We start from the raw sequence: 288,358 nt of genomic DNA on the forward strand, positions 1-288,358 counted from the left end.
CTTGTACTTATGTCGGCATTGTGCCTTTTGTATTTAATTCCGAGGCAATTTCTGTGTTTCATCGTCAATAAGAAGGTCAGAGGGATACAGTAAACCTCAAGTGAAGCATCGGAATCTATAACTAGTGTCACAGAAATGGTTCAAAACATAGTCAGTAAGAAGAGTCAGTCTTCTTGTACTTAAGTCGGCATTGTGCCTTTTGTATTTAATTCCGATGCAATTTCTGTGTTTCATCGTCAATAAGAAGGTCCAAGGGATACAGTAAACCTGAAGTGAAGCATCGGAATCTATAACTAGTGTCACAGGAATGGTTCAAAGCATAGACAGTGGGAAGAGTCAGTCTTCTTGTACTTAAGTTGGCATTGTGCCTTTTGTATTAATTCTTATGCAATTTCTGTGTTTCGTCGTCTATAAGAAGGTCAGAGGGATACAGTAAACCTGAAGTGAAGCATCGGAATTTATAACTAGTGTCACAGGAATGGTTCAAAACATAGACAGTTGGAGGAGTCAGTCTTCATGTAATTAAGTCGGCATTGTGCCTTTTGTGTTTAATTCCGATGCAATTTCCGTTTCTTCGTCAATAAGAAGGTCCAAGGGTCACAGTAAACCTGGAGTGAAGCATCGGAATCTATAACAAGGGTCACAGGTATGGTTCAAAACATAGACTGTAGGAAGAGTCAGTATTCTTGTACTTAAGTCGGCATTGATCCTTTTGTATTTAATTCCGATGCAATGTCTGTGTTTCATCTTCAATCAGAAGTTCCGAGGGATACAGTAAACCTGAAGTGAAGCATCAGAGTCTATAACTAGTGTCACAGGAATGGTTCAAAACATAGTCAGTAGGAAGAGTCAGTTTTTTTGTACTTAAGTCGGCATTGTGCCTTTTGTATTTAATTCCGATGCAATGTCTGTGTTTCATCTTCAATCAGATGTTCCGAGGGATACAGTAAACCTGTAGTGAAGAATCGGAATCTATAACTAGAGTCACAGGAATGGTTCAAACATAGACAGTAAGAAGAGTCAGACTTCTTGAACTTAAGTCGGCATTGTGCCTTTTTTATTTAGTTCCGATGCAATTTCTGTGTGTCATCGTTAATAAGAAGGTCAGAGGGATACAGTAAATCTGATGTGAAGCATCGGATTCTATAACTAGTGTCACATGAATGGTTCAAAACATAGTCAGTAAGAAGAGTCAGTCTTCTTGTACTATAGTCGGCATTGTGCCTTTTGTGTTTAATTCCGATGCAATTTCTGTGTTTCTTCGTCAATAAGAAGGTCCAAGGGATACAGTAGACCTGGAGTGAAGCATCGGAATCTATTACTACTGTCACAGGAATGGTTCAAAACATAGACAGTAGGATGAGTCCGTCTGCTTGTACTTAATTCGGCATTGTGCCTTTTGTATTTAATTCCGACGCAATTTCTGTGTTTCATCGTCAATAAGAACGTCAGAGGGATACAGTAAATCTGAAGTAAAGCATCGGATTCTATAACTAGTGTCACATGAATGGTTCAAAACATAGTCAGTAAGAAGAGTCAGTCTTCTTGTACTAAAGTCGGCATTGTGCCTTTTGTGTTTAATTCCGATGCAATTTCTGTGTTTCTTCGTCAATAAGAAGGTCCAAGGGATACAGTAGACCTGGAGTGAAGCATCGGAATCCATAACAAGTGTCACAGGATGGTTCAAAACATAGACTGTAGGAAGAGTCAGTATTCTTGTACTTAAGTCGGCATTGTGCCTTTTGTATTTAATTCCGATGCAATTTCTGTGTTTCATCTTCAATCAGAAGGTCCAAGGGATACAGTAATCCTGAAGTGAAGCATCAGAGTCTATAACTAGTGTCACAGGAATGGTTCAAAACATAGTCAGTAAGAAGAGTCAGTCTTCTTGTACTTAAGTCGGCATTGTGCCATTTGTATTTAATTCCGATGCATTTTCCGTCTTACATCGTCAATAAAAAGGTCCAAGGGATACAGTAAACCTGGAGTGAAGCATCGGAATCTATAACTAGTGTCACAGGAATGGTTCAAAACATAGTCAGTAAGAAGAGTCAGTCTTCTTGTACTTAAGTCGGTATTGTGCCATTTTTATTTAATTCCGATGCAATTTCTGTGTTTCATCGTCAATAAGAAGGTCCAAGGGATACTGTAAAACTGGAGTGAAGCATCGGAATCTATAACTAGTGTCGCAGGAATGAATCAAACATAGCCAGTTAGAAGAGTCAGTCTTCTTGTACTTAAGTCGGCATTGTGCCTTTTGTATTTAATTCCGATGCAATTTCAATGTTTCATTGTCAACAAGATGGTCCAAGGGATACAGTAAACCTGAAGTGAAGCATCGGAATCTATAACTAGTGTCACAAGAATGGTTCAAATCATATACAGTAGGAAAAGTCAGTCTTCTTGTACTTAAGTCGGCATTGTGCCTTTTGTATTTTATTCCGATACAATTTCTGTGTTTCATCGTCAATAAGAAGGTCCAAGGCACACAGTAAACCTGGAGTGAAGCATCGGAATCTATAACTAGTGTCACAGGAATGGTTCAAAGCAAAGACAGTAAGAAGAGTCAGTCATCTTGTACTTAAGTCGAAATTGAGCATTTTGTATTTAATTCCGATGCAATGTCTGTGTTTCATCGTCAATAAGAAGGTCAGAGGGATACAGTAAACTTGAAGTGAAGCATCGGAATCTATAACTAGTATCACAGGAATAGTTCTAAACATAGTCAGTAAGAAGAGTCAGTCTTCTTGTACTTAAGTCGGCATTGTGCCTTTTGTATTTAATTCCGATGCAATTTCTGTGTTTCATCGTCAATAAGAAGGTCCAAGGGATACAGTAAACCTGAAGTGAAGCATCGGAATCTATAACTAGTGTCACAGAAATGGTTCAAAGCATAGACAGTGGGAACAGTCAGTATTCTTGTACTTAAGTCGGCATTGTGCCTTTTGTATTTAATTCCGATGCAATTTCTGTGTTTCGTCGTCTATAAGAAGGTCAGAGCGATACAGTAAACCTGAAGTGACGCATCGGAATCTATAACTAGTGTCACAGGATTGGTTCAAAACATAGACAGTAAGAGGAGTCAGTCTTCTTGTACTTAAGTCGGCATTGAGCCTTTTTTATTTAATTCCGATGCAATTTCTGTGTTTCATCGTCAATAAGAAGGGCCAAGGGATACAGTAAACCTGGAGTCAAGCATCGCAATCTGTAACTAGTGTCATAGGAATGGTTCAAAACATCGACAGTAAGAATAGTCAGTCTTCTTGTACTTAATTCGGCTTTGTGCCTTTAGTATTTAATTCCAATGCAATTTCTGTGTTTCATCGTCAATAGGAAGGTCAGAGGGATACAGTAAATCTGAAGTGAAGCATCGGAATCTATAACTAGTGTCACAGGAATGGTTCAAAACATAGTCAGTAAGATGTGTCAGTCTTCTTGTACTTTAGTCGACATTGTCCCCTTTCTATTTAATTCCGATGTAATTTCTGTGTTTTATCGTCAATAAGAAGGTCCACGGAATACAGTAAACCTGTAGTGAAGCATCGGAATCTATAACTAGTGTCACAGGAATGGTTCAAAACATAGACAGTAAGAAGAGTCAGTCTTCTTTTACCTAAGCCGGCATTATGCCTTTTGTATTTAATTCCGATGCAATTTCTGTGTTTCATCGTCAATAAGGAGGTACAAGGGATGCAGTAAGCCCGGAGTGAAGCATCGGAATCTATAATTAGTGTCACAGGAATGGTTCAAAGAATAGTCAGTAAGAAGAGTCAGTCTTCTTGTATTTAAGTCGGCATTGTGTCTTTTGTATTTAATTCCGATGCAACCTCTGTGTTTCATCGTCAATAAGAAGGTCAAGGGATACTGTAAACCAGGAGTGAAGCATCGGAATCTATAGCTAGTGTCACAGGAATTGTTCAAAACATAGACAGTAAGAAGAGTCAGTATTCTTGTACTTAAGTCGGCATTGTGCCATTTGTATTTAATTCCGATGCAACCTCTGTGTTTCATCGTCAATAAGAAGGTCAAGGGATACTGTAAACCAGGAGTGAAGTATCGGAATCTATAACTAGTGTCACAGGAATGAATCAAAACATAGTCAAAAAGAAGGGTCAGTCTTCTTGTACTTAAGTCGGCATTGTGCATTTTGTATTTAATTCCGATGCAATTTCTGTGTTTGATCGTCAATACGAAGGTCAGAGTGATACAGTAAACCTGAAGTGAAGCATCGAAATCTATAACTACTGTCACAGGAGTGGTTCAAAAGATAGTCAGTAAGAAGAGTCAGTCTTCTTGCACTCAAGTCGGTATTGTGTCTTTTGTATTTAATTCCGATGCAATTTATGTCTTTCATCTTCAATAAGAAGGTCCAACGAATACAGTAAACCTGAAGTGAAGCATCGGAATCTATAACTAGTGTCACAGGAATGGTTCATAACATAGACAGTAGGGAGAGTCAGTCTTCTTGTACTTAAGTCGGCATTGTACTTTTTGTATTTAATTCCGATGCAATTCCTGTGTTTCATCGAAAACACGAAGGTAAGAGGGATACAGTAAACCTGAAGTGAAGCATCGGAATCTATAAATAGTGTCACAGGAATGGTTCAAATCATAGCCAGTAAGAAGAGTCAGTATTCTTGTACTTAAGTCGGCATTGTGCCTTTTGTATTTAATTCCGATGCAATTTCTGTGTTTCATCATCAATAAGAAGGTCAGAGGGATACAGTAAACCTGAAGTTAAGCATCGGAATCGATAACTAGTGTCACAGGAATGGTTCAAAACAAAGTCAGTAAGAAGAGTCAGTCTTCTTGTACTTAAGTCGGCATTGTGCCAGTTGTATTTAATTCCGATGCAATTTCTGTGTTTCATGTCAATAAGAATGTCCAAGGGATAAAGTACACCTGAAGTGAAGCATCGGAATCTATAACTAGTGTCACAGGAATGGTTCAAAACATAGACAGTAGGAAGAGTCAGTCTTCTTGTACTTAAGTCGGCATTGTGCTTTTTGTATTTAATTCCGATGCAATTTCTGTGTTTCATCGTCGATAAGAAGGTAAGAGGTATACAGTAAACCAGAAGTGAAGCATCGGAATCTATAACTAGTGTCACAGGAATGGTTCAAAACATAGACAGTAAGAAGAGTCAGTCTTCTTTTACCTAAGCCGGCATTATGACTTTTGTATTTAATTCCGATGCAATTTCTGTGTTTCATCGTCAATAAGGAGGTCCAAGGGATGCAGTAAACCCGGAGTGAAGCATAGGAATCTATAATTAGTGTCACAGGAATGGTTCAAAAAATAGTCAGTAAGAAGAGTCAGTCTTCTTGTACTTAAGTCGGCATTGTGTCTTTTGTATTTAATTCCGATGCGACCTCTGTGTTTCATCGTCAATAAGAAGGTCAAGGGATACAGTAAACCTGGAGTGAAGCATCGGAATCTATAGCTAGTGTCACAGGAATTGTTCAAAACATAGGCAGTAAGAAGAGTCAGTATTCTTGTACTTAAGTCGGCATTGTGCCTTTTGTATTTAATTCCGATGCAATTTCTGTGTTTCGTCGTCAATAAGAAGGTCCAAGGTATATAGTATAGCTGGAGTGAAGCATCGGAATCTATAACTAGTGTCACAGGAATGGTTCAAAACATAGACAGTAAGATGAGTCAGTCTTCTTGTACTTAAGTCGGCATTGTGCCTTTTGTATTTAATTCCGATGCAATTTCTGTGTTTGATCGTCAATACGAAGGTCAGAGGGATACAGCTAACCTGAAGTGAAGCATCGGAATCTATAACTACTGTCACAGGAGTGGTTCAAAAGATAGTCAGTAAGAAGAGTCAGTCTTCTTGCACTCAAGACGGTATTGTGTCTTTTGTATTTAATTCCGATGCAATTTATGTCTTTCATCTTCAATAAGAAGGTCCAACGAATACAGTAAACCTGAAGTGAAGCATCGGAATCTATAACTAGTGTCACAGGAATGGTTCATAACATAGACAGTAGGGCGAGTCAGTCTTCTTGTACTTAAGTCGGCATTGTGCCTTTTGTATTTAATTCCTATGCAATTTCTGCGTTTCATCATCAATAAGAAGGTCAGAGGGATACAGTAAACCTGAAGTTAAGCATCGTAATCTATAACTAGTGTCACAGGAATCGTTCAAAACAAAGTCAGTAAGAAGAGTTAGTCTTCTTGCACTTAAGTCGGCATTGTGCCATTTGTATTTAATTCCGATGCAATTTCTGTGTTTCATCATCAATAAGAATGTCCAACGGATACAGTACACCTGAAGTGAAGCATCCGAATCTATAACTAGTGTCACAGGAATGGTTAAAACATAGACAGTAGGAAGAGTCAGTGTTCTTGTACTTAAGTCGGCATTGTGCTTTTTGTATTTAATTCCGATGCAATTTCTGTGTTTCATCGTCGATAAGAAGGTAAGAGGTATACAGTAAACCAGAAGTGAAGCATCGGATTCTATAACTAGTGTCACAGGAATGGTTCAAATCATAGACAGTAGGAAGAGTTAGTCTTCTTGCACTTAAGTCGGCATTGTGCTTTTTGTATTTAATTCCGACGCAATTTCTGTGTTTCATCGTCAATAAGAAGGGAAGAGGGATACAGTAAACCTGAAGTGAAGCATCGGAATCTATAACCAGTGTCACAGGAATGGTTCAAATCATAGTCAGTAAGAAGAGTCAGTCTTCTTTTACTTAAGTCGGCATTGTGCCTTTTCTATTTAATTCCGATGCAATTTCTGTGTTTAATCGTCAATACGAAGGTCCAAGGGATACAGTAAACCTGGAGTGAAGCATCGGAATCTATAACTAGTGACACATGACTGGTTCAAAACATAGACAGTAAGAAGAGTCAGTCTTCTTGTACTTAAGTCGGCATTGTGCCTATTGCATTTAATTCCGATGCAATTTCTGTGTTTCATCGTCAACAAGAAGGTCCAAGGAATACAGTAAACCTGGAGTGAATCATCGGAATCCATAACTAGTGTCACACGAATGGTTCAAAACATAGACAGTAAGAAGAGTCAGTCTTCTTGTACTTAATTCGGCATTGTGCCTTTTGCATTTAATTCCGACGCAATTTTTGTGTTTCATCGTCAATAAGAACGTCAGAGGGATACTGCAAATCTGATGTGAAGCATCGGAATCAATAACTAGTGTCACATGAATGGTTCAACACATAGTCAGTAAGAAGAGTCAGTCTTCTTGTACTAAAGTCGGCATTGTGCCTTTAGTAATTAATTGCAATGCAATTTCTGTGTTTCATCGTCAATAGGATGGTCAGAGAGATACAGTAAATCTGAAGTCAAGCATCGGAATCTATAACTAGTGTCACATGAATGGTTCAAAACATAGACAGTAAGAAGAGTCAGTCTTCTTGTATTTAATTCGGCATTGTGCCGTTTGTATTTAATTCAGATCCAATTTCTGTGTTTCATCGTCAATAAGAAGGTCAGAGGGATACAGTGAACCTGAGGTTAAGCATCGGAATCTATAACCACCGCCACAGGAATGGTTCAGAACATAGTCAGTGGGAAGAGTCAGTCTTCTTGTACTCAAGTCGGCATTGTGCCTTTTGTATTTAATTCCGATGCAATTTATGTCGTTAATCGTCAATAAGAAGGTCCAAGGGATACAGTAAAACTGAAGTGAGGCATCGGAATCTATAACTAGTGTCACAGGAATGGTTCAAACATAGACAGTAGGAAGAATCAGTCTTCTTGTACTTAAGTCGGCATTGTGCTTTTTGTATTTAATTCCGATGCAATTTCTGTGTTTCATCGTCAATAAGAAGGTAAGAGGGATACAGTAAAGCTTAAATAAAGCATCGTAATCTATAACTAGTGTCACAGGAATGGTTCAAAACACTGACAGTAGAAAGAGTTAGTCTTCTTGTTCTTCAGCCGGCATTTAGCTTTTTGTATTTAATTCCAATGAAATTTTTGTGTTTCATCGTCAATAAGATGGTAAGAGGGATACAGTAAACCTGAAGTGAAGCATCGGAATCTACAACTAGTGTCACAGGATTGGTTCAAAACATAGACAGTAGGAAGAGTCAGTCTTCTTGTACTTATGTCGGGATTCTGCCTTTTCGATTTAATTCCAATGCAATTTCTGTGTTTCATCGTCAATAAGAAAGTCCAAGGGATACAGTAAACCTGAAGTGAAGCATCGGAATCTATAACTAGTCACAGTAATGGTTCAAAACATAGTCAGTAAGAAGAGTCAGTCTTCTTGTACTCAAGTCGGCATTGTGCCTTTTGTATTTAATTCCGGTGCAATTCATGTCTTTAATCGTCAATAAGAATGTCCAAAAGATACAGTAAACCTGAAGTGAAGCATCGGAATCTATAACTAGTGTCACAGGAATGGTTCAACACATAGACAGTAGGAAGCGTCAGTCTTCTTGTACTTAAGTCGCCATTGTACTTTTTGTATTTAATTCCGATGCAATTTCTGTGCTTCATCGACAATAAGAAGGTAAAAGGGATACAGTAAGCCTGAAGTGAAGCATCGGAATCTATAACTAGTGTCACAGGAATGGTTCAAAACATAGACATTAGGAAGAGTCAGTCCTCTTGTACTTATGTCGGGATTGTGCCTTTTCTATTTAATTCCAATGCCATTTCTTTGTTTCATCGTCAATAAGAAACTCCAAGGGATACAGTAAACCTGAAGTGAAGCATCGGAATCTATAACCAGTGTCACAGAAATGGTTCAAAACATAGTCAGTAAGAAGAGTCAGTCTTCTTGTACTCAAGTCGGCATTGTGCCTTTTGTATTTAATTCCGATGCAATTTATGTCTTCAATCGTAAATAAGAATGTCCAAGGGATACAGTAAACCTGAAGTGAAGCATCGGAATCTATAACTAGTGTCACAGGAATGGTTCAAAACATATACAGTAGGAAGAGTTAGTCTTCTTGTACATAAGTCGGCATTGTGCTTTTTGTATTTAATTCCGATACAATTTCTGTGTTTCATCGTCAATAAGAAGGTAAGAGGGATACAATAAACCTGAAGTGAAGCATCGGAATCTATAACTAGTGCCACAGGAATGGTCCAAAACATAGACATTAGGAAGAGTCAGTCTTCTTGTACTTATGTCGGGATTGTGCCTTTTCTAATTAATTCCAATGCCATTTCCTTGTTTCATCATCAATATAAAAGTCCAAGGGATACAGTAAACCTGAAGTGAAGCATCGGAATCTATAACTAGTGTCACAGGAATGGTTCAAACATAGACAGTAGGAAGAATCAGTCTTCTTGTACTTAAGTCGGCATTGTGCTTTTTGTACTTAATTCCGATGCATTTTCTGTGTTTCATCGTCAATAAGAAGTTAAGAGGGATACAGTAAAGCTTAAATAAAGCATCGGAATCTATAACTAGTGTCACAGGAATGGTTCAAAACATTGACAGTAGAAAGAGTTAGTCTTTTTGTTCTTCAGCAGGCATTTACCTTTTTGTATTTAATTCCAATGCAATTTCTGTGTTTCATCGTCAATAAGATGGTAAGAGGGATACAGTAAACCTGAAGTGAAGCATCGGAATCTACAACTAGTGTCACAGGATTGGTTCAAAACATAGACTGTAGGAAGAATCAGTCTTCTTGTACTTATGTCGGGATTCTGCCTTTTCGATTTAATTCCAATGCAATTTCTGTGTTTCATCGTCAATAAGAAAGTCCAAGGGATACAGTAAATTTGAAGTGAAGCATCGGAATCTATAACTAGTGTCACAGGAATGATTCAAAAAATAGTCAGTAAGAAGAGTCAGTCTTCTTGTACTTAATTCGGCATTGTGGCTTTTGTATTTAATTCCGATGCAATTTCTGTGTTTCATCGTCAATTCGAAGGTCCAAGGGATACAGTAAACCTGGAGTGAAGCATCGGAATCTATAACTAGTGTCACAGGAATGGTTCAAAACATAGTCAGTAAGAAGAGTCAGTCTTCTTGTACTCAAGTCAGCATTGTGCCTTTTGTATTTAATTCCGATGCAATTTATGTCTTTAATCGTCAATAAGAATGGCCAAAAGATACAGTAAACCTGAAGTGAAGCATCGGAATCTATAACTAGTGTCACAGGAATGGTTCAACACATAGACAGTAGGAAGAGTCAGTCTTCTTGTACTTAAGTCGCCATTGTACTTTTTGTATTTAATTCCGATGCAATTTCTGTGTTTCATCGACAATAAGAAGGTAAAAGGGATACAGTAAACCTGAAGTGAAGCATCGGAATCTATAACTAGTGTCACAGGAATGGTTCAAAACATAGACAATAGGAAGAGTTAGTCTCCTTGTCCTTAAGTCGGCATTGTGCCTTTTGTATTTAATTCCGATGCAATTTCTGTGTTTCGATTTCAATCAGAAGGTCCAAAGGATACACTAAACCTGAAGTGAAGCATTAGAGTCTATAACTAGTGTCACAGGAATGGTTCAAAACATAGTCAGTAAGAAGAGTCAGTCTTCTTGTACTTAGGTCGGCATTGTGCCTTTTGTATTTAATTCCGATGCAATTTCTGTGTTTCATCGTCAATAAGAAGGTTCAAGGGATACAGTAAACCTGGAGTGAAGCATCGGAATCTGCAACTAGTGTCACAGGAATTGTTCAAATATAGACAGTAAGAAGAGTCAGCCTTCTTGTACTTAAGTTGGCATTGTGCCTTTTGTATTTAATTCCGATGCAATTTCTGTGTTTCATCGTCAATAAGAAGGTCCAAGGGATACAGAAAACCTGAAGTGAATCATCGGAATCTATAACTAGTGTCACAGGAATTGTTCAAAATATTGTCAGTAAGACGAGTCAGTCTTCTTGTACTAAAGTCGGCATTGTACCTTTTGTATTTAATTCCGATGCAATGTCTGTGTTTCATCGTCAGTAAGAAGGTCCAAGGGTTACAGTAAACCTGGAGTGAAGCATCGGAATCTATAACTAGTGTCACAGGGATGGTTCAAATCTTAGACAGTAAGAAGAGTCAGTATTCTTGTACTTAAGTCGGCATTGTGCCTTTTGTATTTAATTCCGATGCAGTTTCTGTGTTTAATCGTCAATAAGAAAGTCCAAGGGATACAGTAATCCTGAAGTTAAGCATCGGAATCTATTTATACTGTCACAGGAGTGGTTCAAAACATAGTCAGTAAGAAGAGTCAGTCTTCTTGCACTCAAGTCGGCATTGTGCCTTTTGTATTTAATTCCGATGCAATTTATGTCTTCAATCGTAAATAAGAATGTCCAAGGGATACAGTAAACCTGAAGTGAAGCATCGGAATCTATAACTAGTGTCACAGGAATGGTTCAAACATAGACAGTGGGAAGAATCAGTCTTCTTGTACTTAAGTCGGCATTGTGCTTTTTGTATTTAATTCCGATGCAATTTCTGTGTTTCATCGTCAATAAGATGGTAAGAGGGATACAGTAAAGTTTAAATAAAGCATCGGAATCTATAACTAGTGTCACAGGAATGGATCAAAACATTGACAGTAGAAACAGTTAGTCTTTTTGTTCTTCAGACGGCATTGAGCTTTTTGTATTTAATTCCAATGCAATTTCTGTGTTTCATCGTCAATAAGATGGTAAGAGGGATACAGTAAACCTGAAGTGAAGCATCGGAATCTACAACTAGTGTCACAGGATTGGTTCAAAACATAGACAGTAGGAAGAGTCAGTCTTCTTGTACTTATGTCGGGATTCTGCCTTTTCGATTTAATTCCAATGCAATTTCTGTGTTTCATCGTCAATAAGAAAGTCCAAGGGATACAGTAAAGCTGAAGTGAAGCATCGGAATCTATAACTAGTGTCACAGGAATGATTCAAATCATAGTCAGTAAGAAGAGTCAGTCTTCTTGTACTTAATTCGGCATTGTGCCTTTTGTATTTCATTCCGATGCAATTTCTGTGTTTCATCGTCAATTCGAAGGTCCAAGGGATACAGTAAAGCTGGAGTGAGGCATCGGAATCTATAACTAGTGTCACAGGAATGGTTCAAAACATAGTCAGTAAGAAGAGTCAGTCTTCTTGTACTCAAGTCGGCATTGTGCCTTTTGTATTTAATTCCGATGCAATTTATGTCTTTAATTGTCTATAAGAATGTCCAAAAGATACAGTAAACCTGAAGTGATGCATCGGAATCTATAACTAGTGTCACAGGAACGGTTCAACACATAGACAGTAGGAAGAGTCAGTCTTCTTGTACTTGAGTCGCCATTGTACTTTTTGTATTTAATTCCGATGCAATTTCTGTGTTTCATCGACAATAAGAAGGTAAAAGGGATACAGTAAACCTGAAGTGAAGCATCGGAATCTATAACTAGTGTCACAGGAATGGTTCAAAACATAGACAGTAGGAAGAGTTAGTCTTCTTGTCCTTAAGTCGGCATTGTGCTTTTTGTATTTATTTCCGATGCAATTTCTGTGTTTCATCGTCAATAAGAAGGTAAGAGGGATACAGTAAACCTGAGGTGAAGCATCGGAATCAATAACTAGGGTCACAGGAATGGTTCAAAACTTAGACATTGGGAAGAGTCAGTTTTCTTGTACTTAAGTTGGCATTGTGCCTTTTGTATTTAATTCAGATGCAATTTCTGTGTTTCATCGTCAATAAGAAGGTCCAAGGGATACAGTAAACCTGGAGTGAAGCATCGGAATCTATAACCAGTGTCACAGAAATGGTTCAAATCATAGTCAGTAAGAAGAGTCAGTTTTCTTGTACTTAAGTCGGCCTTGTGCCTATTGTATTTAATTCCGATGCAATTTCTGTGTTTCATCGTCAATAAGAAGGTTCAAGGGATACAGTAAACCTGGAGTGAAGCATCGGAATCTGTAACTAGTGTCACAGGAATGGTTCAAATATAGACAGTAAGAAGAGTCAGCCTTCTTGTACTTAAGTTGGCATTGAGCCTTTTGTATTTAATTCCGATGCAATTTCTGTGTTTCATCGTCAATAAGAAGGTCCAAGGGATACAGAAAACCTGAAGTGAATCATCGGAATCTATAACTAGTGTCACAGGAATGGTTCAAAATATAGTCAGTAAGACGAGTCAGTCTTCTTGTACTTAAGTCGGCATTGTACCTTTTGTATTTAATTCCGATGCAATGTCTGTGTTTCATCGTCAGTAAGAAGGTCCAAGGGTCACAGTAAACCTGGAGTGAAGCATCGGAATCTATAACTAGTGTCACAGGGATGGTTCAAATCTTAGACAGTAAGAAGAGTCAGTATTCTTGTACTTAAGTCGGCATTGTGCCTTTTGTATTTAATTCCGATGCAATTTTTGTGTTTCATCGTCAATAAGAAGGTAAGAGGGATACAGTAAACCTGAAGGGAAGCATCGGAATCTATAACTAGTGTCACAGGAATGGTCCAAAACATAGACATTAGGAAGAGTCAGTCTTCTTGTTCTTATGTCGGGATTGTGCCTTTTCTAATTAATTCCAATGCCATTTCCTTGTTTCATCATCAATACAAAAGTCCAAGGGATACAGTAAACCTGAAGTGAAGCATCGGAATCTATAACCAGTGTCACTGAAATGGTTCAAAACATAGTCAGTAAGAAGAGGCAGTTTTCTTGTACTTAAGTTGGCATTGTGCCTTTTGTATTTAATTCAGATGCAATTTCTGTGTTTCATCGTCAATAAGAAGGTCCAAGGGATACAGTAAACCTGGAGTGAAGCATCGGAATCTATAACTAGTGTCACATGAATGGTTCAAAACATAGACAGTAAGAAGAGTCAGTCTTCTTCTATTTAATTCGGCATTGTGCCGTTTGTATTTAATTCAGATCCAATTTCTGTGTTTCATCGTCAATAAGAAGGTCAGAGGGATACAGTAAACCTGAGGTTAAGCATCGGAATCTATAACCACCGCCACAGGAATGGTTCAGAACATAGTCAGTGGGAAGAGTCAGTCTTCTTGTACTCAAGTCGGCATTGTGCCTTTTGTATTTAATTCCGATGCAATTTATGTCTTTAATCGTCAATAAGAAGGTCCAAGGGATACAGTAAACCTGAAGTGAAGCATCGGAATCTATAACTAGTGTCACAGGAATGGTTCAAACATAGACAGTAGGAAGAGTCAGTCTTCTTGTACTTATGTCGGGATTCTGCCTTTTCGATTTAATTCCAATGCAACTTCTGTGTTTCATCGTCAATAAGAAGGTCAGAGGGATACAGTAAAGCTTAAATAAAGCATCGGAATCTATAACTAGTGTCACAGGAATGGTTCAAAACATTGACAGTAGAAAGAGTTAGTCTTCTTGTTCTTCAGCCGGCATTGAGCTTTTTGTATTTAATTCGAATGCAATTTCTGTGTTTCATCGTCAATGAGATGGTAAGAGGGATACAGTAAACCTGAAGTGAAGCATCGGAATCTACAACTAGTGTCACAGGATTGGTTCAAAACATAGACAGTAGGAAGAGTCAGTCTTCTTGTACTTATGTCGGGATTCTGCCTTTTCGATTTAATTCCAATGCAATTTCTGTGTTTCATCGTCAATAAGAAGGTCAGAGGGATACAGTAATCCTGAAGTTAAGCATCGGAATCTATATATACTGTCACAGGAGTGGTTCAAAACATAGTCAGTAAGAAGAGTCAGTCTTCTTGTACTCATGTCGGCATTGTGCCTTTTGAATTTAATTCCGATGCAATTTATGTCTTTAATCGTCAATAAGAATGTCCAAAAGATACAGTAAACCTGAAGTGAAGCATCGGAATCTATAACTAGTGTCACAGGAATGGTTCAACACATAGACAGTAGGAAGAGTAAGTCTTCTTGTACTTAAGTCGCCATTGTACTTTTTGTATTTAATTCCGATGCAATTTCTGTGTTGCATCGACAATAAGAAGGTAAAAGGGATACAGTAAACCTGAAGTGAAGCATCGGAATCTATAACTAGTGTCACAGGAATGGTTCCAAACATAGACAGTAGGAAGAGTTAGTCTTCTTGTCCGTAAGTCGGCATTGTGCTTTTTGTATTTAATTCCGATGCAATTTCTGTGTTTCATCGTCAATAAGAAGGTAAGAGGGATACAGTAAACCTGAAGTGAAGCATCGGAATCTATAACTGGTGTCACAGGAATGGTTCAAAACATAGACATTAGGAAGAGTCAGTCTTCTTGTACTTATGTCGGGATTGTGCCTTTTCTATTTAATTCCAATGCCATTTCTTTGTTACATCGTCAATAAGAAACTCCAAGGGATACAGTAAACCTGAAGTGAAGCATCGGAATCTACAACCAGTGTCACAGAAATGGTTCAAAACATAGTCAGTAAGAAGAGTCAGTTTTGTTGTACTTAAGTCGGCCTTGTGCCTATTGTATTTAATTCCGATGCAATTTCTGTGTTTCATCATCAATAAGAAGGTTCAAGGGATACAGTAAACCTGGAGTGAAGCATCGGAATCTGTAACTAGTGTCACTGGAATGGTTCAAATATAGACAGTAAGAAGAGTCAGCCTTCTTGTACTTAAGTTGGCATTGTGCCTTTTGTATTTAATTCCGATGCAATTTCTGTGTTTCATCGTCAATAAGAAGGTCCAAGGGATACAGAAAACCTGAAGTGAATCATCGGAATCTATAACTAGTGTCACAGGAATTGTTCAAAATATAGTCAGTAAGACGAGTCAGTCTTCTTGTACTTAAGTCGGCATTGTACCTTTTGTATTTAATTCCGATGCAATGTCTGTGTTTCATCGTCAGTAAGAAGGTCCAAGGGTTACAGTAAACCTGGAGTGAAGCATCGGAATCTATAACTAGTGTCACAGGGATGGTTCAAATCTTAGACAGTAAGAAGAGTCAGTATTCTTGTACTTAAGTCGGCATTGTGCCTTTTGTATTTAATTCCGATGCAGTTTCTGTGTTTAATCGTCAATAAGAAAGTCCAAGGGATACAGTAATCCTGAAGTTAAGCATCGGAATCTATTTATACTGTCACAGGAGTGGTTCAAAACATAGTCAGTAAGAAGAGTCAGTCTTCTTGCACTCAAGTCGGCATTGTGCCTTTTGTATTTAATTCCGATGCAATTTATGTCTTCAATCGTAAATAAGAATGTCCAAGGGATACAGTAAACCTGAAGTGAAGCATCGGAATCTATAACTAGTGTCACAGGAATGGTTCAAACATAGACAGTAGGAAGAATCAGTCTTCTTGTACTTAAGTCGGCATTGTGCTTTTTGTATTTAATTCCGATGCAATTTCTGTGTTTCATCGTCAATAAGATGGTAAGAGGGATACAGTAAAGTTTAAATAAAGCATCGGAATCTATAACTAGTGTCACAGGAATGGTTCAAAACATTGACAGTAGAAACAGTTAGTCTTTTTGTTCTTCAGACGGCATTGAGCTTTTTGTATTTAATTCCAATGCTATTTCTGTGTTTCATCGTCATTAAGATGGTAAGAGGGATACAGTAAACCTGAAGTGAAGCATCGGAATCTACAACTAGTGTCACAGGATTGGTTCAAAACATAGACAGTAGGAAGAGTCAGTCTTCTTGTACTTATGTCGGGATTCTGCCTTTTCGATTTAATTCCAATGCAATTTCTGTGTTTCATCGTCAATAAGAAAGTCCAAGGGATACAGTAAAGCTGAAGTGAAGCATCGGAATCTATAACTAGTGTCACAGGAATGATTCAAATCATAGTCAGTAAGAAGAGTCAGTCTTCTTGTACTTAATTCGGCATCGTGCCTTTTGTATTTCATTCCGATGCAATTTCTGTGTTTCATCGTCAATTCGAAGGTCCAAGGGATACAGTAAAGCTGGAGTGAGGCATCGGAATCTTTAACTAGTGTCACAGGAATGGTTCAAAACATAGTCAGTAAGAAGAGTCAGTCTTCTTGTACTCAAGTCGGCATTGTGCCTTTTGTATTTAATTCCGATGCAATTTATGTCTTTAATTGTCAATAAGAATGTCCAAAAGATACAGTAAACCTGAAGTGATGCATCGGAATCTATAACTAGTGTCACAGGAATGGTTCAACACATAGACAGTAGGAAGAGTCAGTCTTCTTGTACTTCAGTCGCCATTGTACTTTTTGTATTTAATTCCGATGCAATTTCTGTGTTTCATCGACAATAAGAAGGTAAAAGGGATACAGTAAACCTGAAGTGAAGCATCGGAATCTATAACTAGTGTCACAGGAATGGTTCAAAACATAGACAGTAGGAAGAGTTAGTCTTCTTGTCCTTAAGTCGGCATTGTGCTTTTTGTATTTAATTCCGATGCAATTTCTGTGTTTCATCGTCAATAAGAAGGTAAGTGGGATACAGTAAACCTGAGGTGAAGCATCGGAATCAATAACTAGTGTCACAGGAATGGTTCAAAACATAGACATTGGGAAGAGTCAGTCTTCTTGTACTTATGTCGGGATTGTGCCTTTTCTATTTAATTCCAATGCCATTTCTTTGTTTCATCGTCAATAAGAAACGTCAAGGGATACAGTAAACCTGAAGTGAAGCATCGGAATCTATAACCAGTGTCACAGAAATGGTTCAAATCATAGTCAGTAAGAAGAGTCAGTTTTCTTGTACTTAAGTCTGCCTTGTGCCTATTGTATTTAATTCCGATGCAATTTCTGTGTTTCATCGTCAATAAGAGGGTTCAAGGGATACAGTAAACCTGGAGTCAAGCATCGGAATCTGTAACTAGTGTCACAGGAATGGTTCAAATATAGACAGTAAGAAGAGTCAGCCTTCTTGTACTTAAGTTGGCATTGAGCCTTTTGTATTTAATTCCGATGCAATTTCTGTGTTTCATCGTCAATAAGAAGGTCCAAGGGATACAGAAAACCTGAAGTGAATCATCGGAATCTATAACTAGTGTCACAGGAATGGTTCAAAATATAGTCAGTAAGACGAGTCAGTCTTCTTGTACTTAAGTCGGCATTGTACCTTTTGAATTTAATTCCGATGCAATGTCTGTGTTTCATCGTCAGTAAGAAGGTCCAAGGGTTACAGTAAACCTGGAGTGAAGCATCGGAATCTATAACTAGTGTCACAGGGATGGTTCAAATCTTAGACAGTAAGAAGAGTCAGTATTCTTGTACTTAAGTCGGCATTGTGCCTTTTGTATTTAATTCCGATGCAGTTTCTGTGTTTCATCGTCAATAAGAAGGTCAGAGGGATACAGTAATCCTGAAGTTAAGCATCGGAATCTATTTATACTGTCACAGGAGTGGTTCAAAACATAGTCAGTAAGAAGAGTTAGTCTTCTTGCACTCAAGTCGGCATTGTGCCTTTTGAATTTAATTCCGATGCAATTTATGTCTTCAATCGTAAATAAGAATGTCCAAGGGATACAGTAAACCTGAAGTGAAGCATCGGAATCTATAACTAGTGTCACAGGAATGGTTCAAACATAGACAGTAGTAAGAGTTAGTCTTCTTGTACATAAGTCGGCATTGTGCTTTTTGTATTTAATTCCGATGCAATTTTTGTGTTTCATCGTCAATAAGAAGGTAAGAGGGATACAGTAAACCTGAAGGGAAGCATCGGAATCTATAACTAGTGTCACAGGAATGGTCCAAAACATAGACATTAGGAAGAGTCAGTCTTCTTGTTCTTATGTGGGGATTGTGCCTTTTCTAATTAATTCCAATGCCATTTCCTTGTTTCATCATCAATACAAAAGTCCAAGGAGTACAGTAAACCTGAAGTGAAGCATCGGAATCTATAACCAGTGTCACTGAAATGGTTCAAAACATAGTCAGTAAGAAGAGTCAGTTTTCTTGTACTTAAGTTGGCATTGTGCCTTTTGTATTTAATTCAGATGCAATATCTGTGTTTCATCGTCAATAAGAAGGTCCAAGGGATACAGTAAACCTGGAGTGAAGCATCGGAATCTATAACTAGTGTCACATGAATGGTTCAAAACATAGACAGTAAGAAGAGTCAGTCTTCTTGTATTTAATTCGGCATTGTGCCGTTTGTATTTAATTCAGATCCAATTTCTGTGTTTCATCGTCAATAAGAAGGTCCAAGGGATACAGTAAACCTGAAGTGAAGCATCGGAATCTATAACTAGTGTCACAGGAATGGTTCAAACATAGACAGTAGGAAGAGTCAGTCTTCTTGTACTTATGTCGGGATTCTGCCTTATCGATTTAATTCCAATGCAACTTCTGTGTTTCATCGTCAATAAGAAGGTCAGAGGGATACAGTAAAGCTTAAATAAAGCATCGGAATCTATAACTAGTGTCACAGGAATGGTTCAAAACATTGACAGTAGAAAGAGTTAGTCTTCTTGTTCTTCAGCCGGCATTGAGCTTTTTGTATTTAATTCCAATGCAATTTCTGTGTTTCATCGTCAATGAGATGGTAAGAGGGATACAGTAAACCTGAAGTGAAGCATCGGAATCTACAACTAGTGTCACAGGATTGGTTCAAAACATAGACAGTAGGAAGAGTCAGTCTTCTTGTACTTATGTCGGGATTCTGCCTTTTCGATTTAATTCCAATGCAATTTCTGTGTTTCATCGTCAATAAGAAGGTCAGAGGGATACAGTAATCCTGAAGTTAAGCATCGGAATCTATATATACTGTCACAGGAGTGGTTCAAAACATAGTCAGTAAGAAGAGTCAGTCTTCTTGTACTCATGTCGGCATTGTGCCTTTTGAATTTAATTCCGATGCAATTTATGTCTTTAATCGTCAATAAGAATGTCCAAAAGATACAGTAAACCTGAAGTGAAGCATCGGAATCTATAACTAGTGTCACAGGAATGGTTCAACACATAGACAGTAGGAAGAGTAAGTCTTCTTGTACTTAAGTCGCCATTGTACTTTTTGTATTTAATTCCGATGCAATTTCTGTGTTTCATCGACAATAAGAAGGTAAAAGGGATACAGTAAACCTGAAGTGAAGCATCGGAATCAATAACTAGTGTCACAGGAATGGTTCCAAACATAGACAGTAGGAAGAATTAGTCTTCTTGTCCGTAAGTCGGCATTGTGCTTTTTGTATTTAATTCCGATGCAATTTCTGTGTTTCATCGTCAATAAGAAGGTAAGAGGGATACAGTAAACCTGAAGTGAAGCATCGGAATGTATAACTGGTGTCACAGGAATGGTTCAAAACATAGACATTAGGAAGAGTCAGTCTTCTTGTACTTATGTCGGGATTGTGCCTTTTCTATTTAATTCCAATGCCATTTCTTTGTTACATCGTCAATAAGAAACTCCAAGGGATACAGTAAACCTGAAGTGAAGCATCGGAATCTACAACCAGTGTCACAGAAATGGTTCAAAACATAGTCAGTAAGAAGAGTCAGTTTTGTTGTACTTAAGTCGGCCTTGTGCCTATTGTATTTAATTCCGATGCAATTTCTGTGTTTCATCATCAATAAGAAGGTTCAAGGGATACAGTAAACCTGGAGTGAAGCATCGGAATCTGTAACTAGTGTCACAGGAATGGTTCAAATATAGACAGTAAGAAGAGTCAGCCTTCTTGTACTTAAGTTGGCATTGTGCCTTTTGTATTTAATTCCGATGCATCTTCTGTGTTTCATCGTCAATAAGAAGGTCCAAGGGATACAGAAAACCTGAAGTGAATCATCGGAATCTATAACTAGTGTCACAGGAATTTTTCAAAATATAGTCAGTAAGACGAGTCAGTCTTCTTGTACTTAAGTCGGCATTGTACTTTTTGTATTTAATTCCGATGCAATGTCTGTGTTTCATCGTCAGTAAGAAGGTCCAAGGGTTACAGTAAACCTGGAGTGAAGCATCGGAATCTATAACTAGTGTCACAGGGATGGTTCAAATCTTAGACAGTAAGAAGAGTCAGTATTCTTGTACTTAAGTCGCCATTGTGCCTTTTGTATTTAATTCCGATGCAGTTTCTGTGTTTCATCGTCAATAAGAAGGTCAGAGGGATACAGTAATCCTGAAGTTAACCATCGGAATCTATATATATAGTCACAGGAGTGGTTCAAAGCATAGTCAGTAAGAAGAGTCAGTCTTCTTGTACTCAAGTCGGCATTGTGCCTTTTGTATTTAATTCCGATGCAATTTATGTCTTCAATCGTAAATAAGAATGTCCAAGGGATACAGTAAACCTGAAGTGAAGCATCGGAATCTATAACTAGTGTCACAGGAATGGTTCAAAACATAGACAGTAGGAAGAGTTAGTCTTCTTGTACATAAGTCGGCATTGTGTTTTTTGTATTTAATTCCGATGCAATGTCTGTGTTTCATCGTCAATAAGAAGGTAAGAGGGATACAGTAAACCTGAAGTGAAGCATCGGAATCAATAACTAGTGTCACAGGAATGGTCCAAAACATAGACATTAGGAAGAGTCAGTCTTCTTGTACTTATGTCGGGATTGTGCCTTTTCTCATTAATTCCAATGCCATCTCCTTGTTTCATCATCAAAATAAAAGTCCAAGGGATACAGTAAACCTGAAGTGAAGCATCGGAATCTATAACCAGTGTCACTGAAATGGTTCAAAACATAGTCAGTAAGAAGAGTCAGTTTTCTTGTACTTAAGTTGGCATTGTGCCTTTTGTATTTAATTCCGATGCAATTTCTGTGTTTCATCGTCAATAAGAAGGTCCAAGGGATACAGTAAACCTGGAGTGAAGCATCGGAATCTATAACTAGTGTCACATGAATGGTTCAAAACATAGACAGTAAGAAGAGTCAGTCTTCTAGTATTTAATTCGGCATTGTGCCGTTTGTATTTAATTCAGATCCAATTTCTGTGTTTCATCGTCAATAAGAAGGTCAGAGGGATACAGTAAACCTGAGGTTAAGCATCGGAATCTATAACCACCGCCACAGGAATGGTTCAGAACATAGTCAGTGGGATGAGTCAGTCTTCTTGTACTCAAGTCGGCATTGTGCCTTTTGTATTTAATTCCGATGCAATTTATGTCTTTAATGGTCAATAAGAAGGTCCAAGGGATACAGTAAACCTGAAGTGAAGCATCGGAATCTATAACTAGTGTCACAGGAATGGTTCAAACATAGACAGTGGGAAGAATCAGTCATCTTGTACTTAAGTCGGCATTGTGCTTTTTGTATTTAATTCCGATGCAATTTCTGTGTTTCATCGTCAATAAGAGGGTAAGAGGGATACAGTAATCCTGAAGTTAAGCATCGGAATCTATATATACTGTCACAGGAGTGGTTCAAAACATAGTCAGTAAGAAGAGTCAGTCTTCTTGTACTCAAGTCGGCATTGTGCCTTTTGTATTTAATTCCGATGCAATTTATGTCTTTAATCGTCAATAAGAATGTCCAAAAGATACAGTAAACCTGAAGTTAAGCATCGGAATCTATAACTAGTGTCACAGGAATGGTTCAACACATAGACAGTAGGAAGAGTAAGTCTTCTTGTACTTAAGTCGCCATTGTACTTTTTGTATTTAATTCCGATGCAATTTCTGTGTTTCATCGACAATAAGAAGGTAAAAGGGATACAGTAAACCTGAAGTGAAGCATCGGAATCTATAACTAGTGTCACAGGAATGGTTCAAAACATAGACAGTAGGAAGAGTTAGTCTTCTTGTCCTTAAGTCGGCATTGTGCTTTTTGTATTTAATTCCGATGCAATTTCTGTGTTTCATCGTCAATAAGAAGGTAAGAGGGATACAGTAAACCTGAAGTGAAGCATCGGAATCTATAACTAGTGTCACAGGAATGGTTCAAAACACAGACATTAGGAAGAGTCAGTCTTCTTGTACTTATGTCGGGATTGTGCCTTTTCTATTTAATTCCAATGCCATTTCTTTGTTTCATCGTCAATAAGCAACTCCAAGGGATACAGTAAACCTGAAGTGAAGCATCGGAATCTATAACCAGTGTCACAGAAATGGGTCAAAACATAGTCAGTAAGAAGAGTCAGTTTTCTTGTACTTAAGTCGGCCTTGTGCCTATTGTATTTAATTCCGATGCAATTTCTGTGTTTCATCGTCAATAAGAAGGTTCAAGGGATACAGTAAACCTGGAGTGAAGCATCGGAATCTGTAACTAGTGTCACAGGAATGGTTCAAATATAGACAGTAAGAAGAGTCAGCCTTCTTGTACTTAAGTTGGCATTATGCCTTTTGTATTTAATTCCGATGCAATTTCTGTGTTTCATCGTCAATAAGAAGGTCCAAGGGATACAGAAAACCTGAAGTGAATCATCGGAATCTGTAACTAGTGTCACAGGAATGGTTCAAATATAGACAGTAAGAAGAGTCAGCCTTCTTGTACTTAAGTTGGCATTATGCCTTTTGTATTTAATTCCGATGCAATTTCTGTGTTTCATCGTCAATAAGAAGGTCCAAGGGATACAGAAAACCTGGAGTGAAGCATCGGAATCTATAACTAGTGTCACAGGGATGGTTCAAATCTTAGACAGTAAGAAGAGTCAGTATTCTTGTACTTAAGTTGCCATTGTGCCTTTTGTATTTAATTCCGATGCAGTTTCTGTGTTTCATCGTCAATAAGAAGGTCAGAGGGATACAGTAATCCTGAAGTTAAGCCACGGAATCTATATATACTGTCACAGGAGTGGTTCAAAACATAGTCAGTAAGAAGAGTCAGTCCTCTTGTACTCAAGTCGGCATTGTGCCTTTTGTATTTAATTCCGATGCAATTTATGTCTTCAATCGTAAATAAGAATGTCCAAGGGATACAGTAAACCTGAAGTGAAGCATCGGAATCTATAACTAGTGTCACAGGAATGGTTCAAAACATAGACAGTAGGAAGAGTTAGTCTTCTTGTACATAAGTTGGCATTGTGCTTTTTGTATTTAATTCCGATGCAATTTCTGTGTTTCATTGTCAATAAGAAGGTAAGAGGGATACAGTAAACCTGAGGTTAAGCATCGGAATCTATAACCACCGCCACAGGAATGGTTCAGAACATAGTCAGTGGGAAGAGTCAGTCTTCTTGTACTCAAGTCGGCATTGTGCCTTTTGTATTTAATTCCGATGCAATTTATGTCTTTAATCGTCAATAAGAAGGTCCAAGGGATACAGTAAACCTGGAGTGAAGAATCGGAATCCATAACTAGTGTCACAGGAATGGTTCAAAACATAGACAGTAGGAAGAGTTAGTCTTCTTGTACTTAAGTCGGCATTGTACTTTTTGTATTTAATTTCGATGCAATTCCTGTGTTTCATCGAAAACACGAAGGTAAGAGGGATACAGTAAACCTGAAGTGAAGCATCGGAATCTATAAATAGTGTCACAGGAATGGTTCAAATCATAGACAGTAAGAAGAGTCAGTCTTCTTGTACTTAATTCGGCATTGTGCCGTTTGTATTTAATTCCGATGCAATTTTTGTGTTTCATCGTCAATAAGAATGTCAAAGGGATACAGTACCCCTGAAGTGAAGCATCGGAATCTATAACTAGTGTCACAGGAATGGTTCAAAACATAGACAGTAGGAAGAGTCAGTCTTCTTGGACTTAAGTCGGCATTGTGCTTTTTGTATTTAATTCCGATGCAATCTCTGTGTTTCATCGTCGATAAGATGGTAAGAGGGATACAGTAAACCTGAAGTGAAGCATCGGAATCTATAACCAGTGTCACAGGAATGGTTCAAATCATAGTCAGTAAGAAGAGTGAGTCTTCTTTTACTTAAGTCGGCATTGTGCCTTTTCTATTTAATTCCGAAGCAATTTCTGTGTTTAATCGTCAATACGAAGGTCCAAGGGAAACAGTAAACCTGGAGTGAAGCATCGGAATCTATAACTAGTGACACATGACTGGTTCAAAACATAGACTGTAAGAAGAGTCAGTCTTCTTGTATTTAAGTAGGCATTGTGCCTTTTGTATTTAATTCCGATGCAATTTCATTGTTTCATCATCAATAAGAAGGTCCAAGGGATACAGTAAACCTGAGGTGAAGCACCGGAATCTATAACTAGTGTCACATGAATGGTTCAAAGCATAGTCAGTAAGAAGAGTCAGTCTTCTTGTACTTAAGTCGGCATTGTGCGTTTTGTATTTAATTCCGATGCTATTTCTGTGTTTCACCGTCAATAAGATGGTCCAAGGGATACAGTAAACCTGGAGTGAAGCGTCGGAATCTATAACTAGTGTCACATGAATGGTTCTAAACATAGACAGTAAGAAGAGTCAGTCTTCTTGTATTTTTTTCGGCATTGTGCCGTTTGTATATAATTCAGATCCAATTTCTGTGTTTCATCGTCAATAAGAAGGTCAGAGGGATATAGTAAACCTGAGGTTAAGCATCGGAATCTATAACCACCGCCACAGGAATGGTTCAGAACATAGTCAGTGGGAAGAGTCAGTCTTCTTGTACTCAAGTCGGCATTGTGCCTTTTGTATTTAATTCCGATGCAATTTATGTCTTTAATCGTCAATAAGAAGGTCCAAGGGATACAGTAAACCTGAAGTGAAGCATCGGAATCTATAACTAGTGTCACAGGAACGATTCAAATCATAGTCAGTAAGAAGGGTCAGTCTTCTTGTACTTAAGTCGGCATTGTGCCTTCTGTATTTAATTCCGATGCAATTTCTGTGTTTCATCGTCAATTCGAAGGACCAAGGGATACAGTAAACCTGGAGTGAAGCATCGGAATCTATAACTAGTGTCACAGGAATGGTTCAAATCATAGTCAGTTAGAAGAGTCAGTCTTCTTGTACGCAAGTCGGCATTGTGCCTTTTGTATTTAATTCCGATGCAATTTATGTCTTTAATCGTCAATAAGGATGTCCAAAAGATACAGTAAACCTGAAGTGAAGCATCGGAATCTATAACTAGTGTGACACGAATTGTTCAACACATAGACAGTAGGAAGAGTCAGTCTTCTTGTACTTAAATCGGCATTGTACTTTTTGTATTTAATTCCGATGCAATTTCTGTGTTTCATCGTCAATAAGAACGTAAGAGGGATACAGTAAACCTGAAGTGAAGCATCGGAATCTATAACTAGTGCCACAGGAATGGTTCAAAACATAGACAGTAGGAAGAGTTAGTCTTCTTGTCCTTAAGTCGGCATTGTGCTTTTTGTATTTAATTCCGATGCAATTTCTGTGTTTCATCGTCAATAAGAACGTAAGAGGGATACAGTAAACCTGAAGTGAAGCATCGGAATCTATAACTAGTGCCACAGGAATGGTTCAAAACATAGACATTAGGAAGAGTCAGTCTTCTTGTACTTATGTCTGGATTGTGCCTTTTCTATTTAATTCCAATGCCATTTCTTTGTTTCATCGTCAATAAGAAATTCCAAGGGATACAGTAAACCTGAAGTGAAGCATCGGAATCTATAACCAGTGTCACAGAAATGGTTCAAAACATAGTCAGTAAGAAGAGTCAGTTTTCTTGTACTTAAGTCGGCCTTGTGCCTATTGTATTTAATTCCGATGCAATTTCTGCGTTTCATCGTCAATAAGAAGGTTCAAGGGATACAGTAAACCTGGAGTGAAGCATCGGAATCTGTATCTAGTGTCACAGGAATGGTTCAAATATAGACAGTAAGAAGAGTCAGCCTTCTTGTACTTAAGTTGGCATTGTGCATTTTGTATTTAATTCCGATGCAATTTCTGTGTTTCATCGTCAATAAGAAGGTCCAAGGGATACAGAAAACCTGAAGTGAATCATCGGAATCTATAACTAGTGTCACAGGAATGGTTCAAAATATAGTCAGTAACACGAGTCAGTCTTCTTGTACTTAAGTCGGCATTGTACCTTTTGTATTTAATTCCGATGCAATGTCTGTGTTTCATCGTCAGTAAGAAGGTCCAAGGGTTACAGTAAACCTGGAGTGAAGCATCGGAATCTATAACTAGTGTCACAGGGATGGTTCAAATCTTAGACAGTAAGAAGAGTCAGTATTCTTGTACTTAAGTCGGCATTGTGCCTTTTGTATTTAATTCCGATGCAGTTTCTGTGTTTCATCGTCAATAAGAAGGTCAGAGGGATACAGTAATCCTAAAGTTAAGCATCGGAATCTATATATACTGTCACAGGAGTGGTTCAAAAGATAGTCAGTAAGAAGAGTCAGTCTTCTTGTACTCAAGTCGGCATTGTGCCTTTTGTATTTAATTCCGATGCAAATTATGTCTTCAATCGTAAATAAGAATGTCCAAGGGGTACAGTAAACCTGAAGTGTAGCATCGGAATCTATAACTAGTGTCACAGGAATGGTTCACAACATAGACAGTAGGAAGAGTTAGTCTTCTTGTACATAAGTCGACATTGTGCTTTTAGTATTTAATTCCGATGCAATTTCTGTGTTTCATCGTCAATAAGAAGGTAAGATGGATACAGTAAACCTGAAGTGAAGCATCGGAAGCTATAACTAGTGTCACAGGAATGGTCCAAAACATAGACGTTAGGAAGAGTCAGTCTTCTTGTACTTATGTCGGGATTGTGCCTTTTTAATTAATTCCAATGCCATTTCCTTGTTTCATCATCAATATAAAACTCCAAGGGATACAGTAAACCTGAAGTGAAGCATCGGAATCTATAACCAGTGTTACTGAAATGGTTCAAAACATAGTCAGTAAGAAGAGTCAGTTGTCTTGTACTTAAGTTGGCATTGTGCCTTTTGTATTTAATTCCGATGCAATTTCTGTGTTTCATCGTCAATAAGAATGTCCAAGGGATACAGTAAACCTGAAGTGAAGCATCGGAATCTATAACTAGTGTCACAGGAATGGTTCAAAACATAGACAGTAGGAAGAGTTAGTCTTCTTGTACATAAGTCGGCATTGTGCTTTTTGTATTTAATTCCGATGCAATTTCTGTGTTTCATCGTCAATAAGAAGGTCCAAGGGATACAGTAAACCTGGAGTGAAGCATCGGAATCTTTGACTAGTGTCACAGGAATGGTTCAAAATATAGACAGTTAGAAGAGGCAGCCTTCTTGTACTTAAGTTGGCATTGTGCCTTTTCTATTTAATTCCGATGCAATTTCTGTGTTTCTTCGTCAATACGAAGGTCCAAGGGATACAGTAAACCTGGAGTGAAGCATCGGAATCCATATCTAGTGTCACAGGAAAGGTTCAAAACATAGTCAGTAAGAAGAGTCAGTCTTCTTTTACTCAAGTCGGCATTGTGCCTTTTGTATTTAATTCCAATGCAATTTATGTCTTTAATCGTCAATAAGAATGTACAAGGGATACAGTAAACCTGAAGTGAAGCATCGGAATCTATAACTAGTGTCACAGAAATGGTTCAAAACATAGACAGTAGGAAGAGTTAGTCTTCTTGTACATAAGTCGGCATTGTGCTTTTTGTATTTAATTCCGATGCAATTTCTGTGTTTCATCGTCAATGAGAAGGTAAGAGGGATACAGTAAACCTGAAGTGAAGGATCGGAATCTATAACTAGTGTCACAGGAATGGTTCAAAACATAGACTGTGGGAAGAGTTAGTCTTCTTGTACATAAGTCGGCATTTTGCTTTTTGTATTTAATTCCGATGCAATTTCTGTGTTTCATCGTCAATGAGAAGGTAAGAGGGATACAGTAAACCTGAAGTGAAGCATCGGAATCTATAACCAGTGTCACTGAAATGGTTCAAAACATAGTCAGTAAGAAGAGTCAGTTTTCTTGTACTTAAGTCGGCCTTGTGCCGTTTGTATTTAATTCCGATGCAATTTCTGTGTTTCATCGTCAATAAGAAGCTCCAAGGGATACAGTAAACCTGGTGTGAAGCATCGGAATCCGTAACTAGTGTCACAGGAATGGTTCAAAATATAGACAGTAAGAAGAGTCAGCCTTCTTGTACTTAAGTTGGCATTGTGCCTTTTGTATTTAATTCCCATGCAATTTCTGTGTTTCATCGTCAATAAGAAGGTCAAAGGGATACATTAAACCTGGAGTGAAGCATCGGAATCTATAACTAGTGTCACAGGAATGGTTCAAAACATAGTCAGTAAGAAGAGTCAGTCTTCTTGTACTCAAGTCGGCATTGTGCCTTTTGTATTTAATTCCGATGCAATTGATGTCTTTAATCGTCATTAAGAATGTCCAAGGGATACAGTAAACCTGATGTGGAGCATCGGAATCTATAACTAGTGTCACAGGGATGGTTCAAATCATAGACAGTAGGGAGAGTCAGTCTTCTTGTACTTAAGTCGGCATTGTGCTTTTTGTATTTAATTCCGATGCAATTCCTGTGTTTCATCGACAACACGAAGGTAAGAGGGATACAGTAAACCTGAAGTGAAGCATCGGAATCTATAAAAAGTGTCACAGGAATGGTTCAAAACAAAGACAGTAGGAAGAGTCAGTCTTCTAGTACTTATGTCGGGATTGTGCATTTCCTATTTAATTCCAATGCAATTTCTGTGTTTCATCGTCAATAAGAAAGTCCTAGGGATACAGTAAACCTGAAGTGAAGCATCGGAATCTATAACTACTGTCGCAGGAGTGGTTCAAAACATAGTCAGTAAGAAGAGTCAGTCTTCTTGCACTCGAGTCGGTATTGTGTCTTTTGTATTTAATTCCGATGCAATTTATGTCTTTCATCTTCAATAAGAAGGTCCAAGGAATACAGTAAACCTGAAATGAAGCTCGGGATCTATAACTAGTGTCACAGGAATGGTTCAAAACATAGACAGTAGGGAGAGTCAGTCTTCTTGTACTTAAGTCGGCATTGTGCCTATTGTATTTAATTCCGATGCAATTTCTGTGTTTCATCGTCAATAAGAACGTCAGAGGGATACAGTAACTCTGAAGTGAAGCATCGGAATCAATAACTAGTGTCTCATGAATGGTTCAACACATAGTCAGTAAGAAGAGTCAGTCTTCTTGTACTAAAGTCGGCATTGTGCCTTTAGTAATTAATTGCAATGCAATTTCTGTGTTTCATCGTCAATAGGAAGGTCAGAGGGATACTGTAAATCTGTAGTGAAGCATCGGAATCTATAACTAGTGTCACAGGAATGGTTCAAAACTTAGTCAATAAGATGAGTCAGTGTTCTTGTACTTAAGTCGGCATTGTGCCTTTTGTATTTAATTCCGATGCAATTTCTGTGTTTCATCGTCAATAAGAAGGTCCAAGGGGTACAGCAAACCTGAAGTGAAGCTTCAGAATCTATAACTAGTGGTACAGGAATGGTTCAAAACATAGTCAGTAAGAAGAGTCAGTATTCTTGTACTTAAGTCAGCATTGTGCCTTTAGTATTTAATTCCGAAGCAGTTTCTGTGTTTCATCGTCAATAAGAAGGTCAGAGGGATACAGTTATCCTGAAGTTAAGCATCGGAATCTATATCTACTGTCACAGGAGTGGTTAAAACATAGTCAGTAAGAAGAGTCTGTCTTCTTGTACTCACGTCGGCATTGTGCCTTTTGTATTTAATTCTGATGCAATTTATGTCTTTAATCGTCAATAAGAATGTCCAAGGGATTCAGTAAACCTGAAGTGAAGCATCGGAATCTATAACTAGTGTCACAGAAATGGTTCAAAACTTAGACAGTAGGAAGAGTTAGTCTTCTTGTACATAAGTCGGCATTGTGCTTCTTGTATTTAATTCCGATGCAATTTCTGTGTTTCATCGTCAATGAGAAGGTAAGAGGGATACAGTAAACCTGAAGTGAAGGATCGGAATCAATAACTAGTGTCACAGGAATTGTTCAAAACATAGACAGTGGGAAGAGTTAGTTTTCTTGTACATAAGTCGGCATTGTGCTTTTTGTATTTAATTCCGATGCAATTTCTGTGTTTCATCGTCAATGGGAAGGTAAGAGGGATACAGTAAACCTGAAGTGAAGCATCGGAATCTATAACCAGTGTCACTGAAATGGTTCAAAACATAGTCGGTAAGAAGAGTCAGTTTTCTTGTACTTAAGTCGGCCTTGTGCCGTTTGTATTTAATTCCGATGCAATTTCTGTGTTTCATCGTCAATAAGAAGGTCCAAGGGATACAGTAAACCTGGTGTGAAGCATCGGAATCCGTAACTAGTGTCACAGGAATGGTTCAAAATATAGACAGTAAGAAGAGTCAGCCTTCTTGTACTTAAGTTGGCATTGTGCCTTTTGTATTTAATTCCCATGCAATTTCTGTGTTTCATCGTCAATAAGAAGGTCCAAGGGATACATTAAACCTGGAGTGAAGCATCGGAATCTATAACTAGTGTCACAGGAATGGTTCAAAACATAGTCAGTAAGAAGAGTCAGTCTTCTTGTACTCAAGTCGGCATTGTGCCTTTTGTATTTAATTCCGATGCAATTGATGTCTTTAATCGTCAATAAGAATGTCCAAGGGATACAGTAAACCTGATGTGAAGCATCGGAATCTATAACTAGTGTCACAGGGATGGTTCAAAACATAGACAGTAGGAAGAGTTAGTCTTCTTCTACTTATGTCGGCATTGTGCTTTTGGAATTTAATTCCGAAGCTATTTCTGTGTTTCATCGTCAATAAGAAGGTAAGAGGGATACAGTAAACCTGAAGTGAAGCATCGGAATCTATAACTACTGTCGCAGGAGTGGTTCAAAACATAGTCAGTAAGAAGAGTCAGTCTTCTTGCACTCGAGTCGGTATTGTGTCTTTTGTATTTAATTCCGATGCAATTTATGTCTTTCATCTTCAATAAGAAGGTCCAAGGAATACAGTAAACCTGAAGTGAAGCATCGGAATCTATAACTAGTGTCACAGGAATGGTTCAAAACATAGACAGTAGGGAGAGTCAGTCTTCTTGTACTTAAGTCGGCATTGTGCCTATTGTATTTAATTCCGATGCAATTTCTGTGTTTCATCGTCAATAAGAACGTCAGAGGGATACAGTAACTCTGAAGTGAAGCATCGGAATCAATAACTAGTGTCTCATGAATGGTTCAACACATAGTCAGTAAGAAGAGTCAGTCTTCTTGTACTAAAGTCGGCATTGTGCCTTTAGTAATTAATTGCAATGCAATTACTGTGTTTCATCGTCAATAGGAAGGTCAGAGGGATACTGTAAATCTGTAGTGAAGCATCGGAAACTATAACTAGTGTCACAGGAATGGTTCAAAACTTAGTCAATAAGATGAGTCAGTGTTCTTGTACTTAAGTCGGCATTTTGCCTTTTGTATTTAATTCCGATGCAATTTCTGTGTTTCATCGTCAATAAGAAGGTCCAAGGGGTACAGCAAACCTGAAGTGAAGCATCAGAATCTATAACTAGTGGTACAGGAATGGTTCAAAACATAGTCAGTAAGAAGAGTCAGTCTTCTTGTACTTAAGTCGGTATTGTGCCTTTTGTATTTAATTCCGATGCTATTTCGGTGTTTCATCGTCAATAAGAAGGTCCAAGGGATACAGTAAACCTGAAGTGAAGCACCGGAATCTATAACTAGTGTCACATGAATGGTTCAAAACATAGTCAGTAAGAAGAGTCAGTCTTCTTGTATTTAATTCGGCATTGTGCCGTTTGTATTTAATTCAGATCCAATTTCTGTGTTTCATCGTCAATAAGAAGGTCAGAGGGATACAGTAAACCTGAGGTTAAGCATCGGAATCTATAACCACCGCCACAGGAATGGTTCAGAACATAGTCAGTGGGAAGAGTCAGTCTTCTTGTACTCAAGTCGGCATTGTGCCTTTTGTATTTAATTCCGATGCAATTTATGTCTTTAATCGTCAATAAGAAGGTCCAAGGGATACAGTAAACCTGATGTGACGGATTCTATAACTAGTGTCACAGGAATGGTTCAAACATAGACAGTAGGAAGAATCAGTCTTCTTGTACTTAAGTCGGCATTTTGCTTTTTGTATTTAATTCCGATGCAATTTCTGTGTTTCATCGTCAATAAGAAGGTAAGAGGGATACAGTAAAGCTTAAATAAAGCATCGGAATCTATAAGTAGTGTCACAGGAATGGTTCAAAACATTGACAGTAGAAAGAGTTAGTCTACTTGTTCTTCAGCCGGCATTGAGCTTTTTGTATTTAATTCCAATGCAATCTCTGTGTTTCATCGTCAATAAGATGGTAAGAGGGATACAGTAAACCTGAAGTTAAGCATCGGAATCTACAACTAGTGTCACAGGATTGGTTCAAAACATAGACAGTAGGAAGAGTCAGTCTTCTTGTACTTATTTCGGGATTCTGCCTTTTCTATTTAATTCCAATGCAATTTCTGTGTTTCCTCGTCAATAAGAAAGTCCAAGGGATACAGTAAACCTGAAGTCAAGCATCGGAATCTATAACTAGTGTCACAGGAATGATTCAAACCATAGTCAGTAAGAAGAGTCAGTCTTCTTGTACTTAAGTCGGCAATGTGCCTTTTGTATTTAATTCCGATGCAATTTCTGTGTTTCATCGTCAATTCGAAGGTCCAAGGGATACAGTAAACCTGGAGTGAAGCATCGGAATCTATAACTAGTGTCACAGGAATGGTTCAAAACATAGTCAGTAAGAAGAGTCAGTCTTCTTGTACTCAAGTCGGCATTGTGCATTTTGTATTTAATTCCGATGCAATTTATGTCTTTAATCATCAATAAGAATGTCCAAAAGATACAGTAAACCTGAAGTGAAGCATCGGAATCTATAACTAGTGTCACAGGAATGGTTCAACACATAGACAGTAGGAAGAGTCAGTCTTCTTGTACTTAAGTGGGCATTGTACTTTTTGTATTTAATTCCGATGCAATTTCTGTGTTTCATCGACAATAAGAACGTAAAAGGGATAGAGTAAACCTGAAGTGAAGCATCGGAATCTATAACTAGTGTCACAGGAATGGTTCAAAACAAAGACAGTAGGAAGAGTAAGTCTTCTTGTCCTTAAGTCGGCATTGTGTTTTTTGTATTTAATTCCGATGCAATTTCTGTGTTTCATCGTCAGTAAGAAGGTAAGAGGGATACAGTAAACCTGAAGCGAAGCATCGGAATCTATAACTAGTGTCACAGGAATGGTTCAAAACATAGACATTAGGAAGAGTCAGTCTTCTTGTACTTATGTCGGGTTTGTGCCTTTTCTATTTAATTCCAATGCCATTTCTTTGTTTCATCGTCAATAAGAAACTCCAAGGGATACAGTAAACCTGAAGTGAAGCATCGGAATCTATAACCAGTGTCACAGAAATGGTTCAAAACGTAGTCAGTAAGAAGAGTCATTTTCTTGTACTTAAGTCGGCCTTGTGCCTATTGTATTTAATTCCGATGCAATTTCTGTGTTTCATCGTAAATAAGAAGGTTCAAAGGATACATTAAACCTGGAGTGAAGCATCGGAATCTGTAACTAGTGTCTCAGGAGTGGTTCAAATATAGACAGTAAGAAGAGTAAGCCTTCTTGTACTTAAGTTGGCATTGTGCCTTTTGTATTTCATTCCGATGCAATTTCTGTGTTTCATCGTCAATAAGAAGGTCCAAGGGATACAGGAAACCTGAAGTGAAACATCGGAATCTATAACTAGTGTCACAGGAATGGTTCAAAATATAGTCAGTAAGAGGAGTCAGTCTTCTTGTACTTAAGTCGGCATTGTACCTTTTGTATTTAATTCCGATGCAATGTCTGTGTTTCATCGTCAGTAAGAAGGTCCAAAGGTTACAGTAAACCTGGAGTGAAGCATCGGAATCTATAACTAGTGTCACAGGGATTGTTCAAATCTTAGACAGTAAGAAGAGTCAGTATTCTTGTACCTAAGTCGGCATTGTGCCTTTTGTATTTAATTCCGATGCAGTTTCTGTGTTTCACCGTCAATAAGAAGGTCAGAGAGATACAGTAATCCTGAAGTTAAGCATCGGAATCTATATATACTGTCACAGGAGTGGTTCAAAACATAGTCAGTAAGAAGAGTCAGACTTCTTGTACTCAAGTCGGCATTGTGCCTTTTGTATTTAATTCCGATGCAATTTATGTCTTCAATCGTAAATAAAAATGTTCAAGGGATACAGTAAACCTGAAGTGAAGCATCGGAATCTATAACTAGTGTCACAGGAATGGTTCAAAACATAGACAGTAGGAAGAGTTAGTCTTCTTGTACATAAGTCGGCATTGTGCTATTTGTATTTAATTCCGATGCAATTTCTGTGTTTCATCGTCAATAAGAAGGTAAGAGGGATACAGTAAACCTGAAGTGAAGCATCGGAATCTATAACTAGTGTCACAGGAATGGTCCAAAACATAGACATTAGGAAGAGTCAGTCTTCTTGTACTTATGTCGGGATTGTGCCTTTTCTAATTAATTCCAATGCCATTTCCTTGTTTCATCGTCAATATAAAAGTCCAAGGGATTCAGTAAACCTGAAGTGAAGCATCGGAATCTATAACCAGTGTCACTGAAATGGTTCAAAACATAGTCAGTAAGAAGAGTCAGTTTTCTTGTACTTAAGTTGGCATTGTACCTTTTGTATTTAATTCCGATGCAATTTCTGTGTTTCATAGTCAATAAGAATGTCCAAGGGATACAGTAAACCTGAAGTGAAGCATCGGATTCTATAACTAGTGTCACAGGAATGGTTGAAAACATAGACAGTAGGAAGAGTTAGTCTTCTTGTACATATGTCGGCATTGTGCTTTTTGTATTTAATTCCGATGCAATTTCTGTGTTTCATCGTCAATAAGAAGGTCCAAGGGATGCAGTAAACCTGGAGTGAAGCATCGGAATCTGTAACTAGTGTCACAGGAATGGGTCAAAATATAGACAGTAAGAAGAGCCAGTCTTCTTTTACTTAAGTCGGCATTGTGCCTTTTCTATTTAATTCCGATGCAATTCCTGTGTTTCATCGACAACACGAAGGTAAGAGGGATACAGTAAACCTGAAGTGAAGCATCGGAATCTATAAAAAGTGTCACAGGAATGGTTCAAAACATAGACAGTAGGAAGAGTCAGTCTTCTTGTACTTATGTGTGGATTGTGCATTTCATATTTAATTCCAATGCAATTTCTGTGTATCATCGTCAATAAGAAAGTCCTAGGGATACAGTAAACCTGAAGTGAAGCATCGGAATGTATAACCAGTGTCACTGGAATGGTTCAAATCATAGTCAGTAAGAAGAGTCAGTCTTCTTTTACTTAAGTCGGCATTGTGCCTTTTCTATTTAATTCCGATGCAATTTCTGTGTTTCTTCGTCAATACGAAGGTCCAAGGGATACAGTAAACCGGGAGTGAAGCATCGGAATCTATAACTAGTGTCACAGGAATGGTTCAAAACATAGTCAGTAAGAAGAGTCAGTCTTCTTGTACTCAATTCGGCATTGTGCCTTTTGTATTTAATTCCGATGCAATTTATGTCTTTAATCGTCAATAAGAATGTCCAAGGGATACAGTAAACCTGAAGTGAAGCATCGGAATCTATAACTAGTGTCACAGGAATGGTTCAAAACATAGACAGTAGGAAGAGTCAGTCTTCTTGTACTAAAGTCGACATTGTACTTTCTGTATTTAATTCCGATGCAATTTCTGTGTTTCATCGACAATAAGAAGGAAAAATGGATACAGTAAACCTAAAGTAAAGCATCGGAATCTATAACTAGTGTCACAGGAATGGTTCAAAACATAGACAGTAGGAAGAGTTAGTCTTCTTGTACTTAAGTCGGCATTGTGCTTTTTGTATTTAATTCCGATGCAATTTCTGTGTTTCATCGTCAATAAGAAGGTAAGAGGGATACAGTAAACCTGAAGTGAATCATCGGAATCTATAACTAGTGTCACAGGAATGGTTCAAAATATAGTCAGTAAGAGGAGTTAGTCTTCTTGTACTTAAGTCGGCATCGTACCTTTTGTATTTAATTCCGATGCAATGTCTGTGTTTCATCGTCAGTAAGAAGGTCCAAGGGTTACAGTAAACCTGGAGTGAAGCATCGGAATCTATAACTAGTGTCACAGGGATGGTTCAAATCGTAGACAGTAAGAAGAGTCTGTCTTCTTGTACTCACGTCGGCATTGTGCCTTTTGTATTTAATTCCGATGCAATTTATGTCTTTAATCGTCAATTAGAATGTCCAAGGGATTCAGTAAACCTGAAGTGAAGCATCGGAATCTATAACTAGTGTCACAGGAATGGTTCAAAACATAGACAGTAGGAAGAGTCAGTCTTCTTGTACATAAGTCGGCATTGTGCTTTTTGTATTTAATTCCGATGCAATTTCTGTGTTTCATCGTCAATGAGAAGGTAAGAGGGATACATAAACCTGAAGTGAAGCATCGGAATCTATAACTAGTGTCACAGGAATGGTCCAAAACATAGACATTAGGAAGAGTCAGTCTTCTTGTACTTATGTCGGGATTGTGCCTTTTCTAATTAATTCCAATGCCATTTCCTTGTTTCATCGTCAATAAAAAAGTCCAAGGGATACAGTAAACCTGAAGTGAAGCATCGGAATCTATAACCAGTGTCACTGAAATGGTTCAAAACATAGTCAGTAAGAAGAGTCAGTTTTCTTGTACTTAAGTCGGCCTTGTGCCGTTTGTATTTAATTCCGATGCAATTTCTGTGTTTCATCGTCAATAAGAAGGTCCAAGGGATACAGTAAACCTGGAGTGAAGCATCGGAATCCGTAACTAGTGTCACAGGAATGGTCAAAATATAGACAGTAAGAAGAGTCAGCCTTGTTGTACTTAAGTTGGCATTGTGCCTTTTGTATTTAATTCCCATGCAATTTCTGTGTTTCATCGTCAATAAGAAGGTCCAAGGGATACATTAAACCTGGAGTGAAGCATCGGAATCTATAACTAGTGTCACAGGAATGGTTCAAAACATAGTGAGTAAGAAGAGTCAGTCTTCTTGTACTCAAGTCGGCATTGTGCCTTTTGTATTTAATTCCGATGCAATTTATGTCTTTAATCGTCAATAAGAATGTCCAAGGGATATAGTAAACCTGGAGTGAAGCATCGGAATCTATAACTAGTGTCACAGGAATGGTTCAAAACATAGACAGTAGGGAGAGTCAGTCTTCTTGTACTTAAGTCGGCATTGTGCCTATTGTATTTAATTCCGATGCACTTTCTGTGTATCATCGTCAATAAGAAGGTCCAAGGGATATAGTAAACCTGGAGTGAAGCATCGGAATCTATAACTAGTGTCACAGGAATGGGTCAAAACATAGACAGTAAGAAGAGTCAGTCTTCTTGTACTTAATTCGGCATTGTGCCTTTTGCATTTAATTCCGACGCAATTTTTGTGTTTCATCGTCAATAAGAACGTCAGATGGATACAGTAAATCTGAAGTGAAACATCGGAATCAATAACTAGTGTCACATGAATGGTTCAACACATAGTCAGTAAGAAGAGTCAGTCTTCTTGTACTAAAGTCGGCATTGTGCCTTTAGTAATTATTTGCAATGCAATTTCTGTGTTTCATGGTCAATAGGAAGGTCAGAGGGATACAGTAAATCTGAAGTGAAGCATCGGAATCTATAACTAGTGTCACAGGAATGGTTCAAAACTTTGTCAATAAGATGAGTCTGTGTTCTTGTACTTAAGTCGGCATTGTGCCTTTTGTATTTAATTCCGATGCAATTTCTGTGTTTCACCGTCAATAAGAAGGTCCAAGGGATACAGTAAACCTGTAGTGAAGCATCGGAATCTATAACTAGTGTCACATGAATGGTTCAAAACATTGACAGTAGGACGAGTTAGTCTTCTTGTACTTAAGCCGGCATTGTGCTTTTTGTATTTAATTCCGATGCAATATCTGTGTTTCATCGTCAATAAGAAGATAAGAGGGATACAGTAAAGCTGAAATAAAGCATCGGAATCTATAACTAGTGTCACAGGAATGGTTCAAATCATTGACAGTAGGAGGAGTTAGTGCTCTTGTACTTAAGCCGGCATTGTGTTTTTGTATTTAATTCCAATGCAGTTTCTGTGTTTCATCGTCAATAAGAAGGTAAGAGGGATACAGTAAACCTGAAGTGAAGCATCGGAATCTACAACTAGTGTCACAGGATTGGTTCAAAACATAGACAGTAGGAAGAGTCAGTCTTCTTGTACTTATGTCGGGATTCTGCATTTTCTATTTAATTCCAATGCAATTTCTGTGTTTCATCGTCAACAAGAAAGTCCAAGGGATACAGTAAACCTGAAGTGAAGCATCGGAATCTATAACTAGTGTCACAGGAATGATTCAAATCATAGTCAGTAAGAAGAGTCAGTCTTCTTGTACTTAAGTCGGCATTGTGCCTTTTGTATTTAATTCCGATGCAATTTCTGTGTTTCATCGTCAATTCGAAGGTCCAAGGGATACAGTAAACCTGGAGTGAAGCATCGGAATCGATAACTAGTGTCACAGGAATGGTTCATAACATAGTCAGTAAGAAGAGTCAGTCTTCTTGTACTCAAGTCTGCATTGTGCCTTTTGTATTTAATTACGATGCAATTTATGTCATTAATCGTCAATAAGAATGTCCAAGGCATACAGTAAACCTGATGTGAAGCATCGGAATCTATAACTAGTGTCACAGGGATGGTTCAAAACATAGACAGTAGGAAGAGTTAGTCTTCTTGTACTTATGTCGGCATTGTGCTTTTGGAATTTAATTCCGAAGCTATTTCTGTGTTTCATCGTCAATAAGAAGGTAAGAGGGATACAGTAAACCAGAAGTGAAGCATCGGAATCTATAACTACTGTCACAGGAGTGGTTCAAAACATAGTCAGTAAGAAGAGTCAGTCTTCTTGCACTCAAGTCGGTATTGTGTCTTTTGTATTTAATTCCGATGCCATTAATGTCTTTCATCTTCAATAAGAAGGTCCAAAGAATACAGTAAACCTGAAGTGAAGCATCGGAATCTATAACTAGTGTCACAGGAATGGTTCAAAACCTAGACAGTAGGGAGAGTCAGTCTTCTTGTACTTAAGTCGGCATTGTGCCTATTGTATTTAATTCCGATGCAATTTCTGTGTTTCATCGTCAATAAGAAGGTCCAAGGGATATAATAGACCTGGAGTGAAGCATCGGAATCTATAACTAGTGTCACAGGAATGGTTCAATACATAGACAGTAAGAAGAGTCAGTCTTCTTGTACCTAAGTCGGCATTGTACTTTTTGTATTTAATTCCGATGCAATTTCTGTGTTTCATCGACAATAAGAAGGTAAAAGGGATACATTAAACCTGAAGTGAAGCATCGGAATCTATAACTAGTGTCACAGGAATGGTTCAAAACATATACAGTAGGAAGAGTTAGTCTTCTTGTACTTAAGTCGGCATTGTGCTTTTTGAATTTAATTCCGATGCAATTTCTGTGTTTCATCGTCAATAAGAAGGTAAGAGGGATACAGTAAACCTGAAGTGAAGCATCGGAATCTATAACTAGTGTCACAGGAATGGTTCAAAACATAGACATTAGGAAGAGTCAGTCTTCTTGTACTTATGTCGGGATTGTGCCTTTTCTAATTAATTCCAATGCCATTTCCTTGTTTCATCGTCAATAAAAAAGTCCAAGGGATACAGTAAACCTGAAGTGAAGCATCGGAATCTATAACCAGTGTCACTGAAATGGTTCAAAACATAGTCAGTAAGAAGAGTCAGTCTTCTTGTACTTAAGTCGGCATTGTGCGTTTTGTATTTAATTCCGATGCAAATTCTGTGTTTCATCGTCAATTCGAAGTCCAAGGGATACAGTAAACCAGGAGTGAAGCATCGGAATCTATAACTAGTGTCACAGGAATGGTTCAAAACATAGTCAGTAAGAAGAGTCAGTCTTCTTGTACTCAAGTCTGCATTGTGCCTTTTGTATTTAATTACGATGCAATTTATGTCTTTAATCGTCAATAAGAATGTCCAAGGCATACAGTAAACCTGATGTGAAGTATCGGAATCTATAACTAGTGTCACAGGGATGGTTCAAAACATAGACAGTAGGAAGAGTTAGTCTTCTTGAACTTATGTCGGCATTGTGCTTTTGGAATTTAATTCCGAAACTATTTCTGTGTTTCATCGTCAATAAGAAGGTAAGAGGGATACAGTAAACCTGAAGTGAAGCATCGGAATCTATAACTACTGTCACAGGAGTGGTTCAAAACATAGTCAGTAAGAAGAGTCAGTCTTCTTGCACTCAAGTCGGTATTGTGTCTTTTGCATTTAATTCCGATGCAATTAATGTCTTTCATCTTCAATAACAAGGTCCAAGGAATACAGTAAACCTGAAGTGAAGCATCGGAATCTATAACTAGTGTCACAGGAATGGTTCAAAACCTAGACAGTAGGGAGAGTCAGTCTTCTTGTACTTAAGTCGGCATTGTGCCTATTGTATTTAATTCCGATGCAATTTCTGTGTTTCATCGTCAATAAGAAGGTCCAAGGGATATAATAAACCTGGAGTGAAGCATCGGAATCTATAACTAGTGTCACAGGAATGGTTCAAAACATAGACAGTAAGAAGAGTCAGTCTTCTTGTACCTAAGACGGCATTGTCCTTTTTGTATTTAATTCCGATGCAATTTCTGTGTTTCATCGACAATAAGAAGGTAAAAGGGATACAGTAAACCTGAAGTGAAGCATCGGAATCTATAACTAGTGTCACAGGAATGGTTCAAAACATAAACAGTAGGAAGAGTTAGTCTTCTTGTACTTAAGTCGGCATTGTGCTTTTTGAATTTAATTCCGATGCAATTTCTGTGTTTCATCGTCAATAAGAAGGTAAGAGGGATACAGTAAACCTGAAGTGAAGCATCGGAATCTATAACTAGTGTCACAGGAATGGTTCAAAACATAGACATTAGGAAGAGTCAGTCTTCTTGCACTTATGTCTGGATTGTGCCTTTTCTATTTAATTCCACTGCCATTTCTTTGTTTCATCGTCAATAAGAAAGTCCAAGGGATACAGTAAACCTGAAGTGAAGCATCGGAATCTATAACCAGTGTCACAGAAATGGTTCAAAACATAGTCAGTAAGAAGAGTCAGTTTTCTTGTTCTTAAGTCGGCCTTGTGCCTTTTGTATTTAATTCCGATGCAATTTCTGTGTTTCATCGTCAATAAGAAGGTCCAAGGGATACAGTAAACCTGGAGTGAAGCATCGGAATCTGTAACTAATGTCACAGGAATGGTTCAAATATAGACAGTAAAAAGAGTCAGCCTTCTTGTACTTAAGTCGGCATTGTGCTTTTTGTATTTAATTCCGATGCAATTTCTGTGTTTCATCGTCAATAAGAAGGTCCAAGGGATACAGAAAACCTGCAGTGAATCATCGGAATCTATAACTAGTGTCACAGGAATTGTTCAAAATATAGTCAGTAAGAGGAGTCAGTCTTCTTGTACTTAAGTCGGCATAGTACCTTTTGTATTTAATTCCGATGAAATGTCTGTGTTTCATCGTCAGTAAGAAGGTCCTAGGGTTACAGTAAACCCGGAGTGAAGCATCGGAATCTATAACTAGTGTCACAGGGATGGTTCAAATCGTAGACAGTAAGAAGAGTCAGTATTCTTGTACTTAAGTCGGCATTGTGCCAATTGTATTTAATTCCGATGCAGTTTCTGTGTTTCATCGTCAATAAGAAGGTCAGAGGGATACAGTAATCCTGAAGTTAAGCATCGGAATCTATAACTAGTGTCACAGGAATGGTTCAAAACATAGACAGAAGGAAGAGTTAGTCTTTTTGTACATAAGTCAGCATTGTGCTTTTTGTATTTAATTCCGATGCAATTTCTGTGTTTCATCGTCAATAAGAAGGTAAGAGGGATACAGTAAACCTGATGTGAAGCATCGGAATCTATAACTAGTGTCACAGGAATGGTCCAAAACATAGACATTAGGAAGAGTCAGTCTTCTTGTACTTATGTCGGGATTGTGCCTTTTCTAACTAATTCCAATACCATTTCCTTGTTTCTTCGTCAATAACAAAGTCCAAGGGATACAGTAAACCTGAAGTGAAGCATCGGAATCTATAACCAGTGTCACTGAAATGGTTCAAAACATAGTCAATAAGAAGAGTCAGTTTTCTTGTACTTAAGTCGGCCTTGTGCCGTTTGTATTTAATTCCGATGCAATTTCTGTGATTAATCGTCAATAAGAAGGTCCAAGGGATATAGTAAACCTGGAGTGAAGCATCGGAATCTGTAACTAGTGTCACAGGAATGGTTCAAAACATAGACAGTAAGAAGAGTCAGTCTTCTTGTACTTAATTCGGCATTGTGCCTTTTGCATTTAATTCCGACGCAATTTTTGTGTTTCATCGTCAATAACAACGTCAGAGGGATACAGTAAATCTGAAGTGAAGCATCGGAATCAATAACTACTGTCACATGAATGGTTCAACACATAGTCAGTAAGAAGAGTCAGTCTTCTTGTACTAAAGTCGGGATTGTGCCTTTAGTAATTAATTGCAATGCAATTTCTGTGTTTCATCGTCAATAGGAAGGTCAGAGGGATACAGTAAATCTGAAGTGAAGCATCGGAATCTATAACTAGTGTCACAGGAATGGTTCAAAACTTAGTCAATAAGATGAGTCAGTGTTCTTGTACTTAAGTCGGCATTGTGCCTTTTGTATTTAATTCCGATGCAATTTCTGTGTTTCATCGTCAATAAGAAGGTCCAAGGGGTACAGCAAACCTGAAGTGAAGCATCAGAATCTATAACTAGTGGTACAGGAATGGTTCAAAACATAGTCAGTAAGATGAGTCAGTCTTCTTGTACTTAAGTCGGTATTGTGCCTTTTGTATTTAATTCCGATGCAATTTCGGTGTTTCATCGTCAATAAGAAGGACCAAGGGATACAGTAAACCTGAAGTGAAGCACCGGAATCTATAACTAGTGTCACATGAATGGTTCAAATCATAGTCAGTAAGAAGAGTCAGTCTACTTGTACTTAAGTCGGCATTGTGCGTTTTGTATTTAATTCCGATGCAATTTCTGTGTTTCACCGTCAATAAGAAGGTCCAAGGGATACAGTAAACCTGGAGTGAAGCATCGGAATCTATAACTAGTGTCACATGAATGGTTCAAAACATTGACAGTAGGACGAGTTAGTCTTCTTGTACTTAAGCCAGCTTTGTGCTTTTTGTATCTAATTCCGATGCAATTTCTGTGTTTCATCGTCAATTCGAAGGTCCAAGGAATACAGTAAACCTGGAGTGAAGCATCGGAATCTATAACTAGTGTCACAGGAATGGTTCAAAACATAGACAGTAGTAAGAATCAGTCTTCTTGTACTTAAGTCGGCATTGTGCTTTTTTTATTTAATTCCGATGCAATTTCAGTGTTTCATTGTCAATTCGAAGGTCCAAGGGATACAGTAATCCTGGAGTGAAGCATCGAAATCTATAACTAGTGTCACATGAATGGTTCAAAACATTGACAGTAGGACGAGTTAGTCATCTTGTACTTAAGCCGGCATTGTGCTTTTTGTATTTAATTCCGATGCAATTTCTGTGTTTCATCGTCAATTCGAAGATCCAAGGGATACAGTAAACATGGAGTGAAGCATCGGAATCTATAACTAGTGTCACAGGGATGGTTCAAATCGTAGACAGTAAGAAGAGTCAGTATTCTTGTACTAAAGTCGGGATTGTGCCTTTAGTAATTAATTGCAATGCAATTTCTGTGTTTCATCGTCAATAAGAAGATACGAGGGATACAGTAAAGCTGAAATAAAGCATCGGAATCTATAACTAGTGTCACAGGAATGGTTCAAAACATTGACAGTAGCAAGAGTTAGTCTTCTTGTACTTAAGCCGGCATTGTGCTTTTTGTATTTAATTCCAATGCAATTTCTGTGTTTCATCGTCAATAAGAAGGTCCAAGGGATACAGTAAACCTGGAGTGAAGCATCGGAATCTGTAACTAATGTCACAGGAATGGTTCAAATATAGACAGTAAGAAGAGTCAGCCTTCTTGTACTTAAGTTGGCATTGTGCCTTTTCTATTTAATTCCGATGCAATTTCTGTGTTTCATCGTCAATAAGAAGGTCCAAGGGATACAGAAAACCTGCAGCGAATCATCGGAATCTATAAGTAGTGTCACAGGAATTGTTCAAAATATAGTCAGTAAGAGGAGTCAGTCTTCTTGTACTTAAGTCGGCATAGTACCTTTTGTATTTAATTCCGATGAAATGTCCTTGTTTCATCGTCAGTAAGAAGGTCCAAGGGTTACAGTAAACCTGGAGTGAAGCATCGGAATCTATAACTAGTGTCACAGGGATGGTTCAAATCGTAGACAGTAAGAAGAGTCAGTATTCTTGTACTTAAGTCGGCATTGTGCCTATTGTATTTAATTCCGATGCTGTTTCTGTGTTTCATCGTCAATAAGAAGGTCAGAGGGATACAGTAATCCTGAAGTTAAGCATCGGAATCTATAACTAGTGTCACAGGAATGGTTCAAAACATAGACAGAAAGAAGAGTTAGTCTTTTTGTACATAAGTCAGCATTGTGCTTTTTGTATTTAATTCCGATGCAATTTCTGTGTTTCATCGTCAATAAGAAGGTAAGAGGGATACAGTAAACCTGATGTGAAGCATCGGAATCTATAACTAGTGTCACAGGAATGGTCCAAAACATAGACATTAGGAATAGTCAGTCTTCTTGTACTTATGTCGGGATTGTGCCTTTTCTAATTAATTCCAATACCATTTCCTTGTTTCTTCGTCAATAACAAAGTCCAAGGGATACAGTAAACCTGAAGTGAAGCATCGGAATCTATAACCAGTGTCACTGAAATGGTTCAAAACATAGTCAGTAAGAAGAGTCAGTTTTCTTGTACTTAAGTCGGCCTTGTGCCGTTTGTATTTAATTCCGATGCAATTTCTGTGATTAATCGTCAATAAGAAGGTCCAAGGGATATAGTAAACCTGGAGTGAAGCATCGGAATCTGTAACTAGTGTCACAGGAATGGTTCAAAACATAGACAGTAAGAAGAGTCAGTCTTCTTGTACTTAATTCGGCATTGTGCCTTTTGCATTTAATTCCGACGCAATTTTTGTGTTTCATCGTCAATAAGAACGTCAGAGGGATACAGTAAATCTGAAGTGAAGCATCGGAATCAATAACTACTGTCACATGAATGGTTCAACACATAGTCAGTAAGAAGAGTCAGTCTTCTTGTACTAAAGTCGGGATTGTGCCTTTAGTAATTAATTGCAATGCAATTTCTGTGTTTCATCGTCAATAGGAAGGTCAGAGGGATACAGTAAATCTGAAGTGAAGCATCGGAATCTATAACTAGTGTCACAGGAATGGTTCAAAACTTAGTCAATAAGATGAGTCAGTGTTCTTGTACTTAAGTCGGCATTGTGCCTTTTGTATTTAATTCCGATGCAATTTCTGTGTTTCATCGTCAATAAGAAGGTCCAAGGGGTACAGCAAACCTGAAGTGAAGCATCAGAATCTATAACTAGTGGTACAGGAATGGTTAAACATAGTCAGTAAGAAGAGTCAGTCTTCTTGTACTTAAGTCGGCATTGTGCGTTTTGTATTTAATTCCGATGCAATTTCTGTGTTTCACCGTCAATAAGAAGGTCCAAGGGATACAGTAAACCTGGAGTGAAGCATCGGAATCTATAACTAGTGTCACATGAATGGTTCAAAACATTGACAGTAGGACGAGTTAGTCTTCTTGTACTTAAGCCGGCATTGTGCTTTTTGTATTTAATTCCGATGCAATTTCTGTGTTTCATCGTCAATTCGAAGGTCCAAGGGATACAGTAAACCTGGAGTGAAGCATCGGAATCTATAACTAGTGTAACAGGAATGGTTCAAAACATAGACAGTAGTAAGAATCAGTCTTCTTGTACTTAAGTCGGCATTGTGCTTTTTTTATTTAATTCCGATGCAATTTCAGTGTTTCATTGTCAATTCGAAGGTCCAAGGGATACAGTAAACCTGGAGTGAAGCATCGAAATCTATAACTAGTGTCACATGAATGGTTCAAAACATTGACAGTAGGACGAGTTAGTCTTCTTGTACTTAAGCCGGCATTGTGCTTTATGTATTTAATTCCGATACAATTTCTGTGTTTCATCGTCAATTCGAAGATCCAAGGGATACAGTAAACATGGAGTGAAGCATCGGAATCTATAACTAGTGTCACAGGAATGGTTCAAAACATAGACAGTAGGAAGAATCAGTCTTCATGTACTTAAGTCGGCATTGTGCTTTTTGTATTTAATTCCGATGCAATTTCTGTGTTTCATCGACAATAAGAAGATACGACGGATACAGTAAAGCTGAAATAAAGCATCGGAATCTATAACTAGTGCCACAGGAATGGTTCAAAACATTGACAGTAGCAAGAGTTAGTCTTCTTGTACTTAAGCCGGCATTGTGCTTTTTGCATTTAATTCCAATGCAATTTCTGTGTTTCATCGTCAATAAGAAGGTAAGAGGGATACAGTAAACCTGAAGTGAAGCATCGGAATCTACAACTAGTGTCACAGGATTGGTTCAAAACATAGACAGTAGGAAGAGTCAGTCTTCTTGTACTTATGTCGGGATTCTGCCTTTTCTATTTAATTCCAATGCAATTTCAGTGTTTCATCGTCAATAAGAAAGTCCAAGGGATACAGTAAACCAGAAGTGAAGCATCGGAACCTATAACTAGTGTCACAGGAATGGTTCAAAACATAGACATTAGGAAGAGTCAGTCTTCTTGCACTTATGTCGGGATTGTGCCTTTTCTATTAATTCCAATGCCATTTCTTTGTTTCATCGTCAATAAGAAAGTCCAAGGGATACAGTAAACCTGAAGTGAAGCATCGGAATCTATAACCAGTGTCACAGAAATGGTTCAAAACATAGTCAGTAAGAAGAGTCAGTTTTCTTGTACTTAAGTCGGCCTTGTGCCTTTTGTATTTAATTCCGATGCAATTTCTGTGTTTCATCGTCAATAAGAAGGTCCAAGGGATACAGTAAACCTGGAGTGAAGCATCGGAATCTGTAACTAATGTCACAGGAATGGTTCAAATATAGACAGTAAGAAGAGTCAGCCTTCTTGTACTTAAGTTGGCATTGTGCCTTTTGTATATAATTCCGATGCAATTTCTGTGTTTCAACGTCAATAAGAAGGTCCAAGGGATACAGAAAACCTGAAGTGAATCATCGGAATCTATAACTAGTGTCACAGGAATGGTTCAAAATATAGTCAGTACGAGGAGTCAGTCTTCTTGTACTTAAGTCGGCATTGTACCTTTTGTATTTAATTCCGATGCAATGTCTGTGTTTCATCGTCAGTAAGAAGGTCCAAGGGTTACAGTAAACCTGGAGTGACGCATCGGAATCTACAACTAGTGTCACAGGGATGGTTCAAATCGTAGACAGTAAGAAGAGTCAGTATACTTGTACTTAAGTCGGCATTGTGCCTTTTGAATTTAATTCCGATGCAGTTTCTGTGTTTCATCGTCAATAAGAAGGTCAGAGGGATACAGTATTCCGGAAGTTAAGCATCGGAATCTATAACTACTGTCACAGGAGTGGTTCAAAACATAGTCAGTAAGAAGAGTCAGTCTTCTTGTACTCAAGTCGGCATTGTGCCTTTTGTATTTAATTCCGATGCAATTTATTTCTTTAATCGTCAATAAGAATGTCCAAGGGATACAGTAAACCTGAAGTGAAGCATCGGAATCTATAACTAGTGTCACAGGAATGGTTCAAATCATAGACAGAAGGAAGAGTTAGTCTTTTTGTACATAAGTCAGCATTGTGCTTTTTGTATTTAATTCCGATGCAATTACTGTGTTTCATCGTCAATAAGAAGGTAAGAGGGATACAGTAAACCTGATGTGAAACATGGGAATCTATAACTAGTGTCACAGGAATGGTCCAAAACATAGACATTAGGAAGAGTCAGTCTTCTTGTACTTATGTCGGGATTGTGCCTTTTCTAATTAATTCCAATGCCATTTCCTTGTTTCTTCGTCAATAAAAAAGTCCAAGGGATACAGTAAACCTGAAGTGAAGCATCGGAATCTATAACCAGTGTCACTGAAATGGTTCAAAACATAGTCAGTAAGAAGAGTCAGTTTTCTTGTACTTAAGTCGGCCTTGTGCCGTTTGTATTTAATTCCGATGCAATTTCTGTGTTTCATCGTCAATACGAAGGTCCAAGGGATACAGTAAACCAGGAGTGAAGCATCGGAATCTGTAATTAGTGTCATAGGAATGGTTCAAAATATAGACAGTAAGAAGAGTCAGCCTTCTTGTACTTAAGTTGGCATTGTGCTTTTTGTATTTAATTCCCATGCAATTTCTGTGTTTCATCGTCAATATGAAGGTCCAAGGGATACATTAAACCTGGAGTGAAGCATCGGAATCTATAACTAGTGTCACAGGAATGGTTCCAAACATAGTCAGTAAGAAGAGTCAGTCTTCTTGCACTCAAGTCGGCATTGTGCCTTTTGTATTTAATTCCGATGCAATTTATGTCTTTAATCGTCAATAAGAATGTCCAAGGGATACAGTAAACCTGATGTGAAGCACCGGAATCTATAACTAGTGTCACAGGGATGGTTCAAAACATAGACAGTAGGAAGAGTTAGTCTTCTTGTACTTATGTCGGCATTGTGCTTTTGGAATTTAATTCCGAAGCTATTTCTGTGTTTCGTCGTCAATAAGAAGGTAAGAGGGATACAGTAAACCTGAAGTGAAGCATCGGAATCTATAACTACTGTGACAGGAGTGGTTCAAAACATAGTCAGTCAGAAGAGTCAGTCTTCTTGTACTAAAGTCGGCATTGTGCCTTTAGTAATTAATTGCAATGCAATTTCTGTGTTTCATCGTCAATAGGAAGGTCAGAGGGATACAGTAAATCTGAAGTGAAGCATCGGAATCTATAACTAGTGTCACAGGAATGGTTCAAAACTTAGTCAATAAGATGAGTCAGTGTTCTTGTACTTAAGTCGGCATTGTGCCTTTTGTATTTAATTCCGATGCAATTTCTGTGTTTCATCGTCAATAAGAAGGTCCAAGGGGTACAGCAAACCAGAAGTGAAGCATCAGAATCTGTAACTAGTGGTACAGGAATGGTTCAAAACATAGTCAGTAAGAAGAGTCAGTCTTCTTGTACTTAAGTCGGTATTGTGCTTTTTGTATTTAATTCCGATGCAATTTCGGTGTTTCATCGTCAATAAGAAGGACCACGGGATACAGTAAACCTGAAGTGAAGCACCGGAATCTATAACTAGTGTCACATGAATGGTTCAAATCATAGTCAGTAAGAAGAGTCCGTCTTCTTGTACTTAAGTCGGCATTGTGCGTTTTGTATTTAATTCCGATGCAATTTCTGTGTTTCACCGTCAATAAGAAGGTCCAAGGGATACAGTAATCCTGGAGTGAAGCATCGGAATCTATAACTAGTGTCACATGAATGGTTCAAAACATTGACAGTAGGACGAGTTAGTCTTCTTGTACTTAAGGCGTCATTGTGCTTCTTGTATTTAATTCCGATGCAATTTCTGTGTTTCATCGTCAATTCGAAGCTCCAAGGGATACAGTAAACCTGGAGTGAAGCATCGGAATCTATAATTAGTGTCAAAGGAACGGTTCAAAACATAGACAGTAGGAAGAATCAGTCTTCTTGTACTTAAGTCGGCATTGTGCTCTTTGTATTTAATTCCGATGCAATTTCTGTGTTTCATCGTCAATAAGAAGATAAGAGGGATACAGTAAAGCTGAAATAAAGCATCGGAATCTATAACTAGTGTCACAGGAATGGTTCAAAACATAGACAGTAGGAAGAGTTAGTCTTCTTGTACTTAAGTCGGCATTGTGCTTTTTGAATTTAATTCCGATGCAATTTCTGTGTTTCATCGTCAATAAGAAGGTAAGAGGGATACAGTAAATCTGAAGTGAAGCATCGGAATCTATAACTAGTCTCACAGGAATGGTTCAATACATAGACATTAGGAAGAGTCAGTCTTCTTGCACTTATGTCGGGATTGTGCCTTTTCTATTTAATTCCAATGCCATTTCTTTGTTTCATCATCAATAAGAAAGTCCAAGGGATACAGTAAACCTGAAGTGAAGCATCGGAATCTATAACCAGTGTCACAGAAATGGTTCAAAACATAGTCAGTAAGAAGAGTCAGTTTTCTTGTACTTAAGTCGGCCTTGTGCCTTTTGTATTTAATTCCGATGCATATTCTGTGTTTCATCGTCAATAAGAAGGTCCAAGGGATACAGTAAACCTGGAGTGAAGCATCGGAATCTGTAACTAATGTTGTGTCGGTAGCTGGGCCGACACCGTGAAGGTGAGATGGCTGAAAAGGCAAGCTAGACTAACGCAGACGGGCGTGAAGTACTGGAACACGATACGTAATTAATGTTAGGAAGAAAAGTACGGAGCAGGTCTAATACTTAACTTTACTCAATCATTGTGGTACATCGAACTTGACGATACACAGGAGACTTTAAGAACAATCACTGTATGGCTAATGGCGCCTTGCTAGTTCGTAGCCATTAACTTAGCTGATGGCTATTCTGTCTCTCGGCTAATGAGAGAGAAAGGCTTCGTACATCTGGTCGGTAGCTAGGTTATTGTACAACTGGGGCGAGTGCTCTCTCGTATCACGAGACCTGCCTTGGTGGTGGCGCTAGGTCTGCGATTACACAGTGGCGACACGCGGGTCCGACATGTACTAAATGGACCGCGGCCGATTTAAGCTACCACCTAGCAAGTGTGGTGTCTGGCGGTGACACCACAACTAATGTCACAGGAATGATTCAAATTTAGACAGTAAGAAGAGTCAGCCTTCTTATACTTAAGTTGGCATTGTGCCTTTTGTATTTAATTCCGATGCAATTTCTGCGTTTCATCGTCAATAAGAAGGTCCAAGGGATACAGAAAACCTGAAGTGAATCATCGGAATATATAACTAGTGTCACAGGAATGGTTCAAAATATAGTCAGTAAGAGGAGTCAGTCTTCTTGTACTTAAGTCGGCATTGTACCTTTTGTATTTAAATCCGATGCAATGTCTGTGTTTCATCGTCAGCAAGAAGGTCCAAGGGTTACAGTAAACCTGGAGTGAAGCATCGGAATCTATAACTAGTGTCACAGGGATGGTTCAAATCGTAGACAGTAAGATGAGTCAGTATTCTTGTACTTAAGTCGGCATTGTGCCTTTTGTATTTAATTCCGATGCAGTTTCTGTGTTTCATCGTCAATAAGAAGGTCAGAGGGATACAGTAATCCTGAAGTTAAGCATCGGAATCTATAACTACTGTCACAGGAGTGGTTCAAAACATAGTCAGTAAGAAGAGTCAGTCTTCTTGTACTCAAGTCGGCATTGTGCCTTTTGTATTTAATTCCGATGCAATTTATGTCTTTAATCGTCAATAAGAATGTCCAAGGGATACAGTAAACCTGAAGTGAAGCATCGGAGTCTATAACTAGTGTCACAGGAATGGTTCAAAACATAGACAGAAGGAAGTGTTAGTCTTTTTGTACATAAGTCAGCATTGTGCTTTTTGTATTTAATTCCGATGCCATTTCTGTGTCTCATCGTCAATAAGAAGGTCCAAGGGATACAGTAAACCTGGAGTGAAGCATCGGAATCTGTAATTAGTGTCATTGGAATGGTTCAAAATATAGACAGTAAGAAGAGTCAGCCTTCTTGTACTTAAGTTGGCATTGAGCTTTTTGTATTTAATTCCCATGCAATTTCTGTGTTTCATCGTCAATAAGAAGGTCCAAGGGATACATTAAACCTGGAGTGAAGCATCGGAATCTATAACTAGTGTCACAGGAATGGTTCAAAACATAGTCAGTAAGAAGAGTCAGTCTTCTTGCACTCAAGTCGGCATTGTGCCTTTTGTATTTAATTCCGATGCAATTTATGTCTTTAATCGTCAATAAGAATGTCCAAGGGATACAGTAAACCTGATGTGAAGCACCGGAATCTATAACTAGTGTCACAGGGATGGTACAAAACATAGACAGTAGGAAGAGTTAGTCTTCTTGTACTTATGTCGGCATTGTGCTTTTGGAATTTAATTCCGAAGCTATTTCTGTGTTTCATCGTCAATAAGAAGGTAAGAGGGATACAGTAAACCTGAAGTGAAGCATCGGAATCTATAACTACTGTCACAGGAGTGGTTCAAACATAGTCAGTAAGAAGAGTCAGTCTTCTTGTACTAAAGTCGGCATGTGCCTTTAGTAATTAATTGCAATGCAATTTCTGTGTTTCATCGTCAATAGGAAGGTCAGAGGGATACAGTAAATCTGAAGTGAAGCATCGGAATCCATAACTAGTGTCACAGGAATGGTTCAAAACTTAGTCAATAAGATGAGTCAGTGTTCTTGTACTTAAGTCGGCATTGTGCCTTTTGTATTTAATTCCGATGCAATTTCTGTGTTTCATCGTCAATAAGAAGGTCCAAAGGGTACAGCAAACCTGAAGTGAAGCATCAGAATCTATAACTAGTGGTACGGGAATGGTTCAAAACATAGTCAGTAAGAAGAGTCAGTCTTCTTGTACTTAAGTCGGTATTGTGCTTTTTGTATTTAATTCCGATGCAATTTCGGTGTTTCATCGTCAATAAGAAGCACCAAGGGATACAGTAAACCTGAAGTGAAGCACCGGAATCTATAACTAGTGTCACATGAATGGTTCACATCATAGTCAGTAAGAAGAGTCGGTCTTCTTGTAATTAAGTCGGCATTGTGCGGTTTGTATTTAATTCCGATGCAATTTCTGTGTTTCACCGTCAATAAGTACGTCCAAGGGATGCAGTAAACCTGGAGTGAAGCATCGGAATCTATAACTAGTGTCACATGAATGGTTCAAAACATTGACAGTAGGACGAGTTAGTCTTCTTGTACTTAAGGCGGCATTGTGCTTCTTGTATTTAATTCCGATGCAATTTCTGTGTTTCATCGTCAATTCGAAGCTCCAAGGGATACAGTAAACCTGGAGTGAAGCATCGGAATCTATAATTAGTGTCACAGGAACGGTTCAAAACATAGACAGTAGGAAGAATCAGTCTTCTTGTACTTAAGTCGGCATTGTGCTCTTTGTATTTAATTCCGATGCAATTTCTGTGTTTCATCGTCAATAAGAAGATAAGAGGGATACAGTAAAGCTGAAATAAAGCATCGGAATCTATAACTAGTGTCACAGGAATGGTTCAAAACATAGACAGTAGGAAGAGTTAGTCTTCTTGTACGTAAGTCGGCATTGTGCTTTTTGAATTTAATTCCGATGCAATTTCTGTGTTTCATCGTCAATAAGAAGGTAAGAGGGATACAGTAAATCTGAAGTGAAGCATCGGAATCTATAACTAGTCTCACAGGAATGGTTCAATACATAGACATTAGGAAGAGTCAGTCTTCTTGCACTTATGTCGGGATTGTGCCTTTTCTATTTAATTCCAATGCCATTTCTTTGTTTCATCATCAACAAGAAAGTCCAAGGGATACAGTAAACCTGAAGTGAAGCATCGGAATCTATAACCAGTGTCACAGAAATGGTTCAAAACATAGTCAGTAAGAAGAGTCAGTTTTCTTGTACTTAAGTCGGCCTTGTGCCTTTTGTATTTAATTCCGATGCATATTCTGTGTTTCATCGTCAATAAGAAGGTCCAAGGGATACAGTAAACCTGGAGTGAAGCATCGGAATCTGTAACTAATGTTGTGTCGGTAGCTGGGCCGACACCGTGAAGGTGAGATGGCTGAAAAGGCAAGCTAGACTAACGCAGACGGGCATGAAGTACTGGAACACGATACGTAATTAATGTTAGGAAGAAATGTACGGAGCAGGTTTAATACTTAACTTTACTCAATCATTGTGGTACATCGAACTTGACGATACACAGGAGACTTTAAGAACAATCACTGTATGGCTAATGGCGCCTTGCTAGTTCGTAGCCATTAACTTAGCTGATGGCTATTCTGTCTCTCGGCTAATGAGAGAGAAAGGCTTCGTACATCTGGTCGGTAGCTAGCTTATTGTACAACTGGGGCGAGTGCTCTCTCGTATCACGAGACCTGCCTTGGTGGTGGCGCTAGGTCTGCGATTACACAGTGGCGACACGCGGGTCCGACATGTACTAAATGGACCGCGGCCGATTTAAGCTACCACCTAGCAAGTGTGGTGTCTGGCGGTGACACCACAACTAATGTCACAGGAATGATTCAAATATAGACAGTAAGAAGAGTCAGCCTTCTTATACTTAAGTTGGCATTGTGCCTTTTGTATTTAATTCCGATGCAATTTCTGCGTTTCATCGTCAATAAGAAGGTCCAAGGGATACAGAAAACCTGAAGTGAATCATCGGAATCTATAACTAGTGTCACAGGAATGGTTCAAAATATAGTCAGTAAGAGGAGTCAGTCTTCTTGTACTTAAGTCGGCATTGTACCTTTTGTATTTAAATCCGATGCAATGTCTGTGTTTCATCGTCAGCAAGAAGGTCCAAGGGTTACAGTAAACCTGGAGTGAAGCATCGGAATCTATAACTAGTGTCACAGGGATGGTTCAAATCGTAGACAGTAAGATGAGTCAGTATTCTTGTACTTAAGTCGGCATTGTGCCTTTTGTATTTAATTCCGATGCAGTTTCTGTGTTTCATCGTCAATAAGAAGGTCAGAGGGATACAGTAATCCTGAAGTTAAGCATCGGAATCTATAACTACTGTCACAGGAGTGGTTCAAAACATAGTCAGTAAGAAGAGTCAGTCTTCTTGTACTCAAGTCGGCATTGTGCCTTTTGTATTTCATTCCGATGCAATTTATGTCTTTAATCGTCAATAAGAATGTCCAAGGGATACACTACACCTGAAGTGAAGCATCGGAATCTATAACTAGTGTCACAGGAATGGTTCAAAACATAGACAGAAGGAAGAGTTAGTCTTTTTGTACATAAGTCAGCATTGTGCTTTTTGTATTTAATTCCGATGCAATTTCTGTGTTTCATCGTCAATAAGAAGGTAAGAGGGATACAGTAAACCTGATGTGAAGCATCGGAATCTATAACTAGTGTCACAGGAATGGTCCAAAACATAGACATTAGGAAGAGTCAGTCTTCTTGTACTTATGTCGGGATTGTGCTTTTTCTAATTAATTCCAATGCCATTTCCTTGTTTCTTCGTCAATAAAAAAGTCCAAGGGATACAGTAAACCTGAAGTGAAGCATCGGAATCTATAACCAGTGTCACTGAAATGGTTCAAAACATAGTCAGTAAGAAGAGTCAGTTTTCTTGTACTTATGTCGGCCTTGTGCCGTTTGTATTTAATTCCGATGCAATTTCTGTGTTTCATCGTCAATTCGAAGGTCCAAGGGACACAGTAAACCTGGAGTGAAGAATCGGAATCTATAACTAGTGTCACAGGAATGGTTCGAAACATAGTCAGTAAGAAGAGACAGTCTTCTTGTACTCAAGTCGGCATTGTGCCTTTTGTATTTAATTCCGATGCAATTTATGTCTTTAATCGTCAACAAGAATGTCCAAGGGATACAGTAAACCTGAAGTGAAACATCGGAATCTATAACTAGTGTCACAGGAATGGTTCAAAACATAGACAGTAGGAAGAGTCAGTCTTCTTGTACTTAAATCGGCATTGTACTTTTTGTTTTTAATTCCGATGCAATTTCTGTGTTTCATCGACAATAAGAAGGTAAAAGGGATACAGTAAACCTGAATTGAAGCATCGAAATCTATAACTAGTGTCACAGGTATGGTTCAAAACATAGACAGTAGGAAGAGTTAGTCCTCTTGTACTTAAGTCGGCATTGTGCTTTTCGTATTTCATTCCGATGCAAAATCTGTGTTTCATCGTCAATAAGAAGGTAAGAGGGATACAGTAAACCTGAAGTGAAGCATCGGAATCTATAACTTGTGTCACAGGAATGGTTCAAAACATAGACATTAGGAAGAGTCAGTCTTCTTGTACTTATGTCGGGATTGTGCCTTTTCTATTTAATTCCAATGCCATTTCTTTGTTTCATCGTCAATAAGAAAGTCCAAGGGATACAGCAAACCTGAAGTGAAGCATCGGAATCTATAACCAGTGTCACTGAAATGGTTCAAAACATAGTCAGTAAGAAGAGTCAGTTTTCTTGTACTTAAGTCTGCCTTGTGCCGTTCGTATTTAATTCCGATGCAATTTCTGTGTTTCATCGTCAATAAGAAGGTCCAAGGGATACAGTAAACCGGGAGTGAAGCATCGGAATCTGTAACTGGTGTCACAGGAATGGTTCAAAATATAGACAGTAAGAAGAGTCAGCCTTCTTGTACCTAAGTTGGCATTGTACCTTTTGTATTTAATTCCCATGCAATTTCTGTGTTTCATCGTCAATAAGAAGGTCCAAGGGATACATTAAACCTGGAGTGAAGCATCGGAATCTATAACTAGTGTCACAGGAATGGTTCAAAACATAGTCAGTAAGAAGGGTTAGTCTTCTTGTACTCAAGTCGGCATTGTGCCTTTTGTATTTAATTCCGATGCAATTTATGTCTTTCATCGTCAATAAGAATGTCCAAGGGATACAGTAAACCTGACGTGAAGCATCGGAATCTATAACTAGTGTCACAGGAATGGTTCAAAACATAGACAGTGGAAAGAGTCAGTCTTCTTGTACTTAAGTCGGCATTGTGCTTTTTGTATTTAATTCCGATGCAATTTCTGTGTTTCATCGTCAATAAGAAGGTAAGAGGGATACAGTAAACCTGAAGTGAAGCATCGGAATCTATAACTAGTGTCACAGGAATGGTCAAAACATAGACAGTAGGATGAGTTAGTCTTCTTGTCCTTATGTCGGCATTGTGCTTTTTGTATTTAATTCCGATGGAATTCCTGTGTTTCATCGACAACACGAAGGTCCAAGGAATACAGTAAACCTGAAGTGAAGCATCGGAATCTATAACTAGTGTCACAGGAATGGTTCAAAACATAGACAGTAGGGAGAGTCAGTCTTCTTGTACTTAGGTCGGCATTGTGCTTTATGTATTTAATTCCGATGCAATTCCTGTGTTTCATCGACAACACGAAGGTAAGAGGGATACAGTAAACCTGAAGTGAAGCATCGGAATCTATAAATAGTGTCACAGGAATGGTTCAAAACATAGACAGTAGTTAGAGTCAGTCTTCTTGTACTTATGTCGGGATTGTGCATTTCCTATTTAATTCCAATGCAACTTCTGTGTTTCATCGTCAATAAGAAAGTCCTAGGGATACAGTAAACCTGAAGTGAAGCATCGGAATCTATAACTAGTGTCACAGGAATGGTTCAAATCATTGACAGTAGGAAGAGTTAGTCTTCTTGTACTTAAGCCGGCATTGTGCTTTTTGTATTTAATTCCAATGCAATTTCTGTGTTTCATCGTCAATAAGAAGGTAAGAGGGATACAGTAAACCTGAAGTGAAGTATCGGAATCTACAACTACTGTCTCAGGATTGGTTCAAAACATAGACAGTAGGAAGAGTCAGTCTTCTTGTACTTATGTCGGGATCTGCCTTTTCTATTTAATTCCAATGCAATTTCAGTGTTTCATCGTCAATAAGAAAGGCCAAGGGATACAGTAAACCTGAAGTGAAGCATCGGAATCTATAACTAGTGTCACAGGAATGATTCAAATCATAGTCAGTAAGAAGAGTCAGTCTTCTTGTACTTAAGTCGGCATTGTGCCTTTTGTATTTAATTCCGATGCAATTTCTGTATTTCATCGTCAATTCGAAGGTCCAAGGGATACAGTAAACCTGGAGTGAAGCATCGGTATCATAACTAGTGTCACAGGAATGGTTCAAAACATAGACAGTAGGAAGAGTCAGTCTTCTTGAACCTAAGTCGGCATTGTACTTTTTGTATTTAATTCCGATGCAATTTCTGTGTTTCATCGACAATAAGAAGGTTAAAGGGATACAGTAATCCTGAAGTGAAGCATCGGAATCTATAACTAGTGTCACAGGAATGGTTCAAAGCATAGACAGTAGGAAGAGTTAGTCTTCTTGTACTTAAGTCGGCATTGTGCTTTTTGAATTTAGTTCCGATGCAATATCTGTGTTTCATCGTCAATAAGAAGGTAAGAGGGATACAGTAAACCTGAAGTGAAGCATCGGAATCTATAACTAGTCTCACAGGAATGGTTCAAAACATAGACATTAGGAAGAGTCAGTCCTCTTGCACTTATGTCGGGATTGTGCCTTTTCTATTTAATTCCAATGCCATTTGTTTGTTTCATCGTCAATAAGAAAGTCCAAGGGATACAGTAATCCTGAAGTGAACCATTGGAATCTATAACCAGTGTCACAGAAATGGTTCAAAACATAGTCAGTAAGAAGAGTCAGTTTTCTTGTACTTAAGTCGGCCTTGTGCCTTTTGTATTTAATTTCGATGCAATTTCTGTGTTTCATCGTCAATAAGAAGGTCCAAGGGATACAGTAAACCTGGAGTGAAGCATCGGAATCTGTAAGTAATGTTGTGTCGGTAGCTGGGCCGACACCGTGAAGGTGAGATGGCTGAAAAGGCAAGCTAGACTAACGCAGACGGGCGTGAAGTACTGGAACACGATACGTAATTAATGTTAGGAAGAAAAGTACGGAGCAGGTTTAATACTTAACTTTACTCAATCATTGTGGTACATCGAACTTGATGGTACACAGGAGACTTTAAGTACAATCACTGTATGGCTAATGGCGCCTTGCTAGTTCGTAGCCATTAACTTAGCTGATGGCTATTCTGTCTCTCGGCTAATGAGAGAGAAAGGCTTCGTACATCTGGTCGGTAGCTAGGTTATTGTACAACTGGGGCGAGTGCTCTCTCGTATCACGAGACCTGCCTTGGTGGTGGCGCTAGGTCTGCGATTACACAGTGGCGACACGCGGGTCCGACATGTACTAAATGGACCGCGGCCGATTTAAGCTACCACCTAGCAAGTGTGGTGTCTGGCGGTGACACCACAACTAATGTCACAGGAATGGTTCAAATATAGACAGTAAGAAGAGTCAGCCTTCTTGTACTTAAGTTGGCATTGTGCCTTTTGTATTTAATTCCGATGCAATTTCTGTGTTTCATCGTCAATAAGAAGGTCCAAGGGATACAGAAAACCTGAAGTGAATCATCGGAATCTATAACTAGTGTCACAGGAATGGTTCAAAATATAGTCAGTAAGAGGAGTCAGTCTTCTTGTACTTAAGTCGGCATTGTACCTTTTGTATTTAAATCCGATGCAATGTCTGTGTTTCATCGTCAGTAAGAAGGTCCAAGGGTTACAGTAAACCTGGAGTGAAGCATCGGAATCTATAACTAGTGTCACAGGGATGGTTCAAATCGTAGACAGTAAGAAGAGTCAGTTTTCTTGTACTTAAGTCGGCATTGTGCCTTTTGTATTTAATTCCGATGCAGTTTCTGTGTTTCATCGTCAACAAGAAGGTCAGAGGGATACAGTAATCCTGAAGTTAAGCATCGGAATCTATAACTACTGTCACAGGAGTGGTTCAAAATATAGTCAGTAAGAAGAGTCAGTCTTCTTGTACTCAAGTCGGCATTGTGCCTTTTGTATTTAATTCCGATGCAATTTATGTCTTTAATCGTCAATAAGAATGTCCAAGGGATACAGTAAACCTGAAGTGAAGCATCGGAATCTATAAATAGTGTCACAGGAATGGTTCAAAACATAGACAGAAGGAAGAGTTAGTCTTTTTGTACATAAGTCAGCATTGTGCTTTTTGTACTTAATTCCGATGCAATTTCTGTGTTTCATCGTCAATAAGAAGGTAAGAGGGATACAGTAAACCTGATGTGAAGCATCGGAATCTATAACTAGTGTCACAGGAATGGTCCAAAACATAGACATTAGGAAGAGTCAGTCTTCTTGTACTTAAGTTGGCATTGTGCGTTTTGTATTTAATTCCGATGCAATTTCTGTGTTTCATCGTCAATAAGAAGGTCCAAGGGATACATTAAACCTGGAGTGAAGCATCGGAATCTATAACTAGTGTCACAGGAATGGTTCAAAACATAGTCAGTAAGAAGAGTCAGTCTTCTTGTACTCAAGTCGGCATTGTGCCTTTTGTATTTAATTCCGATGCAATTTATGTCTTTAATCGTCAATAACAATGTCCAAGGGATACAGTAAACCTGAAGTGAAGCAACGGAATCTATAACTAGTGTCACAGGAATGGTTCAAAACATAGACAGTAGGAAGAGTCAGTCTTCTTGTACTCAAGTCGGTATTGTGCTTTTTGTATTTATTTCCGATGCAATTTCTGTGTTTCATCGACAGTAAGAAGGTAAAAGGGATACAGTAAACCTGAATTGAAGCATCGAAATCTATAACTAGTGTCACAGGTATGGTTCAAATCATAGACAGTAGGAAGAGTTAGTCTTCTTGTACTTAAGTCGGCATTGTGCTTTTCGTATTTAATTCCGATGCAATTTCTGTGTTTCATCGACAATAAGAAGGTAAAAGGGATACAGTAAACCTGAATTGATGCATCGAAATCTATAACTAGTGTCACAGGATTGGTTCAAAACATAGACAGTAGGAAGAGTCAGTCTTCTTGTACTTATGTCGGGATTCTGCCTTTTCTATTTAATTCCAATGCAATTTCAGTGTTTCATCGTCAATAAGAAAGTCCAAGGGATACAGTAAACCTGAAGTGAAGCATCGGAATCTATAACTAGTGTCACAGGAATGATTCAAATCATAGTCAGTAAGAAGAGTCAGTCTTCTTGTACTTAAGTCGGCCTTGTGCCTTTTGTATTTAATTCCGATGCAATTTCTGTGTTTCATCGTCAATAAGAAGGTCCAAGGGATACAGTAAACCTGGAGTGAAGCATCGGAATCTGTAACTAATGTTGTGTCGGTAGCTGGGCCGACACCGTGAAGGTGAGATGGCTGAAAAGGCAAGCTAGACTAACGCAGACGGGCGTGAAGTACTGGAACACGATACGTAATTAATGTTAGGAAGAAAAGTACGGAGCAGGTTAAATACTTAACTTTACTCAATCATTGTGGTACATCGAACTTGACGATACACAGGAGACTTTAAGTACAATCACTGTATGGCTAATGGCGCCTTGCTAGTTCGTAGCCATTAACTTAGCTGATGGCTATTCTGTCTCTCGACTAATGAGAGAGAAAGCCTTCGTACATCTGGTCGGTAGCTAGGTTATTGTACAACTGGGGCGAGTGCTCTCTAGTATCACGAGACCTGCCTTGGTGGTGGCGCTAGGTCTGCGATTACACAGTGGCGACACGCGGGTCCGACATGTACTAAATGTACCGCGGCCGATTTAAGCTACCACCTAGCAAGTGTGGTGTCTGGCGGTGACACCACAACTAATGTCACAGGAATGGTTCAAATATAGACAGTAAGAAGAGTCAGCCCTCTTGTACTTAAGTTGGCATTGTGCCTTTTGTATTTAATTCCGATGCAATTTCTGTGTTTCATCGTCAATAAGAAGGTCCAAGGGATACAGAAAACCTGAAGTGAATCATCGGAATCTATAACTAGTGTCACAGGAATGGTTCAAAATATAGTCAGTAAGAGGAGTCAGTCTTCTTGTACTTAAGTCGGCATTGTACCTTTTGTATTTAAATCCGATGCAATGTCTGTGTTTCATCGTCAGTAAGAAGGTCCGAGGGTTACAGTAAACCTGGAGTGAAGCATCGGAATCTATAACTAGTGTCACAGGGATGGTTCAAATCGTAGACAGTAAGAAGAGTCAGTATTCTTGTACTTAAGTCGGCATTGTGCCTTTTGTATTTAATTCCAATGCAGTTTCTGTGTTTCATCGTCAATAAGAATGTCCAAGGGATACAGTAAACCTGAAGTGAAGCATCGGAATCTATAACTAGTGTCACAGGAATGGTTCAAAACATAGACAGAAGGAAGAGTTAGTCTTTTTGTACATAAGTCAGCATTGTGCTTTTTGTATTTAATTCCGATGCAATTTCTGTGTTTCATCGTCAATAAGAAGGTAAGAGGGATACAGTAAACCGGAAGTGAAGCATCGGAATCTATAACTAGTGTCACAGGAATGGTTCAAAACATAGACAGTAGGAAGAGTCAGTCTTCTTGTACTTATGTCGGGATTCTGCCTTTTCTATTTAATTTCAATGCAATTTCAGTGTTTCATCGTCAATAAGAAAGTCCAAGGGATACAGTAAACCTTAAGTGAAGCATCGGAATCTATAACTAGTGTCACAGGAATGATTCAAATCATAGTCAGTAAGAAGAGTCAGTCTTCTTGTACTTAAGTCGGCATTGTGCCTTTTGTATTTAATTCCGATGCAATTTCTGTGTTTCATCGTCAATTCGAAGGTCCAAGGGATACAGTAAACCTGGAGTGAAGCATCGGAATCTATAACTAGTGTCACAGGAATGGTTCAAAACATAGTCAGTAAGAAGAGTCAGTCTTCTTGTACTCAAGTCGGCATTGTGCCTTTTGTATTTAATTCCGATGCAATTTATGTCTTTAATCGTCAATAAGAATGTCCAAGGGATACAGTAAACCTGAAGTGAAGCATCGGAATCTATAACTAGTGTCACAGGAATGGTTCAAAACATAGACAGAAGGAAGTGTTAGTCTTTTTGTACATAAGTCAGCATTGTGCTTTTTGTACTTAATTCCGATGCAATTTCTGTGTTTCATCGTCAATAAGAAGGTAAGAGGGATACAGTAAACCTGATGTGAAGCATCGGAATCTATAACTAGTGTCACAGGAATGGTCCAAAACATAGACATTAGGAAGAGTCAGTCTTCTTGTACTTATGTCCTGATTGTGCCTTTTCTAATTAATTCCAATGCCATTTCCTTGTTTCTTCGTCAATAAAAAAGTCCAAGGGATACAGTAAACCTGAAGTGAAGCATCGGAATCTATAACCAGTGTCACTGAAATGGTTAAAAACATAGTCAGTAAGAAGAGTCAGTTTTCTTGTACTTATGTCGGCCTTGTGCCGTTTGTATTTAATTCCGATGCAATATCTGTGTTTCATCGTCAATAAGAAGGTCCAAGGGATACAGTAAACCTGGAGTGAAGCATCGGAATCTGTAACTAGTGTCACAGGAATGGTTCAAAATATAGACAGTAAGAAGAGTCAGCCATCTTGTACTTAAGTTGGCATTGTGCGTTTTGTATTTAATTCCGATGCAATTTCTGTGTTTCATCGTCAATAAGAGGGTCCAAGGGATACATTAAACCTGGAGTGAAGCATCGGAATCTATAACTAGTGTCACAGGAATGGTTCAAAACATAGTCAGTAAGAAGAGTCAGTCTTCTTGTACTCAAGTCTTCATTGTGCCTTTTGTATTTAATTCCGATGCAATTTATGTCTTTAATCGTCAATAACAATGTCCAAGGGATACAGTAAACCTGAAGTGAAGCAACGGAATCTATAACTAGTGTCACAGGAATGGTTCAAAACATAGACAGTAGGAAGAGTTAGTCTTCTTGTACTTAAGTCGGCATTGTGCTTTTTGAATTTAATTCCGATGCAATTTCTGTGTTTCATCGTCAATAAGAAGGTAAGAGGGATACAGTAAACCTGAAGTGAAGCATCGGAATCTGTAACTAGTCTCACAGGAATGGTTCAAAACATAGACATTAGGAAGAGTCAGTCTTCTTGCACTTATGTCGGGATTGTGCCTTTTCTAATTAATTCCAATGCCATTTCTTTGTTTCATCGTCAATAAGAAAGTCCAAGGGATACAGTAAACCTGAAGTGAAGCATCGGAATCTATAACCAGTGTCACAGAAATGGTTCAAATCATAGTCAGTAAGAAGAGTCGGTATTCTTGTACTTAAGTCGGCATTGTGCCCTTTGTGTTTAATTCCAATGCAATTTCAGTGTTTCATCGTCAATAAGAAAGTCCAAGGGATACAGTAAACCTTAAGTGAAGCATCGGAATCTATAACTAGTGTCACAGGAATGATTCAAATCACAGTCAGTAAGAAGAGTCAGTCTTCTTGTACCTACGTCGGCATTGTGCCTTTTGTATTTAATTCCGATGCAATTTCTGTGTTTCATCGTCAATTCGAAGGTCCAAGGGATACAGTAAACCTGGAGTGAAGCATCGGAATCTATAACTAGTGTCACAGGAATGGTTCAAAGCATAGTCAGTAAGAAGAGTCAGTCTTCTTGTACTCAAGTCGGCATTGTGCCTTTTGTATTTAATTCCGATGCAATTTATGTCTTTAATCGTCAATAAGAATGTCCAAGGGATACAGTAAACCTAAAGTGAAGCATCGGAATCTATAACTAGTGTCACAGGAATGGTTCAAAACATAGACAGTAGGAAGAGTCAGTGTTCTTGTACTTAAGTCGGCATTGTACATTTTGTTTTTAATTCCGATGCAATTTCTGTGTTTCATCGACAATAAGAAGGTAAAAGGGATACAGTAAACCTGAATTGAAGCATCGAAATCTATAACTAGTGTGACAGGTATGGTTCAAAACATAGACAGTAGGAAGAGTTAGTCTTCTTGTACTTAAGTCGGCATTGTGCTTTTCGTATTTAATTCCGATGCAATTTCTGTGTTTCATCGACAATAAGAAGGTAAAAGGGATACAGTAAACCTGAATTGATGCATCGAAATCTATAACTAGTGTCACAGGATTGGTCCAAAACATAGACAGTAGGAAGAGTCAGTCTCTTTGTACTTATGTCGGGATTCTGCCTTTTCTATTTAATTCCAATGCAATTTCAGTGTTTCATCGTCAATAAGAAAGTCCAAGGGATACAGTAAACCTGAAGTGAAGCATCGGAATCTATAACTAGTGTCACAGGAATGATTCAAATCATAGTCAGTAAGAAGAGTCAGTCTTCTTGTACTTAAGTCGGCATTGTGCCTTTTGTATTTAATTCCGATGCAATTTCTGTGTTTCATGGTCAATTCGAAGGTCCAAGGGATACAGTAAACCTGGAGTGAAGCATCGGTATCTATAACTAGTGTCACAGGAATGGTTCAAAACATAGTCAGTAAGAAGAGTCAGTCTTCTTGTACCTAAGTCGGCATTGTACTTTTTGTATTTAATTCCGATGCAATTTCTGTGTTTCATCGACAATAAGAAGGTTAAAGGGATACAGTAATCCTGAAGGGAAGCATCGGAATCTATAACTAGTGTCACAGGAATGGTTCAAAACATAGACAGTAGGAAGAGTTAGTCTTCTTGTACTTAAGTCGGCATTGTGCTTTTTGAATTTAATTCCGATGCAATTTCTGTGTTTCATCGTCAATAAGAAGGTAAGAGGGATACAGTAAACCTGAAGCGAAGCATCGGAATCTATAACTAGTCTCACAGGAATGGTTCAAAACATAGACATTAGGAAGAGTCAGTCTTCTTGCACTTATGTCGGGATTGTGCCTTTTCTATTTAATTCCAATGCCATTTCTTTGTTTCATCGTCAATAAGAAAGTCCAAGGGATACAGTAAACCTGAAGTGAAGCATCGGAATCTATAACCAGTGTCACAGAAATGGTTCAAAACATAGTCAGTAAGAAGAGTCAGTTTTCTTGTACTTAAGTCGGCCTTGTGCCTTTTGTATTTAATTCCGATGCAATTTCTGTGTTTCATCGTCAATAAGAAAGTCCAAGGGATACAGTAAACCTGGAGTGAAGCATCGGAATCTGTAACTAATGTTGTGTCGGTAGCTGGGCCGACACCGTGAAGGTGAGATGGCTGAAAAGGCAAGCTAGACTAACGCAGACGGGCGTGAAGTACTGGAACACGATACGTAATTAATGTTAGGAAGAAAAGTACGGAGCAGGTTAAATACTTAACTTTACTCAATCATTGTGGTACATCGAACTTGACGATACACAGGAGACTTTAAGTACAATCACTGTATGGCTAATGGCGCCTTGCTAGTTCGTAGCCATTAACTTAGCTGATGGCTATTCTGTCTCTCGACTAATGAGAGAGAAAGGCTTCGTACATCTGGTCGGTAGCTAGGTTATTGTACAACTGGGGCGAGTGCTCTCTCGTATCACGAGACCTGCCTTGGTGGTGGCGCTAGGTCTGCGATTACACAGTGGCGACACGCGGGTCCGACATGTACTAAATGGACCGCGGCCGATTTAAGCTACCACCTAGCAAGTGTGGTGTCTGGCGGTGACACCACAACTAATGTCACAGGAATGGTTCAAATATAGACAGTAAGAAGAGTCAGCCTTCTTGTACTTAAGTTGGCATTGTGCCTTTTGTATTTAATTCCGATGCAATTTCTGTGTTTCATCGTCAATAAGAAGGTCCAAGGGATACAGAAAACCTGAAGTGAATCATCGGAATCTATAACTAGTGTCACAGGAATGGTTCAAAATATAGTCAGTAAGAGGAGTCAGTCTTCTTGTACTTAAGTCGGCATTGTACCTTTTGTATTTAAATCCGATGCAATGTCTGTGTTTCATCGTCAGTAAGAAGGTCCAAGGGTTACAGTAAACCTGGAGTGAAGCATCGGAATCTATAACTAGTGTCACAGGGATGGTTCAAATCGTAGACAGTAAGAAGAGTCATTATTCTTGTACTTAAGTCGGCATTGTGCCTTTTGTATTTAATTCCAATGCAGTTTCTGTGTTTCATCGTCAATAAGAATGTCCAAGGGATACAGTAAACCTGAAGTGAAGCATCGGAATCTATAACTAGTGTCACAGGAATGGTTCAAAACATAGACAGAAGGAAGAGTTAGTCTTTTTGTACATAAGTCAGCATTGTGCTTTTTGTATTTAATTCCGATGCAATTTCTGTGTTTCATCGTCAATAAGAAGGTAAGAGGGATACAGTAAACCGGAAGTGAAGCATCGGAATCTATAACTAGTGTCACAGGAATGGTTCAAAACATAGTCAGTAAGAAGAGTCAGTCTTCTTGTACTCAAGTCGGCATTGTGCCTTTTGTATTTAATTCCGATGCAATTTATGTCTTTAATCGTCAATAACAATGTCCAAGGGATACAGTAAACCTGAAGTGAAGCAACGGAATCTATAACTAGTGTCACAGGAATGGTTCAAAACATAGACAGTAGGAAGAGTTAGTCTTCTTGTACTTAAGTCGGCATTGTGCTTTTTGAATTTAATTCCGATGCAATTTCTGTGTTTCATCGTCAATAAGAAGGTAAGAGGGATACAGTAAACCTGAAGTGAAGCATCGGAATCTGTAACTAGTCTCACAGGAATGGTTCAAAACATAGACATTAGGAAGAGTCACTCTTCTTGCACTTATGTCGGGATTGTGCCTTTTCTATTTAATTCCAATGCCATTTCTTTGTTTCATCGTCAATAAGAAAGTCCAAGGGATACAGTAAACCTGAAGTGAAGCATCGGAATCTATAACCAGTGTCACAGAAATGGTTCAAAACATAGTCAGTAAGAAGAGTCAGTTTTCTTGTACTTAAGTCGGCCTTGTGCCTTTGTATTTAATTCCGATGCAATTTCTGTGTTTCATCGTCAATAAGAAGGTCCAAGGGATACAGTAAACCTGGAGTGAAGCATCGGAATCTGTAACTAATGTTGTGTCGGTAGCTGGACCGACACCGTGAAGGTGAGATGGCTGAAAAGGCAAGCTAGACTAACGCAGACTGGCGTGAAGTACTGGAACACGATACGTAATTAATGTTAGGAAGAAAAGTACGGAGCAGGTTTAATACTTAACTTTACTCAATCATTGTGGTACATCGAACTTGACGATACACAGGAGACTTTAAGTACAATCACTGTATGGCTAATGGCGCCTTGCTAGTTCGTAGCCATTAACTTAGCTGATGGCTATTCTGTCTCTCGGCTAATGAGAGAGAAAGGCTTCGTACATCTGGTCGGTAGCTAGGTTATTGTACAACTGGGGCGAGTGCTCTCTCGTATCACGAGACCTGCCTTGGTGGTGGCGCTAGGTCTGCGATTACACAGTGGCGACACGCGGGTCCGACATGTACTAAATGGACCGCGGCCGATTTAAGCTACCACCTAGCAAGTGTGGTGTCTGGCGGTGACACCACAACTAATGTCACAGGAATGGTTCAAATATAGACAGTAAGAAGAGTCAGCCTTCTTGTACTTAAGTTGGCATTGTGCCTTTTGTATTTAATTCCGATGCAATTTCTGTGTTTCATCGTCAATAAGAAGGTCCAAGGGATACAGAAAACCTGAAGTGAATCATCGGAATCCATAACTAGTGTCACAGGAATGGTTCAAAAGTATAGTCAGTAAGAGGAGTCAGTCTTCTTGTACTTAAGTCGGCATTGTACTTTTGTATTTAAATCCGATGCAATATCTGTGTTTCATCGTCAGTAAGAAGGTCCAAGGGTTACAGTAATCCTGGAGTGAAGCATCGTAATCTATAACTAGTGTCACAGGGATGGTTCAAATCGTAGACAGTAAGAAGAGTCAGTATTCTTGTACTTAAGTCGGCATTGTGCCTTTTGTATTTAATTCCAATGCAGTTTCTGTGTTTCATCGTCAATAAGAATGTCCAAGGGATACAGTAAACCTGAAGTGAAGCATCGGAATCTATAACTAGTGTCACAGGAATGGTTCAAAACATAGACAGAAGGAAGAGTTAGTCTTTTTGTACATAAGTCAGCATTGTGCTTTTTGTATTTAATTCCGATGCAATTTCTGTGTTTCATCGTCAATAAGAAGGTAAGAGGAATACAGTAAACCTGAAGTGAAGCATCGGAATGTATAACTAGTGTCACAGGAATGGTTCAAAACATAGACAGTAGGAAGAGTCAGTCTTCTTGTACTTATGTCGGGATTCTGCCTTTTCTATTTAATTTCAATGCAATTTCAGTGTTTCATCGTCAATAAGAAAGTCCAAGGGATACAGTAAACCTTAAGTGAAGCATCGGAATCTATAACTAGTGTCACAGGAATGATTCAAATCATAGTCAGTAAGAAGAGTCAGTCTTCTTGTACTTAAGTCGGCATTGTGCCTTTTGTATTTAATTCCGATGCAATTTCTGTGTTTCATCGTCAATTCGAAGGTCCAAGGGATGCAGTAAACCTGGGGTGAAGCATCGGAATCTATAACTAGTGTCACAGGAATGGTTCAAAACATAGTCAGTAAGAAGAGTCAGTCTTCTTGTACTCAAGTCGGCAATGTGCCTTTTGTATTTAATTCCGATGCAATTTATGTCTTTAATCGTCAATAAGAATGTCCAAGGGATACAGTAAACCTGAAGTGAAGCATCGGAATCTATAACTAGTGTCACAGGAATGGTTCAAAACATAGACAGTAGGAAGAGTCAGTCTTCTTGTACTTATGTCGGCATTGTACTTTTTGTTTTTAATTCCGATGCAATTTCTGTGTTTCATCGACAATAAGAAGGTAAAAGGGATACAGTAAACCTGAATTGAAGCATCGAAATCTATAACTAGTGTCACAGGTATGGTTCACAACATAGACAGTAGGAAGAGTTAGTCTTCTTGTACTTAAGTCGGCATTGTGCTTTTCGTATTTAATTCCGATGCAATTTCTGTGTTTCATCGTCAATAAGAAGGTAAGAGGGATACAGTAAACCTGAAGTGAAGCATCGGAATCTATAACTAGTGTCACAGGAATGGTTCAAAACATAGACAGTAGGAAGAATCAGTCTTCCTGTACTTAAGCCGGCATTGTGCTTTTTTATATTTAATCCCGATGCAATTTCTGTGTTTCATCGTCAATAAGAAGGTAAGAGAGATACAGTAAAGCTGAAATAAAGCATCGGAATCTATAACTAGTGTCACAGGAATGGTTCAAAACATTGACAGTAGGAAGAGTTAGCCTTTTTGTACTTAAGCCGGCATTGTGCTTTTTGTATTTAATTCCGATACAATTTCTGTGTTTCATCGTCAATAAGAAAGTCCAAGGGATACAGTAAACCTGAAGTGAAGCATCGGAATCTATAACTAGTGTCACAGGAATGATTTAAATGATAGTCAGTAAGAAGAGTCAGACTTCTTGTACTTAAGTCGTCATTGTGCCTTTTGTATTTAATTCCGATACAATTTCTGTGTTTCATCGTCAATTCGAAGGTCCAAGGGATACAGTAAACCTGAAGTGAAGCATCGGAATCTATAACTAGTGTCACAGGAATGGTTCAAAACATAGACACAAGGAAGAGTTAGTCTTTTTGTACGTAAGTCAGCATTGTGCTTTTTGTATTTAATTCCGATGCAATTTCTGTGTTTCATCGTCAATAAGAAGGTAAGAGGGATACAGTAAACCTGATATGAAGCATCGGAATCTGTAACTAGTGTCACAGGAATGGTCCAAAACATAGACATTATGAAGAGTCAGTCTTCTTGTACTTATGTCGGGATTGTGCCTTTCCTAATTAATTCCAATGCCATTTCCTTGTTTCTTCGTCAATAAAAAAGTCCAAGGGATACAGTAAACCTGAAGTGAAGCATCGGAATCTATAACCAGTGTCACTGAAATGGTTCAAAACATAGTCAGTAAGAAAAGTCAGTTTTCTTGTACTTAAGTCGGCCTTGTGCCGTTTGTATTTAATTCCGATGCAATTTCGGTGTTTCATCGTCAATAAGAAGGTCCAAGGGATACAGTAAACCTGGAGTGAAGCATCGGAATCTGTAACTAGTGTCACAGGAATGGTTCAAATTATAGACAGTAAGAAGAGTCAGCCTTCTTGTACTTAAGTAGGCATTGTGCGTTTTGTATTTAATTCCGATGCAATTTCTGTGTTTCATCGTCAATAAGAAGGTCCAAGGGATACATTAAACCTGGAGTGAAGCATCGGAATATATAACTAGTGTCACAGGAATGGTTCAAAACATAGTCAGTAAGAAGAGTCAGTCTTCTTGTACTCAAGTCGGCATTGTGCCGTTTGTATTTAATTCCGATGGAATTTCTGTGTTTCATCGTCAATAAGAAGGTCCAAGGGATACAGTAAACCTGGAGTGAATCATCGGAATCTATAACTAGTGTCACAGGAATGGTTCACAACATAGACAGTAAGAAGAGTCAGTCTTCTTGTACTTAAGTCGGCATTGCGCCTTTTGTATTTAATTCAGATGCAATTTCTGTGTTTCATCGTCAATAAGAAGGTCCAAGGGATACAGTAAACCTGAAGTGAAGCATGGGAATCTATAACTAGTGTCACAGGAATGGTTAAAAACATAGTAAGTAATAAAAGTCAGTCTTCTTGCACTTAAGTCGGCATTGTGCCTTTTGTATTTAATTCCGATGCAATTTCTGAGTTTCATCGTCAATAAGAAGGTCAGAGGCATACAGTAATCCTGAAGTTAAGCATCGGAATCTGTAACTACTGTCACAGGAAAGGTTCAAAACATAGTCAGTAAGAAGATTCAGTCTTCTTGTACTCAATTCGGCATTGTGCCTATTGTATTTAATTCCGATGCAATTTATGTCTTTTTATCGTCAATAAGAATGTCCAAAGGATACAGTAAACCTGAAGTGAAGCATCGGAATCTATAACTAGTGTCACAGGAATGGTTCAAAACATAGACAGTAGGAAGAGTCAGTCTTCTTGTACTTAAGTCGGTATTGTGCTTTTTGTATTTAATTCCGATGCAATTTCTGCGTTTCATCGTCAATAAGAAGGTAAGAGGGATAAATTGAACCAGAAGTGAAGCATCGGATTCTATAACTAGTGTCACAGGAATGGTTCAAATCATAGACAGTAGGAAGAGTTAGTCTTCTTGCACTTAAGTCGGCATTGTGCTTTTTGTATTTAATACCGATGCAATTTCTGTGTTTCATCGTCAATAAGAAGGTTAGAGGGATACAGTAAACCTGAAGTGAAGCATCGGAATCTATAACTAGTGTCACAGGAATGGTTCAAAACATAAACAGTAGGAAGAGTCAGTGTTCTTGTACTTATGTCGGGATTGTGCATTTCCTATTTAATTCCAATGCAATTTCTGTGTTTCATCGTCAATAAGAAAGTCCTAGGGATACAGTAAACCTGAAGTGAAGCATCGGAATCTATAACCAGTGTCACAGGAATGGTTCAAATCATAGTCAGTAAGAAGAGTCAGTCTTCTTTTACTTAAGTCATCATTGTGCGTTTTCTATTTAATTCCGATGCAATTTCTGTGTTCCATCGTCAATACGAAGGTCCAAGGGATACAGTAAACCTGGAGTGAAGCATCGGAATCTATAACTAGTGTCACATGAATGGTTCAAATCATAGTCAGTAAGAAGAGTCAGTCTTCCTGTACTTAAGTTGGCATTGTGCGTTTTGTATTTGATTCCGATGCAATTTCTGTGTTTCACCGTCAATAAGAAGGTCCAAGGGATACAGTAAATCTAGCATGAAGCATCGGAATCTATAACTAGTGTCACATGAATGGTTCAAAACATAGACAGTAGGATGAGTCAGACTTCTTGTATTTAATTCGGCATTGTGCCGTTTGTATTTAATTCAGATCCAATTTCTGTGTTTCATCGTCAATAAGAAGGTCAGAGGGATACAGTAAACCTGAAGTTAAGCATCGGAATCTATAACCACCCTCACAGGAATGGTTCAGAACATAGTCAGTGAGAAGAGTCAGTCTTCTTGTACTCAAGTCGGCATTGTGCCTTTTGTATTTAATTCCGATGCAATTTATGTCTTTAATCGTCAATAAGAATGTCCAAGGGATACAGTAAACCTGAAGTGAAGCATCGGAATCTATAACTAGTGTCACAGGAATGGTTCAAAACATAGACAGTAGGAAGAATCAGTCTTCTTGTACTTAAGCCGGCATTGTGTTTTTTTTAATTTAATCCCGATGCAATTTCTGTGTTTCATCGTCAATAAGAAGGTAAGAGGGATACAGTAAAGCTGAAATAAAGCATCGGAATCTATAACTAGTGTCACAGGAATGGTTCAAAACATTGACAGTAGGAACAGTTAGCCTCATTGTACTTTAGCCGGCATTGTGATTTTTGTATTTAATTCCGATACAATTTCTGTGTTTCATCGTCAATAAGAAAGTCCAAGGGATACAGTAAACCTGAAGTGAAGCATCGGAATCTATAACTAGTGTCACAGGAATGATTCAAATGATAGTCAGTAAGAAGAGTCAGACTTCTTGTACTTAAGTCGTCATTGTGCCTTTTGTATTTAATTCCGATACAATTTCTGTGTTTCATCGTCAATTCGAAGGTCCAAGGGATACAGTAAACCTGAAGTGAAGCATCGGAATCTATAACTAGTGTCACAGGAATGGTTCAAAACATAGACATTAGGAAGAGTCAGTCTTCTTGTACTTAAGTCGGCCTTGTGCCGTTTGTATTTAATTCCGATGCAATTTCTGTGTTTCATCGTCAATAAGAAGGTCCAAGGGATACAGTAAACCTGGAGTGAAACATCGGAATCTGTAACTAGTGTCACAGGAATGGTCCAAAACATAGACATTAGGAAGAGTCAGTCTTCTTGTACTTATGTCGGGATTGTGCCTTTCCTAATTAATTCCAATGCCATTTCCTTGTTTCTTTGTCAATAAAAAAGTCCAAGGGATACAGTAAACCTGAAGTGAAGCATCGGAATCTATAACCAGTGTCACTGAAATGGTTCAAAACATAGTCAGTAAGAAGAGTCAGTTTTCTTGTACTTAAGTCGGCCTTGTGCCGTTTGTATTTAATTCCGATGCAATTTCTGTGTTTCATCGTCAATAAGAAGGTCCAAGGGATACAGTAAACCTGGAGTGAAGCATCGGAATCTGTAACTAGTGTCACAGGAATGGTTCAAATTATAGAGAGTAAGAAGAGTCAGCCTTCTTGTACTTAAGTTGGCATTGTGCGTTTTGTATTTTATTCCGATGCAATTTCTGTGTTTCATCGTCAATAAGAAGGTCCAAGGGATACATTAAACCTGGAGTGAAGCATCGGAATCTATAACTAGTGTCACAGGAATGGTTCAAAACATAGTCAGTAAGAAGAGTCAGTCTTCTTGTACTCAAGTCGGCATTGTGCCTTTTGTATTTAATTCCGATGCAATTTATGTCTTTAATCGTCAATAAGAATGTCCAAGGGATACAGTAAACCTGAAGTCAAGCATCGGAATCTACAACTACTGTCACAGGATTGGTTTAAAACATAGACAGTAGGAAGAGTCAGTCTTCTTGTACTTATGTCGGGATTCTGCCTTTTCTATTTAATTCCAATGCAATTTCAGTGTTTCATCGTCAGTAAGAAAGTCCAAGTGATACAGTAAACCTTAAGTGAAGCATCGGAATCTATAACTAGTGTCACAGGAATTATTCAATTCATAGTCAGTAAGAAGAGTCAGTCTTCTTGTACTTAAGTCGGCATTGTGCCTTTTGTATTTAATTCCGATGCAATTTCTGTGTTTCATCGTCAATTCGAAGGTCCAAGGGATACAGTAAACCTGGAGTGAAGCATCGGAATCTATAACTAGTGTCACAGGAATGGTTCAAAACATAGACAGTAGGAAGAGTCAGTCTTCTTGTACTCAAGTCGGCATTGTGCCTTTTGTATTTAATTCCGATGCAATTTATGTCTTTAATCGTCAATAAGAATGTCCAAGGGATACAGTAAACCTGAAGTGAAGCATCGGAATCTATAACTAGTGTAACAGGAATGGTTCAAAACATAGACAGTAGGAAGAGTCAGTCTTCTTGTATTTAAGTCGGCATTGTACTTTTTGTTTTTAATACCGATGCAATTTCTGTGTTTCATCGTCAATAAGAAGGTTAGAGGGATACAGTAAACCTGAAGTGAAGCATCGGAATCTATAACTAGTGTCACAGGAATGGTTCAAAACATAAACAGTAGGAAGAGTCAGTGTCCTTGTACTTATGTCGGGATTGTGCATTTCCTATTTAATTCCAATGCAATTTCTGTGTTTCATCGTCAATAAGAAAGTCCTAGGGATACAGTAAACCTGAAGTGAAGCATCGGAATCTATAACCAGTGTCACAGGAATGGTTCAAATCATAGTCAGTAAGAAGAGTCAGTCTTCTTTTACTTAAGTCATCATTGTGCGTTTTCTATTTAATTCCGATGCAATTTCTGTGTTCCATCGTCAATACGAAGGTCCAAGGGATACAGTAAACCTGGAGTGAAGCATCGGAATCTATAACTAGTGTCACATGAATGGTTCAAATCATAGTCAGTAAGAAGAGTCAGTCTTCCTGTACTTAAGTTGGCATTGTGCGTTTTGTATTTGATTCCGATGCAATTTCTGTGTTTCACCGTCAATAAGAAGGTCCAAGGGATACAGTAAACCTAGCATGAAGCATCGGAATCTATAACTAGTGTCACATGAATGGTTCAAAACATAGACAGTAAGAAGAGTCAGACTTCTTGTATTTAATTCGGCATTGTGCCGTTTGTATTTAATTCAGATCCAATTTCTGTGTTTCATCGTCAATAAGAAGGTCAGAGGGATACAGTAAACCTGAAGTTAAGCATCGGAATCTATAACCACCCTCACAGGAATGGTTCAGAACATAGTCAGTGGGAAGAGTCAGTCTTCTTGTACTCAAGTCGGCATTGTGCCTTTTGTATTTAATTCCGATGCAATTTATGTCTTTAATCGTCAATAAGAATGTCCAAGGGATACAGTAAACCTGAAGTGAAGCATCGGAATCTATAACTAGTGTCACAGGAATGGTTCAAAACATAGACAGTAGGAAGAATCAGTCTTCTTGTACTTAAGCCGGCATTGTGTTTTTTTTAATTTAATCCCGATGCAATTTCTGTGTTTCATCGTCAATAAGAAGGTAAGAGGGATACAGTAAAGCTGAAATAAAGCATCGGAATCTATAACTAGTGTCACAGGAATGGTTCAAAACATTGACAGTAGGAAGAGTTAGCCTCATTGTACTTTAGCCGGCATTGTGATTTTTGTATTTAATTCCGATACAATTTCTGTGTTTCATCGTCAATAAGAAAGTCCAAGGGATACAGTAAACCTGAAGTGAAGCATCGGAATCTATAACTAGTGTCACAGGAATGATTCAAATGATAGTCAGTAAGAAGAGTCAGACTTCTTGTACTTAAGTCGTCATTGTGCCTTTTGTATTTAATTCCGATACAATTTCTGTGTTTCATCGTCAATTCGAAGGTCCAAGGGATACAGTAAACCTGAAGTGAAGCATCGGAATCTATAACTAGTGTCACAGGAATGGTTCAAAACATAGACATTAGGAAGAGTCAGTCTTCTTGTACTTAAGTCGGCCTTGTGCCGTTTGTAATTAATTCCGATGCAATTTCTGTGTTTCATCGTCAATAAGAAGGTCCAAGGGATACAGTAAACCTGGAGTGAAACATCGGAATCTGTAACTAGTGTCACAGGAATGGTCCAAAACATAGACATTAGGAAGAGTCAGTCTTCTTGTACTTATGTCGGGATTGTGCCTTTCCTAATTAATTCCAATGCCATTTCCTTGTTTCTTTGTCAATAAAAAAGTCCAAGGGATACAGTAAACCTGAAGTGAAGCATCGGAATCTATAACCAGTGTCACTGAAATGGTTCAAAACATAGTCAGTAAGAAGAGTCAGTTTTCTTGTACTTAAGTCGGCCTTGTGCCGTTTGTATTTAATTCCGATGCAATTTCTGTGTTTCATCGTCAATAAGAAGGTCCAAGGGATACAGTAAACCTGGAGTGAAGCATCGGAATCTGTAACTAGTGTCACAGGAATGGTTCAAATTATAGAGAGTAAGAAGAGTCAGCCTTCTTGTACTTAAGTTGGCATTGTGCGTTTTGTATTTTATTCCGATGCAATTTCTGTGTTTCATCGTCAATAAGAAGGTCCAAGGGATACATTAAACCTGGAGTGAAGCATCGGAATCTATAACTAGTGTCATAGGAATGGTTCAAAACATAGTCAGTAAGAAGAGTCAGTCTTCTTGTACTCAAGTCGGCATTGTGCCTTTTGTATTTAATTCCGATGCAATTTATGTCTTTAATCGTCAATAAGAATGTCCAAGGGATACAGTAAACCTGAAGTCAAGCATCGGAATCTACAACTACTGTCACAGGATTGGTTTAAAACATAGACAGTAGGAAGAGTCAGTCTTCTTGTACTTATGTCGGGATTCTGCCTTTTCTATTTAATTCCAATGCAATTTCAGTGTTTCATCGTCAGTAAGAAAGTCCAAGTGATACAGTAAACCTTAAGTGAAGCATCGGAATCTATAACTAGTGTCACAGGAATGATTCAATTCATAGTCAGTAAGAAGAGTCAGTCTTCTTGTACTTAAGTCGGCATTGTGCCTTTTGTATTTAATTCCGATGCAATTTCTGTGTTTCATCGTCAATTCGAAGGTCCAAGGGATACAGTAAACCTGGAGTGAAGCATCGGAATCTATAACTAGTGTCACAGGAATGGTTCAAAACATAGACAGTAGGAAGAGTCAGTCTTCTTGTACTCAAGTCGGCATTGTGCCTTTTGTATTTAATTCCGATGCAATTTATGTCTTTAATCGTCAATAAGAATGTCCAAGGGATACAGTAAACCTGAAGTGAAGCATCGGAATCTATAACTAGTGTAACAGGAATGGTTCAAAACATAGACAGTAGGAAGAGTCAGTCTTCTTGTATTTAAGTCGGCATTGTACTTTTTGTTTTTAATTCCGATGCAATTTCTGTGTTTCATCGACAATAAGAAGGTAAAAGGGATACAGTAAACCTGAATTGAAGCATCGAAATCTATAACTAGTGTCACAGGAATGGTTCAAAACATAGACATTAGGAAGAGTCAGTCTTCTTGTACTTATGTCGGGATTGTGCCTTTTCTATTTAATTCCAATGCCATTTCTTTGTTTCATCGTCAATAAGAAAGTCCAAGGGATACAGTAAACCTGAAGTGAAGCATCGGAATCTATAACCAGTGTCACTGAAATGGTTCAAAACATAGTCAGTAAGAAGAGTCAGTTTTCTTGTACTTAAGTCTGCCTTGTTCCGTTTGTATTTAATTCCGATGCAATTTCTGTGTTTCATCGTCAATAAGAAGGTCCAAGGGAGACAGTAAACCTTGAGTGAAGCATCGGAATCTGTAACTAGTGTCACAGGAATGGTTCAAAATATAGACAGTAAGAAGAGTCAGCCTTCTTGTACTTAAGTTGGCAATGTGCCTTTTGTATTTAATTCCCATGCAATTTCTGTGTTTCATCGTCAATAAGAAGGTCCAAGGGATACATTAAACCTGGAGTGAAGCATCGGAATCTATAATTAGTGTCACAGGAATGGTTCAAAACATAGTCAGTAAGAAGGGTCAGTCTTCTTGTACTCAAGTCGGCATTGTGCCTTTTGTATTTAATTCCGATGCAATTTATGTCTTTCTTCGTCAATAAGAATGTCCAAGGGATACAGTAAACCTGAAGTGAAGCATCGGAATCTATAACTAGTGTCACAGGAATGGTTCAAAACATAGACAGTGGGAAGAGTCAGTCTTCTTGTACTTAAGTCGGCATTGTGCTTTTTGTATTTAATTCAGATGCAATTTCTGTGTTTCATCGTCAATAAGAAGGTAAGAGGGATACAGTAAACCTGAAGTGAAGCATCGGAATCTATAACTAGTGTCACAGGAATGGTCAAAACATAGACAGTAGGATGAGTTAGTCTTCTTGTACTTAAGTCGGCATTGTGCTTTTTGTATTTAATTCCGATGCTAATTCTGTGTTTCATCGTCAATAAGAAGGTAAGAGGGATAAAGTAAACCTGTAGTGAAGCATCGGAATCTATAACTACTGTCACAGGAGTGGTTCAAAACATAGTCAGTAAGAAGAGTCAGTCTTCTTGCACTCAAGTCGGTATTATGTCTATTGTATTAATTTCTGATGCAATTTATGTCTTTCATCTTCAATAAGAAGGTCCAAGGAATACAGTAACTTGAAGTGAAGCATCGGAATCTATAACTAGTGTCACAGGAATGGTTCAAAACATAGACAGCAGGGAGAGTCAGTCTTCTTGTACTTAAGTCGGCATTGTGCTTTTTGTATTTAATTCCGATGCAATTCCTGTGTTTCATCGACAACACGAAGGTAAGACGGATACAGTAAACCTGAAGTGAAGGATCGGAATCTACAACTAGTGTCACAGGATTGGTTCAAAACATAGACAGTAGGAAGAGTCAGTCTTCTTGTACTTATGTCGGGATTGTGCCTTTTGTATTTAATTCGAATGCAATTTCTGTGTTTCATCGTCAATAAGAAAGTCCAAGTGATACAGTAAACCTGAAGTGAAGCATCGGAATCTATAACCAGTGTCACAGGAATGGTTCAAATCATAGTCAGTAAGAAGAGTCAGTCTTCTTTTACTTAAGTCATCATTGTGCGTTTTCTATTTAATTCCGATGCAATTTCTGTGTTCCATCGTCAATACGAAGGTCCAAGGGATACAGTAAACCTGGAGTGAAGCATCGGAATCTATAACTAATGTCACATGAATGGTTCAAATCATAGTCCGTAAGAAGAGTCAGTCTTCTTGTTCTTAAGTTGGCATTGTGCGTTTTGTATTTGATTCCGATGCAATTTCTGTGTTTCACCGTCAATAAGAAGGTCCAAGGGATACAGTAAACCTCTAGTGAAGCATCGGAATCTATAACTAGTGTCACATGAATGGTTCAAAACATAGACAGTAAGAAGAGTCAGACTTCTTGAATTTAATTCGGCATTGTGCCGTTTGTATTTAATTCAGATCCAATTTCTGTGTTTCTTCGTCAATAAGAAGGTCAGAGGGATACAGTAAACCTGAAGTTAAGCATCGGAATCTATAACCACCGCCACAGGAATGGTTCAGAACATAGTCAGTGGGAAGAGTCAGTCTTCTTGTACTCAAGTCGGCATTGTGCCTTTTGTATTTAATTCCGATGCTATTTATGTCTTTAATCGTCAATAAGAAGGTCCAAGGGATACAGTAAACCTGAAGTGAAGCATCGGATTCTATAACTAGTGTCACAGGAATGGTTCAAAACATAGACAGTAGGAAGAATTAGTCTTCTTGTACTTAAGCCGGCATTGTGCTTTTTTTATTTAATCCCGATGCAATTTCTGTGTTTCATCGTCAATAAGAAGGTAAGAGGGATACAGTAAAGCTGAAATAAAGCATCGGAATCTATAACTAGTGTCACAGGAATGGTTCAAAACATTGACAGTAGGAAGAGTTAGCCTTCTTGTACTTAAGCCGGCATTGTGCCTTTTGTATTTAATTCCGATACAATATCTGTGTTTCATCGTCAATTCGAAGGTCCAAGGGATACAGTAAACCTGCAGTGAAGCATCGGAATCTATAACTAGTGTCACAGGAATGGCTCAAATCATAGTCAGTAAGAAGAGTCAGTCTTCTTGTACTTAGGTCGGAATTGTGCCGTTTGTATTTAATTCCGATGCAATTTCTGTGTTTCATCGTCAATAAGAAGGTCCAAGGGATACAGTAAACCTGGAGTGAAGCATCGGAATCTATAACTAGTGTCACAGGAATGGTTCACAACATAGACAGTAAGAGGAGTCAGTCTTCTTGTACTTAAGTCGGCATTGTGCCTTTTGTATTTAATTCCGATGCAATTTCTGAATTTCATCGTCAATAAGAAGGTCCAAGGGATACAATAAACTTGAAGTGAAGCATGGGAATCTATAACTAGTGTCATAGGAATGGTTAAGAACATAGTCAGTAAGAAAAGTCAGTCTTCTTACACTTAAATCGGCATTGCACCTTTTGTATTTAATTCCGATGCAATTTCTGTGTTTCATCGTCAATAAGAAGGTCCAAGGGATACAGTAAACCTGAAGTGAAGCACAGGAATCTATAACTAGTGTCACATGAATGGTTCAAAACATAGTCAGTAAGAAGAGTCAGTCTTCTTGTACTTAAGTTGGCATTGTGCCTTTTGTATTTAATTCCGATGCAATTTCTGTGTTTCATCGTCAATAAGAGGGTAAGAGGGATACAGTAAACCTGAAGTGAAGCATCGGAATCTACAACTAGTGTCACAGGATTGGTTCAAAACATAGACAGTAGGAAGAGTCAGTCTTCTTGTACTTATGTCGGGATTGTGCCTTTTGTATTTAATTCGAATGCAATTTCTGTGTTTCATCGTCAATAAGAAAGTCCAAGTGATACAGTAAACCTGAAGTGAAGCATCGGAATCTATAACTAGTGTACCAGGAATGGTTCAATCATAGTCTGTAAGAAGAGGCAGTATTTTTGTACTTAAGTCGGCATTGTGCCTTTTGTATTTAATTCCGATGCAATTTCTGTGTTTCATCGTCAATACGACGGTGCCAGGGATACAGTAAACCTGGAGTGAAACATCGGAATCTATAACTAGTGTCACAGGAATGGTTCAAAACATATTCAGAAAGAAGAGTCAGTCTTCTTGTACTCAAGTCGGCATTGTGCCTTTTGTATTTAATTCCGATGCAATTTATGTCTTTAATCGTCAATAAGAATGTCCAAGGGATACAGTAAACCTGAAGTGAAGCATCGGAATCTATAATTAGTGTCACAGGAATGGTTCAAAACATAGACAGTAGGAAGAGTCAGTCTTCTTGTACTTATGTCGGCATTGTGCTTTTTGTATTTAATTACAATGCAATTTCTATGTTTCATCGTCAATAAGCAGGTAAGAGGGATACAGTAAACCTGAAGTGAAGCATCGGAATCTATAACTAGTGTCACAGGAATGGTTCAAAACATAGACATTAGGAAGAGTCAGTCTTCTTGTACTTAAGTCGGGATTGTGCCTTTTCTATTTAATTCCAATGCCATTTCCTTGTTTCATCGTCAATAAGAAAGTCCAAGGGATACAGTAAACCTGAAGTGAAGCATCGGAATCTATAACCAGTGTCACAGGAATGGTTCAAATCATAGTCAGTAAGAAGAGTCAGTCTTCTTGTACTTAAGTCGGCATTGTGCCTTTTCTATTTAATTCCGATGCAATTTCTATGTTTCATCGTCAATAGGAAGGTCCAAGGGATACAGTAAACCGGGAGTGATGCATCGGAATCTATTACAAGTGTCACAGGGATAGTTCAAAACATAGACAGTAAGAAGATTCAGTATTCATGTACTTAAGTCGACAATGTGCATTCTGTATTTAATTCCGATGCAATTTCTGTGTTTCATCGTCAATAAGAAGGTCAGAGGGATACAGTAAACCAGAAGTTAAGCATCGGAATCTATAACTACTGTCACAGGAATGGTTCAATACATAGTCATTGAGAAGAGTCAGTCTTCTTGTACTCAAGTCAGCATTGTGCATTTTGTATTTAATTCGATGCAATTTCTGTGTTTCATCGACAATAAGAAGGTAAAAGGGATACAGTAAACCTGAAGTGAAGCATCTGAATCTATAACTAGTGTCACAGGAATGGATCAAAACATAGACAGTACGAAGAGTTAGTCTTCTTGTACTTAAGTCGGCATTGTGCTTTTTGTATTTAATTCCGATGCAATTTCTGTGTTTCTTCGTCAATAAGAATGTAAGAGGCATACAGTAAACCTGAAGTGAAGCATCGGAATATATAACTAGTGTCACAGGAATGGTTCAAAACATAGACATTAGGAAGAGTCAGTCTTCTTGTACTTATGTCGGGATTGTGCCTTTTCTATTTAATTCCAGTGCCATTTCTTTGTTTCATCGTCAATAAGAAAGTCCAAAGGATACAGTAAACCTGGAGTGAAGCATCGGAATCTGTAACTAGTGTCACAGGAATGGTTCAAATATAGACAGTAAGAAGAGTCATCCTTCTTGTACTTAAGTTGGCATTGTGCTTTTTGTATTTAATTCCGATGCAATTTCTGTGTTTCATCGTCAATAAGAAGGCCCAAGGGATACAGAAAACCTGAAGTGAATCATCGGAATCTATAACTAGTGTCACAGGAATGGTTCAAAATATGGTCAGTATGAGGAGACAGTCTTCTTGTACTTAAGTCGGCATTGAGCCTTTTGTATTTAATTCCGATGCAGTTTCTGTGATTCATCGTCAATAAGAAGGTCAGAGGGATACAGTAATCCTGAAGTTAAGCATCGGAATCTATAACTACTGTCACAGGAGTGGTTGAAAACATAGTCAGTAAGAAGAGTCAGTCTTCTTGCACTCAAGTCGGCATTGTGTCTTTTGTATTTAATTCCGATGCAATTTATGTCTTCCATCTTCAATAAGAAGGTTCAACGGATACAGTAAACCTGAAGTAAAGCATCGGAATCTATAACTAGTGTCACAGGAATGGTTCAAACATAGACAGTAGGAAGAGTCAGTCCTCTTGTACTTAAGTCGGCATTGTGCTTTTTGTATTTAATTCCGATGCAATTCCTTTGTTTCATAGTCAATAAGAAGGTAAGAGGGATACAGTAAACCTGAAGTGATTCATCGGAATCTATAACTAGTGTCACAGGAATGGTTCAAATCATAGACAGTAAGAAGAGTCAGTCTACATGTACTTAGGTCGGAATTGTGCCGTTTGTATTTAATTCCGATGCAATTTCTGTGTTTCATCGTCAATAAGAAGGTCCAAGGGATACAGTAAACCTGGAGTGAAGCATCGGAATCTATAACTAGTGTCACTGGAATGGTTCAGAACATAGACAGTAGGAAGAATCAGTCTTCTTGTACTTAAGCCGGCATTGTGCTTTTTGTATTTAATTCCGATGCAATTTCTGTGTTTCATCGTCAATAAAAAGCTAAGAGGGATACAGTAAACCTGAAGTAAAGCATCGGAATCTATAACTAGTGTCACAGGAATGGTTCAAAACATTGACAGTAAGAAGAGTTAGTCTTCTTGTACTTAAGCCGGCATTGTGCATTTTGTATTTAATTCCAAAGCAATTTCTGTGTTTCATCGTCAATAAGAGGGTAAGAGGGATACAGTAAATCTGAAGTGAAGCATCGGAATCTACAACTAGTGTCACAGGATTGGTTCAAAACATAGACAGTAGGAAGAGTCAGTCTTCTTGTACTTATGTCGGGATTGTGCCTTTTCTATTTAATTCCAATGCAATTTCTGTGTTTCATCGTCAATATGAAAGTCCAAGGGATACAGTAAACCTGAAGTGAAGCATCGGAGTCCATAACCTGTGTCACAGGAACGGTTCAAATCATAGTCAGTAAGAAGAGTCAGTCTTCTTGTACTTAAGTCGGCATTGTGCCTATTCTATTTAATTCCGACGCAATTTCTGTGTTTCATCGTCAATAGGAAGGACCAAGGGATACAGGAAACCTGGAGTGAAGCATCGCAATCTATAACTAGTGTCACATGACTGGTTCAAAACATAGACAGTAAGAAGAGTCAGTCTTCTTGTACTTAAGTCGGCATTGTGCATATTGTATTTAATTCCGATGCAATTTCTGTGTTATATCGTCAATAAGAAGGTCCAAGGGATATAGTATACCTGGAGTGCAACATCGGAATCTACAACTAGTGTCACAGGAATGGTTCAAAACATAGACAGTAAGAAGAGTCTGTCTTCTTGTACTTAATTCGGCATTGTGCCTTTTGTATTTAATTCCGACGCAATTTCTGAGTTTCATCGTCAATAAGAACGTCAGAGGGATACAGTAACCCTGGAGTGTAGCATCGGAATCTATAATTAGTGACACATGAATGGTTCAAACATAGTCAGTAAGAAGAGTTAGTCTTCTTGTACTAAATTCGGCATTGAGCCTTTTGTATTTAATTCCGATGCAATTTCTGTGTTTCATCGTCAATAAGAACGTTCAAGGCATACACTAAACCTGGAGTGAAGCATCGGAATCTATAACAAGTGTCACAGGGATGGTTCAAAACATAGATAGTAAGAAGAGTCAGTCTTCTTGTACTTAATTCGGCAATGTGCCTTTTGTATTTAATTCCAACGCAATTTCTGTGTTTCATCGTCAATAAGAACGTCAGAGGGATACAGTAAACCTCAAGTGAAGCATCGGAAACAATAACTAGTGTCACATGAATGGTTCAAAACATAGTCAGTAAGAAGAGTCAGTATTCTTGTACTTAAGTCGGCATTATGCTTTTGTATTTAATTCCGATGCAATTTCTGTGTTTCATCTTCAATAAGAAGGTCCAGGGGATATAGTAAACCTGAAGTGAAGCATCAGAGTCTATAACTAGTGTCACAGGAACGGTTCAAAGCTTTGTCAGTAAGAAGTGTCAGCCTTCTTGTACTTAAGTCGGCATTGAGCCTTTTGTATTTAATTCGATGCAATTTCTGTGTTTCATCGTCAATAAGAAGGTACAAGTGATACAGTAAACCTGAACTGAAGCATCGGTATCTATAACTAGTGTCACAGGAATGGTTCAAAACATAGACAGTGGGAAGAGTCAGTCTTCTTGTACATAAGTCGGCATTGTGCCTTTTGTATTTATTTCCGATGCAATTTCTGTGTTTAATCGTCAATAAGAAGGGCAGAGGGATACAGTAAACCTGAAGTGAAGCATCGGAGTCTATAACTAGTGTCACAGGGATGGTTGAAAACATAGACAGAAGGAAGAGTCACTCTTCTTGTACTTAAGTCGGCATTGTGCTTTTCTATTTAATTCCGATGCAATCTCTGTATTTCATCGTCAATAAGAAGGTCCAAGGCAAATAGTAAACCTGGAGTGAAGCATCGGAATCTATAACTAGTGTCACAGGAACGGTTCAAAACATAGACAGTAAGGAGAGCCAGTCTTCTTGTACTTAAGTCAGCATTGTGCGGTTTTTATTTAATTCCGATGCAATTTATGGGTTTCATAGTCAATAAGAAGATCAAAGTGATACAGTAACCTGGAGAGAAGCATCGGAATCTATAACTAGTGTCACATGAATGGTTCAAAACATAGACAGTAAGAAGAGCCAGTCTACTTGTACTTAATTCGGCATTGTGCCTTTGGTATTTAATTCCGATGCAATTTCTGGGTTTCATCGTCAATAAGAAGGTCAGAGGGAGAAAGTAAACCCCAAGTGAAGCATCGGAATCTATAACTAGTGTCACAGGGATGGTTAAAATCATAGACAGGAAGAAGAGTCAGTATTCTTGTACTTAAGTCGGCATTGTGCCGTTTGTATTTAATTCCGATGCAATTTCTGTGTTTCATCGTCAATAAGAAGGTCCAAGGGATACAGTAAACCTGAAGTGAAGCACCGGAATCAATAACAAGTGTCACTGGAATGGTTCACAACATAGTCAGTAAGAACAGTCAGTCTTCTTGTATTTAATTCGGCATTGTGCCTTTTGTATTTAATTCCGACCCAATTTCTGTGTTTCATCGTCAATAAAAACGTCAGAGGGATACAGTAAACCTCAAGTGAAGCACCGGAATCTATAACTAGTGTCACAGGAATGGTTCAAAACATAGTCAGTAAGAAGAGTCAGTCTTCATGTACTTAAGTCGGCATTGTGCCTTTTGTATTATATTCCGATGCAATTTCTGTGCTTCATCGTCAATAAGAACGTCAGAGGGATACAGTAAACCTCAAGGGAAGCATCGGAATCTATAACTAGTGTCACATGAATGGTTCAAAATATAGTCAGTAAGAAGAGTCAGTCTTCTTGTACTAAAGTCGGCATTGTGCCTTTTGTATTTAGTTCCGATGCAATTTCTGTGTTTCATCGTCAATAACAAGGTCCAATGCATACAGTAAACCTGGAGTGAAGCATCGGAATCTATAACAAGTATCACAGGGATGGATCAAAACATAGACAGTAAGAAGAATCAGTCTTCTTGTACTTAAGTCGGCATTGCGCCTATTGTATTTAATTCCGATGCAATTTCTGTGTTTCATCGTCAATAAGAAGGTCCAAGGGATACAGTAAACCTGGAGTGCAACTCCGGAATCTATAACTAGTGTCACAGGAATGGATCAAAACAAAGACAGTAGGAAGAGTCAGTATTCTTGTACTTAAGTCGGCATTGTGCCTTTTGTATTTAATTCCGATGCAATTACTGTGTTTCATCGTCAATAAGAAGGTCAGAGGGATACAGTAATCCTGAAGTGAAGCATCGGAATCTATAACTAGTGTCACAGGAATGGTTCAAAACATAGACAAAAGAAAGAGTCAGTCTTCTTGTACTTAAGTCGGTATTGTGCCTTTTCTATTTAATTCCGATTCAATTTCTGTATTTCATCGTCAATAAGAAGGTCCAAGCTATATGGTAAACCTGGAGTGAAGCATCGGAATCTATAACTAGTGTCACAGGAATGGTTCAAAACATAGACAGTAAGAAGAGTCAGTCTTCTTGTACTTATGTCGGCATTGTGCCTTTTTTATTTAATTCCGAAGCAATTTCTGTGTTTCATCGTCAATAAGAAGGTCCAAGTGATACAGTAACCTGGAGTGAAGCATCGGAATCTATAACTAGTCTCACAGGAATGGTTCAAAACATAGACAGTAAGAAGAGTCAGTCTTCTTGTACTTAATTCGGCATTGTGGCTTTTGTATTTAATTCCGATGCTATCTCTGGGTTTCATCGTCAATAAGAAGGTCAGAGGGATACAGTAAACCTCAAGTGAGGCATCGGAATCTATAACTAGTGTCACAGGAATGGTTCAAAACATAGTCAGAAAGAAGCGTCAGTCTTCTTGTACTCAAGTCGGCATTGTGCCATTTGTATTATATTCCGATGCAATTTCTGTGTTTCATCGTCAATAAGAAGGTCTAAGGGATACAGTAAACCTGGAGTGAGGCATCGGAATCTATAACTAGTGTCACAGGAATGGTTCAAACATTGACAGCGGGAAGAGTCAGTCTTCTTGTACTTCATTCGGCATTGTGCCTTCTTTATTTAATTCAAATGCAATTTCTGTGTTTCATCTTCAATACGAGGGTCCAAGGGATACAATAAGCCTGAAGTGAAGCATCAGAGTCTATAACTAGTCTCACAGGAACGGTTCAAAACATAGTCAGTAGGAAGAGTCAGTCTTCTTGTACTTAAGTCGGCATTGTGACTTTTGTATTTAATTCCGATGCAATTTCTGTGTTTCGTCGTCAATAAGAAGGTCCAAGTGATACAGTTAACCTGAACTGAAGCATCGGAGTCTATAACTTGTGTCACAGGAATGGTTCAAATCATAGACAGTAAGAAGAGTCAGTCTTCTTGTACTTCATTCGGCATTGTGCCGTTTGTATTTAATTCCGATCCAATTTCTGTGTTTTTCTCGTCAATACGAAGGTCCACGGGATACAGTAAACCTGAAGCGAAACACCGGAATCAATAACTAGTGTCACAGGAATGGTTCAAAACATAGTCAGTAAGAACAGTCAGTCTTCTTGTACTTAATTCGGCATTGTGCCTTTTGTATTTAATTCCGACGCAATTTCTGTGTTTCATCGTCAATAAGAACTTCAGAGGGATACAGTAAACCTCAAGTGAAGCATCGGAATCTATAACTAGTGTCACAGGAATGGTTCAAAACATAGTCAGTAAGAAGAGTCAGTCTTCTTGTACTTAAGTCGGCATTGTGCCGTTTGTAATATATTCCGAAGCAATTTCTGTGTTTCATCGTCAATAAGAAGGTTCAAGTGATACAGTAACCTGGAGTGAAGCATCGGAATCTATAACTAGTGTCACAGGAATGGTTCAAAACATCGACAGTACGATGAGTCAGTCTACTTGTACTTAATTCGGCATTGTGCCTTTAGTATTTAATTCCAATGCAATTTTTGTGTTTCATCGTCAATAAGAAGGTCCCAGGAATACAGTAAACCTGAAGTCAAGCATCGGAATCTACAACTACTGTCACAGGATTGGTTTAAAACATAGACAGTAGGAAGAGTCAGTCTTCTTGTACTTATGTCGGGATTCTGCCTTTTCTATTTAATTCCAATGCAATTTCAGTGTTTCATCGTCAGTAAGAAAGTCCAAGTGATACAGTAAACCTTAAGTGAAGCATCGGAATCTATAACTAGTGTCACAGGAATGATTCAATTCATAGTCAGTAAGAAGAGTCAGTCTTCTTGTACTTAAGTCGGCATTGTGCCTTTTGTATTTAATTCCGATGCAATTTCTGTGTTTCATCGTCAATTCGAAGGTCCAAGGGATACAGTAAACCTGGAGTGAAGCATCGGAATCTATAACTAGTGTCACAGGAATGGTTCAAAACATAGACAGTAGGAAGAGTCAGTCTTCTTGTACTCAAGTCGGCATTGTGCCTTTTGTATTTAATTCCGATGCAATTTATGTCTTTAATCGTCAATAAGAATGTCCAAGGGATGCAGTAAACCTGAAGTGAAGCATCGGAATCTATAACTAGTGTAACAGGAATGGTTCAAAACATAGACAGTAGGAAGAGTCAGTCTTCTTGTATTTAAGTCGGCATTGTACTTTTTGTTTTTAATACCGCTGCAATTTCTGTGTTTCATCGTCAATAAGAAGGTTAGAGGGATACAGTAAACCTGAAGTGAAGCATCGGAATCTATAACTAGTGTCACAGGAATGGTTCAAAACATAAACAGTAGGAAGAGTCAGAGTCCTTGTACTTATGTCGGGATTGTGCATTTCCTATTTAATTCCAATGCAATTTCTGTGTTTCATCGTCAATAAGAAAGTCCTAGGGATACAGTAAACCTGAAGTGAAGCATCGGAATCTATAACCAGTGTCACAGGAATGGTTCAAATCATAGTCAGTAAGAAGAGTCAGTCTTCTTTTACTTAAGTCATCATTGTGCGTTTTCTATTTAATTCCGATGCAATTTCTGTGTTCCATCGTCAATACGAAGGTCCAAGGGATACAGTAAACCTGGAGTGAAGCATCGGAATCTATAACTAGTGTCACATGAATGGTTCAAATCATAGTCAGTAAGAAGAGTCAGTCTTCCTGTACTTAAGTTGGCATTGTGCGTTTTGTATTTGATTCCGATGCAATTTCTGTGTTTCACCGTCAATAAGAAGGTCCAAGGGATACAGTAAACCTAGCATGAAGCATCGGAATCTATAACTAGTGTCACATGAATGGTTCAAAACATAGACAGTAAGAAGAGTCAGACTTCTTGTATTTAATTCGGCATTGTGCCGTTTGTATTTAATTCAGATCCAATTTCTGTGTTTCATCGTCAATAAGAAGGTCAGAGGGATACAGTAAACCTGAAGTTAAGCATCGGAATCTATAACCACCCTCACAGGAATGGTTCAGAACATAGTCAGTGGGAAGAGTCAGTCTTCTTGCACTCAAGTCGGCATTGTGACTTTTGTATTTAATTCCGATGCAATTTATGTCTTTAATCGTCAATAAGAATGTCCAAGGGATACAGTAAACCTGAAGTGAAGCATCGGAATCTATAACTAGTGTCACAGGAATGGTTCAAAACATAGACAGTAGGAAGAATCAGTCTTCTTGTACTTAAGCCGGCATTGTGTTTTTTTTAATTTAATCCCGATGCAATTTCTGTGTTTCATCGTCAATAAGAAGGTAAGAGGGATACAGTAAAGCTGAAATAAAGCATCGGAATCTATAACTAGTGTCACAGGAATGGTTCAAAACATTGACAGTAGGAAGAGTTAGCCTCATTGTACTTTAGCCGGCATTGTGATTTTTGTATTTAATTCCGATACAATTTCTGTGTTTCATCGTCAATAAGAAAGTCCAAGGGATACAGTAAACCTGAAGTGAAGCATCGGAATCTATAACTAGTGTCACAGGAATGGTTCAAAACATAGACATTAGGAAGAGTCAGTCTTCTTGTACTTAAGTCGGCCTTGTGCCGTTTGTAATTAATTCCGATGCAATTTCTGTGTTTCATCGTCAATAAGAAGGTCCAAGGGATACAGTAAACCTGGAGTGAAACATCGGAATCTGTAACTAGTGTCACAGGAATGGTCCAAAACATAGACATTAGGAAGAGTCAGTCTTCTTGTACTTATGTCGGGATTGTGCCTTTCCTAATTAATTCCAATGCCATTTCCTTGTTTCTTTGTCAATAAAAAAGTCCAAGGGATACAGTAAACCTGAAGTGAAGCATCGGAATCTATAACCAGTGTCACTGAAATGGTTCAAAACATAGTCAGTAAGAAGAGACAGTTTTCTTGTACTTAAGTCGGCCTTGTGCCGTTTGTATTTAATTCCGATGCAATTTCTGTGTTTCATCGTCAATAAGAAGGTCCAAGGGATACAGTACACCTAGAGTGAAGCATCGGAATCTGTAACTAGTGTCACAGGAATGGTTCAAATTATAGAGAGTAAGAAGAGTCAGCCTTCTTGTACTTAAGTTGGCATTGTGCGTTTTGTATTTTATTCCGATGCAATTTCTGTGTTTCATCGTCAATAAGAAGGTCCAAGGGATACATTAAACCTGGAGTGAAGCATCGGAACCTATAACTAGTGTCACAGGAATGGTTCAAAACATAGTCAGTAAGAAGAGTCAGTCTTCTTGTACTTATGTCGGCATTGTGCCTTTTTTATTTAATTCCGAAGCAATTTCTGTGTTTCATCGTCAATAAGAAGGTCCAAGTGATACAGTAACCTGGAGTGAAGCATCGGAATCTATAACTAGTCTCACAGGAATGGTTCAAAACATAGACAGTAAGAAGAGTCAGTCTTCTTGTACTTAATTCGGCATTGTGGCTTTTGTATTTAATTCCGATGCTATCTCTGGGTTTCATCGTCAATAAGAAGGTCAGAGGGATACAGTAAACCTCAAGTGAGGCATCGGAATCTATAACTAGTGTCACAGGAATGGTTCAAAACATAGTCAGAAAGAAGCGTCAGTCTTCTTGTACTCAAGTCGGCATTGTGCCATTTGTATTATATTCCGATGCAATTTCTGTGTTTCATCGTCAATAAGAAGGTCTAAGGGATACAGTAAACCTGGAGTGAGGCATCGGAATCTATAACTAGTGTCACAGGAATGGTTCAAACATTGACAGCGGGAAGAGTCAGTCTTCTTGTACTTCATTCGGCATTGTGCCTTCTTTATTTAATTCAAATGCAATTTCTGTGTTTCATCTTCAATACGAGGGTCCAAGGGATACAATAAGCCTGAAGTGAAGCATCAGAGTCTATAACTAGTCTCACAGGAACGGTTCAAAACATAGTCAGTAGGAAGAGTCAGTCTTCTTGTACTTAAGTCGGCATTGTGACTTTTGTATTTAATTCCGATGCAATTTCTGTGTTTCGTCGTCAATAAGAAGGTCCAAGTGATACAGTTAACCTGAACTGAAGCATCGGAGTCTATAACTTGTGTCACAGGAATGGTTCAAATCATAGACAGTAAGAAGAGTCAGTCTTCTTGTACTTCATTCGGCATTGTGCCGTTTGTATTTAATTCCGATCCAATTTCTGTGTTTTTCTCGTCAATACGAAGGTCCACGGGATACAGTAAACCTGAAGCGAAACACCGGAATCAATAACTAGTGTCACAGGAATGGTTCAAAACATAGTCAGTAAGAACAGTCAGTCTTCTTGTACTTAATTCGGCATTGTGCCTTTTGTATTTAATTCCGACGCAATTTCTGTGTTTCATCGTCAATAAGAACTTCAGAGGGATACAGTAAACCTCAAGTGAAGCATCGGAATCTATAACTAGTGTCACAGGAATGGTTCAAAACATAGTCAGTAAGAAGAGTCAGTCTTCTTGTACTTAAGTCGGCATTGTGCCGTTTGTAATATATTCCGAAGCAATTTCTGTGTTTCATCGTCAATAAGAAGGTTCAAGTGATACAGTAACCTGGAGTGAAGCATCGGAATCTATAACTAGTGTCACAGGAATGGTTCAAAACATCGACAGTACGATGAGTCAGTCTACTTGTACTTAATTCGGCATTGTGCCTTTAGTATTTAATTCCAATGCAATTTTTGTGTTTCATCGTCAATAAGAAGGTCCCAGGAATACAGTAAACCTGAAGTCAAGCATCGGAATCTACAACTACTGTCACAGGATTGGTTTAAAACATAGACAGTAGGAAGAGTCAGTCTTCTTGTACTTATGTCGGGATTCTGCCTTTTCTATTTAATTCCAATGCAATTTCAGTGTTTCATCGTCAGTAAGAAAGTCCAAGTGATACAGTAAACCTTAAGTGAAGCATCGGAATCTATAACTAGTGTCACAGGAATGATTCAATTCATAGTCAGTAAGAAGAGTCAGTCTTCTTGTACTTAAGTCGGCATTGTGCCTTTTGTATTTAATTCCGATGCAATTTCTGTGTTTCATCGTCAATTCGAAGGTCCAAGGGATACAGTAAACCTGGAGTGAAGCATCGGAATCTATAACTAGTGTCACAGGAATGGTTCAAAACATAGACAGTAGGAAGAGTCAGTCTTCTTGTACTCAAGTCGGCATTGTGCCTTTTGTATTTAATTCCGATGCAATTTATGTCTTTAATCGTCAATAAGAATGTCCAAGGGATACAGTAAACCTGAAGTGAAGCATCGGAATCTATAACTAGTGTAACAGGAATGGTTCAAAACATAGACAGTAGGAAGAGTCAGTCTTCTTGTATTTAAGTCGGCATTGTACTTTTTGTTTTTAATACCGCTGCAATTTCTGTGTTTCATCGTCAATAAGAAGGTTAGAGGGATACAGTAAACCTGAAGTGAAGCATCGGAATCTATAACTAGTGTCACAGGAATGGTTCAAAACATAAACAGTAGGAAGAGTCAGAGTCCTTGTACTTATGTCGGGATTGTGCATTTCCTATTTAATTCCAATGCAATTTCTGTGTTTCATCGTCAATAAGAAAGTCCTAGGGATACAGTAAACCTGAAGTGAAGCATCGGAATCTATAACCAGTGTCACAGGAATGGTTCAAATCATAGTCAGTAAGAAGAGTCAGTCTTCTTTTACTTAAGTCATCATTGTGCGTTTTCTATTTAATTCCGATGCAATTTCTGTGTTCCATCGTCAATACGAAGGTCCAAGGGATACAGTAAACCTGGAGTGAAGCATCGGAATCTATAACTAGTGTCACATGAATGGTTCAAATCATAGTCAGTAAGAAGAGTCAGTCTTCCTGTACTTAAGTTGGCATTGTGCGTTTTGTATTTGATTCCGATGCAATTTCTGTGTTTCACCGTCAATAAGAAGGTCCAAGGGATACAGTAAACCTAGCATGAAGCATCGGAATCTATAACTAGTGTCACATGAATGGTTCAAAACATAGACAGTAAGAAGAGTCAGACTTCTTGTATTTAATTCGGCATTGTGCCGTTTGTATTTAATTCAGATCCAATTTCTGTGTTTCATCGTCAATAAGAAGGTCAGAGGGATACAGTAAACCTGAAGTTAAGCATCGGAATCTATAACCACCCTCACAGGAATGGTTCAGAACATAGTCAGTGGGAAGAGTCAGTCTTCTTGCACTCAAGTCGGCATTGTGACTTTTGTATTTAATTCCGATGCAATTTATGTCTTTAATCGTCAATAAGAATGTCCAAGGGATACAGTAAACCTGAAGTGAAGCATCGGAATCTATAACTAGTGTCACAGGAATGGTTCAAAACATAGACAGTAGGAAGAATCAGTCTTCTTGTACTTAAGCCGGCATTGTGTTTTTTTTAATTTAATCCCGATGCAATTTCTGTGTTTCATCGTCAATAAGAAGGTAAGAGGGATACAGTAAAGCTGAAATAAAGCATCGGAATCTATAACTAGTGTCACAGGAATGGTTCAAAACATTGACAGTAGGAAGAGTTAGCCTCATTGTACTTTAGCCGGCATTGTGATTTTTGTATTTAATTCCGATACAATTTCTGTGTTTCATCGTCAATAAGAAAGTCCAAGGGATACAGTAAACCTGAAGTGAAGCATCGGAATCTATAACTAGTGTCACAGGAATGGTTCAAAACATAGACATTAGGAAGAGTCAGTCTTCTTGTACTTAAGTCGGCCTTGTGCCGTTTGTAATTAATTCCGATGCAATTTCTGTGTTTCATCGTCAATAAGAAGGTCCAAGGGATACAGTAAACCTGGAGTGAAACATCGGAATCTGTAACTAGTGTCACAGGAATGGTCCAAAACATAGACATTAGGAAGAGTCAGTCTTCTTGTACTTATGTCGGGATTGTGCCTTTCCTAATTAATTCCAATGCCATTTCCTTGTTTCTTTGTCAATAAAAAAGTCCAAGGGATACAGTAAACCTGAAGTGAAGCATCGGAATCTATAACCAGTGTCACTGAAATGGTTCAAAACATAGTCAGTAAGAAGAGACAGTTTTCTTGTACTTAAGTCGGCCTTGTGCCGTTTGTATTTAATTCCGATGCAATTTCTGTGTTTCATCGTCAATAAGAAGGTCCAAGGGATACAGTACACCTAGAGTGAAGCATCGGAATCTGTAACTAGTGTCACAGGAATGGTTCAAATTATAGAGAGTAAGAAGAGTCAGCCTTCTTGTACTTAAGTTGGCATTGTGCGTTTTGTATTTTATTCCGATGCAATTTCTGTGTTTCATCGTCAATAAGAAGGTCCAAGGGATACATTAAACCTGGAGTGAAGCATCGGAACCTATAACTAGTGTCACAGGAATGGTTCAAAACATAGTCAGTAAGAAGAGTCAGTCTTCTTGTACTCAAGTCGGAATTGTGCCTTTTGTATTTAATTCCGATGCAATTTATGTCTTTAATCGTCAATAAGAATGTCCAAGGGATACAGTAAACCTGAAGTCAAGCATCGGAATCTACAACTACTGTCACAGGATTGGTTTAAAACATAGACAGTAGGAAGAGTCAGTCTTCTTGTACTTATGTCGGGATTCTGCCTTTTCTATTTAATTCCAATGCAATTTCAGTGTTTCATCGTCAGTAAGAAAGTCCAAGTGATACAGTAAACCTTAAGTGAAGCATCGGAATCTATAACTAGTGTCACAGGAATGATTCAATTCATAGTCAGTAAGAAGAGTCAGTCTTCTTGTACTTAAGTCGGCATTGTGCCTTTTGTATTTAATTCCGATGCAATTTCTGTGTTTCATCGTCAATTCGAAGGTCCAAGGGATACAGTAAACCTGGAGTGAAGCATCGGAATCTATAACTAGTGTCACAGGAATGGTTCAAAACATAGACAGTAGGAAGAGTCAGTCTTCTTGTACTCAAGTCGGCATTGTGCCTTTTGTATTTAATTCCGATGCAATTTATGTCTTTAATCGTCAATAAGAATGTCCAAGGGATACAGTAAACCTGAAGTGAAGCATCGGAATCTATAACTAGTGTAACAGGAATGGTTCAAAACATAGACAGTAGGAAGAGTCAGTCTTCTTGTATTTAAGTCGGCATTGTACTTTTTGTTTTTAATTCCGATGCAATTTCTGTGTTTCATCGACAATAAGAAGGTAAAAGGGATACAGTAAACCTGAATTGAAGCATCGAAATCTATAACTAGTGTCACAGGAATGGTTCAAAACATAGACATTAGGAAGAGTCAGTCTTCTTGTACTTATGTCGGGTTTGTGCCTTTTCTATTTAATTCCAATGCCATTTCTTTGTTTCATCGTCAATAAGAAAGTCCAAGGGATACAGTAAACCTGAAGTGAAGCATCGGAATCTATAACCAGTGTCACTGAAATGGTTCAAAACATAGTCAGTAAGAAGAGTCAGTTTTCTTGTACTTAAGTCTGCCTTGTTCCGTTTGTATTTAATTCCGATGCAATTTCTGTGTTTCATCGTCAATAAGAAGGTCCAAGGGAGACAGTAAACCTTGAGTGAAGCATCGGAATCTGTAACTAGTGTCACAGGAATGGTTCAAAATATAGACAGTAAGAAGAGTCAGCCTTCTTGTACTTAAGTTGGCAATGTGCCTTTTGTATTTAATTCCCATGCAATTTCTGTGTTTCATCGTCAATAAGAAGGTCCAAGGGATACATTAAACCTGGAGTGAAGCATCGGAATCTATAATTAGTGTCACAGGAATGGTTCAAAACATAGTCAGTAAGAAGGGTCAGTCTTCTTGTACTCAAGTCGGCATTGTGCCTTTTGTATTTAATTCCGATGCAATTTATGTCTTTCTTCGTCAATAAGAATGTCCAAGGGATACAGTAAACCTGAAGTGAAGCATCGGAATCTATAACTAGTGTCACAGGAATGGTTCAAAACATAGACAGTGGGAAGAGTCAGTCTTCTTGTACTTAAGTCGGCATTGTGCTTTTTGTATTTAATTCAGATGCAATTTCTGTGTTTCATCGTCAATAAGAAGGTAAGAGGGATACAGTAAACCTGAAGTGAAGCATCGGAATCTATAACTAGTGTCACAGGAATGGTCAAAACATAGACAGTAGGATGAGTTAGTCTTCTTGTACTTAAGTCGGCATTGTGCTTTTTGTATTTAATTCCGATGCTAATTCTGTGTTTCATCGTCAATAAGAAGGTAAGAGGGATAAAGTAAACCTGTAGTGAAGCATCGGAATCTATAACTACTGTCACAGGAGTGGTTCAAAACATAGTCAGTAAGAAGAGTCAGTCTTCTTGCACTCAAGTCGGTATTATGTCTATTGTATTAATTTCTGATGCAATTTATGTCTTTCATCTTCAATAAGAAGGTCCAAGGAATACAGTAACTTGAAGTGAAGCATCGGAATCTATAACTAGTGTCACAGGAATGGTTCAAAACATAGACAGCAGGGAGAGTCAGTCTTCTTGTACTTAAGTCGGCATTGTGCTTTTTGTATTTAATTCCGATGCAATTCCTGTGTTTCATCGACAACACGAAGGTAAGACGGATACAGTAAACCTGAAGTGAAGGATCGGAATCTACAACTAGTGTCACAGGATTGGTTCAAAACATAGACAGTAGGAAGAGTCAGTCTTCTTGTACTTATGTCGGGATTGTGCCTTTTGTATTTAATTCGAATGCAATTTCTGTGTTTCATCGTCAATAAGAAAGTCCAAGTGATACAGTAAACCTGAAGTGAAGCATCGGAATCTATAACCAGTGTCACAGGAATGGTTCAAATCATAGTCAGTAAGAAGAGTCAGTCTTCTTTTACTTAAGTCATCATTGTGCGTTTTCTATTTAATTCCGATGCAATTTCTGTGTTCCATCGTCAATACGAAGGTCCAAGGGATACAGTAAACCTGGAGTGAAGCATCGGAATCTATAACTAATGTCACATGAATGGTTCAAATCATAGTCCGTAAGAAGAGTCAGTCTTCTTGTTCTTAAGTTGGCATTGTGCGTTTTGTATTTGATTCCGATGCAATTTCTGTGTTTCACCGTGAATAAGAAGGTCCAAGGGATACAGTAAACCTCTAGTGAAGCATCGGAATCTATAACTAGTGTCACATGAATGGTTCAAAACATAGACAGTAAGAAGAGTCAGACTTCTTGAATTTAATTCGGCATTGTGCCGTTTGTATTTAATTCAGATCCAATTTCTGTGTTTCTTCGTCAATAAGAAGGTCAGAGGGATACAGTAAACCTGAAGTTAAGCATCGGAATCTATAACCACCGCCACAGGAATGGTTCAGAACATAGTCAGTGGGAAGAGTCAGTCTTCTTGTACTCAAGTCGGCATTGTGCCTTTTGTATTTAATTCCGATGCTATTTATGTCTTTAATCGTCAATAAGAAGGTCCAAGGGATACAGTAAACCTGAAGTGAAGCATCGGAATCTATAACTAGTGTCACAGGAATGGTTCAAAACATAGACAGTAGGAAGAATTAGTCTTCTTGTACTTAAGCCGGCATTGTGCTTTTTTTATTTAATCCCGATGCAATTTCTGTGTTTCATCGTCAATAAGAAGGTAAGAGGGATACAGTAAAGCTGAAATAAAGCATCGGAATCTATAACTAGTGTCACAGGAATGGTTCAAAACATTGACAGTAGGAAGAGTTAGCCTTCTTGTACTTAAGCCGGCATTGTGCCTTTTGTATTTAATTCCGATACAATATCTGTGTTTCATCGTCAATTCGAAGGTCCAAGGGATACAGTAAACCTGCAGTGAAGCATCGGAATCTATAACTAGTGTAACAGGAATGGTTCAAAACATAGACAGTAGGAAGAGTCAGTCTTCTTGTATTTAAGTCGGCATTGTACTTTTTGTTTTTAATTCCGATGCAATTTCTGTGTTTCATCGACAATAAGAAGGTAAAAGGGATACAGTAAACCTGAATTGAAGCATCGAAATCTATAACTAGTGTTACAGGAATGGTTCAAAACATAGACATTAGGAAGAGTCAGTCTTCTTGTACTTATGTCGGGTTTGTGCCTTTTCTATTTAATTCCAATGCCATTTCTTTGTTTCATCGTCAATAAGAAAGTCCAAGGGATACAGTAAACCTGAAGTGAAGCATCGGAATCTATAACCAGTGTCACTGAAATGGTTCAAAACATAGTCAGTAAGAAGAGTCAGTTTTCTTGTACTTAAGTCTGCCTTGTTCCGTTTGTATTTAATTCCGATGCAATTTCTGTGTTTCATCGTCAATAAGAAGGTCCAAGGGAGACAGTAAACCTTGAGTGAAGCATCGGAATCTGTAACTAGTGTCACAGGAATGGTTCAAAATATAGACAGTAAGAAGAGTCAGCCTTCTTGTACTTAAGTTGGCAATGTGCCTTTTGTATTTAATTCCCATGCAATTTCTGTGTTTCATCGTCAATAAGAAGGTCCAAGGGATACATTAAACCTGGAGTGAAGCATCGGAATCTATAATTAGTGTCACAGGAATGGTTCAAAACATAGTCAGTAAGAAGGGTCAGTCTTCTTGTACTCAAGTCGGCATTGTGCCTTTTGTATTTAATTCCGATGCAATTTATGTCTTTCTTCGTCAATAAGAATGTCCAAGGGATACAGTAAACCTGAAGTGAAGCATCGGAATCTATAACTAGTGTCACAGGAATGGTTCAAAACATAGACAGTGGGAAGAGTCAGTCTTCTTGTACTTAAGTCGGCATTGTGCTTTTTGTATTTAATTCAGATGCAATTTCTGTGTTTCATCGTCAATAAGAAGGTAAGAGGGATACAGTAAACCTGAAGTGAAGCATCGGAATCTATAACTAGTGTCACAGGAATGGTCAAAACATAGACAGTAGGATGAGTTAGTCTTCTTGTACTTAAGTCGGCATTGTGCTTTTTGTATTTAATTCCGATGCTAATTCTGTGTTTCATCGTCAATAAGAAGGTAAGAGGGATAAAGTAAACCTGTAGTGAAGCATCGGAATCTATAACTACTGTCACAGGAGTGGTTCAAAACATAGTCAGTAAGAAGAGTCAGTCTTCTTGCACTCAAGTCGGTATTATGTCTATTGTATTAATTTCTGATGCAATTTATGTCTTTCATCTTCAATAAGAAGGTCCAAGGAATACAGTAACTTGAAGTGAAGCATCGGAATCTATAACTAGTGTCACAGGAATGGTTCAAAACATAGACAGCAGGGAGAGTCAGTCTTCTTGTACTTAAGTCGGCATTGTGCTTTTTGTATTTAATTCCGATGCAATTCCTGTGTTTCATCGACAACACGAAGGTAAGACGGATACAGTAAACCTGAAGTGAAGGATCGGAATCTACAACTAGTGTCACAGGATTGGTTCAAAACATAGACAGTAGGAAGAGTCAGTCTTCTTGTACTTATGTCGGGATTGTGCCTTTTGTATTTAATTCGAATGCAATTTCTGTGTTTCATCGTCAATAAGAAAGTCCAAGTGATACAGTAAACCTGAAGTGAAGCATCGGAATCTATAACCAGTGTCACAGGAATGGTTCAAATCATAGTCAGTAAGAAGAGTCAGTCTTCTTTTACTTAAGTCATCATTGTGCGTTTTCTATTTAATTCCGATGCAATTTCTGTGTTCCATCGTCAATACGAAGGTCCAAGGGATACAGTAAACCTGGAGTGAAGCATCGGAATCTATAACTAATGTCACATGAATGGTTCAAATCATAGTCCGTAAGAAGAGTCAGTCTTCTTGTTCTTAAGTTGGCATTGTGCGTTTTGTATTTGATTCCGATGCAATTTCTGTGTTTCACCGTGAATAAGAAGGTCCAAGGGATACAGTAAACCTCTAGTGAAGCATCGGAATCTATAACTAGTGTCACATGAATGGTTCAAAACATAGACAGTAAGAAGAGTCAGACTTCTTGAATTTAATTCGGCATTGTGCCGTTTGTATTTAATTCAGATCCAATTTCTGTGTTTCTTCGTCAATAAGAAGGTCAGAGGGATACAGTAAACCTGAAGTTAAGCATCGGAATCTATAACCACCGCCACAGGAATGGTTCAGAACATAGTCAGTGGGAAGAGTCAGTCTTCTTGTACTCAAGTCGGCATTGTGCCTTTTGTATTTAATTCCGATGCTATTTATGTCTTTAATCGTCAATAAGAAGGTCCAAGGGATACAGTAAACCTGAAGTGAAGCATCGGAATCTATAACTAGTGTCACAGGAATGGTTCAAAACATAGACAGTAGGAAGAATTAGTCTTCTTGTACTTAAGCCGGCATTGTGCTTTTTTTATTTAATCCCGATGCAATTTCTGTGTTTCATCGTCAATAAGAAGGTAAGAGGGATACAGTAAAGCTGAAATAAAGCATCGGAATCTATAACTAGTGTCACAGGAATGGTTCAAAACATTGACAGTAGGAAGAGTTAGCCTTCTTGTACTTAAGCCGGCATTGTGCCTTTTGTATTTAATTCCGATACAATATCTGTGTTTCATCGTCAATTCGAAGGTCCAAGGGATACAGTAAACCTGCAGTGAAGCATCGGAATCTATAACTAGTGTCACAGGAATGGCTCAAATCATAGTCAGTAAGAAGAGTCAGTCTTCTTGTACTTAGGTCGGAATTGTGCCGTTTGTATTTAATTCCGATGCAATTTCTGTGTTTCATCGTCAATAAGAAGGTCCAAGGGATACAGTAAACCTGGAGTGAAGCATCGGAATCTATAACTAGTGTCACAGGAATGGTTCACAACATAGACAGTAAGAGGAGTCAGTCTTCTTGTACTTAAGTCGGCATTGTGCCTTTTGTATTTAATTCCGATGCAATTTCTGAATTTCATCGTCAATAAGAAGGTCCAAGGGATACAATAAACTTGAAGTGAAGCATGGGAATCTATAACTAGTGTCATAGGAATGGTTAAGAACATAGTCAGTAAGAAAAGTCAGTCTTCTTACACTTAAATCGGCATTGCACCTTTTGTATTTAATTCCGATGCAATTTCTGTGTTTCATCGTCAATAAGAAGGTCCAAGGGATACAGTAAACCTGAAGTGAAGCACAGGAATCTATAACTAGTGTCACATGAATGGTTCAAAACATAGTCAGTAAGAAGAGTCAGTCTTCTTGTACTTAAGTTGGCATTGTGCCTTTTGTATTTAATTCCGATGCAATTTCTGTGTTTCATCGTCAATAAGAGGGTAAGAGGGATACAGTAAACCTGAAGTGAAGCATCGGAATCTACAACTAGTGTCACAGGATTGGTTCAAAACATAGACAGTAGGAAGAGTCAGTCTTCTTGTACTTATGTCGGGATTGTGCCTTTTGTATTTAATTCGAATGCAATTTCTGTGTTTCATCGTCAATAAGAAAGTCCAAGTGATACAGTAAACCTGAAGTGAAGCATCGGAATCTATAACTAGTGTACCAGGAATGGTTCAATCATAGTCTGTAAGAAGAGGCAGTATTTTTGTACTTAAGTCGGCATTGTGCCTTTTGTATTTAATTCCGATGCAATTTCTGTGTTTCATCGTCAATACGACGGTGCAAGGGATACAGTAAACCTGGAGTGAAACATCGGAATCTATAACTAGTGTCACAGGAATGGTTCAAAACATATTCAGAAAGAAGAGTCAGTCTTCTTGTACTCAAGTCGGCATTGTGCCTTTTGTATTTAATTCCGATGCAATTTATGTCTTTAATCGTCAATAAGAATGTCCAAGGGATACAGTAAACCTGAAGTGAAGCATCGGAATCTATAATTAGTGTCACAGGAATGGTTCAAAACATAGACAGTAGGAAGAGTCAGTCTTCTTGTACTTATGTCGGCATTGTGCTTTTTGTATTTAATTACAATGCAATTTCTATGTTTCATCGTCAATAAGCAGGTAAGAGGGATACAGTAAACCTGAAGTGAAGCATCGGAATCTATAACTAGTGTCACAGGGATGGTTCAAAACATAGACATTAGGAAGAGTCAGTCTTCTTGTACTTAAGTCGGGATTGTGCCTTTTCTATTTAATTCCAATGCCATTTCCTTGTTTCATCGTCAATAAGAAAGTCCAAGGGATACAGTAAACCTGAAGTGAAGCATCGGAATCTATAACCAGTGTCACAGGAATGGTTCAAATCATAGTCAGTAAGAAGAGTCAGTCTTCTTGTACTTAAGTCGGCATTGTGCCTTTTCTATTTAATTCCGATGCAATTTCTATGTTTGATCGTCAATAGGAAGGTCCAAGGGATACAGTAAACCGGGAGTGATGCATCGGAATCTATTACAAGTGTCACAGGGATAGTTCAAAACATAGACAGTAAGAAGATTCAGTATTCATGTACTTAAGTCGACAATGTGCATTCTGTATTTAATTCCGATGCAATTTCTGTGTTTCATCGTCAATAAGAAGGTCAGAGGGATACAGTAAACCAGAAGTTAAGCATCGGAATCTATAACTACTGTCACAGGAATGGTTCAATACATAGTCATTGAGAAGAGTCAGTCTTCTTGTACTCAAGTCAGCATTGTGCATTTTGTATTTAATTCGATGCAATTTATGTCTTTAATCGTCAATAAGAATGTGCAAGGGATACAGTAAACCTGAAGTGAAGCATCGGAATCTATAACTAGTGTCACAGGAATGGTTCAAAACATAGACAGTAGGAAGAGTCAGTCTTCTTTTACTTAAGTCGGCATTGTGCTTCTTGTATTTAATTCCGATGCAATTTCTGTGTTTCATCGACAATAAGAAGGTAAAAGGGATACAGTAAACCTGAAGTGAAGCATCTGAATCTATAACTAGTGTCACAGGAATGGATCAAAACATAGACAGTACGAAGAGTTAGTCTTCTTGTACTTAAGTCGGCATTGTGCTTTTTGTATTTAATTCCGATGCAATTTCTGTGTTTCTTCGTCAATAAGAATGTAAGAGGCATACAGTAAACCTGAAGTGAAGCATCGGAATATATAACTAGTGTCACAGGAATGGTTCAAAACATAGACATTAGGAAGAGTCAGTCTTCTTGTACTTATGTCGGGATTGTGCCTTTTCTATTTAATTCCAGTGCCATTTCTTTGTTTCATCGTCAATAAGAAAGTCCAAAGGATACAGTAAACCTGGAGTGAAGCATCGGAATCTGTAACTAGTGTCACAGGAATGGTTCAAATATAGACAGTAAGAAGAGTCATCCTTCTTGTACTTAAGTTGGCATTGTGCTTTTTGTATTTAATTCCGATGCAATTTCTGTGTTTCATCGTCAATAAGAAGGCCCAAGGGATACAGAAAACCTGAAGTGAATCATCGGAATCTATAACTAGTGTCACAGGAATGGTTCAAAATATGGTCAGTATGAGGAGACAGTCTTCTTGTACTTAAGTCGGCATTGAGCCTTTTGTATTTAATTCCGATGCAGTTTCTGTGATTCATCGTCAATAAGAAGGTCAGAGGGATACAGTAATCCTGAAGTTAAGCATCGGAATCTATAACTACTGTCACAGGAGTGGTTGAAAACATAGTCAGTAAGAAGAGTCAGTCTTCTTGCACTCAAGTCGGCATTGTGTCTTTTGTATTTAATTCCGATGCAATTTATGTCTTCCATCTTCAATAAGAAGGTTCAACGGATACAGTAAACCTGAAGTAAAGCATCGGAATCTATAACTAGTGTCACAGGAATGGTTCAAACATAGACAGTAGGAAGAGTCAGTCCTCTTGTACTTAAGTCGGCATTGTGCTTTTTGTATTTAATTCCGATGCAATTCCTTTGTTTCATAGTCAATAAGAAGGTAAGAGGGATACAGTAAACCTGAAGTGATTCATCGGAATCTATAACTAGTGTCACAGGAATGGTTCAAATCATAGACAGTAAGAAGAGTCAGTCTTCATGTACTTAGGTCGGAATTGTGCCGTTTGTATTTAATTCCGATGCAATTTCTGTGTTTCATCGTCAATAAGAAGGTCCAAGGGATACAGTAAACCTGGAGTGAAGCATCGGAATCTATAACTAGTGTCACTGGAATGGTTCAGAACATAGACAGTAGGAAGAATCAGTCTTCTTGTACTTAAGCCGGCATTGTGCTTTTTGTATTTAATTCCGATGCAATTTCTGTGTTTCATCGTCAATAAAAAGCTAAGAGGGATACAGTAAACCTGAAGTAAAGCATCGGAATCTATAACTAGTGTCACAGGAATGGTTCAAAACATTGACAGTAAGAAGAGTTAGTCTTCTTGTACTTAAGCCGGCATTGTGCATTTTGTATTTAATTCCAAAGCAATTTCTGTGTTTCATCGTCAATAAGAGGGTAAGAGGGATACAGTAAATCTGAAGTGAAGCATCGGAATCTACAACTAGTGTCACAGGATTGGTTCAAAACATAGACAGTAGGAAGAGTCAGTCTTCTTGTACTTATGTCGGGATTGTGCCTTTTCTATTTAATTCCAATGCAATTTCTGTGTTTCATCGTCAATATGAAAGTCCAAGGGATACAGTAAACCTGAAGTGAAGCATCGGAGTCCATAACGAGTGTCACAGGAACGGTTCAAATCATAGTCAGTAAGAAGAGTCAGTCTTCTTGTACTTAAGTCGGCATTGTGCCTATTCTATTTAATTCCGACGCAATTTCTGTGTTTCATCGTCAATAGGAAGGACCAAGGGATACAGGAAACCTGGAGTGAAGCATCGCAATCTATAACTAGTGTCACATGACTGGTTCAAAACATAGACAGTAAGAAGAGTCAGTCTTCTTGTACTTAAGTCGGCATTGTGCATATTGTATTTAATTCCGATGCAATTTCTGTGTTATATCGTCAATAAGAAGGTCCAAGGGATATAGTATACCTGGAGTGCAACATCGGAATCTACAACTAGTGTCACAGGAATGGTTCAAAACATAGACAGTAAGAAGAGTCTGTCTTCTTGTACTTATTTCGGCATTGTGCCTTTTGTATTTAATTCCGACGCAATTTCTGAGTTTCATCGTCAATAAGAACGTCAGAGGGATACAGTAACCCTGGAGTGTAGCATCGGAATCTATAATTAGTGACACATGAATGGTTCAAACATAGTCAGTAAGAAGAGTCAGTCTTCTTGTACTACATTCGGCATTGAGCCTTTTGTATTTAATTCCGATGCAATTTCTGTGTTTCATCGTCAATAAGAACGTTCAAGGCATACACTAAACCTGGAGTGAAGCATCGGAATCTATAACAAGTGTCACAGGGATGGTTCAAAACATAGATAGTAAGAAGAGTCAGTCTTCTTGTACTTAATTCGGCAATGTGCCTTTTGTATTTAATTCCAACGCAATTTCTGTGTTTCATCGTCAATAAGAACGTCAGAGGGATACAGTAAACCTCAAGTGAAGCATCGGAATCAATAACTGGTGTCACATGAATGGTTCAAAACATAGTCAGTAAGAAGAGTCAGTATTCTTGTACTTAAGTCGGCATTATGCTTTTGTATTTAATTCCGATGCAATTTCTGTGTTTCATCTTCAATAAGAAGGTCCAGGGGATATAGTAAACCTGAAGTGAAGCATCAGAGTCTATAACTAGTGTCACAGGAACGGTTCAAAGCTTTGTCAGTAAGAAGTGTCAGCCTTCTTGTACTTAAGTCGGCATTGAGCCTTTTGTATTTAATTCGATGCAATTTCTGTGTTTCATCGTCAATAAGAAGGTCCAAGTGATACAGTAAACCTGAACTGAAGCATCGGTATCTATAACTAGTGTCACAGGAATGGTTCAAAACATAGACAGTGGGAAGAGCCAGTCTACTTGTACTTAATTCGGCATTGTGCCTTTGGTATTTAATTCCGATGCAATTTCTGGGTTTCATCGTCAATAAGAAGGTCAGAGGGAGAAAGTAAACCCCAAGTGAAGCATCGGAATCTATAACTAGTGTCACAGGGATGGTTAAAATCATAGACAGGAAGAAGAGTCAGTATTCTTGTACTTAAGTCGGCATTGTGCCGTTTGTATTTAATTCCGATGCAATTTCTGTGTTTCATCGTCAATAAGAAGGTCCAAGGGATACAGTAAACCTGAAGTGAAGCACCGGAATCAATAACAAGTGTCACTGGAATGGTTCACAACATAGTCAGTAAGAACAGTCAGTCTTCTTGTACTTAATTCGGCATTGTGCCTTTTGTATTTAATACCGACCCAATTTCTGTGTTTCATCGTCAATAAAAACGTCAGAGGGATACAGTAAACCTCAAGTGAAGCACCGGAATCTATAACTAGTGTCACAGGAATGGTTCAAAACATAGTCAGTAAGAAGAGTCAGTCTTCATGTACTTAAGTCGGCATTGTGCCTTTTGTATTATATTCCGATGCAATTTCTGTGCTTCATCGTCAATAAGAACGTCAGAGGGATACAGTAAACCTCAAGTGAAGCATCGGAATCTATAACTAGTGTCACATGAATGGTTCAAAATATAGTCAGTAAGAAGAGTCAGTCTTCTTGTACTAAAGTCGGCATTGTGCCTTTTGTATTTAGTTCCGATGCAATTTCTGTGTTTCATCGTCAATAACAAGGTCCAATGCATACAGTAAACCTGGAGTGAAGCATCGGAATCTATAACAAGTATCACAGGGATGGATCAAAACATAGACAGTAAGAATAATCAGTCTTCTTGTACTTAAGTCGGCATTGCGCCTATTGTATTTAATTCCGATGCAATTTCTGTGTTTCATCGTCAATAAGAAGGTCCAAGGGATACAGTAAACCTGGAGTGCAACTCCGGAATCTATAACTAGTGTCACAGGAATGGATCAAAACAAAGACAGTAGGAAGAGTCAGTATTCTTGTACTTAAGTCGGCATTGTGCCTTTTGTATTTAATTCCGATGCAATTACTGTGTTTCATCGTCAATAAGAAGGTCAGAGGGATACAGTAATCCTGAAGTGAAGCATCGGAATCTATAACTAGTGTCACAGGAATGGTTCAAAACATAGACAAAAGAAAGAGTCAGTCTTCTTGTACTTAAGTCGGTATTGTGCCTTTTCTATTTAATTCCGATTCAATTTCGGTATTTCATCGTCAATAAGAAGGTCCAAGCTATATGGTAAACCTGGAGTGAAGCATCGGAATCTATAACTAGTGTCACAGGAATGGTTCAAAACATAGACAGTAAGAAGAGTCAGTCTTCTTGTACTTATGTCGGCATTGTGCCTTTTTTATTTAATTCCGAAGCAATTTCTGTGTTTCATCGTCAATAAGAAGGTCCAAGTGATACAGTAACCTGGAGTGAAGCATCGGAATCTATAACTAGTCTCACAGGAATGGTTCAAAACATAGACAGTAAGAAGAGTCAGTCTTCTTGTACTTAATTCGGCATTGTGGCTTTTGTATTTAATTCCGATGCAATCTCTGGGTTTCATCGTCAATAAGAAGGTCAGAGGGATACAGTAAACCTCAAGTGAGGCATCGGAATCTATAACTAGTGTCACAGGAATGGTTCAAAACATAGTCAGAAAGAAGCGTCAGTCTTCTTGTACTCAAGTCGGCATTGTGCCATTTGTATTATATTCCGATGCAATTTCTGTGTTTCATCGTCAATAAGAAGGTCTAAGGGATACAGTAAACCTGGAGTGAGGCATCGGAATCTATAACTAGTGTCACAGGAATGGTTCAAACATTGACAGCGGGAAGAGTCAGTCTTCTTGTACTTCATTCGGCATTGTGCCTTCTTTATTTAATTCAAATGCAATTTCTGTGTTTCATCTTCAATACGAGGGTCCAAGGGATACAATAAGCCTGAAGTGAAGCATCAGAGTCTATAACTAGTCTCACAGGAACGGTTCAAAACATAGTCAGTAGGAAGAGTCAGTCTTCTTGTACTTAAGTCGGCATTGTGACTTTTGTATTTAATTCCGATGCAATTTCTGTGTTTCGTCGTCAATAAGAAGGTCCAAGTGATACAGTTAACCTGAACTGAAGCATCGGAGTCTATAACTTGTGTCACAGGAATGGTTCAAATCATAGACAGTAAGAAGAGTCAGTCTTCTTGTACTTCATTCGGCATTGTGCCGTTTGTTTTTAATTCCGATCCAATTTCTGTGTTTTTCTCGTCAATACGAAGGTCCACGGGATACAGTAAACCTGAAGCGAAACACCGGAATCAATAACTAGTGTCACAGGAATGGTTCAAAACATAGTCAGTAAGAACAGTCAGTCTTCTTGTACTTAATTCGGCATTGTGCCTTTTGTATTTAATTCCGACGCAATTTCTGTGTTTCATCGTCAATAAGAACTTCAGAGGGATACAGTAAACCTCAAGTGAAGCATCGGAATCTATAACTAGTGTCACAGGAATGGTTCAAAACATAGTCAGTAAGAAGAGTCAGTCTTCTTGTACTTAAGTCGGCATTGTGCCGTTTGTAATATATTCCGAAGCAATTTCTGTGTTTCATCGACAATAAGAAGGTTCAAGTGATACAGTAACCTGGAGTGAAGCATCGGAATCTATAACTAGTGTCACAGGAATGGTTCAAAACATCGACAGTACGATGAGTCAGTCTACTTGTACTTAATTCGGCATTGTGCCTTTAGTATTTAATTCCAATGCAATTTTTGTGTTTCATCGTCAATAAGAAGGTCCCAGGAATACAGTAAACCTGGAGAGAAGCCTCGGAATCTATAACTAGTGTCACATGAATGGTTCAAAACATAGACAGTAAGAAGAGTCAGTCCTCTTGTACCTAATTCGGCATTGTGCCTTTTGTATTTAATTCCGACGCAATTTCTGGGTTTCATCGTCAATAAGAAGGTCAGGGGGATACAGTAAACCTCAAGTGAGGCATCGGAATCTATAACTAGTGTCACAGGAATGGTTCAAAACATAGTCAGTAAGAAGAGTCGGTCTTCTTGTTCTCAAGTCGGCATTGTGCCTTTTGTATTATATTCCGATGCAATTTCTGTGTTTCATCGTCAATAAGAAGGTCCAAGGGATACAGTAAACCTGGAGTGAAGCATCGGAATCTGTAAATAGTGTCACAGGGATGGTTCAAAACATAGACAGTAAGAACAGTCAGTATTCTTGTACTTAAGTCGGCATTGTGCATTTTGTATTTAATTCCGATGCAAATTCCTTGTTTCATCGTCAATAAGAAGGTCCAAGGGATACAGTAAACCTGAAGTGAAGCACCGGAATCCATAACTAGTGTCACAGGAATGGTTCAAAACATAGTCAGTAAGAACAGTCAGTCTTCTTGTACTTAAGTCAGCTTTGTGCCTTTTTTTATTTAATTCCGATGCAATTTCTGTGTTTCATCGTCAATAAGAAGGTCCAAGGGATACAGTAAACCTGAATTGAAGCATCGGAATATATAACTAGTGTCACAGGAATGGTTCAAAGCATAGACAGTAGGAAGAGTCAGTCTTGTTGTACTTTAGTTGGCATTGTGCCTTTTTAGTTAATTCCGATGCAATTTCTGTGTTTCATCGTCAATAAGAAGGTCAGAGGGATACAGTAAACGCGTAGTGAAGCATCGGAATCTATAACTAGTGTCACAGGAATGGTTCAAAACATAGACAGTCAGATGAGTCAGTCTTCTTGTACTTAAGTCGCCATTGTGCATTTTTTATTTACTTCCGATGCAATATCTGTGTTTCATCGTCAATAAGAAGGTCCAAGTGATACAGTAACATGGAGTGAAGCATCGGAATCTATAACTAGTGTCACAGCAATGGTTCAAAACATCGACAGTAAGAAGAGTCAGTCTTCTTGTACTTAAGTCAGCATAGTGCATTTTGTATTTAATTCCGATGCAATTTCTGTGTTTCATCGTCAATAAGAAGGTCCAAGGGATACATTAAACCTGAAGTGAAGCACCGGAATCTATAACTAGTGTCACATGAATGGTTCTAAACATAGTCAGTAAGAAGAGTCAGTTTTCTTGTACTTAAGTCGGCATTGTGTCTTTTTATTTAATTCCGATGCAATTTCTGTGTTTCATCGTCAATAAGAAGGTCCAAGTGATACAGTAACATGGAGTGAAGCATCGGAATCTATAACCAGAGTCAAAGCAATGGTTCAAAACATAGACAGTAAGATAAGTCAGTCTTCTTGTACTTAAGTCGGCATTGTGCCTTTTTTATTTAATTCCGATGCAATTTCTGTGTTTCATCGTCAATAAGAAGGTCCAAGTGATACAGTAATATGGAGTGAGGCATCGGAATCTATCACTAGTGTCACAGTAATGGTTCAAAACATAGACAGTAAGAAGAGTGAGTATTCTTGTACTTTAGTCGGCATTGTGCCTTTTGTATTTAATTCCGATGCAATTTCTGTTTTTCATCGTCAATAAGAATGTCCAAGGGATACAGTAAACCTGAATTGAAGCATCGGAATCTATAACTAGTGTCACAGGAATGGTTCAAAGCATAGACAGCAGGAAGAGTCTGTCTTGTTGTACTTTATTCGGCATTGTGCCTTTTTAGTTAATTCCGATGCAATTTCTGTGTTTCATCGTCAATAAGAACGTCAGAGGGATACAGTAAACCCGTAGTGAAGCATCGGAATCTATAACTAATGTCACAGGAATGGTTCAAAACATAGACAGTAGGAAGACTCAGTCTTCTTGTACTTAGGTCGGCAGTGTGCCTTTTCTATTTAATTCCGATGCAATTTCTGTGTTTTATCGTCAACAAGAAGGTCCTAGGGATACAGTAAACCTGGAGTGAAGCATCGGAATCTATAACTAGTGTCACAGGAATGGTTCAATACATAGACAGTGGGAGGAGTCAGTCTTCTAGTACTTAAGTCGGCATGGTGCCTTTTTAGTGAATTCCGATGCAATTTCTGTGCTTCATCGTCAATAAGAAAGTCCAAGGGATACAGTAAACCGGAAGTGAAGCAACGGATTCTATAACTAGTGTCAGAGGAATGGTTCAAAACATATTCAGTAAGGAGGGTCAGTCTTCTTGTACTTAAGTCGGCATTGTGCCTTTTCTGTTTCATTCCAATGCAATTTCTGTGTTTTATCGTCAATAAGAAGGTCCTAGGGATACAGTAAACCTGGAGTGAAGCATCGGAATCTATAACTAGTGTCACAGGAATGGTTCAATACATAGACAGTGGGAAGAGTCAGTCTTCTTGTACTTAAGTCGGCATGGTGCCTTTTGTCTTTAATTCCGATGCAATTTCTGTGCTTCATCGTCAATAAGAAGGTCGGAGGGATATAGTAAACTTGAAGTGAAGCATCGGAATCAGTAACTAGTGTCACAGGAATGGTTCAAAACATAGACAAGAGGAAGAGTCAGTCTTCTTGTACTTAAGTCGGCATTGTGCCTTTTGTCTTTAATTCCGATGCAATTTCTGTATTTCATCGTCAATAAGAAGGTCCAAGGTATATAGTAAACCTGGAGTGAATAATCGGAATCTATAACTAGTGTCACAGAAATGGTTCAAAACATAGACAGTAAGATGAGTCAGTCTTCTTGTACTTAAGTCGGCATTGTGCCTTTTTTATTTAATTCCGATGCAATATCTGTGCTTCATCGTCAATAAGAAGGTCCAAGTGATATAGTAACATGGAGAGAAGCATCGGAATCTATAACTAGTGTCACAGTAATGGTTCAAAACATCGACAGTAAGAAGAGTCAGTCCTCTTGAACTTAAGTCGGCATTGTGCCTTTTGTATTTAATTCCGATGCAATTTCTGTGTTTCATCGTCAATAAGAAGGTCCAAGGGATACAGTAAACCTGAAGTGAAGCACCGGAATCTATAACTAATGTCACATGAATGGTTGAAAACATAGTCAGTAAGAAGAGTCAGTCTTCTTGTACTTAAGTCGGCATTGTGCATTTTGTATTTAACTCCGATGCAATTTCTGTGTTTCATCGTCAATAAGAGGGTCCAAGGGATACAGTAAACCTGTAGTGATGCATCGGAATCTATAACTAGTGTCACAGGAATGTTTCAAACATAGACAGTAGGAAGAGTCAGTCTTCTTGTACTTAAGTCGGCATTGTGCCTTTTCTATTTAATTCCGATGCAATTTCTGTGCTTCATCGTCAATAAGAAGGTCAGAGGGATACAGTAAACCTGTAGTGATGCATCGGAATCTACAACTAGTGTCACAGAAAGGTTTCAAACATAGACAGTAGGCAGAGTCCGTCTTCTTGTACTTAAGTCGGCATTGTGCCTTTTCTATTTAATTCCGATGCAATTTCTGTGCTTCATCGTCAATAAGAAAGTCCAAGGGATACAGTAAACCGGAAGTGAAGCGTCGGAATCTATAACCAATGTCACAGGAATGGTTCAAAACATAGTCATTAAGAAGGATCAGTCTTCTTGTACTTAAGTCGGCATTGTGCCTTTTCTATTTAATTCCCATGCAATTTCTGTGTTTTATCGTCAATAAGAAGGTCCAAGGGATATAGTAAACCTGGAGTGAAGCATCGGAATCTATAACTAGTGTCACAGGAATGGTTCAAAACATAGACAGTGGGAAGAGTCAGTCTTCTTGAACTTAAGTCGGCATCGTGCCTTTTGTCTTTAATTCCGATGCAATTTCTGTGTTTCATCGTCAATAAGAAGGTCGGAGGGATACAGTAAACCTGAAGTGAAGCATCGGAATCTGTAACCAGTGTCACAGGAATGGTTCAAATCATAGACAGTAGGAAGAGTCAGTCTTCTTGTACTTAGGTCGGCAGTGTGCCTTTTCTAATTATTTCCGATGCAATTTCTGTGTTTTATCGTCAATAAGAAGGTCCTAGGGATACAGTAAACCTGGAGTGAAGCATCGGAATCTATAACTAGTGTCACAGGAATGGTTCAATACATAGACAGTGGGAAGAGTCAGTCTTCTTGTACTTAAGTCGGCATGGTGCCTTTTGTCTTTAATTCCGATGCAATTTCTGTGTTTCATCGTCAATAAGAAGGTCCAAGGGATACATAATACCTGAAGTGAGGCACCGGAATCTATAACTAGTGTCACATGAATGGTTCTAAACATAGTCAGTAAGAAGAGTCAGTTTTCTTGTACTTAAGTCGGCATTGTGTCTTTTTATTTAATTCCGATGCAATTTCTGTGTTTCATCGTCAATAAGAGGGTCCAAGGGATACAGTAAACCTGGAGTGAAGCATCGGAATCTATAACTAGTGTCACATTAATGGTTCAAAACATAGACAGTAAGAAGAGTCAGTCTTCTTGTACTTAAGTCGGCATTGTGCCTTTTTTATTTACTTCCGATTCAATTTCTGTGTTTCATCGTCAATAAGAAGGTCCAAGTGATACAGTAACATGGAGTGAAGCATCGGAATCTATAACCAGTGTCACTGCAATGGTTCAAAACATAGACAGTAAGAAGAGTGAGTATTCTTGTACTTTAGTCGGCATTGTGCCTTTTGTATTTAATTCCGATGCAATTTCTGTGTTTCATCGTCAATAAGAAGGTCCAAGGGATACAGTAAACCTGAATTGAAGCATCGGAATCTATAACTAGTGTCACAGGAATGGTTCAAAGCATAGACAGTACCAAGAGTATGTCTTGTTGTACTTTTGTCGGCATTGTGCCTTTATAGTTAATTCCGATGAAATATCTGTGTTTCATCGTCAATAAGAACGTCAGAGTGATACAGTAAACCCTTAGTGAAGCATCGGAATCTATAACTAATGTCACAGGAATGGTTCAAAACATAGACAGTAGGAAGAGTCAGTCTTCTTGTACTTAGGTCGGCAGTGTGCCTTTTCTAATTATTTCCGATGCAATTTCTGTGTTTTATCGTCAATAAGAAGGTCCTAGGGATACAGTAAACCTGGAGTGAAGCATCGGAATCTATAACTAGTGTCACAGGAATGGTTCAATACATAGACAGTGGGAGGAGTCAGTCTTCTTGTACTTAAGTCGGCATGGTGCCTTTTTAGTTAATTCCGATGCAATTTCTGTGCTTCATCGTCAATAAGAAAGTCCAAGGGATACAGTAAACCGGAAGTGAAGCATCGGATTCTATAACTAGTGTCAGAGGAATGGTTCAAAACATATTCAGTAAGGAGGGTCAGTCTTCTTGTACTTAAGTCGGCATTGTGCCTTTTCTGTTTCATTCCAATGCAATTTCTGTGTTTTATCGTCAATAAGAAGGTCCTAGGGATACAGTAAACCTGGAGTGAAGCATCGGAATCTATAACTAGTGTCACAGGAATGGTTCAATACATAGACAGTGGGAAGAGTCAGTCTTCGTGTACTTAAGTCGGCATGGTGCCTTTTGTCTTTAATTCCGATGCAATTTCTGTGCTTCATCGTCAATAAGAAGGTCGGAGGGATATAGTAAACTTCAAGTGAAGCATCGGAATCTGTAACTAGTGTCACAGGAATGGTTCAAAACATAGACAAGAGGAAGAGTCAGTCTTCTTGTACTTAAGTCGGCATTGTCCCTTTTCTATTTAATTCCGATGCAATTTCTGTATTTCATCGTCAATAAGAAGGTCCAAGGTATATAGTAAACCTGGAGTGAAGCATCGGAATCTATAACTAGTGTCACAGAAATGGTTCAAAACATAGACAGTAAGATGAGTCAGTCTTCTTGTACTTAAGTCGGCATTGTGCCTTTGTTATTTAATTCCGATGCAATTTCTGTGCTTCATCGTCAATAAGAAGGTCCAAGTGATATAGTAACATGGAGTGAAGCATCGGAATCTATAACTAGTGTCACAGTAATGGTTCAAAACATCGACAGTAAGAAGAGTCAGTCCTCTTGTACTTAAGTCGGCATTGTGCCTTTTGTATTTAATTCCGATGCAATTTCTGTGTTTCATCGTCAATAAGAAGGTCCAAGGGATACAGTAAACCTGAAGTGAAGCACCGGAATCTAAAACTAATGTCACATGAATGGTTCAAAACATAGTCAGTAAGAAGAGTCGGTCTTCTTGTACTTAAGTCGGCATTGTGCTTTTGTACTTAATTCCCATGCTATTTCTGTGTTTTATCGTCAATAAGAAGGTCCAAGGGATACAGTAAACCTGGAGTGAAGCATCGGAATCTATAACTAGTGTCACAGGAATGGTTCAAAACATAGACAGTGGGAAGAGTCAGTCTTCTTGAACTTAAGTCGGCATCGTGCCTTTTGTCTTTAATTCCGATGCAATTTCTGTGTTTCATCGTCAATAAGAAGGTCGGAGGGATACAGTAAACCTGAATTGAAGCATCGGAATCTGTAACCAGTGTCACAGGAATGGTTCAAAACATAGACAGTAGGAAGAGTCAGTCTTCTTGTACTTAAGTCGGCATTGTGCCTTTTCTATTTAATTCCGATGCAATTTCTGTATTTCATCGTCAATAAGAAGGTCCAAGGTATTTAGTAAACCTGGAGTGAAGCATCGGAATCTATAACTAGTGTCACAGGAATGGTTCAAAACATAGACAGTAAGATGAGTCAGTCTTCTTGTACTTAAGTCGGCATTGTGCCTTTTTTACTTACTTCCGATGCAATTTCTTTGTTTCATCGTCAATAAGAAGGTCCATGTGATACAGTAACATGGAGTGAAGCATCGGAATCTATAACTAGTGTCACAGCAATGGTACAAAACATCGACAGTAAGAAGAGTCAGTCTTCTTGTACTTAAGTCAGCATTGTGCCTTTTGTATTTAATTCCGATGCAATTTCTGTGTTTCATCGTCAATAAGAAGGTCCAAGGGATACATTAAACCTGAAGTGAAGCACCGGAATATATAACTAGTGTCACATGAATGGTTCTAAACATAGTCAGTAAGAAGAGTCAGTTTTCTTGTAATTAAGTCGGCATTGTGTCTTTTTATTTAATTCCGATGCAATTTCTGTGTTTCATCGTCAATAAGAGGGTCCAAGGGATACAGTAAACCTGGAGTGAAGCATCGGAATCTATAACTAGTGTCACATGAATGGTTCAAAACATAGACAGTAAGAAGAGTCAGTCTTCTTGTACTTAAGTCGGCATTGTGCCTTTTTTAATTACTTCCTATTCAATTTCTGTGTTTCATCGTCAATAAGAAGGTCCAAGTTATACAGTAACATGGAGTGAAGCATCGGAATCTATAACCAGTGTCACTGCAATGGTTCAAAACATAGACAGTAAGATAAGTCAATCTTCTTGTACTTAAGTCGGCATTGTGCCTTTTTTATTAAATTCCGATGCAATTTCAGTGTTTCATCGTCAATAAGAAGGTCCAAGTGATACAGTAATATGGAGTGAAGCATCGGAATCTATCACTAGTGTCACAGTAATGGTTCAAAACATAGACAGTAAGAAGAGTGAGTATTCTTGTACTTAAGTCGGCATTGTGCTTTTGTATTTAATTCGGATGCAATTTCTGTGTTTCATCGTCAATAAGAAGGTCCAAAGTATATAGTAAACCTGGAGTGAAGCATCGGAATCTGTAACTAGTGTCACAGAAATGGTTCAAAACATAGACAGTAAGATGAGTCAGTCTTCTTGTACTTAAGTCGGCATTGTGCCTTTTGTATTATATTTCGTAGCAATTTCTGTGTTTCATCGTCAATAAGAAGGTCCAAGGGATACAGTAAACCTGAATTGAAGCATCGGAATCAATAACAAGTGTCACAGGAATGGTTCAAAACATAGAGAGTAGGAAGAGTCAGGCTTGCTGTACTTAAGTCGGCATTGTGCCTTTTTAGTTAATTCCGATGCAATTTCTGTGTTTCATCGTCAATAAGGTCAGAGGGATACAGTAAACCTGTAGTGATGCATCGGAATCTATAACTAGTGTCACAGGAATGTTTCAAACATAGACAGTAGGAAGAGTCAATCTTCTTGTACTTAAGTCGGAATTGTGCCTTTTCTATTTAATTCCGATGCAATTTCTGTGCTTCATCGTCAATAAGAAAGTCCAAGGGATACAGTAAACCGGAAGTGAAGCATCGGAATCTATAACTGGTGTCACAGGAATGGTTCAAAACATAGTCATTAAGAAGGATCGGTCTTCTTGTACTTAAGTCGGCATTGTGCATTTTCTATTTAATTCCGATGCAATTTCTGTGTTTTATCGTCAATAAGAAGGTCCAAGGGATACAGTAAACCTAGAGTGAAGCATCGGAATCTATAACTAGTGTCACAGGAATGGTTCAAAACATAGACAGTGGGAAGAGTCAGTCTTCTTGAACTTAAGTCGGCATCGTGCCTTTTGTCTTTAATTCCGATGCAATTTCTGTGTTTCATCGTCAATAAGAAGGTCGGAGGGATACAGTAAACCTGACGTGAAGCATCGGAATCTGTAACCAGTGTCACAGGAATGGTTCAAAACATAGACAGTAGGAAGAGTCAGTCTTCTTGTACTTAAGTCGGCATTGTGCCTTTTCTATTTAATTCCGATGCAATTTCTGTATTTCATCGTCAATAAGAAGGTCCAAGGTATTTAGTAAACCTGGAGTGAAGCATCGGAATCTATAACTAGTGTCACAGGAATGGTTCAAAACATCGACAGTAAGAAGAGTCAGTCTTCTTGTACTTAAGTCAGCATTGTGCCTTTTGTATTTAATTCCGATGCAATTTCTGTGTTTCATCGTCAATAAGAAGGTCCAAGGGATACATTAAACCTGAAGTGAAGCACCGGAATCTATAACTAGTGTCACATGAATGGTTCAAAGCAAAGTCAGTAAGAAGGGTCAGTTTTCTTGTACTTAAGTCGGCATTGTGTCTTTTTATTTAATTCCGATGCAATTTCTGTGTTTCAACGTCAATATGAGGGTCCAAGGGATACAGTAAACCTGGAGTGAAGCATCGGAATCTATAACTAGTGTCACATGAATGGTTCAAAACATAGACAGTAAGAAGAGTCAGTCTTCTTGTACTTAAGTCGGCATTGTGCCTTTTCTATTTAATTCCGATGCAATTTCTGTATTTCATCGTCAATAAGAAGGTCCAAGGTATATAGTAAAGCTGGAGTGAAGCATCGGAGTCTATGACTAGTGTCACAGGAATGGTTCAAAACATAGACTGTAAGATGAGTCAGTCTTCCTGTACTTAAGTCGGCATTGTGCCTTTTGTATTATATTCCGAGGCAATTTCTGTGTTTCATCGTCAATAAGAAGGTCCAAGGGATACAGTAAACCTGGAGTGAAGCATCGGAATCTGTAACTAGTGTCACAGGGATGGTTCAAAACATAGACAGTAAGAAGAGTCAGTATTCTTGTACTTAAGTCGGCATTGTGCCTTTTGTATTTAATTCCGATGCAATTTCTGTGTTTCATCGTCAATAAGAAGGTCCAAGGGATACTGTAAACCTGAATTGAAGCTTCGGAATCTATAACTAGTGTCACAGGAATGGTTCAAAGCATAGACAGTAGGAAGAGTCTGTCTTGTTGTACTTAAGTCGGCATTGTGCCTTTTTAGTTAATTCCGATGCAATTTCTGTGTTTCATCGTCAATAAGAAGGTCAGAGGGATACAGTAAACCCGTATTGAAGCATCGGAATCTATAACTAATGTCACAGGAATGGTTCAAAACATAGACAGTAGGAAGAGTCAGTCTTCTTGTACCTATGTCGGCAATGTGTATTTTCTATTTAATTCCGATGCAATTTCTGTGCTTCATCGTCAATAAGAAAGTCCAAGGGATACAGTAAACCGGAAGTGAAGCATCGGAATCTATAACTAGTGTCAGAGGAATGGTTCAAAACATATTCAGTAAGGAAGGTCAGTCTTCTTGTACTTAAGTCGGCATTGTGCCTTTTCTATTTCATTCCAATGCAATTTCTGTGTTTTATCGTCAACAAGAAGGTCCTAGGGATACAGTAAACCTGGAGTGAAGCATCGGAATCTATAACTAGTGTCACAGGAATAGTTCAAAACATAGACAAGAGGAAGAGTCAGTCTTCTTGTTCTTAAGTCGGCATTGTCCCTTTTCTATTTAATTCCGATGCAATTTCTGTATTTCATCGTCAATAAGAAGTTCCAAGGTATATAGTAAACCTGGAGTGAAGCATCGGAATCTATAACTAGTGTCACATAAATGGTTCAAAACATAGACAGTAAGATGAGTCAGTTTTCTTGTACTTAAGTCGGCATTGTGCCTTTTTTAATTAATTCCGATGCAATTTCGGTGCTTCATCGTCAATAAGAAGGTCCATGTGATATAGTAACATGGAGTGAAGCATTGGAATCTATAACTAGTGTCACAGTAATGGTTCAAAACATCGACAGTAAGAAGAGTCAGTCTTCTTGTACTTAAGTCGGCATTGTGCCTTTTTTATTTAATTCCGATGCAAATTCTGTGTTTCATCGACAATTGGAAGGTCCAAGGGATACAGTAAACCTGAAGTGAAGCACCAGAATCTATAACTAATGTCACATGAATGCTTCAAATCATAGTCAGTAAGAAGAGTCAGTCTTCTTGTACTTAAGTCGGCATTGTGACTTTTGTATTTAATTCCGATGCAATTTCTGTGTTTCATCGTCAATAAGAGGGTCCAAGGGATACAGTAAACTTGGAGTGAAGCATCGGAATCTATAACTAGTGTCACATGAATGGCTCAAAACATAGACAGTAAGAAGTGTCAGTCTTCTTGTAATTAAGTCGGCATTGTGCCTTTTCTATTTAATTCCGATGCAATTTCTGTATTTCATCGTCAATAAGAAGGTCCAAGGTATATAGTAAACCTGGAGTGAAGCATCGGAATCTATAACTAGTGTCACAGGAATGGTTCAAAATATAGACAGTAAGATGAGTCAGTCTTCTTGTACTTAAGTCGGCATTGTGCCTTTTGTAATATATTTCGAGGCAATTTCTGTGTTTCATCGTCAATAAGAAGGTCCAAGGGATACAGTAAACCTGAATTGAAGCATCGGAATCAATAACTAGTGTCACAGGAATGCTTCAAATCATAGAGAGTAGGAAGAGTCAGGCTTGTTGTACTTAAGTCGGCATTGTGCCTTTTTAGTTAATTCCGATGCAATTTCTGTGTTTCATCGTCAAGAAGAAGGTCAGAGGGATACAGTAAACCTGTAGTGATGCATCGGAATCTATAACTAGTGTCACAGGAATGGTTCAAAACATAGACAGTGGGAAAAGTCAGTCTTCTTGAACTTAAGTCGGCATCGTGCCTTTTGTCTTTAATTCCGATGCAATTTCTGTGCTTCATCGTCAATACGAAGGTCGGAGGGATACAGTAAACCTGAAGTGAAGCATCGGAATCTGTAACCAGTGTCACAGGAATGGTTCAAAACATAGACAGTAGGAAGAGTCAGTCTTCTTGTACTTCGGTCGGCATTGTGCCTTTTCTATTTAATTCCGATGCAATTTCTGTATTTCATCGTCAATACGAAGGTCCAAGGTATATAGTAAACCTGGAGTGAAGCATCGGAATCTATAACTAGTGTCACAGGAATGGTTCAATACGTAGACAGTAAGATGAGTCAGTCTTCTTGTACTTATGTCGGCATTGTGCCTTTTTTTTTTACTTCCGATGCAATTTCTGTGTTTCATCGTCAATAAGAAGGTCCAAGTGATACAGTAACATGGAGTGAAGCATCGGAATCTATAACTAGTGTCACAGCAATGGTTCAAAACATCGACCGTAAAAAGAGTCAGTCTTCTTGTACTTAAGTCAGCATTGTGTCTTTTGTATTAAATTCCGATGCAATATCTGTGTTCCATCGTCAATAAGAAGGTCCAAGGGATACATTAAACCTGAAGTGAAGCACCGGAATCTATAACTAGTGTCACATGAATGGTTCAAAACATAGTCAGAAAGAAGAGTCAGTCCTTTTGTACTTAACTCAGCATTGTGCATTTTGTATTTAATTCCGATGCAATTTCTGTGTTTCATCGTCAATAAGAAGGTCCAAGTGACACAGTGAACCTGGAGTGAAGCATCGGAATCTATAACTAGTGTCACAGATATGGTTCAAAACAAAGACAGTGGGAAGAGTCAGTCTTCTTGTACTTATGTCGGCATTGTGCCCTTTGTCTTTAATTCCGATGCAATGTCTATATTTCATCGTCAATAAGGAGGTCGGAGGGATACAGTAAACCTGAAGTGAAGCATCGGAATCTGTAACTAGTGTCACAGGAATGGTTCAAAACATAGACAGTAGGAAGAGTCAGTCTTCTTGTACTTAAGTCGGCATTGTGCCTTTTCTATTTAATTCCGATGCAATATCTGTATGTCATCGTCAATAAGAAGGTCCAAGGTATATAGTATAGCTGGAGTGAAGCATCGGAATCTATAACTAGTGTCACAGGAGTGGTTCAAAACATAGACAGTAAGATGAGTCAGTCTTCTTGTACTTAAGTCGGCATTGTGCCTTTTTTATTTAATTCCGATGCAATTTCTGAGTTTCATCGTCAATAAGAAGGTCCAAGTGATACAGTAACATGGAGTGAAGCATCGGAATCTATAACTAGTGTCACTGTAATGGTTCAAAACATCGACAGTAAGATGAGTCAGTCTTCTTGTACTTAAGTCAGCATTGTGCCTTTTGTATTTAATTCCGATGCAATTTCTGTGTTTCTTCGTCAATAAGAAGGTCCAAGGGATACAGTAAACCTGAAGTGAAGCACCGGAATCTATAACTAGTGTCACATGAATGGTTCAAAACATAGTCAGTAAGAAGAGTCAGTCTTCTTGTACTTAAGTCGGCATTGTGCCTTTTTAGTTAATTCCGATGCAATTTCTGTGTTTCATCGTCAAGTAGAAGGTCAGAGGGATACAGTAAACCTGTAGTGATGCATCGGAATCTATAACTAGTGTCACAGGAATGGTTCAAAACATAGACAGTATGAAGAGTCAGTCTTCTTGTACTTAAGTCGGCATTGTGCCTTTTCTATTTACTTCCGTTGCAATTTCTGTGCTTCAACGTCAATAAGAAAGTCCAAGGGATACAGTAAACCGGAAGTGAAGCATCGGAATCTATAACTAATGTCACAGGAATGGTTCAAAACATAGTCATTAAGAAGGATCAGTCTTCTTGTACTTAAGTCGGCATGTGCCTTTTCTATTTAATTCCCATGCAATTTCTGTGTTTTATCGTCAATAAGAAGGTCCAAGGGATGCAGTAAACCTGGAGTGAAGCATCGAAATCTGTAACTAGTGTCACAGGAATGGTTCAAAACATAGACAGTGGGAAAAGTCAGTCTTCTTGAACTTAAGTCGGCATCGTGACTTTTGTCTTTAATTCCGATGCAATTTCTGTGCTTCATCGTCAATAAGAAGGTCGGAGGGATACAGTAAACCTGAAGTGAAACATCGGAATCTGTAACCAGTGTCACAGGAATGGTTCAAAACATAGACAGTAGGAAGAGTCAGTCTTCTTGTACTTCGGTCGGCATTGTGCCTTTTCTATTTAATTCCGATGCAATTTCTGTATTTCATCGTCAATACGAAGGTCCAAGGTATATAGTAAACCTGGAGTGAAGCATCGGAATCTATAACTAGTGTCACAGGAATGGTTCAAAACGTAGACAGTAAGATGAGTCAGTCTTCTTGTACTTAAGTCGGCATTGTGCCTTTTTTTTTACTTCCGATGCAATTTCTGTGTTTCATCGTCAATAAGAAGGTCCAAGTGATACAGTAACATGGAGTGAAGCATCGGAATCTATAACTAGTGTCACAGCAATGGTTCAAAACATCGACCGTAAAAAGAGTCAGTCTTCTTGTACTTAAGTCAGCATTGTGTCTTTTGTATTAAATTCCGATGCAATTTCTGTGTTCCATCGTCAATACGAAGGTCCAAGGGATACATTAAACCTGAAGTGAAGGACCGGAATCTATAACTAGTGTCACATGAACGGTTCAAAACATAGTCAGAAAGAAGAGTCAGTCCTTTTGTACTTAACTCGGCATTGTGCATTTTGTATTTAATTCCGATGCAATTTCTGTGTTTCATCGTCAATAAGAAGGTCCAAGTGACACAGTGAACCTGGAGTGAAGCATCGGAATCTATAACTAGTGTCACAGATATGGTTCAAAACAAAGACAGTGGGAAGAGTCAGTCTTCTTGTACTTAAGTCGGCATTGTGCCCTTTGTCTTTAATTCCGATGCAATGTCTATGCTTCATCGTCAATAAGGAGGTCGGAGGGATACAGTAAACCTGAAGTGAAGCATCGGAATCTGTAACTAGTGTCACAGGAATGGTTCAAAACATAGACAGTAGGAAGACTCAGTCTTCTTGTACTTAAGTCGGCATTGTGCCTTTTCTATTTAATTCCGATGCAATTTCTGTATTTCATCGTCAATAAGAAGGTCCAAGGTATTTAGTAAACCTGGAGTGAAGCATCGGAATCTATAACTAGTGTCACAGGAATGGTTCAAAACATAGACAGTAAGAAGAGTCAGTCTTCTTGTACTTAAGTCAGCATTGTGCCTTTTGTATTTAATTCCGATGCAATTTCTGTGTTTCATCGTCAATAAGAAGGTCCAAGGGATACATTAAACCTGAAGTGAAGCACCGGAATCTATAACTAGTGTCACATGAATGGTTCAAAACAAAGTCAGTAAGAAGGGTCAGTTTTCTTGTACTTAAGTCGGCATTGTGTCTTTTTATTTAATTCCGATGCAATTTCTGTGTTTCAACGTCAATATGAGGGTCCAAGGGATACAGTAAACCTGGAGTGAAGCATCGGAATCTATAACTAGTGTCGCATGAATGGTTCAAAACATAGACAGTAAGAAGAGTCAGTCTTCTTGTACTTAAGTCGGCATTGTGCCTTTTCTATTTAATTCCGATGCAATTTCTGTATTTCATCGTCAATAAGAAGGTCCAAGGTATATAGTAAAGCTGGAGTGAAGCATCGGAGTCTATAACTAGTGTCACAGGAATGGTTCAAAACATAGACTGTAAGATGAGTCAGTCTTCCTGTACTTAAGTCGGCATTGTGCCTTTTGTATTATATTCCGAGGCAATTTCTGTGTTTCATCGTCAATAAGAAGGTCCAAGGGATACAGTAAACCTGGAGTGAAGCATCGGAATCTGTTACTAGTGTCACAGGGATGGTTCAAAACATAGACAGTAAGAAGAGTCAGTATTCTTGTACTTAAGTCGGCATTGTGCCTTTTGTATTTAATTCCGTTGCAATTTCTGTGTTTCATCGTCAATAAGAAGGTCCAAGGGATACTGTAAACCTGAATTGAAGCTTCGGAATCTATAACTAGTGTCACAGAATGGTTCAAAGCATAGACAGTAGGAAGAGTCTGTCTTGTTGTACTTAAGTCGGCATTGTGCCTTTTTAGTTAATTCCGATGCAATTTCTGTGTTTCATCGTCAATAAGAAGGTCAGAGGGATACAGTAAACCCGTATTGAAGCATCGGAATCTATAACTAATGTCACAGGAATGGTTCAAAACATAGACAGTAGGAAGAGTCAGTCTTCTTGTACCTATGTCGCAATGTGCCTTTTCTATTTAATTCCGATGCAATTTCTGTGCTTCATCGTCAATAAGAAAGTCCAAGGGATACAGTAAACCGGAAGTGAAGCATCGGAATCTATAACTAGTGTCAGAGGAATGGTTCAAAACATATTCAGTAAGGAGGGTCAGTCTTCTTGTACTTAAGTCGGCATTGTGCCTTTTCTATTTCATTCCAATGCAATTTCTGTGTTTTATCGTCAACAAGAAGGTCCTAGGGATACAGTAAACCTGGAGTGAAGCATCGGAATCTATAACTAGTGTCACAGGAATGGTTCAAAACATAGACAAGAGGAAGAGTCAGTCTTCTTGTTCTTAAGTCGGCATTGTCCCTTTTCTATTTAATTCCGATGCAATTTCTGTATTTCATCGTCAATAAGAAGGACCAAGGTATATAGTAAACCTGTAGTGAAGCATCGGAATCTATAACTAGTGTCACATAAATGGTTCAAAACATAGACAGTAAGGTGAGTCAGTCTTCTTGTACTTAAGTCGGCATTGTGCCTTTTTTAATTAATTCCGATGCAATTTCGGTGCTTCATCGTCAATAAGAAGGTCCATGTGATATAGTAACATGGAGTGAAGCATCGGAATCTATAACTAGTGTCACAGTAATGGTTCAAATCATCGACAGTAAGAAGAGTCAGTCTTCTTGTACTTAAGTCGGCATTGTGCCTTTTGTATTTAATTCCGATGCAAATTCTGTGTTTCATCGACAATTAGAAGGTCCAAGGGATACAGTAAACCTGAAGTGAAGCACCAGAATCTATAACTAATGTCACATGAATGGTTCAAAACATAGTCAGTAAGAAGAGTCAGTCTTCTTGTACTTAAGTCGGCATTGTGACTTTTGTATTTAATTCCGATGCAATTTCTGTGTTTCATCGTCAATAAGAGGGTCCAAGGGATACAGTAAACTTGGAGTGAAGCATCGGAATCTATAACTAGTGTCACATGAATGGCTCAAAACATAGACAGTAAGAAGTGTCAGTCTTCTTGTAATTAAGTCGGCATTGTGCCTTTTCTATTTAATTCCGATGCAATTTCTGTATTTCATCGTCAATACGAAGGTCCAAGGTATATAGTAAACCTGGAGTGAAGCATCGGAATCTATAACTAGTGTCACAGGAATGGTTCAAAATATAGACAGTAAGATGAGTCAGTCTTCTTGTACTTAAGTCGGCATTGTGCCTTTTGTATTATATTTCGAGGCAATTTCTGTGTTTCATCGTCAATAAGAAGGTCCACGGGATACAGTAAACCTGAATTGAAGCATCGGAATCAATAACTAGTGTCACAGGAATGCTTCAAATCATAGAGAGTAGGAAGAGTCAGGCTTGTTGTACTTAAGTCGGCATTGTGCCTTTTTAGTTAATTCCGATGCAATTTCTGTGTTTCATCGTCAAGAAGAAGGTCAGAGGGATACAGTAAACCTGCAGTGATGCATCGGAATCCATAACTAGTGTCACAGGAATGGTTCAAAACATAGACAGTATGAAGAGTCAGTCTTCTTGTACTTAAGTCGGCATTGTGCCTTTTCTATTTACTTCCGTTGCAATTTCTGTGCTTCAACGTCAATAAGAAAGTCCAAGGGATACAGTAAACCGGAAGTGAAGCATCGGAATCTATAACTAATGTCACAGGAATGGTTCAAAACATAGTCATTAAGAAGGATCAGTCTTCTTGTACTTAAGTCGGCATTGTGCCTTTTCTATTTAATTCCCATGCAATTTCTGTGTTTTATCGTCAATAAGAAGGTCCAAGGGATGCAGTAAACCTGGAGTGACGCATCGGAATCTGTAACTAGTGTCACAGGAATGGTTCAAAACATAGACAGTGGGAAAAGTCAGTCTTCTTGAACTTAAGTCGTCATCGTGCCTTTTGTCTTTAATTCCGATGCAATTTCTGTGCTTCATCGTCAATAAGAAGGTCGGAGGGATACAGTAAACCTGAAGTGAAGCATCGGAATCTGTAACCAGTGTCACAGGAATGGTTCAAAACATAGACAGTAGGAAGAGTCAGTCTTCTTGTACTTCGGTCGGCATTGTGCCTTTTCTATTTAATTCCGATGCAATTTCTGTATTTCATCGTCAATACGAAGGTCCAAGGTATATAGTAAACCTGGAGTGAAGCATCGGAATCTATAACTAGTGTCACAGGAATGGTTCAAAACGTAGACAGTAAGATGAGTCAGTCTTCTTGTACTTAAGTCGGCATTGTGCATTTTGTATTTAATTCCGATGCAATTTCTGTGTTTCATCGTCAATAAGAAGGTCCAAGTGACACAGTGAACCTGGAGTGAAGCATCGGAATCTATAACTAGTGTCACAGATATGGTTCAAAACAAAGACAGTGGGAAGAGTCAGTCTTCTTGTATTTTAGTCGGCATTGTGCCCTTTGTCTTTAATTCCGATGCAATGTCTATGCTTCATCGTCAATAAGGAGGTCGGAGGGATACAGTAAACCTGAAGTGAAGCATCGGAATCTGTAACTAGTGTCACAGGAATGGTTCAAAACATAGACAGTAGGAAGAGTCAGTCTTCTTGTACTTAAGTCGGCATTGTGCCTTTTCTATTTAATTCCGATGCAATATCTGTATGTCATCGTCAATAAGAAGGTCCAAGGTATATAGTATAGCTGGAGTGAAGCATCGGAATCTATAACTAGTGTCACAGGAGTGGTTCAAAACATAGACAGTAAGATGAGTCAGTCTTCTTGTACTTAAGTCGGCATTGTGCCTTTTTTATTTAATTCCGATGCAATTTCTGAGTTTCATCGTCAATAAGAAGGTCCAAGTGATACAGTAACATGGAGTGAAGCATCGGAATCTATAACTAGTGTCACTGTAATGGTTCAAAACATCGACAGTAAGATGAGTCAGTCTTCTTGTACTTAAGTCAGCATTGTGCCTTTTGTATTTAATTCCGATGCAATTTCTGTGTTTCTTCGTCAATAAGAAGGTCCAAGGGATACAGTAAACCTGGAGAGAAGCCTCGGAATCTATAACTAGTGTCACATGAATGGTTCAAAACATAGACAGTAAGAAGAGTCAGTCTTCTTGCACTTAATTCGGCATTGTGCCTTTTGTATTTAATTCCGATGCAATTTCTGGGATTCATCGTCAATAAGAAGGTCAGAGGGATACAGTAAACCTCAAGTGAGGCATCGGAATCTATAACTAGTGTCACAGTAATGGTTCAAAACATAGTCAGTAAGAAGACTCAATCCTCTTGTACTTAAGTCGGCATTGTGCCTTTTTAGTTAATTCCGATGCAATTTCTGTGTTTCATCGCAAATAAGAAGGTCAGAGGGATACAGTAAATCTGTAGTTATGCATCGGAATCTATAACTAGTGTCACAGGAATGGTTCAAAACATAGTCATTAAGAAGGGTCAGTCTTCTTGTACTTAAGTCGGCATTGTGCCTTTTCTATTTAATTCCCATGCAATTTCTGTGTTTTATCGTCAATAAGAAGGTCCAAGTGATACAGTAAACCTGAAATGAAGCATCGGAATCTGTAACTAGTGTCACAGGAATGGTTCAAAACATAGACAGTAGGAAGAGTCAGTCTTCTTGTACTTAAGTCGGCATTGTGCCTTTTCTATTTAATTCCGATGCAATATCTGTATGTCATCGTCAATAAGAAGGTCCAAGGTATATAGTATAGCTGGAGTGAAGCATCGGAATCTATAACTAGTGTCACAGGAATGGTTCAAAATATAGACAGTAAGATGAGTCAGTCTTCTTGTACTTAAGTCGGCATTGTGCCTTTTGTATTATATTTCGAGGCAATTTCTGTGTTTCATCGTCAATAAGAAGGTCCAAGGGATACAGTAAACCTGAATTGAAGCATCGGAATCAATAACTAGTGTCACAGGAATGCTTCAAATCATCGACAGTAAGATGAGTCAGTCTTCTTGTACTTAAGTCAGCATTGTGCCTTTTGTATTTAATTCCGATGCAATTTCTGTGTTTCTTCGTCAATAAGAAGGTCCAAGGGATACAGTAAACCTGAAGTGAAGCACCGGAATCTATAACTAGTGTCACATGAATGGTTCAAAACATAGTCAGTATGAAGAGTCAGTCTTCTTGTACTTAAGTCGGCATTGTGCTTTTTGTATTTAATTCCGATGCAATTTCTGTTTTTCATCGTCAATAAGAAGGTCCAAGGAATACAGTAAACCTGGAGTGAAGCATCGGAATCTATAACTAGGGTCACATGAGTGGTTCAAAATATAGACAGTAAGAAGAGTCAGTCTTCTTGTACATAATTCGGCATTGTGCCATTGTATTTAATTCCGACGCAATTTCTGTGTTTCATCGTCAATAAGAAGGTCAGAGGGATACAGTAAACCTCAAGTGAAGCATCGGAATCTGTAACTAGTGTCACAGGAATGGTTCAAAACATAGTCAGTAAGAAGAGTCAGTCTTCTTGTACTTAAGTCGGCATTGTGCCTTTTGTATTAATTTCCGATGCAATTCTTATGTTTCATCGTCAATAAGAAGGTCCAATGGATACAGTAAACCTGGAGTGAAGCATCGGAATCTATAACTAGTGTCACAGGGATGGTTCAAAACATAGACAGTAAGAAGAGTCAGTCTTCTTGTACTTAAGTCGGTATTGTGCCTTTTCTATTTCATTCCGATGCAATTTCTGTATTTCATCGTCAGTAAGAAGGTCGGAGGGATACAGTAACCCTAAAGTGAAGCATCGGAATCTGTAACTAGTGTCACAGGAATGGTTCAAAACATACCCAGTAGGACGAGTCAGTCTTCTTGTACTTAAGTCGGCATTGTGCCTTTTCTATTTAATTCCGATGCAATTTCTGTGCTTCATCGTCAATAAGAAAGTCCAAGGGATACAGTAAACCGGATGTGAAGCATCGGAATCTATAACTAGTGTCAGAGGAATGGTTCAAAACATATTCAGTAAGGAGGGTCAGTCTTCTTGTACTTAAGTCGGCATTGTGCCTTTTCTATTTCATTCCAATGCAATTTCTGTGTTTTATCGTCAATAAGAAGGTCCTAGGGATACAGTAAACCTGGAGTGAAGCATCGGAATCTATAACTAGTGTCACAGGAATGGTTCAAAACATAGACAAGAGGAAGAGTCAGTCTTCTTGTACTTAAGTCGGCATTGTGCCTTTTCTATTTAATTCCGATGCAATTTCTGTATCTCATCGTCAATAAGAAGGTCCAAGGTATATAGTAAACCTGGAGTGAAGCATCGGAATCTATAACTAGTGTCACAGAAATGGTTCAAAACATAGACAGTAAGATGAGTCAGTCTTCTTATACTTAAGTCGGCATTGTGCCTTTTTTAATTAATTCCGATGCAATTTCGGTGCTTCATCGTCAATAAGAAGGTCCATGTGATATAGTAACATGGAGTGAAGCATCGGAATCTATAACTAGTGTCACAGTAAGGGTTCAAAACATCGACAGTAAGAAGAGTCAGTCTTCTTGTACTTAAGTCGGCATTGTGCCTTTTGTATTTAATTCCGATGCAATTTCTGTGTTTCATCGTCAATTAGAAGGTCCAAGGGATACAGTAAACCTGAAGTGAAGCACCAGAATCTATAACTAATGTCACATGAATGGTTCAAAACATAGTCAGTAAGAAGAGTCAGTCTTCTTGTACTTAAGTCGGCATTGTGCCTTTTGTCTTTAATTCCGATGCAATTTCTGTGCTTCATCGTCAATAAGGAGTTCGGAGGGATACAGTAAACCTGAAGTGAAGCATCGGAAACTGTAACTAGTGTCACAGGAATGGTTCAAAACATAGACAGTAGGAAGAGTCAGTCTTCTTGTACTTAAATCGGCATTGTGCCTTTTGTCTTTAATTCCGATGCAATTTCTGTGCTTCATCGTCAATAAGGAGTTCGGAGGGATACAGTAAACCTGAAGTGAAGCATCGGAAACTGTAACTAGTGTCACAGGAATGGTTCAAAACATAGACAGTAGGAAGAGTCAGTCTTCTTGTACTTAAGTCGGCATTGTGCCTTTTGTCTTTAATTCCGATGCAATTTCTGTGCTTCATCGTCAATCAGAAGGTCGTAGGGATACAGTAAACCTGAAGTGAAGCATCGGAATCTGTACTAGTGTCACAGGAATGGTTCAAAACATAGACAGTAGGAAGAGTCAGTCTTCTTGTACTTAAGTCGGCATTGTGCCTTTTCTATTTAATTCCGATGCAATTTCTGTATTTCATCGTCAATAAGAAGGTCCAAGGTATATAGTAAACCTGGAGTGAAGCATCGGAATATATAACTAGTGTCACAGGAATGGTTCAAAACATAGACAGTAAGATGAGTCAGTCTTCTTGTACTTAAGTCGGCATTGTGCCTTTTTTATTTAATTCCGATGCAATTTCTGTGTTTTATCATCAATAAGAAGGTCCAAGGGATACAGTAAACCTGGAGTGAAGCATCGGAATCTATAACTAGTGTCACAGATATGGTTCAAAACATAGACAGTGGGAAGAGTCAGTCTTCTTGTACTTAAGTCGGCATTGTGCCTTTTGTCTTTAATTCCGATGCAATTTCTGTGCTTCATCGTCAATAAGGAGTTCGGAGGGATACAGTAAACCTGAAGTGAAGCATCGGAAACTGTAACTAGTGTCACAGGAATGGTTCAAAACATAGACAGTAGGAAGAGTCAGTCTTCTTGTACTTAAATCGGCATTGTGCCTTTTCTATATAATTCCGATGCAATTTCTGTATTTCATCGTCAATAAGAAGGTCCAAGGTATATAGTAAACCTGGAGTGAAGCATCGGAATCTATAACTAGTGTCACAGGAATGGTTCAAAACATAGACAGTAAGATGAGTCAGTCTCCTTGTACTTAAGTCGGCATTGTGCCTTTTGTATTTAATTCCGATGCAATTTCTGTGTTTCATCGTCAATAAGAAGGTCCAAGGGATACAGTAAACCTGAAGTGAAGCACCAGAATCTATAACTAGTGTCACATGGATGGTTCAAAACATAGTCAGTAAGAAGAGTCAGTCTTCTTGTACTTAAGTCGGCATTGTGCCTTTTGTATTTAATTCCGAAGCAATTTCTGTGTTTCATCGTTAATAAGAAGGTCCAAGGGATACAGTAAACCTGAAGTGAAGCATCGGAATCTATAACTAGTGTCACATGAATGGTTCAAAACATAGTCAGTAAGAAGAGTCAGTCTTCTTGTACTTAAGTCGGCATTGTGCCTGTTCTATTTAGTTCCGATGCAATTTCTGTATTTCATCGTCAATAAGAGGGTCCAAGGTATATAGTAAACCTGGAGTGAAGCATCGGAATCTATAACTAGTGTCACAGGAATGGTTCAATACATAGACAGTAAGATGAGTCAGTCTTCTTGTACTTAAGTCGGCATTGTGCCTTTTTTATTTAATTCCGATTCAATTTCTGTGTTTCATCGTCAATATGAAGGTCCAAGTGATACAGTAACATGGAGTGACGCATCGGAATCTATAACTAGTGTCACAGTAATGGTTCAAAACATCGAAAGTAAGAAGAGTCAGTCTTCTTGTACTTAAGTCGGCATTGTGCCTTTTGTATTTAATTCCGATGCAATTTGTGTGTTTCATCGTCAATATGAAGGTCAAAGGGATACAGTAAACCTGAAGTGAAGCACCGGAATCTATAACTAGTGTCACATGAATGGTTCAAAACATAGTCAGTAAGAAGAGTCAGTCTTCTTGTACTTAAGTCGGCATTGTGCCTTTTGTATTTAATTCCAATGCAATATTTGTGTTTCATCGTAAATAAGCAGGTCCAAGGGATACAGTAAACCTGGAGAGAGGCCTCGGAATCTACAACTAATGTCACATGAATGGTTCAAAACATAGACAGTAAGAAGAGTCAGTCTTCTTGTACTTTATTCGGCATTGTGCCTTTTGTGTTTAATTCCGACGCAATTTCTGTGTTTCATCGTCAATAAGAAGGTCAGAGGCATACAGTAAACCTGTAGTTATGCATCGGAATCTATAACTAGTGTCACAGGAATGGTTCAAAACATAGTCATTAAGAAGGGTCAGTCTTCTTGTACTTAAGTCGGCATTGTGCCTTTTCTATTTAATTCCCATTCAATTTCTGTGTTTTATCGTCAATAAGAAGGTCCAAGGGAAACAGTAAACCTGGAGTGAAGCATCGGAATCTATAACTAGTGTCACAGGAATGGTTCAAAACATAAACAGTGGGAAACGTCAGTCTTCTTGTACTTAAGTCGGCATTGTGCCTTTTGTCTTTAATTCCGATGCAATTTCTGTGTTTCATCGTCAATAAGAAGGTCGTTCGGATACAGTAAACCTGAAGTGAAGCATCGGAATCTGTAACTAGTGTTACAGGAATGGTTCAAAACATAGACAGTAGGAAGAGTCAGTCTTCTTGTACTTAAGTCGGCATTGTGCCTTTTCTATTTAATTCCGATGCAATTTCTGTATTTCATCGTCAATAAGAAGGTCCAAGGTATATAGTAAACCTGGAGTGAAGCATCGGAATATATAACTAGTGTCACAGGAATGGTTCAAAACATAGACAGTAAGATGAGTCAGTCTTCTTGTACTTAAGTCGGCATTGTGCCTTTTTTATTTAATTCTGATGCAATTTCTGTGTTTTATCGTCAATAAGAAGGTCCAAGGGATACAGTAAACCTGGAGTGAAGCATCGGAATCTATAGCTAGTGGCACAGACATGGTTCAAAACATAGACAGTGGGAAGAGTCAGTCTTCTTGTACTTAAGTCGGCATTGTGCCTTTTGTCTTTAATTCCGATGCAATTTCTGTGCTTCATCGTTAATAAGAAGGTCCAAGGGATACAGTAAACCTGAAGTGAAGCATCGGAATCTATAACTAGTGTCACATGAATGGTTCAAAACATAGTCAGTAAGAAGAGTCAGTCTTCTTGTACCTAAGTCGGCATTGTGCCTGTTCTATTTAATTCCGATGCAATTTCTGTATTTCATCGTCAATAAGAGGGTCCAAGGTATATACACTCCTGGAAATGGAAAAAAGAACACATTGACACCGGTGTGTCAGACCCACCATACTTGCTCCGGACACTGCGAGAGGGCTGTACAAGCAATGATCACACGCACGGCACAGCGGACACACCAGGAACCGCGGTGTTGGCCGTCGACTGGCGCTAGCTGCGCAGCATTTGTGCACCGCCGCCGTCAGTGTCAGCCAGTTTGCCGTGGCATACGGAGCTCCATCGCAGTCTTTAACACTGGTAGCATGCCGCGACAGCGTGGACGTGAACCGTATGTGCAGTTGACGGACTTTGAGCGAGGGCGTATAGTGGGCATGCGGGAGGCCGGGTGGACGTACCGCCGAATTGCTCAACACGTGGGGCGTGAGGTCTCCACAGTACATCGATGTTGTCGCCAGTGGTCGGCGGAAGGTGCACGTGCCCGTCGACCTGGGACCGGACCGCAGCGACGCACGGATGCACGCCAAGACCGTAGGATCCTACGCAGTGCCGTAGGGGACCGCACCGCCACTTCCCAGCAAATTAGGGACACTGTTGCTCCTGGGGTATCGGCGAGGACCATTCGCAACCGTCTCCATGAAGCTGGGCTACGGTCCCGCACACCGTTAGGCCGTCTTCCGCTCACGCCCCAACATCGTGCAGCCCGCCTCCAGTGGTGTCGCGACAGGCGTGAATGGAGGGACGAATGGAGACGTGTCGTCTTCAGCGATGAGAGTCGTTTCTGCCTTGGTGCCAATGATGGTCGTATGCGTGTTTGGCGCCTTGCAGGTGAGCGCCACAATCTGGACTGCATACGACCGAGGCACACAGGGCCAACACCCGGCATCATGGTGTGGGGAGCGATCTCCTACACTGGCCGTACACCACTGGTGATCGTCGAGGGGACACTGAATAGTGCACGGTACATCCAAACCGTCATCGAACCCATCGTTCTACCATTCCTAGATCGGCAAGGGAACTTGCTGTTCCAACAGGACAATGCACGTCCGCATGTATCCCGTGCCACCCAACGTGCTCTAGAAGGTGTAAGTCAACTACCATGGCCAGCAAGATCTCCGGATCTGTCCCCCCATTGAGCATGTTTGGGACTGGATGAAGCGTCGTCTCACGCGGTCTGCACGTCCAGCACGAACGCTGGTCCAACTGAGGCGCCAGGTGGAAATGGCATGGCAAGCCGTTCCACAGGACTACATCCAGCATCTCTACGATCGTCTCCATGGGATAATAGCAGCCTGCATTGCTGCGAAAGGTGGATATATACTGTACTAGTGCCGACATTGTGCATGCTCTGTTGCCTGTGTCTATGTGCCTGTGGTTCTGTCAGTGTGATCATGTGATGTATCTGACCCCAGGAATGTGTCAATAAAGTTTCCCCTTCCTGGGACAATGAATTCACGGTGTTCTTATTTCAATTTCCAGGAGTGTAGTAAACCTGGAGTGAAGCATCGTAATCTATAACTAGTGTCACAGGTATGGTTCAATACATAGTCAGTAAGAAGAGTCAGTCTTCTTGTACTTAAGTCGGCATTGTGCCTTTTATATTTAATTCCAATGCAATATTTGTGTTTCATCGTAAATAAGCAGGTCCAAGGGAGACAGTAAACCTGGAGAGAGGCCCCGGAATCTATAACTAATGTCACATGAATGGTTCAAAACATAGTCAGTAAGAAGAGTCAGTCTTCTTGTACTTAATTCGGCATTGTGCCTTTTGTGTTTAATTCCGACGCAATTTCTGTGTTTCATCGTCAATAAGAAGGTCAGAGGCATACAGTAAACCTGTAGTTATGCATCGGAATCCATAACTAGTGTCACAGGAATGGTTCAAAACATAGTCATTAAGAAGGGTCAGTCTTCTTGTACTTAAGTCGGCATTGTGCCTTTTCTATTTAATTCCCATTCAATTTCTGTGTTTTATCGTCAATAAGAAGGTCCAAGGGAAACAGTAAACCTGGAGTGAAGCATCGGAATCTATAACTAGTGTCACAGGAATGGTTCAAAACATAGACAGTGGGAAACGTCAGTCTTCTTGTACTTAAGTCGGCATTGTGCCTTTTGTCTTTAATTCCGATGCAATTTCTGTGTTTCATCGTCAATAAGAAGGTCGTTCGGATACAGTAAACCTGAAGTGAAGCATCGGAATCTGTAACTAGTGTCACAGGAATGGTTCAAAACATAGACAGTAGGAAGAGTCAGTCTTCTTGTACTTAAGTCGGCATTGTGCCTTTTCTATTTAATTCCGATGCAATATCTGTATGTCATCGTCAATAAGAAGGTCCAAGGTATATAGTATAGCTGGAGTGAAGCATCGGAATCTATAACTAGTGTCACAGGAGTGGTTCAAAACATAGACAGTAAGATGAGTCAGTCTTCTTGTACTTAAGTCGGCATTGTGCCTTTTTTATTTAATTCCGATGCAATTTCTGAGTTTCATCGTCAATAAGAAGGTCCAAGTGATACAGTAACATGGAGTGAAGCATCGGAATCTATAACAAGTGTCACTGTAATGGTTCAAAACATCGACAGTAAGATGAGTCAGTCTTCTTGTACTTAAGTCAGCATTGTGCCTTTTGTATTTAATTCCGATGCAATTTCAGTGTTTCTTCGTCAATAAGAAGGTCCAAGGGATACAGTAAACCTGAAGTGATGCACCGGAATCTATAACTAGTGTCACATGAATGGTTCAAAACATAGTCAGTAAGAAGAGTCAGTCTTCTTGTACTTAAGTCGGCATTGTGCTTTTTGTATTTAATTCCGATGCAATTTCTGTTTTTCATCGTCAATAAGAAGGTCCAAGGAATACAGTATACCTGGAGTGAAGCATCGGAATCTATAACTAGGGTCACATGAATGGTTCAAAACATTGACAGTAAGAAGAGTCAGTCTTCTTGTACTTAATTCGGCATTGTGCCATTGTATTTAATTCCGACGCAATTTCTGTGTTTCATCGTCAATAAGAAGGTCAGAGGGATACAGTAAACCTCAAGTGAAGCATCGGAATCTGTAACTAGTGTCACAGGAATGGTTCAAAACATAGTCAGTAAGAAGAGTCAGTCTTCTTGTACTTAAGTCGGCATTGTGCCTTTTGTATTAATTTCCGATGCAATTCTTGTGTTTCATCGTCAATAAGAAGGTCCAATGGATACAGTAAACCTGGAGTGAAGCATCGGAATCTATAACTAGTGTCACATGAATGGTTCAAAACATAGACAGTAAGAAGAGTCAGTCTTCTTGTACTTAAGTCGGCATTGTGCCTTTTCTATTTAATTCCGATGCAATTTCTGTATTTCATCGTCAATATGAAGGTCCAAGGTATATAGTAAACCTGGAGTGAAGCATCGGAGTCTATAACTAGTGTCACAGGAATGGTTCAAAACATAGACTGTAAGATGAGTCAGTCTTCCTGTACTTAAGTCGGCATTGTGCCTTTTGTATTATATTCCGAGGCAATTTCAGTGTTTCATCGTCAATAAGAAGGTCCAAGGGATACAGTAACCTGGAGTGAAGCATCGGAATCTGTAACTAGTGTCACAGGGATGGTTCAAAACATAGACAGTAAGAAGAGTCAGTAATCTTGTACTTAAGTCGGCATTGTGCCTTTTGTATTTAATTCCGATGCAATTTCTGTGTTTCATCGTCAATAAGAAGGTCCAAGGGATACTGTAAACCTGAATTGAAGCTTCGGAATCTATAACTAGTGTCACAGGATTGGTTCAAAGCATAGACAGTAGGAAGAGTCTGTCTTGTTGTACTTAAGTCGGCATTGTGCCTTTTTAGTTAATTCCGTTGCAATTTCTGTGTTTCATCGTCAATAAGAAGGTCAGAGGGATACAGTAAACCCGTAGTGAAGCATCGGAATCTATAGCTAATGTCACAGGAATGGTTCAAAACATAGACAGTAGGAAGAGTCAGTCTTCTTGTACTTATGTCGGCAATGTGCCTTTTCTATTTAATTCCGATGCAATTTCTGTGCTTCATCGTCAATAAGAAAGTCCAAGGGATACAGTAAACCGGATGTGAAGCATCGGAATCTATAACTAGTGTCAGAGGAATGGTTCAAAACATATTCAGTAAGGAGGGTCAGTCTTCTTGTACTTAAGTCGGCATTGTGCCTTTTCTATTTCATTCCAATGCAATTTCTGTGTTTTATCGTCAATAAGAAGGTCCTAGGGATACAGTAAACCTGGAGTGAAGCATCGGAATCTATAACTAGTGTCACAGGAATGGTTCAAAACATAGACAAGAGGAAGAGTCAGTCTTCTTGTACTTAAGTCGGCATTGTGCCTTTTCTATTTAATTCCGATGCAATTTCTGTATTTCATCGTCAATAAGAAGGTCCAAGGTATATAGTAAACCTGGAGTGAAGCATCGGAATCTATAACTAGTGTCACAGAAATGGTTCAAAACATAGACAGTAAGATGAGTCAGTCTTCTTGTACTTAAGTCGGCATTGTGCCTTTTTTAATTAATTCCGATGCAATTTCGGTGCTTCATCGTCAATAAGAAGGTCCATGTGATATAGTAACATGGAGTGAAGCATCGGAATCTATAACTAGTGTCACAGTAAGGGTTCAAAACATCGACAGTAAGAAGAGTCAGTCTTCTTGTACCTAAGTCGGCATTGTGCCTTTTGTATTTAATTCCGATGCAATTTCTGTGTTTCATCGTCAATTAGAAGGTCCAAGGGATACAGTAAACCTGAAGTGAAGCACCAGAATCTATAACTAATGTCACATGAATTGGTCAAAACATAGTCAGTAAGAAGAGTCAGTCTTCTTGTACTTAAGTCGGCATTGTGCCTTTTGTCTTTAATTCCGATGCAATTTCTGTGCTTCATCGTCAATAAGGAGTTCGGAGGGATACAGTAAACCTGAAGTGAAGCATCGGAAACTGTAACTAGTGTCACAGGAATGGTTCAAAACATAGACAGTAGGAAGAGTCAGTCTTCTTGTACTTAAATCGGCATTGTGCCTTTTGTCTTTAATTCCGATGCAATTTCTGTGCTTCATCGTCAATAAGGAGTTCGGAGGGATACAGTAAACCTGAAGTGAAGCATCGGAAACTGTAACTAGTGTCACAGGAATGGTTCAAAACATAGACAGTAGGAAGAGTCAGTCTTCTTGTACTTAAGTCGGCATTGTGCCTTTTGTCTTTAATTCCGATGCAATTTCTGTGCTTCATCGTCAATAAGAAGGTCGTAGGGATACAGTAAACCTGAAGTGAAGCATCGGAATCAGTACTAGTGTCACAGGAATGGTTCAAAACATAGACAGTAGGAAGAGTCAGTCTTCTTGTACTTAAGTCGGCATTGTGCCTTTTCTATTTAATTCCGATGCAATTTCTGTATTTCATCGTCAATAAGAAGGTCCAAGGTATATAGTAAACCTGGAGTGAAGCATCGGAATATATAACTAGTGTCACAGGAATGGTTCAAAACATAGACAGTAAGATGAGTCAGTCTTCTTGTACTTAAATCGGCATTGTGCCTTTTCTATATAATTCCGATGCAATTTCTGTATTTCATCGTCAATAAGAAGGTCCAAGGTATATAGTAAACCTGGAGTGAAGCATCGGAATATATAACTAGTGTCACAGGAATGGTTCAAAACGTAGACAGTAAGATGAGTCAGTCTTCTTGTACTTAAGTCGGCATTGTGCCTTTTGTATTTAATTCCGATGCAATTTCTGTGTTTCATCGTCAATAAGAAGGTCCAAGGGATACAGTAAACCTGAAGTGAAGCACCAGAATCTATAACTAGTGTCACATCTATGGTTCAAAACATAGTCAGTAAGAAGAGTCAGTCTTCTTGTACTTAAGTCGGCATTGTGCCTTTTGTATTTAATTCCGAAGCAATTTCTGTGTTTCATCGTTAATAAGAAGGTCCAAGGGATACAGTAAACCTGAAGTGAAGCATCGGAATCTATAACTAGTGTCACATGAATGGTTCAAAACATAGTCAGTAAGAAGAGTCAGTCTTCTTGTACTTAAGTCGGCATTGTGCCTGTTCTATTTAGTTCCGATGCAATTTCTGTATTTCATCGTCAATAAGAGGGTCCAAGGTATATAGTAAACCTGGAGTGAAGCATCGGAATCTATAACTAGTGTCACAGGAATGGTTCAATACATAGACAGTAAGATGAGTCAGTCTTCTTGTACTTAAGTCGGCATTGTGCCTTTTTTATTTAATTCCGATTCAATTTCTGTGTTTCATCGTCAATATGAAGGTCCAAGTGATACAGTAACATGGAGTGACGCATCGGAATCTATAACTAGTGTCACAGTAATGGTTCAAAACATCGAAAGTAAGAAGAGTCAGTCTTCTTGTACTTAAGTCGGCATTGTGCCTTTTGTATTTAATTCCGATGCAATTTGTGTGTTTCATCGTCAATATGAAGGTCAAAGGGATACAGTAAACCTGAAGTGAAGCACCGGAATCTATAACTAGTGTCACATGAATGGTTCAAAACATAGTCAGTAAGAAGAGTCAGTCTTCTTGTACTTAAGTCGGCATTGTGCCTTTTGTATTTAATTCCAATGCAATATTTGTGTTTCATCGTAAATAAGCAGGTCCAAGGGATACAGTAAACCTGGAGAGAGGCCTCGGAATCTACAACTAATGTCACATGAATGGTTCAAAACATAGACAGTAAGAAGAGTCAGTCTTCTTGTACTTTATTCGGCATTGTGCCTTTTGTGTTTAATTCCGACGCAATTTCTGTGTTTCATCGTCAATAAGAAGGTCAGAGGCATACAGTAAACCTGTAGTTATGCATCGGAATCTATAACTAGTGTCACAGGAATGGTTCAAAACATAGTCATTAAGAAGGGTCAGTCTTCTTGTACTTAAGTCGGCATTGTGCCTTTTCTATTTAATTCCCATTCAATTTCTGTGTTTTATCGTCAATAAGAAGGTCCAAGGGAAACAGTAAACCTGGAGTGAAGCATCGGAATCTATAACTAGTGTCACAGGAATGGTTCAAAACATAAACAGTGGGAAACGTCAGTCTTCTTGTACTTAAGTCGGCATTGTGCCTTTTGTCTTTAATTCCGATGCAATATCTGTGTTTCATCGTCAATAAGAAGGTCGTTCGGATACAGTAAACCTGAAGTGAAGCATCGGAATCTGTAACTAGTGTCACAGGAATGGTTCAAAACATAGACAGTAGGAAGAGTCAGTCTTCTTGTACTTAAGTCGGCATTGTGCCTTTTCTATTTAATTCCGATGCAATTTCTGTATTTCATCGTCAATAAGAAGGTCCAAGGTATATAGTAAACCTGGAGTGAAGCATCGGAATATATAACTAGTGTCACAGGAATGGTTCAAAACATAGACAGTAAGATGAGTCAGTCTTCTTGTACTTAAGTCGGCATTGTGCCTTTTTTATTTAATTCTGATGCAATTTCTGTGTTTTATCGTCAATAAGAAGGTCCAAGGGATACAGTAAACCTGGAGTGTAGCATCGGAATCTATAGCTAGTGGCACAGACATGGTTCAAAACATAGACAGTGGGAAGAGTCAGTCTTCTTGTACTTAAGTCGGCATTGTGCCTTTTGTCTTTAATTCCGATGCAATTTCTGTGCTTCATCGTTAATAAGAAGGTCCAAGGGATACAGTAAACCTGAAGTGAAGCATCGGAATCTATAACTAGTGTCACATGAATGGTTCAAAACATAGTCAGTAAGAAGAGTCAGTCTTCTTGTACTTAAGTCGGCATTGTGCCTGTTCTATTTAATTCCGATGCAATTTCTGTATTTCATCGTCAATAAGAGGGTCCAAGGTATATACACTCCTGGAAATGGAAAAAAGAACACATTGACACCGGTGTGTCAGACCCACCATACTTGCTCCGGACACTGCGAGAGGGCTGTACAAGCAATGATCACACGCACGGCACAGCGGACACACCAGGAACCGCGGTGTTGGCCGTCGACTGGCGCTAGCTGCGCAGCATTTGTGCACCGCCGCCGTCAGTGTCAGCCAGTTTGCCGTGGCATACGGAGCTCCATCGCAGTCTTTAACACTGGTAGCATGCCGCGACAGCGTGGACGTGAACCGTATGTGCAGTTGACGGACTTTGAGCGAGGGCGTATAGTGGGCATGCGGGAGGCCGGGTGGACGTACCGCCGAATTGCTCAACACGTGGGGCGTGAGGTCTCCACAGTACATCGATGTTGTCGCCAGTGGTCGGCGGAAGGTGCACGTGCCCGTCGACCTGGGACCGGACCGCAGCGACGCACGGATGCACGCCAAGACCGTAGGATCCTACGCAGTGCCGTAGGGGACCGCACCGCCACTTCCCAGCAAATTAGGGACACTGTTGCTCCTGGGGTATCGGCGAGGACCATTCGCAACCGTCTCCATGAAGCTGGGCTACGGTCCCGCACACCGTTAGGCCGTCTTCCGCTCACGCCCCAACATCGTGCAGCCCGCCTCCAGTGGTGTCGCGACAGGCGTGAATGGAGGGACGAATGGAGACGTGTCGTCTTCAGCGATGAGAGTCGTTTCTGCCTTGGTGCCAATGATGGTCGTATGCGTGTTTGGCGCCTTGCAGGTGAGCGCCACAATCTGGACTGCATACGACCGAGGCACACAGGGCCAACACCCGGCATCATGGTGTGGGGAGCGATCTCCTACACTGGCCGTACACCACTGGTGATCGTCGAGGGGACACTGAATAGTGCACGGTACATCCAAACCGTCATCGAACCCATCGTTCTACCATTCCTAGATCGGCAAGGGAACTTGCTGTTCCAACAGGACAATGCACGTCCGCATGTATCCCGTGCCACCCAACGTGCTCTAGAAGGTGTAAGTCAACTACCATGGCCAGCAAGATCTCCGGATCTGTCCCCCCATTGAGCATGTTTGGGACTGGATGAAGCGTCGTCTCACGCGGTCTGCACGTCCAGCACGAACGCTGGTCCAACTGAGGCGCCAGGTGGAAATGGCATGGCAAGCCGTTCCACAGGACTACATCCAGCATCTCTACGATCGTCTCCATGGGATAATAGCAGCCTGCATTGCTGCGAAAGGTGGATATATACTGTACTAGTGCCGACATTGTGCATGCTCTGTTGCCTGTGTCTATGTGCCTGTGGTTCTGTCAGTGTGATCATGTGATGTATCTGACCCCAGGAATGTGTCAATAAAGTTTCTCCTTCCTGGGACAATGAATTCACGGTGTTCTTATTTCAATTTCCAGGAGTGTAGTAAACCTGGAGTGAAGCATCGTAATCTATAACTAGTGTCACAGGTATGGTTCAATACATAGACAGTAAGATGAGTCAGTCTTCTTGTACTTAAGTCGGCATTGTGCCTTTTTTATTTAATTCCGATTCAAGTTCTGTGTTTCATCGTCAATATGAAGGTCCAAGTGATACAGTAACATGGAGTGAAGCATAGGAATCTATAACTAGTGCCACAGTAATGGTTCAAAACATCGAAAGTAAGAAGAGTCAGTCTTCTAGTACTTAAGTCGGCATTGTGCCTTTTGTATTTAATTCCGATGCAATTTCTGTGTTTCATCGTCAATATGAAGGTCAAAGGGATACAGTAAACCTGAAGTGAAGCACCGGAATCTATAACTAGTGTCACATGAATGGTTCAAAACATAGTCAGTAAGAAGAGTCAGTCTTCTTGTACTTAAGTCGGCATTGTGCCTTTTATATTTAATTCCAATGCAATATTTGTGTTTCATCGTAAATAAGCAGGTCCAAGGGAGACAGTAAACCTGGAGAGAGGCCCCGGAATCTATAACTAATGTCACATGAATGGTTCAAAACATAGACAGTAAGAAGAGTCAGTCTTCTTGTACTTAATTCGGCATTGTGCCTTTTGTGTTTAATTCCGACGCAATTTCTGTGTTTCATCGTCAATAAGAAGGTCAGAGGCATACAGTAAACCTGTAGTTATGCATCGGAATCTATAACTAGTGTCACAGGAATGGTTCAAAACATAGTCATTAAGAAGGGTCAGTCTTCTTGTACTTAAGTCGGCATTGTGCCTTTTCTATTTAATTCCCATTCAATTTCTGTGTTTTATCGTCAATAAGAAGGTCCAAGGGAAACAGTAAACCTGGAGTGAAGCATCGGAATCTATAACTAGTGTCACAGGAATGGTTCAAAACATAGACAGTGGGAAACGTCAGTCTTCTTGTACTTAAGTCGGCATTGTGCCTTTTGTCTTTAATTCCGATGCAATTTCTGTGTTTCATCGTCAATAAGAAGGTCGTTCGGATACAGTAAACCTGAAGTGAAGCATCGGAATCTGTAACTAGTGTCACAGGAATGGTTCAAAACATAGACAGTAGGAAGAGTCAGTCTTCTTGTACTTAAGTCGGCATTGTGCCTTTTCTATTTAATTCCGATGCAATATCTGTATGCCATCGTCAATAAGAAGGTCCAAGGTATATAGTATAGCTGGAGTGAAGCATCGGAATCTATAACTAGTGTCACAGGAGTGGTTCAAAACATAGACAGTAAGATGAGTCAGTCTTCTTGTACTTAAGTCGGCATTGTGCCTTTTTTATTTAATTCCGATGCAATTTCTGAGTTTCATCGTCAATAAGAAGGTCCAAGTGATACAGTAACATGGAGTGAAGCATCGGAATCTATAACAAGTGTCACTGTAATGGTTCAAAACATCGACAGTAAGATGAGTCAGTCTTCCTGTACTTAAGTCAGCATTGTGCCTTTTGTATTTAATTCCGATGCAATTTCAGTGTTTCTTCGTCAATAAGAAGGTCCAAGGGATACAGTAAACCTGAAGTGATGCACCGGAATCTATAACTAGTGTCACATGAATGGTTCAAAACATAGTCAGTAAGAAGAGTCAGTCTTCTTGTACTTAAGTCGGCATTGTGCTTTTTGTATTTAATTCCGATGCAATTTCTGTTTTTCATCGTCAATAAGAAGGTCCAAGGAATACAGTATACCTGGAGTGAGGCATCGGAATCTATAACTAGGGTCACATGAATGGTTCAAAACATTGACAGTAAGAAGAGTCAGTCTTCTTGTACTTAATTCGGCATTGTGCCATTGTATTTAATTCCGACGCAATTTCTGTGTTTCATCGTCAATAAGAAGGTCAGAGGGATACAGTAAACCTCAAGTGAAGCATCGGAATCTGTAACTAGTGTCACAGGAATGGTTCAAAACATAGTCAGTAAGAAGAGTCAGTCTTCTTGTACTTAAGTCGGCATTGTGCCTTTTGTATTAATTTCCGATGCAATTCTTGTGTTTCATCGTCAATAAGAAGGTCCAATGGATACAGTAAACCTGGAGTGAAGCATCGGAATCTATAACTAGTGTCACATGAATGGTTCAAAACATAGACAGTAAGAAGAGTCAGTCTTCTTGTACTTAAGTCGGCATTGTGCCTTTTCTATTTAATTCCGATGCAATTTCTGTATTTCATCGTCAATAAGAAGGTCCAAGGTATATAGTAAACCTGGAGTGAAGCATCGGAGTCTATAACTAGTGTCACAGGAATGGTTCAAAACATAGACTGTAAGATGAGTCAGTCTTCCTGTACTTAAGTCGGCATTGTGCCTTTTGTATTATATTCCGAGGCAATTTCAGTGTTTCATCGTCAATAAGAAGGTCCAAGGGATACAGTAACCTGGAGTGAAGCATCGGAATCTGTAACTAGTGTCACAGGGATGGTTCAAAACATAGACAGTAGGAAGAGTCAGTCTTCTTGTACTTATGTCGGCAATGTGCCTTTTCTATTTAATTCCGATGCAATTTCTGTGCTTCATCGTCAATAAGAAAGTCCAAGGGATACAGTAAACCGGATGTGAAGCATCGGAATCTATAACTAGTGTCAGAGGAATGGTTCAAAACATATTCACTAAGGAGGGTCAGTCTTCTTGTACTTAAGTCGGCATTGTGCCTTTTCTATTTCATTCCAATGCAATTTCTGTGTTTTATCGTCAATAAGAAGGTCCTAGGGATACAGTAAACCTGGAGTGAAGCATCGGAATCTATAACTAGTGTCACAGGAATGGTTCAAAACATAGACAAGAAGAAGAGTCAGTCTTCTTGTACTTAAGTCGGCATTGTGCCTTTTCTATTTAATTCCGATGCAATTTCTGTATTTCATCGTCAATAAGAAGGTCCAAGGTATATAGTAAACCTGGAGTGAAGCATCGGAATCTATAACTAGTGTCACAGAAATGGTTCAAAACATAGACAGTAAGATGAGTCAGTCTTCTTGTACTTAAGTCGGCATTGTGCCTTTTTTAATTAATTCCGATGCAATTTCGGTGCTTCATCGTCAATAAGAAGGTCCATGTGATATAGTAACATGGAGTGAAGCATCGGAATCTATAACTAGTGTCACAGTAAGGGTTCAAAACATCGACAGTAAGAAGAGTCAGTCTTCTTGTACTTAAGTCGGCATTGTGCCTTTTGTATTTAATTCCGATGCAATTTCTGTGTTTCATCGTCAATTAGAAGGTCCAAGGGATACAGTAAACCTGAAGTGAAGCACCAGAATCTATAACTAATGTCACATGAATGGTTCAAAACATAGTCAGTAAGAAGAGTCAGTCTTCTTGTACTTAAGTCGGCATTGTGACTTTTGTATTTAATTCCGATGCAATTTCTGTGTTTCATCGTCAATAAGAGGGTCCAAGGGATACAGTAAACTTGGAGTGAAGCATCGGAATCTATAACAAGTGTCACATGAATGGCTCAAAACATAGACAGTAAGAAGAGTCAGTCTTCTTGTAATTAAGTCGGCATTGTGCCTTTTCTATTTAATTCCGATGCAATTTCTTTATTTCATCGTCAATAAGAAGGTCCAAGGTATATAGTAAACCTGGAGTGAAGCATCGGAATCTATAACTAGTGTCACAGGAATGGTTCAAAACATAGACAGTAAGATGAGTCAGTCTTCTTGTACTTAAGTCGGCATTGTGCCTTTTGTATTATATTTCGAGGCAATTTCTGTGTTTCATCGTCAATAAGAAGGTCCAAGGGATACAGTAAACCTGAATTGAAGCATCGGAATCAATAACTAGTGTCACAGGAATGGTTAAAATCATAGAGAGTAGGAAGAGTCAGGCTTGTTGTACTTAAGTCGGCATTGTGCCTTTTTAGTTAATTCCGATGCAATTTCTCTGTTTCATCGTCAATAAGAAGGTCAGAGGGATACAGTAAACCTGTAGTGATGCATCGGAATCTATAACTAGTGTCACAGGAATGGTTCAAAACATAGACAGTATGAAGAGTCAGTCTTCTTGTACTTAAGTCGGCATTGTGCCTTTTCTATTTACTTCCGTTGCAATTTCTGTGCTTCAACGTCAATAAAAAAGTCCAAGGGATACAGTAAACCGGAAGTGAAGCATCGGAATCTATAACTAATGTCACAGGAATGGTTCAATACATAGTCATTAAGAAGGATCAGTCTTCTTGTACTTAAGTCGGCTTTGTGCCTTTTCTATTTAATTCCCATGCAATTTCTGTGTTTTATCGTCAATAAGAAGGTCCAAGGGATGCAGTAAACCTGGAGTGAAGCATCGGAATCTGTAACTAGTGTCACAGGAATGGTTCAAAACATAGACAGTGGGAAATGTCAGTCTTCTTGAACTTAAGTCGGCATTGTGCCTTTTGTCTTTAATTCCGATGCAATTTCTGTGCTTCATCGTCAATAAGAAGGTCGGAGGGATACAGTAAACCTGAAGTGAAGCATCGGAATCTGTAACCAGTGTCACAGGAATGGTTCAAAACATAGACAGTAGGAAGAGTCAGTCTTCTTGTACTTCAGTCGGCATTGTGCCTTTTCTATTTAATTCCGATGCAATTTCTGTATTTCATCGTCAATAAGAAGGTCCAAGGTATATAGTAAACCTGGAGTGAAGCATCGGAATCTATAACTAGTGTCACAGGAATGGTTCAAAACATAGACAGTAAGATGAGTCAGTCTTCTTGTACTTAAGTCGGCATTGTGCCTTTTTTTTTACTTCCGATGCAATTTCTGTGTTTCATCGTCAATAAGAAGGTCCAAGTGATACAGTAACATGGAGTGAAGCATCGGAATCTATAACTAGTGTCACAGCAATGGTTCAAAACATCGACAGTAAAAAGAGTCAGTCTTCTTGTACTTAAGTCAGCATTGTGCCTTTTGTATTAAATTCCGATGCAATTTCTGTGTTCCATCGTCAATAAGAAGGTCCAAGGGATACATTAAACCTGAAGTGAAGCACCGGAATCTATAACTAGTGTCACATGAATGGTTCAAAACATAGTCAGTAAGAAGAGTCAGTCCTTTTGTACTTAACTCGGCATTGTGCATTTTGTATTTAATTCCGATGCAATTTCTGTGTTTCATCGTCAATAAGAAGGTCCAAGTGTCACAGTGAACCTGGAGTGAAGCATCGGAATCTATAACTAGTGTCACAGATATGGTTCAAAACAAAGACAGTGGGAAGAGTCAGTCTTCTTGTACTTAAGTCGGCATTGTGCCCTTTGTCTTTAATTCCGATGCAATTTCTATGCTTCATCGTCAATAAGGAGGTCGGAGGGATACAGTAAACCTAAAGTGAAGCATCGGAATCTGTAACTAGTGTCACAGGAATGGTTCAAAACATAGACAGTAGGAAGAGTCAGTCTTCTTGTACTTAAGTCGGCATTGTGCCTTTTCTATTTAATTCCGATGCAATTTCTGTATTTCATCGTCAATAAGAAGGTCCAAGGTATATAGTAAACCTGGAGTGAAGCATCGGAATCTATAACTAGTGTCACAGGAGGGGTTCAAAACATAGACAGTAAGATGAGTCAGTCTTCTTGTACTTAAGTCGGCAAGGTGCCTTTTTTATTTAATTCCGATGCAATTTCTGTGTTTCATCGTCAATAAGAAGGTCCAAGTGATACAGTGACATGAAGTGAAGCATCGGAATCTATAACTAGTGTCACAGTAATGGTTCAAAACATCGACAGTAAGAAGAGTGAGTCTTCTTGTACTTAAGTCGGCATTGTGCCTTTTGTATTTAATTCCGAAGCAATTTCTGTGTTTCATCGTCAATACGAAGGTCCAAGGAATACAGTAAACCTGAAGTGAAGCACCAGAATCTATAACTAGTGTCACATGAATGGTTCAAAACATAGTCAGTAAAAAGAGTCAGTCTTCTTGTACTTAAGTCGGCATTGTGCCTTTTGTATTTAATTCCGAAGCAATTTCTGTGTTTCATCGTTAATAAGAAGGTCCAAGGGATACAGTAAACCTGAAGTGAAGCACCGGAATCTATAACTAGTGTCACATGAATGGTTCAAAACATAGTCAATAAGAAGAGTCACTCTTCTTGTACTTAAGTCTTCATTGTGCCTGTTCTATTTAATTCCGATGCAATTTCTGTATTTCATCGTCAATAAGACGGTCCAAGGTATATAGTAAACCTGGAGTGAAGAATCGGAATCTATAACTAGTGTCACAGGAATGGTTCAATACATAGACAGTAAGATGAGTCAGTCTTCTTGTACTTAAGTCGGCAGGGTGCCTTTTTTATTTAATTCCGATGCAATTTCTGTGTTTCATCGTCAATATGAAGGTCCAAGTGATACAGTAAAATGGAGTGAAACATCGGAATCTATAACTAGTGTCACAGTAATGGTTCAAAACATCGACAGTAAGAAGAGTCAGTCTTCTTGTACTTAAATCGGCATTGTGCTTTTTGTAATTAATTCCGATGCAATTTCTGTGTTTCATCGTCAATAAGACGGTCAAAGGGATACAGTAAACCTGAAGTGAAGCACCGGAATCTATAACTAGTGTCACATGAATGGTTCAAAACATAGTCAGTAAGAAGAGTCAGTCTTCTTGTACTTAAGTCGGCATTGTGCCTTTTGTATTTAATTCCAATGCAATATTTGTGTTTCGTCGTCAATAAGCAGGTCCAAGGGATACAGTAAACCTGGAGAGAAGTCTCGGAATCTATAACTAGTGTCACATGAATGGTTCAAAACATAGACAGTAAAAAGAGTCAGTCTTCTTGTATTTAATTCGGCATTGTGCCTTTTGTATTTAATTCCGATGCAATTTCTGGGTTTCATCGTCAATAAGAAGGTCAGAGGGATACAGTAAACCTCAAGTGAGGCATCGGAATCTATAACTAGTGTCACAGGAATGGTTCAAAACATAGTCAGTAAGAAGAGTCAGTCCTCTTGTACTTAAGTCGGCATTGTGCCTTTTTAGTTAATTCCGATGCAATTTCTGTGTTTCTTCGTCAATAAGAAGGTCAGAGGGATACAGTAAATCTGTAGTTATGCATCGGAATCTATAACTAGCGTCACAGGAATGGTTCAAAACATAGTCATTAAGAAGGGTCAGTCTTCTTGTACTTAAGTCGGCATTGTTCCTTTTCTATTTAATTCCCATGCAATTTCTGTGTTTTATCGTCAATAAGAAGGTCCAAGGGATACAGTAAACCTGAAGTGAAGCATCGGAATCTGTAACTAGTGTCACAGGAATGGTTCAAAACATAGACAGTAGGAAGAGTCAGTCTTCTTGTACTTATGTCGGCATTGTGCCTTTTCTATTTAATTCCGATGCAATATCTGTATGTCATCGTCAATAAGAAGGTCCAAGGTATATAGTATAGCTGGAGTGAAGCATCGGAATCTATAACTAGTGTCACAGGAGTGGTTCAAAACATAGACAGTAAGATGAGTCAGTCTTCTTGTACTTAAGTCGGCATTGTGCCTTTTTTATTCAATTCCGATGCAATTTCTGAGTTTCATCGTCAATAAGAAGGTCCAAGTGATACAGTAACATTGAATGAAGCATCGGAATCTATAACTAGTGTCACTGTAATGGTTCAAAACATCGACAGTAAGATGAGTCAGTCTTCTTGTACTTAAGTCAGCATTGTGCCTTTTGTATTTAATTCCGATGCAATTTCTGTGTTTCTTCGTCAATAAGAAGGTCCAAGGGATACAGTAAACCTGAAGTGAAGCACCGGAATCTATAACTAGTGTCACATGAATGGTTCAAAACATAGTCAGTAAGAAGAGTCAGTCTTCTTGTACTTAAGTCGGCATTGTGCTTTTTGTATTTAATTCCGATGCAATTTCTGTTTTTCATCGTCAATAAGAAGGTCCAAGGAATACAGTAAACCTGGAGTGAAGCATCGGAATCTATAACTAGGGTCACATGAATGGTTCAAAACATAGACAGTAAGAAGAGTCAGTCTTCTTGTACATAATTCGGCATTGTGCCATTGTATTTAATTCCGACGCAATTTCTGTGTTTCATCGTCAATAAGAAGGTCAGAGGGATACAGTAATCCTCAAGTGAAGCATCGCAATCTGTAACTAGTGTCACAGGAATGGTTCAAAACATAGTCAGTAAGAAGAGTCAGTCTTCTTGTACTTAAGTCGGCATTGTGCCTTTTGTATTAATTTCCGATGCAATTCTTATGTTTCATTGTCAATAAGAAGGTCCAATGGATACAGTAAACCTGGAGTGAAGCATCGGAATCTATAACTAGTGTCACAGGGATGGTTCAAAACATAGACAGTAAGAAGAGTCAGTCTTCTTGTATTTAATTCGGCATTGTGCCTTTTGTATTTAATTCCGATGCAATTTCTGGGTTTCATCGTCAATAAGAAGGTCAGAGGGATACAGTAAACCTAAAGTGAGGCATCGGAATCTACAACTAGTGTCACAGGAATGGTTCAAAACATAGTCAGTAAGAAGAGTCAGTCCTCTTGTACTTAAGTCGGCATTGTGCCTTTTTAGTTAATTCCGATGCAATTTCTGTGTTTCATCGTCAATAAGAAGGTCAGAGGGATACAGTAACTCTGTAGTTATGCATCGGAATCTATAACTAGCGTCACAGGAATGGTTCAAAACATAGTCATTAAGAAGGGTCAGTCTTCTTGTACTTAAGTCGGCATTGTGCCTTTTCTATTTAATTCCCATGCAATTTCTGTGTTTTATCGTCAATAAGAAGGTCCAAGGGATACAGTAAACCTGAAGTGAAGCATCGGAATCTGTAACTAGTGTCACAGGAATGGTTCAAAACATAGACAGTAGGAAGAGTCAGTCTTCTTGTACTTAAGTCGGCATTGTGCCTTTTCTATTTAATTCCGATGCAATATCTGTATGTCATCGTCAATAAGAAGGTCCAAGGTATATAGTATAGCTGGAGTGAAGCATCGGAATCTATAACTAATGTCACAGGAGTGGTTCAAAACATAGACAGTAAGATGAGTCAGTCTTCTTGTACTTAAGTCGGCATTGTGCCTTTTTTATTTAATTCCGATGCAATTTCTGAGTTTCATCGTCAATAAGAATGTCCAAGTGATACAGTAACATGGAGTGAAGCATCGGAATCTATAACTAGTGTCACTGTAATGGGTCAAAACATCGACAGTAAGATGAGTCAGTCTTCTTGTACTTAAGTCAGCATTGTGCCTTTTGTATTTAATTCCGATGCAATTTCTGTGTTTCTTCGTCAATAAGAAGGTCCAAGGGATACAGTAAACCTGAAGTGAAGCACCGGAATCTATAACTAGTGTCACATGAATGGTTCAAAACATAGTCAGTAAGAAGAGTCAGTCTTCTTGTACTTAAGTCGGCATTGTGCTTTTTGTATTTAATTCCGATGCAATTTCTGTTTTTCATCGTCAATAAGAAGGTCCAAGGAATACAGTAAACCTGGAGTGAAGCATCGGAATCTATAACTAGGGTCACATGAATAGTTCAAAACATAGACAGTAAGAAGAGTCAGTCTTCTTGTACATAATTCGGCATTGTGCCATTGTATTTAATTCCGACGCAATTTCTGTGTTTCATCGTCAATAAGAAGGTCAGAGGGATACAGTAAACCTCAAGTGAAGCATCGGAATCTGTAACTAGTGTCACAGGAATGGTTCAAAACATAGTCAGTAAGAAGAGTCAGTCTTCTTGTACTTAAGTCGGCATTGTGCCTTTTGTATTAATTTCCGATGCAATTCTTATGTTTCATCGTCAATAAGAAGGTCCAATGGATACAGTAAACCAGGAGTGAAGCATCGGAATCTATAACTAGTGTCACAGGGATGGTTCAAAACATAGACAGTAAAAAGAGTCAGTCTTCTTGTACTTAAGTCGGCATTGTGCCTTTTCTATTTCATTCCGATGCAATTTCTGTATTTCATCGTCAGTAAGAAGGTCGGAGGGATACAGTAAACCTAAAGTGAAGCATCGGAATCTGTAACTAGTGTCACAGGAATGGTTCAAGACATACCCAGTAGGACGAGTCAGTCTTCTTGTACTTAAGTCGGCATTGTGCCTTTTCTATTTAATTCCGATGCAATTTCTGTATTTCATCGTCAATAAGAAGGTCCAAGTTATATAGTAAACCTGGAGTGAAGCATCGGAATCTATAACTAGTGTCACAGAAATGGTTCAAAACATTGACAGTAAGAAAAGTCAGTCTTCTTGTACTTACTTCGGCATTGTGCCTTTAATAGTTAACTCCAATGCAATATTTGTGTTTCATCGTCAATAAGCAGGTCCAAGGGATACAGTAAACCTGGAGAGAAGCCTCGGAATCTATAACTAGTGTCACATGAATGGTTCAAATCATAGACAGTAAGAAGAGTCAGTCTTCTTGTACTTAATTGGGCGTGTGCCTTTTGTATTTAATTCCGATGCAATTTCTGGGTTTCATCGTCAATAAGAAGGTCAGAGGGATACAGTAAACCTCAAGTGAGGCATCGGAATCTATAACTAGTGTCACAGAAATGGTTCAAAACATAGTCAGTAAGAAGAGTCAGTCCTCTTGTACTTAAGTCGGCATTGTGCCTTTTTAGTTAATTCCGATGCAATTTCTGTGTTTCATCGTCAATAAGAAGGTCCAAGGGATACAGTAAACCTGGAGTGAGGCATCGGAATCAATAACTAGTGTCACAGGAATGGTTCAAAACATAGACAGTGGGAACGTCAGTCTTCTTGTACTTAAGTCGGCATTGTGCCTTTTGTCTTTAATTCCGATGCATTTTCTGTGCTTCATCGTCAATAAGGAAGTCGGAGGGATACAGTAAACCTGAAGTGAAGCATCGGAAACTGTAACTAGTGTCACAGGAATGGTTCAAAACATAGACAGTAGGAAGAGTCAGTCTTCTTGTACTTAAATCGGCATTGTGCCTTTTCTATATAATTCCGATGCAATTTCTGTATTTCATCGTCAATAAGAAGGTCCAAGGTATATAGTAAACCTGGAGTGAAGCATCGGAATCTATAACTAGTGTCACAGGAATGGTTCATAACATAGACAGTAAGATGAGTCAGTCTTCTTGTACTTAAGTCGGCATTGTGCCTTTTGTATTTAATTCCGATGCAATTTCTGTGTTTCATCGTCAGTAAGAAGTTCCAAGGGATACAGTAAACCAGAAGTGAAGCACCAGAATCTATAACTAGTGTCACATGGATGGTTCAAAACATAGTCAGTTAGAGGGGTCAGTCTTCTTGTACTTAAGTCGGCATTGTGCCTTTTGTATTTAATTCCGAAGCAATTTCTGTGTTTCATCGTTAATAAGAAGGTCCAAGGGATACAGTAAACCTGAAGTGAAGCATCGGAATCTATAACTAGTGTCACATGAATGGTTCAAAACATAGTCAGTAAGAAGAGTCAGTCTTCTTGTACTTAAGTCGGCATTGTGCCTGTTCTATTTAATTCCGATGCAATTTCTGTATTTCATCGTCAATAAGAGGGTCCAAGGTATATAGTAAACCTGGAGTGAGGCATCGGAATCTATAACTAGTGTCACAGGAATGGTTCAATACATAGACAGTAAGATGAGTCAGTCTTCTTGTACTTAAGTCGGCATTGTGCCTTTTTTATTTAATTCCGATTCAATTTCTGTGTTTCATCGTCAATATGAAGGTCCAAGTGATACAGTAACATGGAGTGAAGCATCGGAATCTATAACTAGTGTCACAGTAATGGTTCAAAACATCGAAAGTAAGAAGAGTCAGTCTTCTTGTACTTAAGTCGGCATTGTGCCTTTTGTATTTAATTCCGATGCAATTTGTGTGTTTCATCGTCAATATGAAGGTCAAAGGGATACAGTAAACCTGAAGTGAAGCACCGGAATCTATAACTAGTGTCACAGGAATGGTTCAAAACATAGTCTGTAAGAAGAGTCAGTCTTCTTGTACTTAAGTCGGCATTGTGCCTTTTGTATTTAATTCCAATGCAATATTTGTGTTTCATCGTCAATAAGCAGGTCCAAGGGATACAGTAAACCTGGAGAGAGGCCTCGGAATCTATAACTAATGTCACATGAATGGTTCAAAACATAGACAGTAAGAAGAGTCAGTCTTCTTGTACTTAATTCGGCATTGTGCCTTTTGTGTTTAATTCCGACGCAATTTCTGTGTTTCATCGTCAATAAGAAGGTCAGAGGCATACAGTAAACCTGTAGTTATGCATCGGAATCTATAACTAGTGTCACAGGAATGGTTCAAAACATAGTCATTAAGAAGGGTCAGTCTTCTTGTACTTAAGTCGGCATTGTGCCTTTTCTATTTAATTCCCATTCAATTTCTGTGTTTTATCGTCAATAAGAAGGTCCAAGGGAAACAGTAAACCTGGAGTGAAGCATCGGAATCGATAACTAGTGTCACAGGAATGGTTCAAAACATAAACAGTGGGAAACGTCAGTCTTCTTGTACTTAAGTCGGCATTGTGCCTTTTGTCTTTAATTCCGATGCAATTTCTGTGTTTCATCGTCAATAAGAAGGTCGTTCGGATACAGTAAACCTTAAGTGAAGCATCGGAATCTGTAACTAGTGTCACAGGAATGGTTCAAAGCATAGACAGTAGGAAGAGTCAGTCTTCTTGTACTTAAGTCGGCATTGTGCCTTTTCTTTTTAATTCCGATGCAATTTCTGTATTTCGTCGTCAATAAGAAGGTCCAAGGTATATAGTAAACCTGGAGTGAAGCATCGGAATATATAACTAGTGTCACAGGAATGGTTCAAAACATAGACAGTAAGATGAGTCAGTCTTCTTGTACTTAAGTCGGCATTGTGCCTTTTTTATTTAATTCCGATGCAATTTCTGTGTTTTATCGTCAATAAGAAGGTCCAAGGGATACAGTAAACCTGGAGTGAAGCATCGGAATCTATAGCTAGTGTCACAGACATGGTTCAAAACATAGACAGTGGGAAGAGTCAGTCTTCTTGTACTTAAGTCGGCATTGTGCCTTTTGTCTTTAATTCCGATGCAATTTCTGTGCTTCATCGTTAATAAGAAGGTCCAAGGGATACAGTAAACCTGAAGTGAAGCATCCGAATCAATAACTAGTGTCACATGAATGGTTCAAAACATAGTCAGTAAGAAGATTCAGTCTTCTTGTACTTAAGTCGGCATTGTGCCTGTTCTATTTAATTCCGATGCAATTTCTGTATTTCACCGTCAATAAGAGGGTCCAAGGTATATAGTAAACCTGGAGTGAAGCATCGGAATCTATAACTAGTGTCACAGGAATGGTTCAATACATAGACAGTAAGATGAGTCAGTCTTCTTGTACTTAAGTCGGCATTGTGCCTTTTTTATTTAATTCCGATTCAATTTCTGTGTTTCATCGTCAATATGAAGGTCCAAGTGATACAGTAACATGGAGTGAAGCATAGGAATCTATAACTAGTGTCACAGTAATGGTTCAAAACATCGAAAGCAAGAAGAGTCAGTCTTCTTGTACTTAAGTCGGCATTGTGCCTTTTGTATTTAATTCCGATGCAATTTCTGTGTTTCATCGTCAATATGAAGGTCAAAGGGATACAGTAATCCTGAAGTGAAGCACCGGAATCTATAACTAGTGTCACATGAATGGTTCAAAACATAGTCAGTAAGAAGAGTCAGTCTTCTTGTACTTAAGTCGGCATTGTGCCTTTTGTATTTAATTCCAATGCAATATTTGTGTTTCATCGTAAATAAGCAGGTCCAAGGGATACAGTAAACCTGGAGAGAGGCCTCGGAATCTATAACTAATGTCACATGAATGGTTCAAAACATAGACAGTAAGAAGAGTCAGTCTTCTTGTACTTAATACGGCATTGTGCCTTTTGTGTTTAATTCCGACGCAATTTCTGTGTTTCATCGTCAATAAGAAGGTCAGAGGCATACAGTAAACCTGTAGTTATGCATCGGAATCTATAACTAGTGTCACAGGAATGGTTCAAAACATAGTCATTAAGAAGGGTCAGTATTCTTGTACTTAAGTCGGCATTGTCCCTTTTCTATTTATATCCCATTCAATTTCTGTTTTTTATCGTCAATAAGAAGGTCCAAGGGAAACAGTAAACCTGGAGTGAAGCATCGGAATCTATAACTAGTGTCACAGGAATGGTTCAAAACATAGACAGTGGGAAACGTCAGTCTTCTTGTACTTAAGTCGGCATTGTGCCTTTTGTCTTTAATTCCGATGCAATTTCTGTGTTTCATCGTCAATAAGAAGGTCGTTCGGATACAGTAAACCTGAAGTGAAGCATCGGAATCTGTAACTAGTGTCACAGGAATGGTTCAAAACATAGACAGTAGGAAGAGTCAGTCTTCTTGTACTTAAGTCGGCATTGTGCCTTTTCTATTTAATTCCGATGCAATATCTGTATGTCATCGTCAATAAGAAGGTCCAAGGTATATAGTATAGCTGGAGTGAAGCATCGGAATCTATAACTAGTGTCACAGGAGTGGTTCAAAACATAGACAGTAAGATGAGTCAGTCTTCTTGTACTTAAGTCGGCATTGTGCCTTTTTTATTTAATTCCGATGCAATTTCTGAGTTTCATCGTCAATAAGAAGGTCCAAGTGATACAGTAACATGGAGTGAAGCATCGGAATCTATAACTAGTGTCACTGTAATGGTTCAAAACATCGACAGTAAGATGAGTGAGTCTTCTTGTACTTAAGTCAGCATTGTGCCTTTTGTATTTAATTCCGATGCAATTTCTGTGTTTCTTCGTCAATAAGAAGATCCAAGGGATACAGTAAACCTGAAGTGAAGCACCGGAATCTATAACTAGTGTCACATGAATGGTTCAAAACATAGTCAGTAAGAAGAGTCAGTCTTCTTGTACTTAAGTCGGCATTGTGCCTGTTCTATTTAATTCCGATGCAATTTCTGTATTTCATCGTCAATAAGAGGGTCCAAGGTATATAGTAAACCTGGAGTGAAGCATCGGAATCTATAACTAGTGTCACAGGAATGGTTCAATACATAGACAGTAAGATGAGTCAGTCTTCTTGTACTTAAGTCGGCATTGTGCCTTTTTTATTTAATTCCGATTCAATTTCTGTGTTTCATCGTCAATATGAAGGTCCAAGTGATACAGTAACATGGAGTGAAGCATCGGAATCTATAACTAGTGTCACAGTAATGGTTCAAAACATCGAAAGTAAGAAGAGTCAGTCTTCTTGTACTTAAGTCGGCATTGTGCCTTTTGTATTTAATTCCGATGCAATTTGTGTGTTTCATCGTCAATATGAAGGTCAAAGGGATACAGTAAACCTGAAGTGAAGCACCGGAATCTATAACTAGTGTCACAGGAATGGTTCAAAACATAGTCTGTAAGAAGAGTCAGTCTTCTTGTACTTAAGTCGGCATTGTGCCTTTTGTATTTAATTCCAATGCAATATTTGTGTTTCATCGTCAATAAGCAGGTCCAAGGGATACAGTAAACCTGGAGAGAGGCCTCGGAATCTATAACTAATGTCACATGAATGGTTCAAAACATAGACAGTAAGAAGAGTCAGTCTTCTTGTACTTAATTCGGCATTGTGCCTTTTGTGTTTAATTCCGACGCAATTTCTGTGTTTCATCGTCAATAAGAAGGTCAGAGGCATACAGTAAACCTGTAGTTATGCATCGGAATCTATAACTAGTGTCACAGGAATGGTTCAAAACATAGTCATTAAGAAGGGTCAGTCTTCTTGTACTTAAGTCGGCATTGTGCCTTTTCTACTTAATTCCCATTCAATTTCTGTGTTTTATCGTCAATAAGAAGGTCCAAGGGAAACAGTAAACCTGGAGTGAAGCATCGGAATCTATAACTAGTGTCAAAGGAATGGTTCAAAACATAAACAGTGGGAAACGTCAGTCTTCTTGTACTTAAGTCGGCATTGTGCCTTTTGTCTTTAATTCCGATGCAATTTCTGTGTTTCATCGTCAATAAGAAGGTCGTTCGGATACAGTAAACCTTAAGTGAAGCATCGGAATCTGTAACTAGTGTCACAGGAATGGTTCAAAACATAGACAGTAGGAAGAGTCAGTCTTCTTGTACTTAAGTCGGCATTGTGCCTTTTCTTTTTAATTCCGATGCAATTTCTGTATTTCGTCGTCAATAAGAAGGTCCAAGGTATATAGTAAACCTGGAGTGAAGCATCGGAATATATAACTAGTGTCACAGGAATGGTTCAAAACATAGACAGTAAGATGAGTCAGTCTTCTTGTACTTAAGTCGGCATTGTGCCTTTTGTCTTTAATTCCGATGCAATTTCTGTGTTTCATCGTCAATAAGAAGGTCGTTCGGATACAGTAAACCTTAAGTGAAGCATCGGAATCTGTAACTAGTGTCACAGGAATGGTTCAAAACATAGACAGTAGGAAGAGTCAGTCTTCTTGTACTTAAGTCGGCATTGTGCCTTTTCTTTTTAATTCCGATGCAATTTCTGTATTTCGTCGTCAATAAGAAGGTCCAAGGTATATAGTAAACCTGGAGTGAAGCATCGGAATCTATAACTAGTGTCACAGGAATGGTTCAATACATAGACAGTAAGATGAGTCAGTCTTCTTGTACTTAAGTCGGCATTGTGCCTTTTTTATTTAATTCCGATTCAATTTCTGTGTTTCATCGTCAATATGAAGGTCCAAGTGATTCAGTAACATGGAGTGAAGCATAGGAATCTATAACTAGTGTCACAGTAATGGTTCAAAACATCGAAAGCAAGAAGAGTCAGTCTTCTTGTACTTAAGTCGGCATTGTGCCTTTTGTATTTAATTCCGATGCAATTTCTGTGTTTCATCGTCAATATGAAGGTCAAAGGGATACAGTAATCCTGAAGTGAAGCACCGGAATCTATAACTAGTGTCACATGAATGGTTCAAAACATAGTCAGTAAGAAGAGTCAGTCTTCTTGTACTTAAGTCGGCATTGTGCCTTTTGTATTTAATTCCAATGCAATATTTGTGTTTCATCGTAAATAAGCAGGTCCAAGGGATACAGTAAACCTGGAGAGAGGCCTCGGAATCTATAACTAATGTCACATGAATGGTTCAAAACATAGACAGTAAGAAGAGTCAGTCTTCTTGTACTTAATACGGCATTGTGCCTTTTGTGTTTAATTCCGACGCAATTTCTGTGTTTCATCGTCAATAAGAAGGTCAGAGGCATACAGTAAACCTGTAGTTATGCATCGGAATCTATAACTAGTGTCACAGGAATGGTTCAAAACATAGTCATTAAGAAGGGTCAGTATTCTTGTACTTAAGTCGGCATTGTCCCTTTTCTATTTATATCCCATTCAATTTCTGTTTTTTATCGTCAATAAGAAGGTCCAAGGGAAACAGTAAACCTGGAGTGAAGCATTGGAATCTATAACTAGAGTCACAGGAATGGTTCAAAACATAGACAGTGGGAAACGTCAGTCTTCTTGTACTTAAGTCGGCATTGTGCCTTTTGTCTTTAATTCCGATGCAATTTCTGTGTTTCATCGTCAATAAGAAGGTCGTTCGGATACAGTAAACCTGAAGTGAAGCATCGGAATCTGTAACTAGTGTCACAGGAATGGTTCAAAACATAGACAGTAGGAAGAGTCAGTCTTCTTGTACTTAAGTCGGCATTGTGCCTTTTCTATTTAATTCCGATGCAATATCTGTATGTCATCGTCAATAAGAAGGTCCAAGGTATATAGTATAGCTGGAGTGAAGCATCGGAATCTATAACTAGTGTCACAGGAGTGGTTCAAAACATAGACAGTAAGATGAGTCAGTCTTCTTGTACTTAAGTCGGCATTGTGCCTTTTTTATTTAATTCCGATGCAATTTCTGAGTTTCATCGTCAATAAGAAGGTCCAAGTGATACAGTAACATGGAGTGAAGCATCGGAATCTATAACTAGTGTCACTGTAATGGTTCAAAACATCGACAGTAAGATGAGTGAGTCTTCTTGTACTTAAGTCAGCATTGTGCCTTTTGTATTTAATTCCGATGCAATTTCTGTGTTTCTTCGTCAATAAGAAGATCCAAGGGATACAGTAAACCTGAAGTGAAGCACCGGAATCTATAACTAGTGTCACATGAATGGTTCAAAACATAGTCAGTAAGAAGAGTCAGTCTTCTTGTACTTAAGTCGGCATTGTGCTTTTTGTATTTAATTCCGATGCAATTTCTGTTTTTCATCGTCAATAAGAAGGTCCAAGGAATACAGTAAACCTGGAGTGAAGCATCGGAATCTATAACTAGGGTCACATGAATGGTTCAAAACATAGACAGTAAGAAGAGTCAGTCTACTTGTACTTAATTCGGCATTGTGCCATTGTATTTAATTCCGACGCAATTTCTATGTTTCATCGTCAATAAGAAGGTCAGAGGGATACAGTAAACCTCAAGTGAAGCATCGGAATCTGTAACTAGTGTCACAGGAATGGTTCAAAACATAGTCAGTAAGAAGAGTCTGTCTTCTTGTACTTAAGTCGGCATTGTGCCTTTTGTATTAATTTCCGATGCAATTCTTGTGTTTCATCGTCAATAAGAAGGTCCAATGGATACAGTAAACCTGGAGTGAAGCATCGGAATCTATAACTAGTGTCACAGGGATGGTTCAAAACATAGACAGTAAGAAGAGTCAGTCTTCTTGTACTTAAGTCGGCATTGTGCCATTTCTATTTCATTCCGATGCAATTTCTGTATTTCATCGTCAGTAAGAAGGTCGGAGGCATACAGTAAACCTAAAGTCAAGCATCGGAATCTGTAACTAGTGTCACAGGAATGGTTCAAAACATAGCCAGTAGGACGAGTCAGACTTCTTGTACTTAAGTCAGCATTGTGACTTTTGTATTTAATTCCGATGCCATTTCTGTGTTTCTTCGTCAATAAGAGGGTCCAAGGGATACAGTTAACCTGAAGTGAAGCATCGGAATCTATAACTAGTGTCACAGGAATGGTTCAAAACATCGACAGTAAGAAAAGTCAGTCCTCTTGTACTTAATTCGGCATTGTGCCTTTAATAGTTAACTCCAATGCAATATTTGTGTTTCATCGTCAATAAGCAGGTCCAAGGGGTACAGTAAACCTGGAGAGAAGCCTCGGAATCTATAACTAGTGTCACATGAATGGTTCAAAACATAGACAGTAAGAAGAGTCAGTCTACTTGTACTTAATTCGGTATTGTGCCTTTTGTATTTAATTCCGTTGCAATTTCTGGGTTTCATCGTCAATAAGAAGGTCAGAGGGATACAGTAAACCTCAAGTGAGGCATCGGAATCTATAACTAGTGTCACAGGAATGGTTCAAAACATAGACAGTAGGAAGAGTCAGTCTTCATGTACTTAAATCGGTATTGTGCCTTTTCTATATAATTCCGATGCAATTTCTGTATTTCATCGTCAATAAGAAGGTCCAAGGTATATAGTAAACCTGGAGTGAAGCATCGGAATCTATAACTAGTGTCACAGGAATGGTTCAAAACATAGCCAGTAAGATGAGTCAGTCTTCTTGTACTTAAGTCGGCATTGTGCCTTTTGTATTTAATTCCGATGCAATTTCTGTGTTTCATCGTCAATAAGAAGGTCCAAGGGATACAGTAAACCTGAAGTGAAGCACCAGAATCTATAACTAGTGTCACATGGATGGCTCAAAACATAGTCAGTAAGAAGAGTCAGTCTTCTTGTACTTAAGTCGGCATTGTGCCTTTTGTATTTAATTCCGAAGCAATTTCTGTGTTTCATCGTTAATAAGAAGGTCCAAGGGATACAGTAAACCTGAAGTGAAGCATCGGAATCAATAACTAGTGTCACATGAATGGTTCAAAACATAGTCAGTAAGAAGAGTCAGTCTTCTTGTACTTAAGTCGGCATTGTGCCTGTTCTATTTAATTCCGATGCAATTTCTGTATTTCATCGTCAATAAGAGGGTCCAAGGTATATAGTAAACCTGGAGTGAAGCATCGGAATCTATAACTAGTGTCACAGGAATGGTTCAATACATAGACAATAAGATGAGTCAGTCTTCTTGTACTTAAGTCGGCATTGTGCCTTTTTTATTTAATTCCGATTCAATTTCTGTGTTTCATCGTCAATATGAAGGTCCAAGTGATACAGTAACATGGAGTGAAGCATCGGAATCTATAACTAGTGTCACAGTAATGGTTCAACACATCGAAAGTAAGAAGAGTCAGTCTTCTTGTACTTAAGTCGGCATTGTGCCTTTTGTATTTAATTCCGATGCAATTTCTGTGTTTCATCGTCAATATGAAGGTCAAAGGGATACAGTAAATCTGAAGTGAAGCACCGGAATCTATAACTAGTGTCACATGAATGGTTCAAAACATACTCAGTAAGAAGAGTCAGTCTTCTTGTACTTAAGTCGGCATTGTGCCTTTTGTATTTAATTCCGATGCAATATTTGTGTTTCATCGTCAATAAGCAGTTCCAAGGGATACAGTAAACCTAGAGAGAGGCCTCGGAATCTATAACTAATGTCACATGAATGGTTCAAAACATAGACAGTAAGAAGAGTCAGTCTTCTTGTACTTAATTCGGCATTGTGCCTTTTGTGTTTAATTCCTACGCAATTTCTGTGTTTCATCGTCAATAAGAAGGTCAGAGACATACAGTAAACCTGTAGTTATGCATCGGAATCTATAACTAGTGTCACAGGAATGGTTCAAAACATAGTCATTAAGAAGGGTCAGTCTTCTTGTACTTAAGTCGGCATTGTGCCTTTTCTATTTAATTCCCATTCAATTTCTGTGTTTTATCGTCAATAAGAAGGTCCAAGGGAAACAGTAAACCTGGAGTGAAGCATCGGAATCTATAACTAGTGTCACAGGAATGGTTCAAAACATAGACAGTGGGAAACGTCAGTCTTCTTGTACTTATGTCGGCATTGTGCCTTTTGTCTTTAATTCCGATGCAATTTCTGTGTTTCATCGTCAATAAGAAGGTCGTTCGGATACAGTAAACCTGAAGTGAAGCATCGGAATCTGTAACTAGTGTCACAGGAATGGTTCAAAACATAGACAGTAGGAAGAGTCAGTCTTCTTGTACTTAAGTCGGCATTGTGCCTTTTCTATTTAATTCCGATGCAATATCTGTATGTCATCGTCAATAAGAAGGTCCAAGGTATATAGTATAGCTGGAGTGAAGCATCGGAATCTATAACAAGTGTCACAGGAATGGTTCAAAACATAGACAGTAAGATGAGTCAGTCTTCTTGTACTTAAGTCGGCATTGTGCCTTTTTTATTTTATTCCGATGCAATTTCTGTGTTTCATCGTTAATAAGGAGCTCCTAGTGATACAGTAACCTGGAGTGAAGCATCAGAATCTATTACTAGTGTCACAGGAATGGTTCAAAACATCGACAGTAAGAAAAGTCAGTCTTCTTGTACTTAATTCGGCATTGTGCCTTTAATAGTTAACTCCAATGCAATATTTGTGTTTCTTCGTCAATAAGCAGGTCCAAGGGATACAGTAAACCTGGAGAGAAGCCGCGTAATCTATAACTAGTGTCACATGAATGGTTCAAAACATAGACAGTAAGAAGAGTCAGTCTCCTTGTATTTAATTCGGCATTGTGCCTTTTGTATTTAATTCCGAAGCAATTTCTGGGTTTCATCGTCAATAAGAAGGTCAGAGGGATACAGTAAACCTCAAGTGAGGCATCGGAATCTATAACTAGTGTCACAGGAATGGTTCAAAACATAGTCAGTAAGAAGAGTCAGTCCCCATGTACTTAAGTCGGCATTGTGCCTTTTTAGTTAATTCCGATGCAATTTCTGTGTTTCATCGTCAATAAGAAGGTCAGAGGGATACAGTAAATCTGTAGTTATGCATCGGAATCTATAACTAGTGTCACAGGAATGGTTCAAAACATAGACAGTAAGATGAGCCAGTCTTCTTGTACTTAAGTCGTCATTGGGCCTTTTTTATTTAATTCCGATGCAATTTCTGTGTTTTGTCGTCAATAAGACGGTCCAAGGGATACAGTAAACCTGGAGTGAAGCATCGGAATCTATAACTAGTGTCACAGATATGGTTCAAAACATAGACAGTGGGAAGAGTCAGTCTTCTTGTACTTAAGTCGGCATCGTGCCTTTTCACTTGAATTCCGATGCAATTTCTGTGCTTCATCGTCAATAAGGAGGTCGGAGGGATACAGTAAACCTGAAGTGAAGCATCGGAATCTGTAACTAGTGTCACAGGAATGGTTCATAACATAGACAGTAGGAAGAGTCAGTCTTCTTGTACTTAAATCGGCATTGTGCCTTTTCTATATAATTCCGATGCAATTTCTGTATTTCATCGTCAATAAGAATGTCCAAGGTATATAGTAAACCTGGAGTGAAGCATCGATATCTATAACTAGTGTCACAGGAATGGTTCAAAACATAGACAGTAAGATGAGTCAGTCCTCTTGTACTTAAGTCGGCTTTGTGCCTTTTGTATTTAATTCCGATGCAATTTCTGTGTTTCATCGTCAATAAGAAGGTCCAAGGGATACAGTAAACCTGAAGTGAAGCACCAGAATCTATAACTAGTGTCACATGGATGGTTCAAAACATAGTCAGTAAGAAGAGTCAGTCTTCTTGTACTTAAGTCGGCATTGTGCCTTTTGTATTTAATTCCGAAGCATTTTCTGTGTTTCATCGTTAATAAGAAGGTCCAAGGGATACAGTAAACCTGAAGTGAAGCATCGGAATCTATAACTAGTGTCACATGAATGGTTCAAAACATAGTCAGTAAGAAGAGTCAGTCTTCTTGTACTTAAGTCGGCATTGTGCCTGTTCTATTTAATTCCGATGCAATTTCTGTATTTCATCGTCCATAAGAGGGTCCAAGGTATATAGTAAACCTGGAGTGAAGCATCGGAATCTATAACTAGTGTCACAGGAATGGTTCAATACATAGACAATAAGATGAGTCAGTCTTCTTGTACTTAAGTCGGCATTGTGCCTTTTTTATTTAATTCCGATACAATTTCTGTGTTTCATCGTCAATATGAAGGTCCAAGTGATACAGTAACATGGAGTGAAGCATCGGAATCTATAACTAGTGTCACAGTATTGGTTCAAAACATCGAAAGTAAGAAGAGTCAGTCTTCTTGTACTTAAGTCGGCATTGTGCCTTTTGTATTTAATTCCGATGCAATTTCTGTGTTTCATCGTCAATATGAAGGTCAAAGGGATACAGTAAACCTGAAGTGAAGCACCGGAATCTATAACTAGTGTCACATGAATGGTTCAAAACATAGTCAGTAAGAAGAGTCAGTCTTCTTGTACTTAAGTCGGCATTGTGCCTTTTGTATTTAATTCCGATGCAATATTTGTGTTTCATCGTCAATAAGCAGGTCCAAGGGATACAGTAAACCTAGAGAGAGGCCTCGGAATCTATAACTAATGTCACATGAATGGTTCAAAACATAGACAGTAAGAAGAGTCAGTCTTCTTGTACTTAATTCGGCATTGTGCCTTTTGTGTTTAATTCCGACGCAATTTCTGTGTTTCATCGTCAATAAGAAGGTCAGAGACATACAGTAAACCTGTAGTTATGCATCGGAATCTATAACTAGTGTCACAGGAATGGTTCAAAACATAGTCATTAAGAAGGGTCAGTCTTCTTGTACTTAAGTCGGCATTGTGCCTTTTCTATTTAATTCCCATTCAATTTCTGTGTTTTATCGTCAATAAGAAGGTCCAAGGGAAACAGTAAACCTGGAGTGAAGCATCGGAATCTATAACTAGTGTCACAGGAATGGTTCAAAACATAGACAGTGGGAAACGTCAGTCTTCTTGTACTTAAGTCGGCATTGTGCCTTTTTTATTTAATTCCGATGCAATTTCTGTGTTTCATCGTTAATAAGAAGCTCCTAGTGATACAGTAACCTGGAGTGAAGCATCAGAATCTATTACTAGTGTCACAGGAATGGTTCAAAACATCGACAGTAAGAAAAGTCAGTCTTCTTGTACTTAATTCGGCATTGTGCCTTTAATAGTTAACTCCAATGCAATATTTGTGTTTCATCGTCAATAAGCAGGTCCAAGGGAGACAGTAAACCTGGAGAGAAGCCTCGTAATCTATAACTAGTGTCACATGAATGGTTCAAAACATAGACAGTAAGAAGAGTCAGTCTTCTTGTACTTAATTCGGCATTGTGCCTTTTGTATTTAATTCCGAAGCAATTTCTGGGTTTCATCGTCAATAAGAAGGTCAGAGGTATACAGTAAACCTCAAGTGAGGCATCGGAATCTATAACTAGTGTCACAGGAATGGTTCAAAACATAGTCAGTAAGAAGAGTCAGTCCCCATGTACTTAAGTCGGCATTGTGCCTTTTTAGTTAATTCCGATGCAATTTCTGTGTTTCATCGTCAATAAGAAGGTCAGAGGGATACAGTAAATCTGTAGTTATGCATCGGAATCTATAACTAGTGTCACAGGAATGGTTCAAAACATAGACAGTAAGTTGAGCCAGTCTTCTTGTACTTAAGTCGTCATTGGGCCTTTTTTATTTAATTCCGATGCAATTTCTGTGTTTTGTCGTCAATAAGATGGTCCAAGGGATACAGTAAACCTGGAGTGAAGCATCGGAATCTATAACTTGTGTCAGAGATATGGTTCAAAACATAGACAGTGGGAAGAGTCAGTCTTCTTGTACTTAAGTCGGCATTGTGCCTTTTGTCTTTAATTCCGATGCAATTTCTGTGCTTCATCGTCAATAAGGAGGTCGGAGGGATACAGTAAACCTGAAGTGAAGCATCGGAATCTGTAACTAGTGTCACAGGAATGGTTCAAAACATAGACAGTAGGAAGAGTCAGTCTTCTTGTACTTAAATCGGCATTGTGCCTTTTCTATATAATTCCGATGCAATTTCTGTATATCATCGTCAATAAGAAGGTCCAAGGTACATAGTAAACCTGGAGTGAAGCATCGAAATCTATAACTAGTGTCACAGGAATGGTTCAAAACATAGACAGTAAGATGAGTCAGTCCTCTTGTACTTAAGTCGGCATTGTGTCTTTTGTATTTAATTCCGATGCAATTTCTGTGATTCATAGTCAATAAGAAGGTCCAAGGGATACAGTAAACCTGAAGTGAAGCACCAGAATCTATAACTAGTGTCACATGGATGGTTCAAAACATAGTCAGTAACAAGAGTCAGTCTTCTTGTACTTAAGTCGGCATTGTGCCTTTTGTATTTAATTCCGAAGCAATTTCTGTGTTTCATCGTTAATAAGAAGGTCCAAGGTATACAGTAAATCTGTAGTGAAGCATCGGAATCTATAACTAGTGTCACATGAATGGTTCAAAACATAGTCAGTAAGAAGAGTCAGTCTTCTTGTACTTAAGTCGGCATTGTGCCTGTTCTATTTAATTCCGATGCAATTTCTGTATTTCATCGTCAATAAGAGGGTCCAAGGTATATAGTAAATCTGGAGTGAAGCATCGGAATCTATAACTAGTGTCACAGGAATGGTTCAATACATAGACAGTAAGATGAGTCAGTCTTCTTGTACTTAAGTCGGCATTGTGCCTTTTTTATTTAATTCCGATTCAATTTCTGTGTTTCATCGTCAATATGAAGGTCCAAGTGATACAGTAACATGGAGTGAAGCATCGGAATCTATAACTACTGTCACAGTAATGGTTCAAAACATCGAAAGTAAGAAGAGTCAGTCTTCTTGTACTTAAGTCGGCATTGTGCTTTTTGTATTTAATTCCGATGCAATTTCTGTAATTCATCGTCAATATGAAGGTCAAAGGGATACAGTAAACCTGAAGTGAAGCACCGGAATCTATAACTAGTGTCACATGAATGGTTCAAAATATAGTCAGTAAGAAGAGTCAGTCTTCTTGTACTTAAGTCGGCATTGTGCCTTTTGTATTTAATTCCAATGCAATATTTGTGTTTCATCGTCAATAAGCAGGTCCAAGGGATACAGTAAACCTGGAGAGAGGCCTCGGAATCTATAACTAATGTCACATGAATGGTTAAAACATAGACAGTAAGAAGAGTCAGTCTTCTTGTACTTAATTCGGCATTGTGCCTTTTGTGTTTAATTCCGACGCAATTTCTGTGTTTCATCGTCAATAAGAAGGTCAGAGGCATACAGTAAACCTGTAGTTATGCATCGGAATCTATAACTAGTGTCACAGGAATGGTTCAAAACATAGTCATTAAGAAGGGTCAGTCTTCTTGTACTTAAGTCGGCATTGTGCCTTTTCTATTTAATTCCCATTCAATTTCTGTGTTTTATCGTCAATAAGAAGGTCCAAGGGAAACAGTAAACCTGGAGTGAAGCATCGGAATCTATAACTAGTGTCACAGGAATGGTTCAAAACATAGACAGTGGGAAACGTCAGTCTTCTTGTACTTAAGTCGGCATTGTGCCTTTTGTCTTTAATTCCGATGCAATTTCTGTGTTTCATCGTCAATAAGAAGGTCGTTCGGATACAGTAAACCTGAAGTGAAGCATCGGAATCTGTAACTAGTGTCACAGGAATGGTTCAAAACATAGACAGTAGGAAGAGTCAGTCTTCTTGTATTTCAGTCGGCATTGTGCCTTTTCTATTCAATTCCGATGCAATATCTGTATGTCATCGTCAATAAGAAGGTCCAAGGTATATAGTATAGCTGGAGTGAAGCATCGGAATCTATAACTAGTGTCACAGGAATGGTTCAAAACATAGACAGTAAGATGAGTCAGTCTTCTTGTACTTAAGTCGGCATTGTGCCTTTTTTATTTAATTCCGATGCAATTACTGAGTTTCATCGTCAATAAGAAGGTCCAAGGGATACAGTAACATGGAGTGAAGCATCGGAATCTATAACTAGTGTCACTGTAATGGTTCAAAACATCGACAGTAAGATGAGTCAGTCTTCTTGTACTTAAGTCAGCATTGTGCCTTTTGTATTTAATTCCGATGCAATTTCTGTGTTTCTTCGTCAATAAGAAGGTCCAAGGGATACAGTAAACCTGAAGTGAAACACCGGAATCTATAACTAGTGTCACATGAATGGTTCAAAACATAGTCAGTAAGATGAGTCAGTCTTCTTGTACTTAAGTCGGCATTGTGCTTTTTGTATTTAATTCCGATGCAATTTCTGTTTTTCATCGTCAATAAGAAGGTCCAAGGAATACAGTAAACCTGGCGTGAAGCATCGGAATCTATAACTAGGGTCACATGAATGGTTAAAATCATAGACAGTAAGAAGAGTCAGTCTTCTTGTACTTAATTCGGCATTGTGCCATTGTATTTAATTCCGACGCAATTTCTGTGTTTCATCGTCAATAAGAAGGTCAGAGGGATACAGTAAACCTCAAGTGAAGCATCGGAATCTGTAACTAGTGTCACAGGAATGGTTCAAAACATAGTCAGTAAGAAGAGTCAGTCTTCTTGTACTTAAGTCGGCATTGTGCCTTTTGTATTAATTTCCGATGCAATTCTTCTGTTTCATCGTCAATAAGAAGGTCCAATGGATACAGTGAACCTGGAGTGAAGCATCGGAATCTATAACTAGTGTCACAGGGATGGTTCAAAACATAGACAGTAAGAAGAGTCAGTCTTCTTGTACCTAAGTCGGCATTGTGCCTTTTCTATTTCATTCCGATGCAATTTCTGTAATTCATCGTCAGTAAGAAGGTCGGAGGGATACAGTAAACCTAAAGTGAAGCATCGGAATCTGTAACTAGTGTCACAGGAATGGTTCAAAACATAGCCACTAGGACGAGTCAGTCTTCTTGTACTTAAGTCGGCATTGTGCCTTTTCTATTTAATTCCGATGCAATTTCTGTATTTCATCGTCAATAAGAAGGTCCAAGTTATATAGTAAACCTGGAGTGAAGCATCGGAATCTATAACTAGTGTCACAGAAATGGTTCAAAACATTGACAGTAAGAAGAGTCAGTCTTCTTGTACTTAAGTCGGCATTGTGCCTTTTTTATTTAATTCCGATGCAATTTCTGTGTTTCATCGTCAATAAGAAGCTCCAAGTGATACAGTAACCTGGGGTGAAGCATCAGAATCTATTACTAGTGTCACAGGAATGGTTCAAAACATCGACAGTAAGAAAAGTCAGTCTTCTTGTACTTAATTCGGCATTGTGCCTTTAATAGTTAACTCCAATGCAATTTTTGTGTTTCATCGTCAATAAGGAGTTCCAAAGGATACAGTAAACCTGGACAGAAGCATCGGAATCTATAACTAGTGTCTCATTAATGGTACAAAACATAGACAGTAAGATGAGCCAGTGTTCTTGTACTTAATTCGGCATTGTGCCTTTTCTATTTAATTCCGATGCAATTTCTGTATTTCATCGTCAATATTAAGGTCAGAGGGACACAGTAAACCTCAAGTGAGGCATCGGAATCTATAACTAGTGTCACAGGAATGGTTCAAACATAGTCAGTAAGAAGAGTCACCCTTCTTGTACCTAAGTCGGCATTGTGCCTTTTGTATTTCATTCCGATGCAATTTCTGTGCTTCATCGTCAATAAGAAAGTCCAAGGGATACAGTAAACCGGAAGTGAAGCATCGGAATCTATAATTAGTGTCACAGGAATGGTTCAAAACATAGTCAGTAAGATGGGTCAGTCTTCTTGTACTTAAGTCGGCATTGTGCATTTCTATTTAATTCCGATGCAATTTCTGTGTTTTATCGTCAATAAGAAGGTCCAAGGGATACAGTAAACCTGGCGTGAAGAATCGGAATCTATAACTAGTGTCACAGGAATAGCTCAAAACATAGACAGTGGGAAGAGTCAGTCTTCTTGTACTTAAGTCTTCATTGTGCCTTTTGTCTTTAAGTCCGATGCAATTTCTGTGTTTCATCGTCAATAAGAAGGTCGGAGGGATACAGTAAACCTAAAGTGAAGCATCGGAATCTGTAACTAGTGTCACAGGAATGGTTCAAAACGTAGCCAGTAGGAAGAGTCAGTCTTCTTGTACTTAAGTCGGCATTGTGCCTTTTCTATTTAATTCCGATGCAATTTCTGTATTTCATCGTCAATAAGAAGGTCCAAGGTATATAGTAAACATGGAGTGAAGCATCGGAATCTATAACTAGTGTCACAGGAATGGTTCAAATCATAGACAGTAAGATGAGTCAGTATTCTTGTACTTAAGTCGGCATTGTGCCTTTTTTATTTAATTCTGATGCAATATTTGTGTTTCATCGTCAATAAGAAGGTCCAAGTGATACAGTAACATGGAGTGAAGCATCGGAATCTATAACTAGTGTCACAGTAATTTTTCAAAACATCGACAGTAAGAAGAGTCAGTCTTCTTGTACGTAAGCCGGCATTGTGCCTTTTGTATTTAATTCCGATGCAATTTCTGTGTTCCATCGTCAATAAGAAGGTCCAAGGGATACAGTAAACCTCAAGTGAAGCACCGGAATCTATAACTAGTGTCACATGAATGCTTCAAAACATAGTCAGTAAGAAGAGTCAGTCTTCTTGTACTTAAGTCGACATTGTGCCTTTTGTATTTAATTCCGATGCAATTTCTGTGTTTCATCGTCAATAAGAAGGTGAGAGGGATACAGTAAACCTCAAGTGAAGCATCGGAATCTGTAACTAGTGTCACAGGAATGGTTAAAAGCATAGTCAGTAAGAAGAGTCAGTCTTCTTGTACTTAAGTCGGCATTGTGCCTTTTGTATTAAATTCCGATGCAATTTTTGTGTTTCATCGTCAATAAGAAGGTCCAAGGGATACAGTAAACCTGGAGTGAAGCATCGGAATCTATAACTAGTGTCACAGGGATGGTTCAAAACATAGACAGTAAGAAGAGTCAGTATTCTTGTACTTAAGTCGGCATTATGCCTTTTGTATTTAATTCCGATGCAATTTCTGTGTTTCATCGTCAATAAGAAGGTCCAAGGGATACAGTAAAAGTGTAGTGATGCACCGGAATCGATAACTAGTGTCTCAGAAATGGTTCAAAACATAGTCAGTAAGAACAGTCAGTCTTCTAGTACTTAAGTCGGCATTGTGCCTTTTTTATTTCATTCCGATGCAATTTCTGTGTTTCATCGTCAATAAGAAGGTCCAAGGGATACAGTAAACCTGAAGTGAAGCATCGGAATCTATAACTAGTGTCACAGGAATGGTTCAAAACATAGACAGTAGGAAGAGTCAGTCTTCTTGTACTTAAGTCGGCATTGTGCTTTTTGTATTTAATTTCGATGCAATTTCTGTGTTTCATCGTCAATAAGAAGGTCCAAGGGATAAAGTAAACCTGAAGTGAAGCACCGGAATCTATAACTAGTGTCACAGGAATGGTTCAAAACATAGTCAGTAAGAACAGTCAGTCTTCTTGTACTTAATTCGGCATTGTGCCTTTTGTATTTAATTCCGATGCAATTTCTGTGTTTCATCGTCAATAAGAAGGTCAGAGGGATACAGTAAAGCTTAAGTGAAGCTTCGGAATCTGTAACTAGTGTCACAGGAATGGTTCAAAACATAGTCAGTAAGAAAAGTCAGTCTTCTTGTACTTATGTCGGCATAGTGCCTTTTGTATTAAATTCCGAAGCAATTTTTGTGTTTCATCGTCAATAAGAAGGTCCAAGGGATACAGTAAACCTGGAGTGAAGCATCGGAATCTATAACCAGTGTCACAGGGATGGTTCAAAACATAGACAGAAAGAAGAGTCAGTATTCTTGTACTTAAGTCGGCATTATGCCTTTTGTATTTAATTTCGATGCAATTTCTGTGTTTCATCGTCAATAAGAAGGTCGGAGGGATACAGTAAACCTAAAGTGAAGGATCGGAATCTGTATCTAGTCTCACAGGAATGGTACAAATCATAGACAGTAGGAAGAGTCAGTCTTCTTGTACTTAAGTCGGCATTGTGCCTTTTCTATATAATTCCGATGCAATTTCTGTATTTCATCGTCAATAAGAAGGTCCAAGGTATATAGTAAACATGGAGTGAAGCATCGGAATCTATAACTAGTGTCACAGGAATGGTTCAAAACATAGACAGTAAGATGAGTCAGTATTCTTGTACTTAAGTCGGCATTGTGCCTTTTTTATTTAATTCCGATGCAATTTCTGTATTTCATCGTCAATAAGAAGGTCCAAGGTATATAGTAAACATGGAGTGAAGCATCGGAATCTATAACTAGTGTCACAGGAATGGTTCAAAACATAGACAGTTAGATGAGTCAGTCTTCTTGTACTTAAGTCGGCATTGTGCATTTTCTCTTTAATTCCGATGCAATTTCTGTATTTCATCGTCAATAAGAAGGTCCAAGGTATATAGTAAACCTGGAGTGAAGGATCGGAATCTATAACTAGCGTCACAGAAATGGTTCAAAACATTGACAGTAAGAAGAGTCAGTCTTCTTGTACTTACGTCGGCATTGTGCCTTTTCTATTTAATTCCGATGCAATTTCTGTGTTTCATCGTCAATAAGAAGGTCCAAGTGATACAGTAACCTCGAGTGAAGCATCGGAATCTATTACTAGTGTCACAGGAATGGTTCAAAACATCGACAGTAAGAAGAGTCAGTCTTCTTGTACTTAATTCGGCATTGTGCCTTTAATAGTTAACTCCAATGCAATTTTTGTGTTTCATCGTCAATAAGAAGGTCCAAAGGATACAGTAAACCTGGACAGAGGCATCGGAATCTATAACTAGTGTCTCATTAATGGTTCAAAACATAGACAGTAAGATGAGCCAGTCTTCTTGTACTTAATTCGGCATTGTGCCTTTTCTATTTAATTCCGATGCATTTCTGTGTTTCATCGTCAATATGAAGGTCAGAGGGATACAGTAAACCTCAAGTGAGGCATCGGAATCTATAACTAGTGTCACAGGAATAGTTCAAACATAGTCAGTAAGAAGAGTCACTCTTCTTGTACTTAAGTCGGCATTGTGCTTTTTGTATTTAATTTCGATGCAATTTCTGTGTTTCATCGTCAATAAGAAGGTCCAAGGGATAAAGTAAACCTGAAGTGAAGCACCGGAATCTATAACTAGTGTCACAGGAATGGTTCAAAACATAGTCAGTAAGAACAGTCAGTCTTCTTGTACTTAATTCGGCATTGTGCCTTTTGTATTTAATTCCGATGCAATTTCTGTGTTTCATCGTCAATAAGAAGGTCAGAGGGATACAGTAAAGCTTAAGTGAAGCTTCGGAATCTGTAACTAGTGTCACAGGAATGGTTCAAAACATAGTCAGTAAGAAAAGTCAGTCTTCTTGTACTTATGTCGGCATAGTGCCTTTTGTATTAAATTCCGAAGCAATTTTTGTGTTTCATCGTCAATAAGAAGGTCCAAGGGATACAGTAAACCTGGAGTGAAGCATCGGAATCTATAACTAGTGTCACAGGAATGGTTCCAAACATAGTCAGTAAGAACAGTCAGTCTTCTTGTACTTAAGTCGGCATTGTGCTTTTTGTATTTCATTCCGATGCAATTTCTGTGTTTCATCGTCAATAAGAAGGTCCAAGGGATACAGTAAACCTGAAGTGAAGCATCGGAATCTATAACTAGTGTCACAGGAATGGTTCAAAACATAGACAGTAGGAAGAGTCAGTCTTCTTGTACTTAAGTCGGCATTGTGCCTTTTGTATTAAATTCCGATGCAATATTTGTCTTTCATCGTCAATAAGAAGGTCCAAAGGATACAGTAAAGCTGGAGTGAAGCATCGGAATCTATAACTAGTGTCACAGGGATGGTTCAAAACATAGTCAGTAAGAAGAGTCACTATTCTTGTACTTAAGTCGGCATTGTGCCTTTTTTATTTAATTCCGATGCAATATCTGTGTTTCATCGTCAATAAGAAGGTCCAAGTGATACAGTAACATGGAGTGAAGCATCGGAATCTATAACTAGTGTCACAGTAATTTTTCAAAACAACGATAGTAAGAAGAGTCAGTCTTCTTGTACGTAAGCCGGCATTGTGCCTTTTGTATTTAATTCCGATGCAATTTCTGTGTTCCATCGTCAGTAAGAAGGTCCAAGGGATACAGTAAACCTCAAGTGAAGCACCGGAATCTATAACTAGTGTCACATGAATGGTTCAAAACATAGTCAGTAAGAAGAGTCAGTCTTCTTGTACTTAAGTCGGCATTGTGCCTTTTGTATTTAATTCCGATGCAATTTCTGTGTTTCATCGTCAATAAGAAGGTCAGAGGGATACAGTAAACCTCAAGTGAAGCATCGGATTCTGTATCTAGTGTCACAGGAATGGTTCAAAACATAGTCAATAAGAAAAGTCAGTATTCTTGTACTTATGTCGGCATTGTGCCTTTTGTATTAAATTCCGATGCAATTTTTGTGTTTCATCGTCAATAAGAAGGTCCAAGGGATACAGTAAACCTGGAGTGAAGCATCGGAATCTATAACTAGTGTCACAGGGATGGTTCAAAACATAGACAGAAAGAAGAGTCGGTATTCTTGTACTTAAGTCGGCATTGTGCCTTTTGTATTTAATTTCGATGCAATTTCTGTGTTTCATCGTCAATAAGAAGGTCGGAGGGATACAGTAAACCTAAAGTGAAGCATCGGAATCTGTAACTAGTTTCACAGGAATGGTTCAAAACATAGACAGTAGGAAGAGTCAGTCTTCTTGTACTTAAGTCGGCATTGTGCCTTTTCTATATAATTCCGATGCAATTTCTGTATTTCATCGTCAATAAGAAGGTCCAAGGTATATAGTAAACATGGAGTGAAGCATCGGAATCTATAACTAGTGTCACAGGAATGGTTCAAAACATAGACAGTAAGATGAGTCAGTATTCTTGTACTTAAGTCGGCATTGTGCCTTTTTTATTTAATTCCGATGCAATATCTGTGTTTCATCGTCAATAAGAAGGTCCCAGTGATACAGTAACATGGAGTGAAGCATCGGAATCTATAACTAGTGTCACAGTAAATTTCAAAACATCGACGGTATGAAGAGTCAGTCTTCTTGTACGTAAGTCGTCATTGTACCTTTTGTATTTAATTCCGATGCAATTTCTGTGTTCCATCGTCAATAAGAAGGTCCAAGGGATACAGTAAACCTCAAGTCAAGCACCGGAATCTATAACTAGTGTCACATGAATGGTTCAAAACATAGTCAGTAAGAAGAGTCAGCATTCATGTACTTCAGTCGGCATTGTGCCTTTTGTATTTAATTCCGATGCACTTTCTGCATTTCATCGTCAATAAGAAGGTCCAAGGGATACAGTAAACCTTTAGTGAAGCACCGGAATCGATAACTAGTGTCACAGGAATGGGTCAAAACATAATCAGTAAGAACAGTCAGTCTTCTTGTACTTAAGTCGGCATTGTGCCTTTTGTATTTCATTCCGATGCAATTTCTGTGTTTCATAGTCAATAAGAAGGTCCAAGGGATACAGTAAACCTGAAGTGAAGCATCGGAATCTATAACTAGTGTCACAGGAATGGTTCAAAACTTGGACAGTAGGAAGAGTCAGTCTTCTAGTACTTAATTCGGCATTGTGCCTTTTGTATTTAATTCCGATGCAATTTCTGTGTTTCATCGTCAATAAGAAGGTCAGAGGGATACAGTAAAGCTTCAGTGAAGCTTCGGAATCTGTAACTAGTGTCACAGGAATGGTTCAAAACATAGTCAGTAAGAAGAGTCAGTCATCTTGTACTTAAGTCGGCATTGTGCCTTTTGTTTTAAATTCCGATGCAAATTTTGTGTTTCATCGTCAATAAGAAGGTCCAAGGGATACAGTAAACCTGGAGTGAAGCATCGGAATCTATAACTAGTGTCACAGGGATGGTTCCAAACATAGACAGTAAGAAGAGTCAGTATTCTTGTACTTAAGTCGACATTGTGCTTTTTGTATTTAATTCCGATGCAATTTCTGTGTTTCATCGTCAATAAGAAGGTCCAAGGGATACAGTAAACCTGAAGTGAAGCATCGGAATCTATAACTAGTGTCACAGGAATGGCTCAAAACATAGACAGTAGGAAGAGTCAGTCTTGTTCTACATGAGTCGGCATTGTGCCTTTTTATTTATATCCGATGCATTTTCTGTGTTTCATCGTCAATAAGAAGGTCAGAGGGATACAGTAAACCTCAAGTGAAGCATCGGAATCTATAACTAGTGTCACAGGAATGGTTCAAATCATAGACAGTAAGAAGAGTCAGTCTTCTTGTACTTAAGCCGACATTGTGCCTTTTGTATTTAATTCCGGTGCAATTTCTGTGTTTCATCGTCAATAAGGAGGTCCAAGGGATACAGTAAACCTGGAGTGAAGCATCGGAATCTATAACTAGTTTCACAGTAATGGGTCAAAACATAGTCAGTAAGAAGAGTCAGTCTTCTTGTACTTAAGTCGGCATTGTGTCTTTTGTACTTAATTCCGATGCAATTTCCGTGTTTCATCGGCAATAATAATTTCAGTGGGATACAGTGAAACTGAAGTGATGCATCGGAATCTATAACTAGTGTCACAGGAATGGTTCAAAGCATAGTTAGTAAGAAGAGTCAGTCTTCTTGTACTAAAGTCGGCATTGTGCCTTTTGTATTTAATTCCGAGGGAATTTCTGTGTTTCATCGTCAATAAGATGGTCAGAGGGATACAGTAAACCTCAAGTGAAGCATCGGAATCTATAACTAGTGTCACAGGAATGGTTCAAAACATAGTCAGTAAGAAGAGTCAGTCTTCTTGTACTAAAGTCGGCATTGTGCCTTTTGTATTTAATTCCGGTGCAATTTCTGAGTTTCATCGTCAATAAGAAGGTCCAAGGGAGACAGTAAACCTGGAGTGAAGCATCGGAATATATAACTAGTGTCACAGGAATCTTTCAAAAAATAGACAGTAAGAAGAGTCAGTCTTCTTGTACTTAAGTCGACATTGTGCCTTTTGTATTTAATTCCGATGCAATTTCTGTGTTTCATCGTAAATAAGAAGGTCAGAGGGATACAGTAAACCTGTAGTGAAGCATCGGAATCTATAACTAGTGTCACAGGAATTGTACAAAACATAGACAGTAGGAAGAGTCAGTCTTCTTGTACTTAAGTCGGCATTGTGCATTTTCTATATAATTCCGATGCAATTTCTGTATTTCATCGTCAATAAGAAGGTCCAAGGTATATAGTAAACATGGAGTGAAGCATCGGAATCTATAACTAGTGTCACAGGAATGGTTCAAATCATAGACAGTAAGATGAGTCAGTATTCTTGTACTTAAGTCGGCATTGTGCCTTTTGTATTAAATTCCGATGCAATATTTGTGTTTCATCGTCAATAAGAAGGTCCAAGGGATACAGTAAACCTGGAGTGAAGCATCGGAATCTATAACTAGTGTCACAGGGATGGTTCAAAGCATAGACAGTAAGAAGAGTCAGTATTCATGTACTTATGTCGGCATTGTGCCTTTTGTATTAAATTTCGATGCAATTTCTCTGTTTCATCGTCAATAAGATGGTCCAAAGGATACAGTAAACCTGAAGTGAAGCACCGGAATCTATAACTAGTGTCACAGGAATGGTTCAAATCATAGTCAGTAAGATGAGTCAGTATTCTTGTACTTAAGTCGGCATTGTGCCTTTTTTATTTAATTCCGATGCAATTTCTGTATTTCATCGTCAATAAGAAGGTCCAAGGTATATAGTAAACATAGAGTGAAGCATCGGAATCTATAACTAGTGTCACAGGAATGGTTCAAAACATAGACAGTAAGATGAGTCAGTCTTCTTGTACTTAAGTCGGCATTATGCCTTTTCTATTTAATTCCGATGCAATTTCTGTGTTTCATCGTCAATAAGAACGTCAGAGGGATACAGTAAACCTCAAGTGAAGCATCGGAATCTGTAACTAGTGTCACAGGAATGGTTAAAAACATAGTCAGTAAGAAGAGTCAGTCTTCTTGTACTTAAGTCGGCATTGTGCCTTTTGTATTAAATTCCAATGCAATTTTTGTGTTTCATCGTCAATAAGAAGGTCCAAGGGATACAGTAAACCTGGAGTGAAGCATCGGAATCTATAACTAGTGTCACAGGTATAATTCAAAACATAGACAGTAAGAAGAGTCAGTATTCTTGTACTTCAGTCGGCATTGTGCCTTTTGTATTTAATTCCGATGCAATTTCTGTATTTCATCGTCAATAAGAAGGTCCAAGGGATACAGTAAACCTTTAGTGAAGCACCGGAATCGATAACTAGTGTCACAGGAATGGTTCAAAACATAGACAGTAAGAAGAGTCAGTATTCTTGTACTTAAGTCGGCATTGTGCTTTTCGTATTTAATTCCGATGCAATTTCTGTGTTTCATCGTCAATAAGAAGGTCCAAGGGATACAGTAAACCTGAAGTGAAGCATCGGAATCTATAACTAGTGTCACAGGAATGGCTCAAAACATAGACACTAGGAAGAGTCAGTCTTGTTGTACATTAGTCGGCATTGTACCTTTTTATTTATATCCGATGCATTTTCTGTGTTTCATCGTCAATAAGAAGGTCAGAGGGATACAGTAAACCTCAAGTGAAGCATCGGAATCTATAACTAGTGTCACAGGAATGGTTCAAATCATAGACAGTAAGAAAAGTCAGTCTTCTTGTACTTAAGTCGACATTGTGCCTTTTGTATTTAATTCCGGTGCAATTTCTGTGTTTCATCGTCAATAAGGAGGTCCAAGGGATACAGTAAACCTGAAGTGAAGCATCGGAATCTATAACTAGTTTCACAGTAATGGGTCAAAACATAGTCAGTAAGAAGAGTCAGTCTTCTTGTACTTAAGTCGGCATTGTGTCTTTTGTATTTAATTCCGATGCAATTTCTGTGTTTCATCGGCAATAATAATTTCAGTGGGATACAGTGAAACTGAAGTGATGCATCGGAATCTATAACTAGTGTCACAGGAATGGTTCAAAGCATAGTTAGTAAGAAGAGTCAGTCTTCTTGTACTTAAGTCGGCATTGTGCCTTTTGTATTTAATTCCGAGGGAATTTCTGTGTTTCATCGTCAATAAGAAGGTCAGAGGGATACAGTAAACCTCAAGTGAAGCATCGGAATCTATAACTAGTGTCACAGGAATGGTTCAAAACATAGTCAGTAAGAAGAGTCAGTCTTCTTGTACTTAAGTCGGCATTGTGCCTTTTGTATTTAATTCCGGTGCAATTTCTGAGTTTCATCGTCAATAAGAAGGTCCAAGGGAGACAGTAAACCTGGAGTGAAGCATCGGAATCTATAACTAGTGTCACAGGAATCTTTCAAAAAATAGACAGTAAGAAGAGTCAGTCTTCTTGTACTTAAGTCGACATTGTGCCTTTTGTATTTAATTCCGATGCAATTTCTGTGTTTCATCGTAAATAAGAAGGTCAGAGGGATACAGTAAACCTGTAGTGAAGCATCGGAATCTATAACTAGTGTCACAGGAATTGTACAAAACATAGACAGTAGGAAGAGTCAGTCTTTTTGTACTTAAGTCGGCATTGTGCCTTTTCTATTTAATTCCGAGGCAATTTCTGTGTTTCATCGTCAATAAGAAGGTCAGAGGGATACAGTAAACCTGGAGTGAAGCATCGGAATCTATAACTAGTGTCACAGGGATGGTTCAAAACATAGACAGTAAGAAGAGTCACTATTCTTGTACTTAAGTCGGCATTGTGCCTTTTTTATTTAATTCCGATGCAATATCTGTGTTTCATCGTCAATAAGAAGGTCCAAGTGATACAGTAACATGGAGTGAAGCATCGGAATCTATAACTAGTGTCACAGTAATTTTTCAAAACATCGATAGTAAGAAGAGTCGGTCTTCTTGTACGTAAGCCGGCATTGTGCCTTTTGTATTTAATTCCGATGCAATATCTGCGTTTCATCGTCAATAAGAAGGTCCCAGTGATACAGTAACATAGAGTGAAGCATCGGAATCTATAACTAGTGTCACAGTAAATTTCAAAACATCGACGGTATGAAGAGTCAGTCTTCTTGTATGTAAGTCGGCATTGTACCTTTTGTATTTGATTCCGATGCAATTTCTGTGTTCCATCGTCAATAAGAAGGTCCAAGGGATACAGTAAACCTCAAGTCAAGCACCGGAATCTATAACTAGTGTCACATGAATGGTTCAAAACATAGTCAGTAAGAAGAGTCAGTCTTCTTGTACTTAAGTCGGCATTGTGCCTTTTGTATTTAATTCCGATGCAATTTCTGTGTTTCATCGTCAATAAGAACGTCAGAGGGATACAGTAAACCTCAAGTGAAGCATCGGAATCTGTAACTAGTGTCACAGGAATGGTTAAAAACATAGTCAGTAAGAAGAGTCAGTCTTCTTGTACTTAAGTCGGCATTGTGCCTTTTGTATTAAATTCCAATGCAATTTTTGTGTTTCATCCTCAATAAGAAGGTCCAAGGGATACAGTAAACCTGGAGTGAAGCATCGGAATCTATAACTAGTGTCACAGGTATAATTCAAAACATAGACAGTAAGAAGAGTCAGTATTCTTGTACTTCTGTCGGCATTGTGCCTTTTGTATTTAATTCCGATGCAATTTCTGTATTTCATCGTCAATAAGAATGTCCAAGGGATACAGTAAACCTTTAGTGAAGCACCGGAATCGATAACTAGTGCCACAGGAATGGTTCAAAACATAATCAGTAAGAACAGTCAGTCTTCTTGTACTTAAGTCGGCATTGTGCCTTTTGTATTTCATTCCGAAGCAATTTCTGTGTTTCATAGTCAATAAGAAGGTCCAAGGGATACAGTAAACCTGAAGTGAAGCATCGGAATCTATAACTAGTGTCACAGGAATGGTTCAAAACTTGGACAGTAGGAAGAGTCAGTCTTCTTGTACTTAATTCGGCATTGTGCCTTTTGTATTTAATTCCGATGCAATTTCTGTGTTTCATCGTCAATAAGAAGGTCAGAGGGATACAGTAAAGCTTAAGTGAAGCTTCGGAATCTGTAACTAGTGTCACAGGAATGGTTCAAAACATAGTCAGTAAGAAGAGTCAGTCTTCTTGTACTTAAGTCGGCATTGTGCCTTTTGTATTAAATTCCGATGCAATTTATGTGTTTCATCGTCAATAAGAAGGTCCAAGGGATACAGTAAACCTGGAGTGAAGCATCTGAATCTATAACTAGTGTCACAGGGATGGTTCAAAACATAGACAGTAAGAAGAGTCATTATTCTTGTACTTAAGTCGGCATTGTGCTTTTTGTATTTAATTCCGATGCAATTTCTGTGTTTCATCGTCAATAAGAAGGTCCAAGGGATACAGTAAACCTGAAGTTAAGCATCGGAATCTATAACTAGTGTCACAGGAATGGCTCAAAACATAGACAGTAGGAAGAGTCAGTCTTGTTGTACATGAGTCGGCATTGTGCCTTTTTATTTATATCCGATGCATTTTCTGTGTTTCATCGTCAATAAGAAGGTCAGAGGGATACAGTAAACCTCAAGTGAAACATCGGAATCTATAACTAGTGTCACAGGAATGGTTCAAATCATATACAGTAAGAAGAGTCAGTCTTCTTGTACTTAAGTCGACATTGTGCCTTTTGTATTTAATTCCGGTGCAATTTCTGTGTTTCATCGTCAATAAGGAGGTCCAAGGGATACAGTAAACCTGGAGTGAAGCATCGGAATCTATACCTAGTTTCACAGTAATGGGTCAAAACATAGTCAGTAAGAAGAGTCAGTCTTCTTGTACTTAAGTCGGCATTGTGTCTTTTGTACTTAATTCCGATGCAATTTCTGTGTTTCATCGGCAATAATAATTTCAGTGGGATACAGTGAAACTGAAGTGATGCATCGGAATCTATAACTAGTGTCACAGGAATGGTTCAAAGCATAGTTAGTAAGAAGAGTCAGTCTTCTTGTACTTAAGTCGGCATTGTGCCTTTTGTATTTTATTCCGAGGCAATGTCTGTGTTTCATCGTCAATAAGAAGGTCAGAGGGATACAGTAAACCTCAAGTGAAGCATCGGAATCTATAACTAGTGTCACAGGAATGGTTCAAAACATAGTCAGTAAGAAGAGTCAGTCTTCTTGTACTAAAGTCGGCATTGTGCCTTTTGTATTTAATTCCGGTGATATTTCTGAGTTTCATCGTCAATAAGAAGGTCCAAGGGAGACAGTAAACCTGGAGTGAAGCATCGGAATCTATAACTAGTGTCACAGGAATCTTTCAAAAAATAGACAGTAAGAGGAGTCAGTCTTCTTGTACTTAAGTCGACATTGTGCCTTTTGTATTTAATTCCGATGCAATATCTGTATTTCATCGTAAATAAGAAGGTCAGAGGGATACAGTAAACCTGTAGTGAAGCATCGGAATCTATAACTAGTGTCACAGGAATTGTACAAAACATAGACAGCAGGAAGAGTCAGTCTTCTTGTACTTAAGTCGGAATTGTGCCTTTTCTATTTAATTCCGAGGCAATTTCTGTGTTTCATCGTCAATAAGAAGGTCAGAGGGATACAGTAAACCTCAAGTGAAGCATCGGAATCTATAACTAGTGTCACAGGAATGGTTCAAAACATAGTCAGTAAGAAGTGTCAGTCTTCTTGTACTTAAGTCGGCATTGTGCCTTTTGTATTAAATTCCGATGCAATATTTGTGTTACATCGTCAATAAGAAGGTCCAAGGGATACAGTAAACCTGGAGTGAAGCATCGGAATCTATAACTAGTGTCACAGGGATGATTCAAAACATAGACAGTAAGAAGAGTCAGTATTCTTGTACTTATGTCGGCATTGTGCCTTTTGTATTTAATTTCGATGCAATTTCTCTGTTTCATCGTCAATAAGATGGTCCAAAGGATACAGTAAACCTGAAGTGAAGCACCGGAATCTATAACTAGTGTCACAGGAATGGTTCAAAACATAGTCAGTAAGAACAGTCCGTCTTCTAGTACTTCATTCGGCATTGTGCCTTTTGTATTAAATTCCGATGCAATTTTTGTGTTTCATCGTCAATAAGAAGGTTCAAGGGATACAGTAAACCTGGAGTGAAGCATCGGAATCTATAACTACTGTCACAGGGATGGTTCAAAACATAGACAGAAAGAAGAGTCAGTATTCTTGTACTTAAGTCGGCATTGTGCCTTTTGTATTTAATTTCGATGCAATTTCTGTGTTTCATCGTCAATAAGAAGGTCGGAGGGATACAATTAACCTAAAGTGATGCATCGGAATCTGTATCTAGTGTCACAGGAATGGTTCAAAACATAGACAGTAGGAAGAGTCAGTCTTCTTGTACTTAAGTCGGCATTGTGCATTTTCTATATTATTCCGATGCAATTTCTGTATTTCATCGTCAATAAGAAGGTCCAAGGTATATAGTAAACATGGAGTGAAGCATCGGAATCTATAACTAGTGTCACAGGAATGGTTCAAAACATAGACAGTAAGATGAGTCAGTATTCTTGTACTTAAGTCGGCATTGTGCCTTTTTTATTTAATTCCGATGCAATTTCTGTATTTCATCGTCAATAAGAAAGTCCAAGGTATATAGTAAACATAGAGTGAAGCATCGGAATCTATAACTAGTGTCACAGGAATGGTACAAAACATAGACAGTAAGATTAGTCAGTCTTCTTGTACTTAAGTCGGCATTGTGCCTTTTCTATTTAATTCCGATGCAATTTCTGTATTTCATCGTCAATAAGAAGCTCCAAGGTATATAGTAAACATAGAGTGAAGCATCGGAATCTATAACTAGTGTCACAGGAATGGTTCTAAACATAGACAGTAAGATGAGTCAGTCTTCTTGTACTTAATTCGGAATTGTGCCTTTTCTATTTAATTCCGATGCAATTTCTGTGTTTCATCGTCAATATGAAGGTCAGAGGGATACAGTAAACCTCAAGTGAGGCATCGGAATCTATAACTAATGTCACAGGAATAGTTCAAACATAGTCAGTAAGAAGAGTCACTCTTCTTGTACTTAAGTCGGCATTGTGCCTTTTGTATTTCATTCCGATGCAATTTCTGTGCTTCATCGCCAATAAGAAAGTCCAAGGGATACAGTAAACCGGAAGTGAAGCATCGGAATCTATAACTAGTGTCACAGGAATGGTTCAAAACATAGTCAGTAAGATGGGTCAGTCTTCTTGTACTTAAGTCGGCATTGTGCCTTTTCTATTTAATTCCGATGCAATTTCTGTGTTTTATCGTCAATAAGAAGGTCCAAGGGATACAGTAAACCTGGCGTGAAGAATCGGAATCTATAACTAGTGTCACAGAAATATCTCAAAACATAGACAGTGGGAAGAGTCAGTCTTCTTGTACTTAAGTCTTCATTGTGCCTTTTGTCTTTATGTCCGATGCAATTTCTGTTTTTCATCGTCAATAAGAAGGTCGGAGGGATACAGTAAACCTAAAGTGAAGCATCGAAATCTGTAACTAGTGTCACAGGAATGGTTCAAAACGTTGCCAGTAGGAAGAGTCAGTCTTCTTGTACTTAAGTCGGCATTGTGCCTTTTCTATTTAATTCTGATGCAATTTCTCAAATTCATCGTCAATAAGAAGGTCCAAGGTATATAGTAAACCTGGAGTGAAGCATCGGAATCTATAACTAGTGTCCCAGGAATGGTTCCAAACATAGACTGTAAGATGAGTCAGTATTCTTATACTTAAGTCGGCATTGTGCCTTTTTTATTTAATTACGATGCAATATCTGTGTTTCATCGTCAATAAGAAGGTCCAAGTGATACAGTAACATGGAGTGAAGCATCGGAATCTATAACTAGTGTCACAGTAATTTTTCAAAACATCGACAGTAAGAAGAGACAGTCTTCTTGTACGTAAGCCGGCATTTTGCCTTTTGTATTTAATTCCGATGCAATTTCTGTGTTCCATCGTCAATAAGAATGTCCAAGGGATACAGTAAACCTCAAGTGAAGCACCGGAATCTATAACTAGTGTCACATGAGTGGTTCAAAACATAGTCAGTAAGAAGAGTCAGTCCTCTTGTACTTAAGTCGGCATTGTGCCTTTTGTATTTAATTCCGATGCAATTTCTGTGTTTCATCATCAATAATAAGGTCAGAGGGATACAGTAAACCTCAAGTGAAGCATCGGAATCTGTAACTAGTGTCACAGGAATGGTTAAAAACATAGTCAGTTAGAAGTGTCAGTCTTCTTGTTCTTAAGTCGGCATTGTGCCTTTTGTATTAAATTACGATGCAATTTTTGTGTTTCATCGTCAATAAGAAGGTCCAAGGGATACAGTAAACCTGGAGTGAAGCATCGGAATCTATAACTAGTGTCACAGGGATGGTTCAAAACATAGACGGTAAGAAGAGTCAGTATTCTTGTACTTAAGTCGGCATTGTGCCTTTTGTATTTCATTCCGATGCAATTTCTGTGTTTCATCGTCAATAAGAAGGTCCAAGGGATACAGTAAACCTGAAGTGATGCACCGGAATCTTGAACTAGTGTCACAGGAATGGTTCAAAACATAGTCAGTAAGAAGAGTCAGTCTTCTTGTACTTAATTCGGCATTGTGCCTTTTGTATTTAATTCCGATGCAATTTCTGTGTTTCATCGTCAATAAGAAGGTCAGAGGGATACAGTAAAGCTTAAGTGCAGCTTCGGAATCTGTATCTAGTGTCACAGGAATGGTTCAAAACATAGTCAGTAAGAAAAGACAGTCTTCTTGTACTTATGTCGGCATTGTGCCTTTTGTATTAAATTCCGATGCAATTTTTGTGTTTCATCGTCAATAAGAATGTCCAAGGGATACAGTAAACCTGGTGTGAAGCATCGTAATCTATAACTAGTGTCACAGGGATGGTTCAAAACATAGACAGAAAGAAGAGTCAGTATTCTTGTACTTAAGTCGGCATAATGCCTTTTGTATTTAATTTCGATGCGATTTCTGTGTTTCATCGTCAATAAGAAGGTCGGAGGGATACAGTAAACCTAAAGTGAAGCATCGGAATCTGTAACTAGTGTCACAGGAATGGTTCAAAGCATAGACAGTAGGAAGAGTCAGTCTTCTTGTACTTAAGTCGGCATTGTGCCTTTTCTATATAATTCCGATGCAATTTCTGTATTTCATCGTCAGTAAGAAGGTCCAAGGTATATAGTAAACATGGAGTGAAGCATCGGAATCTATAACTAGTGTCACAGGAATGGTTCAAACATAGACAGTAAGATGAGTCAGTATTCTTGTACTTAAGTCGGCATTGTGCCTTTTTAATTTAATTCCGATGCAATATCTGTGTTTCATCGTCAATAAGAAGGTCCCAGTGATACAGTAACATGGAGTGAAGCATCGGAATCTATAACTAGTGTCACAGTAATTTTTAAAACATCGACGGTATGAAGAGTCAGTCTTCTCGTACGTAAGTCGGCATTGTGCCTTTTGTATTTAATTCCGATGCAATTTCTGTGTTCCATCGTCAATAAGAAGGTCCAAGGGATACAGTAAACCTCAAGTGAAGCACCGGAATCTATAACTAGTGTCACATGAATGGTTGAAAACATAGTCAGTAAGAAGAGTCAGTCTTCTTGTACTTAAGTCGGCATTGTGCCTTTTGTATTTAATTCCGATGCAATATCTGTGTTTCATCGTCAATAAGAAGGTCCAAGAGATACAGTACACCTGGAGTGAAGCATCGGAATCTATAACTAGTGTCACATGAATGGTTCAAAGCATAGACAGTAAGAAGAGTCGGTCTTCTTGTACTTAATTCGGCATTATGCCTTTTGTATTTAATTCCGATGCAATTTCTGTGTTTCATCGTCAATAAGAACGTCAGAGGGATACAGTAAACCACAAGTGAAGCATCGGAATCTGTAACTAGTGTCACAGGAATGGTTAAAAACATAGTCAGTAAGAAGAGTCAGTCTTCTTGTACTTAAGTCGGCATTGTGCCTTTTGTATTAAATTCCGATGCAATTTTTGTGTTTCATCGTCAATAAGAAGGTCCAAGGGATACAGTAAACCTGGAGTGAAGCATCGGAATCTATAACTAGTGTCACAGGTATGGTTCAAAACATAGACAGTAAGAAGAGTCTGTATTCTTGTACTTCATTCGGCATTGTGCCTTTTGTATTTAATTCCGATGCAATTTCTGTATTTCATCGTCAATAAGAAGGTCCAAGGGATACAGTAAACCTGTAGTGAAGAGCCGGAATCGATAACTAGTGTCACAGGAATGGTTCAAAACATAATCAGTAAGAAGAGTCAGTCTTCTTGTACTTAAGTCGGCATTATGCATTTGATATTTCATGCCGATGCAATTTCTGAGTTTCATCGTCAATAAGAAGGTCCAAGGGATACAGTAAACCTGAAGTGAAGCATCGGAATCTATAACTAGTGTCACAGGAATGGTTCAAAACATAGACAGTAGGAAGTGTCAGTCTTGTTGTACATGAGTCGGCATTGTGCCTTTTTATTTAAATCCGATGCATTTTCTGTGTTTCATCGTCAATAAGATGGTCAGAGGGATACAGTAAACCTCAAGGGAAGCATCGGAATCTGTAACTAGTGTCACAGGAATGGTTCAAAACATAGACAGTAAGAAGAGTCAGTCTTCTTGTACTTAAGTCGACATTGTGCCTTTTGTATTTTATTCCGGTGCAATTTCTGTGTTTCATCGTAAATAAGGAGGTCCAAGGGATACAGTAAACCTGGAGTGAAGCATCGGAATCTATAACTAGTTTCACAGTAATGGGTCAAAACATAGTCAGTAAGAAGAGTCAGTCTTCTTGTACTTAAGTCGGCATTGTGTCTTTTGTATTTAATTCCGATGCAGTTTCTGGGTTTCATCGGCAATAAGAAGTTCAGTGGGATACAGTGAAACTGAAGTGATGCATCGGAATCTATAATTAGTGTCAAAGGAATGGTTCAAAACATAGTTAGTAAGAAGAGTCAGTCTTCTTGTACTTAAGTCGGCATTGTGCCTTTTGTATTTAATTCCGAGGCAATTTCTGTGTTTCATCGTCAATAAGAAGTCAGAGGGATACAGTAAACCTCAAGTGAAGCATCGGAATCCATAACTAGTATCACAGGAATGGTTCAAAACATAGTCAGTAAGAAGAGTCAGTCTTCTTGTACTTAAGTCGGCATTGTGCCTTTTGTATTTAATTCCGATGCAATTTCTGTGTTTCATCGGCAATAAGAAGTTCAGTGGGATACAGTGAAACTGAAGTGATGCATCGGAATCTATAACTAGTGTCACAGGAATGGTACAAAACATAGTTAGTAAGAAGAGTCAGTCTTCTTGTACTTAAGTCGGCATTGTGCCTTTTGTATTTAATTCCGAGGCAATTTCTGTGTTTCATCGTCAATAAGAAGGTCAGAGGGATACAGTAAACCTCAAGTGAAGCATCGGAATCTATAACTAGTATCACAGGAATGGTTCAAAACATAGTCAGTAAGAAGAGTCAGTCTTCTTGTACTAAAGTCGGCATTGTGCCTTTTGTATTTAATTCCGGTGCAATTTCTGAGTTTCATCGTCAATAAGAAGGTCCAAGGGAGACAGTAAACCTGGAGTGAAGCATCGGAATCTATAACTAGTGTCACAGGAATCTTTCAAAGAATAGACAGTAAGAAGAGTCAGTCTTCTTGTACTTAAGTCGACATTGTGCCTTTTGTATTTAATTCCGATGCAATTTCTGTGCTTCATCGTCAATACGATAGTCCAAGTGATACAGTAAACCTGAAGTGAAGCATCGGAATCTATAACTAGTGTCACAGGAATGGTTCAAAGCATAGTCAGTAAGAAGAGTCAGTCTTCTTGTACTTAAGTCGGCATTGTGCCTTTTGTATTTAATTCCCATGCAATTTCTGTTTTTCATCGTCAATAAGAAAGTCCAAGGAATACAGTAAACCTGAAGTGAAGCATCGGAATCTATAACTAGTGTCACAGGAATGGTTCAAAGCATAGTCAGTAAGAAGAGTCAGTCTTCTTGTACTTAAGTCGGCATTGTGCCTTTTGTATTTAATTCCCATGCAATTTCTGTTTTTCATTGTCAATAAGAAAGTCCAAGGAATACAGTAAACCTGGAGTGAAGCATCGGAATCTATAACTAGTGTCACATGGATGGTTCAAAACATAGACAGTAAGAAGAGTCAACCTTCTTGTACTTAAGTCGGCATTGTGCCTTTTCTATTTCATTCCGATGCAATTTCTGTATTTCATCATCAGTAAGAAGGTCCGAGGTATATCGTAAATCTGGAGTGAAGCATCGGAATCTATAACTAGTGTCACAGGAATGGTTCAAAACATTGACAGTAAGAAGAGTCAGTCTTCTTGTACTTAAGTCGGCATTGTGCCTTTTTTATTTAATTCTGATGCAATTTCTGTGTTTCATCGTCAATAAGAAGGTCGGAGGGATACAGTAAACGTAAAGTGAAGCATCGGAATCTGTAACTAGTGTCACAGGAATGGTTCAAAACATAGACAGTAGGAAGAGTCAGTCTTCTTGTACTTAAGTCAGCATTGTTCCTTTTCTATTTAATTCCGATGCAATTTCTGTATTTCATCGTCAATAAGAAGGTCCAAGGTATATAGTAAACCTAGAGTGAAGCATCGGAATCTATAACTAGTGTCACGGGATTGGTTCCAAACATAGATAGTAAGATGAGTCAGTATTCTTGTACTTAAGTCGGCATTGTGCCTTTTTTATTTAATTCCGATGCAATATCTGTGTTTCATCGTCAATAAGAAGGTCCAAGTGATACAGTAACATGGAGTGAAGCATCGGAATCTATAACTGGTGTCACAGTAATTTTTCAAAACATCGACAGTAAGAAGAGTCAGTCTTCATGTACGTAAGTCGGCATTGTGCCTTTTGTATTTAATTCCGATTCAATTTCTGTGTTCCATCGTCAATAAGAAGGTCCAAGGGATACAGTAAACCTCAAGTGAAGCACCGGAATCTATAACTAGTGTCACATGAATGGTTCGAAACATAGTCAGTAAGATAAGTCAGTTTTCTTGTGCTTAAGTCGGCATTGTGCCTTTTGTATTTAATTCCAATGCAATTTCTGTGTTTCATCGTCAGTAAGAAGGTCCAAGAGATACAGTACACCTGGAGTGAAGCATCGGAATCTATAACTAGTGTCACATGAATGGTTCAAAACATAGACAGTGAGAAGAGTCAGTTTTCTTGTACTTAATTCGGCATTGTGCCTTTTGAATTTAATTCCGATGTAATTTCTGTGTTTCATCGTCAATAAGAAGGTCAGAGGGATACAGTAAACCTCAAGTGAAGCATCGGAATCTGTAACTAGTGTCACAGCAATGGTTAAAAACATAGTCAGTAAGAAGAGTCAGTCTTCTTGTACTTAAGTCGGCATTGTGCCTTTTGTATTAAATTCCGATGCAATTTTTGTGTTTCATCGTCAATAAGAAGGTCCAAGGGATACAGTAAACCTGGAGTGAAGCATCGGAATCTATAACTAGTGTCACAGGGATGGTTCAAAACATTGACAGTAAGAAGAGTCAGCATTCTTGTACTTAAGTCGGCATTGTGCCTTTTGTATTAAATTCCGATGCTATTTTTGTGTTTCATCGTCAATAACAAGGTCCAAGGGATACAGTAAACCTGGAGTGAAGTATCGGAATCTATAACTAGTGTCACAGGGATGGTTCAAAACATAGACAGTAAGAGGAGTCAGTATTCTTGTACTTAAGTCGGCATTGTGCCTTTTGTATTTAATTCCGGTGCAATTTCTGTGTTTCATCGTAAATAAGGAGGTCCAAGGGATACAGTAAACCCTGAGTGAAGCATCGGAATCTATAACTAATTTCACAGTAATGGGTCAAAACATAGTCAGTAAGAAGAGTCAGTCTTCTTGTACTTAAGTCGGCATTGTGTCTTTTGTATTTAATACCGATGCAATTTCTGTGTTTCATCGGCAATAAGAAGTTCAGTGGGATACAGTGAAACTGAAGTGATGCATCGGAATCTATAACTAGTGTCAAAGGAATGGTTCAAAACATAGTTAGTAAGAAGAGTCAGTCTTCTTGTACTTAAGTCGGCATTGTGCCTTTTGTATTTAATTCCGAGGCAATTTCTGTGTTTCATCGTCAATAAGAAGGTCAGAGGGATACAGTAAACCTCAAGTGAAGCATCGGAATCTATAACTAGTATCACAGGAATGGTTCAAAACATAGTCAGTAAGAAGAGTCAGTCTTCTTGTACTAAAGTCGGCATTGTGCCTTTTGTATTTATTTCCGGTGCAATTTCTGAGTTTCATCGTCAATAAGAAGGTCCAAGGGAGACAGTAAACCTGGAGTGAAGCATCGGAATCTATAACTAGTGTCACAGGAATCTTTCAAAAAATAGACAGTATGAAGAGTCAGTCTTCTTGTACTTATGTCGACATTGTGCCTTTTGTAATTAATTCCGATGCAATTTCTGTGTTTCATCGTAAATAAGAAGGTCAGAGGGATACAGTAAACCTGAAGTGAAGCATCGGAATCTATAACTAGTGTCACAGGAATTGTACAAAACATAGACAGTAGGAAGAGTCAGTCTTCTTGTACTTAAGTCGGCATTATGCCTTTTGTATTTAATTCCGATGCAATTTCTGTGCTTCACCGTCAATACGAAAGTCCAAGTGATACAGTAAACCTGAAGTGAAGCATCGGAATCTATAACTAGTGTCACAGGAATGGTTCAAAACATAGTCAGTAAGAAGAGTCAGTCTTCTTGTACTTAAGTCGGCATTGTGCCTTTTTTATTTAATTCCGATGCAATATCTGTGTTTCATCGTCAATAAGAAGGTCCAAGTGATACAGTAACATGGAGTGAAGCATCGGAATCTATAACTAGTGTCACAGTAATTTTTCAAAACATCGACAGTAAGAAGAGTCAGTCTTCATGTACGTAAGTCGGCATTGTGCCGTTTGTATTTAATTACGATGCAATTTCTGTGTTCCATCGTCAATAAGAAGGTCCAAGGGATTCAGTAAACCTCAAGTGAAGCACCGGAATCTATAACTAGTGTCACATGAATGGTTCGAAACATAGTCAGTAAGAAGAGTCAGTCTTCTTGTACTTAAGTCGGCATTGTGCCTTTTGTATTTAATTCCAATGCAATTTCTGTGTTTCATCGTCAATAAGAAGGTCCAAGAGATACAGTACATCTGGAGTGAAGCATCGGAATCTATAACTAGTGTCACATGAATGGTTCAAAACATAGACAGTAAGAAGAGTCAGTCTCCTTGTACTTAATTCAGCATTGTGCCTTTTGTATTTAATTCCGATGCAATTTCTGTGTTTCATCGTCAATAAGAAGGTCAGAGGGATACAGTAAACCTCAAGTGAAGCATCGGAATCTGTAACTAGTGTCACAGCAATGGTTAAAAACATAGTCAGTAAGAAGAGTCAGTCTTCTTGTACTTAAGTCGGCATTGTGCCTTTTGTATTAAATTCCGATGCAATTTTTGTGTTTCATCGTCAATAAGAAGGTCAAATGGATACAGTAAACCTGGAGTGAAGCATCGGAATCTATAACTAGTGTCACAGGGATGGTTCAAAACATTGACAGTAAGAAGAATCAGCATTCTTGTACTTAAGTCGGCATTGTGCCTTTTGTATTTAATTTCGATGCAATTTCTGTGTTTCATCGTCAATAAGAAGGTCGGAGGGATACAGTAAACCTAAAGTGAAGCATCGGAATCTGTAACTAGTGTCACAGGAATGGTTCAAAACATAGACAGTAGGAAGAGTCAGTCTTCTTGTACTTAAGTCGGCATTGTGCCTTATCTATTTAATTCCGATGCAATTTCTGTATTTCATCGTCAATAAGAAGGTCCAAGGTATATAGTAAACCTGGAGTGAAGCATCGGAATCTATAATTAGTGTCACAGGAATGGTTCAAAACATAGACAGTAAGATGAGTCAGTATTCTTGCACTTAAGTCGGCATTGTGCCTTTTTTATTTAATTCCGATGCAATATCTGTGTTTCATCGTCAATAAGAAGGTCCAAGTGATACAGTAACATGTAGTGAAGCATCGGAATCTATAACTAGTGTCACAGGGATGGTTCAAAACATAGACAGTAAGAAGAGTCAGTATTCTTGTACTTAACTCGGCATTGTGCCTTTTGTATTTAATTCCGATGCAATTTCTGTGTTTCATCGCCAATAAGAAGGTCCAAGGGATACAGTAAACCTGTAGTGAAGCACCGGAATCGATAACTAGTGTCACAGGAATGGTTCAAAACATAGTCAGTAAGAACAGTCAGTCTTCTTGTACTTAAGTCGGCATTGTGCGTTTTGTATTTCTTTCCGATGCAATTTCTGTGTTTCATCGTCAATAAGAAGGTCCAAGGGATACAGTAAACCTGAAGTGAAGCATCGGAATCTATAACTAGTGTCACAGGAATGGTTCAAATCATAGACAGTAGGAAGAGTCAGTCTTCTTGTACTTAATTCGGCATTGTGCCTTTTGTATTTAATTCTGATGCAATTTCTGTGTTTCATCGTCAATAAGAAGGTCAGAGGGATACATTAAAGCCTAAGTGAAGCTTCGGAATCTGTAACTAGTGTCACAGGAATGGTTCAAAACATAGTCAGTAAGAAGAGTCAGTCATCTTGTACTTAAGTCGGCATTGTGCCTTTTGTATTAAATTCCGATGCAATTTTTGTGTTTCATCGTCAACAAGAAGGTCCAAGGGATACAGTAAACCTGGAGTGATGCATCGGAATCTATAACAAGTGTCACAGGGATGGTTCAAAACATAGTCAGTAAGAAGAGTCACTATTCTTGTACTTAAGTCAGCATTGTGTCTTTTGTATTTACTTCCGATGCAATTTCTGTGTTTCATCGTCAATAAGAAGGTCCAAGGGATACAGTAAACCTGAAGTGAAGCATCGAAATCTATAACTAGTGTCACAGGAATGGTTCAAAACTTAGACAGTAGGAAGAGTCAGTCTTGTTGTACATGAGTCGGTATTGTGCCTTTTTATTTAATTCCGATGCAATTTCTGTGTTTCATCGACAATAAGAAGGTCAGAGGGATACAGTAAACCTCAAGTGAAGCATCGGAATCTATAACTAGTGTCACAGGAATGGTTCAAAACATAGACAGTAAGAAGAGTCAGTCTTCTTGTACTTAAGTCGGCATTGTGCCTTTTGTATTTAATTCCGATGCAATTTCTGTGTTTCATCGTCAATAAGGAGGTCCAAGGGATACAGTAAACCTGGAGTGAAGCATCGGAATCTATAACTAGTTTCACAGGAATGGTTCAAAACATAGTCAGTAAGAAGAGTCAGTCTTCTTGTACTTAAGTCGGCATAGTGCCTTTTGTATTTAATTCCGATGCAATTTCTGTGTTTCATCGGCAATAAGAAGTTCAGTGGGATACAGTGAAACCGAAGTGAAGCATCGGAATCTATAACAAGTGTCACAGGAATGGTTCAAAACATAGTCAGTAAGAAGAGTCAGTCTTCTTGTACATAAGTGGGCATTGTGCCTTTTGTATTTAGCTCCGAGGCAATTTCTGTGTTTCATCGTCAATAAGAAGATCAGAGGGATACAGTAAACCTCAAGTGAAGCATCGGAATCTATAACTAGTGTCACAGGAATGGTTCAAAACATAGTCAGAAAGAAGAGTGAGTCTTCTTGTCCTAAAGTCGTCATTGTGCCTTTTGTATTTAATTCCGATGCAATTTCTGAGTTTCATCGTCAATAAGAAGGTCCAAGGGATACAGTAAACCTGGAGTGAAGCATCGGAATCTATAACTAGTGTCTCAGGAATTGTTCAAAACATAGACAATGAGGAGAGTGAGTCTTCTTGTACTAAAGTCGTCATTGTGCCTTTTGTATTTAATTCCGATGCAATTTCTGAGTTTCATCGTCAATAAGAAGGTCAGAGGGATACAGTAAACCTGGAGTGAAGCATCGGAATCTATAACTAGTGTCACAGGAATCTTTCAAAAAATAGACAGTAAGAAGAGTCAGTCTTCTTGTACTTAAGTCGACATTGTGCCTTCTGTATTTAATTCCGATGCAATTTCTGTGTTTCATCGTAAATAAGAAGGTCAGAGGGATACAGTAAACCTGTAGTGAAGCATCGGAATCTATAACTAGTATCACAGGAATTGTACAAAACATAGAAAGTAGGAAGCGTCAGGCTTCTTGTACTTAAGTCGGCATTATGCCTTTTGTATTTAATTCCGATGCAATTTCTGTGCTTCAACGTCAATACGAAAGTCCAAGGGATACAGTAAACCTGAAGTGAAGCATCGGAATCTATAACTAGTGTCACAGGAATGGTTTAAAACATAGTCAGTAAGAGGGGTCAGTCTTCTAGTACTTAAGCCGGCATTGTGCCTTTTCCATTTTATTCCGATGCAATTTCTGTGTTTTATCGTCAATAAGAAGGTCCAAGGGATACAGTAAACCTGGAGTGAAGCATCGGAATCTATAACTAGTGTCTCAGGAATTGTTCAAAACATAGACAATAAGAAGAGTCAGTCTTCTTGTACTTAAGTCAGCATTGTGCCTTTTGTATTTAATTCCAATGCTATTTCTGTGTTTCATCGTCAATAAGAAGGTCCAAGGGGTACAGTAAACCTGGAGTGAAGCATCGGAATCTATAACTAGTGTCACAGGAATGAATCAAAACATAGTCAGTAAGATGAGTCAGTCTTCTTCTACTTAAGTCGGCATTGTGCCGTTTGTATTTAAATCCGATGCAATTTCAATGTTTCATCGTCAACAAGAAGGTCCAAGGGATACAGTAAACCTGAAGTGAAGCATAGGAATCTATAACTAGTGTCACAGGAATGGTTCAAGACATATACAGTAAGAAGAGTCAGTCTTCTTGTACTTAATTCGGCATAGTGCCTTTTGTATTTAATACCGATGCAATTTCTTTGTTTCATCGTCAATAAGAAGGTCAGAGGGATACAGTAAACCTCAAGTGAAGCATCGGAATCTATAACTAGTGTCACAGGAATGGTTCAAAACATAGACAGTAAGAAGAGTCAGTCTTCTTGTACTTAAGTCGGCATTGTGCCTTTTGTATTTAATTCCGATGCAATTTCTGTGTTTCATCGTCAATAAGGAGGTCCAAGTGATACAGTAAACCTGGAGTGAAGCATCGGAAACTATAACTAGTGTCACAGGAATGGATCAAAACATTGTCAGTAAGAAGAGTCAGTCTTCTTGTACTTAAGTCGGCATTGTTTCATTTGTATTTAATTCCGATGCAATTTCTGTTTTTCATCGGCAATAAGAAGGTCCAAGCGATACAGTAAACTGGGAGTGAAGCATCGGAATCTATATCTAGTTGCACAGGAATGGTTCAAAACATAGTCAGTAAGAAGAGTCAGTCTTCTTGTACTTAAGTCGGCATTGTGAATTTTGTATTTAATTCGGATGCTATTTCTGTGTTTCATCGTCAATAAGAAGGTCCAAGGGATACAGTAAACCTGGAGTGAAGCATCGGAATCTATAACTAGTGGCACAGGAATGAATCAAAACATGGTCAGTAAGAAGAGTCAGTCTTCGTGTACTTAAGTCGGCATTGTGCCTTTTGTATTTAATTCCGATGCAATTTCTGTGTTTCATCGTCAATAAGAAGGTCCAAGGGATACAGTAAACCTGAAGTGAAGCATCGGAATCTGTAACTAGTGTCACAGGAATGGTTCAAAACATAGACAGTAGGAAGAGTCAATCTTGTTGTACATGAGTCGGTATTGTGCCTTTTTATTTAATTCCGATGCAATATCTGTGTTTCATCGTCAATAAGGAGGTCCAAGGGATACAGTAAACCTGAAGTGAAGCATCGAAATCTATAACTAGTGTCACAGGAATGGTTCAAAACTTAGACAGTAGGAAGAGTCAGTCTTGTTGTACATGAGTCGGTATTGTGCCTTTTTATTTAATTCCGATGCAATTTCTGTGTTTCATCGACAATAAGAAGGTCAGAGGGATACAGTAAACCTCAAGTGAAGCATCGGAATCTATAACTAGTGTCACAGGAATGGTTCAAAACATAGACAGTAAGAAGAGTCAGTCTTCTTGTACTTAAGTCGGCATTGTGCCTTTTGTATTTAATTCCGATGCAATTTCTGTGTTTCATCGTCAATAAGGAGGTCCAAGGGATACAGTAAACCTGGAGTGAAGCATCGGAATCTATAACTAGTTTCACAGGAATGGTTCAAAACATAGTCAGTAAGAAGAGTCAGTCTTCTTGTACTTAAGTCGGCATAGTGCCTTTTGTATTTAATTCCGATGCAATTTCTGTGTTTCATCGGCAATAAGAAGTTCAGTGGGATACAGTGAAACCGAAGTGAAGCATCGGAATCTATAACAAGTGTCACAGGAATGGTTCAAAACATAGTCAGTAAGAGGAGTCAGTCTTCTTGTACATAAGTGGGCATTGTGCCTTTTGTATTTAGCTCCGAGGCAATTTCTGTGTTTCATCGTCAATAAGAAGGTCAGAGGGATACAGTAAACCTCAAGTGAAGCATCGGAATCTATAACTAGTGTCACAGGAATGGTTCAAAACATAGTCAGAAAGAAGAGTGAGTCTTCTTGTCCTAAAGTCGTCATTGTGCCTTTTGTATTTAATTCCGATGCAATTTCTGAGTTTCATCGTCAATAAGAAGGTCCAAGGGATACAGTAAACCTGGAGTGAAGCATCGGAATCTATAACTAGTGTCTCAGGAATTGTTCAAAACATAGACAATGAGGAGAGTGAGTCTTCTTGTACTAAAGTCGTCATTGTGCCTTTTGTATTTAATTCCGATGCAATTTCTGAGTTTCATCGTCAATAAGAAGGTCAGAGGGATACAGTAAACCTGGAGTGAAGCATCGGAATCTATAACTAGTGTCACAGGAATCTTTCAAAAAATAGACAGTAAGAAGAGTCAGTCTTCTTGTACTTAAGTCGACATTGTGCCTTCTGTATTTAATTCCGATGCAATTTCTGTGTTTCATCGTAAATAAGAAGGTCAGAGGGATACAGTAAACCTGTAGTGAAGCATCGGAATCTATAACTAGTATCACAGGAATTGTACAAAACATAGAAAGTAGGAAGCGTCAGGCTTCTTGTACTTAAGTCGGCATTATGCCTTTTGTATTTAATTCCGATGCAATTTCTGTGCTTCAACGTCAATACGAAAGTCCAAGGGATACAGTAAACCTGAAGTGAAGCATCGGAATCTATAACTAGTGTCACAGGAATGGTTTAAAACATAGTCAGTAAGAGGGGTCAGTCTTCTAGTACTTAAGCCGGCATTGTGCCTTTTCCATTTTATTCCGATGCAATTTCTGTGTTTTATCGTCAATAAGAAGGTCCAAGGGATACAGTAAACCTGGAGTGAAGCATCGGAATCTATAACTAGTGTCTCAGGAATTGTTCAAAACATAGACAATAAGAAGAGTCAGTCTTCTTGTACTTAAGTCAGCATTGTGCCTTTTGTATTTAATTCCAATGCTATTTCTGTGTTTCATCGTCAATAAGAAGGTCCAAGGGGTACAGTAAACCTGGAGTGAAGCATCGGAATCTATAACTAGTGTCACAGGAATGAATCAAAACATAGTCAGTAAGAAGAGTCAGTCTTCTTCTACTTAAGTCGGCATTGTGCCGTTTGTATTTAAATCCGATGCAATTTCAATGTTTCATCGTCAACAAGAAGGTCCAAGGGATACAGTAAACCTGAAGTGAAGCATAGGAATCTATAACTAGTGTCACAGGAATGGTTCAAGACATATACAGTAAGAAGAGTCAGTCTTCTTGTACTTAATTCGGCATAGTGCCTTTTGTATTTAATACCGATGCAATTTCTTTGTTTCATCGTCAATAAGAAGGTCAGAGGGATACAGTAAACCTCAAGTGAAGCATCGGAATCTATAACTAGTGTCACAGGAATGGTTCAAAACATAGACAGTAAGAAGAGTCAGTCTTCTTGTACTTAAGTCGGCATTGTGCCTTTTGTATTTAATTCCGATGCAATTTCTGTGTTTCATCGTCAATAAGGAGGTCCAAGGGATACAGTAAACCTGGAGTGAAGCATCGGAAACTATAACTAGTGTCACAGGAATGGATCAAAACATTGTCAGTAAGAAGAGTCAGTCTTCTTGTACTTAAGTCGGCATTGTTTCATTTGTATTTAATTCCGATGCAATTTCTGTTTTTCATCGGCAATAAGAAGGTCCAAGCGATACAGTAAACTGGGAGTGAAGCATCGGAATCTATATCTAGTTGCACAGGAATGGTTCAAAACATAGTCAGTAAGAAGAGTCAGTCTTCTTGTACTTAAGTCGGCATTGTGTCTTTTGTATTTAATTCCGATGCAATTTCTGTGTTTCATCGGCAATAAGAAGGTCAGTGGGATACAGTGAAACTGAAGTGAAGCATCGGAATCTATAACTAGTGTCACAGGAATGGTTCAAAACATAGTCAGTAAGAAGAGTCAGTCTTATTGTACATAAGTGGTCATTGTGCCTTTTGTATTTCCTTCCGAGGCAATTTCTGTGTTTCATCGTCAACAAGAAGGTCAGAGGGATACAGTAAACCTCAAGTGAAGCATAGGAATCTATAACTAGTGTCACAGGAATGGTTCAAAACATAGACAGTAGGAAGAGTCAGTCTTCTAGTACTTAAGTCGGCAATGTGCTTTTTCTATTTAATACCGATGCAACTTCTGTGTTTCATCGTCAATAAGAAGGTCCAAGGGATACAGTAAAACTGGAGTGAAGCATCGGAATCTATAACTAGTGTCACAGGAATGGTTCAAAGCATAGTCAGTAAGAAGAGTCAGTCTTCTTGTACTTAAGTCGGCATTGTGCCTTTTGTATTTTATTCCGATTCAATTTCTGTGTTTCATCGTCAATAGGAAGGCCCAAGGGATACAGTAAACCTGGAGTGAATTATCGGAATCTATATATAGTGTCACAGGAATGGTTCCAATCAAAGACAGTAAGAAGAGTCAGTCATCTTGTACTTAAGTCGGAATTGTGCCTTTTGTATTTAATTCCGATGCAATTTCTGTGTTTCATCGTCAATAAGAAGGTCAGTGGGATACAGTGAAACTGAAGTGAAGGATCGGAATCTATAACTAGTGTCACAGGAATGGTTCAAAACATAGTCAGTAAGAAGAGTCAGTCTTCTTGTACTTAAGTCGGCATTGTGCCTCCTGTATTTAATTCCGAGGCAATTTCTGTATTTCATCGTCAATAAGAAGGTCAGAGGGATACAGTAAACCTCAAGTGAAGCATCGGAATCTATAACTAGTGTCACAGGAATGGTTCAAAACATAGTCAGTAAGAAGAGTCAGTCTTCTTGTACTAAAGTCGGCATTGTGCCTTTTGTATTTAATTCCGATGCAATTTCTGAGTTTCATCGTCAATAAGAAGGTCCAAGGGATACAGTAAACTTGGAGTGAAGCATCGGAATCTATAACTTGTGTCACAGGAATCTTTCAAAAAATTGACAGTAAGAAGAGTCAGTCTTCTTGTACTTAAGTCGACATTGAGTCTTTTGTATTTAATTCCGATGCAATTTCTGTGTTTCATCGTAAATAAGAAGGTCAGAGGGATTCAGTAAGCCTGTAGTGAAGCATCGGAATCTATAACTAGTGTCACAGGAATTGTACAAAACATAGACAGTAGGAAGAGTCAGTCCTCTTGTACTTAAGTCGGCATTATGCCTTTTGTATTTAATTCCGATGCAATTTCTGTGCATCATCGTCAATACGAAAGTCCAAGGGATACAGTAAACCTGAAGTGAAGCATCGGAATCTATAACTAGTGTCACAGGAATAGTTCAAGACAGAGTCAGTAAGAGGGGTCAGTCTTCTTGTACTTAAGTCAGCTTTGTGCCTTTTCCATTTAATTCCGATGCAATTTCTGTGTTTTATCGTCAATAAGAAGGTCCAAGGGATACAGTAAACATGGAGTGAAGCATCGGAATCTATAACTAGTGTCACAGGAATTGTTCAAAACATAGACAATAAGAAGAGTCAGTCTTCTTGTACTTAAGTCGGCATTGTGCCTTTTGTATTTAATTCCAATGCTATTTCTGTGTTTCATCGTCAATAAGAAGGTCCAAGGGATACAGTAAACCTGGAGTGAAGCATCGGATTCTATAATTAGTGTCACAGGAATGAATCAAAACATAGTCAGTAAGAAGAGTCAGTCTTCTTGTACTTAAGTCGGCATTATGCCTTTTGTATTTAATTCCGATGCAATTTCTGTGCTTCATCGTCAATAAGAAATTCCAAGGGATACAGTAAACCTGAAGTGAAGCATCGGAATCTATAACTAGTGTCACAGGAATGGTTCAAAACATAGTCAGTAAGAGGGGTCAGTCTTCTTGTTCTTAAGTCCTCATTGTCCTTTTCCATTTAATTCCGATTCAATTTCTGTGTTTTATCGTCAATAAGAAGGTCCAAGGGATACAGTAAACCTGGAGTGAAGCATCGGACTCTATTACTAGTGTCACAGGAATTGTTCAAAACTTAGACAGTAGGAAGAGTCAGTCTTCTAGTACTTAAGTCGGCAATGTGCTTTTTCTATTTAATACCGATGCAACTTCTGTGTTTCATCGTCAATAAGAAGGTGCAAGGGATACAGTAAAACTGGAGTGAAGCATCGGAATCTATAACTAGTGTCACAGGAATGGTTCAAAGCATAGTCAGTAAGAAGAGTCAGTCTTCTTGTACTTAAGTCGGCATTGTGTCTTTTGTATTTAATTCCGATGCAATTTCTGTGTTTCATCGGCGATAAGAAGGTCCAAGGGATACTGTAAACTGGGAGTGAAGCATCGGAATCTACATCTAGTGTCACAGGAATGGTTCAAAACATAGTCAGTAAGAAGAGTCAGTCTTCTTGTACTTACGTCGGCATTGTGAATTTTTTATTTAATTCGGATGCTATTTCTGTGTTTCATCGTCAATAAGAAGGTCCAAGGGATACAGTAAACCTGGAGTGAAGCATCGGAATCTATATCTAGTGGCACAGGAATGAATCAAAACATAGTCAGTAAGAAGTGTCAGTCTTCGTGTACTTAAGTCGCCATTGTGCCTTTTGTATTTAATTCCGATGCAATTTCAATGTTTCATCGTCAACAAGAAGGTCCAAGGGATACAGTACACCTGAAGTGAAGCATAGGAATCTATAACTAGTGTCGCAGGAATGGTTCAAAACATAGACAGCAGGAAGAGTCAGTCTTCTTGTACTTAGGTCGGCATTGTGCTTTTTCTATTTAATTCCGATGCAATTTCTGAGTTTCATCGTCAATAAGAAGGTGCAAGGGATACAGTAAACCTGGAGTGAAGCAACGGAATCTATAACTAGTGTCACAGGAATGGTTCAAAACACAGACAGTAGGAAGAGTCAGTCTTCTTGTACTTAAGTCGGCATTATGCATTTTGTATTTAATTCCGATGCAATTTCTGTGCTTCATCGTCAATAAGGAAGTCCAAGGGATACAGTAAACCTGAAGTGAAGCATCGGAATCTATAACTAGTGTCACAGGAATGGTTCATATCATAGTCAGTAAGAGGGGTCAGTCTTCTTGTACTTAAGTCGGCATTGTCCTTTTCCATTTAATTCCGATTCAATTTCTGTGTTTTATCGTCAATAAGAAGGTCCAAGGGATACATTAAACCTGGAGTGAAGCATCGGAATCTATTACTAGTGTCACAGGAATTGTTCAAAACATAGACGGTAAGAAGGGTCAGTCTTCTTGTACTTAAGTCGGCATTGTCCTTTTCCATTTAATTCCGATTCAATTTCTGTGTTTTATCGTCAATAAGAAGGTCCAAGGGATACTGTAAACCTGGAGTGAAGCATCGGAATCTATAACTAGTGTCACAGGAATTGTTCAAAACATAGACAGTAGGAAGAGTCAGTCTTCTTGTACTTAAGTCGGCATTATGCCTTTTGTATTTAATTCCGATGCAATTTCTGTGCTTCATCGTCAATAAGAAAGTCCAAGGGATACAGTAAACCTGAAGTGAAGCATCGGAATCTATAACTAGTGTCACAGGAATGGTTCATATCATAGTCAGTAAGAGGGGTCAGTCTTCTTGTACTTAAGTCGGCATTGTCCTTTTCCATTTAATTCCGATTCTATTTCTGTGTTTTATCGTCAATAAGAAGGTCCATGGGATACAGTAAACCTGGAGTGAAGCATCGGAATCTATAACTAGTGTCACAGGAATTGTTCAAAACATAGACAGTAGGAAGAGGCAGTCTTCTAGTACTTAAGTCGTCAATGTGCTTTTTCTATTTAATACCGATGCAACTTCTGTGTTTCATCGTCAATAAGAAGGTCCAAGGGATACAGTAGAACTGGAGTGAAGCATCGGAATCTATAACTAGTGTCACAGGAATTGTACAAAACATAGACAGTAGGAAGAGTCAGTCCTCTTGTACTTAAGTCGGCATTGTGCCTTTTGTATTTTATTCCGATTCAATTTCTGTGTTTCATCGTCAATAGGAAGGACCAAGGGATACAGTAAACCTGGAGTGAATTATCGGAATCTATAACTATTGTCACAGGAATGGTTCAAATCAAAGACAGTAAGAAGAGTCAGTCATCTTGTACTTAAGTCGGAATTGTGCCTTTTGTATTTAATTCCGATGCAATTTCTGTGTTTCATCGTCAATAAGAAGGTCAGTGGGATACAGTGAAACTGAAGTGAAGGATCGGAATCTATAACTAGTGTCACAGGAATGGTTCAAAACATAGTCAGTAAGAAGAGTGTGTCTTCTTGTACTTAAGTCGGCATTGTGCCTTTTGTATTTAATTCCGATGCAATTTCTGAGTTTCATCGTCAATAAGAAGGTCCAAGGGATACAGTAAACCTGGAGTGAAGCATCGGAATCTATAACTAGTGGCACAGGAATGAATCAAAACATAGTCAGTAAGAAGAGTCAGTCTTCGTGTACTTAAGTAAGCATTGTGCCTTTTGTATTTAATTCCGATGCAATTTCAATGTTTCATCGTCAACACGAAGGTCCAAGGGATACAGTAAACCTGAAGTGAAGCATAGGAATCTATAACTAGTGTCACAGGAATGGTTCAAGACATAGACAGTAAGAAGAGTCAGTCTTCTTGTACTTAATTCGGCATAGTGCCTTTTGTATTTAATACCGATGCTATTTCTGTGTTTCATCGTCAATAAGAAGGTCAGAGGGATACAGTAAACCTCAAGTGAAACATCGGAATCTATAACTAGTGTCACAGGAATGGTTCAAAACATAGACAGTAAGAAGAGTCAGTCTTCTTGTACTAAAGTTGGCATTGTGCCTCTTGTATTTAATTCCGAGGCAATTTCTGTGTTTCATCGTTAATAAGAAGGTCAGAGGGATACAGTAAACCTTAAGTGAAGCATCGGAATCTATAACTAGTGTCACAGGAATGGTTCAAAACATAGTCAGTAAGAAGAGTCAGTCTTCTTGTACTAAAGTCGGCATTGTGCCTTTTGTATTTAATTCCGATGCAATTTCTGAGTTTCATCGTCAATAAGAAGGTCCAAGGGATACAGTAAACTTGGAGTGAAGCATCGGAATCTATAACTAGCGTCACAGGAATCTTTCAAAAAACAGACAGTAGGAAGAGTCAGTCTTCTTGTACTTAAGTCGACATTTTGCCTTTTGTATTTAATTCCGATGCAATTTCTGTGTTTCATCGTAAATAAGAAGGTCAGAGGGATTCAGTAAGCCTGTAGTGAAGCATCGGAATCTATAACTAGTGTCACAGGAATTGTACGAAACATAGACAGTAGGAAGAGTCAGTCTTCTTGTACTTAAGTCGGCATTATGCCTTTTGTATTTAATTCCATGCTATTTCTGTGTTTCATCGACAATATGAAAGTCCAAGAGATACAGTAAACCTGAAGTGAAGCATCGGAATCTATAACTAGTGTCACAGGAATGGTTCAAAACATAGTCAGTAAGAGGGGTCAGTCTTCTTGTACTTAAGTCGGCATTGTGCCTTTTCCATTTAATTCCGATGCAATTTCTGTGTTATATTGTCAATAAGAAGGTCCAAGGGATACAGTAAACATGGAGTGAAGCATCGGAATCTATAACTAGTGTCACAGGAATTGTTCAAACATAGACAATAAGAAGAGTCAGTATCCTTGTACTTAAGTCGGCATTGTGCCTTTTGTATTTAATTCCAATGCTATTTCTGTGATTCATCGTCAATAAGAAGGTCCAAGGGATACAGTAAACCTGGAGTGAAGCATCGGAATCTATAACTAGTGTCACAGGAATGAATCAAAACATAGTCAGTAAGAAGAGTCAGTCTTCTTGTACTTAAGTCGGCATTGTGCCGTTTGTATTTAATTCCGATGCAGTTTCAATGTTTCATCGTCAACAAGAAGGTCCAAGGGATACAGTAAACCTGAAGTGAAGCATAGGAATCTATAACTAGTGTCACAGGAATGTTTCAAGACATAGACAGTAAGAAGAGTCAGTCTTCTTGTACTTAATTCGGCATAGTGCCTTTTGTATTTAATACCGATGCAATTTCTGTGTTTCATCGTCAATAAGAAGGTCAGAGGGATACAGTAAACCTCAAGTGAAACATCGGAATCTATAACTAGTGTCACAGGAATGGTTCAAAACATAGACAGTAAGAAGAGTCAGTCTTCTTGTACTTAAGTCGGCATTGTGCCTTTTGTATTTAATTCCGATGCAATATCTGTGTTTCATCGTCAATAAGAAGGTCAGTGGGATACAGTGAAACTGAAGTGAAGGATCGGAATCTATAACTAGTGTCACAGGAATGGTTCAAAACATAGTCAGAAAGAAGAGTCAGTCTTCTTGTACTTAAGTCGGCATTGTGCCTCCTGTATTTAATTCCGAGGCAATTTCTGTGTTTCATCGTCAATAGGAAGGCCCAAGGGATACAATAAACCTGGAGTCAATTATCGGAATCTATAACTAGTGTCACAGGAATGGTTCCAATCAAAGACAGTAAGAAGAGTCAGTCATCTTGTACTTAAGTCGGAATTGTGCCTTTTGTATTTAATTCCGATGCAATTTCTGTGTTTCATCGTCAATAAGAAGGTCAGTGGGATACAGTGAAACTGAAGTGAAGGATCGGAATCTATAACTAGTGTCACAGGAATGGTTCAAAACATAGTCAGTAAGAAGAGTCAGTCTTCTTGTACTTAAGTCGGCATTGTGCCTCCTGTATTTAATTCCGAGGCAATTTCTGTATTTCATCGTCAATAAGAAGGTCAGAGGGATACAGTAAACCTCAAGTGAAGCATCGGAATCTATAACTAGTGTCACAGGAATGGTTCAAAACATAGTCAGTAAGAAGAGTCAGTCTTCTTGTACTAAAGTCGGCATTGTGCCTTTTGTATTTAATTCCAATGCAATTTCTGAGTTTCATCGTCAATAAGAAGGTCCAAGGGATACAGTAAACTTGGAGTGAAGCATCGGAATCTATAACTAGTGTCACAGGAATCTTTCAAAAAATTGACAGTAAGAAGAGTCAGTCTTCTTGTACTTAAGTCGACATTGAGTCTTTTGTATTTAATTCCGATGCATTTTCTGTGTTTCATCGTAAATAAGAAGGTCAGAGGGATTCAGTAAGCCTGTAGTGAAGCATCGGAATCTATAACTAGTGTCATAGGAATTGTACAAAACATAGACAGTAGGAAGAGTCAGTCCTCTTGTACTTAAGTCGGCATTATGCCTTTTGTATTTAATTCCGATGCAATTTCTGTGCTTCATCGTCAATACGAAAGTCCAAGGGATACAGTAAACCTGAAGTGAAGCATCGGAATCTATAACTAGTGTCACAGGAATGGTTCAAAACAGAGTCAATAAGAGGGGTCAGTCTTCTTGTACTTAAGTCGGCTTTGTGCCTTTTCCATTTAATTCCGATGCAATTTCTGTGTTTTATCGTCAATAAGAAGGTCCAAGGGATACAGTAAACATGGAGTGAAGCATCGGAATCTATAACTAGTGTCACAGGAATTGTTCAAAACATAGACAATAAGAAGAGTCAGTCTTCTTGTACTTAAGTCGGCATTGTGCCTTTTGTATTTAATTCCAATGCTATTTCTGTGTTTCATCGTCAATAAGAAGGTCCAAGGGATACAGTAAACCTGGAGTGAAGCATCGGATTCTATAATTAGTGTCACAGGAATGAATCAAAACATAGTCAATAAGAAGAGTCAGTCTTCTTGTACTTAAGTCGGCATTATGCCTTTTGTATTTAATTCCGATGCAATTTCTGTGCTTCATCGTCAATAAGAAATTCCAAGGGATACTGTAAACCTGAAGTCAAGCATCGGAATCTATAACTAGTGTCACAGGAATGGTTCAAAACATAGTCAGTAAGAGGGGTCAGTCTTCTTGTTCTTTAGTCGGCATTGTCCTTTTCCATTTAATTCCGATTCAATTTCTGTGTTTTATCGTCAATAAGAAGGTCCAAGGGATACAGTAAACCTGGAGTGAAGCATCGGGCTCTATTACTAGTGTCACAGGAATTGTTCAAAACATAGACAGTAAGAAGAGTCAGTCTTCTTGTACTTAAGTCGGTATTGTCCTTTTCCATTTAATTCCGATTCAATTTCTCTGTTTTATCGTCAATAAGAAGGTCCAAGGGATACAGTAAACCTGGAGTGATGCATCGGAATCTATAACTAGTGTCACAGGAATGGTTCAAAACATAGACAGTAGGAAGAGTCAGTCTTCTAGTACTTAAGTCGGCAATGTGCTCTTTCTATTTAATACCGATGCAACTTCTGTGTTTCATCGTCAATAAGAAGGTCCAAGGGATACAGTGAAACTGGAGTGAAGCATCGGAATCTATAACTAGTGTCACAGGAATGGTTCAAAGCATAGTCAGTAAGAAGAGTCAGTCTTCTTGTACTTAAGTCGGCATTGTGTCTTTTGTATTTAATTCCGATGCAATTTCTGTGTTTCATCGGCGATAAGAAGGTCCAAGGGATACAGTAAACTGGGAGTGAAGCATCGGAATCTATATCTAGTGTCACAGGAATGGTTCAAAACATAGTCAGTAAGAAGAGTCAGTCTTCTTGTACTTAAGTCGGCATTGTGAATTTTTTATTTAATTCGGATGCTATTTCTGTGTTTCATCGTCAATAAGAAGGTCCAAGGGATACAGTAAACCTGGAGTGAAGCACCGGAATCTATATCTAGTGGCACAGGAATGAATCAAAACATAGTCAGTAAGAAGAGTCAGTCTTCGTGTACTTAAGTCGCCATTGTGCCTTTTGTATTTAATTCCGATGCAATTTCAATGTTTCATCGTCAACAAGAAGGTCCAAGGGATACAGTAAACCTGAAGTGAAGCATAGGAATCTATAACTAGTGTCGCAGGAATGGTTCAAACATAGACAGCAGGAAGAGTCAGTCTTCTTGTACTTAGGTCGGCATTGTGCTTTTTCTATTTAATTCCGATGCAATTTCTGTGTTTCATCGTCAATAAGAAGGTGCAAGGGATACAGTAAACCTGGAGTGAAGCAACGGAATCTATAACTAGTGTCACAGGAATGGTTCAAAACACAGACAGTAGGAAGAGTCAGTCTTCTTGTACTTAAGTCGGCATTATGCCTTTTGTATTTAATTCCGATGCAATTTCTGTGCTTCATCGTTAATAAGAAAGTCCAAGGGATACAGTAAACCTGAAGTGAAGCATCGGAATCTATAACTAGTGTCACAGGAATGGTTCATAACATAGTCAGTAAGAGGGGTCAGTCTTCTTGTACTTAAGTCGGCATTGTCCTTTTCCATTTAATTCCGATTCAATTTCTGTGTTTTATCGTCAATAAGAAGGTCCAAGGGATACAGTAAACCTGGAGTGAAGCATCGGAATCTATTACTAGTGTCACAGGAATTGTTCAAAACATAGACAGTAAGAAGAGTCAGTCTTCTTGTACTTAAGTCGGCATTGTCCTTTTCCATTTAATTCCGATTCAATTTCTGTGTTTTATCGTCAATAAGAAGGTCCAAGGGATACAGTAAACCTGGAGTGAAGCATCGGAATCTATAACTACTGTCACAGGAATGGTTCAAAACATAGACAGTAGGAAGAGTCAGTCTTCTAGTACTTAAGTCGGCAATGTGCTTTTTCTATTTAATACCGATGCAACTTCTGTGTTTCATCGTCAATAAGAAGGTCCAAGGGATACAGTAGAAATGGAGTGAAGCATCGGAATCTATAACTAGTGTCACAGGAATGGTTCAAAGCATAGTCAGTAAGAAGAGTCAGTCTTCTTGTACTTAAGTCGGCATTGTGCCTTTTGTATTTTATTCCGATTCAATTTCTGTGTTTCATCGTCAATAGGAAGGACCAAGGGATACAGTAAACCTGGAGTGAATTATCGGAATCTATAACTATTGTCACAGGAATGGTTCAAATCAAAGACAGTAAGAAGAGTCAGTCATCTTGTACTTAAGTCGGAATTGTGCCTTTTGTATTTAATTCCGATGCAATTTCTGTGTTTCATCGTCAATAAGAAGGTCAGTGGGATACAGTGAAACTGAAGTGAAGGATCGGAATCTATAACTAGTGTCACAGGAATGGTTCAAAACATAGTCAGTAAGAAGAGTCAGTCTTCTTGTACTTAAGTCGGCATTGTGCCTTTTGTATTTAATTCCGATGCAATTTCTGAGTTTCATCGTCAATAAGAAGGTCCAAGGGATACAGTAAACCTGGAGTGAAGCATCGGAATCTGTAACTAGTGGCACAGGAATGAATCAAAACTTAGTCAGTAAGAAGAGTCAGTCTTCGTGTACTTAAGTAAGCATTGTGCCTTTTGTATTTAATTCCGATGCAATTTCAATGTTTCATCGTCAACACGAAGGTCCAAGGGATACAGTAAACCTGAAGTGAAGCATAGGAATCTATAACTAGTGTCACAGGAATGGTTCAAGACATAGACAGTAAGAAGAGTCAGTCTTCTTGTACTTAATTCGGCATAGTGCCTTTTGTATTTAATACCGATGCAATTTCTGTGTTTCATCGTCAATAAGAAGGTCAGAGGGATACAGTAAACCTCAAGTGAAACATCGGAATCTATAACTAGTGTCACAGGAATGGTTCAAAACATAGACAGTAAGAAGAGTCAGTCTTCTTGTACTAAAGTTGGCATTGTGCCTCTTGTATTTAATTCCGAGGCAATTTCTGTGTTTCATCGTTAATAAGAAGGTCAGAGGGATACAGTAAACCTTAAGTGAAGCATCGGAATCTATAACTAGTGTCACAGGAATGGTTCAAAACATAGTCAGTAAGAAGAGTCAGTCTTCTTGTACTAAAGTCGGCATTGTGCCTTTTGTATTTAATTCCGATGCAATTTCTGAGTTTCATCGTCAATAAGAAGGTCCAAGGGATACAGTAAACCTGGAGTGAAGCATCGGAATCTATAACTAGCGTCACAGGAATCTTTCAAAAAACAGACAGTAAGAAGAGTCAGTCTTCTTGTACTTAAGTCGACATTGTGCCTTTCGTATTTAATTCCGATGCAATTTCTGTGTTTCATCGTAAATAAGAAGGTCAGAGGGATACAGTAAGCCTGTAGTGAAGCATCGGAATCTATAACTAGTGTCATAGGAATTGTACAAAACATAGACAGTAGGAAGAGTCAGTCTTCTTGTACTTAATTCGGCATAGTGCCTTTAGTATTTAATACCGATGCAATTTCTGTGTTTCATCGTCAATAAGAATGTCAGAGGGATACAGTAAACCTCAAGTGAAACATCGGAATCTATAACTAGTGTCACAGGATTGGTTCAAAACATAGACAGTAAGAAGAGTCTGTCTTCTTGTACTTAAGTCGGCATTGTGCCTTTTGTATTTAATTCCGATGCAATTTCTGTGTTTCATCGTCAAAAAGGAGGACCAAGGGATACAGTAAACCTGGAGTGAAGCATCGGAATCTATTACTAGTGTCACAGGAATTGTTCAAAACATAGACAGTAAGAAGAGTCAGTCTTCTTGTACTTAAGTCGGCATTGTCCTTTTCCATTTAATTCCGATTCAATTTCTGTGTTTTATCGTCAATAAGAAGGTCCAAGGGATACAGTAAACCTGGAGTGAAGCATCGGAATCTATAACTAGTGTCACAGGAATGGTTCAAAACATAGACAGTAGGAAGAGTCAGTCTTCTAGTGCTTAAGTCGGCAATGTGCTTTTTCTATTTAATACCGATGCAACTTCTGTGTTTCATCGTCAATAAGGAGGTCCAAGGGATACAGTAGAACTGGAGTGAAGCATCGGAATCTATAACTAGTGTCACAGGTATGGTTCAAAGCATAGTCAGTAAGAAGAGTCAGTCTTCTTGTACTTAAGTCGGCATTGTGATTTTTGTATTATATTTCGATTCAATTTCTGTGTTTCATCGTCAATAGGAAGGACCAAGGGATACAGTAAACCTGGAGTGAATTATCGGAATCTATAACTATTGTCACAGGAATGGTTCAAATCATAGACAGTAAGAAGAGTCAGTCATCTTGTACTTAAGTCGGAATTGTGCCTTTTGTATTTAATTCCTATGCAATTTCTGTGTTTCATCGTCAATAAGAAGGTCAGTGGGATACAGTGAAACTGAAGTGAAGGATCGGAATCTATAACTAGTGTCACAGGAATGGTTCAAAGCATAGTCAGCAAGAAGAGTCAGTCTTCTTGTACTTAAGTCGGCATTGTGCCTTTTGTATTTAATTCCGATGCAATTTCTGAGTTTCATCGTCAATAAGAAGGTCCAAGGGATACAGTAAACCAGGAGTGAAGCATCGGAATCTATAACTAGTGGCACAGGAATGAATCAAAACATAGTCAGGAAGAAGAGTCAGTCTTCGTGTACTTAAGTAAGCATTGTGCCTTTTGTATTTAATTCCGACGCAATTTCAATGTTTCATCGTCAACACGAAGGTCCAAGGGATACAGTAAACCTGAAGTGAAGCATAGGAATCTATAACTAGTGTCACAGGAATGGTTCAAAATATAGACAGTAGGAAGAGTCAGTCTTCTTGTACTTAGGTCGGCATTGTGCTTTTTCTATTTAATTCCGATGCAATTTCTGTGTTTCATCGTCAATAAGAAGGAGCAAGGGATACAGTAAACCTGGAGTGAAGCAACGGAATCTATAACTAGTGTCACAGGAATGGTTCAAAACACAGACAGTATTAAGAGTCAGTCTTCTTGTACTTAAGTTGGCATTGTGCCTTTTGCATTTAATTCCGATGCAATTTCTGTGTTTCATCGTCAATAAGAAGGTCAGAGGGATACAGTAAACCTTAAGTGAAGCATCGGAATCTATAACTAGTGACACAGGAATGGTTCAAACATAGACAGTAAGAAGAGTCAGTCCTCTTGAACTTAAGTCGGCATTGTGCCTTTTGTATTTAATTCCGATGCCATTTCTGTGTTTCATCGTCAATAAGAAGGTCCAACGGAAACCGTAAACCTGAAGTGAAGCATGGTAATCTATAACTAGTGTCACAGGAAAGGTTCAAATCATAGTCAGAAAGAAGAGTCAGTCTTCTTGTACTTAAGTCGACATTGTGACTTTTGTATTTAGTTCCGATGCAATTTCTGTGTTACATCGTCAATAAGAAGGTCAGAGGGATACAGTAAACCTGAAGTGAAGCATCCGAATCTAGAACTAGTGTCACAGGAATGGTTCAAATCATAGACAGTAGGAAGAGTCAGTCTTCTTTTACTTAAGTCGGCATTGTGCCTTTTCTATTTAATACCGATGCAATTTCTGTGTTTCATCGTCAATAAGAAGGTCCAAGGGATACAGTAAACCTGAAGTGAAGCATCGGAATCTATAACTAGTGTCACAGGAATGGTTTAAAACATAGTCAGTAAGAAGAGTCAGTATTCTTGTACTTAAGTCGGCATTGTGCCTTTTGTATTTTATTCCGATTCAATTTCTGTGTTTCATCGTCAATAGGAAGGCCCAAGAGATACAGTAAACCTGGAGTGAATTATCGGAAATTATAACTAGTGTCACAGGAATGGTTAAAATCAAAGACAGTAAGAAGACTCAGTCATCTAGTACTTAAGTCGGAATTGTGCCTTTTGTATTTAATTCCGATGCAATTTCTGTGTTTCATCGTCAATAAGAAGGTCAGTTGGATACAGGGAAACTGAAGTGAGGGATCGGAATCTATAACTAGTGTCACAGGAATGGTTCAAAACATAGTCAGTAAGAAGAGTCAGTCTTCTTGTACTTAAGTCGGCATTGTGCCTCTTGTATTTAATTCCGAGGCAATTTCTGTGTTTCATCGTCAATAAGAAGGTCAGAGGGATACAGTATACCTCATGTGAAGCATCGGAATCTATAACTAGTGTCACAGGAATGGTTCAAAACATAGTCAGTAAGAAGAGTCAGTCTTCTTGTACTAAAGTTGGCATTGTGCCTCTTGTATTTAATTCCGAGGCAATTTCTGTGTTTCATCGTTAATAAGAAGGTCAGAGGGATACAGTAAACCTTAAGTGAAGCATCGGAATCTATAACTAGTTTCACAGGAATGGTTCAAAACATAGTCAGTAAGAAGAGTCAGTCTTCTTGTACTAAAGTCGGCATTGTGCCGTTTGTATTTAATTCCGATGCAATTTCTGAGTTTCATCGTCAATAAGAAGGTCCAAGGGATACAGTAAACCTGGAGTGAAGCATCGGAATCTATAACTAGCGTCACAGGAATCTTTCAAAAAACAGACAGTAAGATGAGTGAGTCTTCTTGTACTGAAGTCGACATTGTGCCTTTTGTATTTAATTCCGATGCAATTTCTGTGTTTCATCGTAAATAAGAAGGTCAGAGGGATTCAGTAAGCCTGTAGTGAAGCATCGGAATCTATAACTAGTGTCACAGGAATTGTACAAAACATAGACAGTAGGAAGAGTCAGTCTTCTTGTACTTAAGTCGGCATTATGCCTTTTGTATTTAATTCCGATGCAATTTCTGTGTTTCATCGTCAATACGAAAGTCCAAGGGATACAGTAAACCTGAAGTGAAGCATCGGAATCTATAACTAGTGTCACAGGAATGGTTCAAAACATAGACAGTAGGAAGAGTCAGTCTTCTAGTACTTAAGTCGGCAATGTGCTTTTTCTATTTAATACCGATGCAACTTCTGTGTTTCATCGTCAATAAGAAGGTCCAAGGGATACAGTAGAACTGGAGTGAAGCATCGGAATCTATAACTAGTGTCACAGGAATGGTTCAAAGCATAGTCAGTAAGAAGAGTCAGTCTTCTTGTACTTAAGTCGGCATTGTGCCTTTTGTATTTTATTCCGATTCAATTTCTGTGTTTCATCGTCAATAGGAAGGACCAAGGGATACAGTAAACCTGGAGTGAATTATCAGAATCTATAACTATTGTCACAGGAATGGTTCAAATCAAAGACAGTAAGAAGAGTCAGTCATCTTGTACTTAAGTCGGAATTGTGCCTTTTGTATTTAATTCCGATGCAATTTCTGTGTTTCATCGTCAATAAGAAGGTCAGTGGGATACAGTGAAACTGAAGTGAAGGATCGGAATCTATAACTAGTGTCACAGGAATGGTTCAAAGCATAGTCAGTAAGAAGAGTCAGTCTTCTTGTACTTAAGTCGGCATTGTGCCTTTTGTATTTAATTCCGATGCAATTTCTGAGTTTCATCGTCAATAAGAAGGTCCAAGGGATACAGTAAAGCTGGAGTGAAGCATCGGAATCTATAACTAGTGGCACAGGAATGAATCAAAACATAGTCAGTAAGAAGAGTCAGTCTTCGTGTACTTAAGTAAGCATTGTGCCTTTTGTATTTCATTCCGATGCAATTTCAATGTTTCATCGTCAACACGAAGGTCCAAGGGATACAGTAAACCTGAAGTGAAGCATAGGAATCTATAACTAGTGTCACAGGAATGGTTCAAACTATAGACAGTAGGAAGAGTCAGTCTTCTTGTACTTAGGTCGGCATTGTGCTTTTTCTATTTAATTCCGATGCAATTTCTGTGTTTCATCGTCAATAAGAAGGTGCAAGGGATACAGTAAACCTGGAGTGAAGCAACGGAATCTATAACTAGTGTCACAGGAATGGTTCAAAACACAGACAGTGTTAAGAGTCAGTCTTCTTGTACTTAAGTTGGCATTGTGCCTTTTGCATTTAATTCCGATGCAATTTCTGTGTTTCATCGTCAATAAGAAGGTCAGAGGGATACAGTAAACCTGAAGTGAAGCATGGTAATCTATAACTAGTGTCACAGGAAAGGTTCAAATCATAGTCAGAAAGAAGAGTCAGTCTTCTTGTACTTAAGTCGACATTGTGACTTTTGTATTTAGTTCCGATGCAATTTCTGTGTTACATCGTCAATAAGAAGGTCAGAGGGATACAGTAAACCTGAAGTGAAGCATCCGAATCTACAACTAGTGTCACAGGAATGGTTCAAATCATAGACAGTAGGAAGAGTCAGTCTTCTTTTACTTAAGTCGGCATTGTGCCTTTTCTATTTAATACCGAAGCAATTTCTGTGATTCATCGTCAATAAGAAGGTCCAAGGGATACAGTAAACCTGAAGTGAAGCATCGGAATCTATAACTAGTGTCACAGGAATGGTTTAAAACATAGTCAGTAAGAAGAGTCAGTATTCTTGTACTTAAGTCGGCATTGTGCCTTTTGTATTTTATTCCGATTCAATTTCTGTGTTTCATCGTCAATAGGAAGGCCCAAGAGATACAGTAAACCTGGAGTGAATTATCGGAATCTATAACTAGTGTCACAGGAATGGTTAAAATCAAAGACAGTAAGAAGACTCAGTCATCTAGTACTTAAGTCGGAATTGTGCCTTTTGTATTTAATTCCGATGCAATTTCTGTGTTTCATCGTCAATAAGAAGGTCAGTGGGATACAGTGAAACTGAAGTGAGGGATCGGAATCTATAACTAGTGTCACAGGAATGGTTCAAAACATAGTCAGTAAGAAGAGTCAGTCTTCTTGTACTTAAGTCGGCATTGTGCCTCTTGTATTTAATTCCGAGGCAATTTCTGTGTTTCATCGTCAATAAGAAGGTCAGAGGGATACAGTAAACCTCATGTGAAGCATCGGAATCTATAACTAGTGTCACAGGAATGGTTCAAAACATAGTCAGTAAGAAGAGTCAGTCTTCTTGTACTAAAGTTGGCATTGTGCCTCTTGTATTTAATTCCGAGGCAATTTCTGTGTTTCATCGTTAAAAAGAAGGTCAGAGGGATACAGTAAACCTTAAGTGAAGCATCGGAATCTATAACTAGTTTCACAGGAATGGTTCAAAACATAGTCAGTAAGAAGAGTCAGTCTTCTTGTACTAAAGTCGGCATTGTGCCGTTTGTATTTAATTCCGATGCAATTTCTGAGTTTCATCGTCAATAAGAAGGTCCAAGGGATACAGTAAACCTGGAGTGAAGCATCGGAATCTATAACTAGCGTCACAGGAATCTTTCAAAAAACAGACAGTAAGATGAGTGAGTCTTCTTGTACTGAAGTCGACATTGTGCCTTTTGTATTTAATTCCGATGCAATTTCTGTGTTTCATCGTAAATAAGAAGGTCAGAGGGATTCAGTAAGCCTGTAGTGAAGCATCGGAATCTATAACTAGTGTCACAGGAATTGTACAAAACATAGACAGTAGGAAGAGTCAGTCTTCTTGTACTTAAGTCGGCATTATGCCTTTTGTATTTAATTCCGATGCAATTTCTGTGTTTCATCGTCAATACGAAAGTCCAAGGGATACAGTAAACCTGAAGTGAAGCATCGGAATCTATAACTAGTGTCACAGGAATGGTTCAAAACATAGACAGTAGGAAGAGTCAGTCTTCTAGTACTTAAGTCGGCAATGTGCTTTTTCTATTTAATACCGATGCAACTTCTGTGTTTCATCGTCAATAAGAAGGTCCAAGGGATACAGTAGAACTGGAGTGAAGCATCGGAATCTATAACTAGTGTCACAGGAATGGTTCAAAGCATAGTCAGTAAGAAGAGTCAGTCTTCTTGTACTTAAGTCGGCATTGTGCCTTTTGTATTTTATTCCGATTCAATTTCTGTGTTTCATCGTCAATAGGAAGGACCAAGGGATACAGTAAACCTGGAGTGAATTATCAGAATCTATAACTATTGTCACAGGAATGGTTCAAATCAAAGACAGTAAGAAGAGTCAGTCATCTTGTACTTAAGTCGGAATTGTGCCTTTTGTATTTAATTCCGATGCAATTTCTGTGTTTCATCGTCAATAAGAAGGTCAGTGGGATACAGTGAAACTGAAGTGAAGGATCGGAATCTATAACTAGTGTCACAGGAATGGTTCAAAGCATAGTCAGTAAGAAGAGTCAGTCTTCTTGTTCTTAAGTCGGCATTGTGCCTTTTGTATTTAATTCCGATGCAATTTCTGAGTTTCATCGTCAATAAGAAGGTCCAAGGGATACAGTAAAGCTGGAGTGAAGCATCGGAATCTATAACTAGTGGCACAGGAATGAATCAAAACATAGTCAGTAAGAAGAGTCAGTCTTCGTGTACTTAAGTAAGCATTGTGCCTTTTGTATTTAATTCCGATGCAATTTCAATGTTTCATCGTCAACACGAAGGTCCAAGGGATACAGTAAACCTGAAGTGAAGCATAGGAATCTATAACTAGTGTCACAGGAATGGTTCAAACTATAGACAGTAGGAAGAGTCAGTCTTCTTGTACTTAGGTCGGCATTGTGCTTTTTCTATTTAATTCCGATGCAATTTCTGTGTTTCATCGTCAATAAGAAGGTGCAAGGGATACAGTAAACCTGGAGTGAAGCAACGGAATCTATAACTAGTGTCACAGGAATGGTTCAAAACACAGACAGTATTAAGAGTCAGTCTTCTTGTACTTAAGTTGGCATTGTGCCTTTTGCATTTAATTCCGATGCAATTTCTGTGTTTCATCGTCAATAAGAAGGTCAGAGGGATACAGTAAACCTGAAGTGAAGCATCGGAATCTATAACTAGTGACACAGGAATGGTTCAAACATAGACAGTAAGAAGAGTCAGTCCTCTTGAACTTAAGTCGGCATTGTGCCTTTTGTATTTAATTCCGATGCCATTTCTGTGTTTCATCGTCAATAAGAAGGTCCAACGGAAACAGTAAACCTGAAGTGAAGCATGGTAATCTATAACTAGTGTCACAGGAAAGGTTCAAATCATAGTCAGAAAGAAGAGTCAGTCTTCTTGTACTTAAGTCGACATTGTGACTTTTGTATTTAGTTCCGATGCAATTTCTGTGTTACATCGTCAATAAGAAGGTCAGAGGGATACAGTAAACCTGAAGTGAAGCATCGGAATCTATAACTAGTGTCACAGGAATGGTTTAAAACATAGTCAGTAAGAAGAGTCAGTATTCTTGTACTTAAGTCGGCATTGTGCCTTTTATATTTTATTCCGATTCAATTTCTGTGTTTCATCGTCAATAGGAAGGCCCAAGGGATACAGTAAACCAGGAGTGCATTATCGGAATCTATAACTAGTGTCACAGGAATGGTTAAAATCAAAGACAGTAAGAAGACTCAGTCATCTAGTACTTAAGTCGGAATTGTGCCTTTTGTATTTAATTCCGATGCAATTTCTGTGTTTCATCGTCAATACGAAGGTCAGTGTGATACAGTGAAACTGAAGTGAAGGATCGGAATCTATAACTAGTGTCACAGGAATGGTTCAAAAGCATAGTCAGTAAGAAGAGTCAGTCTTCTTGTACTTAAGTCGGCATTGTGCCTCTTGTATTTAATTCCGAGGCAATTTCTGTGTTTCATCGTCAATAAGAAGGTCAGAGGGATACAGTAAACCTCAAGTGAAGCATCGGAATCTATAACTAGTGTCACAGGAATGGTTCAAAACATAGTCAGTAAGAAGAGTCAGTCTTCTTGTACTAAAGTTGGCATTGTGCCTCTTGCATTTAATTCCGAGGCAATTTCTGTGTTTCATCGTTAATAAGAAGGTCAGAGGGATACAGTAAACCTTAAGTGAAGCATCGGAATCTATAACTAGTGTCACAGGAATGGTTCAAAACATAGTCAGTAAGAAGAGTCAGTCTTCTTGTACTAAAGTCGGCATTGTGGCTTTTGTATTTAATTCCGATGCAATTTCTGAGTTTCATCGTCAATAAGAAGGTCCAAGGGATACAGTAAACCTGGAGTGAAGCATCGGAATCTATAACTAGCGTCACAGGAATCTTTCAAAAAACAGACAGTAAGAAGAGTGAGTCTTCTTGTACTTAAGTCGACATTGTGCCTTTTGTATTTAATTCCGATGCAATTTCTGTGTTTCATCGTAAATAAGAAGGTCAGAGGGATTCAGTAAGCCTGTAGTAAAGCATCGGAATCTATAACTAGTGTCACAGGAATTGTACAAAACATAGACAGTAGGAAGAGTCAGTCTTCTTGTACTTAAGTCGGCATTATGCCTTTTGTATTTAATTCCGATGCAATTTCTGTGTTTCATCGTCAATACGAAAGTCCAAGGGATACAGTAAACCTGAAGTGAAGCATCGGAATCTATAACTAGTGTCACAGGAATGGTTCAAAACATAGTCAGTAAGAGGGGTCAGTCTTCTTGTACTTAAGTCGGCATTGTGCCTTTTCCATTTAATTCCGATGCAATTTCTGTGTTTTATCGTCAATAAGAAGGTCCAAGGGATACAGTAAACATGGAGTGAAGCATCGGAATCTATAACTAGTGTCACAGGAATTGTTCAAAACATAGACAATAAGAAGAGTCAGTATCCTTGTACTTAAGTCGGCATTGTGCCTTTTGTATTTAATTCCAATGCTATTTCTGTGTTTCATCGTCAATAAGAAGGTCCAAGGGATACAGTAAACATGGAGTGAAGCATCGGAATCTATAACTAGTGTCACAGGAATGAATCAAAACATAGTCAGTAAGAAGAGGCAGTCTTCTTGTACTTAAGTCGGAATTGTGCCGTTTGTATTTAATTCCGATGCAATTTCAATGTTTCATCGTCAACAAGAAGGTCCAAGGGATACACTAAACCTGAAGTGAAGCATAGGAATCTATAACTAGTGTCACAGGAATGGTTCAAGACATAGACAGTAAGAAGAGTCAGTCTTCTTGTACTTATGTTGGCATTGTGCCTTTAGCATTTAATTCCGATGCAATTTCTGTGTTTCATCGTCAATAAGAAGGTCAGAGGGATACAGTAAACCTGAAGTGAAGCATCGGAATCTATAACTAGTGACACAGGAATGGTTCAAACATAGACAGAAAGAAGAGTCAGTCCTCTTGAACTTAAGTCGGCATTGTGCCTTTTGTATTTAATTCCGATGGCATTTCTGTGTTTCATCGTCAATAAGAAGGTCCAACGGAAACAGTAAACCTGAAGTGAAGCATGGTAATCTATAACTAGTGTCACAGGAAAGGTTCAAATCATAGTCAGAAAGAAGAGTCAGCCTTCTTGTACTTAAGTCGACATTGTCACTTTTGTATTTAATTCCGATGCAATTTCTGTGTTACATCGTCAATAAGAAGGTCAGAGGGATACAGTAAACCTGAAGTGAAGCATCCGAATCTAGAACTAGTGTCACAGGAATGGTTCAAATCATAGACAGTAGGAAGAGTCAGTCTTCTTGTACTTAAGTCGGCATTGTGCCTTTTCTATTTAATTCCGATGCAATTACTGTGTTTCATCGTCAATAAGAACGTCCAAGGGATACAGTAAACCTGAAGTGAAGCATCGGAATCTATAACTAGTGTCACAGGAATGGTTTAAAACATAGTCAGTAAGAAGAGTCAGTATTCTTGTACTTAAGTCGGCATTGTGCCTTTTGTATTTTATTCCGATTCAATTTCTGTGTTTCATCGTCAATAGGAAGGCCCAAGGGATACAGTAAACCTGGAGTGAATTATCGGAATCTATAACTAGTGTCACAGGAATGGTTCAAATCAAAGACAGTAAGAAGAGTCAGTCATCTAGTACTTAAGTCGGAATTGTGCCTTTTGTATTTAATTCCGATGCAATTTCTGTGTTTCATCGTCAATAAGAAGGTCAGAGGGATACAGTAAACCTCAAGTGAAACATCGGAATCTATAACTAGTGTCACAGGAATGGTTCAAAACATAGTCAGTAAGAAGAGTCAGTCTTCTTGTACTTAAGTCGGCATTGTGCCTCTTGTATTTCATTCCGAGCCAATTTCTCTGTTTCATCGTCAATAAGTAGGTCAGAGGGATACAGTAAACCTGAAGTGAAGCATCGAAATCTATAACTAGTGTCACAGGAATGGTTCAAAACATAGTCAGGAAGAAGAGTCAGTCTTCTTGTACTTAAGTCGGCATTGTTTCTTTTGTATTTAATTCCGATGCAATTTCTGTGTTTCATCGGCAATAAGAAGGTCCAAATGATACGGTAAACTGGGAGCGAAGCATCGGAATCTATATCTAGTGTCACAGGAATGGTTCAAAACATAGTCAGTAAGAAGAGTCAGTCTTCTTGTACTTAAGTCGGCATTGTGAATTTTGTATTTAATTCGGATGCTATTTCTGTGTTTCATCGTCAATAAGAAGGTCCTAGGGATACAGTAAACCTGGAGTGAAGCATCGGAATCTATAACTAGTGGCACAGGAATGAATCAAACATAGTCTGTAAGAAGAGTCAGTCTTCTGGTACTTAAGTCGGCATTGTGCCTCTTGTATTTAATTCCGAGGCAATTTCTGTGTTTCATCGTCAATAAGAAGGTCAGAGGGATACAGTAAACCTCAAGTGAAGCATCGGAATCTATAACTAGTGTCACAGGAATGGTTCAAAACATAGTCAGTAAGAAGAGTCAGTCTTCTTGTGCTTAAGTCGGCATTGTGGCTTTTGTATTTAATTCCGATGCAATTTCTGAGTTTCATCGTCAATAAGAAGGTCCAAGGGATACAGTAAACCTGGAGTGAAGCATCGGAATCTATAACTAGTGTCAAAGGAATGGTTCAAAATATAGACAGTAAGAAGTGTCAGGCTTCTTGTACTTAAGTCGACATTGTGCCTTTTGTATTTAATTCCGATGCAATTTCTGTGTATCATTGTAAATAGGAAGGTCAGAGGGATACAGTAAACCTGTAGTGAAGCATCGGAATCTATAACTAGTGTCACAGGAATGGTTCAAAACATAGTCAGTAAGAAGAGTCAGTCTTCTTGTACTTAAGTCGGCATTGTGCCTTTTGTATTTAATTCCGAGGCAATTTCTGTGTTTCATCGTCAATAAGAAGGTGAGAGGGATATAGTAAACCTCAGGTGAAGCATCGGAATCTATAACTAGTGTCACAGGAATGGTTCAAAACATAGTCAGTAAGAAGAGTCAGTGTTCTTGTACTAAAGTCGGCATTGTGCCTTTTGTATTTAATTCCGATGCAATTTCTGAGTTTCATCGTCAATAAGAAGGTCCAAGGGATACAGTAAACCTGGAGTGAAGCATCGGAATCTATAACTAGCGTCACAGGAATCTTTCAAAAAATAGACAGTATGAAGAGTCAGTCTTCTTGTACTTAAGTCGACATTGTGCCTTTTGTATTTAATTCCGATGCAATTTCTGTGCTTCATCGTAAATAAGAAGGTCAGAGGGATTCAGTAAGCCTGTAGTGAGGCATCGGAATCTATAACTAGTGTCACAGGAATTGTACAAAACATAGACAGTAGGAAGAGTCAGTCTTCTTTTACTTAAGTCGGCATTATGCCTTTTGTATTTAATTCCGATGCAATTTCTGTGTTTCATCGTCAATACGAAACTCCAAGGGATACAGTAAACCTGAAGTGAAGCATCGGAATCTATAACTAGTGTCACAGGAATGGTTCAATGCATAGTCAGTAAGAGGGGTCAGTCTTCTTGTACTTAAGTCGGCATTGTGCCTTTTCCATTAAATTCCGATGCAATTTCTGTGTTTTATCGTGAATAAGAAGGTCCAAGGGATACAGTAAACATGGAGTGAAGCATCGGAATATATAACTAGTGTCACAGGAATTGTTCAAATCATAGACAATAAGAAGAGTCAGTCTTCTTGTACTTAAGTCGGCATTGTGCCTTTTGTATTTAATTCCAATGCTATTTCTGTGTTTCATCGTCAATAAGAAGGTCCAAGGGATACAGTAAACCTGGAGTGAAGCATCGGAATCTATAACTAGTGTCACAGGAAAGAATCAAAACATAGTCAGTAAGAAGAGTCAGTCTTCTTGTACTTAAGTCGGCATTGTGCCGTTTGTATTTAATTCCGATGCAATTTCAATGTTTCATCGTCAACAAGAAGGTCCAAGGGATACAGTAAACCTGAAGTGAAGCATAGGAATCTATAACTTGTGTCACAGGAATGGTTCAAGACATAGACAGTAAGAAGAGTCAGTCTTCTTGTACTTAATTCGGCATAGTGCCTTTTGTATTTAATACCGATGCAATTTCTGTGTTTCATCGTCAATAACAAGGTCAGAGGGATACAGTAAACCTCAAGTGAAGCATCGGAATCAATAACTAGTGTCACAGGAATGGTTCAAAACATAGACAGTAAGAAGAGTCAGTCTTCTTGTACTTAAGTCGGCATTGTGCCTTTTGTATTTAATTCCGATGCAATTTCTGTGTTTCATCGTCAATAAGGAGGTCCAAGGGATACAGTAAACCTGGAGTGAAGCATCGGAATCTATAACTAGTGTCACAGGAATGGTTCAAAACATAGTCAGGAAGAAGAGTCAGTCTTCTTGTACTTAATTCGGCATTGTTTCTTTTGTATTTAATTCCGATGCAATTTCTGTGTGTCATCGGCAATAAGAAGGTCCAAATGATACGGTAAACTGGGAGTGAAGCATCGGAATCTATATCTAGTGTCACAGGAATGGTTCAAAACATAGTCAGTAAGAAGAGTCAGTCTTCTTGTACTTAAGTCGGCATTGTGAATTTTGTATTTAATTCGGATGCTATTTCTGTGTTTCATCGTCAATAAGAAGGTCCAAGGGATACAGTAAACCTGGAGTGAAGCATCGGAATCTATAACTAGTGGCACAGGAATGAATCAAACATAGTCTGTAAGAAGAGTCAGTCTTCTGGTACTTAAGTCGGCATTGAGCCTCTTGTATTTAATTCCGAGGCAATTTCTGTGTTTCATTGTCAATAAGAAGGTCAGAGGGATACAGTAAACCTGGAGTGAAGCATCGGAATCTATAACTAGTGTCACAGGAATTGTTCAAAACATAGACAGTAGAAAGAGTCAGTCTTCTTGTACTTAAGTCGGCATTGTCCTTTTCCATTTAATTCCGATTCAATTTCTGTGTTTTATCGTCAATAAGAAGGTCCAAGGGATACAGTAAACCTGGAGTGAAGCATCGGAATCTATAACTAGTGTCACAGGAATGGTTCAAAACATAGACAGTAGGAAGAGTCAGTCTTCTAGTACTTAAGTCGGCAATGTGCTATTTCTATTTAATACCGATGCAACTTCTGTGTTTCATGGTCAATAAGAAGGTCCAAGGGATACAGTAAAACTGGAGTGAAGCATCGGAATCTATAACTAGTGTCACAGGAATGGTTCAAAGCATAGTCAGTAAGAAGAGTCAGTCTTCTTGTACTTAAGTCGGCATTGTGTCTTTTGTATTTAATTCCGATGCAATTTCTGTGTTTCATCGGCAATAAGAAGGTCCAAGGGATACAGTAAACTGGGAGTGAAGCATCGGAATCTATATCTAGTGTCACAGGAATGGTTCAAAACATAGTCAGTAAGAAGAGTCAGTCTTCTTGTACTAAAGTCGGCATTGTGCCTTTTGTATTTAATTCCGATGCAATTTCTGAGTTTCATCGTCAATAAGAAGGTCCAAGGGATACAGTAAACCTGGAGTGAAGCATCGGAATCTATAACTAGTGTCACAGGAATCTTTCAAAAAATAGACAGTAAGAAGAGTCAGTCTTCGTGTACTTAAGTCGACATTGTGCCTTTTGTATTTAATTCCGATGCATTTTCTGTGTTTCATCGTAAATAAGAAGGTCAGAGGGATTCAGTAAGCCAGTAGTGAAGCATCGGAATCAATAACTAGTGACACAGGAATTGTACAAAACATAGACAGTAGGAAGAGTCAGTCTTCTTGTACTAAAGTCGTCATTATGCCTTTTGTATTTAATTCCGATGCAATTTCTGTGCTCCATCGTCAATACGAAAGTCCAAGGGATACAGTAAACCTGAAGTGAAGCATCGGAATCTATAACTAGTGTCACAGGAATGGTTCAAAACATAGTCAGTAAGAGGGGTCAGTCTTCTTGTACTTAAGTCGGCATTGTGCCTTTTCCATTTAATTCCGATGCAATTTCTGTGTTTTATCGTCAATAAGAAGGTCCAAGGGATACAGTAAACCTGGAGTGAAGCATCGGATTCTATAACTAGTGTCACAGGAAATGTTCAAATCATAGACAATAAGAAGAGTCAGCCTTCTTGTACTTAAGTCGGCATTGTGCCTTTTGTATTTAATTCCAATGCTATTTCTGTGTTTCATCGTCAATAAGAAGGTCGAAGGGATACAGTAAACCTGGAGTGAAGCATCGGAATCTATAACTAGTGTCACAGGAATGAATCAAAGCATAGTCAGTAAGAAGAGTCAGTCTTCTTGTACTTAAGTCGGCATTGTGCCGTTTGTATTTAATTCCGATGCAATTTCAATGTTTCATCGTCAACAAGAGGGTCCAAGGGATACAGTAAACATGAAGTGAAGCATAGGAATCTATAACTAGTGTCACAGGAATGGTTCAAGACATAGACAGTAAGAAGAGTCAGTCTTCTTGTACTTAATTCGGCATAGTGCCTTTTGTATTTATTACCGATGCAATTTCTGTGTTTCATCGTCAATAAGAAGGTCAGAGGGATACAGTAAACCTCAAGTGAAGCATCGGAATCTATAACTAGTGTCACAGGAATGGTTCAAAACATAGACACTAAGAAGAGTCAGTCTTCTTGTACTTAAGTCGGCATTGTGAATTTTGTATTTAATTCGGATGCTATTTCTGTGATTCATCGTCAATAAGAAGGTCCAAGGGATACAGTAAACCTGGAGTGAAGCTTCGGAATCTATATCCAGTGTCACAGGAATGGTTCAAAACATAGTCAGTAAGAAGAGTCAGTCTTCTTGTACTTAAGTCGGCATTGTGAATTTTGTATTTAATTCGGATGCTATTTCTGTGTTTCATCGTCAATTAGAAGGTGCAAGGGATACAGTAAACCTGGAGTGAAGCAACGGAATCTATAACTAGTGTCACAGGAATGGTTCAATACACAGACAGTAGGAAGAGTCAGTCTTCTTGTACTTAAGTCGGCATTGTGCCTTTTGCATTTAATTCCGATGCAATTTCTGTGATTCATCGTCAATAAGAAGGTCAGAGGGATACAGTAAACCTGAAGTGAAGCATCGGAATCTATAACTAGTGACACATGAATGGTTCAAACATAGACAGTAAGAAGAGTCATTCCTCTTGAACTTAAGTCGGCATTGTGCCTTTTGTATTTAATTCCGATGCCATTTCTGTGTTTCATCGTCAATAAGAAGGTCCAACGGAAACAGTAAACCCGAAGTGATGCATGGTAATCTATAACTAGTGTCACAGGAAAGGTTCAAATCATAGTCAGAAAGAAGAGTCAGTCTTCTTGTACTTAAGTCGACATTGTGACTTTTGTATTTAATTCCGTTGCAATTTCTGTGTTACATCGTCAATAAGAAGGTCAGAGGGATACATTAAACCTAAAGTGAAGCATCCGAATCTAGAACTAGTGTCACAGGAATGGTTCAAATCATAGGCAGTAGGAAGAGTCAGTCGTCTTGTACTTAAGTCGGTATAGTGCCTTTTCTATTTAAATCCGATGCAATTTCTGTGTTTCATCGTCAATAAGAAGGTCCAAGGGATACAGTAAACCTGAAGTGAAGCATCGGAATCTATAACTAGTGTCACAGGAATGGTTTAAAACATAGTCAGTAAGAAGAGTCAGTATTCTTGTACTTAAGTCGGCATTGTGCCTTTTGTATTTTATTCCGATTCAATTTCTGTGTTTCATCGTCAATAGGAAGGCCCAAGGGATACAGTTAACCTGGAGTGAATTATCGGAATCTATAACTAGTGTCACAGGAATGGTTCTAATCAAAGACAGTAAGAAGAGTCAGTCATCTTGTACTTAAGTCGGAATTGTGCCTTTTTATTTAATTCCGATGCAATTTCTGTGTTTCATCGTCAATAAGAAGGTCAGTGGGATACAGTGAAACTGAAGTGAAGGATCGGAATCTATAACTAGTGTCACAGGAATTGTTCAAAACATAGACAGTAGAAAGAGTCAGTCTTCTTGTACTTAAGTCGGCATTATGCCTTTTGTATTTAATTCCGATGCAATTTCTGTGCTTCATCGTCAATAAGAAAGTCCAAGGGATACAGTAAACCTGGAGTGAAGCATCGGAATCTATTACTAGTGTCACAGGAATTGTTCAAAACATAGACAGTAAGAAGAGTCAGTCTTCTTGTACTTAAGTCGGCATTGTCCTTTTCCATTTAATTCCGATTCAATTTCTGTGTTTTATCGTCAATAAGAAGGTCCAAGGGATACAGTAAACCTGGAGTGAAGCATCGGAATCTATAACTAGTGTCACAGGAATGGTTCAAAACATAGACAGTAGGAAGAGTCAGTCTTCTAGTACTTAAGTCGGCAATGTGCTTTTTCTATTTAATACCGATGCAACTTCTGTGTTTCATCGTCAATAAGAAGGTCCAAGGGATACAGTAAAACTGGAGTGAAGCATCGGAATCTATAACTAGTGTCACAGGAATGGTTCAAAGCATAGTCAGTAAGAAGAGTCAGTCTTCTTGTACATAAGTCGGCATTGTGTCTTTTGTATTTAATTCCGATGCAATTTCAGTGTTTCATCGGCAATAAGAAGGTCCAAGGGATGCAGTAAACTGGGAGTGAAGCATCGCAACCTATATCTAGTGTCACAGGAATGGTTCAAAACATAGTCAGTAAGAAGAGTCAGTCTTCTTGTACTAAAGTCGGCATTGTGCCTTTTGTATTTAATTCCGATGCAATTTCTGAGTTTCATCGTCAATAAGAAGGTCCAAGGGATACAGTAAACCTGGAGTGAAGCATCGGAATCTATAACTAGTGTCACAGGAATCTTTCAAAAAATAGACAGTAAGAAGAGTCAGTCTTCTTGTACTTAAGTCGGCATTGTGCCGTTTGTATTTAATTCCGATGCAATTTCAATGTTTCATCGTCAACAAGAAGGTCCAAGGGATACAGTAAACCTGAAGTGAAGCATAGGCATCTATAACTAGTGTCACTGGAATGGTTCAAGACATAGACAGTAAGAAGAGTCAGTCTTCTTGTACTTAATTCGGCATAGTGCAATTTGTATTTAATACCGACGCAATTTCTGTGTTTCATCGTCAATAAGAGGGTCAGAGGGATACAGTAAACCTGGAGTGAAGCATCGGAATCTATATCTAGTGTCACAGGAATGGTTCAAACATAGTCAGTAAGAAGAGTCTGTCTTCTTGTACTTAAGTCGGCATTGTGAATTTTGTATTTAATTCGGATGCTATTTCTGAGTTTCATCGTCAATAAGAAGGTGCAAGGGATACAGTAAACCTGGAGTGAAGCATCGGAATCAATAACTAGTGTCACAGGAATGGTTCAAAACACAGACAGTAGGAAGAGTCAGTCTTCTTGTACTTAAGTCGGCATTGTGCCTTTTGCATTTAATTCCGATGCAATTTCTGTGTTTCATCGTCAATAAGAAGGTCAGAGGGATACAGTAAACCTGAAGTGAAGCATCGGAATCTATAACTAGTGACACAGGAATGGTTCAAACATAGACAGTAAGAAGAGTCATTCCTCTTGAACTTAAGTCGGCATTGTGCCTTTTGTATTTAATTCCGATGCCATTTCTGTTTTTCATCGTCAATAAGAAGGTCCAACGGAAACAGTAAACCTGAAGTGAAGCATGGCAATCTATAACTAGTGTCACAGGAAAGGTTCAAATCATAGTCAGAAAGAAGAGTCAGTCTTCTTGTACTTAAGTCGACATTGTGACTTTTGTATTTAATTCCGATGCAATTTCTGTGTTACATCGTCAATAAGAAGGTCAGAGGGATACAGTAAACCTGAAGTGAAGCATCCGAATCTAGAACTAGTGTCACAGGAATGGTTCAAATCATAGACAGTAGGAAGAGTCAGTCTTCTTGTACTTAAGTCGGCATAGTGCCTTTTCTATTTAATTCCGATGCAATTTCTGTGTTTCATCGTCAATAAGAAGGTCCAAGGGATACAGTAAACCTGAAGTGAAGCATCGGAATCTATAACTAGTGTCACAGGAATGGTTTAAAACATAGTCAGTAAGAAGAGTCAGTATTCTTGTACTTAAGTCGGCATTGTGCCTTTTGTTTTTTATTCCGATTCAATTTCTGTGTTTCATCGTCAATAGGAAGGCCCAAGGGATACAGTAAACCTGGAGTGAATTATCGGAATCTATAACTAGGGTCACAGGAATGGTTCAAATCAAAGACAGTAAGAAGAGTCAGTCATCTTGTACTTAAGTCGGAATTGTGCCTTTTGTATTTAATTCCGATGTAATTTCTGTGTTTCATCGTCAATAAGAAGGTCAGTGGGATACAGTGAAACTGAAGTGAAGGATCGGAATCTATAACTAGTGTCACAGGAATGGTTCAAATCATAGTCTGTAAGAAGAGTCAGTCTTCTTGGACTTAAGTCGGCATTGTGCCTCTTGTATTTAATTCCGAGGCAATTTCTGTGTTTCATCGTCAATAACAAGGTCAGAGGGATACAGTAAACCTGGAGTGAAGCATCGGAATCTATAACTAGTGTCACAGGAATGGTTCAAAGTATAGACAGTAAGAAGAGTCAGTCTTCTTGTACTTATGTCGACATTGTGCATTTTGTATTTAATTCCGATGCAATTTCTGTGTTTCATTGTAAATAAGAAGGTCAGAGGGATACAGTAAACCTGTAGTGAGGCATCGGAATCTATAACTAGTGTCACAGGAATTGTTCAAAACATAGACAGTAGAAAGAGTCAGTCTTCTTGTACTTAAGTCGGCATTATGCCTTTTGTATTTAATTCCGATGCAATTTCTGTGCTTCATCGTCAATAAGAAAGTCCAAGGGATACAGTAAACCTGAAGTGAAGCATCGGAATCTATAACTAGTGTCACAGGAATGGTTCAAAACATAGTCAGTAAGAGGGGTCCGTCTTCTTGTACTTAAGTCGCCATTGTCCTTTTCCATTTAATTCCGATTCAATTTCTGTGTTTTATCGTCAATAAGAAGGTCCAAGGGATACAGTAAACCTGTGATCTATTACTAGTGTCACAGGAATTGTTCAAAACATAGACTGTAAGAAGAGTCAGTCTTCTTGTACTTAAGTCGGCATTGTCCTTTTCCATTTAATTCCGATTCAATTTCTGTGTTTTATCGTCAATAAGAAGGTCCAAGGGATACAGTAAACCTGGAGTGAAGCATCGGAATCTATAACTAGTGTCACAGGAATGGTTCAAAACATAGACAGTAGGAAGAGTCAGTCTTCTAGTACTTAAGTCGACAATGTGCTTTTTCTATTTAATACCGATGCAACTTCTGTGTTTCATCGGCAATAAGAAGGTCCAAGGGATACAGTAAACTGGGAGTGAAGCATCGGCATCTATATCTTGTGTCACAGGAATGGTTCAAAACATAGTCAGTAAGAAGAGTCAGTCTTCTTGTACTAAAGTCGGTATTGTGCCTTTTGTATTTAATTCCGATGCAATTTCTGAGTTTCATCGTCAATAAGAAGGTCCAAGGGATACAGTAAACCTGGAGTGAAGAATCGGAATCTATAACTAGTGTCACAGGAATTATTCAAAAAATAGACAGTTAGAAGAGTCAGTCTTCTTGTACTTAAGTCGACATTGTGCCTTTTGTATTTAATTCCGATGCAATTTCTGTGTTTCATCGTAAATAAGAAGGTCTGAGGGATTCAGTAAGCCTGTAGTGAAGCATCGGAATCTATAACTAGTGTCACAGGAATTGTACAAAACATAGACAGTAGGAAGAGTCAGTCTTCTTGTACTAAAGTCGGAATTATGCCTTTTGTATTTAATTCCGATGCAATTTCTGTGCTTCATCGTCAATACGAAAGTCCAAGGGATACAGTAAACCTGAAGTGAAGCATCGGAATCTATAACTAGTGTCACAGGAATGGTTCAAAACAAAGTCAGTAAGAGGGGTCAGTCTTCTTGTACTTAAGTCAGCATTGTGCCTTTTCCATTTAATTCCGATGCAATTTCTGTGTTTTATCGTCAATAAGAAGGTCCAAGGGATACAGTAAACTTGGAGTGAAGAATCGGAATCTACACTCCTGGAAATGGAAAAAAGAACACATTGACACCGGTGTGTCAGACCCACCATACTTGCTCCGGACACTGCGAGAGGGCTGTACAAGCAATGATCACACGCACGGCACAGCGGACACACCAGGAACCGCGGTGTTGGCCGTCGAATGGCGCTAGCTGCGCAGCATTTGTGCACCGCCGCCGTCAGTGTCAGCCAGTTTGCCGTGGCATACGGAGCTCCATCGCAGTCTTTAACACTGGTAGCATGCCGCGACAGCGTGGACGTGAACCGTATGTGCAGTTGACGGACTTTGAGCGAGGGCGTATAGTGGGCATGCGGGAGGCCGGGTGGACGTACCGCCGAATTGCTCAACACGTGGGGCGTGAGGTCTCCACAGTACATAGATGTTGTCGCCAGTGGTCGGCGGAAGGTGCACGTGCCCGTCGACCTGGGACCGGACCGCAGCGACGCACGGATGCACGCCAAGACCGTAGGATCCTACGCAGTGCCGTAGGGGACCGCACCGCCACTTCCCAGCAAATTAGGGACACTGTTGCTCCTGGGGTATCGGCGAGGACCATTCGCAACCGTCTCCATGAAGCTGGGCTACGGTCCCGCACACCGTTAGGCCGTCTTCCGCTCACGCCCCAACATCGTGCAGCCCGCCTCCAGTGGTGTCGCGACAGGCGTGAATGGAGGGACGAATGGAGACGTGTCGTCTTCAGCGATGAGAGTCGCTTCTGCCTTGGTGCCAATGATGGTCGTATGCGTGTTTGGTGCCGTGCAAGTGAGCGCCACAATCAGGACTGCATACGACCGAGGCACACAGGGCCAACACCCGGCATCATGGTGTGGGGAGCGATCTCCTACACTGGCCGTACACCACTGGTGATCGTCGAGGAGACACTGAATAGTGCACGGTACATCCAAACCGTCATCGAACCCATCGTTCTACCATTCCTAGACCGGCAAGGAAACTTGCTGTTCCAACAGGACAATGCACGTCTGCATGTATCCCGTGCCACCCAACGTGCTCTAGAAGGTGTAAGTCAACTACCCCGGCCAGCAAGATCTCCGATTCTGTCCCCCATTGAGCATGTTTGGGACTGGATGAAGCGTCGTCTCACGCGGTCTGCACGTCCAGCACGAACGCTGGTCCAAATGAGGCGCCAGGTGGAAATGGCATGGCAAGCCGTTCCACAGGACTACATCCAGCATCTCTACGATCGTCTCCATGGGAGAATAGCAGCCTGCATTGTTGCGAAAGGTGGATATACACTGTACTAGTGCCGACATTGTGCATGCTCTGTTGCCTGTGTCTATGTGCCTGTGGTTCTGTCAGTGTGATCATGTGATGTATCTGACCCCAGGAATGTGTCAATAAAGTTTCCCCTTCCTGGGACAATGAATTCACGGTGTTCTAATTTCAATTTCCAGGAGTGTATAACTAGTGTCACAGGAAATGTTCAAAACATAGACAATAAAAGAGTCAGTCATCTTGTACTTAAGTCGGCATTGTGCCTTTTGTATTTAATTCCAATGCTATTTCTGTGTTTCATCGTCAATAAGAAGGTCCAAGGGATACAGTAAACCTGGAGTGAAGCATCGGAATCTATAACTAGTGTCACAGGAATGAATCAAAACATAGTCAGTAAGAAGAGTCAGTCTTCTTGTACTTAAGTCGGCATTGTGCCGTTTGTATTTAATTCCGATGCAATTTCAATGTTTCATCGTCAACAAGAAGGTCCAAGGGATACAGTAAACCTGAAGAGAAGCATAATAATCTATAACTAGTGTCACAGGAATGGTTCAAGACATAGACAGTAAGAAGAGTCAGTCTTCTTGTACTTAATTCGGCATAGTGCTTTTTGTATTTAATACCGATGCAATTTCTGTGTTTCATCGTCAATAAGAAGGTCAGAGGGATACAGTAAACCTCAAGTGAAGCATCGGAATCTATAACTAGTGTCACAGGAATGGTTCAAAACATAGACAGTAAGAAGAGTCAGTCTTCTTGTACTTAAGTCGGCATTGTGCCTTTTGTATTTAATTCCGATGCAATTTCTGTGTTTCATCGTCAATAACGAGGTCCAAGGGATACAGTAAACCTGGAGTGAAGCATCGGAATCTATAACTAGTGTCACAGGAATGGTTCAAAACATAGTCAGTAAGAAGAGTCAGTCTTCTTGTACTTAAGTCGGCATTGTTTCTTTTGTATTTAATTCCGATGCAATTTCTGTGTTTCATCGGCAATAAGAAGGTCCAAGGGATACAGTAAACTGGGAGTGAAGCATCGGAATCTATATCTAGTGTCACTGGAATGGTTCAAAACATAGTCAGTAAGAAGAGTCAGTCTTCTTGTACTTAAGTCGGCATTGTGAATTTTGTATTTAATTCGGATGCTATATCTGTGTTTCATCGTCAATAAGAAGGTCCAAGGGATACAGTAAACCTGGAGTGAAGCATCGGAATCTATAACTAGTGGCACAGGAATGTATCAAACATAGTCAGTAAGAAGAGTCAGTCTTCGTGTACTTAAGTCGGCATTGTGCCTTTTGTATTTAATTCCGATGCAATTTCAATGTTTCATCGTCAACAAGAAGGTCCAAGGGATACAGTAAACCTGGAGTGAAGCATCGGAATCTATAACTAGTGTCACAGGAATGAATCAAAACATAGTCAGTAAGAAGAGTCAGTCTTCTTGTACTTAAGTCGGCATTGTGCCGTTTGTATTTAATTCCGATGCAATTTCAATGTTTCATCGTCAACAAGAAGGTCCAAGGGATACAGTAAACCTGAAGAGAAGCATAATAATCTATAACTAGTGTCACAGGAATGGTTCAAGACATAGACAGTAAGAAGAGTCAGTCTTCTTGTACTTAATTCGGCATAGTGCTTTTTGTATTTAATACCGATGCAATTTCTGTGTTTCATCGTCAATAAGAAGGTCAGAGGGATACAGTAAACCTCAAGTGAAGCATAGGAATCTATAACTAGTGTCACAGGAATGGTTCAAAACATAGACATTAGGAAGAGTCAGTCTTCTTGTACTTAGGTCGGCATTCTGCTTTTTCTATTTAATTCCGATGCAATTTCTGTGTTTCATCGTCAATAAGAGAGTGCAAGGGATACAGTAAACCTAGAGTGAAGCAACGGAATCTATAACTAGTGTCACAGGAATGGTTCAAAACACAGACAGTAGGAAGAGTCAGTCTTCTTGTACTTAAGTCGGCATTGTGCCTTTTGCATTTAATTCCGATGCAATTTCTGTGTTTCATCGTCAATAAGAAGGTCAGAGGGATACAGTAAACCTGAAGTGAAGCATCCGAATCTAGAACTAGTGTCACAGGAATGGTTCAAATCATTGACAGTAGGAAGAGTCAGTCTTCTTGTACTTAAGTCGGCATTGTGCCTTTTCTATTTAATTCCGATGCAATTTCTGTGTTTCGTCGTCAATAAGAAGGTCCAAGGGATACAGTAAACCTGAAGAGAAGCATAATAATCTATAACTAGTGTCACAGGAATGGTTCAAGACATAGACAGTAAGAAGAGTCAGTCTTCTTGTACTTAATTCGGCATAGTGCTTTTTGTATTTAATACCGATGCAATTTCTGTGTTTCATCGTCAATAAGAAGGTCAGAGGGATACAGTAAACCTCAAGTGAAGCATAGGAATCTATAACTAGTGTCACAGGAATGGTTCAAAACATAGACATTAGGAAGAGTCAGTCTTCCCTTACTTAAGTCGACATTGTGCCTTTTGTATTTAATTCCGATGCAATATCTGTGCTTCATCGTCAATAAGAGAGTGCAAGGGATACAGTAAACCTGGAGTGAAGCAACGGAATTTATAACTAGTGTCACAGGAATGGTTCAAAACACAGACAGTAGGAAGAGTCAGTCTTCTTGTACTTAAGTCGGCATTGTGCCTTTTGCATTTAATTCCGATGCAATTTCTGTGTTTCATCGTCAATAAGAAGGTCAGAGGGATACAGTAAACCTGAAGTGAAGCATCCGAATCTAGAACTAGTGTCACAGGAATGGTTCAAATCATTGACAGTATGAAGAGTCAGTCTCCTTGTACTTAAGTCGGCATTGTGCCTTTTCTATTTAATTCCGATGCAATTTCTGTGTTTCGTCGTCAATAAGAAGGTCCAAGGGATACAGTAAACCTGAAGTGAAGCATCGGAATCTATAACTAGTGTCACAGGAATGGTTCAAAGCATAGTCAGTAAGAAGAGTCAGTCTTCTTGTACTTAAGTCGGCATTGTGCCTTTTGTATTTAATTCCGATGCAATTTCTGGGTTTCATCGTCAATAAGAAGGTCCAAGGGATACAGTAAACCTGGAGTGAATCATCGGAATCTATAACTAGTGTCACAGGAATGGTTCAAAATATAGACAGTAAGAAGAGTCAGTCTTCTTGTACTTAAGTCGACATTGTGCCTTTTGTATTTAATTCCGATGCAATATCTGTGCTTCATCGTCAATAAGAAAGTCCGAGGGATACAGTAAACCTGAAGTGAAGCATCGGAATCTATAACTAGTGTCACAGGAATGGTTCAAAACATAGTCATTAAGAGGGGTCAGTCTTCTTGTACTTAAGTCGGCATTGTCCTTTTCCATTTAATTCCGATTCAATTTCTGTGTTTTATCGTCAATAAGAAGGTCCAAGGGATACAGTAAACCTGGAGTGAAGCATCGGAATCTATTACTAGTGTCATAGGAATTGTTCAAAACATAGACTGTAAGAAGAGTCAGTCTTCTTGTACTTAAGTCGGCATTGTCCTTTTCCATTTAATTCCGATTCAATTTCTGTGTTTTATCGTCAATAAGAAGGTCCAAGGGATACAGTAAACCTCAAGTGAAGCATCGGAATCTATAACTAGTGTCACAGGAATGGTTCAAAACATAGACAGTAAGAATAGTCAGTCTTCTTGTACTTAAGTCGGCATTGTGCCTTTTGTATTTAATTCCGATGCAATTTCTGTGTTTCATCGTCAATAACGAGGTCCAAGGGATACAGTAAACCTGGAGTGAAGCATCGGAATCTATAACTAGTGTCACAGGAATGGTTCAAAACATAGTCAGTAAGAAGAGTCAGTCTTCTTGTACTTAAGTTGGCATTGTTTCTTTTGTATTTAATTCCGATGCAATTTCTGTGTTTCATCGGCAATAAGAAGGTCCAAGGGATACAGTAAACTGGGAGTGAAGCATCGGAATCTATATCTAGTGTCACAGGAATGGTTCAAATCATAGTCAGTAAGAAGAGTCAGTCTTCTTGTACTTAAGTCGGCATTGTGAATTTTGTATTTAATTCGGATGCTATATCTGTGTTTCATCGTCAATAAGAAGGTCCAAGGGATACAGTAAACCTGGAGTGAAGCATCGGAATCTATAACTAGTGGCACAGGAATGAATCAAACATAGTCAGTAAGAAGAGTCAGTCTTCGTGTACTTAAGTCGGCATTGTGCCTTTTGTATTTAATTCCGATGCAATTTTAATGTTTCATCGTCAACAAGAAGGTCCAAGGGATACAGTAAACCTGAAGTGAAGCATAGGAATCTATAACTAGTGTCACAGGAATGGTTCAAAACATAGACAGTAGGAAGAGTCAGTCTTCTTGTACTTAGTTCGGCATTGTGCTTTTTCTATTTAATTCCGATGCAATTTCTGTGTTTCATCGTCAATAAGAAGGTGCAAGGGATACAGTAAACCTGGAGTGAAGCAACGGAATCTATAACTAGTGTCACAGGAATGGTTCAAAACACAGACAGTAGGAAGAGTCAGTCTTCTTGTACTTAAGTCGGCATTGTGCCTTTTGCATTTAATTCCGATGCAATTTCTGTGTTTCATCGTCAATAAGAAGGTCAGAGGGATACAGTAAACCTGAAGTGAAGCATCGGAATCTATAACTAGTGACACAGGAATGGGTCAAACATAGACAGTAAGAAGAGTCAGTCCTCTTGAACTTAAGTCGGCATTGAGCCTTTTGTATTTAATTCCGATGCCATTTCTTTGTTTCATCGTCAATAAGAAGGTCCAACGGAAACAGTAAACCTGAAGTGAAGCATGGTAATCTATAACTAGTGTTACAGGAAAGGTTCAAATCATAGTCAGAAAGAAGAGTCAGTCTTCTTGTACTTAAGTCGACATTGTGACTTTTGTATTTAATTGCGATGCAATTTCTGTGTTACATCGTCAATAAGAAGGTCAGAGGGATACAGTAAACCTGAAGTGAAGCATCCGCATCTAGAACTAGTGTCACAGGAATGGTTCAAATCATAGACAGTAGGAAGAGTCAGTCTTCTTGTACTTAAGTCGGCATTGTGCCTTTTCTATTTAATTCCGATGCAATTTCTGTGTTTCGTCGTCAATAAGAAGGTCCAAGGGATACAGTAAACCTGAAGTGAAGCATCGGAATCTATAACTAGTGTCACAGGAATGGTTTAAAACATAGTCAGTATGAAGAGTCAGTATTCTTGTACTTAAGTCCTCATTGTGCCTTTTGTATTTTATCCCGATTCAATTTCTATGTTTCATCGTCAATAGGAAGGCCCAAGGAATACAGTAAACCTGGAGTGAATTATCGGAATCTATAACTAGTGTCACAGGAATGGTTCAAATCAAGGACAGTAAGAAGAGTCAGTCATCTTGTACTTAAGTCGGAATTGTGCCTTATGTATTTAATTCCGATGCAATTTCTGTGTTTCATCGTCAATGACAAGGTCAGTGGGATACAGTGAAACTGAAGTGAAGGATCGGAATCTATAACTAGTGTCACAGGAATGGTTCAAAAAATAGTCAGTAAGAAGAGTCAGTCTTCTTGTACTTAAGTCGACATTGTGCTTTTTGTATTTAATTCCGATGCAATTTCTGTGTTTCATCGTAAATAAGAAGGTCAAAGGGATACAGTAAACCTGTAGTGAAGCATCGGAATCTATAACTAGTGTCACAGGAATTGTTCAAAACATAGACAGTAGGAAGAGTCAGTCTTCTTCTACTTAAGTCGGCATTATGCCTTTTGTATTTAATTCCGATGCAATTTCTGTGCTTCATCGTCAATAAGAAAGTCCGAGGGATACAGTAAACCTGAAGTGAAGCATCGGAATCTATAACTAGTGTCACAGGAATGGTTCACAACATAGTCAGTAAGAGGGGTCAGTCTTCTTATACTTATGTCGGCATTGTCCTTTTCCATTTAATTCCGATTCAATTTCTGTGTTTTATCGTCAATAAGAAGGTCCAAGGGATACAGTAAACCTGGAGTGAAGCATCGGAATCTATTACTAGTGTCACAGGAATTGTTCAAAACATAGACAGTAAGAAGAGTCAGTCTCCTTGTACTTAAGTCGGCATTGTCCTTTTCCATTTAATTCCGATTCAATTTCTGTGTTTTATCGTCAATAAGAAGGTCCAAGGGATACAGTAAACCTGGAGTGAAGCATCGGAATCTATAACTAGTGTCACAGGAATGGTTCAAAACATAGGCAGTAGGAAGAGTCAGTCTTCTAGTACTTAAGTCGGCAATGTGCTTTTTCTATTTAATTCCGATGCAACTTCTGTGTTTCATCGTCAATAAGAAGGTCCAAGGGGTACAGTAAAACTGGAGTGAAGCATCGGAATCTATAACAAGTGTCACAGGAATGGTTCAAAGCATAGTCAGTAAGAAGAGTCAGTCTTCTAGTACTTAAGTCGGCAATGTGCTTTTTCTATTTAATTCCGATGCAATTTCTGTGTTTTATCGTCAATAAGAAGGTCCAAGGGATACAGTAAACCTGGAGTGACGCATCGGAATCTATAACTAGTGTCACAGGAATGGTTCAAAACATAGACATTAGGAAGAGTCAGTCTTCTAGTAGTTAAGTCGGCATTGTGCTTTTTCTATTTAATACCGATGCAACTTCTGTGTTTCATCGTCAATAAGAAGGTCCAAGGGATACAGTAAAACTGGGGTGAAGCATCGGAATCTATAACTAGTGTCAAAGGAATGGTTCAAATCATAGCCAGTAGGAAGAGTCAGTCTTCTTGTACTCAAGTCGGCATTGTGCCTTTTGTATATAATTCCGATGCAATTTCTGTGTTTCATCGTCAATAATAAGGTCAGCGGGATACAGTAAACCTGAAGTGAAGCATCGGAATCTATAACTAGTGTCACAGGAATGGTTCAAACATAGACAGTAAGAAGAGTCAGTCCTCTTGAACTTAAGTCGGCATTGTGCCTTTTGTATTTAATTCCGATGCCATTTCTGTGTTTCATCATCAATAAGGAGGTCCAACGGAAACAGTAAACCTGAAGTGAAGCATGGTAATCTATAACTAGTGTCACAGGAATGGTTCAAAACATAGTCAGTAAGAGGGGTCAGTCCTTTTGTACTTAAGTCGGCATTGTCCTTTTCCATTTAATTCCGATGCAATTTCTGTGTTTTATCGTCAATAAGTAGGTCCAAGGGATACAGTAAACCAGAAGTGAAGCATCGGAATCTGTAACCAGTGTCACAGGAATGGTTCAAAACATTGTTAGTAAGAAGATTCAGTCTTCTTGTACTTAAGTCGGCATTGAGCCTTTTGTATTTTATTCCGATACAATTTCTGTGTTTCATTGTCAATAAGAAGGTCCAAGGGATACAGTAAACCTGGAGTGAAGAATCGGAATCTCTTACTAGTGTCACAGGAATGGTTCAAAACAAAGACAGTAAGATGAGTCAGTCATCTTGTACTTAAGTCGGAATTGTGCCTTTTGTATTTAATTTCGATGCAATTTCGGTGTTTCATCGTCAATAAGAAGGTCCAAGGGATACAGTAAACTGGGAGTGAAGCATCGGAATCTATATCTAGTGTCACAGGAATGGTTCAAAGCATAGACAGTAGGAAGAGTCAGTCTTCTTGTACTTCAGTCGGCATTGTGCTTTTTCTATTTAATTCCGATGCAATATCTGTGTTTCATCGTCAATAAGAAGGTGCAAGGGATACAGTAAACCTGGAGTGAAGCAACGGAATCTATAACTAGTGTCACAGGAATGGTTCAAAACACAGACAGTAGGAAGAGTCAGTCTCCTTGTACTTAAGTCGGCATTGTGCCTTTTGCATTTTTTCTGATGCAATTTCTGTGTTTCATCGTCAATAAGAATGTCAGAGGGATACAGTAATCCTGAAGTGAAGCATCGGAATCTATAACTAGTGACATAGGAATGGTTCAAACATAGACAGTAAGAAGAGTCAGTCCTCTTGAACTTAAGTCGGCATTGTGCCTTTTGTATTTAATTCCGATGCCATTTCTGTGTTTCATCGTCAATAAGGAGGTCCAACGGAAACAGTAAACCTGAAGTGAAGCATGGTAATCTATAACTAGTGTCACAGGAATGGTTCAAAACATAGTCAGTAAGAGGGGTCAGTCATCTTGTACTTAAGTCGGCATTGTCCTTTCCCATTTAATTCCGATGCAATTTCTGTGTTTCATCGTCAATTAGAAGGTCCAAGGGATACAGTAAAACTGGAGTGAAGCATCGGAATCTATAACTAGTGTCACAGGAATGGTTCAAATCATAGCCAGTAGGAAGAGTCAGTCTTCTTGTACTCAAGTCAGCATTGTGCCTTTTGTATATAATTCCGATGCAATTTCTGTGTTTCATCGTCAATAATAAGGTCAGCGGGATACAGTAAACCTGAAGTGAAGCATCAGAATCTATAACTAGTGTCACAGGAATGGTTCAAACATAGACAGTAAGAAGAGTCAGTCTTCTTGAACTTAAGTCGGCATTGTGCATTATGTATTTAATTCCGGTGCAATTTCTGTGTTTCATCGTCAATAAGAAGGTCCAAGGGATACAGTAAACCTGAAGTGAAGCATGGGAATCTATAACTAGTGTCACAGGAAAGGTTCAAAACATAGTCAGAAAGAAGAGTCAGTCCTTTTGTACTTAAGTCGGCATTGTGACTTTTGTATTTAATTCCGTTGCAAATTCTGTGTTTCATCGTCAATAAGATGGTCAGAGGGATACAGTAAACCTGAAGTGAAGCATCGGAATCTAGAACTAGTGTCACATGAATGGTTCAAATCATAGACAGTAGGAAGAGTCAGTCTTCTTGTACTTAAGTCGGCATTGTGCCTTTTTTATTTAATTCCGATGCAATTTCTGTACTTCATCGTCAACAAGAAGCTCCAAGGGATACAGTAAACCAGAAGTGAAGCACCGGAATCTATAACCAGTGTCACAGGAATGGTTCAAAACATTGTCAGTAAGAAGAGTCAGTCTTCTTGTACTTAAGTCGGCATTGTGCCTTTTGTATTTTATTCCGATACAATTTCTGTGTTTCATCGTCAATAAGAAGGCCCAAGGGATACAGTAAACCTGGAAAGGAAGCATCGGAATCTGTTACTAGTGTCACAGGAATGGTTCAAAACAAAGACAGTAAGAAGAGTCAGTCATCTTGTACTTAAGTCGGAATTGTGCCTTTTGTATTTAATTCCGATATAATTTCGGTGTTTCATCGTCAATAAGAAGGTCCAAGGGATACAGTAAACTGGGAGTGAAGCATCGGAATCTATATCTAGTGTCACAGGAATCGTTCAAAACATAGACAGTAGGAAGAGTCAGTCTTCTTGTACTTAAGTCGGCATTGTGCTGTTTCTATTTAATTCCGATGCAATTTCTGTGTTTCATCGTCAATATAAAAGTGCAAGGGATACAGTAAACCGGGAGTGAAGCAACGAAATCTATAACTAGTGTCACAGGAATGGTTCAAATCATTGACAGTAGGAAGAGTCAGTCTTCTTGTACTTAAGTCGGCATTGTGCCTTTTGCATTTAATTCCGATGCAATTTCTGTGTTTCATCGTCAATAAGAAGGTCAGAGGGATACAGTAATCCTGAAGTGAAGGATCGGAATCTATAACTAGTGACACAGGAATGGTTCAAACATAGACAGTAAGAAGAGTCAGTCCTCTTGAACTTAAGTCGGCATTGTGCCTTTTGTATTTAATTCCGATGCCATTTCTGTGTTTCATCGTCAATAAGGAGGTCTAACGGAAACAGTAAACCTGAAGTGAAGCATGGTAATCTATAACTAGGGTCACAGGAAAGGTTCAAATCATAGTCAGAAAGAAGAGTCAGTCTTCTTGTACTTAAGTCGACATTGTGACTTTTGTATTTAATTCCGATGCAATTTCTGTGTTACATCGTCAATAAGAAGGCCCAAGGAATACAGTAAACCTGGAGTGAAGCATCGGAATCTATAACTAGTGTCACAGGAATGGTTCAAATCAAAGACAGTAAGAAGAGTCAATCATCTTGTACTTAAGTCGGAATTGTGCCTTTTGTATTTAATTCCGATGCAATTTCTGTGTTTCATCGTCAATAAGAAGGTCAGTGGGACACAGTGAAACTGAAGTGAAGCATCGGAATCTATAACTAGTGTCACAGGAATGAATCAAAACATAGTCAGTAAGAAGAGTTAGTCTTCGTGTACTTAAGTCGGCATTGTGCCTTTTGTATTTAATTCCGATGCAATTTCAATGTTTCATCGTCAACAAGAAGGTCCAAGGGATACAGTAAACCTGAAGTGAAGCATAGGAATCTATAACTAGTGTCACAGGAATGGTTCAAAATATAGACAGTAGGAAGAGTCAGTCTTCTTGTACTTAGGTCGGCATTGTACTTTTTCTATTTAATTCCGATGCAATTTCTGTGTTTCATCGTCAATACGAAGGTCAGAGGGATACAGTAAACCTGAAGTGAAGCATCGGAATCTATAACTAGTGACACAGGAATGGTTCAAACATAGACAGTAAGAAGAGTCAGTCCTCTTGAACTTAAGTCGGCATTGTGCCTTTTGTATTTAATTCCGATGCCATTTCTGTGTTTCATCGTCAATAAGGAGGTCCAACGGAAACAGTAAACCTGAAGTGAAGCATGGTAATCTATAACTAGTGTCACAGGAAAGGTTCAAATCATAGTCAGAAAGAAGAGTCAGTTTTCTTGTACTTAAGTCGACATTGTGACTTTTGTATTTAATTCCGATGCAATTTCTGTGTTACATCGTCAATAAGAAGGTCAGAGGGATACAGTAAACCTGAAGTGAAGCATCCGAATCTAGAACTAGTGTCGAGGGAATGGTTCAAATCATTGACAGTAGGAAGAGTCAGTCTTCTTGAACTTACGTCAGCATTGTGCTTTTTCTATTTAATTCCGATGCAATTTCTGTGTTTCATCGTCAACAAGAAGGTCCAAGGGATACAGTAAACCTGGAGTAAAGCATCGGAATCTATAACTAGTGTCACAGGAATGGTTCAAATCAAAGACAGTAAGAAGAGTCAGTCATCTTGTACTTAAGTCGGAATTGTGCCTTTTGTATTTAATTCCGATGCAATTTCTGTGTTTCATCGTCAATAAGAAGGTCAGTGGGACACAGTGAAACTGAAGTGAAGGATCGGAATCTATAACTAGTGTCACAGGAATGGTTCAAAACATAGTCAGTAAGAAGAGTCAGTCTTCTTGTACTTAAGTCGGCATTGTGCCTCTTGTATTTATTTCCGAGACAATATCTGTGTTTCATCGTCAATAAGAAGGTCAGAGGGATACAGTAAACCTCAAGTGAAGCATCGGAATCTATAACTAGTGTCACAGGAATGGTTCAAAACATAGTCAGTAAGAAGAGTCAGTCTTCTTGAACTTAAGTCGGCATTGTGCCTTTTGTATTTAAATCCGATGCAATTTCTGTGTTTCATCGTCAAAAAGAAGGTCCAAGGGATACAGTAAACCTGGAGTGAAGCATCGGAATCTATAACTAGTGTCACAGGAATGAAATAAATCATAGTCAGTAAGAAGAGTCAGTCTACTTGTACTTGAGCCGGCATGTGCCTTTTGTATTTATTTCCGATGCAATTTCAATGCTTCATCGCCAACAAGAAGGTCAGAGGGATACAGTAAACCTGAAGTGAAGCATCGTAATCTATAACTAGTGTCACAGGAATGGTTCAAACATAGACAGTAAGAAGAGTCAGTCTTCTTGAACTTAAGTCGGCATTGTGCCTTTTGTATTTAATTCCGGTGCAATTTCTGTGTTTCATCGTCAATAAGAAGGTCCAAGGGATACAGTAAACCTGAAGTGAAGCATGGGAATCTATAACTAGTGTCACAGGAAAGGTTCAAAACATAGTCAGGAAGAAGAGTCAGTCCTTTTGTACTTAAGTCGGCATTGTGACTTTTGTATTTAATTCCGATGCAAATTCTGTGTTTCATCGTCAATAAGGTGGTCAGAGGGATACAGTAAACCTGAAGTGAAGCATCGGAATCTAGAACTAGTCTCACATGAATGGTTCAAATCATAGACAGTACGAAGAGTCAGTCTTCTTGTACTTAAGTCGGCATTGTTACTTTTCTATTTAATTCCGATGCAATTTCTGTACTTCATCGTCAATAAGAAGCTCCAAGCGATACAGTAAAGCAGAAGTGAAGCATCGGAATCTATAACCAGTGTCACAGGAATGGTTTAAAACATTGTCAGTAAGAAGAGTCAGTCTTCTTGTACTTAAGTCGGCATTGTGCCTTTTGTATTTTATTCCGATACAATTTCTGTGTTTCATCGTCAATAAGGAAGTCCAAGGGATACAGTAAACCTGGAGTGAAGCATCGGAATCTGTTACTAGTGTCACAGGAATGGTTCAAAACAAAGACAGTAAGAAGAGTCAGTCATCTTGTACTTAAGTCGGAATTGTGCCTTTTGCATTTAATTCCGATGCAATTTCGGTGTTTCACCGTCAATAAGAAGGTCCAAGGGATACAGTAAACTGGGAGTGAAGCATCGGAATCTATATCTAGTGTCACAGGAATGGTTCAAAACATAGACAGTAGGAAGAGTCAGTCTTCTTGTACTTAGGTCGGCATTGTGCTTTTTCTATTTAATTCCGATGTAATTTCTGTGTTTCATCGTCAATAAGAAGGTGCAAGGGATACAGTAAAACTGGAGTGAAGCAACGGAATCTATAACTAGTGTCACAGGAATGGTTCAAAACACTGACAGTAGGAAGAGTCAGTCTTCTTGTACTTAAGTCGGCATTGTGCCTTTTGCATTTAATTCCGATGCAATTTCTGTGTTTCAACGTCTATAAGAAGGTCAGAGGGATACAGTAATCCTGAAGTGAAGCATCGGAATCTATAACTAGTGACACAGGAATGGTTCAAACATAGACATTAAGAAGAGTCAGTCCTCTTGAACTTAAGTCGGCATTGTGCCTTTTGTATTTAATTCCGATGCAATTTCTGTACTTCATCGTCAATAAGAAGCTCCAAGCGATACAGTAAAGCAGAAGTGAAGCATCGGAATCTATAACCAGTGTCACAGGAATGGTTTAAAACATTGTCAGTAAGAAGAGTCAGTCTTCTTGTACTTAAGTCGGCATTGTGACTTTTGTATTTAATTCCGATGCAATTTCTGTGTTACATTGTCAATAAGAAGGTCAGAGGGATACAGTAAACCTGAAGTCAAACATCCGAATCTAGAACTAGTGTCACAGGAATGGTTCAAAACATAGTCAGTAAGAAGAGTCAGTCTTCTTGTACTTAAGTCGGCATTGTGCCTCTTGTATTTAATTCCGAGGCAATTTCTGTGCTTCATCGTCAATAAGAAGGACAGAGGCATACAGTAAACCTGTAGTGAAGCATCGGAATCTATAACCAGTGTCACAGAAATTGTTCAAAACATAGACAGTAGGAAGAGTCAGTCATCTTGTACTTATGTCGGAATTATGCCTTTTGTATTTAATTCCGATGCAATTTCTGTGCTTCATCGTCAATAAGAAAGTCCAAGGGATACAGAAAACCTGAAGTGAAGCATCGGAATCTATAACTAGTGTCACAGGAATAGTTCAAAACATAGTCAGTAAGATGGGTCAGTCTTCTTGTACTTAAGTCGGCATTGTGCCTTTTCCATTTAATTCCGATGCAATTTCTGTGTTTTATCGTCAATAAGAAGGTCCAAGGGATACAGTAAACCTGGAGTGAAGCATCGGAATCTATAACTAGTGTCACAGGAATTGTTCAAAACATAGACAGTCAGAAGAGTCAGTCTTCTTGTACTTAAGTCGGCATTGGGCCTTTTGTATTTAATTCCGATGCAATTTCTGAGTTTCATCGTCAATAAGAAGGTCCAAGGGATACAGTAAACCTGGAGTGAAGCATCGGAATCTATAACTAGTGTCACTGGAATGGTTCAAAATATAGACAGTAAGAAGAGTCAGTCTTCTTGTACTTAAGTCGACATTGTGCCTTTTGTATTTAATTCCGATGCAATTTCTGTGTTTCATCGTAAATAAGAAAGTCAGAGGGATACAGTAAACCTGTAGTGAAGCATCGGAATCTATAACTAGTGTCACAGGAATGGTTCAAACATAGACAGTAAGAAGAGTCAGTCTTCTTGAACTTAAGTCGGCATTGTGCCTTTTGTATTTAAATCCGATGCAATTTCGGTGTTTCATCGTCAATAAGAAGGTCCAAGGGATACAGTAAACCTGGAGTGAAGCATCGGAATCTATAACTAGTGTCACAGGAATGAAATAAATCATAGTCAGTAAGAAGAGTCAGTCTTCTTGTACTTGAGTCGGCATGTGCCTTTAGTATTTATTTCCGATGCAATTTCAATGCTTCATCGCCAACAAGAAGGTCAGAGGGATACAGTAAACCTGAAGTGAAGCATCGTAATCTATAACTAGTGTCACAGGAATGGTTCAAACATAGACAGTAAGAAGAGTCAGTCTTCTTGAACTTAAGTCGGCATTGTGCCTTTTGTATTTAATTCCGGTGCAATTTCTGTGTTTCATCGTCAATAAGAAGGTCCAAGGGATACAGTAAACCTGAAGTGAAGCATGGGAATCTATAACTAGTGTCACAGGAAAGGTTCAAAACATAGTCAGAAAGAAGAGTCAGTCCTTTTGTACTTAAGTCGGCATTGTGACTTTTGTATTTAATTCCGATGCAAATTCTGTGTTTTATCGTCAATAAGGTGGTCAGAGGGATACAGTAAACCTGAAGTGAAGCATCGGAATCTAGAACTAGTCTCACATGAATGGTTCAAATCATAGACAGTACGAAGAGTCAGTCTTCTTGTACTTAAGTCGGCATTGTGCCTTTTCTATTTAATTCCGATGCAATTTCTGTACTTCATCGTCAATAAGAAAGTCCAAGCGATACAGTAAAGCAGAAGTGAAGCATCGGAATCTATAACCAGTGTCACAGGAATGGTTTAAAACATTGTCAGTAAGAAGAGTCAGTCTTCTTGTACTTAAGTCGGCATTGTGCCTTTTGTATTTTATTCCGATACAATTTCTGTGTTTCATCGTCAATAAGAAGGTCCAGGGGATACAGTAAACCTGGAGTGAAGCATCGGAATCTGTTACTAGTGTCACAGGAATGGTTCAAAACAAAGACAGTAAGAAGAGTCAGTCATCTTGTACTTAAGTCGGCATTGTGCCTTTTGCATTTAATTCCGATGCAATTTCTGTGTTTCATCGTCAATAAGAAGGTCAGTGGGACACAGTGAAACTGAAGTGAAGGATCGGAATCTATAACTAGTGTCACAGGAATGGTTCAAAACATAGTCAGTAAGAAGAGTCAGTCTTCTTGTACTTAAGTCGGCATTGTGCCTCTTGTATTTATTTCCGAGACAATATCTGTGTTTCATCGTCAATAAGAAGGTCAGAGGGATACAGTAAACCTCAAGTGAAGCATCGGAATCTATAACTAGTGTCACAGGAATGGTTCAAAACATAGTCAGTAAGAAGAGTCAGTCTTCTTGTACTTAAGTCGGCATTGTGCCTTTTGTATTTAATTCCGATGCAATTTCTGAGTTTCATCGTCAATAAGAAGGTCCAAGGGATACAGTAAACCGGGAGTGAGGCATCGGAATCTATAACTAGTGTCACAGGAATGGTTCAAAATATAGACAGTAAGAAGAGTCAGTCTTCTTGTACTTAAGTCGACATTGTGCCTTTTGTATTTAATTCCGATGCAATTTCTGTGTTTCATCGTAAATAAGAAAGTCAGAGGGATACAGTAAACCTGTAGTGAAGCATCGGAATCTATATCTAGTGTCACAGGAATGGTTCAAACATAGACAGTAAGAAGAGTCAGTCTTCTTGAACTTAAGTCGGCATTGTGCCTTTTGTATTTAAATCCGATGCAATTTCTGTGTTTCATCGTCAAAAAGAAGGTCCAAGGGATACAGTAAACCTGGAGTGAAGCATCGGAATCTATAACTAGTGTCACAGGAATGAAATAAATCATAGTCAGTAAGAAGAGTCAGTCTACTTGTACTTGAGCCGGCATGTGCCTTTTGTATTTATTTCCGATGCAATTTCAATGCTTCATCGCCAACAAGAAGGTCAGAGGGATACAGTAAACCTGAAGTGAAGCATCGTAATCTATAACTAGTGTCACAGGAATGGTTCAAACATAGACAGTAAGAAGAGTCAGTCTTCTTGAACTTAAGTCGGCATTGTGCCTTTTGTATTTAATTCCGGTGCAATTTCTGTGTTTCATCGTCAATAAGAAGGTCCAAGGGATACAGTAAACCTGAAGTGAAGCATGGGAATCTATAACTAGTGTCACAGGAAAGGTTCAAAACATAGTCAGAAAGAAGAGTCAGTCCTTTTGTACTTAAGTCGGCATTGTGACTTTTGTATTTAATTCCGATGCAAATTCTGTGTTTCATCGTCAATAAGGTGGTCAGAGGGATACAGTAAACCTGAAGTGAAGCATCGGAATCTAGAACTAGTCTCACATGAATGGTTCAAATCATAGACAGTACGAAGAGTCAGTCTTCTTGTACTTAAGTCGGCATTGTTACTTTTCTATTTAATTCCGATGCAATTTCTGTACTTCATCGTCAATAAGAAGCTCCAAGCGATACAGTAAAGCAGAAGTGAAGCATCGGAATCTATAACCAGTGTCACAGGAATGGTTTAAAACATTGTCAGTAAGAAGAGTCAGTCTTCTTGTACTTAAGTCGGCATTGTGCCTTTTGTATTTTATTCCGATACAATTTCTGTGTTTCATCGTCAATAAGAAGGTCCAAGGGATACAGTAAACCTGGAGTGAAGCATCGGAATCTGTTACTAGTGTCACAGGAATGGTTCAAAACAAAGACAGTAAGAAGAGTCAGTCATCTTGTACTTAAGTCGGAATTGTGCCTTTTGCATTTAATTCCGATGCAATTTCGGTGTTTCACCGTCAATAAGAAGGTCCAAGGGATACAGTAAACTGGGAGTGAAGCAATGGAATCTATATCTAGTGTCACAGGAATGGTTCAAAACATAGACAGTAGGAAGAGTCAGTCTTCTTGTACTTAGGTCGGCATTGTGCTTTTTCTATTTAATTCCGATGTAATTTCTGTGTTTCATCGTCAATAAGAAGGTGCAAGGGATACAGTAAACCTGGAGTGAAGCAACGGAATCTATAACTAGTGTCACAGGAATGGTTCAAAACACAGACAGTAGGAAGAGTCAGTCTTCTTGTACTTAAGTCGGCATTGTGCCTTTTGCATTTAATTCCGATGCAATTTCTGTGTTTCAACGTCAATAAGAAGGTCAGAGGGATACAGTAATCCTGAAGTGAAGCATCGGAATCTATAACTAGTGACACAGGAATGGTTCAAACATAGACATTAAGAAGAGTCAGTCCTCTTGAACTTAAGTCGGCATTGTGCCTTTTGTATTTAATTCCGATGCCATTTCTGTGTTTCATCGTCAATAAGGAGGTCCAACGGATACAGTAAACCTGAAGTGAAGCATCGGAATCTATCACTAGTGTCACAGGAAAAATTTCAAATCATAGTCAGAAAGAAGAGTCAGTCTTCTTGTACTTAAGTCGACATTGTGACTTTTGTATTTAATTCCGATGCAATTTCTGTGTTACATTGTCAATAAGAAGGTCAGAGGGATACAGTAAACCTGAAGTCAAACATCCGAATCTAGAACTAGTGTCACAGGAATGGTTCAAAACATAGTCAGTAAGAAGAGTCAGTCTTCTTGTACTTAAGTCGGCATTGTGCCTCTTGTATTTAATTCCGAGGCAATTTCTGTGCTTCATCGTCAATAAGAAGGACAGAGGCATACAGTAAACCTGTAGTGAAGCATCGGAATCTATAACCAGTGTCACAGAAATTGTTCAAAACATAGACAGTAGGAAGAGTCAGTCATCTTGTACTTATGTCGGCATTATGCCTTTTGTATTTAATTCCGATGCAATATCTGTGCTTCATCGTCAATAAGAAAGTCCAAGGGATACAGAAAACCTGAAGTGAAGCATCGGAATCTATAACTAGTGTCACAGGAATAGTTCAAAACATAGTCAGTAAGATGGGTCAGTCTTCTTGTACTTAAGTCGGCATTGTGCCTTTTCCATTTAATTCCGATGCAATTTCTGTGTTTTATCGTCAATAAGAAGGTCCAAGGGATACAGTAAACCTGGAGTGAAGCATCGGAATCTATAACTAGTGTCACAGGAATTGTTCAAAACATAGACAGTCAGAAGAGTCAGTCTTCTTGTACTTAAGTCGGCATTGGGCCTTTTGTATTTAATTCCGATGCAATTTCTGAGTTTCATCGTCAATAAGAAGGTCCAAGGGATACAGTAAACCTGGAGTGAAGCATCGGAATCTATAACTAGTGTCACTGGAATGGTTCAAAATATAGACAGTAAGAAGAGTCAGTCTTCTTGTACTTAAGTCGACATTGTGCCTTTTGTATTTAATTCCGATGCAATTTCTGTGTTTCATCGTAAATAAGAAAGTCAGAGGGATACAGTAAACCTGTAGTGAAGCATCGGAATCTATAACTAGTGTCACAGGAATGGTTCAAACATAGACAGTAAGAAGAGTCAGTCTTCTTGAACTTAAGTCGGCATTGTGCCTTTTGTATTTAAATCCGATGCAATTTCTGTGTTTCATCGTCAATAAGAAGGTCCAAGGGATACAGTAAACCTGGAGTGAAGCATCGGAATCTATAACTAGTGTCACAGGAATGAAATAAATCATAGTCAGTAAGAAGAGTCAGTCTTCTTGTACTTGAGTCGGCATGTGCCTTTTGTATTTATTTCCGATGCAATTTCAATGCTTCATCGCCAACAAGAAGGTCAGAGGGATACAGTAAACCTGAAGTGAAGCATCGTAATCTATAACTAGTGTCACAGGAATGGTTCAAACATAGACAGTAAGAAGAGTCAGTCTTCTTGAACTTAAGTCGGCATTGTGCCTTTTGTATTTAATTCCGGTGCAATTTCTGTGTTTCATCGTCAATAAGAAGGTCCAAGGGATACTGTAAACCTGAAGTGAAGCATGGGAATCTATAACTAGTGTCACAGGAAAGGTTCAAAACATAGTCAGAAAGAAGAGTCAGTCCTTTTGTACTTAAGTCGGCATTGTGACTTTTGTATTTAATTCCGATGCAAATTCTGTGTTTTATCGTCAATAAGGTGGTCAGAGGGATACAGTAAACCAGAAGTGAAGCATCGGAATCTAGAAATAGTCTCACATGAATGGTTCAAATCATAGACAGTACGAAGAGTCAGTCTTCTTGTACTTAAGTCGGCATTGTGCCTTTTCTATTTAATTCCGATGCAATTTCTGTACTTCATCGTCAATAAGAAGCTCCAAGCGATACAGTAAAGCAGAAGTGAAGCATCGGAATCTATAACCAGTGTCACAGGAGTGGTTTAAAACATTGTCAGTAAGAAAAGTCAGTCTTCTTGTACTTAAGTCGGCATTGTGCCTTTTGTATTTTATTCCGATACAATTTCTGTGTTTCATCGTCAATAAGAAGGTCCAGGGGATACAGTAAACCTGGAGTGAAGCATCGGAATCTGTTACTAGTGTCACAGGAATGGTTCAAAACAAAGACAGTAAGAAGAGTCAGTCATCTTGTACTTAAGTCGGAATTATGCCTTTTGCATTTAATTCCGATGCAATTTCGGTGTTTCACCGTCAATAAGAAGGTCCAAGGGATACAGTAAACTGGGAGTGAAGCATCGGAATCTATATCTAGTGTCACAGGAATGGTTCAAAACATAGACAGTAGGAAGAGTCAGTCTTCTTGTACTTAAGTCGGCATTGTGCTTTTTCTATTTAATTCCGATGTAATTTCTGTGTTTCATCGTCAATAAGAAGGTGCAAGGGATACAGTAAACCTGGAGTGAAGCAACGGAATCTATAACTAGTGTCACAGGAATGGTTCAAAACACAGACAGTAGGAAGAGTCAGTCTTCTTGTACTTAAGTCGGCATTGTGCCTTTTGCATTTAATTCCGATGCAATTTCTGTGTTTCAACGTCAATAAGAAGGTCAGAGGGATACAGTAATCCTGAAGTGAAGCATCGGAATCTATAACTAGTGACACAGGAATGGTTCAAACATAGACATTAAGAAGAGTCAGTCCTTTTGAACTTAAGTCGGCATTGTGCCTTTTGTATTTAATTCCGATGCCATTTCTGTGTTTCATCGTCAATAAGGAGGTCCAACGGATACAGTAAACCTGAAGTGAAGCATCGGAATCTATCACTAGTGTCACAGGAAAAATTTCAAATCATAGTCAGAAAGAAGAGTCCGTCTTCTTGTACTTAAGTCGACATTGTGACTTTTGTATTTAATTCCGATGCAATTTCTGTGTTACATTGTCAATAAGAAGGTCAGAGGGATACAGTAAACCTGACGTCAAACATCCGAATCTAGAACTAGTGTCACAGGAATGGTTCAAAACATAGTCAGTAAGAAGAGTCAGTCTTCTTGTACTTAAGTCGGCATTGTGCCTCTTGTATTTAATTCCGAGGCAATTTCTGTGCTTCATCGTCAATAAGAAGGACAGAGGCATACAGTAAACCTGTAGTGAAGCATCGGAATCTATAACCAGTGTCACAGAAATTGTTCAAAACATAGACAGCAGGAAGAGTCAGTCATCTTGTACTTAAGTCGGCATTATGCCTTTTGTATTTAATTCCGATGCAATTTCTGTGCTTCATCGTCAATAAGAAAGTCCAAGGGATACAGAAAACCTGAAGTGAAGCATCGGAATCTATAACTAGTGTCACAGGAATAGTTCAAAACATAGTCAGTAAGATGGGTCAGTCTTCTTGTACTTAAGTCGGCATTGTGCCTTTTCCATTTAATTCCGATGCAATTTCTGTGTTTTATCGTCAATAAGAAGGTCCAAGGGATACAGTAAACCTGGAGTGAAGCATCGGAATCTATAACTAGTGTCACAGGAATTGTTCAAAACATAGACAGTCAGAAGAGTCAGTCTTCTTGTACTTAAGTCGGCATTGTGCCTTTTGTATTTAATTCCGATGCAATTTCTGAGTTTCATCGTCAATAAGGAGGTCCAAGGGATAATGTAAACCTGGAGTGAAGCATCGGAATCTATAACTATTGTCACAGGAATGGTTCAAACATAGTCAGTAAGAAGATTCAGTCTTCTTGTACTTCAGTCGGCATTGAGTCTTTTGTATTTAAATCCGATGCAAATTCTGTGTTTCATCGTCAATAAGAAGGTCCAAGGGATACAGTAAACCGGGAGGGAAGCATCGGAATCTATAACTAGTGTCACAGGAATGGTTCAAAACATAGTCAGTAAGAAGAGTCAGTCTTCTTGTACTTAACTCGGCATTGTGCCTTTTGTATTTAAATCCGATGCAATTTCTGTGTTTCATCGGCAATAAGAAGGTCCAATAGATACAGTAAACCTGGAGTGAAGCATCGGAATCTATAACTAGAGTCACAGGAATGAAATAAAACATAGTCAGTAAGAAGAGTCAGTCTTCTTCTACTTGAGTCGGCATATGCCTTTTGTATTTAATTCCGATTCAATTTCAATGTTTCATCGTCAACAAGAAGGTCCAAGGGATACAGTAAACCTGAAGTGAAGCATCGGAATCTATAACTAGTGTCACAGGAATGGTTCAAAACATAGACAGTAGGAAGAGTCAGTCTTCTAGTACTTAAGTCGGCATTGTGATTTTTCTATTTAATTCCGATACAACTTCTGTGTTTCATCGTAAATAAGAAGGTCCAAGGGATACAGTAAAACTGGAGTGAAGCATCGGAATCTATAACTAATGTCACAGGAATGGTTCAAAAGATAGTCAGTAAGAAGAGTCAGTCTTCTTGTACTTAAGTCGGCATTGTGCCTTTTGTATTTAATTCCGAGGCAATTTCTGTGTTTCATCGTCAATAAGAAGCTCCAAGGGATACAGTAAACCTGGGGTGAAGCATCGGAATCTATAACTAGTGTCACAGGAATGGTTCAAAACATAGACAGTAAGAAGAGTCAGACTTCTTGTACTTAAGTCGGCATGGTTCCTTTTGTATTTAATTACCGTGCAATTTCTGTGTTTCATCGTCAATAAGAAGGTCCAAGGGATACAGTAAACCTGGAGTGAAGCATCGGAATCCATAACTAGTGTCATAGGAATGGTTCATAACATAGACAGTAAGAAGAGTCAGTCTTCTTGTACTTAAGTCGGCATTGTGCCTTTTGTATTTAATTCTATGCAATATCTGTGTTTCATCGTCAATAAGATGGTCCAAGGGATACAGTAAACCTGATATTTAAGCATCGGAATCTATAACTAGTGTCACAGGAATGGTTCAAATCATAGTCAGTAAGAAGAGTCAGTTTTCTTGTACTTAAATCGGCCTTGTGCCCTTTGTATTGAATTCCGATGCAATTTCTGTGTTTTATCGTCACTAAGAAGGTCCAAGGGATACAGTAAACCTGGAGTGAAGCATCTGAATCTATAACTAGTGTCACAGGAATGGTTCAAAATATAGTCAGTAAGACGAATCAGTCTTCTTGTACTTAAGTCCGCATTGTGTCTATCGTATTTAAATCCGATGCAATTTCTGTGTTTCATCGTCAATAAGAAGGTCCAAGGGAGACAGTAAACCTGGAGGGAAGCATCGGAATCTAAAACTAGTGTCATGGGAATGGTTCAAAACATAGTCAGTAAGAAGAGTCAGTCTTCTTGTACTTAAGTCGGCATTGTGCCTTTTGTATTTAATTCCGATGCAATTTCTGTGTTTCATCGTCAATAAGAAGGTCCAAGGGAGACAGTAAACCTGGAGGGAAGCATCGGAATCTATAACTAGTGTCACAGGAATGGTTCAAAACATAGACAGTAGGAAGAGTCAGCCTTCTAGTACTTAAGTCGGCATTGTGCTTTTTCTATTTAATTCCGATGCAACTTCTGTTTTTCATCGTCAATAAGAAGGTCCAAGGGATACAGTAAAAATGGAGTGAAGCATCGGAATCTATAACTAGTGTCACAGGAATGGTTCAAATCATAGCCAGTAGGAGGAGTCAGTCTTCTTTTACTTAAGTCGGCATTGTGCCTTCTGTATATAATTCCGATGCAATTTCTGTGTTTCGTCGGCAATAAGAAGGTCAGAGGGATACAGTAAACCTGAAGTTAAGCATCGGAATCTATAACTGGTGTCACAGGAATGGTTCTAACATAGACAGTAAGACGAGTCAGTCTTCTTGAACTTTAGTCGGCATTGTGACTTTTGTATTTAATTCCGAAGCAATTTCTGTGTTTCATTGTCAAGAAGGAGGTGCAAGGGATACAGTAAACCTGAAGTGAAGCATGGGAATCTATAACTAGTGTCACAGGAAAGGTTCAAAGCATAGTCAGAAAGAAGAGTTAGTCCGCTTGTACTTAAGTCGGCATTGTGACATTTGTATGTAATTCCGATGCAATTTCTGTGTTTCATCGTCAATAAGATGGTCAGAGGGATACAGTAATCCTGAAGTGAAGCATCGGAATCTATAACTAGTGTCACAGGAATGGTTCAAAACATAGTCAGTAAGAAGAGTCAGTCTTCTTGTACTTAAGTCGGCATTGTGCCTTTTGTATTTTATTCCGATACAATTTCTGTGTTTCATCGTCAATAAGAAGGTCCAAGGGATACAGTAAACCTGGAGTGAAGCATCGGAATCTATAACTAGTGTCACAGGAATGGTTCAAATCAAAGACAGTAGGAAGAGTCAGTCATCTTGTACTTAAGTCGGAATTGTGCCTTTTGTATTTAATTCCGATGCAATTTCAGTCTTTCATCGTCTATAAGAAGGTCAGAGGGATACAGTAAACCTGAAGTGAAGCTTCGGAATCTATAACTAGTGTCCTAGGATTGGTTCAAAACATAGTCAGTAAGAAGAGTCAGTCTTCTGGTACTTAAGTCGGCATTGTGCCTTTTGTATTTATTTCCGGTGCAATTTCTGTGTTTCATCGTCAATAAGATGGTCCAAGGGATACAGTAAACCTGGAGTGAAGCATCGGAATCTATAACTAGTGTCACAGGAATGGTTCAAAACATAGACAGTAAGATGAGTCAGTCTTCTTGTACTTAATTCGACATTGTGCCTTTTGTATTTAATTCCGATGCAATTTCTGTGTTTCATCGTCAATAAGATGATCCAAGGGATACAGTAAACCTGAAGTGAAGCATCGGAATCTATAACTAGTGTCACAGAAAAGGTTCAAAACATAGACAGTAAGAAGAAACAGTATTCTTGTACTTAAGTCAGCCTTGTGCCTTTTGTACTTAATACCGATGCAATTTCTGTGTTTCATCGTCAATAAGAAGGTCAGAGGGATACAGTAAACCTGAAGTTAAGCATCGGAATCTATAACTAGTGTCACAGGAATGGTGCAAAACATAGACAGTAATAAGTGTCAGTCTTCTTGTACTTAAGTCGGCATTGTGCCTTTTGTATTTAATTCCGATGCAATTTCTGTGTTTCATCGTCAATAAGATGGTCCAAGGGATACAGTAAACCTGAAGTGAAGCATCGGAATCTATAACTAGTGTCACAGGAATGGTTCAAAACATAGACAGTAAGAAGAGTCAGTATTCTTGTACTTAAGTTGGCATTGTGCCTTTTGTATTTAATTCGGAAGCAATTTCTGTGTTTCATCGTCAATAAGAAGGTAAGAGGGATACAGTAAACCTGAAGTTAAGCATCGGTATCTATAACTAGTGTCACAGGAATGGTTCAAAACATAGTCAGTAAGAAGAGTCAGTTTTCTTGTACTTATGTCGGCCTTGTGCCGTTTGTATTTAATTCCGATGCAATTTCTGTGTTTCATCGTCAATAAGAAGGTCCAAGGGATACAGTAAACATGGAGTGAAGCATCGGAATCTGTAACTAGTGTCACAGGAATGGTTCTAAACATAGACAGTAAGAAGAGTCAGTCTTCTTGTACTTAAGTCGGCATTGTACTTTTGTATTTCATTCCGATGCAATTTATGTCTTTCATCTTCAATAAGAAGGTCCAAGGGATACAGTAATCCTGAAATGAAGCATCGGAATCTATAACTAGTGTCACAGGAATGGTTTAAATCATAGTCAGTAAGAAGAGTCAGTATTCTTGTACTTAAGTCGGCATTGTGCCTTTTGTATTTTATTCCGATTCAATTTATGTGTTTCATCGTCAATAGGAAGGCCCAAGGGATACAGTAAACCTGGAGTGAAGCATCGGGATCTATAACTAGTGTCACAGGAATGGTTCAAATCAAAGACAGTAAGAAGAGTCAGTCATCTTGTACTTAAGTCCGAATTGTGCCTTTTGTATTTAATTCCGATGCAATTTCTGTGTTTCATCGTCAATAAGATGGTCAGTGGGATACAGTGAAACTGAAGTGAAGGATCGGAATCTATAACTAGTGTCACAGGAATTGTTCAAAACATAGACAGTAGGAAGAGTCAGTCTTATTGTACTTAAGTCGGCATTGTGCCTTTTGTATTAAATTCCGATGCAATTTCTGTGTTTCATTGTCAATTAGAAGGTCAGAGGGATACAGTAAACCTCAAGTGAAGCATCGGAATCTAAAACTAGTGTCACAGGAATGGTTCAAAACAGAGTCAGTAAGAAGAGTCAGTCTTATTGTACTTAAGTCGACATTGTGCATTTTGTATTTAATTCCGATGCAATTTCTGAGTTTCATCGTCAATAAGAAGGTCCAAGGGATACAGTAAACCTGGAGTGAAGCATCGGAATCTATAACTAGTGTCACAGGAATGGTTCAAAATATAGACAGTAAGAAGAGTCAGTCTTCTTGTACTTAAGTCGATATTGTGCCTTTTGTTTTTAATTCCGATGCAATTTCTGTGTTTCATCGTAAATAAGAAGGTCAGAGGGATACAGTAAACCTGTAGTGAAGCATCGGAATCTATAACTAGTGTCACAGGAATTGTTCAAAACATAGACAGTAGGAAGAGTCAGTCTTCTTGTACTTAAGTCGGCATTATGCCTTTTGTATTTAATTCCGATGCAATTTCTGTGCTTCATCGTCAATAGGAAGGTCCAAGGAATACAGTAAACCTAATGTGAAGCATCGGAATCTATAACTAGTGTCACAGGAATGGTTCAAATCAAAGACAGTAGGAAGAGTCAGTCATCTTGTACTTAAGTCGGAATTGTGCCTTTTGTATTTAATTCCGATGCAATTTCAGTCTTTCATCGTCTATAAGAAGGTCAGAGGGATATAGTAAACCTGAAGTGAAGCTTCGGAATCTATAACTAGTGTCCTAGGATTGGTTCAAAACATAGTCAGTAAGAAGAGTCAATCTTCTGGTACTTAAGTCGGCATTGTGCCTTTTGTATTAATTTCCGGTGCAATTTCTGTGTTTCATCGTCAATAAGATGGTCCAAGGGATACAGTAAACCTGGAGTGAAGCATCGGAATCTATAACTAGTGTCACAGGAATGGTTCAAAACATAGACAGTAAGATGAGTCAGTCTTCTTGTACTTAATTCGACATTGTGCCTTTTGTATTTAATTCCGATGCAATTTCTGTGTTTCATCGTCAATAAGATGATCCGAGGGATACAGTAAACCTGAAGTGAAGCATCGGAATCTATAACTAGTGTCACAGAAAAGGTTCAAAACATAGACAGTAAAAAGAAACAGTATTCTTGTACTTAAGTCAGCCTTGTGCCTTTTGTACTTAATACCGATGCAATTTCTGTGTTTCATCGTCAATAAGAAGGTCAGAGGGATACAGTAAACCTGAAGTTAAGCATCGGAATCTATAACTAGTGTCACAGGAATGGTGCAAAACATAGACAGTAATAAGAGTCAGTCTTCTTGTACTTAAGTCGGCATTGTGCCTCTTGTATTTAATTCCGATGCAATTTCTGTGTTTCATCGTCAATAAGATGGTCCAAGGGATACAGTAAACCTGAAGTGAAGCATCGGAATCTATAACTAGTGTCACAGGAATGGTTCAAAACATAGACAGTAAGAAGAGTCAGTATTCTTGTACTTAAGTCGGCATTGTGCCTTTTGTATTTAATTCGGAAGCAATTTCTGTGTTCATCGTCAATAAGAAGGTAAGAGGGATACAGTAAACCTGAAGTTAAGCATCGGTATCTATAACTAGTGTCACAGGAATGGTTCAAAACATAGTCAGTAAGAAGAGTCAGTTTTCTTGTACTTAAGTCGGCCTTGTGCCGTTTGTATTTAATTCCGATGCAATTTCTGTGTTTCATCGTCAATAAGAAGGTCCAAGGGATACAGTAAACATGGAGTGAAGCATCGGAATCTGTAACTAGTGTCACAGGAATGGTTCTAAACATAGACAGTAAGAAGAGTCAGTCTTCTTGTACTTAAGTCGGCATTGTACTTTTGTATTTCATTCCGATGCAATTTATGTCTTTCATCTTCGATAAGAAGGTCCAAGGGATACAGTAATCCTGAAATGAAGCATCGGAATCTATAACTAGTGTCACAGGAATGGTTTAAATCATAGTCAGTAAGAGGAGTCAGTATTCTTGTACTTAAGTCGGCATTGTGCCTTTTGTATTTTATTCCGATTCAATTTATGTGTTTCATCGTCAATAGGAAGGCCCAAGGGATACAGTAAACCTGGAGTGAAGCATCGGGATCTATAACTAGTGTCACAGGAATGGTTCAAATCAAAGACAGTAAGAAGAGTCAGTCATCTTGTACTTAAGTCCGAATTGTGCCTTTTGTATTTAATTCCGATGCAATTTCTGTGTTTCATCGTCAATAAGAAGGTCAGTGGGATACAGTGAAACTGAAGTGAAGGATCGGAATCTATAACTAGTGTCACAGGAATTGTTCAAAACATAGACAGTAGGAAGAGTCAGTCTTATTGTACTTAAGTCGGCATTGTGCCTTTTGTATTTAATTCCGATGCAATTTCTGTGTTTCATCGTCAATAAGAAGGTCAGAGGGATACAGTAAACCTCAAGTGAAGCATCGGAATCTATAACTAGTGTCACAGGAATGGTTCAGAGCAGAGTCAGTAAGAAGAGTCAGTCTTATTGTACTTAAGTCGACATTGTGCATTTTGTATTTAATTCCGATGCAATTTCTGAGTTTCATCGTCAATAAGAAGGTCCAAGGGATACAGTAAACCTGGAGTGAAGCATCGGAATCTATAACTAGTGTCACAGGAATGGTTCAAAATATAGACAGTAAGAAGAGTCAGTCTTCTTGTACTTAAGTCGATATTGTGCCTTTTGTTTTTAATTCCGATGCAATTTCTGTGTTTCATCGTAAATAAGAAGGTCAGAGGGATACAGTAAACCTGTAGTGAAGCATCGGAATCTATAACTAGTGTCACAGGAATTGTTCAAAACATAGACAGTAGGAAGAGTCAGTCTTCTTGTACTTAAGTCGGCATTATGCCTTTTGTATTTAATTCCGATGCAATTTCTGTGCTTCATCGTCAATAGGAAGGTCCAAGGAATACAGTAAACCTAATGTGAAGCATCGGAATCTATAACTAGTGTCACAGGAATGGTTCAAAAGATAGTCAGTAAGTAGAGTCAGTCTTCTTGTACTTAAGTCGGCATGGTTCCTTTTGTATTTAATTACCGTGCAATTTCTGTGTTTCATCGTCAATAAGAAGGTCCAAGGGATACAGTAAACCTGGAGTGAAGCATCGGAATCTATAACTAGTGTCATAGGAATGGTTAAAACATAGACAGTAAGAAGAGTCAGTCTTCTTGTACTTAAGTCGGCATTGTGCCTTTTGTATTTAATTCTATGCAATATCTGTGTTTAATCGTCGATAAGAAGGTCAGAGGGATACAGAAAACCTGATATTTAAGCATCGGAATCTATAACTAGTGTCACAGGAATGGTTCAAATCATAGTCAGTAAGAAGAGTCAGTTTTCTTGTACTTAAGTCGGCCTTGTGCCCTTTGTATTGAATTCCGATGCAATTTCTGTGTTTTATCGTCACTAAGAAGGTCCAAGGGATACAGTAAACCTGGAGTGAAGCATCGGAATCTATTACTAGTGTCACAGGAATGAATCAATACATAGTCAGTAAGAAGAGTCAGTCTTATTGTACTTAAGTCGACATTGTGCCTTTTGTATTTAATTCCGATGCAATTTCTGAGTTTCATCGTCAATAAGAAGGTCCAAGGGATACAGTAAACCTGGAGTGAAGCATCGGAATCTATAACTAGTGTCACAGGAATGGTTCAAAGTATAGACAGTAAGAAGAGTCAGTCTTCTTGTACTTAAGTCGATATTGTGCCTTTTGTTTTTAATTCCGATGCAATTTCTGTGTTTCATCGTAAATAAGAAGGTCAGAGGGATACAGTAAACCTGTAGTGAAGCATCGGAATCTATAACTAGTGTCACAGGAATTGTTCAAAACATAGACAATAGGAAGAGTCAGTCTTCTTGTACTTAAGTCGGCATTATGCCTTTTGTATTTAATTCCGATGCAATTTCTGTGCTTCATCGTCAATAGGAAGGTCCAAGGAATACAGTAAACCTGAAGTGAAGCATCGGAATCTATAACTAGTGTCACAGGAATGGTTCAAATGATAGTCAGTAAGAAGAGTCAGTCTTCTTGTACTTAAGTCGGCATTGTGCCTTTTGTATTTAATTCCGAGGCAATTTCTGTGTTTCATCGTCAATAAGAAGCTCCAAGGGATACAGTAATCCTGGGGTGAAGCATCGGAATCTATAACTAGTGTCACAGGAATGGTTCAAAGCATAGACAGTAGGAAGAGTCAGACTTCTTGTACTTAAGTCGGCATGGTTCCTTTTGTATTTAATTACCGTGCAATTTCTGTGTTTCATCGTCAATAAGAAGGTCCAAGGGATACAGTAAACCTGGAGTCAAGCATCGGAATCTATAACTAGTGTCATAGGAATGGTTCAAAACATAGACAGTAAGAAGAGTCAGTCTTCTTGTACTTAAGTCGGCATTGTGCCTTTTGTATTTAATTCTATGCAATATCTGTGTTTCATCGTCAATAAGATGGTCCAAGGGATACAGTAAACCTGAAGTGAAGCATCGGAATCTATAACAAGTGTCACAGGAATGGTTCAAAACATAGACAATAAGAAGAGTCAGTATTCTTGTACTTAAGTCGGCATTGTGCCTTTGGTATTTAATTCCGATGCAATTTCTGTGTTTCATCGTCGATAAGAAGGTCAGAGGGATACAGTAAACCTGATATTTAAGCATCGGAATCTATAACTAGTGTCACGGGAATGGTTCAAATCATAGTCAGTAAGAAGAGTCGGTTTTCTTGTACTTAAGTCGGCCTTGTGCCCTTTGTATTGAATTCAGATGCAATTTCTGTGTTTTATCGTCACTAAGAAGGTCCAAGGGATACAGTAAACCTGGAGTGAAGCATCGGAATCTATTACTAGTGTCACAGGAATGAATCAATACATAGTCAGTATGAAGAGTCAGTCTCCTTGTACTTAAGTCGGCATTGTGCCTTTTGTATTTAATTCCGATGCAATTTCTGTGTTTCATCGTCAATAGGAAGGTCCAAGGAATACAGTAAACCTGAAGTGAAGCATCGGAATCTATAACTAGTGTCACAGGAATGGTTCAAAACATAGTCAGTAAGAAGAGTCAGTCTTCTTGTACTTAAGTCGGCATTGTGCCTTTTGTATTTAATTCCGATGCTATTTCTGTGTTTCATCGTCAATAAGGAGGTCCAAGAGATAAAGTAAACTTGGAGTGAAGCATCTGAATCTATAACTAGTGTCACAGGAATGGTTCAAAATATAGTCAGTAAGAAGAATCAGTCTTCTTGTACTTAAGTCGGCATTGTGTCTATCGTATTTAAATCCGATGCAATTTCTGTGTTTCATCGTCAATAAGAAGGTCCAAGGGAGACAGTAAACCTGGAGGGAAGCATCGGAATCTAAAACTAGTGTCATGGGAATGGTTCAAAACATAGTCAGTAAGAAGAGTCAGTCTTCTTGTACTTAAGTCGGCATTGTGCCTTTTGTATTTAATTCCGATGCAATTTCTGTGTTTCATCGTCAATACGAAGGTCCAAGGGAGACAGTAAACCTGGAGGGAAGCATCGGAATCTATAACTAGTGTCACAGGAATGGTTCAAAACATAGACAGTAGGAAGAGTCAGCCTTCTTGTACTTAAGTCGGCGTTGTGCTTTTTCTATTTAATTCCGATGCAACTTCTGTTTTTCATCGTCAATAAGAAGGTCCAAGGGATACAGTAAAACTTGAGTGAAGCATCGGAATCTATAACTAGTGTCACAGGAATGGTTCAAATCATAGCCAGTAGGAGGAGTCAGTCTTCTTTTACTTAAGTCGGCATTGTGCCTTTTGTATGTAATTCCGATGCAATTTCTGTGTTTCGTCGGCAATAAGAAGGTCAGAGGGATACAGTAAACCTGAAGTTAAGCATCGGAATCTATAACTGGTGTCACAGGAATGGTTCAAACATAGACAGTAAGACGAGTCAGTCTTCTTGAACTTTAGTCGGCATTGTGCCTTTTGTATTTAATTCCGAAGCAATTTCTGTGTTTCATTGTCAAGAAGGAGGTTCAAGGGATACAGTAAACCTGAAGTGAAGCATGGGAATCTATAACTAGTGTCACAGGAAAGCTTCAAAGCATAGTCAGAAAGAAGAGTTAGTCCGCTTGTACTTAAGTCGGCATTGTGACTTTTGTGTGTAATTCCGATAAAATTTCTGTGTTTCATCGTCAATAAGATGGCCAGAGGGATACAGTAATCCTGAAGTGAAGCATCGGAATCTATAACTAGTGTCACAGGAATGGTTCAGAACATAGTCAGTAAGAAGAGTCAGTCTTCTTGTACTTAAGTCGGCATTGTGCCTTTTGTATTTTATTCCGATACAATTTCTGTGTTTCATCGTCAATAAGAAGGTCCAAGGGATACAGTAAACCTGGAGTGAAGCATCGGAATCTATAACTAGTGTCACAGGAATGGTTCAAACATAGTCAGTAAGAAGAGTCAGCCTTCTTGTACTTAAGTCGGCATTGTGCCTTTTGTATTTAATTCCGATGCAATTTCAGTCTTTCATCGTCAATAAGAGGATCAGAGGGATACAGTAAACCTGAAGTGAAGCTACGGAATCTATAACTAGTGTCCTAGGAATGGTTCAAAACATAGTCAGTAAGAGGGGTCAGTCTTCTTGTACTTAAGTCGGCATTGTCCTTTTCCATTTAATTCCGATGCAATTTCTGTGTTTCATCGTCAATAAGAAGGTCCATGGGATACAGTAAACATGTAGTGAAGCATCGGAATCTGTAACTAGTGTCACAGGAATGGTTCTAAACATAGACAGTAAGAAGAGTCAGTCTTCTTGTACTTAAGTCGGCATTGTACTTTTGTATCTCATTCCGATGCAATTTATGTCTTTCATCTTCAATAAGAAGGTCCAAGGGATACAGTAAACCTGAAATGAAGCATCGGAATCTATAACTAGGGTCACAGGAATGGTTTAAATCATAGTCAGTAAGAAGAGTCAGTATTCTTGTACTTAAGTCGGCATTGTGCCTTTTGTATTTTATTCCGATTCAATTTATGTGTTTCATCGTCAATAGAAAGGCCCAAGGGATACAGTAAACCTGGAGTGAAACATCGGGATCTATAACTAGTGTCACAGGAATGGTTCAAATCAAAGACAGTAAGAAGAGTCAGTCATCTTGTACTTAAGTCCGAATTGTGCCTTTTGTATTTAATTCCGATGCAATTTCTGTGTTTCATCGTCAATAAGAAGGTCAGTGGGATACAGTGAAACTGAAGTGAAGGATCGGAATCTATAACTAGTGTCACAGGAATTGTTCAAAACATAGACAGTAGGAAGAGCCTGTCTTATTGTACTTAAGTCGGCATTGTGCCTTTTATATTTAATTCCGATGCAATTTCTGTGTTTCATCGTCAATAAGAAGGTCAGAGGGATACAGTAAACCTCAAGTGAAGCATCGGAATCTATAACTAGTGTCACAGGAATGGTTCAAAACAGAGTCAGTAAGAAGAGTCAGACTTATTGTACTTAAGTCGACATTGTGCCTTTTGTATTTAATTCCGATGCAATTTCTGAGTTTCATCGTCAATAAGAAGGTCCAAGGCATACAGTAAACCTGGAGTGAAGCATCGGAATCTATAACTAGTGTCACAGGAATGGTTCAAAATATAGACAGTAAGAAGAGTCAGTCTTCTTGTACTTAAGCCGATATTGTGCCTTTTGTTTTTAATTCCGATGCAATTTCTGTGTTTCATCGTAAATAAGAAGGTCAGAGGGATACAGTAAACCTGTAGTGAAGCATCGGAATCTATAACTAGTGTCACAGGAATTGTTCAAAACATAGACAGTAGAAAGAGTCAGTCTTCTTGTACTTAAGTCGGCATTATGCCTTTTGTATTTAATTCCGATGCAATTTCTGTCTTCATCGTCAATAAGAAAGTCCAAGGGATACAGTAAACCTGAAGTGAAGCATCGGAATCTATAACTAGTGTCACAGGAATGGTTCAAAACATAGTCAGTAAGAGGGGTCAGTCTTCTTGTACTTAAGTCGGCATTGTCCTTTTCCATTTAATTCCGATGCAATTTCTGTGTTTTATTGTCAATAAGAAGGTCCAAGGGATACAGTAAACCTGGAGTGAAGCATCGGAATCTATTACTAGTGTCACAGGAATTGTTCAAAACATAGACAGTAAGGAGAGTCAGTCTTCTTGTACTTAAGGCGGCATTGTGCCTTTTGTATTTAATTCCGATGCAATTTCTGTGTTTCATCGTCAATAAGGAGGTCCAAGGGATAAAGTAAACCTGGAGTGAAGCATCGGAATCTAACAAGTGTCACAGGAATGGTTCAAGACATAGACAGTAAGAAGAGTCAGTCTCCTTGTACTTAAGTCGGCATTGTGCCTTTGGCATTTAATTCCGATGCAATTTCTGTGTTTCATCGTCAATAAGAAGGTCAGAGGGATACAGTAATCCTGAAGTGAAGCATCGGAATCTATAACTAGTGACACAGGAATGGTTCAAACATAGACAGTAAGAAGAGTCAGTCTTCTTGTACTTAAGTCGGCATTGTGCCTTTTGTATTTTATTCCGATAGAATTTCTGTGTTTCATCGTCAATAAGGAGGTCCAAGGGATACAGTAAACCTGGAGTGAAGCATCGGAATCTATAACTAGTGTCACAGGAATGGTTCAAATCAAAGACAGTGGGAAGAGTCAGTCATGTTGTACTTAAGTCGGAATTGTGCCTTTTGTATTTAATTCCGATGCAATTTCAGTCTTTCATCGTCAATAAGAAGGTCAGAGGGATACAGTAAACCTGAAGTGAAGCTTCGGAATCTATAACTAGTGTCCTAGGAATGGTTCAAAACATAGTCAGTAAGAAGAGTCAGTCTTCTGGTACTTAAGTCGGCATTGTGCCTTTTGTATTTATTTCCGGTGAAATTTCTGTGTTTCATCGTCAATAAGAAGGTCCAAGGGATACAGTAAACCTGGAGTGAAGCATCGGAATCTATAACTAGTGTCACAGGAATGGTTCAACACATAGACAGTAAGATGAGTCAGTCTTCTTGTACTTAATTCGGCATTGTGCCTTCTGTATTTAATTCCGATGCAATATCTGTGTTTCATCGTCAATAAGATAATCCAAGGGATACAGTAAACCTGAAGTGAAGCATCGGAATCTATAACTAGTGTCACAGAAAAGGTTCAAAACATAGTCAGTAAGAATAAACAGTAATCTTGTACTTAAGTCGGCATTGTGCCTTTTGTACTTAATTCCGATGCAATTTCTGTGTTTCATCGTCAATAAGAAGGTCAGAGGGATACAGTAAACCTGAAGTTAAGCATCGGAATCTATAACTAGTGTCACAGGAATGGTGCAAAACATTGACAGTAAGAAGAGTCAGTCTTCTTGTACTTAAGTCGGCATTGTGCCTTTTGTATTTAATTCCGATGCAATTTCTGTGTTTCATCGTCAATAAGATGGTCCAAGGGATACAGTAAACCTGAAGTGAAGCATCAAAATCTATAACTAGTGTCACAGGAATGGTTCAAACATAGACAGTAAGAAGAGTCAGTATTCTTGTACTTAAGTCGGCATTGTGCCTTTTGTATTTAATTCGGAAGCAATTTCTGTGTTTCATCGTCAATAAGAAGGCAAGAGGGATACAGTAAACCTGAAGTTAAGCATCGGTATCTATAACTAGTGTCACAGGAATGGTTCAAAACATAGTCAGTAAGAAGAGTCAGTTTTCTTGTACTTAAGTCGGCCTTGTGCCGTTTGTATTTAATTCCGATGCAATTTCTGCGTTTCATCGTCAATAAGAAGGTCCAAGGGATACAGTAAACATGGAGTGAAGCATCGGAATCTGTAACTAGTGTCACAGGAATGGTTCTAAACATAGACAGTAAGAAGAGTCAGTCTTCTTGTACTTAAGTCGGCATTGTACTTTTGTATTTCATCCCGATGCAATTTATGTCTTTCATCTTCAATAAGAAGGTCCAAGGGATACAGTAATCCTGAAATGAAGCATCAGAATCTATAACTAGTGTCACAGGAATGGTTTAAATCATAGTCAGTAAGAAGGGTCAGTATTCTTGTACTTAAGTCGGCATTGTGCCTTTTGTATTTTATTCCGATTCAATTTATGTGTTTCATCGTCAATAGGAAGGCCCAAGGGATACAGTAAACCTGGAGTGAAGCATCGGGATCTATAACTAGTGTCACAGGAATGGTTCAAATCAAAGACAGTAAGAAGAGTCAGTCATCTTGTACTTAAGTCCGAATTGTGCCTTTTGTATTTAATTCCGATGCAATTTCTGTGTTTCATCGTCAATAAGAAGGTCAGTGGGATACAGTGAAACTGAAGTGAAGGATCGGAATCTATAACTAGTGTCACAGGAATTGTTCAAAACATAGACAGTAGGAAGAGTCAGTCTTATTGTACTTAAGTCGGCATTGTGCCTTTTGTACTTAATTCCGATGCAATTTCTGTGTTTCATCGTCAATAAGAAGGTCAGAGGGATACAGTAAACCTCAAGTGAAGCATCGGAATCTATAACTAGTGTCACAGGAATGGTTCAAAGCAGAGTCAGTAAGAAGTGTCAGTCTTATTGTACTTAAGTCGACATTGTGCCTTTTGTATTTAATTCCGATGCAATTTCTGAGTTTCATCGTCAATAAGAAGGTCCAAGGGATACAGTAAACCTGGAGTGAAGCATCGGAATCTATAACTAGTGTCACAGGAATGGTTCAAAGTATAGACAGTAAGAAGAGTCAGTCTTCTTGTACTTAAGTCGATATTGTGCCTTTTGTTTTTAATTCCGATGCAATTTCTGTGTTTCATCGTAAATAAGAAGGTCAGAGGGATACAGTAAACCTGTAGTGAAGCATCGGAATCTATAACTAGTGTCACAGGAATTGTTCAAAACATAGACAATAGGAAGAGTCAGTCTTCTTGTACTTAAGTCGGCATTATGCCTTTTGTATTTAATTCCGATGCAATTTCTGTGCTTCATCGTCAATAGGAAGGTCCAAGGAATACAGTAAACCTGAAGTGAAGCATCGGAATCTATAACTAGTGTCACAGGAATGGTTCAAATGATAGTCAGTAAGAAGAGTCAGTCTTCTTGTACTTAAGTCGGCATTGTGCCTTTTGTATTTAATTCCGAGGCAATTTCTGTGTTTCATCGTCAATAAGAAGCTCCAAGGGATACAGTAATCCTGGGGTGAAGCATCGGAATCTATAACTAGTGTCACAGGAATGGTTCAAAGCATAGACAGTAAGAAGAGTCAGACTTCTTGTACTTAAGTCGGCATGGTTCCTTTTGTATTTAATTACCGTGCAATTTCTGTGTTTCATCGTCAATAAGAAGGTCCAAGGGATACAGTAAACCTGGAGTGAAGCATCGGAATCTATAACTAGTGTCATAGGAATGGTTCAAAACATAGACAGTAAGAAGAGTCAGTCTTCTTGTACTTAAGTCGGCATTGTGCCTTTTGTATTTAATTCTATGCAATATCTGTGTTTCATCGTCAATAAGATGGTCCAAGGGATACAGTAAACCTGAAGTGAAGCATCGGAATCTATAACAAGTGTCACAGGAATGGTTCAAAACATAGACAATAAGAAGAGTCAGTATTCTTGTACTTAAGTCGGCATTGTGCCTTTGGTATTTAATTCCGATGCAATTTCTGTGTTTCATCGTCGATAAGAAGGTCAGAGGGATACAGTAAACCTGATATTTAAGCATCGGAATCTATAACTAGTGTCACAGGAATGGTTCAAATCATAGTCAGTAAGAAGAGTCGGTTTTCTTGTACTTAAGTCGGCCTTGTGCCCTTTGTATTGAATTCAGATGCAATTTCTGTGTTTTATCGTCACTAAGAAGGTCCAAGGGATACAGTAAACCTGGAGTGAAGCATCGGAATCTATTACTAGTGTCACAGGAATGAATCAATACATAGTCAGTATGAAGAGTCAGTCTCCTTGTACTTAAGTCGGCATTGTGCCTTTTGTATTTAATTCCGATGCAATTTCTGTGTTTCATCGTCAATAGGAAGGTCCAAGGAATACAGTAAACCTGAAGTGAAGCATCGGAATCTATAACTAGTGTCACAGGAATGGTTCAAAACATAGTCAGTAAGAAGAGTCAGTCTTCTTGTACTTAAGTCGGCATTGTGCCTTTTGTATTTAATTCCGATGCTATTTCTGTGTTTCATCGTCAATAAGGAGGTCCAAGAGATAAAGTAAACTTGGAGTGAAGCATCTGAATCTATAACTAGTGTCACAGGAATGGTTCAAAATATAGTCAGTAAGAAGAATCAGTCTTCTTGTACTTAAGTCGGCATTGTGTCTATCGTATTTAAATCCGATGCAATTTCTGTGTTTCATCGTCAATAAGAAGGTCCAAGGGAGACAGTAAACCTGGAGGGAAGCATCGGAATCTAAAACTAGTGTCATGGGAATGGTTCAAAACATAGTCAGTAAGAAGAGTCAGTCTTCTTGTACTTAAGTCGGCATTGTGCCTTTTGTATTTAATTCCGATGCAATTTCTGTGTTTCATCGTCAATACGAAGGTCCAAGGGAGACAGTAAACCTGGAGGGAAGCATCGGAATCTATAACTAGTGTCACAGGAATGGTTCAAAACATAGACAGTAGGAAGAGTCAGCCATCTTGTACTTAAGTCGGCGTTGTGCTTTTTCTATTTAATTCCGATGCAACTTCTGTTTTTCATCGTCAATAAGAAGGTCCAAGGGATACAGTAAAACTTGAGTGAAGCATCGGAATCTATAACTAGTGTCACAGGAATGGTTCAAATCATAGCCAGTAGGAGGAGTCAGTCTTCTTTTACTTAAGTCGGCATTGTGCCTTTTGTATGTAATTCCGATGCAATTTCTGTGTTTCGTCGGCAATAAGAAGGTCAGAGGGATACAGTAAACCTGAAGTTAAGCATCGGAATCTATAACTGGTGTCACAGGAATGGTTCAAACAAAGACAGTAAGACGAGTCAGTCTTCTTGAACTTTAGTCGGCATTGTGCCTTTTGTATTTAATTCCGAAGCAATTTCTGTGTTTCATTGTCAAGAAGGAGGTTCAAGGGATACAGTAAACCTGAAGTGAAGCATGGGAATCTATAACTAGTGTCACAGGAAAGGTTCAAAGCATAGTCAGAAAGAAGAGTTAGTCCGCTTGTACTTAAGTCGGCATTGTGACTTTTGTGTGTAATTCCGATGCAATTTCTGTGTTTCATCGTCAATAAGATGGCCAGAGGGATACAGTAATCCTGAAGTGAAGCATCGGAATCTATAACTAGTGTCACAGGAATGGTTCAGAACATAGTCAGTAAGAAGAGTCAGTCTTCTTGTACTTAAGTCGGCATTGTGCCTTTTGTATTTTATTCCGATACAATTTCTGTGTTTCATCGTCAATAAGAAGGTCCAAGGGATACAGTAAACCTGGAGTGAAGCATCGGAATCTATAACTAGTGTCACAGGAATGGTTCAAACATAGTCAGTAAGAAGAGTCAGCCTTCTTGTACTTAAGTCGGCATTGTGCCTTTTGTATTTAATTCCGATGCAATTTCAGTCTTTCATCGTCAATAAGAGGATCAGAGGGATACAGTAAACCTGAAGTGAAGCTACGGAATCTATAACTAGTGTCCTAGGAATGGTTCAAAACATAGTCAGTAAGAGGGGTCAGTCTTCTTGTACTTAAGTCGGCATTGTCCTTTTCCATTTAATTCCGATGCAATTTCTGTGTTTCATCGTCAATAAGAAGGTCCATGGGATACAGTAAACATGTAGTGAAGCATCGGAATCTGTATCTAGTGTCACAGGAATGGTTCTAAACATAGACAGTAAGAAGAGTCAGTCTTCTTGTACTTAAGTCGGCATTGTACTTTTGTATCTCATTCCGATGCAATTTATGTCTTTCATCTTCAATAAGAAGGTCCAAGGGATACAGTAAACCTGAAATGAAGCATCGGAATCTATAACTAGGGTCACAGGAATGGTTTAAATCATAGTCAGTAAGAAGAGTCAGTGTTCTTGTACTTAAGTCGGCATTGTGCCTTTTGTATTTTATTCCGATTCAATTTATGTGTTTCATCGTCAATAGAAAGGCCCAAGGGATACAGTAAACCTGGAGTGAAACATCGGGATCTATAACTAGTGTCACAGGAATGGTTCAAATCAAAGACAGTAAGAAGAGTCAGTCATCTTGTACTTAAGTCCGAATTGTGCATTTTGTATTTAATTCCGATGCAATTTCTGTGTTTCATCGTCAATAAGAAGGTCAGTGGGATACAGTGAAACTGAAGTGAAGGATCGGAATCTATAACTAGTGTCACAGGAATTGTTCAAAACATAGACAGTAGGAAGAGCCAGTCTTATTGTACTTAAGTCGGCATTGTGCCTTTTATATTTAATTCCGATGCAATTTCTGTGTTTCATCGTCAATAAGAAGGTCAGAGGGATACAGTAAACCTCAAGTGAAGCATCGGAATCTATAACTAGTGTCACAGGAATGGTTCAAAACAGAGTCAGTAAGAAGAGTCAGACTTATTGTACTTAAGTCGACATTGTGCCTTTTGTATTTAATTCCGATGCAATTTCTGAGTTTCATCGTCAATAAGAAGGTCCAAGGCATACAGTAAACCTGGAGTGAAGCATCGGAATCTATAACTAGTGTCACAGGAATGGTTCAAAATGTAGACAGTAAGAAGAGTCAGTCTTCTTGTACTTAAGCCGATATTGTGCCTTTTGTTTTTAATTCCGATGCAATTTCTGTGTTTCATCGTAAATAAGAAGGTCAGAGGGATACAGTAAACCTGTAGTGAAGCATCGGAATCTATAACTAGTGTCACAGGAATTGTTCAAAACATAGACAGTAGAAAGAGTCAGTCCTCTTGTACTTAAGTCGGCATTATGCCTTTTGTATTTAATTCCGATGCAATTTCTGTCTTCATCGTCAATAAGAAAGTCCAAGGGATACAGTAAACCTGAAGTGAAGCATCGGAATCTATAACTAGTGTCACAGGAATGGTTCAAAACATAGTCAGTAAGAGGGGTCAGTCTTCTTGTACTTAAGTCGGCATTGTCCTTTTCCATTTAATTCCGATGCAATTTCTGTGTTTTATTGTCAATAAGAAGGTCCAAGGGATACAGTAAACCTGGAGTGAAGCATCGGAATCTATTACTAGTGTCACAGGAATTGTTCAAAACATAGACAGTAAGGAGAGTCAGTCTTCTTGTACTTAAGGCGGCATTGTGCCTTTTGTATTTAATTCCGATGCAATTTCTGTGTTTCATCGTCAATAAGGAGGTCCAAGGGATAAAGTAAACCTGGAGTGAAGCATCGGAATCTAACAAGTGTCACAGGAATGGTTCAAGACATAGACAGTAAGAAGAGTCAGTCTCCTTGTACTTAAGTCGGCATTGTGCCTTTGGCATTTAATTCCGATGCAATTTCTGTGTTTCATCGTCAATAAGAAGGTCAGAGGGATACAGTAATCCTGAAGTGAAGCATCGGAATCTATAACTAGTGACACAGGAATGGTTCAAACATAGACAGTAAGAAGAGTCAGTCCTCTTGAACTTAAGTCGGCATTGTGCCTTTTCTATTTATTTCCGATGATATTTCTGTGTTATATCGTCAATAACAAGGTCAAAGGGATACAGTAAACCTGAAGTGAAGCATCGGAATCTATAACTAGTGTCACAGGAATGGTTTAAAAATTAGTCAGTAAGAAGAGTCAGTATTCTTGTACTTAAGTCGGCATTGTGCCTTTTGTATTTTATTCCGATTCAATTTATGTGTTTCATCGTCAATAGGAAGGCCCAAGGGATACAGTAAACCTGGAGTGAAGCATCGGAATCTATAACTAGTGTCACAGGAATGGTTCAAATCAAAGACAGTAAGAAGAGTCAGTCATCTTGTACTTAAGTCGGAATTGTGCCTTTTGTATTTAATTCCGATGCAATTTCTGTGTTTCATCGTCAATAAGAAGGTCAGTGGGATACAGTGAAACTGAAGTGAAGGATCGGAATCTATAACTAGTGTTACAGGAATGGTTCAAAACATAGTCAGTAAGAAGAGTCAGTCTTCTTGTACTTAAGTCGGCATTGTGCCTCTTGTATTTAATTCCGAGGAAATTTCTGTGTTTCATCGTCAATAAGAAGGTCAGAGGGATACAGTAAACCTGTAGTGAAGCATCGGAATCTATAACTAGAGTCACAGGAATTGTTGAAGACATAGACAGTAGGAAGAGTCAGTCTTCTTGTACTTAAGTCAGCATTATGCCTTTTGTATTTAATTCCGATGCAATTTCTGTGCTTCATCGTCAATAAGAAGGTCCAAGGGATACAGTAAACCTGAAGTGAAGCATCGGAATCTATAACTAGTGTCACAGGAATGGTTCAAAACATAGTCAGTAAGAGGGGTCAGTCTTCTTGTACTTAAGTCGGCATTGTCCTTTTCCATTTAATTCCGATGCAATTTCTGTGTTTTATCGTAAATAAGAAGGTCCAAGGGATACAGTAAACCTGGAGTGAAGCATCGGAATCTATTACTAGTGTCACAGGAATTGTTCAAAACATAGACAGTAAGAAGAGTCAGTCTTCTTGTACTTAAGTCGGAATTGTGCCTTTTGTATCTAATTCCGATGCAATATCTGTGTTTCATCGTCAATAAGGAAGTCCAAGGGATAAAGTAAACATGGAGTGAAGCATCGGAATCTGTAACAAGTGTCACAGGAATGGTTCAAACATAGTCAGTAAGAAGAGTCAGTCTTCTTGTACTTAAGTCGGCATTGTGTCTTTTGTATTTAAATCCGATGCAATTTCTGTGTTTCATCGTCAATAAGAAGGTCCAAGGGATACAGTAAACCTGGAGTGAAGCATCGGAATCTATAACTAGTGTCACAGGAATGGTTCAAAACATAGACAGTAAGATGAGTCAGTCTTCTTGTACTTAATTCGGCATTGTGCCTTTTGTATTTAATTCCGATGCAATTTCTGTGTTTCATCGTCAATAAGATGATCCAAGGGATACAGCAAACCTGAAGTGAAGCATCGGAATCTATAACTAGTGTCCCAGAAAAGGTTCAAAACATAGACAATAAGAAGAAACAGTATTCTTGTACTTAAGTCGGCATTGTGCCTTTTGTACTTAATTCCGATGCAATTTCTGTGTTTCATCGTCAATAAGAAGGTCAGAGGGATACAGTAAACCTGAAGTTAAGCATCGGAATCTATAACTAGTGTCACAGGAATGGTTCAAAACATAGACAGTAAGAAGAGTCAGTCTTCTTGTACTTAAGTCGGCATTGTGCCTTTTGTATTTAATTCCGATGCAATTTCTGTGTTTCATCGTCAATAAGATGGTCCAAGGGATACAGTAAACCTGAAGTGAAGCATCGGAATCTATAACTAGTGTCACAGGAATGGTTCAAAACATAGACAGTAAGAAGAGTCAGTATTCTTGTACTTAAGTCGGCATTGTGCCTTTTGTATTTATTTCGGAAGCAATTTCAGTGTTTCATCGTCAATAAGAAGGTTAGAGGGATACAGTAAACCTGAAGTTAAGCATCGGGATCAATAACTAGTGTCACAGGAATGGTTCAAAACATAGTCAGTAAGAAGAGTCAGTTTTCTTGTACTTAAGTCGGCCTTGTGCCGTTTGTATTTAATTCCGATGCAATTTCTGTGTTTCATAGTCAATAAGAAGGTCCAAGGGATACAGTAAACATGGAGTGAAGCATTGGAATCTATAACTAGTGCCACAGGAATGGTTCTAAACATAGACAGTAAGAAGAGTCAGTCTTCTTGTACTTAAGTCGGCATTGTACTTTTGTATTTCATTCCGATGCAATTTATGTCTTTCATCTTCAATAAGAAGGTCCAAGGGATACAGTAAACCTGAAATGAAGCATCGGAATCTATAACTAGTGTCACAGGAATGGTTTAAAAATTAGTCAGTAAGAAGAGTCAGTATTCTTGTACTTAAGTCGGCATTGTGCCTTTTGTATTTTATTCCGATTCAATTTATGTGTTTCATCGTCAATAGGAAGGCCCAAGGGATACAGTATACCTGGAGTGAAGCATCGGAATCTATAACTAGTGTCACAGGAATGGTTCAAATCAAAGACAGAAAGAAGAGTCAGTCATCTTGTACTTAAGTCGGAATTGTGCCTTTTGTATTTAATTCCGATGCAATTTCTGTGTTTCATCGTCAATAAGAAGGTCAGTGGGATACAGTGAAACTGAAGTGAAGGATCGGAATCTATAACTAGTGTTACAGGAATGGTTCAAAACTTAGTCAGTAAGAAGAGTCAGTCTTCTTGTACTTAAGTCGGCATTGTGCCTTTTGTATTTAATTCCGATGCCATTTCTGTGTTTCATCGTCAATAAGGAGGTCCAACGGAAACAGTAAACCTGAAGTGAAGCATGGTAATCTATAACTAGTGTCACAGGAAAGGCTCAAATCATAGTCAGAAAGAAGAGTCAGTCTTCTTATACTTAAGTCGACATTGTGACTTTTGTATTTAATTCCGATGCAATTTCAGTGTTACATCGTCAATAAGAAGGTCAGAGGGATACAGTAAACCTGAAGTGAAGCATCCGAATCTAGAACTAGTGTCAGAGGAATGGTTCAAATCATAGACAGTAGAAAGAGTCAGTCTTCTTGTACTTAAGTCGGCATTGTGCCTTTTCTATTTAATTCCGATGATATTTCTGTGTTTCATCGTCAATAACAAGGTCAAAGGGATACAGTAAACCTGAAGTGAAGCATCGGAATCTATAACTAGTGTCACAGGAATGGTTTAAAAATTAGTCGGTAAGAAGAGTCAGTATTCTTGTACTTAAGTCGGCATTGTGCCTTTTGTATTTTATTCCGATTCAATTTATGTGTTTCATTGTCAATAGGAAGGCCCAAGGGATACAGTAAACCTGGAGTGAAGCATCGGAATCTATAACTAGTGTCACAGGAATGGTTCAAATCAAAGACAGTAAGAAGAGTCAGTCATCTTGTACTTAAGTCGGAATTGTGCCTTTTGTATTTAATTCCGATGCAATTTCTGTGTTTCATCGTCAATAAGAAGGTCAGTGGGATACAGTGAAACTGAAGTGAAGGATCGGAATCTATAACTAGTGTTACAGGAATGGTTCAAAACATAGTCAGTAAGAAGAGTCAGTCTTCTTGTACTTAAGTCGGCATTGTGCCTCTTGTATTTAATTCCAAGGACATTTCTGTGTTTCATCGTCAATAAGAAGGTCAGAGGGATACAGTAAACCTGTAGTGGAGCATCGGAATCTATAACTAGTGTCACAGGAATTGTTCAAGACATAGACAGTAGGAAGAGTCAGTCTTCTTGTACTTAAGTCAGCATTATGCCTTTTGTATTTAATTCCGATGCAATTTCTGTGCTTCATCGTCAATAAGAAAGTCCAAGGGATACTGTAAACCTGAAGTGAAGCATCGGAATCTATAACTAGTGTCACAGGAATGGTTCTAAACATAGACAGTAAGAAGAGTCAGTCTTCTTGTACTTAAGTCGGCATTGTACTTTTGTATTTCATTCCGATGCAATTTATGTCTTTCATCTTCAATAAGAAGGTCCAAGGGATACAGTAAACCTGAAATGAAGCATCGGAATCTATAACTAGTGTCACAGGAATGGTTTAAAAATTAGTCAGTAAGAAGAGTCAGTATTCTTGTACTTAAGTCGGCATTGTGCCTTTTGTATTTAATTCGGAAGCAATTTCAGTGTTTCATCGTCAATAAGAAGGTTAGAGGGATACAGTAAACCTGAAGTTAAGCATCGGTATCAATAACTAGTGTCACAGGAATGGTTCAAAACATAGTCAGTAAGAAGAGTCAGTTTTCTTGTACTTAAGTCGGCCTTGTGCCGTTTGTATTTAATTCCGATGCAATTTCTGTGTTTCATAGTCAATAAGAAGGTCCAAGGGATACAGTAAACATGGAGTGAAGCATCGGAATCTATAACTAGTGCCACAGGAATGGTTCTAAACATAGACAGTAAGAAGAGTCAGTCTTCTTGTACTTAAGTCGGCATTGCACTTTTGTATTTCATTCCGATGCAATTTATGTCTTTCATCTTCAATAAGAAGGTCCAAGGGATACAGTAAACCTGAAATGAAGCATCGGAATCTATAACTAGTGTCACAGGAATGGTTTAAAAATTAGTCAGTAAGAAGAGTCAGTATTCTTGTACTTAAGTCGGCATTGTGCCTTTTGTATTTTATTCCGATTCAATTTATGTGTTTCTTCGTCAATAGGAAGGCCCAAGGGATACAGTAAACCTGGAGTGAAGCATCGGAATCTATAACTAGTGTCACAGGAATGGTTCAAATCAAAGACAGTAAGAAGAGTCAGTCATCTTGTACTTAAGTCGGAATTGTGCCTTTTGTATTTAATTCCGATGCAATTTCTGTGTTTCATCGTCAATAAGAAGGTCAGTGGGATACAGTGAAACTGAAGTGAAGGATCGGAATCTATAACTAGTGTTACAGGAATGGTTCAAAACTTAGTCAGTAAGAAGAGTCAGTCTTCTTGTACTTAAGTCGGCATTGTGCCTTTTGTATATAATTCCGATGCCATTTCTGTGTTTCATCGTCAATAAGGAGGTCCAACGGAAACAGTAAACCTGAAGTGAAGCATGGTAATCTATAACTAGTGTCACAGGAGAGGCTCAAATCATAGTCAGAAAGAAGAGTCAGTCTTCTTATACTTAAGTCGACATTGTGACTTTTGTATTTAATTCCAAAGAAATTTCTGTGTTTCATCGTCAATAAGAAGGTCAGAGGGATACAGTAAACCTGTAGTGGAGCATCGGAATCTATAACTAGTGTCACAGGAATTGTTCAAGACATAGACAGTAGGAAGAGTCAGTCTTCTTGTACTTAAGTCAGCATTATGCCTTTTGTATTTAATTCCGATGCAATTTCTGTGCTTCATCGTCAATAAGAAAGTCCAAGGGATACAGTAAACCTGAAGTGAAGCATCGGAATCTATAACTAGTGTCACAGGAATGGTTCAAGACATAGACAGTAAGAAGAGTCAGTCTCCTTGTACTTAAGTCGGCATTGTGAATTTTGTATCTAATTCGGATGCTATTTCTGTGTTTTATCGTCAATAAGAAGGTCCAAGGGATACAGTAAACCTGAAATGAAGCATCGGAATCTATAACTAGTGTCACAGGAATGGTTAAAAACATAGTCAGTAAGAAGAGTCAGTCTTCTTGTACTTAAGTCCACATTGTACTTTTGTATTTCATTCTGATGCAATTTATGTCTTTCATCTTCAACAAGAAGGTCCAAGGGATACAGTAAACCTGAAGTGAAGCATCGGAATCTATAACTAGAGTCACAGGAATGGTTCAAAACAAAGTCTGTAGGAAGAGTCAGTCTTCTTGTACTTAAGTCGGCATTGTGCTTTTTCTATTTAATTCCGATGCAATTTCTGTGTTTCATCGTCAATAAGAAGGTGCAAGGGATACAGTAAACCTGGAGTGAAGCAACGGAATCTATAACTAGTGTCACAGGAATGGTTCAAAACACAGACAGTAGGAAGAGTCAGTCTTCTTGTACTTAAGTCGGCATTGTGCCTTTGGCATTTAATTCCGATGCAATTTCTGTGTTTCATCGTCAATAAGAAGGTCAGAGGGATACAGTAATCCTGAAGTGAAGCATCGGAATCTATAACTAGTGACACAGGAATGGTTCAAACATAGACAGTAAGAAGAGTCAGTCCTCTTGAACTTAAGTCGGCATTGTGCCTTTTCTATTTAATTCCGATGATATTTCTGTGTTTCATCGTCAATAACAAGTTCAAAGGGATACAGTAAACCTGAAGTGAAGCATCGGAATCTATAACTAGTGTCACAGGAATGGTTTAAAAATTAGTCAGTAAGAAGAGTCAGTATTCTTGTACTTAAGTCGGCATTGTGCCTTTTGTATTTTATTCCGATTCAATTTATGTGTTTCATCGTCAATAGGAAGGCCCAAGGGATACAGTAAACCTGGAGTGAAGCATCAGAATCTATAACTAGTGTCACAGGAATGGTTCAAATCAAAGACAGTAAGAAGAGTCAGTCATCTTGTACTTAAGTCGGAATTGTGCCTTTTGTATTTAATTCCGATGCAATTTCTGTGTTTCATCGTCAATAAGAAGGTCAGTGGGATACAGTGAAACTGAAGTGAAGGATCGGAATCTATAACTAGTGTTACAGGAATGGTTCAAAACTTAGTCAGTAAGAAGAGTCAGTCTTCTTGTACTTAAGTCGGCATTGTGCCTTTTGTATTTAATTCCGATGCCATTTCTGTGTTTCATCGTCAATAAGGAGGTCCAACGGAAACAGTAAACCTGAAGTGAAGCATGGTAATCTATAACTAGTGTCACAGGAAAGGTTCAAATAATAGTCAGAAAGAAGAGTCAGTCTTCTTGTACTTAAGTCGGCATTGTGCCTTTTGTATTTTATTCCGATGCAATTTCAGTGTTACATCGTCAATAAGAAGGTCAGAGGGATACAGTAAACCTGAAGTGAAGCATCCGAATCTAGAACTAGTGTCAGAGGAATGGTTCAAATCATAGACAGTAGAAAGAGTCAGTCTTCTTGTACTTAAGTCGGCATTGTGCCTTTTCTATTTAATTCCGATGATATTTCTGTGTTTCATCGTTAATAACAAGGTCAAAGGGATACAGTAAACCTGAAGTGAAGCATCGGAATCTATAACTAGTGTCACAGGAATGGTTTAAAAATTATTCAGTAAGAAGAGTCAGTATTCTTGTACTTAAGTCGGCATTGTGCCTTTTGTATTTTATTCCGATTCAATTTATGTGTTTCATCGTCAATAGGAAGGCCCAAGGGATACAGTAAACCTGGAGTGAAGCATCGGAATCTATAACTAGTGTCACAGGAATGGTTCAAAACATAGACAGTAAGATGAGTCAGTCTTCTTGTACTTAATTCGGCATTTTGCCTTTTGTATTTAATTCCGATGCAAGTTCTGTGTTTCATCGTCAATAAGATGATCCAAGGGATACAGTAAACCTGAAGTGAAGCATCGGAATCTATAACTAGTGTCCCAGAAATGGTTCAAAACATAGACAGTAAGAAGAAACAGTATTCTTGTACTTAAGTCGGCATTGTGCCTTTTGTACTTAATTCCGATGCAATTTCTGTGTTTCATCGTCAATAAGAAGGTCAGAGGGATACAGTAAACCTGAAGTTAAGCATCGGAATCTATAACTAGTGTCACAGGAATGGTTCAAAACATAGACAGTAAGAAGAGTCAGTCTTCTTGTACTTAAGTCGGCATTGTGCCTTTTGTATTTAATTCCGATGCAATTTCTGTGTTTCATCGTCAATAAGATGGTCCAAGGGATACAGTAAACCTGAAGTGAAGCATCGGAATCTATAACTAGTGTCACAGGAATGGTTCAAAACATAGACAGTAAGAAGAGTCAGTATTCTTGTACTTAAGTCGGCATTGTGCCTTTTGTATTTAATTCGGAAGCAATTTCAGTGTCTCATCGTCAATAAGAAGGTTAGAGGGATACAGTAAACCTGAAGTTAAGCATCGGTATCAATAACTAGTGTCACAGGAATGGTTCAAAACATAGTCAGTAAGAAGAGTCAGTTTTCTTGTACTTAAGTCGGCCTTGTGCCATTTGTATTTAATTCCGATGCAATTTCTGTGTTTCATAGTCAATAAGAAGGTCCAAGGGATACAGTAAACATGGAGTGAAGCATCGGAATCTATAACTAGTGCCACAGGAATGGTTCTAAACATAGACAGTAAGAAGAGTCAGTCTTCTTGTACTTAAGTCGGCATTGTACTTTTGTATTTCATTCCGATGCAATTTATGTCTTTCATCTTCAATGAGAAGGTCCAAGGGATACAGTAAACCTGAAATGAAGCATCGGAATCTATAACTAGTGTCACAGGTATGGTTTAAATCATAGTCAGTAAGAAGAGTCAGTATTCTTGTACTTAAGTCGGCATTGTGCCTTTTGTATTTTATTCCGATTCAATTTATGTGTTTCATCGTCAATAGGAAGGCCCAAGGGATACAGTAAACCTGGAGTGAAGCATCGGGATCTATAACTAGTGTCACAGGAATGGTTCAAATCAAAGACAGTAAGAAGAGTCAGTCATCTTGTACTTAAGTCCGAATTGTGCCTTTTGTATTTAATTCCGATGCAATTTCTGTGTTTCATCGTCAATAAGAAGGTCAGTGGGATACAGTGAAACTGAAGTGAAGGATCGGAATCTATAACTAGTGTCACAGGAATTGTTCAAAACATAGACAGTAGGAAGAGTCAGTCTTATTGTACTTAAGTCGGCATTGTGCCTTTTGTATTTAATTCCGATGCAATTTCTGTGTTTTATCGTCAATAAGAAGGCCAGAGGGATACAGTATACCTCAAGTGAAGCATCGGAATCTATAACTAGTGTCAAAGGAATGGTTCAAAACAGAGTCAGTAAGAAGAGTCAGTCTTATTGTACTTAAGTCGACATTGTGCCCTTTTGTATTTAATTCCGATGCAATTTCTGAGTTTCATCGTCAATAAGAAGGTCCAATGCATACAGTAAACCTGGAGTGAAGCATCGGAATCTATAACTAGTGTCACAGGAATGGTTCAAAACATAGTCAGTAAGAGGGGTCAGTCTTCTTGTACTTAAGTCGGCATTGTCCTTTTCCATTTAATTCCGATGCAATTTCTGTGTTTTATCGTCAATAAGAAGGTCCAAGGGATACAGTAAACCTGGAGTGAAGCATCGGAATCTATTACTAGTGTCACAGGAATTGTTCAAAACATAGACAGTAAGGAGAGTCAGTCTTCTTGTACTTAAGGCGGCATTGTGCCTTTTGTATTTAATTCCGATGCAATTTCTGTGTTTCATCGTCAATAAGGAGGTCCAAGGGATAAAGTAAACCTGGAGTGAAGCATCGGAATCTAACAAGTGTCTTAGGAATGGTTCAAACATAGTCAGTAAGAAGAGTCAGTCTTCTTGTACTTAAGTCGGCATTGTGTCCTTTGTATTTAAATCCGATGCAATTTCTGTGTTTCATCGTCAATAAGAGGGTCCAAGGGATACAGTAAACCGGGAGGGAAGCATAGGAATCTATAACTAGTGTCACAGGAATGGTTCAAGACATAGACAGTAAGAAGAGTCAGTCTCCTTGTACTTAAGTCGGCATTGTGAATTTTGTATTTAATTCGGATGCTATTTCTGTGTTTCATCGTCAATAAGAAGGTCCAAGGGATACAGTAAACCTGAAATGAAGCATCGGAATCTATAACTAGTGTCACAGGAATGGTTAAAAACATAGTCAGTAAGAAGAGTCAGTCTTCTTGTACTTAAGTCCACATTGTACTTTTGTATTTCATTCTGATGCAATTTATGTCTTTCATCTTCAATAAGAAGGTCCAAGGAATACAGTAAACCTGAAGTGAAGCATCGGAATCTATAACTAGAGTCACAGGAATGGTTCAAAACAAAGACAGTAGGAAGAGTCAGTCTTCTTGTACATAAGTCGGCATTGTGCTTTTTCTATTTAATTCCGATGCAATATCTGTGTCTCATCGTCAATAAGAAGGTGCAAGGGATACAGTAAACCTGGAGTGAAGCAACGGAATCTATAACTAGTGTCACAGGAATGGTTCAAAACACAGACAGTAGGAAGAGTCAGTCTTCTTGTACTTAAGTCGGCATTGTGCCTTTGGCATTTAATTCCGATGCAATTTCTGTGTTTCATCGTCAATAAGAAGGTCAGAGGGATACAGTAATCCTGAAGTGAAGCATCGGAATCTATAACTAGTGACACAGGAATGGTTCAAACATAGACAGTAAGAAGAGTCAGTCCTCTTCAACTGAAGTCGGCATTGTGCCTTTTCTATTTAATTCCGATGATATTTCTGTGTTTCATCGTCAATAACAAGGTCAAAGGGATACAGTAAACCTGAAGTGAAGCATCGGAATCTATAACTAGTGTCACAGGAATGGTTTAAAAATTAGTCAGTAAGAAGAGTCAGTATTCTTGTACTTAAGTCGGCATTGTGCCTTTTGTATTTTATTCCGATTCAATTTATGTGTTTCATCGTCAATAGGAAGGCCCAAGGGATACAGTAAACCTGGAGTGAAGCATCGGAATCTATAACTAGTGTCACAGGAATGGTTCAAATCAAAGACAGTAAGAAGAGTCAGTCATCTTGTACTTAAGTCGGAATTGTGCCTTTTGTATTTAATTCCGATGCAATTTCTGTGTTTCATCGTCAATAAGAAGGTCAGTGGGATACAGTGAAACTGAAGTGAAGGATCGGAATCTATAACTAGTGTTACAGGAATGGTTCAAAACTTAGTCAGTAAGAAGAGTCAGTCTTCTTGTACTTAAGTCGGCATTGTGCCTTTTGTATTTAATTCCGATGCCATTTCTGTGTTTCATCGTCAATAAGGAGGTCCAACGGAAACAGTAAACCTGAAGTGAAGCATGGTAATCTATAACTAGTGTCACAGGAAAGGTTCAAATCATAGTCAGAAAGAAGAGTCAGTCTTCTTATACTTAAGTCGACATTGTGACTTTTGTATTTAATTCCGATGCAATTTCAGTGTTACATCGTCAATAAGAAGGTCAGAGGGATACAGTAAACCTGAAGTGAAGCATCCGAATCTAGAACTAGTGTCAGAGGAATGGTTCAAATCATAGACAGTAGAAAGAGTCAGTCTTCTTGTACTTAAGTCGGCATTGTGCCTTTTCTATTTAATTCCGATGATATTTCTGTGTTTCATCGTCAATAACAAGGTCAAAGGGATACAGTTAACCTGAAGTGAAGCATCGGAATCTATAACTAGTGTCACAGGAATGGTTTAAAAATTAGTCAGTAAGAAGAGTCAGTATTCTTGTACTTAAGTCGGCATTGTGCCTTTTGTATTTTATTCCGATTCAATTTATGTGTTTCATCGTCAATAGGAAGGCCCAAGGGATACAGTAAACCTGGAGTGAAGCATCGGAATCTATAACTAGTGTCACAGGAATGGTTCAAATCAAAGACAGTAAGAAGAGTCAGTCATCTTGTACTTAAGTCGGAATTGTGCCTTTTGTATTTAATTCCGATGCAATTTCTGTGTTT

The sequence above is a fragment of the Schistocerca serialis genome, chromosome 7, assembly GCF_023864345.2.
Source record: "Schistocerca serialis cubense isolate TAMUIC-IGC-003099 chromosome 7, iqSchSeri2.2, whole genome shotgun sequence".
Lineage (NCBI taxonomy): Eukaryota > Metazoa > Arthropoda > Insecta > Orthoptera > Acrididae > Schistocerca > Schistocerca serialis.